The 288,358-nt window shown below is 47.9% G+C and overlaps 1 protein-coding gene across 1 annotated transcript; it reads left to right on the plus strand.

Moving 5' to 3' along the window:
* The first annotated feature begins 103,822 nt into the window (after positions 1-103,822).
* On the plus strand, positions 103,823-223,626 carry CUNH3orf70 (chromosome unknown C3orf70 homolog). The gene is made up of 3 exons (XM_088461103.1): positions 103,823-104,166; positions 143,482-143,737; positions 216,783-223,626. Exons 2-3 carry the CDS (start codon positions 143,554-143,556, stop codon positions 217,352-217,354), a joined length of 756 nt encoding a protein of 251 aa, XP_088317229.1. The 5' UTR covers positions 103,823-104,166; positions 143,482-143,553; the 3' UTR covers positions 217,355-223,626.
* Positions 223,627-288,358: the final 64,732 nt, after the last annotated feature.

Consider the following 288,358-nt stretch of genomic DNA (forward strand, 5'->3'; position numbering starts at 1 on the left):
ATTTGTAGGGGCAATCTCTGTCATGCAGAAAGAAGTTAGTGGTGGACGGTGCTTATTTGTAGGGGCAATCGCTGTCATGCAGAAAGAAGTTAGTGGTGGACGGGGCTTATTTGTAGGGGCAATCGCTGTCATGCAGAAAGAAGTTAGTGGTGGACAGGGCTTATTTGTAGGGACAATCGCTGTCATGCAGAAAGAAGTTAGTGGTGAACAGGGCTTATTTGTAGGGGCAATTGCTGTCATGCAGAAAGAAGTTAGTGGTGGACAGGGCTTATTTATAGGGACAATCGCTGTCATGCAGAAAGAAGTTAGTGGTGGACAGGGCTTATTTGTAGGGACAATCGCTGTCATGCAGAAAGAAGTTAGTGGTGGACAGGGCTTATTTGTAGGGGCAATCGCTGTCATGCAGAAAGAAGTTAGTGGTGGACTGGGCTTATTTGTAGGGGCAATCACTGTCATGCAGAAAGAAGTTAGTGGTGGACGGGGCTTATTTGTAGGGACAATCGCTGTCATGCAGAAAGAAGTTAGTGGTGGACAGGGCTTATTTATAGGGACAATCGCTGTCATGCAGAAAGAAGTTAGTGGTGGACAGGGCTTATTTGTAGGGACAATCGCTGTCATGCAGAAAGAAGTTAGTGGTGGACAGGGCTTATTTGTAGGGGCAATCGCTGTCATGCAGAAAGAAGTTAGTGGTGGACTGGGCTTATTTGTAGGGGCAATCACTGTCATGCAGAAAGAAGTTAGTGGTGGACGGGGCTTATTTGTAGGGACAATTGCTGTCATGCAGAAAGAAGTTAGTGGTGAAAAGCGCTTATTTGTAGGGGCAATCGCTGTCATGCAGAAAGAAGTTAGTGGTGAAAAGGGCTTATTTGTAGGGGCAATCGCTGTCATGCAGAAAGAAGTTAGTGGTGGACAGGGCTTATTTGTAGGGACAATCGCTGTCATGCAGAAAGAAGAAAGTGGTGGACAGGGCTTATTTGTAGGGACAATCGCTGTCATGCAGAAAGAAGTTAGTGGTGGACAGGGCTTATTTGTAGGGGCAATCGCTGTCATGCAGAAAGAAGTTAGTGGTGGACAGGGCTTATTTGTAGGGACAATCGCTGTCATGCAGAAAGAAGTTAGTGGTGGACAGGGCTTATTTGTAGGGGCAATCGCTGTCATGCAGAAAGAAGTTAGTGGTGGACAGGGCTTATTTGTAGGGGCAATCTCTGTCATGCAGAAAGAAGTTAGTGGTGGACGGGGCTTATTTGTAGGGACAATCGCTGTCATGCAGAAAGAAGTTAGTGGTGGACGGGGCTTATTTGTAGGGACAATCGCTGTCATGCAGAAAGAAGTTAGTGGTGAACAGGGTTTATTTGTAGGGGCAATCGCTGTCATGCAGAAAGAAGTTAGTGGTGGACAGGGCTTATTTGTAGGGACAATCGCTGTCATGCAGAAAGAAGTTAGTGGTGGACAGGGCTTATTTGTAGGGACAATCGCTGTCATGCAGAAAGAAGTTAGTGGTGGACAGGGCTTATTTGTAGGGACAATCTCTGTCATGCAGAAAGAAGTTAGTGGTGGACAGGGCTTATTTGTAGGGACAATCGCTGTCATGCAGAAAGAAGTTAGTGGTGGACAGGGCTTATTTGTAGGGGGCAATCGCTGTCATGCAGAAAGAAGTTAGTGGTGGGCAGGGCTTATTTGTAGGGGTAATAGTTGTCACGCAGAAAGAAGTTAGTGGTGGACAGGGCTTATTTGTAGGGGCAATCGTTGTCATGCAGAAAGAAGTTTGTGATGGACAGGGCTTATTTGTAGGGGCAATCGCTGTCATGCAGAAAGAAGTTAGTGGTGGACGGGGCTTCTTTGTTGGGGCAATCACTGTCATGCAGAAAGAAGTTAGTGGTGGACGGGCTTATCAGTTTGGGCAATCACTGTCATGCAGAAAGAAGTTAGTGGTGGACGGGGCTTATTTGTAGGGGCAATCGTTGTCATGGAGAATGAAGTTAGTGGTGGACAGGGCTTATTTGTTTGGGCAATCGCTGTCATGCAGAAAGAAGTTAGTGGTGGACAGGGCTTATTTGTAGAGGCAATCGCTGTCATGCAGAAAGAAGTTAGTGGTGGACGGGTCTTATTTGTAGGGGCTATCGCTGTGATGCAGAAAGAAGTTTGTGATGGACAGGGCTTATTTGTAGGGGCAATCGCTGTCATGCAGAATGAAGTTAGTGGTGGACGGGTCTTATTTGTAGGGGCAATTGCTGTCATGCAGAAAGAAGTTAGTGGTGGACAGGGCTTATTTGTAGGGGCAATCGCTGTCATGCAGAAAGAAGTTAGTGGTGGACGGGGCTTATTTGTAGGGGCAATCGTCATGCAGAAAGAAGTTAGTGGTGGACAGGGCTTATTTGTAGGGGCAATCTCTGTCATGCAGAAAGAAGTTAGTGGTGGACGGGGCTTATTTGTAGGGGCAATCGCTGTCATGCAGAAAGAAGTTAGTGGTGGACGGGGCTTATTTGTAGGGGCAATCGCTGTCATGCAGAAAGAAGTTAGTGGTGGACAGGGCTTATTTATAGGGACAATCGCTGTCATGCAGAAAGAAGTTAGTGGTGAACAGGGCTTATTTGTAGGGGCAATTGCTGTCATGCAGAAAGAAGTTAGTGGTGGACAGGGCTTATTTATAGGGACAATCGCTGTCATGCAGAAAGAAGTTAGTGGTGGACAGGGCTTATTTGTAGGGACAATCGCTGTCATGCAGAAAGAAGTTAGTGGTGGACAGGGCTTATTTGTAGGGGCAATCGCTGTCATGCAGAAAGAAGTTAGTGGTGGACTGGGCTTATTTGTAGGGGCAATCACTGTCATGCAGAAAGAAGTTAGTGGTGGACGGGGCTTATTTGTAGGGACAATCGCTGTCATGCAGAAAGAAGTTAGTGGTGGACAGGGCTTTTTTATAGGGACAATCGCTGTCATGCAGAAAGAAGTTAGTGGTGGACAGGGCTTATTTGTAGGGACAATCGCTGTCATGCAGAAAGAAGTTAGTGGTGGACAGGGCTTATTTGTAGGGGCAATCGCTGTCATGCAGAAAGAAGTTAGTGGTGGACTGGGCTTATTTGTAGGGGCAATCACTGTCATGCAGAAAGAAGTTAGTGGTGGACGGGGCTTATTTGTAGGGACAATTGCTGTCATGCAGAAAGAAGTTAGTGGTGAAAAGCGCTTATTTGTAGGGGCAATCGCTGTCATGCAGAAAGAAGTTAGTGGTGAAAAGGGCTTATTTGTAGGGGCAATCGCTGTCATGCAGAAAGAAGTTAGTGGTGGACAGGGCTTATTTGTAGGGACAATCGCTGTCATGCAGAAAGAAGAAAGTGGTGGACAGGGCTTATTTGTAGGGACAATCGCTGTCATGCAGAAAGAAGTTAGTGGTGGACAGGGCTTATTTGTAGGGGCAATCGCTGTCATGCAGAAAGAAGTTAGTGGTGGACAGGGCTTATTTGTAGGGACAATCGCTGTCATGCAGAAAGAAGTTAGTGGTGGACAGGGCTTATTTGTAGGGGCAATCGCTGTCATGCAGAAAGAAGTTAGTGGTGGACAGGGCTTATTTGTAGGGGCAATCTCTGTCATGCAGAAAGAAGTTAGTGGTGGACGGGGCTTATTTGTAGGGACAATCGCTGTCATGCAGAAAGAAGTTAGTGGTGGACGGGGCTTATTTGTAGGGACAATCGCTGTCATGCAGAAAGAAGTTAGTGGTGAACAGGGTTTATTTGTAGGGGCAATCGCTGTCATGCAGAAAGAAGTTAGTGGTGGACAGGGCTTATTTGTAGGGACAATCGCTGTCATGCAGAAAGAAGTTAGTGGTGGACAGGGCTTATTTGTAGGGACAATCGCTGTCATGCAGAAAGAAGTTAGTGGTGGACAGGGCTTATTTGTAGGGACAATCTCTGTCATGCAGAAAGAAGTTAGTGGTGGACAGGGCTTATTTGTAGGGACAATCGCTGTCATGCAGAAAGAAGTTAGTGGTGGACAGGGCTTATTTGTAGGGGCAATTTCTGTCATGCAGAAAGAAGTTAGTGGTGGACAGGGCTTATTTGTAGGGGCAATCGCTGTCATGCAGAAAGAAGTTAGTGGTGGACAGGGCTTATTTGTAGGGACAATCGCTGTCATGCAGAAAGAAGTTAGTGGTGGACAGGTCTTATTTGTCGGGGGAATCGCTGTCATGCAGAAAGAAGTTAGTGGTGGACAGGGCTTATTTGTAGGGGCAATCGCTGTCATGTAAAAAGAAGTTAGTGGTGGGCAGGGCTTATTTGTAGGGGCAATCGCTGTCATGCAGAAAGAAGTTAGTGGTGGACGGGGCTTATTTGTAGGGGTAATAGTTGTCATGCAGAAAGAAGTTAGTGGTGGACAGGGCTTATTTGTAGGGGCAATCATCATGCAGAAAGAAGTTAGTGGTGGACGGGGCTTATTTGTAGGGGCAATCGCTGTCATACAGAAAGAAGTTAGTGGTGGACAGGGCTTATTTGTAGGGGGCAATCGCTGTCATGCAGAAAGAAGTTAGTGGTGGGCAGGGCTTATTTGTAGGGGGCAATCGCTGTCATGCAGAAAGAAGTTAGTGGTGGGCAGGGCTTATTTGTAGGGGTAATAGTTGTCACGCAGAAAGAAGTTAGTGGTGGACAGGGCTTATTTGTAGGGGCAATCGTTGTCATGCAGAAAGAAGTTTGTGATGGACAGGGCTTATTTGTAGGGGCAATCGCTGTCATGCAGAAAGAAGTTAGTGGTGGACGGGGCTTCTTTGTTGGGGCAATCACTGTCATGCAGAAAGAAGTTAGTGGTGGACGGGCTTATCAGTTTGGGCAATCACTGTCATGCAGAAAGAAGTTAGTGGTGGACGGGGCTTATTTGTAGGGGCAATCGTTGTCATGGAGAATGAAGTTAGTGGTGGACAGGGCTTATTTGTTTGGGCAATCGCTGTCATGCAGAAAGAAGTTAGTGGTGGACAGGGCTTATTTGTAGAGGCAATCGCTGTCATGCAGAAAGAAGTTAGTGGTGGACGGGTCTTATTTGTAGGGGCTATCGCTGTGATGCAGAAAGAAGTTTGTGATGGACAGGGCTTATTTGTAGGGGCAATCGCTGTCATGCAGAATGAAGTTAGTGGTGGACGGGTCTTATTTGTAGGGGCAATTGCTGTCATGCAGAAAGAAGTTAGTGGTGGACAGGGCTTATTTGTAGGGGCAATCGCTGTCATGCAGAAAGAAGTTAGTGGTGGACGGGGCTTATTTGTAGGGGCAATCGTCATGCAGAAAGAAGTTAGTGGTGGACAGGGCTTATTTGTAGGGGCAATCTCTGTCATGCAGAAAGAAGTTAGTGGTGGACGGGGCTTATTTGTAGGGGCAATCGCTGTCATGCAGAAAGAAGTTAGTGGTGGACGGGGCTTATTTGTAGGGGCAATCGCTGTCATGCAGAAAGAAGTTAGTGGTGGACAGGGCTTATTTGTAGGGACAATCGCTGTCATGCAGAAAGAAGTTAGTGGTGAACAGGGCTTATTTGTAGGGGCAATTGCTGTCATGCAGAAAGAAGTTAGTGGTGGACAGGGCTTATTTATAGGGACAATCGCTGTCATGCAGAAAGAAGTTAGTGGTGGACAGGGCTTATTTGTAGGGACAATCGCTGTCATGCAGAAAGAAGTTAGTGGTGGACAGGGCTTATTTGTAGGGGCAATCGCTGTCATGCAGAAAGAAGTTAGTGGTGGACTGGGCTTATTTGTAGGGGCAATCACTGTCATGCAGAAAGAAGTTAGTGGTGGACGGGGCTTATTTGTAGGGACAATCGCTGTCATGCAGAAAGAAGTTAGTGGTGGACAGGGCTTTTTTATAGGGACAATCGCTGTCATGCAGAAAGAAGTTAGTGGTGGACAGGGCTTATTTGTAGGGACAATCGCTGTCATGCAGAAAGAAGTTAGTGGTGGACAGGGCTTATTTGTAGGGGCAATCGCTGTCATGCAGAAAGAAGATAGTGGTGGACTGGGCTTATTTGTAGGGGCAATCACTGTCATGCAGAAAGAAGTTAGTGGTGGACGGGGCTTATTTGTAGGGACAATTGCTGTCATGCAGAAAGAAGTTAGTGGTGAAAAGCGCTTATTTGTAGGGGCAATCGCTGTCATGCAGAAAGAAGTTAGTGGTGAAAAGGGCTTATTTGTAGGGGCAATCGCTGTCATGCAGAAAGAAGTTAGTGGTGGACAGGGCTTATTTGTAGGGACAATCGCTGTCATGCAGAAAGAAGAAAGTGGTGGACAGGGCTTATTTGTAGGGACAATCGCTGTCATGCAGAAAGAAGTTAGTGGTGGACAGGGCTTATTTGTAGGGGCAATCGCTGTCATGCAGAAAGAAGTTAGTGGTGGACAGGGCTTATTTGTAGGGACAATCGCTGTCATGCAGAAAGAAGTTAGTGGTGGACAGGGCTTATTTGTAGGGGCAATCGCTGTCATGCAGAAAGAAGTTAGTGGTGGACAGGGCTTATTTGTAGGGGCAATCTCTGTCATGCAGAAAGAAGTTAGTGGTGGACGGGGCTTATTTGTAGGGACAATCGCTGTCATGCAGAAAGAAGTTAGTGGTGGACGGGGCTTATTTGTAGGGACAATCGCTGTCATGCAGAAAGAAGTTAGTGGTGAACAGGGTTTATTTGTAGGGGCAATCGCTGTCATGCAGAAAGAAGTTAGTGGTGGACAGGGCTTATTTGTAGGGACAATCGCTGTCATGCAGAAAGAAGTTAGTGGTGGACAGGGCTTATTTGTAGGGACAATCGCTGTCATGCAGAAAGAAGTTAGTGGTGGACAGGGCTTATTTGTAGGGACAATCTCTGTCATGCAGAAAGAAGTTAGTGGTGGACAGGGCTTATTTGTAGGGACAATCGCTGTCATGCAGAAAGAAGTTAGTGGTGGACAGGGCTTATTTGTAGGGGCAATTTCTGTCATGCAGAAAGAAGTTAGTGGTGGACAGGGCTTATTTGTAGGGGCAATCGCTGTCATGCAGAAAGAAGTTAGTGGTGGACAGGGCTTATTTGTAGGGACAATCGCTGTCATGCAGAAAGAAGTTAGTGGTGGACAGGTCTTATTTGTCGGGGGAATCGCTGTCATGCAGAAAGAAGTTAGTGGTGGACAGGGCTTATTTGTAGGGGCAATCGCTGTCATGTAAAAAGAAGTTAGTGGTGGGCAGGGCTTATTTGTAGGGGCAATCGCTGTCATGCAGAAAGAAGTTAGTGGTGGACGGGGCTTATTTGTAGGGGTAATAGTTGTCATGCAGAAAAAAGTTAGTGGTGGACAGGGCTTATTTGTAGGGGCAATCATCATGCAGAAAGAAGTTAGTGGTGGACGGGGCTTATTTGTAGGGGCAATCGCTGTCATACAGAAAGAAGTTAGTGGTGGACAGGGCTTATTTGTAGGGGGCAATCGCTGTCATGCAGAAAGAAGTTAGTGGTGGGCAGGGCTTATTTGTAGGGGTAATAGTTGTCACGCAGAAAGAAGTTAGTGGTGGACAGGGCTTATTTGTAGGGGCAATCGTTGTCATGCAGAAAGAAGTTTGTGATGGACAGGGCTTATTTGTAGGGGCAATCGCTGTCATGCAGAAAGAAGTTAGTGGTGGACGGGGCTTCTTTGTTGGGGCAATCACTGTCATGCAGAAAGAAGTTAGTGGTGGACGGGCTTATTTGTTTGGGCAATCACTGTCATGCAGAAAGAAGTTAGTGGTGGACGGGGCTTATTTGTAGGGGCAATCGTTGTCATGCAGAATGAAGTTAGTGGTGGACGGGGCTTATTTGTTTGGGCAATCGCTGTCATGCAGAAAGAAGTTAGTGGTGGACGGGGCTTATTTGTAGGGACAATCGCTGTCATGCAGAAAGAAGTTAGTGGTGGACAGGGCTTATTTGTAGAGGCAATCGCTGTCATGCAGAAAGAAGTTAGTGGTGGACGGGTCTTATTTGTAGGGGCTATCGCTGTGATGCAGAAAGAAGTTTGTGATGGACAGCGCTTATTTGTAGGGGCAATCGCTGTCATGCAGAAAGAAGTTAGTGGTGGACGGGTCTTATTTGTAGGGGCAATCGCTGTCATGCAGAAAGAAGTTAGTGGTGGACAGGGCTTATTTGTAGGGGCAATCGCTGTCATGCAGAAAGAAGTTAGTGGTGGACGGGGCTTATTTGTAGGGGCAATCGCTGTCATGCAGAAAGAAGTTAGTGGTGGACAGGGCTTATTTGTAGGGACAATCGCTGTCATGCAGAAAGAAGTTAGTGGTGAACAGGGCTTATTTGTAGGGGCAATTGCTGTCATGCAGAAAGAAGTTAGTGGTGGACAGGGCTTATTTATAGGGACAATCGCTGTCATGCAGAAAGAAGTTAGTGGTGGACAGGGCTTATTTGTAGGGACAATCGCTGTCATGCAGAAAGAAGTTAGTGGTGGACAGGGCTTATTTGTAGGGGCAATCGCTGTCATGCAGAAAGAAGTTAGTGGTGGACTGGGCTTATTTGTAGGGGCAATCACTGTCATGCAGAAAGAAGTTAGTGGTGGACGGGGCTTATTTGTAGGGACAATCGCTGTCATGCAGAAAGAAGTTAGTGGTGGACAGGGCTTTTTTATAGGGACAATCGCTGTCATGCAGAAAGAAGTTAGTGGTGGACAGGGCTTATTTGTAGGGACAATCGCTGTCATGCAGAAAGAAGTTAGTGGTGGACAGGGCTTATTTGTAGGGGCAATCGCTGTCATGCAGAAAGAAGATAGTGGTGGACTGGGCTTATTTGTAGGGGCAATCACTGTCATGCAGAAAGAAGTTAGTGGTGGACGGGGCTTATTTGTAGGGACAATTGCTGTCATGCAGAAAGAAGTTAGTGGTGAAAAGCGCTTATTTGTAGGGGCAATCGCTGTCATGCAGAAAGAAGTTAGTGGTGAAAAGGGCTTATTTGTAGGGGCAATCGCTGTCATGCAGAAAGAAGTTAGTGGTGGACAGGGCTTATTTGTAGGGACAATCGCTGTCATGCAGAAAGAAGAAAGTGGTGGACAGGGCTTATTTGTAGGGACAATCGCTGTCATGCAGAAAGAAGTTAGTGGTGGACAGGGCTTATTTGTAGGGGCAATCGCTGTCATGCAGAAAGAAGTTAGTGGTGGACAGGGCTTATTTGTAGGGACAATCGCTGTCATGCAGAAAGAAGTTAGTGGTGGACAGGGCTTATTTGTAGGGGCAATCGCTGTCATGCAGAAAGAAGTTAGTGGTGGACAGGGCTTATTTGTAGGGGCAATCTCTGTCATGCAGAAAGAAGTTAGTGGTGGACGGGGCTTATTTGTAGGGACAATCGCTGTCATGCAGAAAGAAGTTAGTGGTGGACGGGGCTTATTTGTAGGGACAATCGCTGTCATGCAGAAAGAAGTTAGTGGTGAACAGGGTTTATTTGTAGGGGCAATCGCTGTCATGCAGAAAGAAGTTAGTGGTGGACAGGGCTTATTTGTAGGGACAATCGCTGTCATGCAGAAAGAAGTTAGTGGTGGACAGGGCTTATTTGTAGGGACAATCGCTGTCATGCAGAAAGAAGTTAGTGGTGGACAGGGCTTATTTGTAGGGACAATCTCTGTCATGCAGAAAGAAGTTAGTGGTGGACAGGGCTTATTTGTAGGGACAATCGCTGTCATGCAGAAAGAAGTTAGTGGTGGACAGGGCTTATTTGTAGGGGCAATTTCTGTCATGCAGAAAGAAGTTAGTGGTGGACAGGGCTTATTTGTAGGGGCAATCGCTGTCATGCAGAAAGAAGTTAGTGGTGGACAGGGCTTATTTGTAGGGACAATCGCTGTCATGCAGAAAGAAGTTAGTGGTGGACAGGTCTTATTTGTCGGGGGAATCGCTGTCATGCAGAAAGAAGTTAGTGGTGGACAGGGCTTATTTGTAGGGGCAATCGCTGTCATGTAAAAAGAAGTTAGTGGTGGGCAGGGCTTATTTGTAGGGGCAATCGCTGTCATGCAGAAAGAAGTTAGTGGTGGACGGGGCTTATTTGTAGGGGTAATAGTTGTCATGCAGAAAGAAGTTAGTGGTGGACAGGGCTTATTTGTAGGGGCAATCATCATGCAGAAAGAAGTTAGTGGTGGACGGGGCTTATTTGTAGGGGCAATCGCTGTCATACAGAAAGAAGTTAGTGGTGGACAGGGCTTATTTGTAGGGGGCAATCGCTGTCATGCAGAAAGAAGTTAGTGGTGGGCAGGGCTTATTTGTAGGGGTAATAGTTGTCACGCAGAAAGAAGTTAGTGGTGGACAGGGCTTATTTGTAGGGGCAATCGTTGTCATGCAGAAAGAAGTTTGTGATGGACAGGGCTTATTTGTAGGGGCAATCGCTGTCATGCAGAAAGAAGTTAGTGGTGGACGGGGCTTCTTTGTTGGGGCAATCACTGTCATGCAGAAAGAAGTTAGTGGTGGACGGGCTTATTTGTTTGGGCAATCACTGTCATGCAGAAAGAAGTTAGTGGTGGACGGGGCTTATTTGTAGGGGCAATCGTTGTCATGCAGAATGAAGTTAGTGGTGGACGGGGCTTATTTGTTTGGGCAATCGCTGTCATGCAGAAAGAAGTTAGTGGTGGACGGGGCTTATTTGTAGGGACAATCGCTGTCATGCAGAAAGAAGTTAGTGGTGGACAGGGCTTATTTGTAGAGGCAATCGCTGTCATGCAGAAAGAAGTTAGTGGTGGACGGGTCTTATTTGTAGGGGCTATCGCTGTGATGCAGAAAGAAGTTTGTGATGGACAGCGCTTATTTGTAGGGGCAATCGCTGTCATGCAGAAAGAAGTTAGTGGTGGACGGGTCTTATTTGTAGGGGCAATCGCTGTCATGCAGAAAGAAGTTAGTGGTGGACAGGGCTTATTTGTAGGGGCAATCGCTGTCATGCAGAAAGAAGTTAGTGGTGGACGGGGCTTATTTGTAGGGGCAATCGTCATGCAGAAAGAAGTTAGTGGTGGACAGGGCTTATTTGTAGGGGCAATCTCTGTCATGCAGAAAGAAGTTAGTGTTGGACGGGGCTTATTTGTAGGGGCAATCGCTGTCATGCAGAAAGAAGTTAGTGGTGGACGGGGCTTATTTGTAGGGGCAATCGCTGTCATGCAGAAAGAAGTTAGTGGTGGACAGGGCTTATTTGTAGGGACAATCGCTGTCATGCAGAAAGAAGTTGGTGGTGAACAGGGCTTATTTGTAGGGGCAATTGCTGTCAAGCAGAAAGAAGTTAGTGGTGGACAGGGCTTATTTATAGGGACAATCGCTGTCATGCAGAAAGAAGTTAGTGGTGGACAGGGCTTATTTGTAGGGACAATCGCTGTCATGCAGAAAGAAGTTAGTGGTGGACAGGGCTTATTTGTAGGGGCAATCGCTGTCATGCAGAAAGAAGTTAGTGGTGGACTGGGCTTATTTGTAGGGGCAATCACTGTCATGCAGAAAGAAGTTAGTGGTGGACGGGGCTTATTTGTAGGGACAATCGCTGTCATGCAGAAAGAAGTTAGTGGTGAAAAGGGCTTATTTGTAGGGACAATCGCTGTCATGCAGAAAGAAGTTAGTGGTGAAAAGGGCTTATTTGTAGGGGCAATCGCTGTCATGCAGAAAGAAGTTAGTGGTGGACAGGGCTTATTTGTAGGGACAATCGCTGTCATGCAGAAAGAAGTTAGTGGTGGACAGGGCTTATTTGTAGGGACAATCGCTGTCATGCAGAAAGAAGTTAGTGGTGGACAGGGCTTATTTGTAGGGGCAATCGCTGTCATGCAGAAAGAAGTTAGTGGTGGACAGGGCTTATTTGTAGGGGCAATCTCTGTCATTCAGAAAGAAGTTAGTGGTGGACAGGGCTTATTTGTAGGGGCAATCGCTATCATGCAGAAAGAAGTTAGTGGTGGACCGGGCTTATTTGTAGGGGCAATCGTCATGCAGAAAGAAGTTAGTGGTGGACAGGGCTTATTTGTAGGGGCAATCTCTGTCATGCAGAAAGAAGTTAGTGGTGGACGGGGCTTATTTGTAGGGGCAATCGCTGTCATGCAGAAAGAAGTTAGTGGTGGACGGGGCTTATTTGTAGGGGCAATCGCTGTCATGCAGAAAGAAGTTAGTGGTGGACAGGGCTTATTTGTAGGGACAAACGCTGTCATGCAGAAAGAAGTTAGTGGTGAACAGGGCTTATTTGTAGGGGCAATTGCTGTCATGCAGAAAGAAGTTAGTGGTGGACAGGGCTTATTTATAGGGACAATCGCTGTCATGCAGAAAGAAGTTAGTGGTGGACAGGGCTTATTTGTAGGGACAATCGCTGTCATGCAGAAAGAAGTTAGTGGTGGACAGGGCTTATTTGTAGGGGCAATCGCTGTCATGCAGAAAGAAGTTAGTGGTGGACAGGGCTTATTTGTAGGGACAATCGCTGTCATGCAGAAAGAAGTTAGTGGTGGACAGGGCTTATTTGTAGGGGCAATCATCATGCAGAAAGAAGTTAGTGGTGGACAGGGCTTATTTGTAGGGGCAATCGTTGTCATGCAGAAAGAAGTTAGTGGTGGACAGGGCTTATTTGTAGGGGCAATCGCTGTCATGCAGAAAGAAGTTAGTGGTGGACAGGGCTTATTTGTAGGGACAATCGCTGTCATGCAGAAAGAAGTTAGTGGTGGACAGGGCTTATTTGTAGGGGCAATCATCATGCAGAAAGAAGTTTGTGGTGGACAGGGCTTATTTGTAGAGGCAATCGTTGTCATGCAGAAAGAAGTTAGTGGTGGACAGGGCTTATTTGTAGGGGCAATCGCTGTCATGCAGAAAGAAGTTAGTGGTGGACGGGTCTTATTTGTAGGGGCAATCGCTGTCATGCAGAAAGAAGTTAGTGGTGGACAGGGCTTATTTGTAGGGGCAATCGCTGTCATGCAGAAAGAAGTTAGTGGTGGGCAGGGCTTATTTGTAGGGGCAATCGCTGTCATGCAGAAAGAAGTTAGTGGTGGACGGGGCTTATTTGTAGGGGTAATAGTTGTCACGCAGAAAGAAGTTAGTGGTGGACAGGGCTTATTTGTAGGGGCAATCATCATGCAGAAAGAAGTTAGTGGTGGACGGGGCTTATTTGTAGGGGCAATCGCTGTCATGCAGAAAGAAGTTAGTGGTGGACAGGGCTTATTTGTAGGGGGCAATCGCTGTCATGCAGAAAGAAGTTAGTGGTGGGCAGGGCTAATTTGTAGGGGTAATAGTTGTCACGCAGAAAGAAGTTAGTGGTGGACAGGGCTTATTTGTAGGGACAATCGCTGTCATGCAGAAAGAAGTTAATGGTGGACAGGGCTTATTTGTAGGGGCAATTTCTGTCATGCAGAAAGAAGTTAGTGGTGGACAGGGCTTATTTGTAGGGGCAATCGCTGTCATGCAGAAAGAAGTTAGTGGTGGACAGGGCTTATTTGTAGGGACAATCGCTGTCATGCAGAAAGAAGTTAGTGGTGGACAGGTCTTATTTGTCGGGGGAATCGCTGTCATGCAGAAAGAAGTTAGTGGTGGACAGGGCTTATTTGTAGGGGCAATCGCTGTCATGTAAAAAGAAGTTAGTGGTGGGCAGGGCTTATTTGTAGGGGCAATCGCTGTCATGCAGAAAGAAGTTAGTGGTGGACGGGGCTTATTTGTAGGGGTAATAGTTGTCATGCAGAAAGAAGTTAGTGGTGGACAGGGCTTATTTGTAGGGGCAATCATCATGCAGAAAGAAGTTAGTGGTGGACGGGGCTTATTTGTAGGGGCAATCGCTGTCATACAGAAAGAAGTTAGTGGTGGACAGGGCTTATTTGTAGGGGGCAATCGCTGTCATGCAGAAAGAAGTTAGTGGTGGGCAGGGCTTATTTGTAGGGGTAATAGTTGTCACGCAGAAAGAAGTTAGTGGTGGACAGGGCTTATTTGTAGGGGCAATCGTTGTCATGCAGAAAGAAGTTTGTGATGGACAGGGCTTATTTGTAGGGGCAATCGCTGTCATGCAGAAAGAAGTTAGTGGTGGACGGGGCTTCTTTGTTGGGGCAATCACTGTCATGCAGAAAGAAGTTAGTGGTGGACGGGCTTATTTGTTTGGGCAATCACTGTCATGCAGAAAGAAGTTAGTGGTGGACGGGGCTTATTTGTAGGGGCAATCGTTGTCATGCAGAATGAAGTTAGTGGTGGACGGGGCTTATTTGTTTGGGCAATCGCTGTCATGCAGAAAGAAGTTAGTGGTGGACGGGGCTTATTTGTAGGGACAATCGCTGTCATGCAGAAAGAAGTTAGTGGTGGACAGGGCTTATTTGTAGAGGCAATCGCTGTCATGCAGAAAGAAGTTAGTGGTGGACGGGTCTTATTTGTAGGGGCTATCGCTGTGATGCAGAAAGAAGTTTGTGATGGACAGCGCTTATTTGTAGGGGCAATCGCTGTCATGCAGAAAGAAGTTAGTGGTGGACGGGTCTTATTTGTAGGGGCAATCGCTGTCATGCAGAAAGAAGTTAGTGGTGGACAGGGCTTATTTGTAGGGGCAATCGCTGTCATGCAGAAAGAAGTTAGTGGTGGACGGGGCTTATTTGTAGGGGCAATCGTCATGCAGAAAGAAGTTAGTGGTGGACAGGGCTTATTTGTAGGGGCAATCTCTGTCATGCAGAAAGAAGTTAGTGTTGGACGGGGCTTATTTGTAGGGGCAATCGCTGTCATGCAGAAAGAAGTTAGTGGTGGACGGGGCTTATTTGTAGGGGCAATCGCTGTCATGCAGAAAGAAGTTAGTGGTGGACAGGGCTTATTTGTAGGGACAATCGCTGTCATGCAGAAAGAAGTTGGTGGTGAACAGGGCTTATTTGTAGGGGCAATTGCTGTCAAGCAGAAAGAAGTTAGTGGTGGACAGGGCTTATTTATAGGGACAATCGCTGTCATGCAGAAAGAAGTTAGTGGTGGACAGGGCTTATTTGTAGGGACAATCGCTGTCATGCAGAAAGAAGTTAGTGGTGGACAGGGCTTATTTGTAGGGGCAATCGCTGTCATGCAGAAAGAAGTTAGTGGTGGACTGGGCTTATTTGTAGGGGCAATCACTGTCATGCAGAAAGAAGTTAGTGGTGGACGGGGCTTATTTGTAGGGACAATCGCTGTCATGCAGAAAGAAGTTAGTGGTGAAAAGGGCTTATTTGTAGGGACAATCGCTGTCATGCAGAAAGAAGTTAGTGGTGAAAAGGGCTTATTTGTAGGGGCAATCGCTGTCATGCAGAAAGAAGTTAGTGGTGGACAGGGCTTATTTGTAGGGACAATCGCTGTCATGCAGAAAGAAGTTAGTGGTGGACAGGGCTTATTTGTAGGGACAATCGCTGTCATGCAGAAAGAAGTTAGTGGTGGACAGGGCTTATTTGTAGGGGCAATCGCTGTCATGCAGAAAGAAGTTAGTGGTGGACAGGGCTTATTTGTAGGGGCAATCTCTGTCATTCAGAAAGAAGTTAGTGGTGGACAGGGCTTATTTGTAGGGGCAATCGCTATCATGCAGAAAGAAGTTAGTGGTGGACCGGGCTTATTTGTAGGGGCAATCGTCATGCAGAAAGAAGTTAGTGGTGGACAGGGCTTATTTGTAGGGGCAATCTCTGTCATGCAGAAAGAAGTTAGTGGTGGACGGGGCTTATTTGTAGGGGCAATCGCTGTCATGCAGAAAGAAGTTAGTGGTGGACGGGGCTTATTTGTAGGGGCAATCGCTGTCATGCAGAAAGAAGTTAGTGGTGGACAGGGCTTATTTGTAGGGACAAACGCTGTCATGCAGAAAGAAGTTAGTGGTGAACAGGGCTTATTTGTAGGGGCAATTGCTGTCATGCAGAAAGAAGTTAGTGGTGGACAGGGCTTATTTATAGGGACAATCGCTGTCATGCAGAAAGAAGTTAGTGGTGGACAGGGCTTATTTGTAGGGACAATCGCTGTCATGCAGAAAGAAGTTAGTGGTGGACAGGGCTTATTTGTAGGGGCAATCGCTGTCATGCAGAAAGAAGTTAGTGGTGGACAGGGCTTATTTGTAGGGACAATCGCTGTCATGCAGAAAGAAGTTAGTGGTGGACAGGGCTTATTTGTAGGGGCAATCATCATGCAGAAAGAAGTTAGTGGTGGACAGGGCTTATTTGTAGGGGCAATCGTTGTCATGCAGAAAGAAGTTAGTGGTGGACAGGGCTTATTTGTAGGGGCAATCGCTGTCATGCAGAAAGAAGTTAGTGGTGGACAGGGCTTATTTGTAGGGACAATCGCTGTCATGCAGAAAGAAGTTAGTGGTGGACAGGGCTTATTTGTAGGGGCAATCATCATGCAGAAAGAAGTTTGTGGTGGACAGGGCTTATTTGTAGAGGCAATCGTTGTCATGCAGAAAGAAGTTAGTGGTGGACAGGGCTTATTTGTAGGGGCAATCGCTGTCATGCAGAAAGAAGTTAGTGGTGGACGGGTCTTATTTGTAGGGGCAATCGCTGTCATGCAGAAAGAAGTTAGTGGTGGACAGGGCTTATTTGTAGGGGCAATCGCTGTCATGCAGAAAGAAGTTAGTGGTGGGCAGGGCTTATTTGTAGGGGCAATCGCTGTCATGCAGAAAGAAGTTAGTGGTGGACGGGGCTTATTTGTAGGGGTAATAGTTGTCACGCAGAAAGAAGTTAGTGGTGGACAGGGCTTATTTGTAGGGGCAATCATCATGCAGAAAGAAGTTAGTGGTGGACGGGGCTTATTTGTAGGGGCAATCGCTGTCATGCAGAAAGAAGTTAGTGGTGGACAGGGCTTATTTGTAGGGGGCAATCGCTGTCATGCAGAAAGAAGTTAGTGGTGGGCAGGGCTAATTTGTAGGGGTAATAGTTGTCACGCAGAAAGAAGTTAGTGGTGGACAGGGCTTATTTGTAGGGGCAATCGTTGTCATGCAGAAAGAAGTTTGTGATGGACAGGGCTTATTTGTAGGGGCAATCGCTGTCATGCAGAAAGAAGTTAGTGGTGGACGGGCTTATTTGTTTGGGCAATCGCTGTCATGCAGAAAGAAGTTAGTGGTGGACGGGGCTTATTTGTAGGGGCAATCGTTGTCATGCAGAATGAAGTTAGTGGTGGACGGGGCTTATTTGTTTGGGCAATCGCTGTCATGCAGAAAGAAGTTAGTGGTGGACGGGGCTTATTTGTAGGGACAATCGCTGTCATGCAGAAAGAAGTTAGTGGTGGACAGGGCTTATTTGTAGAGGCAATCGCTGTCATGCAGAAAGAAGTTAGTGGTGGACGGGTCTTATTTGTAGGGGCAATCGCTGTCATGCAGAAAGAAGTTTGTGATGGACAGGGCTTATTTGTAGGGGCAATCGCTGTCATGCAGAAAGAAGTTAGTGGTGGACGGGTCTTATTTGTAGGGGCAATCGCTGTCATGCAGAAAGAAGTTAGTGGTGGACAGGGCTTATTTGTAGGGGCAATCGCTGTCATGCAGAAAGAAGTTAGTGGTGGACGGGGCTTATTTGTAGGGGCAATCGTCATGCAGAAAGAAGTTAGTGGTGGACAGGGCTTATTTGTAGGGGCAATCTCTGTCATGCAGAAAGAAGTTAGTGGTGGACGGGGCTTATTTGTAGGGGCAATCGCTGTCATGCAGAAAGAAGTTAGTGGTGGACGGGGCTTATTTGTAGGGGCAATCGCTGTCATGCAGAAAGAAGTTAGTGGTGGACAGGGCTTATTTGTAGGGACAATCGCTGTCATGCAGAAAGAAGTAAGTGGTGAACAGGGCTTATTTGTAGGGGCAATTGCTGTCATGCAGAAAGAAGTTAGTGGTGGACAGGGCTTATTTATAGGGACAATCGCTGTCATGCAGAAAGAAGTTAGTGGTGGACAGGGCTTATTTGTAGGGACAATCGCTGTCATGCAGAAAGAAGTTAGTGGTGGACAGGGCTTATTTGTAGGGGCAATCGCTGTCATGCAGAAAGAAGTTAGTGGTGGACAGGGCTTATTTGTAGGGGCAATCACTGTCATGCAGAAAGAAGTTAGTGGTGGACGGGGCTTATTTGTAGGGACAATCGCTGTCATGCAGAAAGAAGTTAGTGGTGAAAAGGGCTTATTTGTAGGGACAATCGCTGTCATGCAGAAAGAAGTTAGTGGTGAAAAGGGCTTATTTGTAGGGGCAACCGCTGTCATGCAGAAAGAAGTTAGTGGTGGACAGGGCTTATTTGTAGGGACAATCGCTGTCATGCAGAAAGAAGTTAGTGGTGGACAGGGCTTATTTGTAGGGACAATCGCTGTCATGCAGAAAGAAGTTAGTGGTGGACAGGGCTTATTTGTAGGGGCAATCGCTGTCATGCAGAAAGAAGTTAGTGGTGGACAGGGCTTATTTGTAGGGGCAATCTCTGTCATGCAGAAAGAAGTTAGTGGTGGACGGTGCTTATTTGTAGGGACAATCGCTGTCATGCAGAAAGAAGTTAGTGGTGGACGGGGCTTATTTGTAGGGACAATCGCTGTCATGCAGAAAGAAGTTAGTGGTGAACAGGGCTTATTTGTAGGGGCAATCGCTGTCATGCAGAAAGAAGTTAGTGGTGGACAGGGCTTATTTGTAGGGACAATCGCTGTCATGCAGAAAGAAGTTAGTGGTGGACAGGGCTTATTTGTAGGGACAATCGCTGTCATGCAGAAAGAAGTTAGTGGTGGACAGGGCTTATTTGTAGGGACAATCTCTGTCATGCAGAAAGAAGTTAGTGGTGGACAGGGCTTATTTGTAGGGACAATCGCTGTCATGCAGAAAGAAGTTAGTGGTGGACAGGGCTTATTTGTAGGGGCAATCTCTGTCATGCAGAAAGAAGTTAGTGGTGGACAGGGCTTATTTGTAGGGGCAATCGCTGTCATGCAGAAAGAAGTTAGTGGTGGACGGGGCTTATTTGTAGGGACAATCGCTGTCATGCAGAAAGAAGTTAGTAGTGGACGGGTCTTATTTGCAGGGGCAATCGCTGTCATGCAGAAAGAAGTTAGTGGTGGACAGGGCTTATTTGTAGGGGCAATCGCTGTCATGCAGAAAGAAGTTAGTGGTGGGCAGGGCTTATTTGTAGGGGCAATCGCTGTCATGCAGAAAGAAGTTAGTGGTGGACGGGGCTTATTTGTAGGGGTAATAGTTGTCACGCAGAAAGAAGTTAGTGGTGGACAGGGCTTATTTGTAGGGGCAATCATCATGCAGAAAGAAGTTAGTGGTGGACGGGGCTTATTTGTAGGGGCAATCGCTGTCATACAGATAGAAGTTAGTGGTGGACAGGGCTTATTTGTAGGGGGCAATCGCTGTCATGCAGAAAGAAGTTAGTGGTGGGCAGGGCTTATTTGTAGGGGTAATAGTTGTCACGCAGAAAGAAGTTAGTGGTGGACAGGGCTTATTTGTAGGGGCAATCGTTGTCATGCAGAAAGAAGTTTGTGATGGACAGGGCTTATTTGTAGGGGCAATCGCTGTCATGCAGAAAGAAGTTAGTGGTGGACGGGGCTTCTTTGTTGGGGCAATCACTGTCATGCAGAAAGAAGTTAGTGGTGGACGGGCTTATTTGTTTGGGCAATCACTGTCATGCAGAAAGAAGTTAGTGGTGGACGGGGCTTATTTGTAGGGGCAATCGTTGTCATGCAGAATGAAGTTAGTGGTGGACGGGGCTTAATTGTTTGGGCAATCGCTGTCATGCAGAAAGAAGTTAGTGGTGGACGGGGCTTATTTGTAGGGACAATCGCTGTCATGCAGAAAGAAGTTAGTGGTGGACAGGGCTTATTTGTAGAGGCAATCGCTGTCATGCAGAAAGAAGTTAGTGGTGGACGGGTCTTATTTGTAGGGGCTATCGCTGTGATGCAGAAAGAAGTTTGTGATGGACAGGGCTTATTTGTAGGGGCAATCGCTGTCATGCAGAAAGAAGTTAGTGGTGGACGGGTCTTATTTGTAGGGGCAATCGCTGTCATGCAGAAAGAAGTTAGTGGTGGACAGGGCTTATTTGTAGGGGCAATCGCTGTCATGCAGAAAGAAGTTAGTGGTGGACGGGGCTTATTTGTAGGGGCAATCGTCATGCAGAAAGAAGTTAGTGGTGGACAGGGCTTATTTGTAGGGGCAATCTCTGTCATGCAGAAAGAAGTTAGTGGTGGACGGGGCTTATTTGTAGGGGCAATCGCTGTCATGCAGAAAGAAGTTAGTGGTGGACGGGGCTTATTTGTAGGGGCAATCGCTGTCATGCAGAAAGAAGTTAGTGGTGGACAGGGCTTATTTGTAGGGACAATCGCTGTCATGCAGAAAGAAGTTAGTGGTGAACAGGGCTTATTTGTAGGGGCAATTGCTGTCATGCAGAAAGAAGTTAGTGGTGGACAGGGCTTATTTATAGGGACAATCGCTGTCATGCAGAAAGAAGTTAGTGGTGGACAGGGCTTATTTGTAGGGACGATCGCTGTCATGCAGAAAGAAGTTAGTGGTGGACAGGGCTTATTTGTAGGGGCAATCGCTGTCATGCAGAAAGAAGTTAGTGGTGGACTGGGCTTATTTGTAGGGGCAATCACTGTCATGCAGAAAGAAGTTAGTGGTGGACGGGGCTTATTTGTAGGGACAATCGCTGTCATGCAGAAAGAAGTTAGTGGTGAAAAGGGCTTATTTGTAGGGACAATCGCTGTCATGCAGAAAGAAGTTAGTGGTGAAAAGGGCTTATTTGTAGGGGCAATCGCTGTCATGCAGAAAGAAGTTAGTGGTGGACAGGGCTTATTTGTAGGGACAATCGCTGTCATGCAGAAAGAAGTTAGTGGTGGACAGGGCTTATTTGTAGGGGCAATCGCTGTCATGCAGAAAGAAGTTAGTGGTGGACAGGGCTTATTTGTAGGGGCAATCTCTGTCATTCAGAAAGAAGTTAGTGGTGGACGGGGCTTATTTGTAGGGACAATCGCTGTCATGCAGAAAGAAGTTAGTTGTGGACGGGGCTTATTTGTAGGGACAATCGCTGTCATGCAGAAAGAAGTTAGTGGTGGACAGGGCTTATTTGTAGAGGCAATCGCTGTCATGCAGAAAGAAGTTAGTGGTGGACGGGTCTTATTTGTAGGGGCAATCGCTGTCATGCAGAAAGAAGTTTGTGATGGACAGGGCTTATTTGTAGGGGCAATTGCTGTCATGCAGAAAGAAGTTAGTGGTGGACGGGTCTTATTTGTAGGGGCAATCGCTGTCATGCAGAAAGAAGTTAGTGGTGGACAGGGCTTATTTGTAGGGGCAATCGCTATCATGCAGAAAGAAGTTAATGGTGGATGGGGCTTATTTGTCGGGGCAATCGTCATGCAGAAAGAAGTTAGTGGTGGACAGGGCTTATTTGTAGGGGCAATCTCTGTCATGCAGAAAGAAGTTAGTGGTGGACGGGGCTTATTTGTAGGGGCAATCGCTGTCATGCAGAAAGAAGTTAGTGGTGGACGGGGCTTATTTGTAGGGGCAATCGCTGTCATGCAGAAAGAAGTTAGTGGTGGACAGGGCTTATTTGTAGGGACAATCGCTGTCATGCAGAAAGAAGTTAGTGGTGAACAGGGCTTATTTGTAGGGGCAATTGCTGTCATGCAGAAAGAAGTTAGTGGTGGACAGGGCTTATTTATAGGGACAATCGCTGTCATGCAGAAAGAAGTTAGTGGTGGACAGGGCTTATTTGTAGGGACAATCGCTGTCATGCAGAAAGAAGTTAGTGGTGGACAGGGCTTATTTGTAGGGGCAATCGCTGTCATGCAGAAAGAAGTTAGTGGTGGACAGGGCTTATTTGTAGGGGCAATCGCTGTCATGCAGAAAGAAGTTAGTGGTGGACAGGGCTTATTTGTAGGGGCAATCATCATGCAGAAAGAAGTTAGTGGTGGACAGGGCTTATTTGTAGGGGCAATCGTTGTCATGCAGAAAGAAGTTAGTGGTGGACAGGGCTTATTTGTAGGGGCAATCGCTGTCATGCAGAAAGAAGTTAGTGGTGGACAGGGCTTATTTGTAGGGACAATCGCTGTCATGCAGAAAGAAGTTAGTGGTGGACAGGGCTTATTTGTAGGGGCAATCATCATGCAGAAAGAAGTTAGTGGTGGACAGGGCTTATTTGTAGGGGCAATCGTTGTCATGCAGAAAGAAGTTAGTGGTGGACGGGTCTTATTTGTAGGGGCAATCGCTGTCATGCAGAAAGAAGTTAGTGGTGGACAGGGCTCATTTGTAGGGGCAATCGCTGTCATGCAGAAAGAAGTTAGTGGTGGGCAGGGCTTATTTGTAGGGGCAATCGCTGTCATGCAGAAAGAAGTTAGTGGTGGACGGGGCTTATTTGTAGCGGTAATAGTTGTCACGCAGAAAGAAGTTAGTGGTGGACAGGGCTTATTTGTAGGGGCAATCGCTGTCATGCAGAAAGAAGTTAGTGGTGGACAGGGCTTATTTGTAGGGACAATCGCTGTCATGCAGAAAGAAGTTAGTGGTGGACAGGGCTTATTTGTAGGGGCAATCATCATGCAGAAAGAAGTTAGTGGTGGACAGGGCTTATTTGTAGGGGCAATCGCTGTCATGCAGAAAGAAGTTAGTGGTGGACGGGTCTTATTTGTAGGGGCAATCGCTGTCATGCAGAAAGAAGTTAGTGGTGGACAGGGCTTATTTGTAGGGGCAATCGCTGTCATGCAGAAAGAAGTTAGTGGTGGGCAGGGCTTATTTGTAGGGGCAATCGCTGTCATGCAGAAAGAAGTTAGTGGTGGACGGGGCTTATTTGTAGCGGTAATAGTTGTCACGCAGAAAGAAGTTAGTGGTGGACAGGGCTTATTTGTAGGGGCAATCATCATGCAGAAAGAAGTTAGTGGTGGACGGGGCTTATTTGTAGGGGCAATCGCTGTCATGCAGAAAGAAGTTAGTGGTGGACAGGGCTTATTTGTAGGGGGCAATCGCTGTCATGCAGAAAGAAGTTAGTGGTGGACAGGGCTTATTTGTAGGGGTAATAGTTGTCACGCAGAAAGAAGTTAGTGGTGGACAGGGCTTATTTGTAGGGGCAATCGTTGCCATGCAGAAAGAAGTTTGTGATGGACAGGGCTTATTTGTAGGGGCAATCGCTGTCATGCAGAAAGAAGTTAGTGGTGGACGGGCTTATTTGTTTGGGCAATCGCTGTCATGCAGAAAGAAGTTAGTGGTGGATGGGGCTTATTTGTAGGGGCAATCGTTGTCATGCAGAATGAAGTTAGTGGTGGACGGGGCTTATCTGTTTGGGCAATCGCTGTCATGCAGAAAGAAGTTAGTGGTGGACGGGGCTTATTTGTAGGGGCAATCGCTGTCATGCAGAAAGAAGTTAGTGGTGGACAGGGCTTATTTGTAGGGACAATCGCTGTCATGCAGAAAGAAGTTAGTGGTGGACAGGGCTTATTTGTAGGGACAATCGCTGTCATGCAGAAAGAAGTTAGTGGTGGACAGGGCTTATTTGTAGGGACAATCTCTGTCATGCAGAAAGAAGTTAGTGGTGGACAGGGCTTATTTGTAGGGACAATCGCTGTCATGCAGAAAGAAGTTAGTGGTGGACAGGGCTTATTTGTAGGGGCAATCTCTGTCATGCAGAAAGAAGTTAGTGGTGGACAGGGCTTATTTGTAGGGGCAATCGCTGTCATGCAGAAAGAAGTTAGTGGTGGACGGGGCTTATTTGTAGGGACAATCGCTGTCATGCAGAAAGAAGTTAGTAGTGGACGGGTCTTATTTGTAGGGGCAATCGCTGTCATGCAGAAAGAAGTTAGTGGTGGACAGGGCTTATTTGTAGGGGCAATCGCTGTCATGCAGAAAGAAGTTAGTGGTGGGCAGGGCTTATTTGTAGGGGCAATCGCTGTCATGCAGAAAGAAGTTAGTGGTGGACGGGGCTTATTTGTAGGGGTAATAGTTGTCACGCAGAAAGAAGTTAGTGGTGGACAGGGCTTATTTGTAGGGGCAATCATCATGCAGAAAGAAGTTAGTGGTGGACGGGGCTTATTTGTAGGGGCAATCGCTGTCATACAGAAAGAAGTTAGTGGTGGACAGGGCTTATTTGTAGGGGGCAATCGCTGTCATGCAGAAAGAAGTTAGTGGTGGGCAGGGCTTATTTGTAGGGGTAATAGTTGTCACGCAGAAAGAAGTTAGTGGTGGACAGGGCTTATTTGTAGGGGCAATCGTTGTCATGCAGAAAGAAGTTTGTGATGGACAGGGCTTATTTGTAGGGGCAATCGCTGTCATGCAGAAAGAAGTTAGTGGTGGACGGGGCTTCTTTGTTGGGGCAATCACTGTCATGCAGAAAGAAGTTAGTGGTGGACGGGCTTATTTGTTTGGGCAATCACTGTCATGCAGAAAGAAGTTAGTGGTGGACGGGGCTTATTTGTAGGGGCAATCGTTGTCATGCAGAATGAAGTTAGTGGTGGACGGGGCTTAATTGTTTGGGCAATCGCTGTCATGCAGAAAGAAGTTAGTGGTGGACGGGGCTTATTTGTAGGGACAATCGCTGTCATGCAGAAAGAAGTTAGTGGTGGACAGGGCTTATTTGTAGAGGCAATCGCTGTCATGCAGAAAGAAGTTAGTGGTGGACGGGTCTTATTTGTAGGGGCTATCGCTGTGATGCAGAAAGAAGTTTGTGATGGACAGGGCTTATTTGTAGGGGCAATCGCTGTCATGCAGAAAGAAGTTAGTGGTGGACGGGTCTTATTTGTAGGGGCAATCGCTGTCATGCAAAAAGAAGTTAGTGGTGGACAGGGCTTATTTGTAGGGGCAATCGCTGTCATGCAGAAAGAAGTTAGTGGTGGACGGGGCTTATTTGTAGGGGCAATCGTCATGCAGAAAGAAGTTAGTGGTGGACAGGGCTTATTTGTAGGGGCAATCTCTGTCATGCAGAAAGAAGTTAGTGGTGGACGGGGCTTATTTGTAGGGGCAATCGCTGTCATGCAGAAAGAAGTTAGTGGTGGACGGGGCTTATTTGTAGGGGCAATCGCTGTCATGCAGAAAGAAGTTAGTGGTGGACAGGGCTTATTTGTAGGGACAATCGCTGTCATGCAGAAAGAAGTTAGTGGTGAACAGGGCTTATTTGTATGGGGCAATTGCTGTCATGCAGAAAGAAGTTAGTGGTGGACAGGGCTTATTTATAGGGACAATCGCTGTCATGCAGAAAGAAGTTAGTGGTGGACAGGGCTTATTTGTAGGGACGATCGCTGTCATGCAGAAAGAAGATAGTGGTGGACAGGGCTTATTTGTAGGGGCAATCGCTGTCATGCAGAAAGAAGTTAGTGGTGGACTGGGCTTATTTGTAGGGGCACTCACTGTCATGCAGAAAGAAGTTAGTGGTGGACGGGGCTTATTTGTAGGGACAATCGCTGTCATGCAGAAAGAAGTTAGTGGTGAAAAGGGCTTATTTGTAGGGACAATCGCTGTCATGCAGAAAGAAGTTAGTGGTGAAAAGGGCTTATTTGTAGGGGCAATCGCTGTCATGCAGAAAGAAGTTAGTGGTGGACAGGGCTTATTTGTAGGGACAATCGCTGTCATGCAGAAAGAAGTTAGTGGTGGACAGGGCTTATTTGTAGGGGCAATCGCTGTCATGCAGAAAGAAGTTAGTGGTGGACAGGGCTTATTTGTAGGGGCAATCTCTGTCATTCAGAAAGAAGTTAGTGGTGGACGGGGCTTATTTGTAGGGACAATCGCTGTCATGCAGAAAGAAGTTAGTGGTGGACGGGGCTTATTTGTAGGGACAATCGCTGTCATGCAGAAAGAAGTTAGTGGTGGACAGGGCTTATTTGTAGAGGCAATCGCTGTCATGCAGAAAGAAGTTAGTGGTGGACGGGTCTTATTTGTAGGGGCAATCGCTGTCATGCAGAAAGAAGTTTGTGATGGACAGGGCTTATTTGTAGGGGCAATTGCTGTCATGCAGAAAGAAGTTAGTGGTGGACGGGTCTTATTTGTAGGGGCAATCGCTGTCATGCAGAAAGAAGTTAGTGGTGGACAGGGCTTATTTGTAGGGGCAATCGCTATCATGCAGAAAGAAGTTAATGGTGGATGGGGCTTATTTGTCGGGGCAATCGTCATGCAGAAAGAAGTTAGTGGTGGACAGGGCTTATTTGTAGGGGCAATCTCTGTCATGCAGAAAGAAGTTAGTGGTGGACGGGGCTTATTTGTAGGGGCAATCGCTGTCATGCAGAAAGAAGTTAGTGGTGGACGGGGCTTATTTGTAGGGGCAATCGCTGTCATGCAGAAAGAAGTTAGTGGTGGACAGGGCTTATTTGTAGGGACAATCGCTGTCATGCAGAAAGAAGTTAGTGGTGAACAGGGCTTATTTGTAGGGGCAATTGCTGTCATGCAGAAAGAAGTTAGTGGTGGACAGGGCTTATTTATAGGGACAATCGCTGTCATGCAGAAAGAAGTTAGTGGTGGACAGGGCTTATTTGTAGGGACAATCGCTGTCATGCAGAAAGAAGTTAGTGGTGGACAGGGCTTATTTGTAGGGGCAATCGCTGTCATGCAGAAAGAAGTTAGTGGTGGACAGGGCTTATTTGTAGGGGCAATCGCTGTCATGCAGAAAGAAGTTAGTGGTGGACAGGGCTTATTTGTAGGGGCAATCATCATGCAGAAAGAAGTTAGTGGTGGACAGGGCTTATTTGTAGGGGCAATCGTTGTCATGCAGAAAGAAGTTAGTGGTGGACAGGGCTTATTTGTAGGGGCAATCGCTGTCATGCAGAAAGAAGTTAGTGGTGGACAGGGCTTATTTGTAGGGACAATCGCTGTCATGCAGAAAGAAGTTAGTGGTGGACAGGGCTTATTTGTAGGGGCAATCATCATGCAGAAAGAAGTTAGTGGTGGACAGGGCTTATTTGTAGGGGCAATCGTTGTCATGCAGAAAGAAGTTAGTGGTGGACGGGTCTTATTTGTAGGGGCAATCGCTGTCATGCAGAAAGAAGTTAGTGGTGGACAGGGCTTATTTGTAGGGGCAATCGCTGTCATGCAGAAAGAAGTTAGTGGTGGGCAGGGCTTATTTGTAGGGGCAATCGCTGTCATGCAGAAAGAAGTTAGTGGTGGACGGGGCTTATTTGTAGCGGTAATAGTTGTCACGCAGAAAGAAGTTAGTGGTGGACAGGGCTTATTTGTAGGGGCAATCGCTGTCATGCAGAAAGAAGTTAGTGGTGGACAGGGCTTATTTGTAGGGACAATCGCTGTCATGCAGAAAGAAGTTAGTGGTGGACAGGGCTTATTTGTAGGGGCAATCATCATGCAGAAAGAAGTTAGTGGTGGACAGGGCTTATTTGTAGGGGCAATCGCTGTCATGCAGAAAGAAGTTAGTGGTGGACGGGTCTTATTTGTAGGGGCAATCGCTGTCATGCAGAAAGAAGTTAGTGGTGGACAGGGCTTATTTGTAGGGGCAATCGCTGTCATGCAGAAAGAAGTTAGTGGTGGGCAGGGCTTATTTGTAGGGGCAATCGCTGTCATGCAGAAAGAAGTTAGTGGTGGACGGGGCTTATTTGTAGCGGTAATAGTTGTCACGCAGAAAGAAGTTAGTGGTGGACAGGGCTTATTTGTAGGGGCAATCATCATGCAGAAAGAAGTTAGTGGTGGACGGGGCTTATTTGTAGGGGCAATCGCTGTCATGCAGAAAGAAGTTAGTGGTGGACAGGGCTTATTTGTAGGGGGCAATCGCTGTCATGCAGAAAGAAGTTAGTGGTGGACAGGGCTTATTTGTAGGGGTAATAGTTGTCACGCAGAAAGAAGTTAGTGGTGGACAGGGCTTATTTGTAGGGGCAATCGTTGCCATGCAGAAAGAAGTTTGTGATGGACAGGGCTTATTTGTAGGGGCAATCGCTGTCATGCAGAAAGAAGTTAGTGGTGGACGGGCTTATTTGTTTGGGCAATCGCTGTCATGCAGAAAGAAGTTAGTGGTGGATGGGGCTTATTTGTAGGGGCAATCGTTGTCATGCAGAATGAAGTTAGTGGTGGACGGGGCTTATCTGTTTGGGCAATCGCTGTCATGCAGAAAGAAGTTAGTGGTGGACGGGGCTTATTTGTAGGGACAATCGCTGTCATGCAGAAAGAAGTTAGTGGTGGACAGGGCTTATTTGTAGGGGCAATCGCTGTCATGCAGAAAGAAGTTAGTGGTGGACTGGGCTTATTTGTAGGGGCAATCACTGTCATGCAGAAAGAAGTTAGTGGTGGACGGGGCTTATTTGTAGGGACAATCGCTGTCATGCAGAAAGAAGTTAGTGGTGAAAAGGGCTTATTTGTAGGGACAATCGCTGTCATGCAGAAAGAAGTTAGTGGTGAAAAGGGCTTATTTGTAGGGGCAATCGCTGTCATGCAGAAAGAAGTTAGTGGTGGACAGGGCTTATTTGTAGGGACAATCGCTGTCATGCAGAAAGAAGTTAGTGGTGGACAGGGCTTATTTGTAGGGACAATCGCTGTCATGCAGAAAGAAGTTAGTGGTGGACAGGGCTTATTTGTAGGGGCAATCGCTGTCATGCAGAAAGAAGTTAGTGGTGGACAGGGCTTATTTGTAGGGGCAATCTCTGTCATTCAGAAAGAAGTTAGTGGTGGACGGGGCTTATTTGTAGGGACAATCGCTGTCATGCAGAAAGAAGTTAGTGGTGGACGGGGCTTATTTGTAGGGACAATCGCTGTCATGCAGAAAGAAGTTAGTGGTGGACAGGGCTTATTTGTAGAGGCAATCGCTGTCATGCAGAAAGAAGTTAGTGGTGGACGGGTCTTATTTGTAGGGGCAATCGCTGTCATGCAGAAAGAAGTTTGTGATGGACAGGGCTTATTTGTAGGGGCAATTGCTGTCATGCAGAAAGAAGTTAGTGGTGGACGGGTCTTATTTGTAGGGGCAATCGCTGTCATGCAGAAAGAAGTTAGTTGTGGACAGGGCTTATTTGTAGGGGCAATCGCTATCATGCAGAAAGAAGTTAGTGGTGGATGGGGCTTATTTGTCGGGGCAATCGTCATGCAGAAAGAAGTTAGTGGTGGACAGGGCTTATTTGTAGGGGCAATCTCTGTCATGCAGAAAGAAGTTAGTGGTGGACGGGGCTTATTTGTAGGGGCAATCGCTGTCATGCAGAAAGAAGTTAGTGGTGGACGGGGCTTATTTGTAGGGGCAATCGCTGTCATGCAGAAAGAAGTTAGTGGTGGACAGGGCTTATTTGTAGGGACAATCGCTGTCATGCAGAAAGAAGTTAGTGGTGAACAGGGCTTATTTGTAGGGGCAATTGCTGTCATGCAGAAAGAAGTTAGTGGTGGACAGGGCTTATTTATAGGGACAATCGCTGTCATGCAGAAAGAAGTTAGTGGTGGACAGGGCTTATTTGTAGGGACAATCGCTGTCATGCAGAAAGAAGTTAGTGGTGGACAGGGCTTATTTGTAGGGGCAATCGCTGTCATGCAGAAAGAAGTTAGTGGTGGACAGGGCTTATTTGTAGGGGCAATCGCTGTCATGCAGAAAGAAGTTAGTGGTGGACAGGGCTTATTTGTAGGGGCAATCATCATGCAGAAAGAAGTTAGTGGTGGACAGGGCTTATTTGTAGGGGCAATCGTTGTCATGCAGAAAGAAGTTAGTGGTGGACAGGGCTTATTTGTAGGGGCAATCGCTGTCATGCAGAAAGAAGTTAGTGGTGGACAGGGCTTATTTGTAGGGACAATCGCTGTCATGCAGAAAGAAGTTAGTGGTGGACAGGGCTTATTTGTAGGGGCAATCATCATGCAGAAAGAAGTTAGTGGTGGACAGGGCTTATTTGTAGGGGCAATCGTTGCAATGCAGAAAGAAGTTAGTGGTGGACAGGGCTTATTTGTAGGGGCAATCGCTGTCATGCAGAAAGAAGTTAGTGGTGGACGGGTCTTATTTGTAGGGGCAATCGCTGTCATGCAGAAAGAAGTTAGTGGTGGACAGGGCTTATTTGTAGGGGGCAATCGCTGTCATGCAGAAAGAAGTTAGTGGTGGGCAGGGCTTATTTGTAGGGGCAATCGCTGTCATGCAGAAAGAAGTTAGTGGTGGACGGGGCTTATTTGTAGCGGTAATAGTTGTCACGCAGAAAGAAGTTAGTGGTGGACAGGGCTTATTTGTAGGGGCAATCATCATGCAGAAAGAAGTTAGTGGTGGACGGGGCTTATTTGTAGGGGCAATCGCTGTCATGCAGAAAGAAGTTAGTGGTGGACAGGGCTTATTTGTAGGGGGCAATCGCTGTCATGCAGAAAGAAGTTAGTGGTGGGCAGGGCTTATTTGTAGGGGTAATAGTTGTCACGCAGAAAGAAGTTAGTGGTGGACAGGGCTTATTTGTAGGGGCAATCGTTGCCATGCAGAAAGAAGTTTGTGATGGACAGGGCTTATTTGTAGGGGCAATCGCTGTCATGCAGAAAGAAGTTAGTGGTGGACGGGCTTATTTGTTTGGGCAATCGCTGTCATGCAGAAAGAAGTTAGTGGTGGACGGGGCTTATTTGTAGGGGCAATCGTTGTCATGCAGAATGAAGTTAGTGGTGGACGGGGCTTATCTGTTTGGGCAATCGCTGTCATGCAGAAAGAAGTTAGTGGTGGACGGGGCTTATTTGTAGGGACAATCGCTGTCATGCAGAAAGAAGTTAGTGGTGGACAGGGCTTATTTGTAGAGGCAATCGCTGTCATGCAGAAAGAAGTTAGTGGTGGACAGGGCTTATCTGTAGGGGCAATCGCTGTCATGCAGAAAGAAGTTAGTGGTGGACGGGGCTTATTTGTAGGGGCAATCGTCATGCAGAAAGAAGTTAGTGGTGGACAGGGCTTTTTTGTAGGGGCAATCTCTGTCATGCAGAAAGAAGTTAGTGGTGGACGGGGCTTATTTGTAGGGGCAATCGCTGTCATGCAGAAAGAAGTTAGTGGTGGACGGGGCTTATTTGTAGGGCAATCGCTGTCATGCAGAAAGAAGTTAGTGGTGGACAGGGCTTATTTGTAGGGACAATCGCTGTCATGCAGAAAGAAGTTAGTGGTGAACAGGGCTTATTTGTAGGGGCAATTGCTGTCATGCAGAAAGAAGTTAGTGGTGGACAGGGCTTATTTATAGGGACAATCGCTGTCATGCAGAAAGAAGTTAGTGGTGGACAGGGCTTATTTGTAGGGACAATCGCTGTCATGCAGAAAGAAGTTAGTGGTGGACAGGGCTTATTTGTAGGGGCAATCGCTGTCATGCAGAAAGAAGTTAGTGGTGGACAGGGCTTATTTGTAGGGGCAATCACTGTCATGCAGAAAGAAGTTAGTGGTGGACGGGGCTTATTTGTAGGGACAATCGCTGTCATGCAGAAAGAAGTTAGTGGTGAAAAGGGCTTATTTGTAGGGACAATCGCTGTCATGCAGAAAGAAGTTAGTGGTGAAAAGGGCTTATTTGTAGGGGCAACCGCTGTCATGCAGAAAGAAGTTAGTGGTGGACAGGGCTTATTTGTAGGGACAATCGCTGTCATGCAGAAAGAAGTTTGTGGTGGACAGGGCTTATTTGTAGGGACAATCGCTGTCATGCAGAAAGAAGTTAGTGGTGGACAGGGCTTATTTGTAGGGGCAATCGCTGTCATGCAGAAAGAAGTTAGTGGTGGACAGGGCTTATTTGTAGGGGCAATCTCTGTCATGCAGAAAGAAGTTAGTGGTGGACGGTGCTTATTTGTAGGGACAATCGCTGTCATGCAGAAAGAAGTTAGTGGTGGACAGGGCTTATTTGTAGGGACAATCGCTGTCATGCAGAAAGAAGTTAGTGGTGAACAGGGCTTATTTGTAGGGGCAATCGCTGTCATGCAGAAAGAAGTTAGTGGTGGACAGGGCTTATTTGTAGGGACAATCGCTGTCATGCAGAAAGAAGTTAGTGGTGGACAGGGCTTATTTGTAGGGACAATCGCTGTCATGCAGAAAGAAGTTAGTGGTGGACAGGGCTTATTTGTAGGGACAATCTCTGTCATGCAGAAAGAAGTTAGTGGTGGACAGGGATTATTTGTAGGAACAATCGCTGTCATGCAGAAAGAAGTTAGTGGTGGACAGGGCTTATTTGTAGGGGCAATCTCTGTCATGCAGAAAGAAGTTAGTGGTGGACAGGGCTTATTTGTAGGGGCAATCGCTGTCATGCAGAAAGAAGTTAGTGGTGTTCAGGGCTTATTTGTAGGGACAATCGCTGTCATGCAGAAAGAAGTTAGTGGTGGACGGGTCTTATTTGTAGGGGCAATCGCTGTCATGCAGAAAGAAGTTAGTGGTGGACAGGGCTTATTTGTAGGGGCAATCGCTGTCATGCAGAAAGAAGTTTGTGATGGACAGGGCTTATTTGTAGGGGCAATCGCTGTCATGCAGAAAGAAGTTAGTGGTGGACGGGTCTTATTTGTAGGGGCAATAGCTGTCATGCAGAAAGAAGTTAGTGGTGGACAGGGCTTATTTGTAGGGGCAATCGCTGTCATGCAGAAAGAAGTTAGTGGTGGACGGGGCTTATTTGTAGGGGCAATCGTCATGCAGAAAGAAGTTAGTGGTGGACAGGGCTTATTTGTAGGGGCAATCTCTGTCATGCAGAAAGAAGTTAGTGGTGGACGGGGCTTATTTGTAGGGGCAATCGCTGTCATGCAGAAAGAAGTTAGTGGTGGACGGGGCTTATTTGTAGGGGCAATCGCTGTCATGCAGAAAGAAGTTAGTGGTGGACAGGGCTTATTTGTAGGGACAATCGCTGTCATGCAGAAAGAAGTTAGTGGTGGACGGGTCTTATTTGTAGGGGCAATCGCTGTCATGCAGAAAGAAGTTAGTGGTGGACAGGGCTTATTTGTAGGGGCAATCGCTGTCATGCAGAAAGAAGTTAGTGGTGGGCAGGGCTTATTTGTAGGGGCAATCGCTGTCATGCAGAAAGAAGTTAGTGGTGGACGGGGCTTATTTGTAGGGGTAATAGTTGTCACGCAGAAAGAAGTTAGTGGTGGACAGGGCTTATTTGTAGGGGCAATCATCATGCAGAAAGAAGTTAGTGGTGAACGGGGCTTATTTGTAGGGGCAATCGCTGTCATACAGAAAGTAGTGGTGGACAGGGCTTATTTGTAGGGGGCAATCGCTGTCATGCAGAAAGAAGTTAGTGGTGGGCAGGGCTTATTTGTAGGGGTAATAGTTGTCACGCAGAAAGAAGTTAGTGGTGGACAGGGCTTATTTGTAGGGGCAATCGTTGTCATGCAGAAAGAAGTTTGTGATGGACAGGGCTTATTTGTAGGGGCAATCGCTGTCATGCAGAAAGAAGTTAGTGGTGGACGGGGCTTCTTTGTTGGGGCTATCACTGTCATGCAGAAAGAAGTTAGTGGTGGACGGGCTTATTTGTTTGGGCAATCGCTGTCATGCAGAAAGAAGTTAGTGGTGGACGGGGCTTATTTGTAGGGGCAATCGTTGTCATGCAGAATGAAGTTAGTGGTGGACGGGGCTTATTTGTTTGGGCAATCGCTGTCATGCAGAAAGAAGTTAGTGGTGGACGGGGCTTATTTGTAGGGGCAATCGCTGTCATGCAGAAAGAAGTTAGTGGTGGACAGGGCTTATTTGTAGGGACAATCGCTGTCATGCAGAAAGAAGTTAGTGGTGAACAGGGCTTATTTGTAGGGGCAATTGCTGTCATGCAGAAAGAAGTTAGTGGTGGACAGGGCTTATTTATAGGGACAATCGCTGTCATGCAGAAAGAAGTTAGTGGTGGACAGGGCTTATTTGTAGGGACAATCGCTGTCATGCAGAAAGAAGTTAGTGGTGGACAGGGCTTATTTGTAGGGGCAATCGCTGTCATGCAGAAAGAAGTTAGTGGTGGACAGGGCTTATTTGTAGGGGCAATCACTGTCATGCAGAAAGAAGTTAGTGGTGGACGGGGCTTATTTGTAGGGACAATCGCTGTCATGCAGAAAGAAGTTAGTGGTGAAAAGGGCTTATTTGTAGGGACAATCGCTGTCATGCAGAAAGAAGTTAGTGGTGAAAAGGGCTTATTTGTAGGGGCAACCGCTGTCATGCAGAAAGAAGTTAGTGGTGGACAGGGCTTATTTGTAGGGACAATCGCTGTCATGCAGAAAGAAGTTAGTGGTGGACAGGGCTTATTTGTAGGGACAATCGCTGTCATGCAGAAAGAAGTTAGTGGTGGACAGGGCTTATTTGTAGGGGCAATCGCTGTCATTTAGAAAGAAGTTAGTGGTGGACAGGGCTTATTAGTAGGGGCAATCTCTGTCATGCAGAAAGAAGTTAGTGGTGGACGGTGCTTATTTGTAGGGACAATCGCTGTCATGCAGAAAGAAGTTAGTGGTGGACAGGGCTTATTTGTAGGGACAATCGTTGTCATGCAGAAAGAAGTTAGTGGTGAACAGGGCTTATTTGTAGGGGCAATCGCTGTCATGCAGAAAGAAGTTAGTGGTGGACAGGGCTTATTTGTAGGGACAATCGCTGTCATGCAGAAAGAAGTTAGAGGTGGACAGGGCTTATTTGTAGGGACAATCGCTGTCATGCAGAAAGAAGTTAGTGGTGGACAGGGCTTATTTGTAGGGACAATCTCTGTCATGCAGAAAGAAGTTAGTGGTGGACAGGGCTTATTTGTAGGGACAATCGCTGTCATGCAGAAAGAAGTTAGTGGTGGACAGGGCTTATTTGTAGGAGCAATCTCTGTCATGCAGAAAGAAGTTAGTGGTGGACAGGGCTTATTTGTAGGGGCAATCGCTGTCATGCAGAAAGAAGTTAGTGGTGTTCAGGGCTTATTTGTAGGGACAATCGCTGTCATGCAGAAAGAAGTTAGTGGTGGACGGGTCTTATTTGTAGGGGCAATCGCTGTCATGCAGAAAGAAGTTAGTGGTGGACAGGGCTTATTTGTAGGGGCAATCGCTGTCATGCAGAAAGAAGTTTGTGATGGACAGGGCTTATTTGTAGGGGCAATCGCTGTCATGCAGAAAGAAGTTAGTGGTGGACGGGTCTTATTTGTAGGGGCAATCGCTGTCATGCAGAAAGAAGTTAGTGGTGGACAGGGCTTATTTGTAGGGGCAATCGCTGTCATGCAGAAAGAAGTTAGTGGTGGACGGGGCTTATTTGTAGGGGCAATCGTCAGGCAGAAAGAAGTTAGTGGTGGACAGGGCTTATTTGTAGGGGCAATCTCTGTCATGCAGAAAGAAGTTAGTGGTGGACGGGGCTTATTTGTAGGGGCAATCGCTGTCATGCAGAAAGAAGTTAGTGGTGGACGGGGCTTATTTGTAGGGGCAATCGCTGTCATGCAGAAAGAAGTTAGTGGTGGACAGGGCTTATTTGTAGTGACAATCGCTGTCATGCAGAAAGAAGTTAGTGGTGGACGGGTCTTATTTGTAGGGGCAATCGCTGTCATGCAGAAAGAAGTTAGTGGTGGACAGGGCTTATTTGTAGGGGCAATCGCTGTCATGCAGAAAGAAGTTAGTGGTGGGCAGGGCTTATTTGTAGGGGCAATCGCTGTCATGCAGAAAGAAGTTAGTGGTGGACGGGGCTTATTTGTAGGGGTAATAGTTGTCACGCAGAAAGAAGTTAGTGAGGGCTTATTTGTAGGGGCAATCATCATGCAGAAAGAAGTTAGTGGTGAACGGGGCTTATTTGTAGGGGCAATCGCTGTCATACAGAAAGTAGTGGTGGACAGGGCTTATTTGTAGGGGGCAATCGCTGTCATGCAGAAAGAAGTTAGTGGTGGGCAGGGCTTATTTGTAGGGGTAATAGTTGTCACGCAGAAAGAAGTTAGTGGTGGACAGGGCTTATTTGTAGGGGCAATCGTTGTCATGCAGAAAGAAGTTTGTGATGGACAGGGCTTATTTGTAGGGGCAATCGCTGTCATGCAGAAAGAAGTTAGTGGTGGACGGGGCTTCTTTGTTGGGGCAATCACTGTCATGCAGAAAGAAGTTAGTGGTGGACGGGCTTATTTGTTTGGGCAATCGCTGTCATGCAGAAAGAAGTTAGTGGTGGACGGGGCTTATTTGTAGGGGCAATCTTTGTCATGCAGAATGAAGTTAGTGGTGGACGGGGCTTATTTGTTTGGGCAATCGCTGTCATGCAGAAACAAGTTAGTGGTGGACGGGGCTTATTTGTAGGGACAATCGCTGTCATGCAGAAAGAAGTTAGTGGTGGACAGGGCTTATTTGTAGAGGCAATCGCTGTCATGCAGAAAGAAGTTAGGGGTGGACGGGTCTTATTTGTAGGGGCAATCGCTGTCATGCAGAAAGAAGTTTGTGATGGACAGGGCTTATTTGTAGGGGCAATCGCTGTCATGCAGAAAGAAGTTAGTGGTGGACGGGTCTTATTTGTAGGGGCAATCGCTGTCATGCAGAAAGAAGTTAGTGGTGGACAGGGCTTATTTGTAGGGGCAATCGCTGTCATGCAGAAAGAAGTTAGTGGTGGACGGGGCTTATTTGTAGGGGCAATCGTCATGCAGAAAGAAGTTAGTGGTGGACAGGGCTTATATGTAGGGGCAATCTCTGTCATGCAGAAATAAGTTAGTGGTGGACGGGGCTTATTTGTAGGGGCCATCGCTGTCATGCAGAAAGAAGTTAGTGGTGGACGGGGCTTATTTGTAGGGGCAATCGCTGTCATGCAGAAAGAAGTTAGTGGTGGACAGGGCTTATTTGTAGGGACAATCGCTGTCATGCAGAAAGAAGTTAGTGGTGAACAGGGCTTATTTGTAGGGGCAATTGCTGTCATGCAGAAAGAAGTTAGTGGTGGACAGGGCTTATTTATAGGGACAATCGCTGTCATGCAGAAAGAAGTTAGTAGTGGACAGGGCTTATTTGTAGGGACAATCGCTGTCATGCAGAAAGAAGTTAGTGGTGGACAGGGCTTATTTGTAGGGGCAATCGCTGTCATGCAGAAAGAAGTTAGTGGTGGACTGGGCTTATTTGTAGGGGCAATCACTGTCATGCAGAAAGAAGTTAGTGGTGGACGGAGCTTATTTGTAGGGACAATCGCTGTCATGCAGAAAGAAGTTAGTGGTGAAAAGGGCTTATTTGTAGGGACAATCGCTGTCATGCAGAAAGAAGTTAGTGGTGAAAAGGGCGTATTTGTAGGGGCAATCGCTGTCATGCAGAAAGAAGTTAGTGGTGGACAGGGCTTATTTGTAGGGACAATCGCTGTCATGCAGAAAGAAGTTAGTGGTGGACAGGGCTTATTTGTAGGGACAATCGCTGTCATGCAGAAAGAAGTTAGTGGTGGACAGGGCTTATTTGTAGGGGCAATCGCTGTCATGCAGAAAGAAGTTAGTGGTGGACAGGGCTTATTTGTAGGGGCAATCTCTGTCATTCAGAAAGAAGTTAGTGGTTGCCGGGGCTTATTTGTAGGGACAATCGCTGTCATGCAGAAAGAAGTTAGTGGTGGACGGGGCTTTTTTGTAGGGACAATCGCTGTCATGCAGAAAGAAGTTAGTGGTGGACAGGGCTTATTTGTAGAGGCAATCGCTGTCATGCAGAAAGAAGTTAGTGGTGGACGGGTCTTATTTGTAGGGGCAATCGCTGTCATGCAGAAATAAGTTTGTGATGGACAGGGCTTATTTGTAGGGGCAATCGCTGTCATGCAGAAAGAAGTTAGTGGTGGACGGGTCTTATTTGTAGGGACAATCGCTGTCATGCAGAAAGAAGTTAGTGGTGGACAGGGCTTATTTGTAGAGGCAATCGCTGTCATGCAGAAAGAAGTTAGTGGTGGACAGGGCTTATCTGTAGGGGCAATCGCTGTCATGCAGAAAGAAGTTAGTGGTGGACGGGGCTTATTTGTAGGGGCAATCGTCATGCAGAAAGAAGTTAGTGGTGGACAGGGCTTATTTGTAGGGGCAATCTCTGTCATGCAGAAAGAAGTTAGTGGTGGACGGGGCTTATTTGTAGGGGCAATCGCTGTCATGCAGAAAGAAGTTAGTGGTGGACGGGGCTTATTTGTAGGGCAATCGCTGTCATGCAGAAAGAAGTTAGTGGTGGACAGGGCTTATTTGTAGGGACAATCGCTGTCATGCAGAAAGAAGTTAGTGGTGAACAGGGCTTATTTGTAGGGGCAATTGCTGTCATGCAGAAAGAAGTTAGTGGTGGACAGGGCTTATTTATAGGGACAATCGCTGTCATGCAGAAAGAAGTTAGTGGTGGACAGGGCTTATTTGTAGGGACAATCGCTGTCATGCAGAAAGAAGTTAGTGGTGGACAGGGCTTATTTGTAGGGGCAATCGCTGTCATGCAGAAAGAAGTTAGTGGTGGACAGGGCTTATTTGTAGGGGCAATCACTGTCATGCAGAAAGAAGTTAGTGGTGGACGGGGCTTATTTGTAGGGACAATCGCTGTCATGCAGAAAGAAGTTAGTGGTGAAAAGGGCTTATTTGTAGGGACAATCGCTGTCATGCAGAAAGAAGTTAGTGGTGAAAAGGGCTTATTTGTAGGGGCAACCGCTGTCATGCAGAAAGAAGTTAGTGGTGGACAGGGCTTATTTGTAGGGACAATCGCTGTCATGCAGAAAGAAGTTTGTGGTGGACAGGGCTTATTTGTAGGGACAATCGCTGTCATGCAGAAAGAAGTTAGTGGTGGACAGGGCTTATTTGTAGGGGCAATCGCTGTCATGCAGAAAGAAGTTAGTGGTGGTCAGGGCTTATTTGTAGGGGCAATCTCTGTCATGCAGAAAGAAGTTAGTGGTGGACGGTGCTTATTTGTAGGGACAATCGCTGTCATGCAGAAAGAAGTTAGTGGTGGACAGGGCTTATTTGTAGGGACAATCGCTGTCATGCAGAAAGAAGTTAGTGGTGAACAGGGCTTATTTGTAGGGGCAATCGCTGTCATGCAGAAAGAAGTTAGTGGTGGACAGGGCTTATTTGTAGGGACAATCGCTGTCATGCAGAAAGAAGTTAGTGGTGGACAGGGCTTATTTGTAGGGACAATCGCTGTCATGCAGAAAGAAGTTAGTGGTGGACAGGGCTTATTTGTAGGGACAATCTCTGTCATGCAGAAAGAAGTTAGTGGTGGACAGGGATTATTTGTAGGAACAATCGCTGTCATGCAGAAAGAAGTTAGTGGTGGACAGGGCTTATTTGTAGGGGCAATCTCTGTCATGCAGAAAGAAGTTAGTGGTGGACAGGGCTTATTTGTAGGGGCAATCGCTGTCATGCAGAAAGAAGTTAGTGGTGTTCAGGGCTTATTTGTAGGGACAATCGCTGTCATGCAGAAAGAAGTTAGTGGTGGACGGGTCTTATTTGTAGGGGCAATCGCTGTCATGCAGAAAGAAGTTAGTGGTGGACAGGGCTTATTTGTAGGGGCAATCGCTGTCATGCAGAAAGAAGTTTGTGATGGACAGGGCTTATTTGTAGGGGCAATCGCTGTCATGCAGAAAGAAGTTAGTGGTGGACGGGTCTTATTTGTAGGGGCAATAGCTGTCATGCAGAAAGAAGTTAGTGGTGGACAGGGCTTATTTGTAGGGGCAATCGCTGTCATGCAGAAAGAAGTTAGTGGTGGACGGGGCTTATTTGTAGGGGCAATCGTCATGCAGAAAGAAGTTAGTGGTGGACAGGGCTTATTTGTAGGGGCAATCTCTGTCATGCAGAAAGAAGTTAGTGGTGGACGGGGCTTATTTGTAGGGGCAATCGCTGTCATGCAGAAAGAAGTTAGTGGTGGACGGGGCTTATTTGTAGGGGCAATCGCTGTCATGCAGAAAGAAGTTAGTGGTGGACAGGGCTTATTTGTAGGGACAATCGCTGTCATGCAGAAAGAAGTTAGTGGTGGACGGGTCTTATTTGTAGGGGCAATCGCTGTCATGCAGAAAGAAGTTAGTGGTGGACAGGGCTTATTTGTAGGGGCAATCGCTGTCATGCAGAAAGAAGTTAGTGGTGGGCAGGGCTTATTTGTAGGGGCAATCGCTGTCATGCAGAAAGAAGTTAGTGGTGGACGGGGCTTATTTGTAGGGGTAATAGTTGTCACGCAGAAAGAAGTTAGTGGTGGACAGGGCTTATTTGTAGGGGCAATCATCATGCAGAAAGAAGTTAGTGGTGAACGGGGCTTATTTGTAGGGGCAATCGCTGTCATACAGAAAGTAGTGGTGGACAGGGCTTATTTGTAGGGGGCAATCGCTGTCATGCAGAAAGAAGTTAGTGGTGGGCAGGGCTTATTTGTAGGGGTAATAGTTGTCACGCAGAAAGAAGTTAGTGGTGGACAGGGCTTATTTGTAGGGGCAATCGTTGTCATGCAGAAAGAAGTTTGTGATGGACAGGGCTTATTTGTAGGGGCAATCGCTGTCATGCAGAAAGAAGTTAGTGGTGGACGTGGCTTCTTTGTTGGGGCTATCACTGTCATGCAGAAAGAAGTTAGTGGTGGACGGGCTTATTTGTTTGGGCAATCGCTGTCATGCAGAAAGAAGTTAGTGGTGGACGGGGCTTATTTGTAGGGGCAATCGTTGTCATGCAGAATGAAGTTAGTGGTGGACGGGGCTTATTTGTTTGGGCAATCGCTGTCATGCAGAAAGAAGTTAGTGGTGGACGGGGCTTATTTGTAGGGGCAATCGCTGTCATGCAGAAAGAAGTTGGTGGTGGACAGGGCTTATTTGTAGGGACAATCGCTGTCATGCAGAAAGAAGTTAGTGGTGAACAGGGCTTATTTGTAGGGGCAATTGCTGTCATGCAGAAAGAAGTTAGTGGTGGACAGGGCTTATTTATAGGGACAATCGCTGTCATGCAGAAAGAAGTTAGTGGTGGACAGGGCTTATTTGTAGGGACAATCGCTGTCATGCAGAAAGAAGTTAGTGGTGGACAGGGCTTATTTGTAGGGGCAATCGCTGTCATGCAGAAAGAAGTTAGTGGTGGACAGGGCTTATTTGTAGGGGCAATCACTGTCATGCAGAAAGAAGTTAGTGGTGGACGGGGCTTATTTGTAGGGACAATCGCTGTCATGCAGAAAAAAGTTAGTGGTGAAAAGGGCTTATTTGTAGGGACAATCGCTGTCATGCAGAAAGAAGTTAGTGGTGAAAAGGGCTTATTTGTAGGGGCAACCGCTGTCATGCAGAAAGAAGTTAGCGGTGGACGGGTCTTATTTGTAGGGGCAATCGCTGTCATGCAGAAAGAAGTTAGTGGTGGACAGGGCTTATTTGTAGGGGCAATCGCTGTCATGCAGAAAGAAGTTAGTGGTGGACGGGGCTTATTTGTAGGGGCAATCGTCATGCAGAAAGAAGTTAGTGGTGGACAGGGCTTATTTGTAGGGGCAATCTCTGTCATGCAGAAAGAAGTTAGTGGTGGACGGGGCTTATTTGTAGGGGCAATCGCTGTCATGCAGAAAGAAGTTAGTGGTGGACGGGGCTTATTTGTAGGGGCAATCGCTGTCATGCAGAAAGAAGTTAGTGGTGGACAGGGCTTATTTGTAGGGACAATCGCTGTCATGCAGAAAGAAGTTAGTGGTGGACGGGTCTTATTTGTAGGGGCAATCGCTGTCATGCAGAAAGAAGTTAGTGGTGGACAGGGCTTATTTGTAGGGGCAATCGCTGTCATGCAGAAAGAAGTTAGTGGTGGGCAGGGCTTATTTGTAGGGGCAATCGCTGTCATGCAGAAAGAAGTTAGTGGTGGACGGGGCTTATTTGTAGGGGTAATAGTTGTCACGCAGAAAGAAGTTAGTGAGGGCTTATTTGTAGGGGCAATCATCATGCAGAAAGAAGTTAGTGGTGAACGGGGCTTATTTGTAGGGGCAATCGCTGTCATACAGAAAGTAGTGGTGGACAGGGCTTATTTGTAGGGGGCAATCGCTGTCATGCAGAAAGAAGTTAGTGGTGGGCAGGGCTTATTTGTAGGGGTAATAGTTGTCACGCAGAAAGAAGTTAGTGGTGGACAGGGCTTATTTGTAGGGGCAATCGTTGTCATGCAGAAAGAAGTTTGTGATGGACAGGGCTTATTTGTAGGGGCAATCGCTGTCATGCAGAAAGAAGTTAGTGGTGGACGGGGCTTCTTTGTTGGGGCAATCACTGTCATGCAGAAAGAAGTTAGTGGTGGACGGGCTTATTTGTTTGGGCAATCGCTGTCATGCAGAAAGAAGTTAGTGGTGGACGGGGCTTATTTGTAGGGGCAATCTTTGTCATGCAGAATGAAGTTAGTGGTGGACGGGGCTTATTTGTTTGGGCAATCGCTGTCATGCAGAAAGAAGTTAGTGGTGGACGGGGCTTATTTGTAGGGACAATCGCTGTCATGCAGAAAGAAGTTAGTGGTGGACAGGGCTTATTTGTAGAGGCAATCGCTGTCATGCAGAAAGAAGTTAGGGGTGGACGGGTCTTATTTGTAGGGGCAATCGCTGTCATGCAGAAAGAAGTTTGTGATGGACAGGGCTTATTTGTAGGGGCAATCGCTGTCATGCAGAAAGAAGTTAGTGGTGGACGGGTCTTATTTGTAGGGGCAATCGCTGTCATGCAGAAAGAAGTTAGTGGTGGACAGGGCTTATTTGTAGGGGCAATCGCTGTCATGCAGAAAGAAGTTAGTGGTGGACGGGGCTTATTTGTAGGGGCAATCGTCATGCAGAAAGAAGTTAGTGGTGGACAGGGCTTATATGTAGGGGCAATCTCTGTCATGCAGAAATAAGTTAGTGGTGGACGGGGCTTATTTGTAGGGGCCATCGCTGTCATGCAGAAAGAAGTTAGTGGTGGACGGGGCTTATTTGTAGGGGCAATCGCTGTCATGCAGAAAGAAGTTAGTGGTGGACAGGGCTTATTTGTAGGGACAATCGCTGTCATGCAGAAAGAAGTTAGTGGTGAACAGGGCTTATTTGTAGGGGCAATTGCTGTCATGCAGAAAGAAGTTAGTGGTGGACAGGGCTTATTTATAGGGACAATCGCTGTCATGCAGAAAGAAGTTAGTGGTGGACAGGGCTTATTTGTAGGGACAATCGCTGTCATGCAGAAAGAAGTTAGTGGTGGACAGGGCTTATTTGTAGGGGCAATCGCTGTCATGCAGAAAGAAGTTAGTGGTGGACTGGGCTTATTTGTAGGGGCAATCACTGTCATGCAGAAAGAAGTTAGTGGTGGACGGAGCTTATTTGTAGGGACAATCGCTGTCATGCAGAAAGAAGTTAGTGGTGAAAAGGGCTTATTTGTAGGGACAATCGCTGTCATGCAGAAAGAAGTTAGTGGTGAAAAGGGCGTATTTGTAGGGGCAATCGCTGTCATGCAGAAAGAAGTTAGTGGTGGACAGGGCTTATTTGTAGGGACAATCGCTGTCATGCAGAAAGAAGTTAGTGGTGGACAGGGCTTATTTGTAGGGACAATCGCTGTCATGCAGAAAGAAGTTAGTGGTGGACAGGGCTTATTTGTAGGGGCAATCGCTGTCATGCAGAAAGAAGTTAGTGGTGGACAGGGCTTATTTGTAGGGGCAATCTCTGTCATTCAGAAAGAAGTAGTGGTTGCCGGGGCTTATTTGTAGGGACAATCGCTGTCATGCAGAAAGAAGTTAGTGGTGGACGGGGCTTTTTTGTAGGGACAATCGCTGTCATGCAGAAAGAAGTTAGTGGTGGACAGGGCTTATTTGTAGAGGCAATCGCTGTCATGCAGAAAGAAGTTAGTGGTGGACGGGTCTTATTTGTAGGGGCAATCGCTGTCATGCAGAAATAAGTTTGTGATGGACAGGGCTTATTTGTAGGGGCAATCGCTGTCATGCAGAAAGAAGTTAGTGGTGGACGGGTCTTATTTGTAGGGGCAATCGCTGTCATGCAGAAGAAGTTAGTGGTGGACAGGGCTTATTTGTAGGGGCAATCGCTGTCATGCAGAAAGAAGTTAGTGGTGGACGGGGCTTATTTGTAGGTGCAATCGTCATGCAGAAAGTAGTTAGTGGTGGACAGGGCTTATTTGTAGGGGCAATCTCTGTCATGCAGAAAGAAGTTAGTGGTGGATGGGGCTTATTTGTAGAGGCAATCGCTGTCATGCAGAAAGAAGTTAGTGGTGGACAGGGCTTATTTGTAGGGACAATCGCTGTCATGCAGAAAGAAGTTAGTGGTGAACAGGGCTTATTTGTAGGGGCAATTGCTGTCATGCAGAAAGAAGTTAGTGGTGGACAGGGCTTATTTATAGGGACAATCGCTGTCATGCAGAAAGAAGTTAGTGGTGGACAGGGCTTATTTGTAGGGACAAATGCTGTCATGCAGAAAGAAGTTAGTGGTGGACAGGGCTTATTTGTAGGGGCAATCGCTGTCATGCAGAAAGAAGTTAGTGGTGGACTGGGCTTATTTTTAGGGGCAATCACTGTCATGCAGAAAGAAGTTAGTGGTGGACGGGGCTTATTTGTAGGGACAATCGCTGTCAAGCAGAAAGAAGTTAGTGGTGAAAAGGGCTTATTTGTAGGGACAATCGCTGTCATGCAGAAAGAAGTTAGTGGTGAAAAGGGCTTATTTGTAGGGGCAATCGCTGTCATGCAGAAAGAAGTTAGTGGTGGACAGGGCTTTTTTGTAGGGACAATCGCTGTCATGCAGAAAGAAGTTAGTGGTGGACAGGGCTTATTTGTAGGGACAATCGCTGTCATGCAGAAAGAAGTTAGTGGTGGACAGGGCTTATTTGTAGGGGCAATCGCTGTCATGCAGAAAGAAGTTAGTGGTGGACAGGGCTTATTTGTAGGGGCAATCTCTGTCATTCAGAAAGAAGTTAGTGGTGGACGGGGCTTATCTGTCGGGACAATCGCTGTCATGCAGAAAGAAGTTAGTGGTGGACGGGGCTTATTTGTAGGGACAATCGCTGTCATGCAGAAAGAAGTTAGTGGTGGACAGGGCTTATTTGAAGAGGCAATCGCTGTCATGCAGAAAGAAGTTAGTGGTGGACGGGTCTTATTTGTAGGGGCAATCGCTGTCATGCAGAAAGAAGTTTGTGATGGACAGGGCTTATTTGTAGGGGCAATCGCTGTCATGCAGAAAGAAGATAGTGGTGGACGGGTCTTATATGTAGGGGCAATCGCTGTCATGCAGAAAGAAGTTAGTGGTGGACAGGGCTTATTTGTAGGGGCAATCGCTGTCATGCAGAAAGAAGTTAGTGGTGGACGGGGCTTATTTGTAGGGGCAATCGTCATGCAGAAAGAAGTTAGTGGTGGACAGGGCTTATTTGTAGGGGCAATCTCTGTCATGCAGAAAGAAGTTAGTGGTGGACGGGGCTTATTTGTAGGGGCAATCGCTGTCATGCAGAAAGAAGTTAGTGGTGGATGGGGCTTATTTGTAGGGGCAATCGCTGTCATGCAGAAAGAAGTTAGTGGTGGACAGGGCTTATTTGTAGGGACAATCGCTGTCATGCAGAAAGAAGTTAGTGGTGAACAGGGCTTATTTGTAGGGGCAATTGCAGTCATGCAGAAAGAAGTTAGTGGTGGACAGGGCTTATTTATAGGGACAATCGCTGTCATGCAGAAAGAAGTTAGTGGTGGACAGGGCTTATTTGTAGGGACAATCGCTGTCATGCAGAAAGAAGTTAGTGGTGGACAGGGCTTATTTGTAGGGGCAATCGCTGTCATGCAGAAAGAAGTTAGTGGTGGACAGGGCTTATTTGTAGGGACAATCGCTGTCATGCAGAAAGAAGTTAGTGGTGGACAGGGCTTATTTGTAGGGGCAATCATCATGCAGAAAGAAGTTAGTGGTGGACAGGGCTTATTTGTAGGGGCAATCGTTCTCATGCAGAAAGAAGTTAGTGGTGGACAGGGCTTATTTGTAGGGGCAATCGCTGTCATGCAGAAAGAAGTTAGTGGTGGACAGGGCTTATTTGTAGGGACAATCGCTGTCATGCAGAAAGAAGTTAGTGGTGGACAGGGCTTATTTGTAGGGGCAATCGCTGCCATGCAGAAAGAAGTTAGTGGTGGGGAGCGCTTATTTGTAGGGGCAATCACTGTCATGCAGAAAGAAGTTAGTGGTGGACAGGGCTTATTTGTAGGGGCAATCATCATGCAGAAAGAAATTAGTGGTGGACGGGGCTTATTTGTAGGGGCAATCGCTGTCATGCAGAAAGAAGTTAGTGGTGGACAGGGCTTATTTGTAGGGGGCAATCGCTGTCATGCAGAAAGGAGTTAGTGGTGGGCAGGGCTTATTTGTAGGGGAAATAGTTGTCACGCAGAAAGAAGTTAGTGGTGGACAGGGCTTATTTGTAGGGGCAATCGTTGTCATGCAGAAAGAAGTTTGTGATGGACAGGGCTTATTTGTAGGGGCAATCGCTGTCATGCAGAAAGAAGTTAGTGGTGGACGGGGCTTCTTTGTTTGGGGCAATCACTGTCATGCAGAAAGAAGTTAGTGGTGGACGGGCTTATTTGTTTGGGCAATCGCTGTCATGCAGAAAGAAGTTAGTGGTGGACGGGGCTTATTTGTAGGGGCAATCGTTGTCATGCAGAATGAAGTTAGTGGTGGACGGGGCTTATTTGTTTTGGCAATCGCTGTCATGCAGAAAGAAGTTAGTGGTGGACGGGGCTTATTTGTAGGGACAATCGCTGTCATGCAGAAAGAAGTTAGTGGTGGACAGGGCTTATTTGTAGAGGCAATCGCTGTCATGCAGAAAGAAGTTAGTGGTGGACGGGTCTTATTTGTAGGGGCAATCGCTGTCATGCAGAAAGAAGTTTGTGATGGACAGGGCTTATTTGTAGGGGCAATCGCTGTCATGCAGAAAGAAGTTAGTGGTGGACGGGTCTTATTTGAAGGGGCAATCGCTGTCATGCAGAAAGAAGTTAGTGGTGGACAGGGCTTATTTGTAGGGGCAATCGCTGTCATGCAGAAAGAAGTTAGTGGTGGACGGGGCTTATTTGTAGGGGCAATCGTCATGCAGAAAGAAGTTAGTGGTGGACAGGGCTTATTTGTAGGGGCAATCTCTGTCATGCAGAAAGAAGTTAGTGGTGGACGGGGCTTATTTGTAGGGGCAATCGCTGTCATGCAGAAAGAAGTTAGTGGTGGACAGGGCTTATTTATAGGGACAATCGCTGTCATGCAGAAAGAAGTTAGTGGTGGACAGGGCTTATTTGTAGGGACAATCGCTGTCATGCAGAAAGAAGTTAGTGGTGGACAGGGCTTATTTGTAGGGGCAATCGCTGTCATGCAGAAAGAAGTTAGTGGTGGACAGGGCTTATTTGTAGGGGCAATCACTGTCATGCAGAAAGAAGTTAGTGGTGGACGGGGCTTATTTGTAGGGACAATCGCTGTCATGCAGAAAGAAGTTAGTGGTGAAAAGGGCTTATTTGTAGGGACAATGGCTGTCATGCAGAAAGAAGTTAGTGGTGAAAAGGGCTTATTTGTAGGGGCAACCGCTGTCATGCAGAAAGAAGTTAGTGGTGGACAGGGCTTATTTGTAGGGACAATCGCTGTCATGCAGAAAGAAGTTAGTGGTGGACAGGGCTTATTTGTAGGGACAATCGCTGTCATGCAGAAAGAAGTTAGTGGTGGACAGGGCTTATTTGTAGGGGCAATCGCTGTCATGCAGAAAGAAGTTAGTGGTGGACAGGGCTTATTTGTAGGGGCAATCTCTGTCATGCAGAAAGAAGTTAGTGGTGGACGGTGCTTATTTGTAGGGACAATCGCTGTCATGCAGACTGAAGTTAGTGGTGGACGGGGCTTATTTGTAGGGACAATCGCTGTCATGCAGAAAGAAGTTAGTGGTGAACAGGGCTTATTTGTAGGGGCAATCGCTGTCATGCAGAAAGAAGTTAGTGGTGGACAGGGCTTATTTGTAGGGACAATCGCTGTCATGCAGAAAGAAGTTAGTGGTGGACAGGGCTTATTTGTAGGGACAATCGCTGTCATGCAGAAAGAAGTTAGTGGTGGACAGGGCTTATTTGTAGGGACAATCTCTGTCATGCAAAAAGAAGTTAGTGGTGGACAGGGCTTATTTGTAGGGACAATCGCTGTCATGCAGAAAGAAGTTAGTGGTGGACAGGGCTTATTTGTAGGGGCAATCTCTGTCATGCAGAAAGAAGTTAGTGGTGGACAGGGCTTATTTGTAGGGGCAATCGCTGTCATGCAGAAAGAAGTTAGTGGTGGACAGGGCTTATTTGTAGGGACAATCGCTGTCATGCAGAAAGAAGTTAGTTGTGGACGGGTCTTATTTGTAGGGGCAATAGCTGTCATGCAGAAAGAAGTTAGTGGTGGACAGGGCTTATTTGTAGGGGCAATCGCTGTCATGCAGAAAGAAGTTAGTGGTGGGCAGGGCTTATTTGTAGGGGCAATCGCTGTCATGCAGAAAGAAGTTAGTGGTGGACGGGGCTTATTTGTAGGGGTAATAGTTGTCATGCAGAAAGAAGTTAGTGGTGGACAGGGCTTATTTGTAGGGGCAATCATCATGCAGAAAGAAGTTAGTGGTGAACGGGGCTTATTTGTAGGGGGCAATCGCTTTCATGCAGAAAGAAGTTAGTGGTGGGCAGGGCTTATTTGTAGGGGTAATAGTTGTCACGCAGAAAGAAGTTAGTGGTGGACAGGGCTTATTTTTAGGGCCAATCTTTGTCATGCAGAAAGAAGTTTGTGATGGACAGGGTTTATTTGTAGGGGCAATCGCTGTCATGCAGAAAGAAGTTAGTGGTGGACGGGGCTTCTTTGTTGGGGCAATCACTGTCATGCAGAAAGAAGTTAGTGGTGGACGGGCTTATTTGTTTGGGGAATCGCTGTCATGCAGAAAGAAGTTAGTGGTGGACGGGGCTTATTTGTAGGGGCAATCGTTGTCATGCAGAATGAAGTTAGTGGTGGACGGGGCTTATTTGTTTGGGCAATCGCTGTCATGCAGAAAGAAGTTAGTGGTGGACGGGGCTTATTTGTAGGGACAATCGCTGTCATGCAGAAAGAAGTTAGTGGTGGACAGGGCTTATTTGTAGAGGCAATCGTTGTCATGCAGAAAGAAGTTAGTGGTGGACGGGTCTTATTTGTAGGGGCAATCGCTGTCATGCAGAAAGAAGTTTGTGATGGACAGGGCTTATTTGTAGGGGCAATCGCTGTCATGCAGAAAGAAGTTAGTTGTGGACGGGTCTTATTTGTAGGGGCAATCGCTGTCATGCAGAAAGAAGTTAGTGGTGGACAGGGCTTATTTGTAGGGGCAATCGCTGTCATGCAGAAAGAAGTTAGTGGTGGACGGGGCTTATTTGTAGGGGCAATCGTCATGCAGAAAGAAGTTAGTGGTGGACAGGGCTTATTTGTAGGGGAAATCTCTGTCATGCAGAAAGAAGTTAGTGGTGGACGGGGCTTATTTGTAGGGGCAATCGCTGTCATGCAGAAAGAAGTTAGTGGTGGACGGGGCTTATTTGTAGGGGCAATCGCTGTCATGCAGAAAGAAGTTAGTGGTGGACGGGTCTTATTTGTAGGGGCAATCGCTGTCATGCAGAAAGAAGTTAGTGGTGGACAGGGCTTATTTGTAGGGGCAATCGCTGTCATGCAGAAAGAAGTTAGTGGTGGACGGGGCTTATTTGTAGGGGCAATCGTCATGCATAAAGAAGTTAGTGGTGGACAGGGCTTATTTGTAGGGGCAATCTCTGTCATGCAGAAAGAAGTTAGTGGTGGACGGGGCTTATTTGTAGGGGTAATAGTTGTCACGCAGAAAGAAGTTAGTGAGGGCTTATTTGTAGGGGCAATCATCATGCAGAAAGAAGTTAGTGGTGAACGGGGCTTATTTGTAGGGGCAATCGCTGTCATACAGAAAGTAGTGGTGGACAGGGCTTATTTGTAGGGGGCAATCGCTGTCATGCAGAAAGAAGTTAGTGGTGGGCAGGGCTTATTTGTAGGGGTAATAGTTGTCACGCAGAAAGAAGTTAGTGGTGGACAGGGCTTATTTGTAGGGGCAATCGTTGTCATGCAGAAAGAAGTTTGTGATGGACAGGGCTTATTTGTAGGGGCAATCGCTGTCATGCAGAAAGAAGTTAGTGGTGGACGGGGCTTCTTTGTTGGGGCAATCACTGTCATGCAGAAAGAAGTTAGTGGTGGACGGGCTTATTTGTTTGGGCAATCGCTGTCATGCAGAAAGAAGTTAGTGGTGGACGGGGCTTATTTGTAGGGGCAATCTTTGTCATGCAGAATGAAGTTAGTGGTGGACGGGGCTTATTTGTTTGGGCAATCGCTGTCATGCAGAAAGAAGTTAGTGGTGGACGGGGCTTATTTGTAGGGGCAATCGCTGTCATGCAGAAAGAAGTTTGTGATGGACAGGGCTTATTTGTAGGGGCAATCGCTGTCATGCAGAAAGAAGTTAGTGGTGGACGGGTCTTATTTGTAGGGGCAATCGCTGTCATGCAGAAAGAAGTTAGTGGTGGACAGGGCTTATTTGTAGGGGCAATCGCTGTCATGCAGAAAGAAGTTAGTGGTGGACGGGGCTTATTTGTAGGGGCAATCGTCATGCAGAAAGAAGTTAGTGGTGGACAGGGCTTATATGTAGGGGCAATCTCTGTCATGCAGAAATAAGTTAGTGGTGGACGGGGCTTATTTGTAGGGGCCATCGCTGTCATGCAGAAAGAAGTTAGTGGTGGACGGGGCTTATTTGTAGGGGCAATCGCTGTCATGCAGAAAGAAGTTAGTGGTGGACAGGGCTTATTTGTAGGGACAATCGCTGTCATGCAGAAAGAAGTTAGTGGTGAACAGGGCTTATTTGTAGGGGCAATTGCTGTCATGCAGAAAGAAGTTAGTGGTGGACAGGGCTTATTTATAGGGACAATCGCTGTCATGCAGAAAGAAGTTAGTGGTGGACAGGGCTTATTTGTAGGGACAATCGCTGTCATGCAGAAAGAAGTTAGTGGTGGACAGGGCTTATTTGTAGGGGCAATCGCTGTCATGCAGAAAGAAGTTAGTGGTGGACTGGGCTTATTTGTAGGGGCAATCACTGTCATGCAGAAAGAAGTTAGTGGTGGACGGAGCTTATTTGTAGGGACAATCGCTGTCATGCAGAAAGAAGTTAGTGGTGAAAAGGGCTTATTTGTAGGGACAATCGCTGTCATGCAGAAAGAAGTTAGTGGTGAAAAGGGCGTATTTGTAGGGGCAATCGCTGTCATGCAGAAAGAAGTTAGTGGTGGACAGGGCTTATTTGTAGGGACAATCGCTGTCATGCAGAAAGAAGTTAGTGGTGGACAGGGCTTATTTGTAGGGACAATCGCTGTCATGCAGAAAGAAGTTAGTGGTGGACAGGGCTTATTTGTAGGGGCAATCGCTGTCATGCAGAAAGAAGTTAGTGGTGGACAGGGCTTATTTGTAGGGGCAATCTCTGTCATTCAGAAAGAAGTAGTGGTTGCCGGGGCTTATTTGTAGGGACAATCGCTGTCATGCAGAAAGAAGTTAGTGGTGGACGGGGCTTTTTTGTAGGGACAATCGCTGTCATGCAGAAAGAAGTTAGTGGTGGACAGGGCTTATTTGTAGAGGCAATCGCTGTCATGCAGAAAGAAGTTAGTGGTGGACGGGTCTTATTTGTAGGGGCAATCGCTGTCATGCAGAAATAAGTTTGTGATGGACAGGGCTTATTTGTAGGGGCAATCGCTGTCATGCAGAAAGAAGTTAGTGGTGGACGGGTCTTATTTGTAGGGGCAATCGCTGTCATGCAGAAGAAGTTAGTGGTGGACAGGGCTTATTTGTAGGGGCAATCGCTGTCATGCAGAAAGAAGTTAGTGGTGGACGGGGCTTATTTGTAGGTGCAATCGTCATGCAGAAAGTAGTTAGTGGTGGACAGGGCTTATTTGTAGGGGCAATCTCTGTCATGCAGAAAGAAGTTAGTGGTGGATGGGGCTTATTTGTAGGGGCAATCGCTGTCATGCAGAAAGAAGTTAGTGGTGGACGGGGCTTATTTGTAGAGGCAATCGCTGTCATGCAGAAAGAAGTTAGTGGTGGACAGGGCTTATTTGTAGGGACAATCGCTGTCATGCAGAAAGAAGTTAGTGGTGAACAGGGCTTATATGTAGGGGCAATTGCTGTCATGCAGAAAGAAGTTAGTGGTGGACAGGGCTTATTTATAGGGACAATCGCTGTCATGCAGAAAGAAGTTAGTGGTGGACAGGGCTTATTTGTAGGGACAAATGCTGTCATGCAGAAAGAAGTTAGTGGTGGACAGGGCTTATTTGTAGGGGCAATCGCTGTCATGCAGAAAGAAGTTAGTGGTGGACTGGGCTTATTTTTAGGGGCAATCACTGTCATGCAGAAAGAAGTTAGTGGTGGACGGGGCTTATTTGTAGGGACAATCGCTGTCAAGCAGAAAGAAGTTAGTGGTGAAAAGGGCTTATTTGTAGGGACAATCGCTGTCATGCAGAAAGAAGTTAGTGGTGAAAAGGGCTTATTTGTAGGGGCAATCGCTGTCATGCAGAAAGAAGTTAGTGGTGGACAGGGCTTTTTTGTAGGGACAATCGCTGTCATGCAGAAAGAAGTTAGTGGTGGACAGGGCTTATTTGTAGGGACAATCGCTGTCATGCAGAAAGAAGTTAGTGGTGGACAGGGCTTATTTGTAGGGGCAATCGCTGTCATGCAGAAAGAAGTTAGTGGTGGACAGGGCTTATTTGTAGGGGCAATCTCTGTCATTCAGAAAGAAGTTAGTGGTGGACGGGGCTTATCTGTCGGGACAATCGCTGTCATGCAGAAAGAAGTTAGTGGTGGACGGGGCTTATTTGTAGGGACAATCGCTGTCATGCAGAAAGAAGTTAGTGGTGGACAGGGCTTATTTGAAGAGGCAATCGCTGTCATGCAGAAAGAAGTTAGTGGTGGACGGGTCTTATTTGTAGGGGCAATCGCTGTCATGCAGAAAGAAGTTTGTGATGGACAGGGCTTATTTGTAGGGGCAATCGCTGTCATGCAGAAAGAAGATAGTGGTGGACGGGTCTTATATGTAGGGGCAATCGCTGTCATGCAGAAAGAAGTTAGTGGTGGACAGGGCTTATTTGTAGGGGCAATCGCTGTCATGCAGAAAGAAGTTAGTGGTGGACGGGGCTTATTTGTAGGGGCAATCGTCATGCAGAAAGAAGTTAGTGGTGGACAGGGCTTATTTGTAGGGGCAATCTCTGTCATGCAGAAAGAAGTTAGTGGTGGACGGGGCTTATTTGTAGGGGCAATCGCTGTCATGCAGAAAGAAGTTAGTGGTGGATGGGGCTTATTTGTAGGGGCAATCGCTGTCATGCAGAAAGAAGTTAGTGGTGGACAGGGCTTATTTGTAGGGACAATCGCTGTCATGCAGAAAGAAGTTAGTGGTGAACAGGGCTTATTTGTAGGGGCAATTGCAGTCATGCAGAAAGAAGTTAGTGGTGGACAGGGCTTATTTATAGGGACAATCGCTGTCATGCAGAAAGAAGTTAGTGGTGGACAGGGCTTATTTGTAGGGACAATCGCTGTCATGCAGAAAGAAGTTAGTGGTGGACAGGGCTTATTTGTAGGGGCAATCGCTGTCATGCAGAAAGAAGTTAGTGGTGGACAGGGCTTATTTGTAGGGACAATCGCTGTCATGCAGAAAGAAGTTAGTGGTGGACAGGGCTTATTTGTAGGGGCAATCATCATGCAGAAAGAAGTTAGTGGTGGACAGGGCTTATTTGTAGGGGCAATCGTTCTCATGCAGAAAGAAGTTAGTGGTGGACAGGGCTTATTTGTAGGGGCAATCGCTGTCATGCAGAAAGAAGTTAGTGGTGGACAGGGCTTATTTGTAGGGACAATCGCTGTCATGCAGAAAGAAGTTAGTGGTGGACAGGGCTTATTTGTAGGGGCAATCGCTGCCATGCAGAAAGAAGTTAGTGGTGGGGAGCGCTTATTTGTAGGGGCAATCACTGTCATGCAGAAAGAAGTTAGTGGTGGACAGGGCTTATTTGTAGGGGCAATCATCATGCAGAAAGAAATTAGTGGTGGACGGGGCTTATTTGTAGGGGCAATCGCTGTCATGCAGAAAGAAGTTAGTGGTGGACAGGGCTTATTTGTAGGGGGCAATCGCTGTCATGCAGAAAGGAGTTAGTGGTGGGCAGGGCTTATTTGTAGGGGAAATAGTTGTCACGCAGAAAGAAGTTAGTGGTGGACAGGGCTTATTTGTAGGGGCAATCGTTGTCATGCAGAAAGAAGTTTGTGATGGACAGGGCTTATTTGTAGGGGCAATCGCTGTCATGCAGAAAGAAGTTAGTGGTGGACGGGGCTTCTTTGTTTGGGGCAATCACTGTCATGCAGAAAGAAGTTAGTGGTGGACGGGCTTATTTGTTTGGGCAATCGCTGTCATGCAGAAAGAAGTTAGTGGTGGACGGGGCTTATTTGTAGGGGCAATCGTTGTCATGCAGAATGAAGTTAGTGGTGGACGGGGCTTATTTGTTTTGGCAATCGCTGTCATGCAGAAAGAAGTTAGTGGTGGACGGGGCTTATTTGTAGGGACAATCGCTGTCATGCAGAAAGAAGTTAGTGGTGGACAGGGCTTATTTGTAGAGGCAATCGCTGTCATGCAGAAAGAAGTTAGTGGTGGACGGGTCTTATTTGTAGGGGCAATCGCTGTCATGCAGAAAGAAGTTTGTGATGGACAGGGCTTATTTGTAGGGGCAATCGCTGTCATGCAGAAAGAAGTTAGTGGTGGACGGGTCTTATTTGTAGGGGCAATCGCTGTCATGCAGAAAGAAGTTAGTGGTGGACAGGGCTTATTTGTAGGGGCAATCGCTGTCATGCAGAAAGAAGTTAGTGGTGGACGGGGCTTATTTGTAGGGGCAATCGTCATGCAGAAAGAAGTTAGTGGTGGACAGGGCTTATTTGTAGGGGCAATCTCTGTCATGCAGAAAGAAGTTAGTGGTGGACGGGGCTTATTTGTAGGGGCAATCGCTGTCATGCAGAAAGAAGTTAGTGGTGGACAGGGCTTATTTATAGGGACAATCGCTGTCATGCAGAAAGAAGTTAGTGGTGGACAGGGCTTATTTGTAGGGACAATCGCTGTCATGCAGAAAGAAGTTAGTGGTGGACAGGGCTTATTTGTAGGGGCAATCGCTGTCATGCAGAAAGAAGTTAGTGGTGGACAGGGCTTATTTGTAGGGGCAATCACTGTCATGCAGAAAGAAGTTAGTGGTGGACGGGGCTTATTTGTAGGGACAATCGCTGTCATGCAGAAAGAAGTTAGTGGTGAAAAGGGCTTATTTGTAGGGACAATGGCTGTCATGCAGAAAGAAGTTAGTGGTGAAAAGGGCTTATTTGTAGGGGCAACCGCTGTCATGCAGAAAGAAGTTAGTGGTGGACAGGGCTTATTTGTAGGGACAATCGCTGTCATGCAGAAAGAAGTTAGTGGTGGACAGGGCTTATTTGTAGGGACAATCGCTGTCATGCAGAAAGAAGTTAGTGGTGGACAGGGCTTATTTGTAGGGGCAATCGCTGTCATGCAGAAAGAAGTTAGTGGTGGACAGGGCTTATTTGTAGGGGCAATCTCTGTCATGCAGAAAGAAGTTAGTGGTGGACGGTGCTTATTTGTAGGGACAATCGCTGTCATGCAGACTGAAGTTAGTGGTGGACGGGGCTTATTTGTAGGGACAATCGCTGTCATGCAGAAAGAAGTTAGTGGTGAACAGGGCTTATTTGTAGGGGCAATCGCTGTCATGCAGAAAGAAGTTAGTGGTGGACAGGGCTTATTTGTAGGGACAATCGCTGTCATGCAGAAAGAAGTTAGTGGTGGACAGGGCTTATTTGTAGGGACAATCGCTGTCATGCAGAAAGAAGTTAGTGGTGGACAGGGCTTATTTGTAGGGACAATCTCTGTCATGCAGAAAGAAGTTAGTGGTGGACAGGGCTTATTTGTAGGGACAATCGCTGTCATGCAGAAAGAAGTTAGTGGTGGACAGGGCTTATTTGTAGGGGCAATCTCTGTCATGCAGAAAGAAGTTAGTGGTGGACAGGGCTTATTTGTAGGGGCAATCGCTGTCATGCAGAAAGAAGTTAGTGGTGGACAGGGCTTATTTGTAGGGACAATCGCTGTCATGCAGAAAGAAGTTAGTTGTGGACGGGTCTTATTTGTAGGGGCAATAGCTGTCATGCAGAAAGAAGTTAGTGGTGGACAGGGCTTATTTGTAGGGGCAATCGCTGTCATGCAGAAAGAAGTTAGTGGTGGGCAGGGCTTATTTGTAGGGGCAATCGCTGTCATGCAGAAAGAAGTTAGTGGTGGACGGGGCTTATTTGTAGGGGTAATAGTTGTCATGCAGAAAGAAGTTAGTGGTGGACAGGGCTTATTTGTAGGGGCAATCATCATGCAGAAAGAAGTTAGTGGTGAACGGGGCTTATTTGTAGGGGGCAATCGCTTTCATGCAGAAAGAAGTTAGTGGTGGGCAGGGCTTATTTGTAGGGGTAATAGTTGTCACGCAGAAAGAAGTTAGTGGTGGACAGGGCTTATTTTTAGGGCCAATCTTTGTCATGCAGAAAGAAGTTTGTGATGGACAGGGTTTATTTGTAGGGGCAATCGCTGTCATGCAGAAAGAAGTTAGTGGTGGACGGGGCTTCTTTGTTGGGGCAATCACTGTCATGCAGAAAGAAGTTAGTGGTGGACGGGCTTATTTGTTTGGGGAATCGCTGTCATGCAGAAAGAAGTTAGTGGTGGACGGGGCTTATTTGTAGGGGCAATCGTTGTCATGCAGAATGAAGTTAGTGGTGGACGGGGCTTATTTGTTTGGGCAATCGCTGTCATGCAGAAAGAAGTTAGTGGTGGACGGGGCTTATTTGTAGGGACAATCGCTGTCATGCAGAAAGAAGTTAGTGGTGGACAGGGCTTATTTGTAGAGGCAATCGTTGTCATGCAGAAAGAAGTTAGTGGTGGACGGGTCTTATTTGTAGGGGCAATCGCTGTCATGCAGAAAGAAGTTTGTGATGGACAGGGCTTATTTGTAGGGGCAATCGCTGTCATGCAGAAAGAAGTTAGTTGTGGACGGGTCTTATTTGTAGGGGCAATCGCTGTCATGCAGAAAGAAGTTAGTGGTGGACAGGGCTTATTTGTAGGGGCAATCGCTGTCATGCAGAAAGAAGTTAGTGGTGGACGGGGCTTATTTGTAGGGGCAATCGTCATGCAGAAAGAAGTTAGTGGTGGACAGGGCTTATTTGTAGGGGCAATCTCTGTCATGCAGAAAGAAGTTAGTGGTGGACGGGGCTTATTTGTAGGGGCAATCGCTGTCATGCAGAAAGAAGTTAGTGGTGGACGGGGCTTATTTGTAGGGGCAATCGCTGTCATGCAGAAAGAAGTTAGTGGTGGACGGGTCTTATTTGTAGGGGCAATCGCTGTCATGCAGAAAGAAGTTAGTGGTGGACAGGGCTTATTTGTAGGGGCAATCGCTGTCATGCAGAAAGAAGTTAGTGGTGGACGGGGCTTATTTGTAGGGGCAATCGTCATGCATAAAGAAGTTAGTGGTGGACAGGGCTTATTTGTAGGGGCAATCTCTGTCATGCAGAAAGAAGTTAGTGGTGGACGGGGCTTATTTGTAGGGGCAATCGCTGTCATGCAGAAAGAAGTTAGTGGTGGATGGGGCTTATTTGTAGGGGCAATCGCTGTCATGCAGAAAGAAGTTAGTGGTGGACAGGGCTTATTTGTAGGGACAATCGCTGTCATGCAGAAAGAAGTTAGTGGTGAACAGGGCTTATTTGTAGGGGCAATTGCTGTCATGCAGAATGAAGTTAGTGGTGGACAGGGCTTATTTATAGGGACAATCGCTGTCATGCAGAAAGAAGTTAGTGGTGGACAGGGCTTATTTGTAGGGACAATCGCTGTCATGCAGAAAGAAGTTAGTGGTGGACAGGGCTTATTTGTAGGGGCAATCGCTGTCATGCAGAAAGAAGTTAGTGGTGGACTGGGCTTATTTGTAGGGGCAATCACTGTCATGCAGAAAGAAGTTAGTGGTGGACGGGGCTTATTTGTAGGGACAATCGCTGTCATGCAGAAAGAAGTTAGTGGTGAAAAGGGCTTATTTGTAGGGACAATCGCTGTCATGCAGAAAGAAGTTAGTGGTGAAAAGGGCTTATTTGTAGGGGCAATCGCTGTCATGCAGAAAGAAGTTAGTGGTGGACAGGGCTTATTTGTAGGGACAATCGCTGTCATGCTGAAAGAAGTTAGTGGTGGACAGGGCTTATTTGTAGGGACAATCGCTGTCATACAGAAAGAAGTTAGTGGTGGACAGGGCTTATTTGTAGGGGCAATCGCTGTCATGCAGAAAGAAGTTAGTGGTGGACAGGGCTTATTTGTAGGGGCAATCTCTGTCATTCAGAAAGAAGTTAGTGGTGGACGGGGCTTATTTGTAGGGACAATCGCTGTCATGCAGAAAGAAGTTAGTGGTGGACGGGGCTTATTTGTAGGGACAATCGCTGTCATGCAGAAAGAAGTTAGTGGTGGACAGGGCTTATTTGTAGAGGCAATCGCTGTCATGCAGAAAGAAGTTAGTGGTGGACGGGTCTTATTTGTAGGGGCAATCGCTGTCATGCAGAAAGAAGTTTGTGATGGACAGGGCTTATTTGTAGGGGCAATCGCTGTCATGCAGAAAGAAGTTAGTGGTGGACGGGTCTTATTTGTAGGGGCAATCGCTGTCATGCAGAAAGAAGTTAGTGGTGGACAGGGCTTATTTGTAGGGGCAATCGCTGTCATGCAGAAAGAAGTTAGTGGTGGACGGGGCTTATTTGTAGGGGCAATCGTCATGCAGAAAGAAGTTAGTGGTGGACAGGGCTTATTTGTAGGGGCAATCTCTGTCATGCAGAAAGAAGTTAGTGGTGGACGGGGCTTATTTGTAGGGGCAATCGCTGTCATGCAGAAAGAAGTTAGTGGTGGACTGGGCTTATTTGTAGGGGTAATCGCTGTCATGCAGAAAGAAGTTAGTGGTGGACAGGGCTTATTTGTAGGGACAATCGCTGTCATGCAGAAAGAAGTTAGTGGTGAACAGGGCTTATTTGTAGGGGCAATTGCTGTCATGCAGAAAGAAGTTATTGGTGGACAGGGCTTATTTATAGGGACAATCGCTGTCATGCAGAAAGAAGTTAGTGGTGGACAGGGCTTATTTGTAGGGACAATCGTTTTCATGCAGAAAGAAGTTAGTGGTGAACAGGGCTTATTTGTAGGGGCAATCGCTGTCATGCAGAAAGAAGTTAGTGGTGGACAGGGCTTATTTGTAGGGACAATCGCTGTCATGCAGAAAGAAGTTAGTGGTGGACAGGGCTTATTTGTAGGGGCAATCGCTGTCATGCAGAAAGAAGTTAGTGGTGGACAGGGCTTATTTGTAGGGGCAATCTCTGTCATGCAGAAAGAAGTTAGTGGTGGACGGTGCTTATTTGTAGGGACAATCGCTGTCATGCAGAAAGAAGTTAGTGGTGGACGGGGCTTATTTGTAGGGACAATCGCTGTCATGCAGAAAGAAGTTAGTGGTGAACAGGACTTATTTGTAGGGGCAATCGCTGTTATGCAGAAAGAAGTTAGTGGTGGACAGGGCTTATTTGTAGGGACAATCGCTGTCATGCAGAAAGAAGTTAGTGGTGGACAGGGCTTATTTGTAGGGACAATCGCTGTCATGCAGAAAGAAGTTAGTGGTGGACAGGGCTTATTTGTAGGGACAATCTCTGTCATGCAGAAAGAAGTTAGTGGTGGACAGGGCTTATTTGTAGGGACAATCGCTGTCACGCAGAAAGAAGTTAGTGGTGGACAGGGCTTATTTGTAGGGGCAATCTCTGTCATGCAGAAAGAAGTTAGTGGTGGACAGGGCTTATTTGTAGGGGCAATCGCTGTCATGCAGAAAGAAGTTAGTGGTGGACAGGGCTTATTTGTAGGGACAATCGCTGTCATGCAGAAAGAAGTTAGTGGTGGACGGGTCTTATTTGTAGGGGCAATCGCTGTCATGCAGAAAGAAGTTAGTGGTGGACAGGGCTTATTTGTAGGGGCAATCGCTGTCATGCAGAAAGAAGTTAGTGGTGGGCAGGTCTTATTTGTAGGGGCAATCGCTGTCATGCAGAAAGAAGTTAGTGGTGGACGGGGCTTATTTGTAGGGGTAATAGTTGTCACGCAGAAAGAAGTTAGTGGTGGACAGGGCTTATTTGTAGGGGCAATCATCATGCAGAAAGAAGTTAGTGGTGAACGGGGCTTATTTGTAGGGGCAATCGCTGTCATACAGAAAGAAGTTAGTGGTGGACAGGGCTTATTTGTAGGGGGCAATCGCTGTCATGCAGAAAGAAGTTAGTGGTGGCAGGGCTTATTTGTAGGGGTAATAGTTGTCACGCAGAAAGAAGTTAGTGGTGGACAGGGCTTATTTTTAGGGGTAATTGTTGTCATGCAGAAAGAAGTTTGTGATGGACAGGGTTTATTTGTAGGGGCAATTGCTGTCATGCAGAAAGAAGTTAGTGGTGGACGGGGCTTCTTTGTTGGGGCAATCACTGTCATGCAGAAAGAAGTTAGTGGTGGACGGGCTTATTTGTTTGGGCAATCGCTGTCATGCAGAAAGAAGTTAGTGGTGGACGGGGCTTATTTGTAGGGGCAATCGTTGTCATGCAGAATGAAGTTAGTGGTGGACGGGGCTTATTTGTTTGGGCAATCGCTGTCATGCAGAAAGAAGTTAGTGGTGGACGGGGCTTATTTGTAGGGACAATCGCTGTCATGCAGAAAGAAGTTAGTGGTGGACAGGGCTTATTTGTAGAGGCAATCGTTGTCATGCAGAAAGAAGTTAGTGGTGGACGGGTCTTATTTGTAGGGGCAATCGCTGTCATGCAGAAAGAAGTTTGTGATGGACAGGGCTTATTTGTAGGGGCAATCGCTGTCATGCAGAAAGAAGTTAGTGGTGGACGGGTCTTATTTGTAGGGGCAATCGCTGTCATGCAGAAAGAAGTTAGTGGTGGACAGGGCTTATTTGTAGGGGCAATCGCTGTCATGCAGAAAGAAGTTAGTGGTGGACGGGGCTTATTTGTAGGGGCAATCGTCATGCAGAAAGAAGTTAGTGGTGGACAGGGCTTATTTGTAGGGGCAATCTCTGTCATGCAGAAAGAAGTTAGTCGTGGACGGGGCTTATTTGTAGGGGCAATCGCTGTCATGCAGAAAGAAGTTAGTGGTGGACGGGGCTTATTTGTAGGGGCAATCGCTGTCATGCAGAAAGAAGTTAGTGGTGGACAGGGCTTATTTGTAGGGACAATCGCTGTCATGCAGAAAGAAGTTAGTGGTGAACAGGGCTTATTTGTAGGGGCAATTGCTGTCATGCAGAAAGAAGTTAGTGGTGGACAGGGCTTATTTATAGGGACAATCGCTGTCATGCAGAAAGAAGTTAGTGGTGGACAGGGCTTATTTGTAGGGACAATCGCTGTCATGCAGAAAGAAGTTAGTGGTGGACAGGGCTTATTTGTAGGGGCAATCGCTGTCATGCAGAAAGAAGTTAGTGGTGGACTGGGCTTATTTGTAGGGGCAATCACTGTCATGCAGAAAGAAGTTAGTGGTGGACGGGGCTTATTTGTAGGGACAATCGCTGTCATGCAGAAAGAAGTTAGTGGTGGACGGGGCTTATTTGTAGGGACAATCGCTGTCATGCAGAAAGAAGTTAGTGGTGAAAAGGGCATATTTGTAGGGACAATCGCTGTCATGCAGAAAGAAGTTAGTGGTGAAAAGGTCTTATTTGTAGGGGCAATCGCTGTCATGCAGAAAGAAGTTAGTGGTGGACAGGGCTTATTTGTAGGGACAATCGCTGTCATGCAGAAAGAAGTTAGTGGTGGACAGGGCTTATTTGTAGGGACAATCGCTGTCATGCAGAAAGAAGTTAGTGGTGGACAGGGCTTATTTGTAGGGACAATCGCTGTCATGCAGAAAGAAGTTAGTGGTGGACAGGGCTTATTTGTAGGGGCAATCGCTGTCATGCAGAAAGAAGTTAGTGGTGTATAGGGCTTATTTGTAGGGGCAATCACTGTCATGCAGAAAGAAGTTAGTGGTGGATGGGGCTTATTTGTAGGGACAATCGCTGTCATGCAGAAAGAAGTTAGTGGTGAAAAGGGCTTATTTGTAGGGACAATGGCTGTCATGCAGAAAGAAGTTAGTGGTGAAAAGGGCTTATTTGTAGGGGCAACCGCTGTCATGCAGAAAGAAGTTAGTGGTGGACAGGGCTTATTTGTAGGGACAATCGCTGTCATGCAGAAAGAAGTTAGTGGTGGACAGGGCTTATTTGTAGGGACAATCGCTGTCATGCAGATAGAAGTTAGTGGTGGACAGGGCTTATTTGTAGGGGCAATCGCTGTCATGCAGAAAGAAGTTAGTGGTGGACAGGGCTTATTTGTAGGGGCAATCTCTGTCATGCAGAAAGAAGTTAGTGGTGGACGGTGCTTATTTGTAGGGACAATCGCTGTCATGCAGAAAGAAGTTAGTGGTGGACGGGGCTTATTTGTAGGGACAATCGCTGTCATGCAGAAAGAAGTTAGTGGTGAACAGTGCTTATTTGTAGGGGCAATCGCTGTCATGCAGAAAGAAGTTAGTGGTGTACAGGGCTTATTTGTAGGGACAATCGCTGTCATGCAGAAAGAAGTTAGTGGTGGACAGGGCTTATTTGTAGGGACAATCGCTGTCATGCAGACAGAAGTTAGTGGTGGACAGGGCTTATTTGTAGGGACAATCTCTGTCATGCAGAAAGAAGTTAGTGGTGGACAGGGCTTATTTGTAGGGACAATCGCTGTCATGCAGAAAGAAGTTAGTGGTGGACAGGGCTTATTTGTAGGGGCAATCTCTGTCATGCAGAAAGAAGTTAGTGGTGGACAGGGCTTATTTGTAGGGGCAATCGCTGTCATGCAGAAAGAAGTTAGTGGTGGACAGGGCTTATTTGTAGGGACAATCGCTGTCATGCAGAAAGAAGTTAGTGGTGGACGAGTCTTATTTGTAGGGGCAATCGCTGTCATGCAGAAAGAAGTTAGTGGTGGACAGGGCTTATTTGTAGGGGCAATCGCTGTCATGCAGAAAGAAGTTAGTGGTGGGCAGGGCTTATTTGTAGGGGCAATCGCTGTCATGCAGAAAGAAGTTAGTGGTGGACGGGGCTTATTTGTAGGGGTAATAGTTGTCACGCAGAAAGAAGTTAGTGGTGGACAGGGCTTATTTGTAGGGGCAATCATCATGCAGAAAGAAGTTAGTGGTGAACGGGGCTTATTTGTAGGGGCAATCGCTGTCATACAGAAAGAAGTTAGTGGTGGACAGGGCTTATTTGTAGGGGGCAATCGCTGTCATGCAGAAAGAAGTTAGTGGTGGGCAGGGCTTATTTGTAGGGGTAATAGTTGTCACGCAGAAAGAAGTTAGTGGTGGACAGGGCTTATTTTTAGGGGTAATTGTTGTCATGCAGAAAGAAGTTTGTGATGGACAGGGTTTATTTGTAGGGGCAATCGCTGTCATGCAGAAAGAAGTTAGTGGTGGACGGGGCTTCTTTGTTGGGGCAATCACTGTCATGCAGAAAGAAGTTAGTGGTGGACGGGCTTATTTGTTTGGGCAATCGCTGTCATGCAGAAAGAAGTTAGTGGTGGACGGGGCTTATTTGTAGGGGCAATCGTTGTCATGCAGAATGAAGTTAGTGGTGGACGGGGCTTATTTGTTTGGGCAATCGCTGTCATGCAGAAAGAAGTTAGTGGTGGACGGGGCTTATTTGTAGGGACAATCGCTGTCATGCAGAAAGAAGTTAGTGGTGGACAGGGCTTATTTGTAGAGGCAATCGTTGTCATGCAGAAAGAAGTTAGTGGTGGACGGGTCTTATTTGTAGGGGCAATCGCTGTCATGCAGAAAGAAGTTTGTGATGGACAGGGCTTATTTGTAGGGGCAATCGCTGTCATGCAGAAAGAAGTTAGTGGTGGACGGGTCTTATTTGTAGGGGCAATCGCTGTCATGCAGAAAGAAGTTAGTGGTGGACAGGGCTTATTTGTAGGGGCAATCGCTGTCATGCAGAAAGAAGTTAGTGGTGGACGGGGCTTATTTGTAGGGGCAATCGCTGTCATGCAGAAAGAAGTTAGTGGTGGACAGGGCTTATTTGTAGGGACAATCGCTGTCATGCAGAAAGAAGTTAGTGGTGAACAGGGCTTATTTGTAGGGGCAATTGCTGTCATGCAGAAAGAAGTTAGTGGTGGACAGGGCTTATTTATAGGGACAATCGCTGTCATGCAGAAAGAAGTTAGTGGTGGACAGGGCTTATTTGTAGGGACAATCGCTGTCATGCAGAAAGAAGTTAGTGGTGGACAGGGCTTATTTGTAGGGGCAATCGCTGTCATGCAGAAAGAAGTTAGTGGTGGACTGGGCTTATTTGTAGGGGCAATCACTGTCATGCAGAAAGAAGTTAGTGGTGGACGGGGCCTATTTGCAGGGACAATCGCTGTCATGCAGAAAGAAGTTAGTGGTGAAAAGGGCTTATTTGTAGGGACAATCGCTGTCATGCAGAAAGAAGTTAGTGGTGAAAAGGGCTTATTTGTAGGGGCAATCGCTGTCATGCAGAAAGAAGTTAGTGGTGGACAGGGCTTATTTGTAGGGACAATCGCTGTCATGCAGAAAGAAGTTAGTGGTGGACAGGGCTTATTTGTAGGGACAATCGCTGTCATGCAGAAAGAAGTTAGTGGTGGACAGGGCTTATTTGTAGGGGCAATCGCTGTCATGCAGAAAGAAGTTTGTGGTGGACAGGGCTTATTTGTAGGGGCAATCTCTGTCATTCAGAAAGAAGTTAGTGGTGGACGGGGCTTATTTGTAGGGACAATCGCTGTCATGCAGAAAGAAGTTAGTGGTGGACGGGGCTTATTTGTAGGGACAATCGCTGTCATGCAGAAAGAAGTTAGTGGTGGACAGGGCTTATTTGTAGAGGCAATCGCTGTCATGCAGAAAGAAGTTAGTGGTGGACGGGTCTTATTTGTAGGGGCAATCGCTGTCATGCAGAAAGAAGTTTGTGATGGACAGGGCTTATTTGTAGGGGCAATCGCTGTCATGCAGAAAGAAGTTAGTGGTGGACGGGTCTTATTTGTAGGGGCAATCGCTGTCATGCAGAAAGAAGTTAGTGGTGGACAGGGCTTATTTGTAGGGGCAATCGCTGTCATGCAGAAAGAAGTTAGTGGTGGACGGGGCTTATTTGTAGGGGCAATCGTCATGCAGAAAGAAGTTAGTTGTGGACAGGGCTTATTTGTAGGGGCAATCTCTGTCATGCAGAAAGAAGTTAGTGGTGGACGGGGCTTATTTGTAGGGGCAATCGCTGTCATGCAGAAAGAAGTTAGTGGTGGACTGGGCTTATTTGTAGGGGCAATCGCTGTCATGCAGAAAGAAGTTAGTGGTGGACAGGGCTTATTTGTAGGGACAATCGCTGTCATGCAGAAAGAAGTTAGTGGTGAACAGGGCTTATTTGTAGGGGCAATTGCTGTCATGCAGAAAGAAGTTAGTGGTGGACAGGGCTTATTTATAGGGACAATCGCTGTCATGCAGAAAGAAGTTAGTGGTGGACAGGGCTTATTTGTAGGGACAATCGCTGTCATGCAGAAAGAAGTTAGTGGTGGACAGGGCTTATTTGTAGGGGCAATCACTGTCATGCAGAAAGAAGTTAGTGGTGGACGGGGCTTATTTGTAGGGACAATCGCTGTCATGCAGAAAGAAGTTAGTGGTGAAAAGGGCTTATTTGTAGGGACAATCGCTGTCATGCAGAAAGAAGTTAGTGGTGAAAAGGTCTTATTTGTAGGGGCAATCGCTGTCATGCAGAAAGAAGTTAGTGGTGGACAGGGCTTATTTGTAGGGACAATCGCTGTCATGCAGAAAGAAGTTAGTGGTGGACAGGGCTTATTTGTAGGGACAATCGCTGTCATGCAGAAAGAAGTTAGTGGTGGACAAGGCTTTGTAGGGACAATCTCTGTCATGCAGAAAGAAGTTAGTGGTGGACAGGGCTTATTTGTAGGGACAATCGCTGTCATGCAGAAAGAAGTTAGTGGTGGACAGGCTTATTTGTAGGGGCAATCTCTGTCATGCAGAAAGAAGTTAGTGGTGGACAGGGCTTATTTGTAGGGGCAATCGCTGTCATGCAGAAAGAAGTTAGTGGTGGACGGGGCTTATTTGTAGGGACAATCGCTGTCATGCAGAAAGAAGTTAGTGGTGGACGGGGCTTATTTGTAGGGACAATCGCTGTCATGCAGAAAGAAGTTAGTGGTGAACAGGGCTTATTTGTAGGGGCAATCGCTGTCATGCAGAAAGAAGTTAGTGGTGGACAGGGCTTATTTGTAGGGGCAATCGCTGTCATGCAGAAAGAAGTTAGTGGTGGACAGGGCTTATTTGTAGGGACAATCGCTGTCATGCAGAAAGAAGTTCGTGGTGGACAGGGCTTATTTGTAGGGACAATCGCTGTCATGCAGAAAGAAGTTAGTGGTGGACAGGGCTTATTTGTAGGGGCAATTGCTGTCATGCAGAAAGAAGTTAGTGGTGGACGGGGCTTATTTGTAGGGGCAATCGCTGTCATGCAGAAAGAAGTTAGTGGTGGACAGGGCTTATTTGTAGGGACAATCGCTGTCATGCAGAAAGAAGTTAGTGGTGGACAGGGCTTATTTGTAGGGACAATCGCTGTCATGCAGAAAGAAGTTAGTGGTGGACAGGGCTTATTTGTAGGGGCAATCGCTGTCATGCAGAAAGAAGTTAGTGGTGAAAAGGGCTTATTTGTAGGGGCAATCGCTGTCATGATGAAGGGTGCACAGACTTTTTCTGCCTGTACAGGTGCTTCAGTTCTTTGCCAGCTATGAGGTCCCTGGGTCTAATCCCTATACTTGTATCTGTTGACATACTTCCATCAGTATAATAAAGACATTCAATCACATAGTGACACACATTAAATGCAATCCTGGCTGATGTCCCCCTACTCTAATGATTATTACAGTATAAGTGTATTTAGGAGAAGACTGAGAAGGTGAAATGAATAAAGGGGTGATCCTCATTGCTAGAATATTGTAGATTGATGAGATGTTTTTATTTTTTCCACCCTGCGCATTTCCAGAGAGCCCACCACTAATCCACAAAGCTAAATCCAGATTACATTTACAGAGCTGGATCCAAAGACCGTAAAATGGGTAATCCCTATGAAATGCGCTTGACAGACATTAAATACACTTGCACTCATTGCGGGTCCGCAGGTTTTGCTGTCCATAAATGTCCCCTCTTGCCCACTTATGCGGTGATACTATATTTTTGTTTTTGTTTTTAAGATTTTTATTATTCTTTGTAGTGACGAAAAAAAATAACTGCAGCTGACATACCCGGCAACTTAATGCGACTGCTCGGTGGCTAAAAGTTGTATGATGGCCGCATAAGTTGCGGCACTAAGTTGGCCGCATATGCGTCCGCAAAGTTGTTTAAAAAAAAAAAAACTTATTTAAAGATATAGAATTTACTCCCATTTGCTGAGGCGCGCACACATCGCACAGAGGTCTGAACACTACTATTAGCATATGCTCCAGATTATATCAAGCGTACATACGCACTGTTACACGTAGACACAGGGCTGCTGAGAGCTGCCACGGGCCTGGGTACTGAAGGGGGCATGGTCAAATCCAGGGCTGGTGCAACGTGTCTGGGTGCCCTAGGCAACATTTCATCCACCGCCCCTTCGCCCTCCAATACTATGCCATACTATGCAACACATTAGTGACACCAATTTATAATATGCCACACACCAAATTCATAATATACTATATAGAAATGCCCCAGCTAATATGCCACACAGCAAAGCCCCACAGTCATGCTATGTCTCATAACACTGCCCCCAATTCATAATAGGCCATACTACTGTATCCACAATTGCATTATATAACACACAGCTGTATCCCCAATTCATAATTATGCTATACATCAATGCCTCCAATACATATGCCACACAGCTGTGCACCAAATGTATTGTATGCCACATAGCCGTGATTGCCACATATTCGTGATTGCCACATAGCCGTGAACTATGCTCTACAATGCCCCTGTTACATATGCCACACATGTGCCCCAGATTCTTTATATGCCATACAGCTGTGCCCCCAATACATTATGCCACACATCCATGCCCCAATACACACACACACCTGCATTAGCCTTGGTCATCAGTAGACCAAGCTGGGACTGAAAGAAACATCCTTCTTTTTTTTTGTGGACTCAGCGGAGCCCATAGGCAGCCGCCTAAAGATGCCTAACAGTAGCATCGGCCCTGGTCAAATCCCAGGGAGGCGTGGCCATGCACCTTCAACTGAAAAAACACCGTTTACGCACGCAGTCCCACTGCGAAAATATGCTAATGAAAGCAATCGCAATGCTGTCGCAGCCTAACATAAGGACGCCAACTTTATCTTTACTTTACTTTATTACACATCAGAGACATTTTGCAAGTCTGTGAAACCATCGGTAACATCGAGTACCATCAGAGCCTCACGCACACCTGCATAAGGTCTGACCGTACTCAGTAATTGCTAACCTCATCGCACACAGTGAAAGCTCAAGTTGCGTATGACATCGCAGTGGGTAATTTATGCACGCCCCTGTAACGGCATTCAATTGCACTGGTGCTTCCTGTCAATCACTCTGCAATGGGTCTGCGTTGTCACAGCGATCACAGTGGAGCCTTTGCACACTGCGATTGATACGCATGCGCAATTGCATAACGGTGGGTTTCGTTCTGATCGAAATGATATAGTACACACGTGACCATTTTAGTGAGTACAAATGAACATACTTTGTTTACAAGTAAACAAACAATTAACAAACAAAGTATACAGTATACTCAACTTTTGTCTATATATTCAGGTGACACCGCTAGATAATCATCCTCAACATAAGATGTACTTCATCTTCATCTGGGGAGCCCTCGTTTCATTAACAACCAGGCAGTTCAATATACATTACAGGCACCCTACTGCAGTCTTAGGTCCATACACGAGCCAAAGAGCCTTTGTCTAGCTCTTGATTTATATACCCTAATAGGGGTGTTGGCATTCCAGAAATTAAGCCCATATTAGTTACAAACTGGGTACCAAGCACTGATTGGTAGAACATAGCATGGACCATTCTTACCTCCTGCACATGCTCTGTAAGCACTAAGATATACTCAAAGAAATACAGTAATGATGTGTCCTAATGTCTGGAGATAAACTCTCAAAACCCCTTTGTCTAGAATTACCCATAATGCTTAGCGTCTCTACACATCTTACAATGGTCATGCTATTGGAATGTGGCTCACTGTCTACTGATAACACCATATAAGCTATGGATGGCTCATTATACATCTACTAATAATGACAGGTACAAGTTAGGCCCCCTCAATTTATGTCTTGTTTGACCCCAAGGTGAATCTGACCATTCTATGCATAGACTGCAACTACAATCTCTTTTCAAACTTCAATGGGGCCTAGCACAGGTTGTGTGTTACAACTTATATGCCTATGTAGAAATTAATTATTTAACCCACTGGTTACATTCCACCCTGATTTCTACATCAAATATAAGAAACACCATCCCCATTGCATAATCTAAACCTCTATTGTACTTTCAATACTTGTCCTTACACACAATGTAACAACATAATATAATAAGGTTAGTATCATGATTACATATAACAAATAATATAAAATCCCATTAAAGCAACATTTCCATTCAGGACCACTCTGGCTGTATTGCAGAATCTGTCAATAAGCCTCATTGAACTCTTGTTTCATTTCTAACTCTCTACATTATATTCCTTTATATCATATGAATACTCTAATAAAACTGTAAACTCTAATAAAATAAAATTGTTTCTTCTAAAATGGGCGTCTTTGTCTGCTTGAATCTTCTCGGACATCCCATAATATCAACAAGTCAGTCTGTATCACATGTTCAGGAAAGTCTCTTATCTTGTATCACTCTGCTTGATACAACTTCACTCCTGAATACCAGTGTTCTATAGCTGTTCAGTACAGCACTTGTTCTCCATCTTCTTAGTGGCAAACGATGAATTCAAATTGCCAGACTTGTGCAGTTATTTCACAGTATATGAGGCCATGAGTAGCAAGCAAGGTAGGCCACATTTCCAGCTGTTGGCAAACACAACAGGTTTTTGCAATGTCTCTGACCATGGTTTGGATATAAGGAATCCCTTTGATTTGAGCTTGCTGGAATGCAGCGTCAGCTCCGTCATGGCATAACAGTTCTCCTAGCACCATCAGTGCTATCTTTGCGGTGAATTGCACACCATGTTCTGTGCTCAGTTCACTTGTGTACACACCATTGAAGCTGTAGGTGTGTGTATCAGCATGTCCCACATCGTTCTTCCAGCTTTGGACAGCAGCAGTCCAAATAGACTTTGTGTCAAATGTCCATTTCTCAGTGTGAAGACTTACAGGGTCTTTAGTCTTGCCAGTGACTTGGAAAACAGTCATAGATTCCACAAGTTCACTAGCCCCTTCCTCTGGTGGTCGACTGTCAACTTGTACAGAAAGCTGCTTTGCTCCAGCAAAGGTACACTACAGTCCTGTATGGGTGCAAGCAGAACCATACTCCATGAACCAGTAATGCTGTCTGTCTTGGAAATCTTCCCACGGTCGTGGAGCTGTGATAATAAAGAAATCCAGTATGGACAGTTCAAACATTGGTTTAAATTTCACACGGCCAGCAAGTAGTGCTTTAATCTCCTCAATCAGCATGAGAGTTTCTGCCGTTGTCGTTAGCAACTGTGTGTCTTTCAGCTGCTTCAAAACCTTTGGCTGGTAAGGCTTTGTATGGAAATACACTGGGATGCGAATTTCATTACCAAACACAAAATCTGCAACTTTGTCGCAAAATATTCACACAATCAGTGTGTCTGTGATGCATGTATGCCCCTTGTGGTCAGTCAGTGTGTCTGTGATGCATGTATGCCCCTTGTGGTCAGTCAGTGTGTCTGTGATGCATGTATGCCCCTTGTGGTCAGTCAGTGTGTCTGTGATGCATGTATGCCCCTTGTGGTCAGTCAGTGTGTCTGTGATGCATGTATGCCCCTTGTGGTCAGTCAGTGTGTCTGTGATGCATGTATGCCCCTTGTGGTCAGTCAGTGTGTCTGTGATGCATGTATGCCCCTTGTGGTCAGTCAGTGTGTCTGTGATGCATGTATGCCCCTTGTGGTCAGTCAGTGTGTCTGTGATGCATGTATGCCCCTTGTGGTCAATCAGTGTGTCTGTGATGCATGTATGCCCCTTGTGGTCAGTCAGTGTGTCTGTGATGCATGTATGCCCCTTGTGGTCAGTCAGTGTGTCTGTACTGCATGTATGCCCCTTGTGATCATTCAGTGTGTCTGTGATGCATGTATGCCCCTTGTGGTCAGTCAGTGTGTCTGTACTGCATGTATGCCCCTTGTGGTTAGTCAGTGTGTCTGTACTGCATGTATGCCCCTTGTGGTCAGTCAGTGTGTACCCACAAACCCCTCCTTCACAATTAGCAAGTAAACCAAGATTTTTTAACACATTTCTAAAATTTCATCAATTGATTCTGTAATCTACCTTTTTGCAATTTTCACATGTTTTAACAATTTGCAAAGCATTTTTTCTCAATGCTCTTTTTTTTTAAAGAAAAAGACAATACAACATACAATGTGATTTAAGCTAAATCACAAACCTTTCTCATAGGAATGAGACAGAGGAAACACAATACAGTGTATAGGGCAGCAAGACAAAAAGCAAAACATCATATTGCCTTTTTTACAGAATCAGTCAGTTGGTCACAAACTATTTAACCCTTTCGATCCCACTTCTCAACACCAAGTGCATAACGGTGGGTTTCGTTCTGTTCGAAATGAAATAGTACCTATGTGACCAATATGAGTGAGTACAAATGAACATACTTTATTTACAAGTAAAAAAACAAACAAACAATTAACATACAAAGTATACAGTATACTCAACTTTTCTCTATATATTCAGGTGACACCGGTAGTTCATCATCGTCAACATAAGATTTACTTCATCTTCATCTGCAGAGCTCTCGTTTCATTAACGCCCAGGCAGTTCAATATACATTGCAGGTACCCTACTGCAGTCTCAGGTCCATACACGAGCCAAAGAGCCTTTGTCTAGCTCTTGATTTATATACCCTAATAGGGTTGGCGTTCCGGATATTAAGGGTGTCTTTCAGACCCGCTCGTGAGCGGCAGTACGCTTGCAAGCGGGTCGATGTTCCCCCACTGCGCATGCGCACGACGGAGGGAGCTCCGTCGTGCGCATGCGCGAGACCCGGCGAGCGACGGGCTCTCCATCGCTCCGGGTCTCGCACCAAAGGGGGCGTGCTGTCGATGTTGATTGACAGCACGCCCCCTTTGGTGGGCGTGCTGGGGGCGTGCCTGCCAGACGGAGGCGTTCCCATGGGAATGCCTACCGTCTCAAGCCGGCCCCACTGACATCACCAGTGATGTCAGTGGGAGTGATTTTGGCTCTGATAGAGCCAAAATCACTCCATGGCTTGCGGCAGCGAGACCCTACCGCAGGGTCTCCGTCGCAAGCCCGATGGTCGTGATGGTCAAGACATGTATGCCCATGATAACGCTCCAAAAACAGGTAGGAGGGTCCATGATAACGCTCCAAAAACAGGTAGGAGGGCCCTGATTCAGAGCGAGCGCTCTGGTCAGAGCGTTCAGCTCTGAGTCAGACCCTAAGCCCATATTAGTTACAAACAGGGTACCAAGCACTGATTGGTACAACATAGCATGGGCCATTCTTACCTCTTGCACATGCTCTCTAAGCACTAAGCTATACTCAAACATATACAGTAATGACGTGTCCTAATGTCTGGAGAGAAACTCTCAAAACCCCTTTGTCTAGAATTACCCATAATGCTTAGTGTCTCTACACATCTTACAATGGTCATTCTATTGGAATGTGGCTCACTGTCTACTGATAACACCATATAAGTTATGGATGGTTCATAATACATCTACTAATAATGACAGGTACAAGTTAGGGCCCCTCAATTTATGTCTTGTTTGACCCCAAAGTGAATCTGACCATCCTATGCATAGACTGCAACTACAATCTCTTTTCAAACTTCAATGGGGCCTAGCACAGGTTGTGTGTTACAACTTATATGCCTATGTAGAAATTAATTATTTAACCCACTGGTTACAGCAATTTACAACATATTGGCCGATTGCGAGCGTAATTGCAGTTGTGATCTGTAATGAATCAGGTCCAATGTCCCCCTTAGCTGCTGACCTGCCGGGTCCTCCAACAAGCCCCAGTCTGGAGAATTGGTACCGGCACCCTCACAACCAAGTCGTAAGCCGAAGAAATGTAATTAGTTTGATTTACATAAAACCCTCTGTAAAATACAGCAGATATACTATTCCTTCACTGCAGTGGCGTAAGTTCATCCCAGACGCCCGGAGGCAAGTTATCATTTAGTGCCCCCCTTATCTCCCATACATACAGCCCTAACTGGGATGAATATATTGTGGGTGATGGAGGTAGGTGCCTCTTCAGTGCTGGCACCCGGCGGCAGGCGCCTCCATTGTCTCCCATACTTCTGCCCCTGTTTCACTCCAACAGTATGAATAAGTATAGCAAAAAAAGTAAATTATAATATGTGCTCACAAAATCATAGTGCATATGGCATAATCAATGGTGACTGCGTTTCAGGGTAGGTCAGACTCTGGACCTGATTCAGACCTGCTCGCAAGAAGCGGTCGCTCGCAGGTGAAAAGGGGCCGGACATTAAAAATCCTCGCTCGCACTGTATGGAGTAAGGACGCCCTCTATGTCTTAGCGAGCTACGGCACTGAGCGCTTGCTAGTGTATAAAGACGCCCACTTTCCCCTCACAACACACGTCATCTCCTGGAATTGTTTGACTAATTGGTAACATCGAGAGCCATCGGAGCAGCTCGCAGCCCTTGAGGTAGCCTTTCCCCGCCGCAAGCACTGCGATCAGTGATGGCTGAAATACATGCAGGTGATGTGTACAATGACGCTACTTTGCTTATTGTGCACGCCCATTAAACGGCTTTTTGTCGGCCTGACACGCCTGCGTCCGCAACACCACTCCCCCGTTTACAAGCACCTTCCCTTGTTACCACCCACAAACGGCGCTGTCTGTCACTCAAACTAGCGGCCAGTCTATGTGCTACGAGCGCACGATTCCACATTGCTGGGACATGCTTGCGCACTGAGAATTATGCGCATGCGCACTAAGCAACAATCGCCCGGCAGCGAGCGATCGCGCCTTAGCGACCGGGGCTGAATCAGGTCCTCTGTTCACAATGATGCGGACATGCATTAGTGTGCTCAGGATATTTAGATCGCCTCTCAACCATCCCTCCTCCGCAGCCGCAACCAAGCGCAAATGTTAGATGTGGGCATATCTGCATACTAGCATGTGTATGAGACTTTTTTTTTTCTTGCGAGGTGGGGGGCATGTGCAATACAAATTGAAATTTATACTACGCACATATGAGCATATCAAGCCCATTGTGTCTTAATACTATATTTAGATTTTATGTTGTTCTTCCCTTTACTGGCTAGAATCAGGGGTCTTCAACCTTGGCCCCCCAGCTGCTGTGGAACTACACATCCCAGCATGCACTGACACCTTTTTGATAGAACAGCATGTTAAAACTATGGCAGTGCATGCTGGGATGTGTAGTTCCACAGCAGCCGGAGGGCCAAGGTTGAAGACCCCTGGGCTAGATGGAAGCCAATGTGTGATACAAGCGTTATTGAAGTGCCCGAGGACCAGGGCTTGAGCACAGCTTGAACTGAGCATTGAAATATTTAAACTTATTACTTCAAATATTGTTTTCGTTCCTCACTTCATCCCCTCCCCCGCCCACACTGCATGGCGGAGGTCAGTGAGTCGGCTATGTATCTGCAAGGATGCTGGCTATGCCTTTAGTAGCCCTGATTGAGCAGCTCTAGTGTCAGGTCATCAGGTATTATATTTAGGGGCGGATTCAATGAAGCGTTACGATGGCTTTGCGCCTTACCTTGCAGAAGACTGAATCCAGCAGCTTGTGTCTAAGTGAATCTGCCCCTGCAACCGATTCTGCTCGCCACGCCATAGGCTTTCTACAGAATCAGACTTCTGTATGGTAACGTGCAAAGCCGTCAGAAGCCATTGCGTTGGCTTCCAAGCTAAATCGAATCTGCCCCTTAGAAAATGAGGCCAGACTATAACAATAAAAACAATCTAGCAGGTTAACTACCATTAATATAGGTCACTACTGTATTCCCTTTTCATAACTATCATGGGTGTAAGTGTATCTATAATGGGTGCAGGATGTGCGCACAGTGCAGTGCAAATGGGTCAGTGGGTCCAAGGGGGCCCACAAACTGCAAACCCTGCACCCATACACTATACTTACCGCTCCGGAGTCCGACACTGGGAAAATGGCACGGACGCCATTTTCCCGAAGGGGTAGGGAGAGGGGGTAGGTTAGGATACCTACCGTCAGGTGTCGGTATCCTTACCTTATCGGTATGTCGGCATCGGGATTCTGACCGCCAGGATCACGAGTGCCGGCATCCCATACCCAACCCTCAGGAAGGCACCTGGTCATCTAAACCGCTCTTCAGAGCTGGAGTTTGTGCATCTATATCAATATTCATATATTAGCAGACGCAGGGGAGGGATATGTGGTGGTAGGGGTCGAGGTTAGTGAGGTCGAAGGTGGTGGAGGGGGGCCCTAGATACATCAGTGTACTGGGCCCCAAGATTTCTGTTGGCGGCTCTGACTAAGAGTATGCAAATTTATGGGCAAGGTGAGGTCAAGTTAATTTAAAAATCACCTTGGTATGACCCCTCCCATTCATGCACCTGAAAAGTATTGCCAGATTGATTGAGCAGCTGCCATTTTTGTTTGTGGTCATGAGATGCATGAATGAGCCATCATTAGCAGGGCATGCTGGTTCTAGTAGTGCTAGTTGGAGTTCCCAGGGGTGACTCCCAGGTAAGCTGGCTCTCAATTTGCATGCATTTATGTATATGCCTTTATCAGGAGGCCTTACATTTGTCAAAACATATATGTGCCTTTATTATGAGGCCTTATAATTGGTATATATTACATTTGGGGTGAGTGTTTGGGCGTAGGGCCCCCGATGCTACTCTGGCTGGGCCTCCTCAGGGCATCACCACTTAATACACATAGTTACTTTTCACATCACCTTTTATGTTTGTGTTTGTGTTTGTTTTTCATTCATGTAATTTTTTCACATATATTTTTAACCTCTTTATCAGCACTTATTAACTATTCGCACACATCTATACTTTACACTGCACTGTCACTCTTTTTTCATTTTCGTGTGATGCCCTGGGGGGTTCTGGGCTGGACGTTTTTTGGGGTGCTCTGTGCCCCGGACGTGAACCCCTTAGTGTTAGGGACTGCTAGTGACAGAGAAGCCGTGACGTGGCCTAGCAGCTTCCCATGTATTTGCAAATGCATGCAACCAATATCTTTGAAGTTCTATTACCATATAGTATTCATATATTGTATAATTCAGTGTGCTGAGGAACAATAGGGGGTTAAACCCCCCTCCCTATTCTACTTGGTATGACCCCTCCCTTTCATGCACCTGAAAAGTACTACCAGATTGATTGAGCAGCTGCTATTTTTCTATTTATTTTATTGTTTGTACTTTATGCACGCCCATGCAACATACTGACGTGTTTTTCTGGCCACTTCCCTGTCACCACCCCCAAACTGTATTTTCTGTCAATTACTCTACTCTGGCCACTCCCATGTCACCACCCCCAAACTGTACTTTCTGTCAATTACTCTACTCTGGCCACTCCCCTGTCACCACCCCCAAACTGTACTTTCTGTCAATTACTCTACTCTGGCCACTCCCCTGTCACCACCCCCAAACTGTACTTTCTGTCAATTACTCTACTCTGGCCACTCCCATGTCACCACCCCCAAACTGTACTTTCTGTCAATTACTCTACTCTGGCCACTCCCCTGTCACCACCCCCAAACTGTACTTTCTGTCAATTACTCTACTCTGGCCACTCCCCTGTCACCACCCCCAAACTGTACTTTCTGTCAATTACTCTACTCTGGCCACTCCCCTGTCACCACCCCCAAACTGTACTTTCTGTCAATTACTCTACTCTGGCCACTCCCCTGTCACCATCCCCAAACTGTACTTTCTGTCAATTACTCTACTCTGGCCACTCCCCTGTCACCACCCCCAAACTGTACTTTCTGTCAATTACTCTACTCTGGCCACTCCCCTGTCACCACCCCCAAACTGTACTTTCTGTCAATTACTCTACTCTGGCCACTCCCCTGTCACCACCCCCAAACTGTACTTTCTGTCAATTACTCTACTCTGGCCACTCCCCTGTCACCACCCCCAAACTGTACTTTCTGTCAATTACTCAACTCTGGCCACTCCCCTGTCACCACCCCCAAACTGTACTTTCTGTCAATTACTCTACTCTGGCCACTCCCATGTCACCACCCCCAAACTGTACTTTCTGTCAATTACTCTACTCTGGCCACTCCCCTGTCACCATCCCCAAACTGTACTTTCTGTCAATTACTCTACTCTGGCCACTCCCCTGTCTCCACCCCCAAACTGTACTTTCTGTCAATTACTCTACTCTGGCCACTCCCCTGTCACCATCCCCAAACTGTACTTTCTGTCAATTACTCTACTCTGGCCACTCCCCTGTCACCACCCCCAAACTGTACTTTCTGTCAATTACTCTATTCTGGCCACTCGCCTGTCACCACCCCCAAACTGTACTTTCTGTCAATTACTCTATTCTGGCCACTCCCCTGTCACCATCCCCAAACTGTACTTTCTGTCAATTACTCTGTGATGGGTCTGCATAGTCACTGCGATCGCAGTCCCGATCGCAGTGGCTGGTTCGCGCAAGTGCAATGTGATACAATTGCGCGGAAGGCAACAATCGACCAGGTGCGTGCATTTTTGCTCTTGTGATCCTTGCCGAATCAAGCCCAAGCTGCGTAAGGCATCGCAGTGAATAATTTATGCACGCCTATGCATCGGCGTTTGAACGCACTAGCGCGCCTGCGTTTCACCGACCACCCCCCCGTCACCTTCCTCAAACGGCACTTCCTTTCAATCAATCTACAATGGGTCTGCTTAGACACTGCGATCGCAGTGGCCGGTTTGCGCGCGCACACTGCGGTGCATATGCGTGCACAGAATGCAACAATTAGTCGCTTGCATGCGTAATCGTAGTTGCGATCGGTAGTGAGTGCTGGCTCTCTGGCCATACACAATGGGAAGTTTTGTAAAGGCTGGAAAATATCTAACTAGCTGTCCTTCATATGACTCCAAACACGCCAGGCACTTGCCCAGGCATTGGCACCATGGCTGTCCTTCTAGTTCAGTGGTCGGGGAACACATGGGGTAAAAATGAAATTCCTGGGGGTAATGGACGGACACTCTATAATATAGAAGGATTCATATGCATGCCCGGATGTGCCGCAGGGAGGCTCTAAGCCGGACGCCCGCTGAGATGTTATTACCAGCGGGCGCCCGGCTCCGTCCCTGCAGTACCTCGTTAGCCGGAGGCTGGAGTTCTCTTCTGAACGCCATCTTCCGCCTCTCTCCATGTGCACTATGGGAGAGATGTCATGACGTATCTCCCATAGTTCCGAGGAGCAGCTGGGCGGACAGGACGGCGACGGATGCAGGAGCAGGGATTAAGGTGTTTTTTTGTACAAGAAGCACTACATTGACATTATATGTGGGCACTACTACAGGGGCATTATATGGGGGCACTACTACAGGGGCACTATATGGGGGCACTACTAGAGGGGCATTATATGGGGGCACTACTACAGGGGCATAATTATGGGGGTACTACTACAGGGGCATTATATGGGGGCACTACAAGAGGGCCATTATATGGCGGCACTACTATATGATTTCCTTCCTTTCAAATCAAAGGGGTAACGTCAGCGTATCTAAATATATTTTGGGGTAAAAGGTAAAAAAGTTCCCTTGCCCCTGTTCTAGTTTGATGATTGTATACTAGGGGTGTGCACCGGCCACTTTTCGTGTTTTGTGTTTTGGTTTTGGATCTGGATCTTTCTTCGTGTTTTGGATCTGCATTGGTTTTGCCAAAACCACCCTTCCGTGTTTTGGGTTTTGGGTTTTGTGTTTTGGATTTGTATTTATTTTTTTTAAAAGCATAGAAACAGCTTAAATCACAGGATTTGTGGGTTTTTCTGCTCCTATGCTATTATTAACCTCAATAACCTTAATTTCCACTCATTTCCAGTCTATTCTGAACACCTCAAAAGGTTGCACCGAGGTAGCTGGATGACTATGCTAAGCGACACGAGTGGGCGGCACAAACACGTGGCCCATCTAGGAGTGACACTGCAGTGGCAGACAGGATGGCAGTTTGAAAAACTAGGCCCCAAACAGTATAAAATGCAAAGAAAAAAAAGAGGAATTGTCCTTGGGCCCTCCCACCCACCCTTATGTTGTATAAACAGGACATGCACACTTTAGCAAACCAATCATTTCAGCGCCAGGGTCTGCCACACGACTGTGGCTGAAATGATTGGTTTATTTGGGCCCCCACAAAACAAGCTGGCAATTAATCTGTCCCTGCACAAACTGGCTCTACGGAGGCAAGATGTCGTCCTCATCCTCCTCATCCACCGATTCCTCACCCTCTTCAGTGTTGTGTATATCCTCATCCTCACAGAGTATTAATTCGTCCCCGCTGGAATCCACCACCACAGGTCCCTCTGTACGTTCTGGAGGCTGGTCTCCCTGGAAGAGTTGATAATTCATTTTTATGAACATCATCTTCTCCACATTTTGTGGAAGCAACCTCCTACGCCTTTCGCTGACAAGGTTCCCGGCTGCACTAAACACTCTTTCGGAGAACACACTGGAAGGGGGGCAACTCAGGTAAAGAGCCAGCTTGTACAGGGGCCTCCAAATTGCCTCTTTTTCCTGCCAGTACAGGTACGGACTGTCTGACATGCCTACTTGGATGCTGTCACCGATGTAATTCTCCACCATTCTGTCAATGGTGACAGTATCATATGCAGTGACAGTAGACATGTCAGAAATTGTTGCCAGGTCCTTCAGTCCAGACCAGATGTCCAAACTTGGTCCTGCCTGCCCTGCATCACCGCCAGCGGGTTGCTTAGGATACCTAAGTTTTTTCCTGGCAGCCCCAGTTGCGGGAGAAAATGAAGAAGGAGCTGTTGACGTGTCACGTTCCGCTTCAGCTGACAGTGTTTTCACCAGCAGGTCTTTGCACCTCTGCAGGCTTGTGTTGGCTGGAAAGAGAGACGCCACATAGGCTTTAAACCTAGGATCGAGCACGGTGGCCAAAATGTAGTGGTCTGATTTCAACAGATTGACCACCCTGGAATCCTGGCAAAGCGAATGAAGGGCTTCATCCACAAGTCTTAGCTCCCCCTTCACTTTCTCCAGCTGCTTCTGCAAAAGCCTGATGAGGGGAATGACCTGACTCAAGCTGGCAGTGTCTGAACTGACTTCACATGTGGCAAGTTCGAAGGGCTGGAGAACCTTGCACAACACGGAAATCATTCTCCACTGCGCTTGAGTCAGGTGCATACCCCCTCCTTTGCCTATGTCATAGGTGGATGTATAGGTTTGAATGGCCTTTTGCTGCTCCTCCATCCTCTGAAGCATATAGAGGGTTGAGTTCCACTGCGTCACAACCTCCTGCTTCAGGTGATTTGCGGGGTAGGTTCAAGAGTGTTTGCTGGCGCTCCAGTCTTCGGCACGCAGTCGCTGAATGGCGAAAGTGGCCAGAAATTTTTCGGCCCACCCAAAGCGTCTCCTGCACGCCCCTGTCGCTTTTCAGAAAATTCTGCACCACCAAGTTTATTGTGTGAGCAAAACATGGGACGTGCTGGAATTTGCCCAGAAGTAATGCCCGCACAATATTGGTGGCGTTGTCAGATATTATGAATCCCCAGGAGAGTCTAAGTGGGGTAAGCCACTGGGCGATGATTTCCCTCAGTTTCTCTAAGAGGTTGTTGGCAGTGTGCCTCTTACTGAAACTGATAATACACAGCGTAGCCTGCCTTGGAACGAGCTGGCGTTTCTGAGATGTTGCTACTGGTGACGCTGCTGTTGTTGCTGCGTAAGGTGATACATCTACCCAGTGGGCTGTCACAGTCATATAGTCCTTAGTTTGCCCTGTTCCACTTGCCCACATGTCCGTGGTTAAATGGACATTGGGTATAACCGCATTTTTCAGGACACTGAGGACACTTTTTCTGACGTTTCTGTACAGTCTCGGTATCGCCTGCCTAGTGAAGTGGAATCTAGACGGGATTTGGAACCGGGGACACACTACCTCCATCAATTGTCTAAATCCCACTGCACTAATGGCGGATACCGGACGCACGTCTAACACCAACATAGCAGTCAAGGCCTCAGTTATACGTTTTGCTTCAGGATGACTGCTGTCGTACTTCATCCTCATCGCTAGGGACTGTTGGAGGGTCAATTGTTTGGTAAAAGTAGTGGTGTTCCTACTTCCTCTCTGGGATGATGAACAACTCCCAGCAGCAGCAACAGCACTAGGAGGAAGTGGTTCTTGATCTTTCCCTATTTTATTTTTATCAGAGAAAGTTTGGTCCTCCATTTATGTTATATTGATATATACGTGCGGCTAAAGCGCACACAAACACAGAAAATATTTTTTTATTTTTGCTGGAGAGTAGTGCACTTTGTGGGTTACACCACCCTTTAAGAAATGAGCCAGCCGGCTCTTTACTTATGGGACACAGGCGCACGCTTGGCGCTGCTCCTTTGTTGATGCACGTGCAGCCACAGTGCACACAATTCACAAACACAGAAAATATTTTTTTATTTGGTTTGGAGTGTACTTTGGGGGTTACAGCACCCTTTAATGGTCAAGCCAGCCGGCCCTTTACTTATGACACAGGCGCACGCTTGGCACTACTTTGTTGATGCACATGCGGCTACTGCGCACACAATTCACAAACACAGAAAATATTTTTTTATTTGGTTTGGAGTGTACTTTGGGGGTTACAGTACCCTTTAACGGTCAAGCCAGCCGGCCCTTTACTTATGACACAGGCGCACGCTTGGCACTACTTTGTTGATGCACGTGCGGCTACTGCGCACACAATTCACAAACACAGAAAATATTTTTTTATTTGGTTTGGACTGGAGTGTACTTTGGGGTTACAGCACCCTTTAACGGTCAAGCCAGCCGGCCCTTTACTTATGACACAGGCGCACGCTTGGCACTACTTTGTTGATGCACGTGCGGCTACTGCGCACACAATTCACAAACACAGAAAATATTTTTTTATTTGGTTTGGACTGGAGTGTACTTTGGGGTTACAGTCCACAGTTTTGGGGTTGTAATCCTTTAACAGACAGACGCACGCTTGTCGCTGCTGCTTTAAGGATGCAGGTGCGGCTACAGCCCACACATTTCACAAAGACAGAAAAAAAAAGAAGAATATTTTTATTGTTTGTGGAGCGCACTTTGAGGGTTACACCACTCTTTAACAGACAGACGCATGCTTGTCGCTGCTGCTTTGAGGATGCAGGTGGAATCTAGACGGGATTTGGAACCGGGGACACACTACCTCCATCAATTGTCTAAATCCCACTGCACTAATGGCGGATACCGGACCCACGTCTAACACCAACATAGCAGTCAAGGCCTCAGTTATACGTTTTGCTTCAGGATGACTGCTGTCGTACTTCATCCTCCTTGCTAAGGACTGTTGGAGGGTCAATTGTTTAGTAAAAGTAGTGGTGTTCCTACTTCCTCTCTGGGATGATGAACGACTCCCAGCAGCAGCAACTGCAGCAGCAGCAGTAGGCGTAGCAATGCAGGATCCTCCGGAGGAATCCAGGATAGGAGAGTCAGTCATGCCAGTGACATGATCTGCAGGACTACTTCCGATCCTGACTAAGGAGGAAATTGACGAGGAGGGAGTTGACGGTGTGGTTTGCAGGCGCTTGGATACAACAGGACAATGGGATTTAGGTGTCCCTGGACTGCTTACGGTCTTAGCCAAAGTTTCTGAACTTGACAGTAACTTTTTATGAACGCGCTGCAGTATAAGGGAGGATGTTCCTAGGTGGTTAACGTCCCTACCCCTACTTATTTCACTGTTACATATGGTACATATGGCAAGACAGTTGTTGTCCGGATTTGGATAGAAATATTGCCAGACCAAAGAGGTGGAATGTTTTGTCTTCTGCCCAGGCATGACCGTGATGGGCTTTTTCATCCCACGGACAACAACTGTCTCCCCCGGAGCCTGATTTAAACAAACCACATCACCATCAGAATCCTCCTCGCCAACTTCTTCCTCAGCGCCAGCTACACCAGTATCCTCATCCTGTTGTACTTCAACAGTGACATCTTCAATTTGCAAGTGGACTGTGGGTGCTCCTTTCAGCACTTGCAGGGAGCGTGCAAATGGTGGAAGAGCCACATCTTCCCGTCCAGTGCTGGGAAGGTCAGGCATCGCAACCGCCACCACACTTGGACTCTCCTTGGGGATTTGTGATATCTTCTTAGAACGCACAGTTCTTCGTTGTGCTTTTGCCAGCTTAACTCTTTTGCTTTTTTAGCGGGAGGAGGGCTTCCATCGTCATGTGAAGCTGAACCACTAGTCATGAACATAGGGAAAGACCTTAGCCGTTCATTGCCACTCCGTGTCGTAAATGGCATATTGTCAAGTTTACGTTTCTCCTCAGATGATTTAAATGTTTTTTTTAAGGTCATTTTCCTGAACTTTGTAATTTTGGATTGTATGTGCCCTCTACTATGACATTGGGCATCGGCCTTGGCAGACGACGTTGATGGCATGTTATCGTCTATGTCATAACTAGTGGCAGCAGCTTCAGCACTAGGAGGAAGTGGTTCTTGATCTTTCCCTATTTTATTTTTATCTGAGAAAGTCTGGTCCTCCATTTATGTTATATTGATATATACGTGCGGCTAAGGCGCACACAAACACAGGAGAATTTTTTATTTTTTGTGGAGCGCACTTTGAGGGTTATACCACCCTTTAACAGACAGACGCACGCTTGTCGCTGCTGCTTTGAGGATGCAGGTGCGGCTACTGCGCATACATTTCACACACAAACACAGAAAATATATTTTTTTTTTGTTGGAGACTAGTGCACTTTGTGGGTTACACCACCCTTTAAGAAATGAGCCAGCCGGCTCTTTACTTATGGGACACAGGCACACGCTTGGCGATGCTCCTTTGTTGATGCACGTGCAGCTACAGGGCACACAATTCACAAAGACAGAAAAAAAAAGAAGAATTTTTTATTCTTTGTGGAGCGCACTTTGAGGGTTACACCACCCTTTAACAGACAGACGCACGCTTGGCGCTGCAGCTTTGAGGATGGAGGTACAGCTACAGCCCACACAATTCACAAAGACAGAAAAAAAGGAGAATTTTTTATTTTTTGTGGAGCGCACTTTGAGGGTTACACCACCCTTTAACGGACAAGCCAGCCGGCCCTTTACTTATGGGACACAGGCGCACGCTTGGCGCTGCTCCTTTGTTGATGCACGTGCAGCCACAGTGCACACAATTCACAAAGACAGAAAATATTTTTTTATCTGGTTTGGAGTGCACTTTGGGGGTTACAGCACCCTTTAACGGTCAAGCCAGCCGGCCCTTTACTTATGACACAGGTGCACGCTTGGCTACTACGCACACAATTCACAAACACAGAAAAAATATTTATTTTTTTTGCACTTAGGGGGGAGCACCCCTGATGGACAGAGCACCCCCTGGACAACTCTACAGCACCCCTTTAGGACTGGGAAACTGCACAGGACTTTGGAGTGGACACAGCCCCTACGGACAACTGACTGCACAACACAGTACAGCCAGCCCCTATGGACTTTGGAGGAGTGGACACAGCCCCTATGGACAATAGCAGCACAGCACAACACAGCACAACACTACACTACACTACACTACACAGCCCAGCCAGCCCTAACTCCCACCCTCCCTTTTCCAAAACCCGCGAGACCCGGAAGGCGGGATGATGACGTTTTGCCTCGATTTCAGATCCGAGTCAGGCGGGAAGAGTCAAGCCTGACTCAGATCGGCCTCGGATCAGGGGGGGCTCGGGGGGGTTTGGATTTCAGAAATCCGAACCCGCTCACCCCTACTGTATACTAATTAAAATTAAAAAAAAAAAGAAATTCAGGAATTACACCTCATATTAATATGCAGAGATCTTATATAAATAAATAGCCCTTCCCAGCCCTAGTCTGTCATCCAGCTGCTGGTGCCCGTATACCAATAAAACCATAATTTTATTCATCTAATGTTCCCCATTAAAAGGTGCTATTTGTGTGACTCAAGGTTTAATGCACCTCTGAAAAAATTCCTGTATAAATAGGACAAGGAAATATTTTCAAGGTTATTATTCAATGAATCTTCTGTCTTGTCTTTAAAGTCTTATTTATATTCAGAGCCAATATTCAAAGCAATCTAAAGTGAGGAAGTGTATTCTGTTTATTGGAAGCTATGAGCCTTACTAAAATGCACCAGCGAAACCTCTGCCTCTTTCTAAAGGGCATATTTATGAAACATTTGTACCCTGATAAATATCAGCTCTTATTACCACTATCCATGGAGATTAGAGATGCTATAATATTGGGGTAATTTACAAAGAGAGTGTTGCTGGGATGACGCATCCAATAAATTGCTGTGTTGGCAAAGGTTTTTTGGTATATTGTGTGCCCCCAGGTCCCCAGAGAGTAAGCTTGGAGCCCCGGTGTGTTCTCTCCTGGGTGACCTTCCCTAGGATGTTGTACTTTATAGTGGAACCCAAAATGTAAACCCCCCCTTACACACACAGGGAAAAAAAAGATGTTCTCACATAGCACATATATCCTATACCTATATAACATCTGCAAACCAAAATACTAAAAATATACACAGATCAGCCATAACATTAAAACCGCTGACAGGTAAATTGAATAACATTGATAAATATCTAGATATAATGGCACCTGTCCAGGGGTGGGATATATTAGGCAGCAAGTGAATAGTCAGTTCTTGAATGTGATGTGTTGGAAGCAGGAAAATGGGCAATCGTATTATCCTGATGATCAGAGCGACTTCGACAAGGGACAAATTGTGTTGGCTGGATGACTGGGCCAGGGCGTCTCCAAAACGGCAGGTTTTGTGGGGTGTTAAGTTAACAGTGTACAGTTCTTAAAACCTACCAAAAGTGGTCCAAGGAAGGACACCCGGTGACCTGGCAACAGGGTCATGGGCAGGGACGGACTGGGGCTGCCTCGCTCAAAAGGGGCGTGATTACGGCTCATGGGGGTGCGCCACGAGTCACGGGGGCCTGGCCTTGTGGCACGCCCGCTAGTCACGGTGGACTGGCCTCGCGCCGGGAGGCGGAGCTGCTCGGGCAGGATTTGAAACCAGACCCGCCCAGCCCTTCTGGCATTATCCAGTAGTGCCAGGTGGGCGGTACGGCCCTGGTCATGGGCACCCAAGGCTCGTTGATGTGTGTGGGGAGCGGAGACTAGATCATCTGGTCCGTTCCCACAGAACAGCTACTGTAACACAAATTGGTGAAAAAGTTAATGCTGGCTAGGACAGAAAGGTGCCAGAACACACAGTGTATCACTGTTTGCCACGTATGGGGCTGCGTAGCCGCACATTGGTCGCAGTGCCCATGCTGACCGCTGCCCACTGCCGAAAGAGCCTACAATGGGCTTGTGAGCATCAGAACTGGGCCATGGAATAATGGAAGAAGGTGTCCTGGTCTGACGAGTCACTTTATCTTTTACATCATGTGGATGGCCGGTCAATATATTCTTATGGTAGACTCACAAAAACTGACATACAATGTAAGAGAGCTCCATGGCCACAAGACCCAAAAAATCGGATTTCAATTCTCAATTAAATTTAATTTTAAGATGATTAACCTAACTATCGGGAGCAGATTCCCTTATGTTGTACTTGGCCCATAGCCAACTGTCCCGGCCGCTGTCCAAGATATCAGGTGACACCGCATACGGGACATCTATAGAGGGCCAAGAATGGGAGATGGCTTTGGTACGTTTTCTCTGTAGATAAGAATAGACGTTTCATGAAGTAAATTTGGAATTATTGTGAACAGAGTAAGAAATCACCCTGCCCCCATCTAGACACAAAGAATGTAAAACATTATCTGTTGAACTGTCACGATAGGTTGCCCAACAAACATATATCAATTCTTTAAAAAAATGTGTTAGAATAAAAAAAAATAAGGTATATTTTTAAACCTCTTTCTGCCATTGATACCACTCGGAAGTAATTTCCTGTTCTACCTGTGCTAAAAATGACCACGGGAACAAATGAGTACCTTCTATAGCCCTTGACTGTATTAGAGAGGTTATTGGTGTAATGGGGTGGCAAGAAGTTGTGTGAATGCTAGGGGGCCCATCTTCGTTCTCGTACAGTGCCTACACACTTGGCGATGTGCTCACGATCCGACATCGTGTCCGATTTCCCCTTGAACTCTCCCCAGCAGCTCCCCGGCAGTCGTGGGCACGATTTGGTGTTAAAAACTGCCCAATGTGACAAACGATCTATCGTGCCTCCTAACTATTCCAGTGCATCGTGACTGAGATGGTCAGATCTGCCCTACAGCAGGGCAGATCTGAAGATGCGACGTTCGACCTGCGGGGACGCGCATCGGCATCGTGAGTGGACACTCATGATTTGGGCATATTTTACATGATTTGACGTCACGCAAATCGTGTAAAATATCGGTAAGTGTGTAGGCGCCTTTACCTTACTGTATCTTACCTACTGCTTAGTGCGCTCAGCCTGCTGTCACCTGAAGCAACGTAGCCCTCCCTGGTCACTATGTAGTATATGGTATTACTCTCTTTTGCTGTTGCTGTTGGTTTTTGTTAGTTGTGGATACAAAATAGTGTAGGTCCATCCGCACATTAGGTTATTATTAAGCTCTAGACCGAGATTGCTACAGTAACACTGGATGCGGCAGCAACAAGGCCCCGTAATCTGCAGCTCTAATCACACATATGAGAAAATACCCGGCAGAATGTGATAATTGACACATTTACATTTATAAATATACATTAATATGTTGGTGGTCTTAACGGTTTCACTGCCTAATGCCGGGTATAACTAGAAGCTACAAACATGTAGAAAAGGAGGTATGACATGTTTAAGGGTTAATTATATGAGAGTGCAAAATCACGATTCTACTTAGTAATATATATATAAGGGGGGAGGGTTAGGTTTAGGCTGCGGGGAGGTTAGGGTTGGGCACCGGGGAAGGAGGATTAGGTTTAGGCTGCGGGGAGGGGGAGGTTAGTTTTAGGAACTAGGGGGGGAGGTTAGGGTTAGGCACTAGGGACGAGGTTAGGGTTAGGCACCAGGGAGGGAGGGTTAGATTTAGGCTGCAGGGAGGGGGAGGTTAGGTTTAGGCACTAGGAGGGGCGGTTAGGGTTAGGCACCGGGGAGGGAGGATTAGGTTTAGGCTGCGGGGAGGGGGAGGTTAGGTTTAGGCACTAGGGGGGGAGGTTAGGGTTAGGCACCGGGGAGGGAGGGTTAGGTTTAGACTGCGGGGAGGGGGTGGTTAGTTTTAGGCACTGGGGGGGATTAGGTTTAGGCACTAGCGGGGGGGGAGGGTTAGGCACCGGGGAGGGAGGGTTAGGGTTAGGAAAGGGGCATGGGTTAGTGGTACTATACTTATGTACCGCTGTCGGGATGCCACTGTCAGTATTCTGACCAGCGGCATCCTGACCACCAGCAAATCACACCCAACTATGGCCAATATTCAATTATAAGCGAAAAGTCTGAGAATTTTTCGCCTGTCCGACTTTCCGCCTCCTTCGCCTGTTTCAGAGGCGAAAACTTTACTTGCGGGTCCCCATTTTTCGCCCTATTAAATTCCTAACTATGCGAAAACGGAAAGCGGCGTATGCGGAACAGGCGTAAAGTACTGTCAGAAGTGGGGAAATCAGTCTGTACCCCAAAAAAAGATGCACTAACATAGGGAATCAATGTACATATGTACTAATAGCCCTAATAAAAGTGTTTGGGGTACTTAAGTAGTATAAATTGTTTCTTATTAGCGTCTTTGCAAAAGTGGTGAAGAATGACATAAAGCTGTATTTTGGGTGAAAATAAGTAGTCCAGTCAAATTTGGGGTGCTTGAAAATGGGTGCTAGCATATTTTTATTTCTCTAAAGTGAACTTTTAAAAAACTTCAAAAACGCACCTGCTGCATGCACCTGTAATCCCAAAAACACCTGACCCATCCTTGCAGACCCCCAAAAAGTCTATTTCGCTACTTTTCATGCTTGTCCCCACACTTTTTTGGGGTGTTCTTAGGTTTTGTTTTGTTTTATTTTCAAGATTTGGCCTTTGGGGGACTGTGCCAAGCGTTCTGGGTAATTTCCCCACGTTTGCACCCCAAAATAAAGATTTTGTACTTCTTCTCACCTGCTATTCTTAGGAGAAACTTTTTCGCCTATTACATTGCATCGAGTTTCCGCTTAGGCAAATTCCGGCTGCAATTGAATTTGGAGATAAGTTCCGACCAGGCGAAACGTGGCAATATGCGAAAAACTATTTCACCGATTACAGCTTTTCACCTCTAATTGAATACAGGCCTATATACTGTATATATATATAATTCCCAGTGCTCCAGCACTCTATGTGTGGCTGTAGGCATTCAGCCATAACTTGCTCCAGTGGACTCCTTTTGGGGGTTTGTATTTGGATTCTGTGTATATATATATATATATATATATATTTTTTTTTTTTCATTATTTATTTATTACCAGTTATTTATATAGCGCACACATATTCCGCAGCACTTTATAGAGAATATCTGGCCATTCACATCAGAGCTTACTATCTATATTCCCTACCACATGCTCACACAGTGGGTATTGAACCCACAACCTCAGTGCTGTGAGGCAGTAATGCTAACCATTACACCGTCTGTGCTGCAGACATTTTATGGGACTGTTAGAAGATTCTGCATGTTGTGCACAGGGGGCTTCGATGTGGCGCAGAGGGGGCTGAATTAATGCATTGTCTATGGGGATGCCCAAAAATACAGGGGTTTTGGACACTGATGGGGAATTATCTTAACAGGCATTTAGTTATTTCTTTACCTCTAACACCGAAATGGGCAATATTCGGTATTACACCTATAGGTAATAGAATGGCTATTAATATGGCAGTTAATATATATATCATACTTACCGACTTTTAGCTCCCTCCTTCCGGGAGGGAGCTGTTGGTCTTTCGCAGCAGGGGGCGTGTCACGGTAAAAGGGATCAGGGCACCGTGATTGCGTCATGGTGGCCCCGCCTCCTTTTCACAATGCCACGATTAACGGCAATGTGAGGCAGGGGGAAGGGGCCACGATTCAGCACGAATCACGTCATGGGTCCCCCCTGCTGCCGGGGTTTATCGTAGAGCCGCGGGGAGGGGGGGGGGGAGGGGTCAGGGGGATCGCCGGGGGCCCGGAGGCTTGTCTGCCTTTCCGGGGGCCTAGGAGCGGCACCCGATTTTCGGGAGGCTCCCGGCCGAATCGGGAGGGTAGGCAAGTAAGACATACAGAATATATATATATTTATATTATATGTGTGTGTAAATATAGATAGCGAAAGGAGGGTAGATTACAACCTAGTATTTAAAGGTATCAAAACAACATAATTTTCTCTCGCCATGCCTCATTTCCTCTGCACGCACCTTCATGCCTCGGTCTTAATTTGATTAAACGCCCCATTTAGCACAGACTTCAGGGCAGATCCTCACACGGTTGCTCATCTGTAGCAGGTATCGGTATCTTCCATCACATGCTAGTCACGCTTGTGTCAGATGTCTGATATGTTTCCGCAGAAAGACAGACATTACTGGCGGCGGTCCAGACATGGAGGACCTAATTATAATGTGCGTTACCCTAAGCTCTCGTCTGTTTATACACAGACTGGGGGTCAAGGAAAAGCCAGCATTCCCGGGAATTCACCTTAAATGCCATCAGGATCTCCTAGTAAATGAGACCCTCCCAGCAACAGTACGTCCTGGAGATAAGAACTGTGAGCCTGATTCAGAGACGCTCGCTAAGATGCACACGCTCGCTGCTGCCGCTGGTATGCATTGTGCGCATGCGCATACCTTAGCGAAAGTTCACCATGCGTTTGCTCGCTGCGCATAGACAGCCCAGCAGAGTGAGTGACAGGAGAAGCCGTTTGTAGGTGTTAACAGGGGCTGGCCATTAAAAACGGGGGAGTGGAGGTGCAGACGCAGGCGTGCCTGACCATCTCAACAGCGTATTAGAGGTGTATATAATTATAAGACAGCGTCATAGTACACGTCACCTGGCTGGTTTTTACACCGAAGTGCTCGCAGTGCTTGCGGCAGGGTATGGTCAACCTCAAGCGCTGCGATTGCATCCGATGTACCGATGGTTGCATACATTTTCTGGACATGACGTGCACAAGTGGGCGTCTTAAGACAGGCTGGTGGGTGTCTGCATACACTATGTGATCTCTCTCTAAGAAATACTGGGCGTGCTAATGCATTGCTGTGTGATAGCACTGCCTACGCAATTTGCATACACATCGTGCGAGCGATCGCATCTAGCGAGCGGCTCTGAATCAGGCCCTGTGACCTATAATCTATGATGGTTAGAAAAAGTCTGTAACTTTTATACTGTACTTTTATACTGTCAATAGTGTAATTAGAAGAATCAGGCCTCCTGAGGAAGCCGCCGATTCTGTGTAGGCGGAGAAACATGTAGAGGAGATTGGTGCAGGACTACACTAACTACCATAAGAAGACCAGCTACGTTGTCAGGCGACTAAAGTCCTGTCCGGTGACACGGATACACAGGAGCCAAGTGTAAACATCACACACAGTTTGTGTGGCTCACGGAACACACGGGGACGCCCAGCCTATAGGGACAGCTAGCCAGCAGCAATAAGGACAGTCGGGCTGTAGTGTGAGTTTCACTCGTGCACATTATTGCGTTTTCTAAAAAAACAAACCTGCACACTCTAATAGGGCTCGTACACCTACACGATCAGCTTCCGATCCGTTTTACATCCGATTACCCTGCAGTTCCGTCAGCACGTTTTGTTTTTTTTTCTTTGCACAGGAACAGTCGTATGATCGATCCTGTGCCTCATGCGCTCATTGGGGAATAGGGACAAACAGTCATTGAAATGACTGTACTGCCACACGATGGGTCGCATGAAAAAAAAATGCCACGTTCTGAACACGATACGATGGAACATATGTGCTGCACATATGATCATAATATACGATTGAAGGACCCACGGGAGCGCGCATCGGATAAAAACATGCACGATTTCAACAAGACTGAACGTACGTCGAGTCGAAAATCGTGTGATCGTCTAGAAATCGCGTAGGTGTATGGGGGCCTTAACCCTGTTAACTATATGGTCTGCAGTCCGCACCAATACTATTGACTTTCTTCATTCCAATGAGACATGATTATGGGAATGACTATACTGAATATAAGCCTATAATTATGTGATTAAATTGCATATGGAAACAGCACTGATTTCTATTCTAATGAGACATGAATATGTGGATTAAACACTCTGAATATAGGCTCATGTGTGTGATTTAAATACACACAGTAACAGGTGCTCTTGTGACTAGATTTTTTCAACAAACTTCAAGTTACATCTTCTCCCAAATGCAATTCTAGGTATTGCTAATATTTGATTACTGGAGGATACATTGTTTGTAACCATTAAATTCCAAATGGTCAGTATGTGTCACAAAGGCCTGATTCAGAACCGCTCGTTAGCGCACAGCGCTCGCAAGCGGGTCGATGGTCCCTCACTGCACATGCGCGAGACCAGGCCAGCGACAGGCGCTCCGTCACTACGGGTCTCGCACCAAAAGGGGGCGGGTGTCGATTTTGATTGACAGCTCGCTCCGTTTTGGATGCGGGCAGGGGGGGTGGCTACACAAACGGAGGAGTTCCCGAAGGAACGCCTGCCGTTTGTGGGAGGCACCACTGACATCACCAGTGATGTCAGTGGAGAGCTTCCTGCTCAGTTAGAGCAGGAAGCTCTCTGGGGCTTGCGACGGACGAGACCCTACCACAAGGGTCTCGTCGCAAGCCCCGATGGTCGCGACCATCACCTGGCCGCTCGCAAAAGCTGTGGGTAGTCACACACAGCTTAGCGAGCGGCCCGGAGGCTGCAACAAAACAAAATAAAAAAACGCCCTGATTCAGAGCGAGCGCTCTTCAAGAACGTGCGGCTCTGAATCAGGCCCTGTGACTGAACATTCTTTTTTTGAATAATAGAGATTATCACTACCAAGCAACAGAAAAATTGTTTTTTTATTATATTTTATGTATTATGTGTTTTTGTTTTTACTGTGTTGATTAAAATATGTGTTTTTTATAACAGTATTGGATATAGATTTGTATGTTTCATTAAAATCACATAAAATGGGCCTGTTTTTGTTCCTACAGTATAATTAACCTCAATAACATGTCTGAGCGAGCGAACGAAACATGCGCTCGCTATTTTGTAAAGACGCCCCCTGGCCGCTCGCATCCTACATCATCTCCGCTATTTATTTGATTAATCGAGTACATCGAAAGGCGTTTGAACTGCTCGCAGTGCTTGTGGTTGGATTTTCCTACCGCAATCATGCGAACAGATCAGGCTAAGAAACAACCAAGTGATGTGGTCGATGACGCTGCTTTGTTAATTATGCACACCCTTAAGACGCCTGTTTTGACCGTTTGGCACGCCTGTGTTCGGATCACCACTCCCCGTTTTCAAGCACCTTCCCCTGTTACCACCCACAAACGCCTCATCCTGTCACTCAAATTAGCAGGCACTCGCTATTTTGCGAGCGCTCAATTTCTGACCGCAATGACTGGTTGGCGCATGCGCATTACGATGCATACGAATGCGCAGTTGTGCGAACATCGCTCGGAGCGAACGAGTGGCCGCTTACGAGCGGCTCTGAATCAGGCCCACAGTGTGTTATACAGTGTGGGTTGCATACACCAATAGTGCACTTACTGTGACAGCAGTGTCGTCAGAGCGGGGTTGCTGACGGTGTCCTCAGTACATGGAATGGCAGTGCTGCAGTGCTGGCAGTGTTCTCAGTGAAGGGTCGGCAGTGCGGGGGTGCCAGCGGTGTCCTTAGTGCAGGTTTGCTGGCTGTGTCGGCAGTATGGGGGTTGCTGGCGGTGTCCTCAGTACATGGAATGGCAGCGCTGCGGTGCTGGCAGTGTTCTCAGTGAAGGGTACCGCCGGTGTCAGCAGAGCGGGGGTGCCAGCAGTGTCCTCAGTGCAGGTTTGCTGACTGTGTCGGCAGTGCAGGGGTGTTCTCAATGCAGGGAGCCGGCGGTGTCGGCAGAGTGGGGGTGCCAGCGGTGTCCTCAGTACAGGTTTGCTGACTGTGTCGACAGCTCTCTCAGCCAATCAACGTTAAGCCCGCTCAATATAAAACCTCACGACCCGACAGCGGGGTCGCGAGGTTTTGCCTCGGGTGAGGGATCTGGGGCAGGCAGGGAGATCCGAGCTGAGCTCGTATCGTCCCGGATCCCCAAAATTCGTGTGGGTTCGGATCTCTGAGATCCGAACCCGCTCATCTCTAGTTATGGTTGGTTTGTGTGGGATCAAGGACCTACAAAATGTGATGGATCTTCTGCCCTGGCCACTTTCATTTCATATATAAAGCATGTCAAATCTTTTCCCAATTGTATATGTACATCCCAAGCATTTCATTTTACACCCGAGAACCCATGCAGCACAAATATAGATGCACTGTATATGTCAAAATGTTAACAACTAAATGTCAGTAAAAACTTTTAAACAGTTTCATAATAAAATAATACCCCCCCCACCCAAAAAAAAATAACTTTAATGGCGTAGGTTCCTTGCCGTGGGCCTGCTAGTTACAGCTTCTGCCTCGTTTAAGACTATATGATTAAATTAAACATTATGCGCCTGAAGTTGGAGGTACGCTGTTCCTGAACTGCGTCCAAGTAAAAAATGTTCCTATTGGCCCGTGCGTAGAGTTGTACGTATCTTATGATGCCCCCACCCCGTGTGTACTCCTGGATTGCCTCTAATCCCTGTGCTTACACCTTTCCTACACTATGTGCAAAAGATGGGTTTCCAAACAGGCGTATTGGCGCTTATCCCGCAGTTACATCGGCACGCTCACACAGAACATGGCTACTTGGGAACAAAAGTTATGTTTCTTCCATCATAAGTGTCGATGCAAATGAACTGTGTGTGACTCTGCAGCGCCCCCGTGATTGCAAATGCTCGGGACAAAGGGACTAAACAGACAGCTGGGAATCAACAAGCCTCTATTATGTGTGTATCTGGCATAATGTCTTTGTAGCACATCGTGCCTGTCTCTGGGCCTCATTCAGAGTCCTGCGCTTTGCCACCGCAATCCCGTACACTGCTGCTGCTGCATAAAAAATGTGCAACTGTCGCAGCTGACCGTGATATCAAATCCAAGCGTCGGCGTACAGAGACTTAGCCTCGCTTATAGATCATTCCATGTTAGCTGTCCTTAGTAAGTTTAGGGTCGTGCAGAATGGGCGCAGGAACTGAGACGCCGGAGCCATATTTCTTGCGTACTGGATCGCAGAGGCAGGATGTGACACGCCCCCGCCAAATGGTCGCGACACGCCTGCGTCTTTAGCCAACACTCCCTGTTACCTCCCCCAACTGCTCCCTGACTGTCACTCACACTGCGAATGAATACTCGCTGCGATGGACCGCGGTAATGATCCTTGACTCATGAGCAGTACGACTCAGGCGCATGCCTAGGCGACCAATAATCGCTCATCTGCAAATACATCAGCATAGCGTCAAACTCTGAATCAGGACCTCTGTGAGACCAGCTGTCACTATCAGTGTGTGTGTATGAGACCCGCTGTCACTATCAGTGTGTGTGAGACCAGCTGTCACTATCAGTGTGTGTGTGTGAGAGTGGCTGTCAGTATCAGTGTGTGTAAAACCCTGTCACTATTAGTGTTTGTGTGTGAGACCGGTTGTCAGCATCAGTGTGTGTGAGACCGTCTGTCACCATCAGTATGTGTATGTGTGTGTATGAGACCGTCTGTCACTATCAGTGTGTGTGTGTGTGAGATCGGCTGTCACTATCAGTGTGTGTGTGTGAGACCGGTTGTCAGCATCAGTGTGTGTGAGACCGTCTGTCACCATCAGTATGTGTGTGTGTGTATGAGACCGTCTGTCACTATCAGTGTGTGTGTGTGTGAGATCGGCTGTCGCTATCAGTGTGTGTGTGAGACCAGCTGTCACTATCAGTGTGTGTGTGAGACCGGCTGTCACTATCAGTGTATGTGTGTGAGACCGTCTGTCACTATCAGTGTCTGTGTGTGTGAGACCGGCTGTCATTATCAGTGTGTGCCTGTGATACCGGCTGTCACTATCAGTGTGTGTGAGACCGGCTGGCACTATCAGTGTGTGTGTGTGTGTGTGTGTGTGTGTGAGAGAGACCGGCTGTCACTATCAGTGTATTTGTGTGAGACCGTCTGTCACTATCAGTGTCTGTGTGTGTGAGATCGGCTGTCACTATCAGTGTGTGTGTGTGTGTGTGTGAGACCAGCTGTCACTATCAGTGTGTGTGTGTGTGTGAGAGATCGGCTGTCACTATCAGTGTGTATGTGTGAGATCAGCTGTCACTATCAGTGTGTCTGTGAGACCGGCTGGCACTATCACTGTGTGTGTGTGTGTGTGAGAGAGACCGGCTGTCACTATCAGTGTATGTGTGTGAGACCGGCTGTCATTATCAGTGTGTGCCTGTGATACCGGCTGTCACTATCAGTGTGTGTGTGAGACCGGCTGGCACTATCAGTGTGTGTGAACCCCTTTTACTATCAATGTGAGACTACCTGTCACTATCAGTGTATGAGACCCCCTGTCACTATCGTTGTGTGTGTGACCCCGTCACTATTAATGTGAGACCCCCTGGCACTATCAGTTTATGAGACCCCCTGTCACTATCAGTATATGAGACCCTCTATCACTATCAGTGTGTGTGAAACTCTGTCACTATCACTACCCTGTGTGTGAGAACCTCTCACTATCAGTATGTTTGACCCCCTGTAACTAGCAGTGTGAGTCCCCCTGTCATTATCACTAGCTTGTGTATGAGAACCTCTCACTATCAATGTGAGACTCCCTGTCACTATCAGTGTATGAGACCCCCTGTCACTATCCGTGTAAGACTCTCCCTGGTACTATCAGCGTGTGTGAACCCCTGTCACTATCAGTATATGAGACCCTCTATCACTATCAGTGTGTGTGTGAAACTCTGTCACTATCACTACCCTGTGTGTGAGAACCTCTCACTATCAGAATGTTTGACCCCCTGTAACTAGCAGTGTGAGTCCCCCTGTCAATATCACTACCTTGTGTATGAGAAACTCTCACTATCAATGTGTTTGTCCCCCTGTAACTATCAATGTGAGACTCCCTGTCACTATCCGTGTATGAGACCCCCTGTCACTATCCGTGTAAGACTCTCCCTGGTACTATCAGTGTGTGTGAAGCCCTGTAACTATCAGCGTGTGAGACCCCCTCACTATCAGTGTGTGAGACCCCCTGTCACTATCAGTATATGAGACCCTCTATCACTATCAGTGTGTGTGTGAATCTCTGTCACTATCACTACCCTGTGTGTGAGAACCTCTCACTATCAGTATGTTTGACCCCCTGTAACTAGCAGTGTGAGTCCCCCTGTCACTATCACTACCTTGTGTATGAGAACCTCTCACTACCAATGTGTTTGACCCCCTGTAACTATCAATGTGAGCTCCCTGTCACTATCAGGAGACCCCCTGTCACTATTCGTGTGAGACTCTCCCTGGTACTATCAGTGTGTGTGAACTCCTGTCACTATCAGTGTATGAGACCCCCTATCACTATCAGTGTGTGGGCCCCCTGTAACTATCAGTGTGAGGGGATGTAGTTTATATACCGGCGGACTAAATGCAGCCAGTCTATATCCCGTCAGCAGAAACCCGACAAGGGACTTAAGATAGGTGTAGAAATACTGACGCCTATCTTAATCCTGTCGCCGGAATGATGAAGAACACCAGACCGATGAAGGCAAGTCCGGCAGTCCTTAGCACTCAGCCGTTAGGAGAGGGCGGAGGGGTAGGTACCCCTGGGGGACTTATGGTTAGGCACCCCCAGGAAGGGTTAGGCTAGGGGAACGAGGGGTTAAGGATAGGCGTCACTAGGTGGAGGTTACAGTTAGGCACTTATCCCCCCCCAAGAGGGTTTGGTTTAGGATGCGGGGGGGAGGGTTAGGTTTGGGCACCCCCGGGGGAGACTAGGTGTTACGCAACACCCCGGGAGTTTTAGGGCTAGGCATCCCTAAGGGAGGTTTAGGGGGGGAGAAAGGAATGGTTAGGGTACTTACATGCTCCGTTGGGATTCTCCTACCCAACCCAGTGTGAGACCCCTTGTCACCATCAGTGTATGCGACCCCCTGTAACTATCAGTGTATGAGACCACCTGTAACTATCCGTGAGACTCCTGTCACTATCAGCATGTGTGAGACCCTCTGTCACTATCAGTGTGTGTGAGACCCCCTGTCCTTATCAGTGTGAGACCCTCTGTCACTATCAGTGTGTGTGAGACCCCCTGTTACTATCAGTGTCTGTGAGAACCCATGTTACTATCAGTGTGTATGAGACTCCCTATAAGACCCCCTGTCACTGCTGTGTGTGTGAGACTCAGAGTGAGCCCCTCTGTCAGTGTGAGACCCCCTGTCACTGCTGTGTGTGTGACTCCCTGTTGCTATCAGTGTGTGTGAGACCCCCTGTCACTATCAGTGTGAGACCCCCTGTCACTATCAGTGTGAGACCCCCTGTAACTATCAGTGTGAGACCCCCTGTCACTATCAGTGTGTATGAGACTCCCTGTCACTATCAGTGTGAAACCCTGTGTCACTATCAGTGTGTGTGAGACCCCCTGACACTATCAGTGTGTATGAGACTCCCTGTAAGACACCCTGTCACTGCTGTGTGTGTGAGACTCTGAGTGAGCCCCTCTGTCAGTGTGAGACCCTGTCACTGCTGTGTGTGTGACCCTGTTGCTATCAGTGTGTGTGAGACCCCCTGTCACTCTCAGTGTGAGACCCCCTGTCACTATCAGTGTGAGACCCCCTGTCACTATCAGTGTGTATGAGACTCCCTGTCACTATCAGTGTGAAACCCCCTGTCACTATTAGTGTGAGACCCCCTGTTACTATCAGTGTGTATGAGACTCCCTATAAGACCCCCTGTCACTGCTGTGTGTGTGAGACTCCGAGTGAGCCCCTCTGTCAGTGTGAGACCCCCTGTCACTGCTGTGTGTGTGACTCCCTGTTGCTATCAGTGTGTGTGAGACCCCCTGTCACTATCAGTGTGAGACCCCCTGTCACTATCAGTATGAGACCCCCTGTCACTATCAGTGTGAGACCCCCTGTAACTATCAGTGTGAGACCCCCTGTCACTATCAGTGTGCATGAGACTCCCTGTCACTATCAGTGTGAAACCCTGTGTCACTATCAGTGTGTGAGACCCCCTGTTACTATCAGTGTGTATGAGACTCCCTGTAAGACCCCCTGTCACTGCTGTGTGTGTGAGACTCCGAGTGAGCCCCTCTGTCAGTGTGAGACCCCCTGTCACTGCTGTGTGTGTGATTCCCTGTTGCTATCAGTGTGTGTGAGACCCCCTGTCACTATCAGTGTGAGACCCCCTGTCACTATCAGTATGTGTGAGACCTCCTGTCACTATCAGTGTGTGTGAGACCTCCTGTCACTGTTGTGTGTGTGACTCCCTGTTGCTATCAGTGTGTGTGAGACCCCCTGTCACTATCAGTGTGAGACCCCCTGTCACTATCAGTATGTGTGAGACCTCCTGTCACTATCAGTGTGTGTGAGACCTCCTGTCACTATCAGTATGTGTGAGACCTCCTGTCACTGCTGTGTGTGTGAGTCTCCGAGTGAGTCCCTGTCAGTGTGAAACCCCCTGTCACTATCAGTATGTGTGAGACCTCCTGTCACTATCAGTTTGAGACCCCTTGTCACCATCAGTGTGAGACCCCCTGTCACTATCAGTGTGTGTGAGACCTCCTGTCACTATCAGTGTGAAACCCCCTGTCACTATCAGTGTGTAAGACCCCCTGTTATTATCAGTGTGTATGAGACTCCCTGTAAGACCCCCTGTCACTGCTGTGTGTGTGAGACTCCGAGTGAGTCCCTCTGTCAATGTGAGACCCCCTGTCACTGCTGTGTGTGTGACTCCCTGTTGCTATCAGTGTGTGTGAGACCCCCTGTCACTATCAGTGTGAGACCCCCTGTCACTATCAGTATGTGTGAGACCCCCTGTTACTATCAGTGTGTGTGAGACTCCCTGTAAGACCCCCTGTCACTGCTGTGTGTGTGAGACTCCGAGTGAGTCCCTCTGTCACTGCTGTGTGTGTGAGACTATCTGTTGCTATGTGTGTGTGAGATCCCCTGTCAGTATCAGTGTGTGACCCCATGTAACTATCAGTATGAGACCCCCTGTCACTATCAGTGTTTGCGAGACCCCCTGTCACTATCAGTGTTTGTGAGACCCCCTGTCACTATCAGTGTTTGTGAGACCCCCTGTTGCTATCAGTGTGTGTGAGACCCCCTGTCACTATCAGTGTGAGACCCCCTGTCACTATCAGTATGTGTGAGACCTCCTGTCACTATCAGTGTGTGTGAGACCTCCTGTCACTATCAGTATGTGTGAGACCTCCTGTCACTGCTGTGTGTGTGAGTCTCCGAGTGAGTCCCTGTCAGTGTGAGACCCCCTGTCACTATCAGTATGTGTGAGACCTCCTGTCACTATCAGTTTGAGACCCCTTGTCACCATCAGTGTGAGACCCCCTGTCACTATCAGTGTGTGTGAGACCCCCTGTCACTATCAGTATGTGTGAGACCTCCTGTCACTATCAGTGTGAAACCCCCTGTCACTATCAGTGTGTAAGACCCCCTGTTATTATCAGTGTGTATGAGACTCCCTGTAAGACCCCCTGTCACTGCTGTGTGTGTGAGACTCCGAGTGAGTCCCTCTGTCAATGTGAGACCCCGTCACTGCTGTGTGTGTGACTCCCTGTTGCTATCAGTGTGTGTGAGACCCCCTGTCACTATCAGTGAGACCCCCTGTCACTATCAGTATGTGTGAGATCCCCTGTTACTATCAGTGTGTATGAGACTCCCTGTAAGACCCCGTCACTGCTGTGTGTGTGAGACTCCGAGTGAGCCCCTCTGTCAGTGTGAGACCCCCTGTCACTGCTGTGTGTGTGACTCCCTGTTGCTATCAGTGTGTGTGAGACCCCCTGTCAGTGTGTGTGAGATCCCGTCAGTATCAGTGTGAGACCCCCTGTCACTATCAGTGTGTGACCCCCTGTAACTATCAGTATGAGACCCCCTGTCACTATCAGTGTTTGTGAGACCCCCTGTCACTATACGTGTGTGTGAGACCCCCTGTCACTATCAGTGTGTATGAGACTCCCTGCCACTATCAGTGTGAGACCCTCTGTCACTATTAGTGTGTGTGTGAGACCCCGTTACTATCAGTGTGTGTGAGACCCTCTGTCACTATCAGTGTGAGACCCCCTGTCACTGCTGTGTGTGAGACTCCCTGTCACTATCAGTGTGAGACCCCCTCTCACTGCTGTGTGTATGAAACATTCTGTCACTATCAGTGTGAGACTTCCTGTCACTATCATTGTGAGACCCCCTGTCACTATCAGTGTGAGACTTCCTGTCACTATCATTGGGAGACTCCCTGTCACTATCAGTGTGAGACCTCCTGTCACTATTAGTGTGAGACCTCCTGTCACTATTAGTGTGAGACTCCCTGTCACTATCAGTGTGAGACCCCCTGTCACTGCTGTGTGTGTGAGACTCCCTGTAACTATGAATGTGAGACCCCCTGTGACTATCAGTGTGAGACCCCCTGTCAGTGCTGTGTGTGTGAGACCCCGTCAGTCACTGCTGTGTGTGTGAGACCCTGTGTCACTATCAGTGTGTGTGAGACCCCCTGTCAGTGCTGTGTGTGTGAGACCCCCTGTCAGTCACTGCTGTGTGTGTGAGACCCTCTGTCACTGCTGTGTGTGTGAGACCCCCTGTCAGTGCTGTGTGTGTGAGACCCCCTGTCAGTCACTGCTGTGTGTGTGAGACCCTCTGTCACTATCAGTGTGAGACCCCCTGTCAGTGCTGTGTGTGTGAGACCCCCTGTCAGTCACTGCTGTGTGTGTGAGACCCTCTGTCACTATCAGTGTGAGACCCCCTGTCAGTGCTGTGTGTGTGAGACCCCCTGTCAGTCACTGCTGTGTGTGTGAGACCCTCTGTCACTATCAGTGTGAGACCCCCTGTCAGTGCTGTGTGTGTGAGTCCCCCTGTCAGTGCTGTGTGTGTGAGACCCTCTGTCACTATCAGTGTGAGACCCCCTGTCACTGCTGTGTGTGTGAGACCTCCTGTCACTATCAGTTTGAGACCCCTTGTCACCATCAGTGTGAGACCCCCTGTCACTATCAGTGTGTGTGAGACCCCCTGTCACTATCAGTATGTGTGAGACCTCCTGTCACTATCAGTGTGAAACCCCCTGTCACTATCAGTGTGTAAGACCCCCTGTTATTATCAGTGTGTATGAGACTCCCTGTAAGACCCCCTGTCACTGCTGTGTGTGTGAGACTCCGAGTGAGTCCCTCTGTCAATGTGAGACCCCGTCACTGCTGTGTGTGTGACTCCCTGTTGCTATCAGTGTGTGTGAGACCCCCTGTCACTATCAGTGAGACCCCCTGTCACTATCAGTATGTGTGAGATCCCCTGTTACTATCAGTGTGTATGAGACTCCCTGTAAGACCCCGTCACTGCTGTGTGTGTGAGACTCCGAGTGAGCCCCTCTGTCAGTGTGAGACCCCCTGTCACTGCTGTGTGTGTGACTCCCTGTTGCTATCAGTGTGTGTGAGACCCCCTGTCAGTGTGTGTGAGATCCCGTCAGTATCAGTGTGAGACCCCCTGTCACTATCAGTGTGTGACCCCCTGTAACTATCAGTATGAGACCCCCTGTCACTATCAGTGTTTGTGAGACCCCCTGTCACTATACGTGTGTGTGAGACCCCCTGTCACTATCAGTGTGTATGAGACTCCCTGCCACTATCAGTGTGAGACCCTCTGTCACTATTAGTGTGTGTGTGAGACCCCGTTACTATCAGTGTGTGTGAGACCCTCTGTCACTATCAGTGTGAGACCCCCTGTCACTGCTGTGTGTGAGACTCCCTGTCACTATCAGTGTGAGACCCCCTCTCACTGCTGTGTGTATGAAACATTCTGTCACTATCAGTGTGAGACTTCCTGTCACTATCATTGTGAGACCCCCTGTCACTATCAGTGTGAGACTTCCTGTCACTATCATTGGGAGACTCCCTGTCACTATCAGTGTGAGACCTCCTGTCACTATTAGTGTGAGACCTCCTGTCACTATTAGTGTGAGACTCCCTGTCACTATCAGTGTGAGACCCCCTGTCACTGCTGTGTGTGTGAGACTCCCTGTAACTATGAATGTGAGACCCCCTGTGACTATCAGTGTGAGACCCCCTGTCAGTGCTGTGTGTGTGAGACCCCGTCAGTCACTGCTGTGTGTGTGAGACCCTGTGTCACTATCAGTGTGTGTGAGACCCCCTGTCAGTGCTGTGTGTGTGAGACCCCCTGTCAGTCACTGCTGTGTGTGTGAGACCCTCTGTCACTGCTGTGTGTGTGAGACCCCCTGTCAGTGCTGTGTGTGTGAGACCCCCTGTCAGTCACTGCTGTGTGTGTGAGACCCTCTGTCACTATCAGTGTGAGACCCCCTGTCAGTGCTGTGTGTGTGAGACCCCCTGTCAGTCACTGCTGTGTGTGTGAGACCCTCTGTCACTATCAGTGTGAGACCCCCTGTCAGTGCTGTGTGTGTGAGACCCCCTGTCAGTCACTGCTGTGTGTGTGAGACCCTCTGTCACTATCAGTGTGAGACCCCCTGTCAGTGCTGTGTGTGTGAGTCCCCCTGTCAGTGCTGTGTGTGTGAGACCCTCTGTCACTATCAGTGTGAGACCCCCTGTCACTGCTGTGTGTGTGAGACCCCCTGTCACTGCTGTGTGTGTGAGCCTGCCACTCTGGGTGTGCACAGACAGATAGAGGGGAGTGTGGAGCTGGAGCATGCGCGGTGCCGCCTCCCCGCACACACAGCCCAGGCAGCAGCCGGGCACAGGAGCGACAGGAGCGGCCGGTACACATCGCTGAGTGCCTGGGTGTGAGTGGCCGCATCTCCGGCACAGCTGCCATGTATCACACGGAGCTCAGGTCGGGCAGCTGAGGAGACACCGAGCGGAGACCTCTGCGCCTGGCTGATGCCTCACCCCGCTGCCGCTGCTGGGCTGTGAAGTTTGTCGGAGCCTGGGCACGAAGAGCCCCCGCTTGGGCATGGATCCCCTGCCACACCCGGCGCCTCCAAACCCGTCCGGGTAACATAGGTGAGAGGCCCGGGGATACCTTATGTGGTGTCAGTGTATACATGTGTGTGTGTATATATTATATATGTGTGTGTACATGTGTGTACGTCTGTATACATGTGTACATGTGTGTACGTCTGTAACTATGCATGTGTACATGTGTGTGTGTGTGTACGTCTGTAACTATGCATGTGTACATGTGTGTGTGTATGTCTGTAACTATGCATGTGTACATGTGTGTGTGCGTGTATGTGTACATGTCTGTATGCATGTGTACATGTGTGTGTACATGTCTGTATGCATGTGTACATGTGTGTGCGCATGTCTGTAACTATGCATGTGTGTGTGTGTGTGTATGTGTACATATCTGTATGCATGTCTGTAACTATACATGTGTGTTTGTGTATATGTCTGTATGCATGTGTGCATGCCTGTAACTATGCTTGTGTACATATGTGTGTGTTTTACAGAGTGTTGCCAAGAAGTGGGCACCCAGTATCGTTATTTGGCCAGTCAGGTATGCAGTACCCATTATTGGAAGCAGACTGCCCTGGCATCTCTGCACAATGGCATAATGCCACTTGGGCTACCAGCACAATGATACACTGATGTGTGCAGTCCCAGCCAGTAATCACTGCACTAGTCATCCTGTCTGTGCAGCCAGCTGATATTTATATAGTGTCACTTATAGCGGATGTACAGGATATTTATATAGTGTTACTTATAGCGGATGTACAGGATATTTATATAGTGTCACTTATAGCGGATGTACAGGATATTTATATAGTGTCACTTATAGCGGATGTACAGGATATTTATATAGTGTCACTTATAGCGGATGTACAGGATATTTATATAGTGTCACTTATAGCGGATGTACAGGATATTTATATAGTGTCACTTATAGCGGATGTACAGGATATTTATATAGTGTCACTTATAGCGGATGTACAGGATATGTATATAGTGTCACTTATAGCGGATGTCCAGGATATGCAGGATATTTATATAGTGTCACTTATAGCGGATGTACAGGATATTTATATAGTGTCACTTATAGCGGATGTACAGGATATTTATATAGTGTCACTTATAGCGGATGTACAGGATATTTATATAGTGTCACTTATAGCGGATGTACAGGATATGTATATAGTGTCACTTATAGCGGATGTACAGGATATTTATATAGTGTCACTTATAGCGGATGTACAGGATATGTATATAGTGTCACTTATAGCGGATGTACAGGATATGTATATAGTGTCACTTATAGCGGATGTACAGGATATGTATATAGTGTCACTTATAGCGGATGTACAGGATATGTATATAGTGTCACTTATAGCGGATGTACAGGATATGTATATAGTGTCACTTATAGCGGATGTATAGGATATTTATATAGTGTCACTTATAGCGGATGTACAGGATATTTATATAGTGTCACTTATAGCGGATGTACAGGATATTTATATAGTGTCACTTATAGCGGATGTACAGGATATGTATATAGTGTCACTTATAGCGGATGTACAGGATATTTATATAGTGTCACTTATAGCGGATGTACAGGATATTTATATAGTGTCACTTATAGCGGATGTACAGGATATGTATATAGTGTCACTTATAGCGGATGTCCAGGATATGCAGGATATTTATATAGTGTCACTTATAGCGGATGTACAGGATATTTATATAGTGTCACTTATAGCGGATGTACAGGATATTTATATAGTGTCACTTATAGCGGATGTACAGGATATTTCTATAGTGTCACTTATAGCGGATGTACAGGATATGTATATAGTGTCACTTATAGTGGACGTACAGGATATTTATATAGTGTTACTTATAGCGGATGTACAGGATATTTATATAGTGTCACTTATAGCGGATGTCCAGGATATTTATATAGTCTTACTTATAGCGGATGTACAGGATATTTATATAGTGTCACTTATAGCGGATGTACAGGATATTTATATAGTGTCACTTATAGCGGATGTACAGGATATTTATATAGTGTCGCTTATAGCGGACGTACAGGATATTTATATAGTGTCACTTATAGCGGACGTACAGGATATTTATATAGTGTCACTTATAGCGGATGTACAGGATATTTATATAGTGTCACTTATAGCGGATGTACAGGATATTTATATAGTGTCACTTATAGCGGATGTACAGGATATTTATATAGTGTCACTTATAGCGGATGTACAGGATATTTATATAGTGTCACTTATAGCGGATGTACAGGATATTTATATAGTGTCACTTATAGCGGATGTACAGGATATGTATATAGTGTCACTTATAGCGGATGTCCAGGATATGCAGGATATTTATATAGTGTCACTTATAGCGGATGTACAGGATATTTATATAGTGTCACTTATAGCGGATGTACAGGATATTTATATAGTGTCACTTATAGCGGATGTACAGGATATGTATATAGTGTCACTTATAGCGGATGTACAGGATATTTATATAGTGTCACTTATAGCGGATGTACAGGATATGTATATAGTGTCACTTATAGCGGATGTACAGGATATGTATATAGTGTCACTTATAGCGGATGTACAGGATATGTATATAGTGTCACTTATAGCGGATGTACAGGATATGTATATAGTGTCACTTATAGCGGATGTACAGGATATGTATATAGTGTCACTTATAGCGGATGTATAGGATATTTATATAGTGTCACTTATAGCGGATGTACAGGATATTTATATAGTGTCACTTATAGCGGATGTACAGGATATTTATATAGTGTCACTTATAGCGGATGTACAGGATATGTATATAGTGTCACTTATAGCGGATGTACAGGATATTTATATAGTGTCACTTATAGCGGATGTACAGGATATTTATATAGTGTCACTTATAGCGGATGTACAGGATATGTATATAGTGTCACTTATAGCGGATGTCCAGGATATGCAGGATATTTATATAGTGTCACTTATAGCGGATGTACAGGATATTTATATAGTGTCACTTATAGCGGATGTACAGGATATTTATATAGTGTCACTTATAGCGGATGTACAGGATATTTCTATAGTGTCACTTATAGCGGATGTACAGGATATGTATATAGTGTCACTTATAGTGGACGTACAGGATATTTATATAGTGTTACTTATAGCGGATGTACAGGATATTTATATAGTGTCACTTATAGCGGATGTCCAGGATATTTATATAGTCTTACTTATAGCGGATGTACAGGATATTTATATAGTGTCACTTATAGCGGATGTACAGGATATTTATATAGTGTCACTTATAGCGGATGTACAGGATATTTATATAGTGTCGCTTATAGCGGACGTACAGGATATTTATATAGTGTCACTTATAGCGGACGTACAGGATATTTATATAGTGTCACTTATAGCGGATGTACAGGATATTTATATAGTGTTACTTATAGCGGATGTACAGGATATTTATATAGTGTCACTTATAGCGGATGTACAGGATATTTATATAGTGTTACTTATAGGGGATGTACAGGATATTTATATAGTCTTACTTATAGCGGATGTACAGGATATTTATATAGTGTCACTTATATCGGATGTACAGGATATGTATATAGTGTCACTTATAGCGGATGTACAGGATATGTATATAGTGTCACTTATAGCGGATGTACAGGATATTTATATAGTGTCACTTATAGCGGATGTACAGGATATACAGGATATTTATATAGTGTCACTTATAGCGGATGTACAGGATATTTATATAGTGTCACTTATAGCGGATGTACAGGATATTTATATAGTGTCACTTATAGTGGACGTACAGGATATTTATATAGTGTCACTTATAGCGGATGTACAGGATATTTATATAGTCTTACTTATAGCGGATGTACAGGATATTTATATAGTGTCACTTATAGCGGATGTACAGGATATTTATATAGTGTCACTTATAGCGGATGTACAGGATATTTATATAGTGTTACTTATAGCGGATGTACAGGATATTTATATAGTGTTACCTACAGCGGATGTACAGGATATTTATATAGTGTTACTTATAGCGGATGTACAGGATATTTATATAGTGTCACTTATAGCAGATGTACAGGATATTTATATAGTGTTACTTATAGTTGATGTATAGGATATTTATATAGTGTCACTTATAGCGGATGTATAGGATATTTATATAGTGTCACTTATAGCGGATGTATAGGATATTTATATAGTGCCACTTATAGCGGATGTACAGGATATTTATATAGTGTCACTTATAGCGGATGTACAGGATATTTATATAGTGTTACTTATAGCGGATGTACAGGATATTTATATAGTGTTACCTACAGCGGATGTACAGGATATTTATATAGTGTTACTTATAGGGGATGTACAGGATATTTATATAGTGTTACTTATAGCGGATGTACAGGATATTTATATAGTGTCACTTATAGCGGATGTACAGGATATTTATATAGTGTCACTTATAGCGGATGTATAGGATATTTATATAGTGCCACTTATAGTGGATGTACAGGATATTTATATAGTGTCACTTATAGCGGATGTACAGGATATTTATATAGTGTTACTTATAGGGGATGTACAGGATATTTATATAGTGTTACTTATAGTGGATGTACAGGATATTTATATAGTGTTACTTATAGTGGATGTACAGGCTATTTATATAGTGTTACTTATAGTGGATGTACAGGCTATTTATATAGTGTTACTATCGTGCATTTATTGGTGGCTCCAACCCATCAACGACCTGCGATGCGCAGGCACGTATGGACGAAAAAGATATCGTCCATCCACCGTACATGCAGGCCAACCTGGTCGACACTGACCAGGTTACTATAGGGACCCGCTATTGTTGATAACGGATCGCTGGCCATCGGTGGTGGGTTGGTGGTGTGCTGGATGATCAATATCGATCATCCAGCACACCCGTGAGTTTGTTCAGCGATATCGTTATCGCTGACGGTCGTCCCGTGTGTACGCACCATTACTTATAATGGACGTATAGGATGTTGGTATTGGGATGTGTGTGTGGAAGAGATGTATAGTTACTGTACAGTGTGTGCAGCCGGTGGATATATATATATAATAGTGGTATGGGGAAGTGTGTCTGGAAGAGATGTATAGTTACTGTACAGTCTGTGCAGCCGGTGGATATATATATATAATAGTGGTATGGGGAAGTGTGTGTGGAAGAGATGTATAGTTACTGTACAGTGTGTGCAGCCGGTGGATATATATATATATAATAGTGGTATGGGGAAGTGTGTGTGGAAGAGATGTATAGTTACTGTACAGTCTGTGCAGCCGGTGGATATATATATATAATAGTGGTATGGGGAAGTGTGTCTGGAAGAGATGTATAGTTACTGTACAGTCTGTGCAGCCGGTGGATATATATATATAATAGTGGTATGGGGAAGTGTGTGTGGAAGAGATGTATAGTTACTGTACAGTCTGTGCAGCCGGTGGATATATATATATAATAGTGGTATGGGGAAGTGTGTGTGGAAGAGATGTATAGTTACTGTACAGTCTGTGCAGCCGGTGGATATATATATATAATAGTGGTATGGGGAAGTGTGTGTGGAAGAGATGTATAGTTACTGTACAGTGTGTGCAGCTGGTGGATATATATATATATAATAGTGGTATGGGGAAGTGTGTGTGGAAGAGATGTATAGTTACTGTACAGTCTGTGCAGCCGGTGGATATATATATATAATAGTGGTATGGGGAAGTGTGTGTGGAAGAGATGTATAGTTACTGTACAGTGTGTGCAGCCGGTGGATATATATATATAATAGTGGTATGGGGAAGTGTGTGTGGAAGAGATGTATAGTTACTGTACAGTCTGTGCAGCCGGTGGATATATATATATAATAGTGGTATGGGGAAGTGTGTGTGGAAGAGATGTATAGTTACTGTACAGTGTGTGCAGCCGGTGGATATATATATATAATAGTGGTATGGGGAAGTGTGTCTGGAAGAGATGTATAGTTACTGTACAGTGTGTGCAGCCGGTGGATATATATATATAATAGTGGTATGGGGAAGTGTGTCTGGAAGAGATGTATAGTTACTGTACAGTCTGTGCAGCCGGTGGATATATATATATAATAGGGATGAGCGGGTTCGGTTCCCTGAGAACCGAACCCACCCGAACTTCGGGGATCCGGGGCGATCCGAGCCCAAGCTCGGATCTCCCTGTCTGCCCCGGATCCCTCTCCCGAGGCAAAACCTCGAGATCTGCTGTCGGATCTCGAGGTTTTGCCTCGAGCGGCCATTTAAAAAAAAATGCCTTTGCCTTTAATGGGCAAAGTGCTGATTGGCTGACAGAGCCGTCTGTCACGGCTCTCAGCCAATCAGCATTATGGTGCTCATTTGCATGTAGCACGGACTCGTGAGATCCGTGCTACATGCATCTGTGTGATTGACAGTGACACAGAGCACAGATGGGTCAGTGAGACCCGTCTGTGCTGCTGTGTATTTCAATGACACAGATGCACGCACGGACCAGGAGATCCGTGCTACTTGCATCTGTGTCATTGACACAGAGCACTAACGGGTCCGTGAGACCCGTCTGTGCTGCTGTGGTAAATAAAAAAAAAAAAACCTGTGTAAAAAGAGAAAAAAATGGCGTGCCCCCCCCCCAAAAAAAGAGCAACCAGCCCCGGGCATTAGTGACCCAGTGCTGGGTGTGCTTAAATACAGGGGACAAACGACATAGGGGTCCCCTGTACTTAAACACAACCAGCACCGGGCTAGTCAGAACCAGAGCTGGTTGCCAAAATACGGGGGACAAACGACGTAGGGGTCCCCCGTATTCTGCGCAACCAGCTCTGGGCTCTGATCCGGTCCTGGTTCTGGAAATACAGGGGAAAAAAATGAGTAGGGTTCCCCTGTATGTTCCAGAACCAGCACTGGACTTTTTCTAGCGGGGGGCTGATGCCACAGCCAGGGGAGCCCTTTCACCGGGCCCCCCAGCCGCAGCATCAACCCTGACCGCTAGTCAGCCCAGGCCGGGGATCCCTGGAGAGCTGGGGACCCCCCCAATAAAGGGGTCACCCTCTCCAGGGCACCCCAGGCCCAGGCTGATAGCCCGGGGCTATCCCCGCCACCCCTGGTGGCGGTGGGTGGCGGGTTGATTGTGTGGTGTGGTGTAAATAAAGAATATCAAACATTGTCTTTACAAGTAGAACTGCAAGTCCCAGCAAGCCTGCCCCGCATGCTGGTACTTGGAGAACCACAAGTACCAGCATGCAGGGCATTAAGGGCCCACTAGTACCTGTAGTTCACCTGTAAAAAAATGTTTAAAAAAAACACAGGACACACACACCGTGACAGTATAAGTTTATTAAACATACATACACACACACACACACACACACACACACATGTACACATACTCACCTATGTAACCCTGTAGCATCGGTCCACTTGTCCGGTAAAGTATCCATAGGGGACCTGTGAAAAAAAACATACTCACCATCTCCTATGCGAGGTTCTGTCCTCTTCGTTCCAAAGTAGGCATCCCCGGACTTGGCAAAAAAAAAAAACGAAAACGCGATCCACGAACTTAGTACCGTTCTATAGAACGGTACTTCCCGAATGAGAGCTTAGCGGCGGGGTATCACCATGGAAACCCCGCTGCTAAGCGTTCATTGGCTGAGAGAGGCCATCTCCCGTCTCTCAGCCAATGAACGGCTCCCTCCATTGTAGTCAATGCTGGGAGCCGCAAGGTTATTAAAGTTTACCCTGCGGTTCCCACCATTGACTACAATGGAGGGAGCCGTTCATTGGCTGAGAGACGGGAGATGACCTCTCTCAGCCAATGAACGCTTAGCAGCGGGGTTTCCATGGTGATACCCCGCCGCTAAGCTCTCATTCGGGAAGTACCGTTCTATAGAACGGTACTAAGTTCGTGGATCGCGTTTTCGTTTTTTTTTTTTGCCAAGTCCGGGGATGCCTACTTTGGAACGAAGAGGACATAACCTCGCATAGGAGATGGTGAGTATGTTTTTTTTCACAGGTCCCCTAGGGATACTTTACCGGACAAGTGGACCGATGCTACAGGTTACATAGGTGAGTATGTGTACATGTGTGTGTGTGTATGTATGTTTAATAAACTTATACTGTCACGGTGTGTGTGTCCTGTGTTTTTTTAAACATTTTTTTTACAGGTGAACTACAGGTACTAGTGGGCCCTTAATGCCCTGCATGCTGGTACTTGTGGTTCTCCAAGTACCAGCATGCGGGGCAGGCTAGCTGGGACTTGCAGTTCTACTTGTAAAGACAATGTTTGATATTCTTTATTTACACCACACCACACAATCAACCCGCCACCCACCGCCACCAGGGGTGGCGGGGATAGCCCCGGGCTATCAGCCTGGGCCTGGGGTGCCCTGGAGAGGGTGACCCCTTTATTGGGGGGGTCCCCAGCTCTCCAGGGATCCCCGGCCTGGGCTGACTAGCGGTCAGGGTTGATGCTGCGGCTGGGGGGCCCGGTGAAAGGGCTCCCCTGGCTGTGGCATCAGCCCCCCGCTAGAAAAAGTCCAGTGCTGGTTCTGGAACATACAGGGGAACCCTACTCATTTTTTGTCCCCTATATTTCCAGAACCAGGACCGGATCAGAGCCCAGAGCTGGTTGCGCAGAATACAGGGGACCCCTACGTCGTTTGTCCCCCGTATTTTGGCAACCAGCGCTGGTTCTGACTAGCCCGGTGCTGGTTGTGCTTAAGTACAGGGGACCCCTACGTCGTTTGTCCCCTGTATTTAAGCACACCCAGCACTGGGTTACTAATGCCCGGGGCTGGTTGCTCTTTTTTGGGGGGGTGCACGCCATTTTTTTCTTTTTTTACACAGGTTTTTTTTTTTTTTTTTACCACAGCAGCACAGACGGGTCTCACGGACCTGTCATTGCTCTGTGCCAATCACACAGATGCATGTAGCACGGATCTCCCGGGTTCGTGCTACATGCAAATGGGCACCATAACGCTGATTGGCTTCCTGTCTGCCACTGCAGTGCCACTCCTAGATGGGCCACGTGTTTGTGCCGCCCCCTTGTGTCGCTTAGCATAGTCATCCAGCTTCCTCGGTACAACCTTTTGGCCTAAAAACAATATTGTGAGGTGTGAGGTGTTCAGAATAGAGTGGAAATGAGTGGAAATTAATGTTATTGGGGTTATTAATAGCGTAGGAACAAAAAAAGGCCCATTTATGTGATTTTAGCGGGTTTTTTTTATTTTTTAAGAAAAAATCCAGATCCAAAACACAAAACCCAGAACCCAAAACACGGAAGGGTGGTTTTGGCAAAACCAATCCAGATCCAAAACACGAAGAAAGATCCAGATCCAAAACCAAAACACAAAACACGAAAAGTGTCCGGTGCACACCCCTAATATATAATAGTGGTATGGGGAAGTGTGTCTGGAAGAGATGTATAGTTACTGTACAGTGTGTGCAGCCGGTGGATATATATATATAATAGTGGTATGGGGAAGTGTGTGTGGAAGAGATGTATAGTTACTGTACAGTGTGTGCAGCCGGTGGATATATATATATAATAGTGGTATGGGGAAGTGTGTGTGGAAGAGATGTATAGTTACTGTACAGTGTGTGCAGCCGGTGGATATATATATATAATAGTGGTATGGGGAAGTGTGTGTGGAAGAGATGTATAGTTACTGTACAGTCTGTGCAGCCGGTGGATATATATATATAATAGTGGTATGGGGAAGTGTGTGTGGAAGAGATGTATAGTTACTGTACAGTGTGTGCAGCCGGTGGATATATATATATAATAGTGGTATGGGGAAGTGTGTGTGGAAGAGATGTATAGTTACTGTACAGTGTGTGCAGCCGGTGGATATATATATATATAATAGTGGTATGGGGAAGTGTGTGTGGAAGAGATGTATAGTTACTGTACAGTGTGTGCAGCCGGTGGATATATATATATAATAGTGGTATGGGGAAGTGTGTGTGGAAGAGATGTATAGTTACTGTACAGTCTGTGCAGCCGGTGGATATATATATATAATAGTGGTATGGAGAAGTGTGTGTGGAAGAGATGTATAGTTACTGTACAGTGTGTGCAGCCGGTGGATATATATATATAATAGTGGTATGGGGAAGTGTGTCTGGAAGAGATGTATAGTTACTGTACAGTCTGTGCAGCCGGTGGATATATATATATAATAGTGGTATGGAGAAGTGTGTGTGGAAGAGATGTATAGTTACTGTACAGTCTGTGCAGCCGGTGGATATATATATATAATAGTGGTATGGGGAAGTGTGTGTGGAAGAGATGTATAGTTACTGTACAGTGTGTGCAGCCGGTGGATATATATATATAATAGTGGTATGGGGAAGTGTGTGTGGAAGAGATGTATAGTTACTGTACAGTCTGTGCAGCCGGTGGATATATATATATAATAGTGGTATGGGGAAGTGTGTCTGGAAGAGATGTATAGTTACTGTACAGTGTGTGCAGCCGGTGGATATATATATATAATAGTGGTATGGGGAAGTGTGTGTGGAAGAGATGTATAGTTACTGTACAGTCTGTGCAGCCGGTGGATATATATATATAATAGTGGTATGGAGAAGTGTGTGTGGAAGAGATGTATAGTTACTGTACAGTGTGTGCAGCCGGTGGATATATATATATAATAGTGGTATGGGGAAGTGTGTGTGGAAGAGATGTATAGTTACTGTACAGTGTGTGCAGCCGGTGGATATATATATATATATAATAGTGGTATGGAGAAGTGTGTGTGGAAGAGATGTATAGTTACTGTACAGTGTGTGCAGCCGGTGGATATATATATATATATATAATAGTGGTATGGAGAAGTGTGTGTGGAAGAGATGTATAGTTACTGTACAGTGTGTGCAGCCGGTGGATATATATATATAATAGTGGTATGGGGAAGTGTGTGTGGAAGAGATGTATAGTTACTGTACAGTCTGTGCAGCCGGTGGATATATATATATAATAGTGGTATGGGGAAGTGTGTCTGGAAGAGATGTATAGTTACTGTACAGTGTGTGCAGCCGGTGGATATATATATATATAATAGTGGTATGGAGAAGTGTGTGTGGAAGAGATGTATAGTTACTGTACAGTCTGTGCAGCCGGTGGATATATATATATAATAGTGGTATGGAGAAGTGTGTGTGGAAGAGATGTATAGTTACTGTACAGTGTGTGCAGCCGGTGGATATATATATATAATAGTGGTATGGGGAAGTGTGTGTGGAAGAGATGTATAGTTACTGTACAGTCTGTGCAGCCGGTGGATATATATATATAATAGTGGTATGGGGAAGTGTGTGTGGAAGAGATGTATAGTTACTGTACAGTGTGTGCAGCCGGTGGATATATATATATAATAGTAGTATGGGGAAGTGTGTGTGGAAGAGATGTATAGTTACTGTACAGTCTGTGCAGCCGGTGGATATATATATATATAATAGTGGTATGGGGAAGTGTGTGTGGAAGAGATGTATAGTTACTGTACAGTGTGTGCAGCCGGTGGATATATATATATAATAGTGGTATGGGGAAGTGTGTGTGGAAGAGATGTATAGTTACTGTACAGTCTGTGCAGCCGGTGGATATATATATATATAATAGTGGTATGGGGAAGTGTGTGTGGAAGAGATGTATAGTTACTGTACAGTCTGTGCAGCCGGTGGATATATATATATAATAGTGGTATGGGGAAGTGTGTCTGGAAGAGATGTATAGTTACTGTACAGTGTGTGCAGCCGGTGGATATATATATATAATAGTGGTATGGGGAAGTGTGTGTGGAAGAGATGTATAGTTACTGTACAGTGTGTGCAGCCGGTGGATATATATATATAATAGTGGTATGGGGAAGTGTGTCTGGAAGAGATGTATAGTTACTGTACAGTGTGTGCAGCCGGTGGATATATATATATAATAGTGGTATGGAGAAGTGTGTGTGGAAGAGATGTATAGTTACTGTACAGTGTGTGCAGCCGGTGGATATATATATATATAATAGTGGTATGGGGAAGTGTGTCTGGAAGAGATGTATAGTTACTGTACAGTGTGTGCAGCCGGTGGATATATATATATATATATATATATATATATATATATATAATAGTGGTATGGGGAAGTGTGTGTGGAAGAGATGTATAGTTACTGTACAGTGTGTGCAGCCGGTGGATATATATATATAATAGTGGTATGGGGAAGTGTGTGTGGAAGAGATGTATAGTTACTGTACAGTCTGTGCAGCCGGTGGATATATATATATAATAGTGGTGTGGGGAAGTGTGTGTGGAAGAGATGTATAGTTACTGTACAGTGTGTGCAGCCGGTGGATATATATATATAATAGTGGTATGGGGAAGTGTGTCTGGAAGAGATGTATAGTTACTGTACAGTGTGTGCAGCCGGTGGATATATATATATATATATATAATAGTGGTATGGGGAAGTGTGTGTGGAAGAGATGTATAGTTACTGTACAGTCTGTGCAGCCGGTGGATATATATATATATATAGTGGTATGGAGAAGTGTGTGTGGAAGAGATGTATAGTTACTGTACAGTGTGTGCAGCCGGTGGATATATATATATAATAGTGGTATGGGGAAGTGTGTCTGGAAGAGATGTATAGTTACTGTACAGTGTGTGCAGCCGGTGGATATATATATATAATAGTGGTATGGGGAAGTGTGTCTGGAAGAGATGTATAGTTACTGTACAGTCTGTGCAGCCGGTGGATATATATATATAATAGTGGTATGGGGAAGTGTGTCTGGAAGAGATGTATAGTTACTGTACAGTGTGTGCAGCCGGTGGATATATATATATAATAGTGGTATGGGGAAGTGTGTGTGGAAGAGATGTATAGTTACTGTACAGTGTGTGCAGCCGGTGGATATATATATATAATAGTGGTATGGGGAAGTGTGTGTGGAAGAGATGTATAGTTACTGTACAGTCTGTGCAGCCGGTGGATATATATATATAATAGTGGTATGGGGAAGTGTGTCTGGAAGAGATGTATAGTTACTGTACAGTCTGTGCAGCCGGTGGATATATATATATAATAGTGGTATGGGGAAGTGTGTGTGGAAGAGATGTATAGTTACTGTACAGTCTGTGCAGCCGGTGGATATATATATATAATAGTGGTATGGGGAAGTGTGTCTGGAAGAGATGTATAGTTACTGTACAGTGTGTGCAGCCGGTGGATATATATATATAATAGTGGTATGGGGAAGTGTGTGTGGAAGAGATGTATAGTTACTGTACAGTGTGTGCAGCCGGTGGATATATATATATAATAGTGGTATGGGGAAGTGTGTGTGGAAGAGATGTATAGTTACTGTACAGTGTGTGCAGCCGGTGGATATATATATATAATAGTGGTATGGGGAAGTGTGTGTGGAAGAGATGTATAGTTACTGTACAGTGTGTGCAGCCGGTGGATATATATATATAATAGTGGTATGGAGAAGTGTGTGTGGAAGAGATGTATAGTTACTGTACAGTGTGTGCAGCCGGTGGATATATATATATAATAGTGGTATGGGGAAGTGTGTGTGGAAGAGATGTATAGTTACTGTACAGTGTGTGCAGCCGGTGGATATATATTTATAATAGTGGTATGGGGAAGTGTGTGTGGAAGAGATGTATAGTTACTGTACAGTGTGTGCAGCCGGTGGATATATATATAATAGTGGTATGGAGAAGTGTGTCTGGAAGAGATGTATAGTTACTGTACAGTGTGTGCAGCCGGTGGATATATATATATAATAGTGGTATGGGGAAGTGTGTGTGGAAGAGATGTATAGTTACTGTACAGTGTGTGCAGCCGGTGGATATATATATATAATAGTGGTAAGGAGAAGTGTGTGTGGAAGAGATGTATAGTTACTGTACAGTCTGTGCAGCCGGTGGATATATATATATAATAGTGGTATGGGGAAGTGTGTGTGGAAGAGATGTATAGTTACTGTACAGTGTGTGCAGCCTGTGGATATATATATATAATAGTGGTATGGGGAAGTGTGTGTGGAAGAGATGTATAGTTACTGTACAGTGTGTAAGCCGGTGGATATATATATATATAATAGTGGTATGGAGAAGTGTGTGTGGAAGAGATGTATAGTTACTGTACAGTGTGTGCAGCCGGTGGATATATATATATATAATAGTGGTATGGGGAAGTGTGTGGAAGAGATGTATAGTTACTGTACAGTGTGTGCAGCCGGTGGATATATATATATAATAGTGGTATGGGGAAGTGTGTGTGGAAGAGATGTATAGTTACTGTACAGTCTGTGCAGCCGGTGGATATATATATATAATAGTGGTATGGAGAAGTGTGTGTGGAAGAGATGTATAGTTACTGTACAGTGTGTGCAGCCGGTGGATATATATATATAATAGTGGTATGGGGAAGTGTGTGTGGAAGAGATGTATAGTTACTGTACAGTGTGTGCAGCCGGTGGATATATATATAATAGTGGTATGGAGAAGTGTGTGTGGAAGAGATGTATAGTTACTGTACAGTGTGTGCAGCCGGTGGATATATATATATAATAGTGGTATGGGGAAGTGTGTCTGGAAGAGATGTATAGTTACTGTACAGTCTGTGCAGCCGGTGGATATATATATATAATAGTGGTATGGAGAAGTGTGTCTGGAAGAGATGTATAGTTACTGTACAGTGTGTGCAGCCGGTGGATATATATATATATAATAGTGGTATGGGGAAGTGTGTGTGAAAGAGATGTATAGTTACTGTACAGTCTGTGCAGCCGGTGGATATATATATATAATAGTGGTATGGGGAAGTGTGTGTGGAAGAGATGTTTAGTTACTGTACAGTCTGTGCAGCCGGTGGATATATATATATAATAGTGGTATGGGGAAGTGTGTGTGGAAGAGATGTATAGTTACTGTACAGTGTGTGCAGCCGGTGGATATATATATATAATAGTGGTATGGAGAAGTGTGTGTGGAAGAGATGTATAGTTACTGTACAGTGTGTGCAGCCGGTGGATATATATATATAATAGTGGTATGGGGAAGTGTGTGTGGAAGAGATGTATAGTTACTGTACAGTGTGTGCAGCCGGTGGATATATATATATAATAGTGGTATGGAGAAGTGTGTGTGGAAGAGATGTATAGTTACTGTACAGTGTGTGCAGCCGGTGGATATATATATATAATAGTGGTATGGGGAAGTGTGTGTGGAAGAGATGTATAGTTACTGTACAGTGTGTGCAGCCGGTGGATATATATATATAATAGTGGTATGGAGAAGTGTGTGTGGAAGAGATGTATAGTTACTGTACAGTCTGTGCAGCCGGTGGATATATATATATAATAGTGGTATGGAGAAGTGTGTGTGGAAGAGATGTATAGTTACTGTACAGTGTGTGCAGCCGGTGGATATATATATATAATAGTGGTATGGAGAAGTGTGTCTGGAAGAGATGTATAGTTACTGTACAGTCTGTGCAGCCGGTGGATATATATATATATAATAGTGGTATGGGGAAGTGTGTCTGGAAGAGATGTATAGTTACTGTACAGTCTGTGCAGCCGGTGGATATATATATATAATAGTGGTATGGAGAAGTGTGTGTGGAAGAGATGTATAGTTACTGTACAGTGTGTGCAGCCGGTGGATATATATATATAATAGTGGTATGGGGATGTGTGTGTGGAAGAGATGTATAGTTACTGTACAGTGTGTGCAGCCGGTGGATATATATATATAATAGTGGTATGGGGAAGTGTGTGTGGAAGAGATGTATAGTTACTGTACAGTCTGTGCAGCCGGTGGATATATATATATATAATAGTGGTATGGAGAAGTGTGTGTGGAAGAGATGTATAGTTACTGTACAGTGTGTGCAGCCGGTGGATATATATATATAATAGTGGTATGGAGAAGTGTGTCTGAAAGAGATGTATAGTTACTGTACAGTGTGTGCAGCCGGTGGATATATATATATAATAGTGGTATGGAGAAGTGTGTGTGGAAGAGATGTATAGTTACTGTACAGTGTGTGCAGCCGGTGGATATATATATATAATAGTGGTATGGAGAAGTGTGTCTGGAAGAGATGTATAGTTACTGTACAGTGTGTGCAGCCGGTGGATATATATATATAATAGTGGTATGGAGAAGTGTGTGTGGAAGAGATGTATAGTTACTGTACAGTCTGTGCAGCCGGTGGATATATATATATAATAGTGGTATGGGGAAGTGTGTGTGGAAGAGATGTATAGTTACTGTACAGTCTGTGCAGCCGGTGGATATATATATATAATAGTGGTATGGGGAAGTGTGTGTGGAAGAGATGTATAGTTACTGTACAGTGTGTGCAGCCGGTGGATATATATATATAATAGTGGTATGGGGAAGTGTGTGTGGAAGAGATGTATAGTTACTGTACAGTCTGTGCAGCCGGTGGATATATATATATAATAGTGGTATGGGGAAGTGTGTGTGGAAGAGATGTATAGTTACTGTACAGTGTGTGCAGCCGGTGGATATATATATATATAATAGTGGTATGGAGAAGTGTGTCTGGAAGAGATGTATAGTTACTGTACAGTCTGTGCAGCCGGTGGATATATATATATAATAGTGGTATGGGGAAGTCTGTGTGGAAGAGATGTATAGTTACTGTACAGTCTGTGCAGCCGGTGGATATATATATATAATAGTGGTATGGGGAAGTGTGTGTGGAAGAGATGTATAGTTACTGTACAGTCTGTGCAGCCGGTGGATATATATATATATAATAGTGGTATGGGGAAGTGTGTCTGGAAGAGATGTATAGTTACTGTACAGTGTGTGCAGCCAGCATATTTTTATATAGTGTTACTTAAATAGAATGTACAGGATATTTGGAAGAGATGCACAGTTATTGTGCAATTGGTGGATATAATAATATTACAGGGTATGAGGAAGTGTGTGTGGAAGAGATGTACAGTTATTGTACAGTCGGTGAATGTAATAGTGTTACAGGGTATGGGGCAGTGTATGTGGAAGAGATGTACAGTACAGTTACAGTCCGTGTTTGGGAGTACACACTTGTGATACTGCTGCTGCTGCCTCTGTACTGAGAGCTGTTCTGATTGCCCTGGGTGGGGAAAGAGAACAGCCCCGGCTTTGTCCTGTGCTGTATACTGTGACTTGGCTGCTACATTTGTGCTGTGTGGGTTATATATATATGTGTTTCAGAATTGTGTTACACTCACATCTTTGTACAGTCACACTTGTGCCATTGACTTGCAGTGCATCGGATTTGCTGCAAACTACATTAGAGGTTGTTTTATAAATTATAACATCTGTCTCTCATCTACATGTCCAGCTTCAGGAAGCGGGCACTATGGTGTGCAAGATGCCGTAGATGTCTCTGCGACGGTTACAGAAAGATGGGCATGTGCTGTGTCTTTACAGAGAGAGTTTGTCTGATTTCCTAGATGTGAGTGTTGTCTGGGCTGTGTAATGTGAGGGGGAGAGTGTATACTCAGATGGCTGTGAGTTTGGCTGTGTGTGTGCCGGATTGAGGGAGATGGTTGTGGCTGTACCTTAAGTGAGGGAGATGATTGTTTTTGTCTGTGTCTGAAATGAAGGAGATGGGTGTGTGTTTTGTGTCTGCCGTACTTCAGGCTGCGATGATTGTTGGTTTGCCTGTGCCTAAATGGAGGGAGATCAATGTAAGTCACATCCGTGCTGAGTTGTGGGAGCGGAGTGTGGGCTGCTTCTGTGCCGGGACTAATGCCAATGAATGTGGGTTTTGATTGTGCCTCTACTGTGGGATTTCAATAGCTTATTTTGGTGTCTTCTCTATGGCAGAGGAGTGTGCGCTGTGTCTTCTCTATGGCAGAGGAGTGTGCGCTGTGTCTACTCTATGGCAGAAGAGTGTGCGCTGTGTCTTCTCTATGGCAGAGGAGTGTGCGCTGTGTCTTCTATGGCAGAGGAGTGTGCGCTGTGTCTTCTCTATAGCAGAGGAGTGTGTGCTGTGCCTGTTCTATGGCAGAGGAGTGTGCGCTGTGTCTACTCTATGGCAGAGGAATGTGCGCTGTGTCTACTCTATGGCAGAGGAATGTGCGCTGTGTCTTCTCTATGGCAGAGGAGTGTGCGCTGTGTCTTCTCTATGGCAGAGGAGTGTGCGCTGTTCCTGTTCTATGGCAGAGGAGTGTGCGCTGTGTCTACTCTATGGCAGAGGAATGTGCGCTGTGTCTACTCTATGGCAGAGGAGTGTGCGCTCTGTCTTCTCTATGGCGGAGGAGTGTGCACTCTGTCTTCTCTATGGCAGAGGAGTGTGCGCTCTGTCTTCTCTATGGCAGAGGAGTGTGCGCTGTGTCTTCTCTATGGCAGAGGAGTGTGCGCTGTGGCTGTTCTATGGTAGAGGAGTGTGCGCTGTGTCTTCTCTATGGCAGAGGAGTGTGCGCTGTGGCTGTTCTATGGCAGAGGAGTGTGCGCTGTGTCTTCTCTATGGTAGAGGAGTGTGCGCTGTGTCTTCTCTATGGCAGAGGAGTGTGCGCTGTGTCTTCTCTATGGCAGAGTAGTGTGTGCTGTGTCTTCTATGGCAGAGGAGTGTGCGCTGTGTCTTCTCTATGGCAGAGGAGTGTGTGCTGTGCCTGTTCTATGGCAGAGGAGTGTGCGCTGTGTCTACTCTATGGCAGAGGAATGTGCGCTGTGTCTATTCTATGGCAGAGAAATGTGCGCTGTGTCTTCTCTATGGCAGAGGAGTGTGCGCTGTGTCTTCTCTATGGCAGAGGAGTGTGCGCTGTTCCTGTTCTATGGCAGAGGAGTGTGCACTGTGTCTACTCTATGGCAGAGGAATGTGCGCTGTGTCTACTCTATGGCAGAGGAGTGTGCGCTCTGTCTTCTCTATGGCAGAGGAGTGTGCACTCTGTCTTCTCTATGGCAGAGGAGTGTGCGCTCTGTCTTCTCTATGGCAGAGGAGTGTGCGCTGTGTCTTCTCTATGGCAGAGGAGTGTGCGCTGTGGCTGTTCTATGGCAGAGGAGTGTGCGCTGTGTCTTCTCTATGGCAGAGGAGTGTGCGCTGTGGCTGTTCTTTGGCAGAGGAGTGTGCGCTGTGTCTTCTCTATGGCAGAAGAGTGTGCGCTGTGTCTTCTCTATGGCAGGGGAGTGTGCGCTGTGTCTTCTCTATGGCAGAGGAGTGTGCGCTGTGTCTTCTCTATGGCAGAGGAGTGTGCGCTGTGTCTTCTCTATGGCAGAGGAGTGTGCGCTGTGTCTTCTCTATGGCAGAGGAGTGTGCGCTGTGTCTTCTCTATGGCAGAGGAGTGTGCGCTGTGTCTTCTCTATGGCAGAGGAGTGTGTGCGCTGTGTCTTCTCTATGGCAGAGGAGTGTGCGCTGTGTCTTCTCTATGGCAGAGGAGTGTGCGCTGTGTCTTCTCTATGGCAGAGGAGTGTGCGCTGTGTCTTCTCTATGGTAGAGGAGTGTGCGCTGTGTCTTCTCTGGCAGAGGAGTGTGCGCTGTGTCTTCTCTATGGCAGAGGAGTGTGCGCTGTGTCTTCTATGGCAGAGGAGTGTGCGCTGTGTCTTCTCTATAGCAGAGGAGTGTGTGCTGTGCCTGTTCTATGGCAGAGGAGTGTGCGCTGTGTCTACTCTATGGCAGAGGAATGTGCGCTGTGTCTACTCTATGGCAGAGGAATGTGCGCTGTGTCTTCTCTATGGCAGAGGAGTGTGCGCTGTGTCTTCTCTATGGCAGAGGAGTGTGCGCTGTTCCTGTTCTATGGCAGAGGAGTGTGCGCTGTGTCTTCTCTATAGCAGAGGAGTGTGCGCTGTGCCTGTTCTATGGCAGAGGAGTGTGCGCTGTGTCTTCTCTATGGCAGAGGAGTGTGCGCTGTGTCTTCTGTATGGCAGAGTAGTGTGCGCTGTGCCTGTTCTATGGCAGAGGAGTATGCGCTGTGTCTTCTCTATGGCAGAGGAGTGTGCGTTGTGTCTTCTCTATGGCAGAGGAGTGTGCGCTGTGTCTTCTCTATGGCGGAGGAGTGTGCGCTGTGTCTTCTCTATGGCGGAGGAGTGTGCGCTGTGTCTTCTCTATGGCGGAGGAGTGTGCGCTGTGTCTTCTCTATGGCGGAGGAGTGTGCGCTGTGTCTTCTCTATGGCGGAGGAGTGTGCACTGTGTCTACTCTATGGCAGAGGAATGTGCGCTGTGTCTACTCTATGGCAGAGGAATGTGCGCTGTGTCTTCTCTATGGCAGAGGAGTGTGCGCTGTGTCTTCTCTATGGCAGAGGAGTGTGCTCTGTGTCTTGTCTATGGCGGAGGAGTGTGCGCTGTGTCTTCTCTATGGCAGAGGAGTGTGCGCTGTGTCTTCTCTATGGCAGAGGAGTGTGCGCTGTGTCTTCTATGGCAGAGGAGTGTGCGCTGTGTCTTCTATGTCGGAGGAGTGTGCGCTGTGTCTTCTCTATGGCGGAGGAGTGTGCGCTGTGCCTGTTCTATGGCAGAGGAGTATGCGCTGTGTCTTCTCTATGGCAGAGGAGTGTGCGCTGTGTCTTCTCTATGGCGGAGAGGTGTGCGCTGTGTCTCCTCTATGGCGGAGGAGTGTGCGCTGTGTCTTCTCTATGGCGGAGGAGTGTGCGCTGTGTCTTGTCTATGGCGGAGGAGTGTGCGCTGTGTCTTGTCTATGGCGGAGGAGTGTGCGCTGTGTCTTGTCTATGGCGGAAGAGTGTGCGCTGTGTCTTGTCTATGGCGGAGGAGTGTGCTCTGTGTCTTGTCTATGGCGGAGGAGTGTGCGCTGTGTCTTGTCTATGGCGGAGGAGTGTGCGCTGTGTCTTGTCTATGGCGGAGGAGTGTGCGCTGTGTCTTGTCTATGGCGGAGGAGTGTGCGCTGTGTCTTGTCTATGGCGGAGGAGTGTGCGCTGTGTCTTCTCTATGGCGGAGGAGTGTGCGCTGTGTCTTCTCTATGGCGGAGGAGTGTGCGCTGTGTCTTCTCTATGGCGGAGGAGTGTGCGCTGTGTCTTCTCTATGGCGGAGGAGTGTGCGCTGTGTCTTCTCTATGGCAGACGAGTGTGCGCTGTGTCTTCTATGGCAGAGGAGTGTGCGCTGTGTCTTCTATGGCAGAGGATTGTGCGCTGTGTCTTCTATGGCAGAGGAGTGTGCGCTGTGTCTTCTATGGCAGAGGAATGTGCGCTGTGTCTACTCTATGGCAGAGAAATGTGCGCTGTGTCTTCTCTATGGCAGAGGAGTGTGCGCTGTGTCTTCTCTATGGCAGAGGAGTGTGCGCTGTTCCTGTTCTATGGCAGAGGAGTGTGCGCTGTGTCTACTCTATGGCAGAGGAATGTGCGCTGTGTCTACTCTATGGCAGAGGAGTGTGCGCTCTGTCTTCTCTATGGCAGAGGAGTGTGCACTCTGTCTTCTCTATGGCAGAGGAGTGTGCGCTCTGTCTTCTCTATGGCAGAGGAGTGTGCGCTGTGTCTTCTCTATGGCAGAGGAGTGTGCGCTGTGGCTGTTCTATGGCAGAGGAGTGTGCGCTGTGTCTTCTCTATGGCAGAGGAGTGTGCGCTGTGGCTGTTCTTTGGCAGAGGAGTGTGCGCTGTGTCTTCTCTATGGCAGAAGAGTGTGCGCTGTGTCTTCTCTATGGCAGAGGAGTGTGCGCTGTGTCTTCTCTATGGCAGAGGAGTGTGCGCTGTGTCTTCTCTATGGCAGAGGAGTGTGCGCTGTGTCTTCTCTATGGCAGAGGAGTGTGCGCTGTGTCTTCTCTATGGCAGAGGAGTGTGCGCTGTGTCTTCTCTATGGCAGAGAAGTGTGCGCTGTGTCTTCTCTATGGCAGAGGAGTGTGCGCTGTGTCTTCTCTATGGCAGAGGAGTGTGCGCTGTGTCTTCTCTATGGCAGAGGAGTGTGCGCTGTGTCTTCTATGGCAGAGGAGTGTGCGCTGTGTCTTGTCTATGGCAGAGGAGTGTGCGCTGTGTCTTCTCTATAGCAGAGGAGTGCGTGCTGTGCCTGTTCTATGGCAGAGGAGTGTGCGCTGTGTCTACTCTATGGCAGAGGAATGTGCGCTGTGTCTACTCTATGGCAGAGGAGTGTGCGCTGTGTCTTCTCTATGGCAGAGGAGTGTGCGCTGTTCCTGTTCTATGGCAGAGGAGTGTGCGCTGTGTCTACTCTATGGCAGAGGAATGTGCGCTGTGTCTACTCTATGGCAGAGGAATGTGCGCTGTGTCTTCTCTATGGCAGAGGAGTGTGCACTGTGTCTTCTCTATAGCAGAGGAGTGTGCGCTGTGCCTGTTCTATGGCAGAGGAGTGTGCGCTGTGTCTTCTCTATGGAGGAGGAGTGTGCGCTGTGTCTTCTGTATGGCAGAGTAGTGTGTGCTGTGCCTGTTCTATGGCAGAGGAGTATGCGCTGTGTCTTCTCTATGGCAGAGGAGTGTGCGCTGTGTCTCCTCTATGGCGGAGGAGTGTGCGCTGTGTCTCCTCTATGGCAGAGGAGTGTGCGCTGTGTCTTCTCTATGGCGGAGGAGTGTGCGCTGTGTCTTGTCTATGGCGGAGGAGTGTGCGCTGTGTCTTGTCTATGGCGGAGGAGTGTGCGCTGTGTCTTGTCTATGGCGGAGGAGTGTGCTCTGTGTCTTGTCTATGGCGGAGGAGTGTGCGCTGTGTCTTGTCTATGGCGGAGGAGTGTGCGCTGTGTCTTGTCTATGGCGGTGGAGTGTGCGCTGTGTCTTCTCTATGGCGGAGGAGTGTGCGCTGTGTCTTCTCTATGGCAGAGTAGTGTGCGCTGTGTCTTCTCTATGGCAGAGGAGTGTGCGCTGTGTCTTCTATGGCAGAGGAGTGTGCGCTGTGTCTTCTATGGCAGAGGAGTGTGCGCTGTGTCTTCTATGGCAGAGGAGTGTGCGCTGTGTCTTCTATGGCAGAGGAGTGTGCGCTGTGTCTTCTATGGCAGAGGAGTGTGCGCTGTGTCTTCTATGGCAGAGGAGTGTGCGCTGTGTCTTCTATGGCAGAGGAGTGTGCGCTGTGTCTTCTATGGCAGAGGAGTGTGCGCTGTGTCTTCTATGGCAGAGGAGTGTGCGCTGTGTCTTCTATGGCAGAGGAGTGTGCGCTGTGTCTTCTATGGCAGAGGAATGTGCGCTGTGTCTACTCTATGGCAGATGAATGTGCGCTGTGTCTTCTCTATGGCAGAGGAGTGTGCGCTGTGTCTTCTCTATGGCAGAGGAGTGTGCGCTGTTCCTGTTCTATGGCAGAGGAATGTGCGCTGTGTCTACTCTATGGCAGAGGAGTGTGCGCTCTGTCTTCTCTATGGCAGAGGAGTGTGCACTCTGTCTTCTCTATGGCAGAGGAGTGTGCGCTGTGTCTTCTCTATGGCAGAGGAGTGTGCGCTGTGTCTTCTCTATGGCAGAGGAGTGTGCGCTGTGGCTGTTCTATGGCAGAGGAGTGTGCGCTGTGTCTTCTCTATGGCAGAGGAGTGTGCGCTGTGGCTGTTCTTTGGCAGAGGAGTGTGCGCTGTGTCTTCTCTATGGCAGAAGTGTGTGCGCTGTGTCTTCTCTATGGCAGAGGAGTGTGCGCTGTGTCTTCTCTATGGCAGAGGAGTGTGCGCTGTGTCTTCTCTATGGCAGAGGAGTGTGCGCTGTGTCTTCTCTATGGCAGAGTAGTGTGCGCTGTGTCTTCTCTATGGCAGAGGAGTGTGCGCTGTTTCTTCTCTATGGCAGAGAAGTGTGCGCTGTGTCTTCTCTATGGTAGAGGAGTGTGCGCTGTGTCTTCTCTATGGCAGAGGAGTGTGCGCTGTGTCTTCTCTATGGCAGAGGAGTGTGCGCTGTGTGTTCTATGGCAGAGGAGTGTGCGCTGTGTCTTCTCTATAGCAGAGGAGTGTGTGCTGTGCCTGTTCTATGGCAGAGGAGTGTGCGCTGTGTCTACTCTATGGCAGAGTAGTGTGCGCCGTGTCTTCTATGGCAGAGGAGTGTGCGCTGTGTCTTCTATGGCAGAGGAGTGTGCGCTGTGTCTTCTATGGCAGAGGAATGTGCGCTGTTTCTACTCTATGGCAGATGAATGTGCGCTGTGTCTTCTCTATGGCAGAGGAGTGTGCGCTGTGTCTTCTCTATGGCAGAGGAGTGTGCGCTGTTCCTGTTCTATGGCAGAGGAGTGTGCGCTGTGTCTACTCTATGGCAGAGGAATGTGCGCTGTGTCTACTCTATGGCAGAGGAGTGTGCGCTCTGTCTTCTCTATGGCAGAGGAGTGTGCACTCTGTCTTCTCTATGGCAGAGGAGTGTGCACTCTGTCTTCTCTATGGCAGAGGAGTGTGCGCTGTGTCTTCTCTATGGCAGAGGAGTGTGCGCTGTGGCTGTTCTATGGCAGAGGAGTGTGCGCTGTGTCTTCTCTATAGCAGAGGAGTGTGCGCTGTGGCTGTTCTTTGGCAGAGGAGTGTGCGCTGTGTCTTCTCTATGGCAGAGGAGTGTGCGCTGTGTCTTCTCTATGGCAGAGGAGTGTGCGCTGTGTCTTCTCTATGGCAGAGGAGTGTGCGCTGTGTCTTCTCTATGGCAGAGGAGTGTGCGCTGTGTCTTCTCTATGGCAGAGGAGTGTGCGCTGTGTCTTCTCTATGGCAGAGAAGTGTGCGCTGTGTCTTCTCTATGGTAGAGGAGTGTGCGCTGTGTCTTCTCTATGGCAGAGGAGTGTGCGCTGTGTCTTCTCTATGGCAGAGGAGTGTGCGCTGTGTGTTCTATGGCAGAGGAGTGTGCGCTGTGTCTTCTCTATAGCAGAGGAGTGTGTGCTGTGCCTGTTCTATGGCAGAGGAGTGTGCGCTGTGTCTACTCTATGGCAGAGGAATGTGCGCTGTGTCTACTCTATGGCAGAGGAATGTGCGCTGTGTCTTCTCTATGGCAGAGGAGTGTGCGCTGTGTCTTCTCTATGGCAGAGGAGTGTGCGCTGTTCCTGTTCTATGGCAGAGGAGTGTGCGCTGTGTCTACTCTATGGCAGAGGAATGTGCGCTGTGTCTACTCTATGGCAGAGGAATGTGCGCTGTGTCTTCTCTATGGCAGAGGAGTGTGCACTGTGTCTTCTCTATAGCAGAGGAGTGTGCGCTGTGCCTGTTCTATGGCAGAGGAGTGTGCGCTGTGTCTTCTCTATGGCAGAGGAGTGTGCGCTGTGTCTTCTGTATGGCAGAGTAGTGTGCGCTGTGCCTGTTCTATGGCAGAGGAGTATGCGCTGTGTCTTCTCTATGGCAGAGGAGTGTGCGCTGTGTCTTCTCTATGGCAGAGGAGTGTGCGCTGTGTCTTCTCTATGGCAGAGGAATGTGCGCTGTGTCTTCTCTATGGCAGAGGAATGTGCGCTGTGTCTTCTCTATAGCAGAGGAGTGTGCGCTGTGCCTGTTCTATGGCAGAGGAGTGTGCGCTGTGCCTTCTATGGGAGAGGAGTGTGCGCTGTGTCTTCTATGGCAGAGGAGTGTGCGCTGTGTCTTCTATGGTAGAGGAATGTGCGCTGTGTCTACTCTATGGCAGATGAATGTGCGCTGTGTCTTCTCTATGGCAGAGGAGTGTGCGCTGTGTCTTCTCTATGGCAGAGTAGTGTGCGCTGTTCCTGTTCTATGGCAGAGGAATGTGCGCTGTGTCTACTCTATGGCAGAGGAGTGTGCGCTGTGTCTTCTCTATGGCAGAGGAGTGTGCGCTGTGTCTTCTTTATGGCAGAGAAGTGTGCGCTGTGTCTTCTCTATGGTAGAGGAGTGTGCGCTGTGTCTTCTCTATGGCAGAGGAGTGTGCGCTGTGTCTTCTCTATGGCAGAGGAGTGTGCGCTGTGTGTTCTATGGCAGAGGAGTGTGCGCTGTGTCTTCTCTATAGCAGAGGAGTGTGTGCTGTGCCTGTTCTATGGCAGAGGAGTGTGCGCTGTGTCTACTCTATGGCAGAGGAATGTGCGCTGTGTCTACTCTATGGCAGAGGAATGTGCGCTGTGTCTTCTCTATGGCAGAGGAGTGTGCGCTGTGTCTTCTCTATGGCAGAGGAGTGTGCGCTGTTCCTGTTCTATGGCAGAGGAGTGTGCGCTGTGTCTACTCTATGGCAGAGGAATGTGCGCTGTGTCTACTCTATGGCAGAGGAATGTGCGCTGTGTCTTCTCTATGGCAGAGGAGTGTGCACTGTGTCTTCTCTATAGCAGAGGAGTGTGCGCTGTGCCTGTTCTATGGCAGAGGAGTGTGCGCTGTGTCTTCTCTATGGCAGAGGAGTGTGCGCTGTGTCTTCTGTATGGCAGAGTAGTGTGCGCTGTGCCTGTTCTATGGCAGAGGAGTATGCGCTGTGTCTTCTCTATGGCAGAGGAGTGTGCGCTGTGTCTTCTCTATGGCAGAGGAGTGTGCGCTGTGTCTTCTCTATGGCAGAGGAATGTGCGCTGTGTCTTCTCTATGGCAGAGGAATGTGCGCTGTGTCTTCTCTATAGCAGAGGAGTGTGCGCTGTGCCTGTTCTATGGCAGAGGAGTGTGCGCTGTGCCTTCTATGGGAGAGGAGTGTGCGCTGTGTCTTCTATGGCAGAGGAGTGTGCGCTGTGTCTTCTATGGTAGAGGAATGTGCGCTGTGTCTACTCTATGGCAGATGAATGTGCGCTGTGTCTTCTCTATGGCAGAGGAGTGTGCGCTGTGTCTTCTCTATGGCAGAGGAGTGTGCGCTGTTCCTGTTCTATGGCAGAGGAATGTGCGCTGTGTCTACTCTATGGCAGAGGAGTGTGCGCTCTGTCTTCTCTATGGCAGAGGAGTGTGCACTCTGTCTTCTCTATGGCAGAGGAGTGTGCGCTCTGTCTTCTCTATGGCAGAGGAGTGTGCGCTCTGTCTTCTCTATGGCAGAGGAGTGTGCGCTGTGTCTTCTCTATGGCAGAGTAGTGTGCGCTGTGGCTGTTCTATGGCAGAGGAGTGTGCGCTGTGTCTTCTCTATGGCAGAGGAGTGTGCGCTGTGTCTTCTCTATGGCGGAGAGGTGTGCGCTGTGTCTCCTCTATGGCGGAGGAGTGTGCGCTGTGTCTTCTCTATGGCGGAGGAGTGTGCGCTGTGTCTTGTCTATGGCGGAGGAGTGTGCGCTGTGTCTTGTCTATTGGGGAGGAGTGTGCGCTGTGTCTTGTCTATGGCGGAAGAGTGTGCGCTGTGTCTTGTCTATGGCGGAGGAGTGTGCTCTGTGTCTTGTCTATGGCGGAGGAGTGTGCGCTGTGTCTTGTCTATGGCGGAGGAGTGTGCGCTGTGTCTTGTCTATGGCGGAGGAGTGTGCGCTGTGTCTTGTCTATGGCGGAGGAGTGTGCGCTGTGTCTTCTCTATGGCGGAGGAGTGTGCGCTGTGTCTTCTCTATGGCGGAGGAGTGTGCGCTGTGTCTTCTCTATGGCGGAGGAGTGTGCGCTGTGTCTTCTCTATGGCGGAGGAGTGTGCGCTGTGTCTTCTCTATGGCGGAGGAGTGTGCGCTGTGTCTTCTCTATGGCAGACGAGTGTGCGCTGTGTCTTCTATGGCAGAGGAGTGTGCGCTGTGTCTTCTATGGCAGAGGATTGTGCGCTGTGTCTTCTATGGCAGAGGAGTGTGCGCTGTGTCTTCTATGGCAGAGGAATGTGCGCTGTCTACTCTATGGCAGAGGAATGTGCGCTGTGTCTTCTCTATGGCAGAGGAGTGTGCGCTGTGTCTTCTCTATGGCAGAGGAGTGTGCGCTGTTCCTGTTCTATGGCAGAGGAGTGTGCGCTGTGTCTACTCTATGGCAGAGGAATGTGCGCTGTGTCTACTCTATGGCAGAGGAGTGTGCGCTCTGTCTTCTCTATGGCAGAGGAGTGTGCACTCTGTCTTCTCTATGGCAGAGGAGTGTGCGCTCTGTCTTCTCTATGGCAGAGGAGTGTGCGCTGTGTCTTCTCTATGGCAGAGGAGTGTGCGCTGTTCCTGTTCTATGGCAGAGGAGTCTGCGCTGTGTCTACTCTATGGCAGAGGAATGTGCGCTGTGTCTACTCTATGGCAGAGGAATGTGCGCTGTGTCTTCTCTATGGCAGAGGAGTGTGCACTGTGTCTTCTCTATAGCAGAGGAGTGTGCGCTGTGCCTGTTCTATGGCAGAGGAGTGTGCGCTGTGTCTTCTCTATGGCAGAGGAGTGTGCGCTGTGTCTTCTGTATGGCAGAGTAGTGTGCGCTGTGCCTGTTCTATGGCAGAGGAGTTTGCGCTGTGTCTTCTCTATGGCAGAGGAGTGTGCGCTGTGTCTTCTCTATGGCAGAGGAGTGTGCGCTGTGTCTTCTCTATGGCAGAGGAATGTGCGCTGTGTCTTCTCTATGGCAGAGGAATGTGCGCTGTGTCTTCTCTATAGCAGAGGAGTGTGCGCTGTGCCTGTTCTATGGCAGAGGAGTGTGCGCTGTGCCTTCTATGGGAGAGGAGTGTGCGCTGTGTCTTCTATGGCAGAGGAGTGTGCGCTGTGTCTTCTATGGTAGAGGAATGTGCGCTGTGTCTACTCTATGGCAGATGAATGTGCGCTGTGTCTTCTCTATGGCAGAGGAGTGTGCGCTGTGTCTTCTCTATGGCAGAGGAGTGTGCGCTGTTCCTGTTCTATGGCAGAGGAATGTGCGCTGTGTCTACTCTATGGCAGAGGAGTGTGCGCTCTGTCTTCTCTATGGCAGAGGAGTGTGCACTCTGTCTTCTCTATGGCAGAGGAGTGTGCGCTCTGTCTTCTCTATGGCAGAGGAGTGTGCGCTCTGTCTTCTCTATGGCAGAGGAGTGTGCGCTGTGTCTTCTCTATGGCAGAGTAGTGTGCGCTGTGGCTGTTCTATGGCAGAGGAGTGTGCGCTGTGTCTTCTCTATGGCAGAGGAGTGTGCGCTGTGGCTGTTCTTTGGCAGAGGAGTGTGCGCTGTGTCTTCTCTATGGCAGAAGAGTGTGCGCTGTGTCTTCTCTATGGCAGAGGAGTGTGCGCTGTGTCTTCTCTATGGCAGAGGAGTGTGCGCTGTGTCTTCTCTTTGGCAGAGGAGTGTGCGCTGTGTCTTCTCTATGGCAGAGTAGTGTGCGCTGTGTCTTCTCTATGGCAGAGGTGTGTGCGCTGTGTCTTCTCTATGGCAGAGAAGTGTGCGCTGTGTCTTCTCTATGGTAGAGGAGTGTGCGCTGTGTCTTCTCTATGGCAGAGGAGTGTGCGCTCTGTCTTCTCTATGGCAGAGGAGTGTGCGCTGTGTGTTCTATGGCAGAGGAGTGTGCGCTGTGTCTTCTCTATAGCAGAGGAGTGTGTGCTGTGCCTGTTCTATGGCAGAGGAGTGTGCACTGTGTCTACTCTATGGCAGAGGAATGTGCGCTGTGTCTACTCTATGGCAGAGTAGTGTGCGCTGTGTCTTCTATGGCAGAGGAGTGTGCGCTGTGTCTTCTATGGCAGAGGAGTGTGCGCTGTGTCTTCTATGGCAGAGGAGTGTGCGCTGTGTCTTCTATGGCAGAGGAGTGTGCGCTGTGTCTTCTATGGCAGAGGAATGTGCGCTGTGTCTACTCTATGGCAGATGAATGTGCGCTGTGTCTTCTCTATGGCAGAGGAGTGTACGCTGTGTCTTCTCTATGGCAGAGGAGTGTGCGCTGTTCCTGTTCTATGGCAGAGGAGTGTGCGCTGTGTCTACTCTATGGCAGAGGAATGTGCGCTGTCTACTCTATGGCAGAGGAGTGTGCGCTCTGTCTTCTCTATGGCAGAGGAGTGTGCACTCTGTCTTCTCTATGGCAGAGGAGTGTGCGCTCTGTCTTCTCTATGGCAGAGGAGTGTGCGCTGTGTCTTCTCTATGGCAGAGGAGTGTGCGCTGTGGCTGTTCTATGGCAGAGGAGTGTGCGCTGTGTCTTCTCTATAGCAGAGGAGTGTGCGCTGTGGCTGTTCTTTGGCAGAGGAGTGTGCGCTGTGTCTTCTCTATGGCAGAGGAGTGTGCGCTGTGTCTTCTCTATGGCAGAGGAGTGTGCGCTGTGTCTTCTCTATGGCAGAGGAGTGTGCGCTGTGTCTTCTCTATGGCAGAGGAGTGTGCGCTGTGTCTTCTCTATGGCAGAGGAGTGTGCGCTGTGTCTTGTCTATGGCAGAGAAGTGTGCGCTGTGTCTTCTCTATGGTAGAGGAGTGTGCGCTGTGTCTTCTCTATGGCAGAGGAGTGTGCGCTGTGTCTTCTCTATGGCAGAGGAGTGTGCGCTGTGTGTTCTATGGCAGAGGAGTGTGCGCTGTGTCTTCTCTATAGCAGAGGAGTGTGTGCTGTGCCTGTTCTATGGCAGAGGAGTGTGCGCTGTGTCTACTCTATGGCAGAGGAATGTGCGCTGTGTCTACTCTATGGCAGAGGAATGTGCGCTGTGTCTTCTCTATGGCAGAGGAGTGTGCGCTGTGTCTTCTCTATGGCAGAGGAGTGTGCGCTGTTCCTGTTCTATGGCAGAGGAGTGTGCGCTGTGTCTACTCTATGGCAGAGGAATGTGCGCTGTGTCTACTCTATGGCAGAGGAATGTGCGCTGTGTCTTCTCTATGGCAGAGGAGTGTGCACTGTGTCTTCTCTATAGCAGAGGAGTGTGCGCTGTGCCTGTTCTATGGCAGAGGAGTGTGCGCTGTGTCTTCTCTATGGCAGAGGAGTGTGCGCTGTGTCTTCTGTATGGCAGAGTAGTGTGCGCTGTGCCTGTTCTATGGCAGAGGAGTATGCTCTGTGTCTTCTCTATGGCAGAGGAGTGTGCGCTGTGTCTTCTCAATGGCAGAGGAGTGTGCGCTGTGTCTTCTCTATGGCAGAGGAGTGTGCGCTGTGTCTTCTCTATGGCAGAGGAGTGTGCGCTGTGCCTTCTCTATGGCAGAGGAGTGTGCGCTGTGCCTTCTCTATGGCAGAGGAGTGTGCGCTGTGCCTTCTCTATGGCAGAGGAGTGTGCTCTGTGTCTTCTCTATGGCAGAGGAGTGTGCGCTGTGTCTTCTCTATGGCAGAGGAGTGTGCGCTGTGTCTTCTCTATGGCAGAGGAGTGTGCGCTGTGTCTTCTCTATGGCAGAGGAGTGTGCGCTGTGTCTTCTCTATGGCAGAGGAGTGTGCGCTGTGTCTTCTCTATGGCAGAGGAGTGTGCGCTGTGTCTTCTCTATGGCAGAGGAGTGTGCGCTGTGTCTTCTCTATGGCAGAGGAGTGTGCGCTGTGTCTTCTCTATGGCAGAGGAGTGTGCGCTGTGTCTTCTCTATGGCAGAGGAGTGTGCGCTGTGTCTACTCTATGGCAGAGGAATGTGCGCTGTGTCTACTCTATGGCAGAGGAGTGTGCGCTGTGTCTTCTCTATGGCAGAGGTGTGTGCGCTGTGTCTTCTCTATGGCAGAGTAGTGTGCGCTGTGCCTGTTCTATGGCAGAGGAATGTGCGCTGTGTCTACTCTATGGCAGAGGAGTGTGCGCTGTGTCTTCTCTGTGGCAGAGGTGTGTGCGCTGTGCCTTCTCTATGGCAGAGTAGTGTGCGCTGTGCCTGTTCTATGGCAGAGGAGTGTGCGCTGTGTCTTCTCTATGGCAGAGGAGTGTGCGCTGTGTCTTCTCTATGGCAGAGGAGTGTGCGCTGTGTCTTCTCTGGCAGAGGCGTGTGTGCTGTGTCTTCTCTATGGCAGAGGTGTGTGCGCTGTGTCTTCTCTATGGCAGAGGAGTGTGCGCTGTGTCTTCTCTTTGGCAGAGGAGTGTGCGCTGTGCCTTCTCTATGGCAGAGGAGGGTGCGCTGTGTCTTCTCAATGGCAGAGGAGTGTGCGCTGTGTCTTCTCTATGGCAGAGGAGTGTGCGCTGTGTCTTCTCTATGGCAGAGGAGTGTGTGCTGTGCCTTCTCTATGGCAGAGGAGTGTGCGCTGTGTCTTATCTATGGCAGAGGAGTGTGCGCTGTGTGTTCTATGGCAGAGGAGTGTGCGCTGTGTCTTCTCTATAGCAGAGGAGTGTGTGCTGTGCCTGTTCTATGGCAGAGGAGTGTGCACTGTGTCTACTCTATGGCAGAGGAATGTGCGCTGTGTCTACTCTATGGCAGAGTAGTGTGCGCTGTGTCTTCTATGGCAGAGGAGTGTGCGCTGTGTCTTCTATGGCAGAGGAGTGTGCGCTGTGTCTTCTATGGCAGAGGAGTGTGCGCTGTGTCTTCTATGGCAGAGGAGTGTGCGCTGTGTCTTCTATGGCAGAGGAATGTGCGCTGTGTCTACTCTATGGCAGATGAATGTGCGCTGTGTCTTCTCTATGGCAGAGGAGTGTACGCTGTGTCTTCTCTATGGCAGAGGAGTGTGCGCTGTTCCTGTTCTATGGCAGAGGAGTGTGCGCTGTGTCTACTCTATGGCAGAGGAATGTGCGCTGTGTCTACTCTATGGCAGAGGAGTGTGCGCTCTGTCTTCTCTATGGCAGAGGAGTGTGCACTCTGTCTTCTCTATGGCAGAGGAGTGTGCGCTCTGTCTTCTCTATGGCAGAGGAGTGTGCGCTGTGTCTTCTCTATGGCAGAGGAGTGTGCGCTGTGGCTGTTCTATGGCAGAGGAGTGTGCGCTGTGTCTTCTCTATAGCAGAGGAGTGTGCGCTGTGGCTGTTCTTTGGCAGAGGAGTGTGCGCTGTGTCTTCTCTATGGCAGAGGAGTGTGCGCTGTGTCTTCTCTATGGCAGAGGAGTGTGCGCTGTGTCTTCTCTATGGCAGAGGAGTGTGCGCTGTGTCTTCTCTATGGCAGAGGAGTGTGCGCTGTGTCTTCTCTATGGCAGAGGAGTGTGCGCTGTGTCTTGTCTATGGCAGAGAAGTGTGCGCTGTGTCTTCTCTATGGTAGAGGAGTGTGCGCTGTGTCTTCTCTATGGCAGAGGAGTGTGCGCTGTGTCTTCTCTATGGCAGAGGAGTGTGCGCTGTGTGTTCTATGGCAGAGGAGTGTGCGCTGTGTCTTCTCTATAGCAGAGGAGTGTGTGCTGTGCCTGTTCTATGGCAGAGGAGTGTGCGCTGTGTCTACTCTATGGCAGAGGAATGTGCGCTGTGTCTACTCTATGGCAGAGGAGTGTGCGCTGTGTCTTCTCTATGGCAGAGGAGTGTGCGCTTTGTCTTCTCTATGGCAGAGGAGTGTGCGCTGTTCCTGTTCTATGGCAGAGGAGTGTGCGCTGTGTCTACTCTATGGCAGAGGAATGTGCGCTGTGTCTACTCTATGGCAGAGGAATGTGCGCTGTGTCTTCTCTATGGCAGAGGAGTGTGCACTGTGTCTTCTCTATAGCAGAGGAGTGTGCGCTGTGCCTGTTCTATGGCAGAGGAGTGTGCGCTGTGTCTTCTCTATGGCAGAGGAGTGTGCGCTGTGTCTTCTGTATGGCAGAGTAGTGTGCGCTGTGCCTGTTCTATGGCAGAGGAGTATGCGCTGTGTCTTCTCTATGGCAGAGGAGTGTGCGCTGTGTCTTCTCAATGGCAGAGGAGTGTGCGCTGTGTCTTCTCTATGGCAGAGGAGTGTGCGCTGTGTCTTCTCTATGGCAGAGGAGTGTGCGCTGTGCCTTCTCTATGGCAGAGGAGTGTGCGCTGTGCCTTCTCTATGGCAGAGGAGTGTGCGCTGTGCCTTCTCTATGGCAGAGGAGTGTGCTCTGTGTCTTCTCTATGGCAGAGGAGTGTGCGCTGTGTCTTCTCTATGGCAGAGGAGTGTGCGCTGTGTCTTCTCTATGGCAGAGGAGTGTGCGCTGTGTCTTCTCTATGGCAGAGGAGTGTGCGCTGTGTCTTCTCTATGGCAGAGGAGTGTGCGCTGTGTCTTCTCTATGGCAGAGGAGTGTGCGCTGTGTCTTCTCTATGGCAGAGGAGTGTGCGCTGTGTCTTCTCTATGGCAGAGGAGTGTGCGCTGTGTCTTCTCTATGGCAGAGGATTGTGCGCTGTGTCTTCTCTATGGCAGAGGAGTGTGCGCTGTGTCTACTCTATGGCAGAGGAATGTGCGCTGTGTCTACTCTATGGCAGAGGAGTGTGCGCTGTGTCTTCTTTATGGCAGAGGTGTGTGCGCTGTGTCTTCTCTATGGCAGAGTAGTGTGCGCTGTGCCTGTTCTATGGCAGAGGAATGTGCGCTGTGTCTACTCTATGGCAGAGGAGTGTGCGCTGTGTCTTCTCTGTGGCAGAGGTGTGTGCGCTGTGCCTTCTCTATGGCAGAGTAGTGTGCGCTGTGCCTGTTCTATGGCAGAGGAGTGTGCGCTGTGTCTTCTCTATGGCAGAGGAGTGTGCGCTGTGTCTTCTCTATGGCAGAGGAGTGTGCGCTGTGTCTTCTCTGGCAGAGGCGTGTGTGCTGTGTCTTCTCTATGGCAGAGGTGTGTGCGCTGTGTCTTCTCTATGGCAGAGGAGTGTGCGCTGTGTCTTCTCTTTGGCAGAGGAGTGTGCGCTGTGCCTTCTCTATGGCAGAGGAGGGTGCGCTGTGTCTTCTCAATGGCAGAGGAGTGTGCGCTGTGTCTTCTCTATGGCAGAGGAGTGTGCGCTGTGTCTTCTCTATGGCAGAGGAGTGTGTGCTGTGCCTTCTCTATGGCAGAGGAGTGTGCGCTGTGTCTTATCTATGGCAGAGGAGTGTGCGCTGTGTCTTCTCTATGGCAGAGGAGTGTGCGCTGTGTCTTCTCTATGGCAGAGGAGTGTGCGCTGTGCCTTCTCTATGGCAGAGGAGTGTGCGCTGTGCCTTCTCTATGGCAGAGGAGTGTGCTCTGTGTCTTCTCTATGGCAGAGGAGTGTGCGCTGTGTCTTCTCTATGGCAGAGGAGTGTGCGCTGTGTCTTCTCTATGGCAGAGGAGTGTGCGCTGTGTCTTCTCTATGGCAGAGGAGTGTGCGCTGTGTCTTCTCTATGGCAGAGGAGTGTGCGCTGTGTCTTCTCTATGGCAGAGGAGTGTGCGCTGTGTCTTCTCTATGGCAGAGGAGTGTGCGCTGTGTCTTCTCTATGGCAGAGGAGTGTGCGCTGTGTCTTCTCTATGGCAGAGGAGTGTGCGCTGTGTCTTCTCTATGGCAGAGGAGTGTGCGCTGTCTACTCTATGGCAGAGGAATGTGCGCTGTGTCTACTCTATGGCAGAGGAGTGTGCGCTGTGTCTTCTCTATGGCAGAGGTGTGTGCGCTGTGTCTTCTCTATGGCAGAGTAGTGTGCGCTGTGCCTGTTCTATGGCAGAGGAATGTGCGCTGTGTCTACTCTATGGCAGAGGAGTGTGCGCTGTGTCTTCTCTGTGGCAGAGGTGTGTGCGCTGTGCCTTCTCTATGGCAGAGTAGTGTGCGCTGTGCCTGTTCTATGGCAGAGGAGTGTGCGCTGTGTCTTCTCTATGGCAGAGGAGTGTGCGCTGTGTCTTCTCTATGGCAGAGGAGTGTGCGCTGTGTCTTCTCTGGCAGAGGCGTGTGTGCTGTGTCTTCTCTATGGCAGAGGTGTGTGCGCTGTGTCTTCTCTATGGCAGAGGAGTGTGCGCTGTGCCTTCTCTATGGCAGAGGAGGGTGCGCTGTGTCTTCTCAATGGCAGAGGAGTGTGCGCTGTGTCTTCTCTATGGCAGAGGAGTGTGCGCTGTGTCTTCTCTATGGCAGAGGAGTGTGTGCTGTGCCTTCTCTATGGCAGAGGAGTGTGCGCTGTGTCTTATCTATGGCAGAGGAGTGTGCGCTGTGTCTTCTCTATGGCAGAGGAGTGTGCGCTGTGTCTTCTCTATGGTAGAGGAGTGTGCGCTGTGTCTTCTCTATGGCAGAGGAGTGTGCGCTGTGTCTTCTCTATGGCAGAGGAGTGTGCGCTGTCTTCTGTATGGCAGAGGAGTGTGCGCTGTGTCTTCTCTATGGCAGAGGAGTGTGCGCTGTGTCTTCTCTATGGCAGAGGAGTGTGCGCTGTGTCTTCTCTATGGCAGAGGAGTGTGCGCTGTGTCTTCTGTAGGGCAGAGGAGTGTGCGCTGTGTCTTCTGTAGGGCAGAGGAGTGTGCGCTGTGCTTTCTCTTTGGCATATGAGTGTGCGCTGTGCTTTCTCTTTGGCATATGAGTGTGCGCTACGCCTTTTGTGTCTGTTCTATGGGAGAGTGTTTTGTGTGCTGGATGTCAGGCAGATGATTGCAGATTGTGTTATCTTTGATAAATGAAGCGTCTTGCTATAACTGAAGCTGGGTACACGCTATCCAATTGGATAGTGTCTATGCAGGAGTGTTAGCCAATATGGCTACAAGTGCTCCTGCAACGGTCGTATCGGACGGCCGAGACAGCGTGCGCTGCACATTCTATTTCATTCACAACCTCCTGATCCCCTTGAATCAATCAAAAGTAAGTACACACTCAGCAATACTTGCTCAGTCTGTAGGGGTGCACACCGATCCGATAATCGCGCTGTGGGATCAGAGTGTTTTTCGGACCGGCTCACACTATCTGATGTGTACCCAGCTTGTGGGTGAGATGTGTAAGTTTCCTGTGTTCACCTAAATTGGAAGCTGTAACTGTTGGTTGTGTCTACTGATCAGAGCTGTTGCGTATGTTGTTTGTGTATTTCACATTTCCAGCGACCCCGTACGCAATAGCGAACACTCAGTGGAACGCACGTGACTTTGGGACATCTGATATTTTTGCACATGCGCAGTAGCAAATAATTTCTCGACTCTGAAAACGTTGGCATTGCCATTGCGTTACCTCTGTACTAGCCCGATTGTTTCATTTCCACCATTCTTATGATGTTCCCTGATTAACAGAACTGGTGTGAATATGTTCCTGTAATGTAGACATCATTTTATCAATGAACCACTGCTAATTCTATTAAAAACCCAGCAGATTTAAATGTAGGTTGGCTCTGCTATGTCCAAAAAGACTTTATATGATGCGAACGGAATGCAAGAGCTGCCCAATCATTCATTAAGTCGGCTTTCAAACCGGAGTATTAATTGTCTAATTTGAAGCTGCTCAGCGCCTGATTCAGAGACGGACGGAATTGCACACAAGCCGCACGCAAGCGCCTGTGCATTTCTGTCCATTTAAAATGCAAATGCAGAAGGAGGTGTCACACACCACCTTGCTGCATTTGCGTGATCCCTGCGCTGCGACCCAGGTCGCAATCTGGGGTCACCATCGAAACAATCGCGGCCATCAGCACTTTTAGCTCGGCCCCCCTCCCTTCCTAGGGATGGCGAGCTGAAATGCGCGAAAAGTGCCCAAGTGGCACTTTTCGCGATCGCGCCCAGCACTTTGGTCGGTTGAGGCTAAAACAGACCTCTTCAGGCATGATCGATGCAAAGGTCGGAATCAATTGAATAGCGCCTCGCGGTCTCCCGTCATTTTAGATCAGGCGTGCTAAAACAATTGAATTATGTCCAATGACACTTCACTGGACTAGACACCTTCATTAGGAGGTCATCTGCTTCTCCACAAACAGGCAGCTTACCTTTTGCTGTTGTATTTTCCAGCGGGAGCGATGGTGGATGATCTCTGGTCCTCATTCAGAGTCGGTCGCAAGCGCTGAGCGCTCGCAACCGACTCGATGTTTTGGTCCTGCGCACTGCGCGTGCGCAAGCCCCGGAGCGAGAGAGAAACACTCTCGTTCCGGAGCTCACTACAAAAGGGGCGGCTGTGGATATTGATCGACAGCTCGCCCCGTTTTGTAGGCGCATACACAAACGGAGGCGTTCCTAACGGAACGCTTGTAATTTTGTGGGCGGCCGCACTGACATCTGCAGTGATGTCAGTGGGGAGTTTCCTGCTCGATCAGAGCAGGAAGCTCCCTGGGGCTTGCGGTTGCCGAGACCCAACCTTAGGGTCTCGTCGCAAGCTCCGATGAACGCAATGGTGTCTTCACCATTGCGACCATCAACCTGGTCGGTCGCTAAGGTATGGGTGGTAACCACAGCTTAGCTAGCGACCAGGAGGCCGCACTAAAAAAAAGGAAGCGGCCGTCCTCATTCAGAGAGAGCGATCGCTTCTTGCGACCGCCTCTGAATGAGGCCCTCTATCCCATATAACAGGGGTAGATAATATACAGGCCCTCCAGCTGCTATGGGAATACATATCCCAGCATGCCCTGACATAGTATTGCTATTATAGGGCATGCTAAATCCAAGGCAGCGCATGCTAGGATGTGTGGTTTCACAGCAGCTGGAAGCCATGCGTTGAATACGGCTGCCATATAAAATTCATCAAACGGTAATTTTTTTACCACATCTGGCCAGGTTACTAACCGTCACGCCTGCGGGTTGTTACACGCTATGATTTTGATTCTTTTGAAGTCGGTATAAGAGGTGAGGATGGTACAAATTGCAGCAATGATTGAAAAATTTGAGATACATATTTATTTGGTTTGCTCGCTCTCTCTCTCACATAACTTGCCCCCGTCAGTTATTTTCAGCTAAGATAACACCCGTTTTCGGGGGATACCCCCAAATATTCAGTATCCTCCGAATGTACTATGGAGGGATAGCAGCAGTTACTGTATCTCCATATCTGATGCAAAGCATTGCAGATCTTGGCCCCGGCATCGAACGGTGCTGTCACTTGGGCAGGTGCCACTGTAAGTCTCCTTGACCTATGGGCTACATTGTGCTAAATATATCGGGAGAGGGTTCCTCCTTGACTCTCGCCCAGCAATTGGCTGCCGCACATGTGTGGTCAGCAGGCCGCCCACGCGCAGTAGAGCACAGGAGTCCCGATAGACTCTCCCCATTGCCCAGAGCAATCCTTTATCTCTTGACTCAAAAAGACTATTGCGTTTGGGCAAACACAGGCAGTGTAATGTCACATAATACTTTTCTTATTCACCCTTTACTGCTCTCTCCTGTGTTTTGCACTGCTCCATAGTTTACAGTCTATTGTCCTCCGTTCTCCAGAAAATGTAAATGGGGGTTTGACAGCAGTGAAGTAAAATGTGCAGCGTGATTTTTGCAGCAGGGGATGGGCAGAAGTGCCATTCCGTGCCAGCGTGTATAAGGTTCAGCTACAGCACCTGTTTTTTTTTCGTATTCGGGATTTCAAAGCTTGTGCTGCGATGATGAAGTGATTGTGGAAATGTATAATTTACTAATAAATGTAAGCCATTATTCTGCGCATAGATTCTGCAAGGGAATCATTTAGTATCTCGTCGTCTTCCATCCTGCCCGGGAAATTGTCACTGTGAGAGTGTCAAAAACTGATAGATAAAAGAGGCAACTAGTCGCTATAATAGGAAGTCACCATGCTGGTTTTCACCTCTGTTCTCATTAATAAGACTGTAGAGCTGGGAAGCGTCTTCAAAAGATATTCAATAAGTGTCTTATCGTGTAGGGAGTGAGGGATCTCTTGCTTTCACGTTAAGGTTTTTTTTGATACGGTTGGAATAAAATTGTGTTTGTGATTATTATCTGTTGGGTGTGGGTTTTACATCTATTGTCGGTATGCCTGTACGTGTTAGTCTGTGATTCTGTAACGGCATAGTGTGACTTCTCGCATTGCTTTGCCAGCTTGCATTAAAACTGCTTTTTTTCATTCAGTTCCAGGCATCCGCTGCTCACCCAGCCACCGGCACGTCTCTCCCTGCCTGCTGATCAGGCTTCCGGGCAGAGATGACGGCCACAGCTGCCCCAAAGTGCCTGAAGAACGATAAGGTGGATGAAGCACAAGCTCTGGCCAGGAGCTGTGCCGGAAGACCCGATTTCAAGCCTTGCGACGGTCTCTCCATCTGTGCCACCCACAGCCATGGCAAGTGCTTCAGGCTCCACTGGTGCTGTCACTTGGGCTGGTGCCACTGTAAGTCTGCGTGACCGGGTGTTTTTGTTACATATTACTCTGCAGGATGTGATGTGAACCTTTGCACGAAGGGGGGCAGGATTTGGGTGCCCAGATTTACAGGGGAAGTCGGTGAAAACTGGCGTCTGCTAAAATGTGTCAATAGAATTATTCAGAATGAATTTTAAATCTTACAGATGTTACCGCCACATATTGGCAAACTAGTCTCCATTTATTTTTTACATTTGTCTTTTCTTTTAAAAACATGTATACATATCCAGTTCTTTATATGTGTATTGTCACTCTCAGGATCTGTTTGTATTAGATTTGCAAGAGGCACTACACAGTACCACTTCTGTTTGGTCTGCTCCATAGGCTGTTGACTTAAAGGTTTATTACATGTGATCAGTTTCACACTAACATGTACAATGCTAAAACTTGTGACGTTATTCAGTGGTTTTGACATATATGTAGTGCATTGCGTGATACATGTGGTTATTTATTGATTTAACGGTCAAGTACTGTATGACATTGACTTAAAATTATGAGATCTGTGTAAGTGATGTAGGTTCACCTTTAACACCGAATTGGAACTGAATATATTGGTGTCTACAGGATTTGCTGAAATTGCTAAACTAAGTAATGAAACGCCACTTGTAATGAGTTTGTAAAGCCAGCAGGACATAAAGGCATAATTACATGCAGTGTAGGGCTTTCCGGCTCAGCCTTGTGCTATAAAGGACATTCATTAGAAGACAGGTTCTCAAACTCTGTCTTCAGGACCCCAAACAGTGCATGTTTTCCAGGTCTCCTCACAGAATCACAAGTGAAATACTTTGCTCCACCTGTGGATCTTTTAAAACGTGTCGGTGAGTAATGAGTACACCTGTGCACCTGCTGGGCGACCTGGAAACCGTGACCTGTGTGGGGTCCTGAGGACCGAGGTTGAGAACCTCTGCTCTAGAATGTAAGCTCTTGCGAGCAGTGGGCCAGATTCAGACCCGCGAGCGAGCGAAGGACGCTCGCAAGCAGGTCGATGTTGGCCGAATGCGCATGCGCACAACGGAGGGAGCTCCGTCGTGCGCATGCGCGAGACCCGGCGAGCGACGAGGAATACGTCGCTCGGGGTCTAGCACCAAAGGGGGCGTGCTGTCGATGGTGACTGGCAGCACGCCCCCTTTGGTGGGCGTGCCGGGGGCGTGGCTGCCAGACGGAGGCGTTCCCATGGGAACGCCTACCGTCTGAGTCCGGCCCACTGACATCAGTAGTGATGTCAGTGGGAGTGATTTTGGCTCTGATAGAGCCAAAATCACTCCTGGGCTTGCGGCAGCGAGACCCTATCGCAGGGTCTCGTCGCAAGCCCGATGGTCGCGATGGTCTTGACCATCGCGACCATCACCATGGACGCTCGCATAAGCTGTGGGTGGTAACCCACAGCTATGCGAGCGTCCAAGAGGCCGTTCCATTTTTAGGGAGGAGGGCCCTGATTCAGAGCGAGCGCTCTGGTCAGAGCGTTCGGCTCTGAATCAGGCCCAGTGACCACTCCATGTAGTTATGTCACTTGTGAGTTGTAACCCTGTACATTTGTAAATCTGTAACAGTTGTGTTATGTTCTATCCCTTATGTACTGAACCCTTGTAGCGTCATATAATTAAAGATTATAATAATCATCTTTCTAGGCAGTGAAAAAACATCCAATTTACATTTCCCCTTTATTCTTTACATAATAACAGAACTGATAATTAGGAGATTTTGGATAAACCAACCACTGTTTAGCAGGTGTGATTGACAGTATGGGGGCATTTGGAGTTGGACGCAGCATCAGGTTATTCGATCGCGATGGTCCCAGCCATCGAGCCATCTGAGTAAGCGTCTCTAGGGCCAGGAAATCGACCCTGGCCTGGGTATGCCTGCAAAATAGGGACGACATGTGCCCGTATTGTAAAACAGACCCTGTTACTGACCCATTCCCCCCCCCCCCCATTCAAATGGCCACAGCCTGTCAATTAGGCTTTGGCTTGGGGGGCACTACATGTGACGATGCAGGACCTATTCTGCTCATGCTCAGTTCTCCCACCATTGTAGTTGTACGCAACCAATTGGGCTTACATACAACCATGAATCAGCGCCGGTGTACTTTATTCTGAAATGTTGTTGTCATTACCTGTCACTGCTCTACTGTAGGCCACAGGCCCGGAAATCAGCGCCTGGGTGCAAGGATTACACGGCTATAAAGTTTTCCTTGTCTGCTGGCGTCTCGCAGCATCACCAACACCAGGAACAAAATAAATAAACTTCCTGCCAGATTATAAGCAAAGATTTCTTATTACATTTAGTATTGTTAGTTTGATGGAATGAAGGTCCTCTCCCTCCAGATTCAATACAAATGGTTAAATCCCAATCGTTTACTTTAGTTAAAGTCAACATCTTTCTAAAGGAAACATATAATTGTCGCTGCGCAGGTTGATTGTGGCTCTCCGGGAAAGATAATACGTCCGTAAAAGGGAAATCCTAGAAAGTGCGCACACTGTCTGGAGCTGGAGGGAGACAGACCTATGTACATAGCAGCATATGCCAAGATCAGCTTCTGTTTCATGGAAGGATTTCCATCTGTATACAGTACCATGGCCATGGTATACAGATGTGTGTACAGGACTGTGAGTTATCCCACTGTATCTGTGCTGTGTGCAGTGTGTGTCTGTGTCACAGCCCTACATGGCCATGGTATACAGATGTGTGTGCAGGACTGTGAGTTATACCACTGTATCTGTGCTGTGTGCAGTGTGTGTCACAGCCCTACATGGCCATGGTATACAGATGTGTGTGCAGGACTGTGAGTTATCCCACTGTATCTGTGCTGTGTGCAGTGTGTGTATAACAGCCCTACATGGCCATGGTATACAGATGTGTGTGCAGGACTGTGAGTTATCCCACTGTATCTGTGCTGTGTGCAGTGTGTGTCTGTGTCACAGCCCTACATGGCCATGGTATACAGATGTGTGTGCAGGACTGTGAGTTATACCACTGTATCTGTGCTGTGTGCAGTGTGTGTGTCACAGCCCTACATGGCCATGGTATACAGATGTGTGTGCAGGACTGTGAGTTATCCCACTGTATCTGTGCTGTGTGCAGTGTGTGTCACAGCCCTACATGGCCATGGTATACAGATGTGTGTGCAGGACTGTGAGTTATCCCACTGTATCTGTGCTGTGTGCAGTGTGTGTGTCACAGCCCTACATGGCCATGGTATACAGATGTGTGTGCAGGACTGTGAGTTATCCCACTGTATCTGTGCTGTGTGCAGTGTGTGTGTGTCACAGCCCTACATGGCCATGGTATACAGATGTGTGTGCAGGACTGTGAGTTATACCACTGTATCTGTGCTGTGTGCAGTGTGTGTCACAGCCCTACATGGCCATGGTATACAGATGTGTGTGCAGGACTGTGAGTTATCCCAGTGTATCTGTGCTGTGTGCAGTATGTGTGTGTGTCACGGCCCTACATGGCCATGGTATACAGATGTGTGTGCAGAACTGTGAGTTATCCCACTGTATCTGTGCTGTGTGCAGTGTGTGTGTCACAGCCCTACATGGCCATGGTATAGAGATGTGTGTGCAGGACTGTGAGTTATTCAACTGTATCTGTGCTGTGTGCAGTGTGTGTGTCACAGCCCTACATGGCCATGGTATACAGATGTGTGTGCAGGACTGTGCGTTATCCCACTGTATCTGTGCTGTGTGCAGTGTGTGTGTGTGTCACACCCCTACATGGCTATGGTATACAGATGTATGTGCAGGACTGTGAATTATACCACTGTATCTGTGCTGTGTGCAGTGTGTGTCTGTGTCACAGCCCTACATGGCCATGGTATACAGATGTGTGTGCAGGGCTGTGAGTTATCCCACTGTTTCTGTGCTGTGTGCAGTGTGTGTGTGTCACAGCCCTACATGGCCATGGTATACAGATGTGTGTGCAGGACTGTGAGTTATCCCACTGTATCTGTGCTGTGTGCAGTGTGTGTGTCACAGCCCTACATGGCTATGGTATACAGATGTGTGTGCAGGACTGTGATTTATCCCACTGTATCTGTGCTGTGTGCAGTGTGTGTGTCACAGCCCTACATGGCCATGGTATACAGATGTGTGTGCAGGACTGTGAGTTATCCCACTGTATCTGTGCTGTGTGCAGTGTGTGTGTCACAGCACTACATGGCCATGGTATACAGATGTGTGTGCAGGACTGTGAGTTATCCCACTGTATCTGTGCTGTGTGCAGTGTGTGTGTCACAGCCCTACAAGGCCATGGTATACAGATGTGTGTGCAGGACTGTGAGTTATCCCAGTGTATCTGTGCTGTGTGCAGTATGTGTGTGTGTCACGGCCCTACATGGCCATGGTATACAGATGTGTGTGCAGGACTGTGAGTTATCCCACTGTATCTGTGCTGTGTGCAGTGTGTGTGTCACAGCCCTACATGGCCATGGTATACAGATGTGTGTGCAGGACTGTGAGTTATTCAACTGTATCTGTGCTGTGTACAGTGTGTGTATCACAGCCCTACATGGCCATGGTATACAGATGTGTGTGCAGGTCTGTGAGTTATCCCAGTGTATCTGTGCTGTGTGCAGTGTGTGTCACAGCCCTACATGGCCATGGTATACAGATGTGTGTGCAGGACTGTGAGTTATCCCACTGTATCTGTGCTGTGTGCAGTGTGTGTCACAGCCCTACATGGCCATGGTATACAGATGTGTGTGCAGGACTGTGCGTTATCCCACTGTATCTGTGCTGTGTGCAGTGTGTGTGTGTGTCACACCCCTACATGGCTATGGTATACAGATGTGTGTGCAGGACTGTGAATTATACCACTGTATCTGTGCTGTGTGCAGTGTGTGTCTGTGTCACAGCCCTACATGGCCATGGTATACAGATGTGTGTGCAGGGCTGTGAGTTATCCCACTGTATCTGTGCTGTGTGCAGTGTGTGTGTGTCACAGCCCTACATGGCCATGGTATACAGATGTGTGTGCAGGACTGTGAGTTATCCCACTGTATCTGTGCTGTGTGCAGTGTGTGTGTCACAGCACTACATGGCCATGGTATACAGATGTGTGTGCAGGACTGTGAGTTATGCCACTGTATCTGTGCTGTGTGCAGTGTGTGTGTCACAGCACTACATGGCCATGGTATACAGATGTGTGTGCAGGACTGTGAGTTATCCCACTGTATCTGTGCTGTGTGTTTAGTGTGTGTGTCACAGCACTACATGGCCATGGTATACAGATGTGTGTGCAGGACTGTGAGTTATCCCACTGTATCTGTGCTGTGAGCAGTGTGTGTGTCACAGCCCTACATGGCCATGGTATACAGATGTGTGTGCAGGACTGTGCGTTATCCCACTGTATCTGTGCTGTGTGCAGTGTGTGTGTGTGTCACACCCCTACATGGCTATGGTATACAGATGTGTGTGCAGGACAGTGATTTATCCCACTGTATCTGTGCTGTGAGCAGTGTGTGTGTCACAGCCCTACATGGCCATGGTATACAGATGTGTTTGCAGGACTGTGATTTATCCCACTGTATCTGTGCTGTGTGCAGTGTGTGTGTCACAGCACTACATGGCCATGGTATACAGATGTGTGTGCAGGCCTGTGAGTTATCCTACTGTATCTGTGCTGTGTGCAGTGTGTGTGTCACAGCCCTACATGGCCATGGTATACAGATGTGTGTGCAGGACTGTGAGTTATCCCACTGTATCTGTGCTGTGTGCAGTGTGTGTGTCACAGCCCTACATGGCCATGGTATACAGATGTGTGTGCAGGACTGTGAGTTATACCACTGTATCTGTGCTGTGTGCAGTGTGTGTGTGTATCACAGCCGTACATGGCCATGGTATACAGATGTGTGTGCAGGTCTGTGATTTATCCCACTGTATCTGTGCTGTGTGCAGTGTGTGTGTCACAGCCCTACAAGGCCATGGTATAGCTATATGCTCTAGCGCTTCCCAAGTGACAGGTAGAATGTGTGTGTGTGTATATAAATGTGTGTATATATAGAGGCATCAAAATATATGAGTTCCACAGTACCAAAGAAGATCACAGTGTGGGCGCTGAGATATTTTGTAGTGATCAGGCCGCCCACGCTACATATGGCTGAGCGTTGCTGAGTGACAAGCACGCCATATGTGCCCAGTTATCAGAACAGCCAGGGAACGCTGGGCACATTACCAGAATCAGTGCTACGGATTTCAGCAGAAGTGGCATATAGCTGTCTCTAGAATCAAGGGGTTAACTGGGAAACACGGGCACTGCCAAATTGTGCACCTGGCACAGAGCTTTGAGCTAAGTATTGAGCTTTTCCATCCTGACGGATCAGTAGATATTTTTAATATGGAACAATTTTCATTTTTTGGTTTTATTTTATTAAATCATTTTCTTTCTTTTCTTTCTGCATTTACGCTTTTTTTCTGGCACGAATCCTGCGGTTTTCCTGCAGCACGTCACGCTGGCTACTCTCTAACAGCCAGTGTGGTTCCAGACTAACCCTGGGCCGCGGGTGAGGTCTGCCTCTGCAGCCGAGGATTATGCTTAATGCTGGGACACTTGGCCTCAATTGCGTGCTTAAACTCATGAATGGGAGGATGCCGGGAAATTCCTCAGCTGACACAAAATCTTTAGCTGACACAGATGGTTTCTATTAGACTATCCCAGTGTGGACCAATCAGCAGCTTGTTATAAAATCTTCCTGATGAACACTGTGAAACTAGAGGGTACATTTAACCCTTCGCCAGCTCAATGTCCTGGAACGCAGCGCTTCAGCAGAAGCTGCTCTTTGCGTTTGCAGTGGATAATTCGGATTGCATAGCTCCAGTTGTAAAACAGATGTGACATTTAAAGGGGAATTAATGCCACTATTTTACCCATATGAAGTTCAACATCTGTGCATTACTGAGATGAGGGAATCGGTATGCAATGCCGGCAGCTGTTTAGCCGCCGGATCAAATACCCACAGCAGCAGCCCGACGGGTCGGAATCCCGACAGCATCAGCTAAGTAGTCTAACCCTCCTCTCCCCCTCCCCCCTAACCCTCCCTTAGGGGTGCCTAACCCTAACCTCCCCCCCTTAGTGCCTAACCCTAACCTCCCCCCCTTAGTGCCTAACCCTAACCTCCCCCCCTTAGTGCCTAACCCTAACCTCTCCCCTGTTAGTGCCTAACCCTAACCTCCCCCCCTTAGTGCCTAACCCTAACCTCCCCCCCTTAGTGCCTAACCCTAACCTCTCCCCTGTTAGTGCCTAACCCTAACCTCTCCCCCTTAGTGCCTAACCCTAACCTCCCCCCCTTAGTGCCTAACCCTAACCTCTCCCCTGTTAGTGCCTAACCCTAACCTCCCCCCCTTACTGCCTAACCCTAACCTCTCCCCTGTTAGTGCCTAACCCTAACCTCTCCCCTGTTAGTGCCTAACCCTAACCTCCCCCCCTTAGTGCCTAACCCTAACCTCTCCCCCTTAGTGCCTAACCCTAACCTCCCCCCCTTAGTGCCTAACCCTAACCTCTCCCCTGTTAGTGCCTAACCCTAACCTCCCCCCCTTACTGCCTAACCCTAACCTCTCCCCCTTAGTGCCTAACCCTAACCTCCACCCCTTAGTGCCTAACCCTAACCTCTCCCCTGTTAGTGCCTAAGCTTAACCCCTCCTCCCCGTACCCTAAACCTAACCCTCCTGTGTAGGGGGGGGGCTAGCCCTAACCACCTTTCCCTACCCTAACCCTCCCAGGGGGGTGCCTAATCCAAAGTCCCCCCAGGGGTCCCTAACGCTAACTACCCCCCGGCTTATCTTTGTTCCGTATGCCGGGTGTCGGGATTTAGTAGTGGGGCTAATGATTGGCGTCGCCCAGTCGGTATCCTAACCCTCCCGTACCCTAAACATAACCCCCCCAGTGCCTAACCCTAATTCCCCCCTTCCCTAATGCCTAACCCTAATCCTCCCCGTGACCCCAGTACTTACCGTCGGGATGCCGGCTCCGGAATTCTGACAGGTGTCGTGACAGCCGGTTTTTCAGCTACTTCCCAGCTGCTTTTTGTATTACACTGCAGCAAGTTGCCTTGGTAGGGGGAAGGTGCTTCTCTATCTTTTATAAACAGACAGTGATTGATAGCTAGGCAATAGCTAGAAATGCAGAGTGCGGATTGGTTAAGCCATGCAAAGGGGCAGTGCCAATAATGTCTCCGCCTTCTGGCCTGTTTCAGATAACCTGCCGTATATTGTGCCAAAGATGAAGGGGATATTTCTTCATGACGGAGCTACAGTAGGATGGTGGCGACTTTCTTTCTTGGGTTTGGCGGTACTTTAGCGCAGATGCTCTTTTGTCATTTGTCACGTCAACATTTGGGCAAGCGAATGTGTTTGTGTTCCAAGATGGAAACCCCTGTGGGATGCAGATGATTGCACCGGCCACCGCAAGCATTTGGGTGGATTGTCAGTGTTCCTTGAAGGGTGGATTAGACGCACAAGCGAACATAGGGCTTAAATCCTCTGCTTCTGAAGCGCCAAGTCTATGCGTGTAATGGGATACATTTCACTCCTTCCAACTGGAATTCTGCAGGAAAGTATTTCTAGACGCACTCCCAACAAACGTAATAAAACATTTGTTGATGTCCCCTTACTCTGATGGATAATGGGCCTGATTCAGACCCACTCACGAGCGCACAGCGCCCGCAAGCGGGTAAATGGTCCCCCACTGCGCATGCGCACGCTGGAGCCGGCTCCGCGAGACCCGGCCAGCGACTGGCGCTCCGTCGCTACGGGTCTCGCACCAAAGCGGGGCAGCTGTCGATGGTGATTGACAGCTTGCCCCGTTTTGGAGGCGGGCAGGGGGGGTGGCTAGGCAAACGGAGGCGTTCCTGCAGGAACGCCTGCCGTTTGTGGGCGGCCCTACTGACATCACTCGTGATGTCAGTAGGTGGACTTCCTGCTCTATTAGAGCAGGAAGTCCACTGGCGCTTGCGGCCATGAGACCCTACCACAAGGGTCTCAACGCAAGCCCGATGGTCGCGATGGTCTTGACCATCGCGACCATCACCTGGCCGCTCGCATAAGCTGTGGGCGGTCACCCACAGCTATGCGAGTGGCCAGGAGGCCGTCTTTAAAAAGAAAAAAGGGACGCCCTGATTCAGAGCGAGCGTTCTCAAAGAGCGTCCGGCTCTGAATCGGGCCCAATGTACGCCATATATTACAGCCATTAAGGTGGAAAACAAGCATTGAAGTTGATTTCATTTTAGTACAGGAAAAGATGATTACCAATTGTGTACTAGAATAATAATAATAATAATGACTCCATCAAAGAAATAAACTGCTCCTTTTCATGATATCACAATACTAGTTAAAGAAATGGGAAGAGGCCGCAATGGCGACAAAAGCTCACCTTGATATTCCGCTAGTTTATTTCTATTATATAAGGTATTTAGCCAGATATAGACCTCTTTAACCGCAGTTGCCAATTACAATATATTGTGTTTTGCGCAGGATAATAGTGCGCGTTTCACAATGCCGTGATTTCTCTTCTATACTCTGTAACACACACACAGGACTCCAGTCATCCAGTTCCGCAAAACACAACAAGAATGTAAAAGCCGCTGACATTCTACGAGATTCCGCACAATCTACATTTCTTTTCAATTGTTCTGAAAAGCTCACGAATCATATACCAGCTCTATAAAATGTTTCTACCCGGGTGTTTCATAGCAAGTGATTTTACATTTGTGTTTCTTTGTAGTCGATAGAAAGGAACATCCTTGAGGAAGGATTCACATGCTAGAGGGAAGGATGCCTGGGACATGCTACATCTGTAACTGTCTCACTGCCAGCACAGATCGGGAAATCACCGTGGCAGCTGGTAAACAGTGCAATCAGAAAACTGGTTGCCAGTATGCCAAGATGGCCTATTTTTAGAGATCTGATCCAATGTTGTTTAATCAAGTATATGTTTCACAATGGCTAGCAGTCAGTGCACTAATTGGCTAACTAGCACTGGCTGCGATGCTCTTTAAATAAGGATTTTGGGGAGCACTTTAATGGCTGACAGTTACTGTGTTTAGATGCTTGATCATGCAAAGCCTGTGTTCATGACGAGCGTTAGTCTCATCTCCTTGCTACTGTCATTTTCAGTGCACCTAGGGCCTGATTCAGAGCCGCTCGTAAACGGCCGCTCGTTCGCTCCGAGCGATGTTTGCCCAACTGCGCATGCGTACGGATCGTTATACGCATGCGCGAACCAGTCAGTGCGGTCGAAATTCATGTGCTCGCAAAATAGCGAATGCCTGATAATTTGAGTGACAGAAACAGGCGTTTGTGGGTGGTAACGGGGGAAGGTGCTTGAAAACGGAGAGTGGAGATCAGAACGCAGGCGTGCTTAAAGGTCAAAACGGGCGTTTTATGGGTGTGCATAATTAAAACAGCAGCGTCATTGACCACGTCACTGGGTTATTTTATAGCCAGAACTGCTCGCAAAATTGTGGTAGCAAAAACCAGCCACAAGAATAGCAAGCAGTTCATACGCTGGTCGATGTACTCGATTAATCTAATAAATAGCGGACATGACGTAGGATGCGAGCGGCCAGGGGGCGTAGTTTTCCAAAAAACGACCGCAAGTTTTGTTCGCTCGTTCAGACCTAGAGGCGTGAACAGACCGCAAAGAGCGAACGGTTCATTTGAATAGCCACCCCTATTTTCTGGACGAGCGAGAGCTAATTGCGACCGGCTCTGAATGAGGCCCCTAGCTTGCATGTGGTGATGTACGTGGAGGACGCTGGTGCCGGGATGCTGTGACGCTCCAAGCGTTTGAACCTTTGGCAGGCGGACGCTAGAGGGGAGTGCCAGCATTTTTATATTTACTGCCTAGTTAGGCGGTGATCACCTTAAATTAGAAAACATTTGTGATGCTTGTTTGGGATTATGCCCCTCATCAGTATGTGGGTGGCCTGCGCAAAGCTTTTACCACCATGAGAATCCGTTCCCTTTACCGCGAAACATGCGCCGTCCCATAAAAAGACTATTCGAATATTTAACAAGTACAGCATGCCAGTAAAGTGTTTGAAATAAATGTGATATTATCTCTTTAAATTCTGCCGCACCCCCACAACAATGCCGTGTGTCATACAGATGCGTCCTCGGACACTACTGCTGCAGTCGACACCGAACAGCCCTTCTCGGTGTGCCAGGTCTCGTCTGACTCTGCTTGCGCTGCGCATCTTTTTCACCCAAATATGCGTCTTGGTCGCAAATGGATGCAACGGACCACTGGCATTCTGAGCACCGCCATCCCGACCGCCGGGCGCAATCTCGACACCATTCAGAATCCCGACTGTCGGCATCCCAACGGTGAGTATTGGGGGGAGGGTTAGGGTTTAGGGTTAGACATTAGGGGGAGGGTTAGGGTTAGGCTGCGGTGGGAGGAGGGTTAGGATTAGGCTGCGGGGGGGAGGAGTTAGGGTTAAGCTGCAAGGGGGAGGGTTAGACTGCTAAGACACATTTGCGGGCGCAGTAGACGCTTGGCGCGAGCCGAGATGCGAGAATCCTAGCGGTTCATTTGTGCCAGGCGTCTTACGATGCATGGCGTATTGAGGCTAGGTGTACAAGGACACATCTGTAGATCATTTCTGGTCAAGGCTAAACTCTTAAGTCGCAAGCAAGCAAACTGCGCATACACATCTTCGAGAACTTACAATCGATTCAAGGTCGAACGTATCTCAAGACCTTTCACTGCGATGGGTGAATGGGCATTTCTGGAGAGCACATAAGAGAACTGTTCCGGGGGGGGGGAGGTGTTATGGGCACGTTTCCAGGGTTACTACCTATTCTGAGTCATGCTTCTGCATTCCAAACGCCTGGATCTCCTGCCCCTAGCAACGGGGTAGTTGTAAGTGCTGATGATAGAGGCGTGAGGCGGTGCAACTGCATAATTGCGTACGCCTTGGGCGTATAGACACATAAGCATGCTGTTTTCTGCTGGCGTACGGAATTGCGTCGGCTTGGCACTTCCATCATACATCTCCCAGGCATTTTATAGTGTGTTCGGTCCTACAGAGAGAGAATGACCTTTCACCTCTTTTTGCCCCTTTGCTATATTGGCTAGCTCACCTGGAGTAGTATGTCCTTTCCTCCTTACCCTGATACTTATCCTGCCTGCAGGGGACTCTGAGGAGAGCGGCTCTACCAGGCAGCTGTACCACAAGGCTCTAGTGTGCCCGGGAACATGTTAGCTACAAATGAAATGCAGCCAGGGGAGGAGAATAATGTTGTTTTGACAACAGCACCGGGCAATTATTTCTCATCGGCTGTTTGAACCGTACGTGTTCATTTAACTAATTTGCATGTTCCCACTCTTGCAGTAATCTTGCCGGTCGGATTCTTTGCGTTGCCATTATAGCCCATTATTTGGCGATTCTGCATATGTGCGTAATTATTATAAATCTCACAATAAAGGAACATTTACACGCTATCGCCTATTAAATGCACTGCAGTTTGGGCTGCATCTAAAATGACATATTAAAGGCCTTATGCAAATGCAGATGAGCCAAATAAATTAACAGCTGCCCCAGTTTTAGCTGCTAATGCCGGTGCCGGTCCTGTTAACAAAGTATAGCGCAGGAACGGAATCGCAGTCCATCTCGCCAGGGTGCTTGGAATCCTGAGGACCTGGGCAGGGTATTTCCATAACAGCGATACACAGAGGAGGGGGGGAGCGCCAGTGGCATATGTGAAAAAAAAAAAAACACAAAAAAACTCAACACACTTGTTTTATATGATCTAGGAGTTAAAAAAACAAAACACAAAACTTACATCTGCAAAATGATTTATTTCAAAGCATAATCCAATATAGGGCCTAAATTCGATATTTACATAAATCGCGAGATTTGCAAATCTGCGCTTTCGTAGGAGTCGCACAGCGCATGTGCTTATCCGTTTCTGCGATCTCATTCGCAGCGCGCTAAAGCTGCAGCTTGATTGACATGCTGCTAGCGTTTGTTGGCGGCAACCTGGAGCGCTCCAAGAAATGGGCGTTGGCCACGTCTTCCAGGCGTTCCGAAGGCATCAGTGGCCCAGGCAACGTGATTTGGTCAGACTTCCTGAGTAACCTGGGTACACACTTAACAGATATATCTGCAGGTGATGGTTGCGCCCTCCCCACAACCTCTGCGGTCAGCTGACCACCCGTACACACAGCACGATGCCCCAATATATCTGCAGATCGCTGGTACACACTGCCAGTGTGTACGCAGCATAAGGGTTACTCAGATGTCCGTTTATTACGCATTAGTACGGGGAGTCAGAGGAAATCCGTTTTGCACATGAGTAGAACAAATTTCTTCTTCAAAAACACAGCGGGGAGGCGCGGTCGCGCCTCGTCACGTGAATCACCGCTGGCTGCATTCGCATCTCCCACGACCACGTCAGTTAAGTGGTTAAAACTCCCAAGCATTTTCATTCATACAGGATATACTTCACGCTAGTTAATTAATTATGGTTTAATTCTATTATCATTGTACGGAAAAGCCGCAAGAGCACAATTCATTTTACAGGATATAATCATAATCAGTTACGATGGTGACAATGTTGAACTGTCAACAGGCAAAACGTCCATAGCCACAGAATGTCAACTTATAAAATGTTGCAATGTGAAGTCCTGACATTCTCAGAATGTTGGCATTAGGGTTAGGCTCTAGGAGGAGGTTAGGATTAGGCGGCGGGGGAAGGTTAGGCACTAGTGGTTAGTTAGTGGTAGGGATTAGGGATAGGGGGAGAGTACTCACTGGAACGCAGTTGCGTCAGATATCCGGTACTGCGCTTCACTTGACTGCCGGAACCCGTAAGTCACCACTAGACCACCAGGGAAGGTTTACCGACATTCTATGTCAGCATTTCCGCAGTGTCCACATGCCGACTTTTCGTCCGGTTATACTCCCCACCTGGTTATACTCCCCTTCAGGCATTCTTGGAGAGGCAAGGTCTCCCGTGATAGTCTCCCTTTACCAGGCGGTAAAAATCTGGTGGGAGGTTCAGAAGGTGTTACAGTTTATATAGTCATCGCTGTACATTTTAGGTTTCTGCAGCTTAGACACGCCCTAACTACTCAGTTTAAAGATGCGTCCCCCTCTACCACCCATTCACCATTGAAAAGTTTAATTCTTACGCTAGTCTCTAGGAGGTCATTATAGTTCCTCTATGCCCTACTTCCAATCCATCCAAAGTGGTGCCCTCAGTGAGGAGTGGAAGGCTGCACTTGAGAGAGCCCATGTAAAGCTACTGTGTCCGATTTCAAGAAATACAATTATTTATACTGCACAGAACTTAATGAACCCCTATTAGATTGGTGCAGTTTGGAGGCAGTCATTCTGATGTATGCCCTAAATGTCGGTTGGATCAGGGGACCTTCCAGCACTTGTTATGGGATTGTTCTGTAGTTAAAGCTTTTTGGGTGCAGGTGAAAAATGCCCTAAATGCTAATTGCATCCCCTTTTCGATTCTTGCTGTTGCCTTAGTGCTAAGGAGGATGATGGTGTTGATAAATACAGTACACAGGGCCAACAGTTAGTGCACATCTTCGATTGTTAGAAGGTGGAGCATGTGCTGGATGTGTACTGTGTATGTGCAGCCTTCCATCTGCGAGTTCACTCGCATTGCCTCCCAGCTGGGGCGTTCCTGGCCTGTGTTCTCAGAAGCAGGGGCGTCTACGGACGCTGCGCTTGGATCACAGATGCAGCAAGGAGGGTGCCTGTTTCCTAGAGGCCCCTCCTGCTGCATGCATTTGCATATTAGATGGATGGACCTGCACAGCCGCTTGTGTGTGCCCCTATAATTCCGTCCATTTCTGAATCAGACGCACCGTACACTGTTAATCTGTGCACACTAGCAAAGGTATGTTTGGCCAAGTCGTGGATAGCTCCCACGGATTTTCATGCCTGGATTTCTCTAGTCAATGCTACAGTTGAACATGAGCGTCATCTACATCTTGCTCGAAAGGCAGAATCCATAGGACGTGAATATGTTGTCCCCTGTCCTTGAGCTCACATAACCTTCCATGTGTATCTCCTTAATATAGTAATAAGACCTTAATAAGCAATGTGTATGTCCTTGGGAGCTTGGTGAACTCTTTCCCCCGACTAATATTTGGATTATTTGGTAAATGACAGTGTGTAACTCTGTTTACTGGATATACTGTAACTGTATTTTACATTACTAACTGATTACCCAGATATTTGGTTTGCGATATACTTTACTGAACGATGTTCTATAGTCTTGTAGATGGCGTCTCTTTTGATTCAGTAATTTTCCATCTGTACATGAGTTTCTCTGTATAAAACGCACGGATGACGCATTTTGAGACTACGGTATGTATACGGCTACCTGTGTTAATGTGGTTTTTTTTTTAATTACTTGTTTTTTCTTTTGTTATTGAAAATTGAATACAAATACTCGAATGAACAAAAGGGTATCAGAATTTTGTTACTATGTAGCAACATTGTGCAGGTGTCTTCTGTAGATGTTTCATATGCAATTATTGCATAATGAATATTTTTATTGTCTACTTGTCTGTATATTCATGTCTAACACCTACGTGCATTCAGGGTTTATTGTTTTTAAGTGCACTTCCAGCTCGCTTGGTGTTGTATGTGTGATGTGTGTGATGTGTGTGTGTGTGGGGGGGGGGGTTACACAAGCCACATCAGGGAGGGGGCAGATATACTGTACAGCACTTTTAAGAAGCAGCTGCGTCTTGTGTGGTTTCAGCTGCTGGTATTAAAGGGCCAGAATTTATACATCAAAGCGAAAACCAGGTGTGTTTTGTATTTTAATATTATTGCCCCTTTAAAACCATATTGTGCAATAGGTGGGGCAGATGTATAGGGCCTGATGTCGGACGGCAGCGGGCGATGTTTTAAGTGCGCATGTGCGCGAGTTTCACCGTGTATACCTCCCGATGGTTACCACCGAAAGCCGCAGAATTAATTTGAATGCATAGAGGGGCAATTTGGCGTTCCTGAGCCTTAAAACAGAGGGTGAATAGACAGACGCGGGCGTGTCGCAGTCAGTGAGGGTGGCGTTTGCTGCACTGATGAAGACGCCGTTTGCTACCTTTTCCTCGGTTTTGCAGTTTCATTTCCATATAGAGTACTAGGTACTTAGGGTTAGGGGGTTTTTGTAGCAAAGAAGTTAGTATAAAGCGTTGCGATAAGCAGGGCCGGTGCTAGGTGTCTCTGCACCCAGCGCCATCCCGTGCTTCCCCTCCGCCCGCTCCTTCCCTGCGCCCTCCCCCCGCCCATAAATTATACCTGCAGCAGGTGGGTGGGGATTTTCTCCAGCCGGTCACGGCGCCCCTGTGCAGCCGCACTAACAGAACGTGCCAGGAGACGCCCTATTGTGTCGCTGGGGGACAGGTGGGAGTGCAAGGTAATTCAATAAAACCTGGGTACCATGGGCAGCTTGTCACAATGTTTCCCTCTTCAAAGGTCTACGGTTCACTTCATCCCTACTTTTACAACACCCCCTCCCCAGGCTCCACCCATTCTCACCTTAGGGCCCCCATACATCAGAGATTGATTGCAGCAATCGTGCAATTTGCAATCGATTGTGTATAAAAATCTTTCCCTTTTTCAATCGATTGCAGAATTGCCACAATCGATTGAAAAAGGGAAAGATTTTTATACACAATCGATTGCAAATTGCTCGATTGCTGCAATCAGTTGCTGATGTATGGGGGCCTTTAGTCCTTTTTCCCACTCTATACATGAAAGCAAGACAACACCCCAGGTCACTGGCTGTCCTTATTGCTCTATAATATTTTGGCACATTTACATTCATATTGTATACAAATCTATATGCATTATAGCACAGATTCTCAAACTCGGTCGTCAGGACCCCAAACGGTGCATGTTTTCCATGTCTCCTCGCAGATTCACAATTGAAATAATTAGCTCCACCTGTGGATCTTTTTAAAATGTGTCAGTGAGTAATGAACACACCTGTGCACCTGCTGGGTGACCTGGAAAGCGTGACCTGTGTGGGGTCACGAGGACCGAGTTGGAGAACCACTGCATTATAGATTGTGACTGTTTTGTCCTTGGAAATAAATAACATTATATAATGAATATGAATAGTAACCTCACACACTGGAAATGAATGAATGCAGCAGGTAACGGGAGTATTTCCCTAGAACATTATGTTTATCTGAAATGCATGTTGTATGGAGATCGGTGCATACTGCCCAGCATTAATCTGTTGCAGCGATTGTGATCGGTCTTGATCCAGGAGAAGGAAATTTCAGAAGTACTTAATACCAAACATACACCGGGAAGGCCGCTAATGATAGCTAATATCTCCTGTGTATTACATAATTGCTGACTTCAAGGGAAAGTGTTTTTTTTTGTAATAACTCTTATACCTTCAATCACGGCCCAGCATAGTGTAATGCTCTTATCTAGATTACATAAAATGCGGTTTATGAGAGCCAGTGAGGAGAGCTGACTGGGTCGCAAGTGGGTCGATGGTGTGCACTGAGCATGCGCACGACGGAGGGAGCTCCGTCGTGCGCATGCGCGAGACGCGACGAGCGAAGGACTTTCTTTCGCTCGTTGTGTGTGATCAAAGGGAGCGTGCTGTCGATGTTGATTGACAGCACGCCCCCTTTGGTGGGCGTGCCTCCCAGACGGGGGCGTTCCCAAGGGAAAGCCTACCGTCAGAAGCCGGCCCACTGACATCACTAGTGATGTCAGTGGGAGTGATTTTGGCTCTGATAGAGCCAAAATCACTCCAGGGCTTGCGGTTGAGAAACTCAACCGCAGGCTCCGGCTCGCAGTGGCGATGGTCAAGACCATCGCGACCATCAACCTGCACGCTCCTATAGGCTGTGGGTGGTGACCCACAGCTATACGAGCGTCCAGGAGGACGCTCCATTTTTATGGAGGATGGCCCTCATTCAGAGCGAGCGCTCTGCTCAGAGCGTCCGGCTCTGAATGAGGGCCAATGTTGTTTGTGATGTGGAATCTCTCAGGGGACAGACAATCAGAGCCGGGAGCCTGGAGGACCGCTTATCTCTGGCCTGGTCACCGTGCCGCACAGCCAGCAATAATACACCTACTGCCTCTGGCTGGGTACCGTTAGGAGCTGGGGGGCAGCTGATATGTAGTTGACTCTAAATAGAAATTGAAAATCACCCTGTTTATGGCACTTACAAATGGGCAGTAAACACGTTCTCCAGACACAGGCTAAAGTGTTACTATTGGCTCCACATGGAGGCAGCCAGTTTGTGGCCTAGATCAATGTTTACCAGATCAGTACATGAGGATGGAGTAACACCATTGAGACACAAGGAACTGTACATATGTTTTTGAAAAGTCGCTTCAGTTCAATGTTTTTTTTTGTCATTTATATACATATTCAAAGTTGTACGTTAATGCCGCCATTGCTGTGCCTGTGTACGCAGCTGCTGTTGGATAATATGCAAATTTCGCGGGCGCTGGGATCGGTATTGAGACGCCCACCTGCGGCTTTGCTAATCCCAGCATCTGGTACACAGACGGAGCAGCGGTCGCCGGTCATTCAATTATCACAGATCTGAGTAACTCTTTGGCTACTTAGAATGGGCACGGGAACTGAGACACCGAAGCCATTTTCACTGCGACGGGATCGCAGAGGCGACAAACTTGCGTTCTTTGCCGCCACTCGCCGTTCCCTGTTAATCACAATGCGAGTACAAAGTCGTTGCGTGCGACAACCGTAATGTACCTTGATGCATGCAGCGTGCGACTTAGACATATGCGCCATTTACTGATAATCGCTCAGATGCGACAATATCGGCATAGGGTATGTCTCTGAATAGGGCCCAAAATACGAACCAGCAGGATCTTTTATAGAGCCAGGGAAGGCGTGCATTCATTCACATCAATTGAGATTTTAGTTTTTGTTATTTAAGTATTTTGCTTTACTAGTTCCAGGAATTTACCCAGCCGTGTTGTATCTCTCCTTTTATTTACTGTCAGCTTTAAGTATAACATTTGTTTTTCAAATATAAATTGGTTAATTGTATGTTTCAGTAATGTAATATAATAATCAGGGGCGTTTCTAGAGAGGAGGGGGCCCGTGTGCAGTCTTCGACACGGGCTCCCTCCTCTCGGCGGCCGGCAGCGCACTGAGCTGTGCGTGGCCAGCGCCTGAGTTATAGACTCTGGGCACTAGAGTGTGCCCAGAGTCTACAGTGTATGCACAGGCCACCGGGAAAATGGCCGCAGCGACATTTTCCCTGTACTGCACATGCGCAAACGACCGGAAAGTGGCTGCAGTGGCCATTTTCCAGTTGTTTTACAGCGCCGGACCCCCGTGCCGTCGTGGGACTCCGGAGAGGTAAGTAATATTATGGGTGCAGGGTGTGCAGCGCGGGGGCCCCCTGGACCCAGGGGCCCGTGTTCCCCGAATGCCCTGCACCCATTATAGATACCCCTCTGATAATAATTATAGTTGGGAGTAAAATAAAAAAAAATGGTCCTATCCTTGAAATAGGGTGAAATAGTAAGATACAGTTTTAATAAAATTAAAAACTTCTGTAAAAGTCTTTATGAGCCAGCCCGCAGTCCGTTTGCAGTCCAGTGCCAGTTTGGACCGTAGTGCATTAAGCCAGTAACAATCTGCAGAATCTAGCTGAATTCCATGCTTACTGAAATCAATTAATATCAGCTTATCTAAAATGACATACCGCTACTGCTGACGGCTCTTAATGGAGATATTCCATGTGAATTTTATCCAAGGAAATCACCAAAAGACGACCGCACGGCCGCCTTGATGTTTGTTGAATGCGCATGAGGGAGCCGGCTCCTTCGTGCGCATGCGTGAGACCCGCTACGACCGACAGCGCCGGTCGTAGAGGGTCTCTTTCCAAAGGGGGCGAGCTGTCGATGTTGATTGACAGCTCGCCCCGTTTGGAAGGCGGGCCGGGGGGTGGCAGCCCAAACTGAGGCGTTCCCATGGGAACGCCTGCCGTTTGGGGGAGGCCCCACTGACATCACTAGTGATGTCAGTGGAGAGCTTCCGGCTCTGATAGAGCCAGAAGCTCTCCGAGGGCTTACGACAAGTGAGACCCTACCCTAGGGTCTCGTCGTAAGCCCCGATGGTCGCGATGGTCTAAGAGCATCGCGACCATCACCCTAGCGGTCGTTAGAGCTGTGGGTGTAAACCCACAGCCTAACGACCGAAATAGAGGCGGCCGGTCAGGATGCAAGCGGCCGAACAGTTTCTGAGCGACCGCTTGCATCCTCCGACCGCCTCGGAATGAGGGCCTCACTCCTTAGCTCATACACCCAGAACTTTAGGATTTCCAGGACTCTCCCACCACCACTGTTGGTTGAGCAGAGAAGTTACCTCCCTCAAGCACTGGCTATGCCCATATTTGCCGACTAAGTAAAATAGTGGTGATCTTCCTGACTCCCTGAAGAGTCCAGCAATCACCCTGAGGCCGGGCTGGGTGTGGACGACACAGTGATGATGTCACCCATCACTGCCCACTATGGAGGAAACACTGGGGAGAAGAGTAAGGACGATGTGTGTTACAGTAAAATGGCCGCCGCTCTCCTGTATACTGATGGCTACATGAGTGGCTGTGTGCCCAAGGATGTGTGAATAACTACAGGCGATTTGCTATCCAGTCAGGGATCGTAACCTCTAACCCAAATGAGTCTGCCCCGATCCAGTAGAAACATTGGGATGTAGAAGGCCAGAATCCCAACGTTCACTATAGTGGCAGCGGGATTCTGATGGGTCAAAATGCCGACAATTTCAAACGGTATTAGGGGGAAGGTTGGGGTTAGTCTGCGAGAGGGGATGGTTGGGGTTAGGCAGTGGGAGGGGAGCGTTAGGGTGTCGAAGGGGACGTTTAGGGGGGGCGGCAGGGCAGGGCAGGTAGGGTTAGGCATTTTCACAGTCCTGATTCCGATGCCGGCACTCCGACATTTGGGATGCCGTACGCAAACCGCAACGCGCTTATGGCGTAACTCACCAATGGGAGATGACCACCATCCTGCTAGTTTTGTTGAGACTTGGGAGTTTACTGTATTTGTCGAACTGCATTTATTTTATTTTTTTTTTAAATTGCAGATCGTTGGCGTTTTTTTCCCCCTGCAACAATATCGTTAAACGTAATGCACTCGGTTCTGCTTTTCATAATATTGAAGGTTTAAATCTACAGTAATAACGTCTTTTGATATACAGTATAAACGGTCTACTGTGATAAAATACTCTGGATGAATTTGTTCCTTTAACATGAAAGTGTCACAATACAATTTGGAAATGTGTATATGCCTTGTAGATGCTAAATTGTATTTCCTGCTAAGCGGATGGTATGTAGCCAGGAAGCCGGCGGTCGAAATGCCGACTGCCAGCTTCCCCAGAGTGAAATCTCGGCATGGGACTAATGATAAACGTCTAAATACCGACGCCTATCATTAGCCCCACGCCGAAATCCCGACGCCCGGCATACTGATCGTAGGTAAGCCGGGCGTCAAGGGGCGGATAGCCACGGAGAGGGGAGGGTTAGGTTTGGGGTCTCCCGGGGGGACAAGGTTAGGCACATCCCCGGGAAGGCTAGGGTAAGGGGTGGTTAGGTTCCGGCACCCCCGTGGGGAGGTTAGGGATAGGCACCCCCCTGGGAGGGTTAGGTTTATGGTGCGGGGACGGGGGTTAGGGTTAGGCACTAGGGCGGGAGGTTAGGGTTAGGCACCCCTAAGGGAGGGGGGAGGCAATCGGGAAGCCGACTGCCTAAATACCGGCAGCCGGCTTCCCGACTGCCATTTCCCGGAAAGGGTGAAATGCCGGGCGTCTAGATGTAGACGCCCGCATTTCCCCAACGCCGGGAGACCGGTGCCCGGCATCCCGATCGTAGGGATGCCGGGCGCCGCGAGCGGACAGCCGCGGGGGGGAGGGTTAGGTTTAGGGCTCCCGGGGGGCACTTAGGGTTAGGCATCCCCCTGGGAGGGTTAGGGTTAGGCTAGGGGGAGGGTTAGGGTTAGGCACCCCCGGGGGGGACTTAGGGTTAGGCACCCCCCCGGGGGACTTAGGTTTAGGCAGCGGGGAAGGGGGTGGTTAGGGTTAGGCACTTGGGGGGGAAGTTAGGGTTAGGCACCCCTAAGGAGGGTAAGGGGGGTTAGGTTAGGTTAGTAAATACTTACCTGTCCACGATCGCGATTTCCAGCGCTGTCGGGCTTCCGCTGCGTCGCACTCTGCTCCTGTCGGGCTGGTGGTATTTCATACCAATTCCAAGGAGGGTTAGGGGGGTGAGAGAGGTAGGGATAGCCTACTTACCTCCCCTGTCGGGATCTTCATCCACCGTTCTGCCGTCCGACTGTATAACATACCGATTCCAAGCAGCTATCTTAAGAAAAAAAAAAACAGAGAGTGGCAAAATTTGTATCTAGGTTTGTAGTTACATTTGCTAATACTGTATGTGCCAAGATGATGGAGACAGCAAGTTATTGCTCCCTATGTGAGGCCAACGCGGAATAGTCACACTATGACGGATCAGGAAACGATTGCGGCCGAAAGAGTCCTCGAAAGATTTCCGTACTAGAGAGAGATTTGTTAATTATCTTTGCTGGCGGCTAATTCTGAGAACTAGAGATGTGTCAGGATAAAATATCATCATAAAGGAAGTCAAAAAATTGGTTTCCCTCAAAGGGAGAACACAATATTGTCTCTCATTTCTCACCCACTGGGAGTACTGTAGATGGTCCCTCTGCCCCGCAGCTCAGTGCTACATAATATCAGCGTGACGTGGAAAACCCAGGGGTGGCTCTAACTACAGCTAACCTAGAACAGGGCTGTAGTTTATGTTCTGGATTAATCTCCCCTCTCCGCTGCCTTTTCAGTTTAATAAGATCCCTGGACTTCCGCTAAGAGTCTGGTGTCGGCGGGCTGGATTTCTACAATATGGCTTGTGGGGAATTGTTCTGCGATTTCTGCCGAATGCCGTAACTGGCCACTCAGAGAACCCTGAATGTGTTGTTAAAATTCAAAAATCAATCTGGAAAGTTATTTTCAATAATTGCCAAATGCATATGTCTGTACATTATTCCAAACCTTTCCTTTATATCTGCGCTGTTTTATGTTTCGTGGTAGGAAGCAATTTTGCTTTTTTGGAGTCCTAAATAGTGTTTGTGCAGAACGCCCTCTCTAAGGACCTCATTCAGAGCCGGACGCTATTTGCGCTCGCTCGTTCAGAAAAAAGGGGTGGCTATTCAAATGAACCGTTCGCTCTTTGCGGTCTGTTCACGCCTCTTTGTCTGAACGAGCGAACAAAACTTGCGGTCGTTTTTTGGAAAACTACGCCCCCTGGCCACTCGCATCCTACGTCATGTCCGCTATTTATTAGATTAATCGAGTACATCGACCAGCGTATGAACTGCTCGCTATTCTTGTGGTTGGTTTTTCCTAACGCAATCTTGCGAGCAGTTCTGACTATAAAATAACCCAGTGACGTGGTCAATAACGCTGCTGTATTAATTATGCACACCCATAAAACGCCCGTTTTGACCTTTAAGCACGCCCGCGTTCGGAACACCACTCCCCGTTTTCAAGCACCTTCCCCTGTTACCACCCACATACGCCTCCTCCTGTCACTCAAAATAGCAGGCATTCGCTATTTAGCGAACAAACGATTTTCGGCTGCACTGACTGGTTCGCGCATGCGTATTACGATCCGTACGCATGCGCAGTTGTGCAAACATCGCTCGGAACGAACGAGCGGCCGCTTACGAGCGGCTCTGAATCAGGCCCTAAGTTATTCACATCTGATTGTTAGACAATTTCTATTATAAATGAAGCAGATCTGGGTTTTTTCTATTATAAAGTTCACCCTGTGACCATTCCTAATATATACGCCTGGTTTGCACCATTAGTGCGCACTTGCACCTGACCTATAATAGGTGCATAAGAGAATCCAAACAGGCATATGTGCGCTTACGCCTGTCTCTGCATACACCACAGTTGTGTCACGCCATCACTGAACTTGGCTACGTGATAACACTCATTGCCACCAAGTTACAACCATTGTGTCGTAAGCGTTGAAGCAATGGAAATGCGCACGGCTCTCTGACGTTTGTACATGTGTGCGCCGAGTTCTGGAGCATGCGGAGGGCAAAAGACACGCAAGATTCGCTCAGCAAACAGGCGCATTACAATCAACTCGTCATCCGTCCCTTAGGACATATTTACTAAAGGTCGAGTTTGATCAATTTAAAATTGATCAAGATCGATCAACATCGATGTTGTGTTTCTGGGGCTAAATCACACATTCACTAATGGTGCGTACACACGGTCAGATATTACAGGACGATGAGAATGATAATGATATCGATCATATCGTTATCGTTCATATCGTCCTGTTTTTGGGCCCTACCAACCCCCAAACGATGGTCGATGCGCGGGCACGGATGGTCGATATCGACCAGGTTAGCCTGGTTACTATAGGGACCCGCAATCGTCAATCGTTACAGTTGTTTGGGGGTTGGTGCATGTTCGATATCGAACATCCAGCACATGCAGGATGATCAGACGATATCTTTACCGTTGTCTGATCGCTCCGTGTGTACGGAGCTTAACAGACAGGTTTTTTTTTGTTTTTTTTAAGTATTAGTAAATGTGTGATTTAGCCCCAGAAACACAACATTCATCGACTTTCATTGATTTAAAATCAACCTTTAGAAAATATACCCCTTATTGTGTAAACTTTTGGGGAAAATGAGCCATAAACTAAACTGCCCCTAAGTTTAACTGGGTTCAGTCTGAATTGTCGACTACTTTATGTTGATAGGTACACTATGCCCACAGAGTATATGTAGACATGTTCATTATGTCGACATGTACAATGTCGACTTGCAAACATTTGTATTATCGACCTTATGACTGTGTCCTATGTCAACATTAAGGGTGTCGTCGACATGTAGAATGTCAATATTGTCACCATGGTAAAATTGGACATTCTGGTGTTGAATTCACGACTGTCTATATAGTCTTTGTCCTGACTGCATAGCGGTTATCTAGTCTTCATTCTAGCACCCTGCACCGGTCACAACCCGTGCTGTTCCACTTTCCTGCCTGGGGTTTCGCGCTCTGCTCTGGTTCTTCTAGCACACTCAGCTAATGCAACAAACTTCTGATCTACAGACCAGTGTGTGCTGTAAGCACCAGAGCAGAGAGCGACACCCCAGGCAGAAAAGAGGAACTGCACGGGTTGTGAATGGTGAAGGGTGCTAGAATGAACACTAGGGGCCTGATTCAGCAAGGATCGCTAATGTGATCCCGGCAGCAAGCGCTTACAAAGTTTTGCTGCAAAATTCTGCAAATGACTGCGCTCGCAATGTCGCCGCAGCACAGCATAAAGATGCCCGCTTCCCTTTACTCACATCCGTAATACTTTGCAAGTCTGCAAAAACATCGGTACCATCGAGTACCATCGGAGCCTCACAGACAATTAAGGCAGGTCAGACCTCACTCACAAACTGCTAAACTTCCTGCCGGTATCTAGAGCTCAGCGTGTGCCGTCACAGGGGCTTAATTATGCTCGGCCCTGTAACGGCGTTCAAACGCACTGACACACCTGCGTTTCTCCGACACCCCCATCACCACCCCCAAACGGTACTTCCTGTCAATCACTCTGCGATGGGTCTGCGTAGTCACTGCGATTGGAGTCTCGTTCGCAATGGCTAGTTCGATACGCATGCAGAAGGCAACAATCGACTGTGCGTGCGTTTTTGCACTTGCGAACCTTGCTGACTCTAGGCCTGATTCAGACCCACTCGCGAGCGCTGAGCGCTCGCAAGCGGGTCGATGTGGGCCCAGTGCGCATGCGCACGACAGAGGCGGCCCCGTTGTGCGTATGCGCGAGACCCCGATAGCGACGGACAAACCGTCGCTCCGGGTCTCGCTACAAAGGGGTCGTGCTGTCGATGTTGAGTGACAGCACGCCCCCTTTGGTGGGCAGGCCGGGGGCGTGGCTGCCCAGACGGAGGCGTTCCCATGGGAACGCCTACCGTCTAGGGCCGGCCCCGCTGACTTATTGCTCTGTAAGAGCAAGAAGTCCACTGGGACTTGCGGCAACAAGACCCTACCATAAGGGTCTCGTCGCAAGTCCGATGGACCATCATCCTGGCCACTCGCACTAGCTGTGGGTGGTTACCCACAGCTATGCGAGCGGCCAGGAGGCCGCTCTAAAAATACAATAGGCGGGCACTGATTCAGAGCGAGCGATCTGAAAGAGCGTCCGGCTCTGAATCAGGCCCTCAGGCCCTAGGTTAACTATAAAGGCCACCCATTGTACAGCGTGGGGTATCATAGTGTAATTCTTTGATCTGGTGTGGTGGATCCTGCTCACCACTAGTGAAGTGGGTGGTATGGTGGCACGATTTGCTGTGAATTGCGTCGCTGTGGTCTCCCTTGAGGCATAATGCAGTGTTACCTGGGGAGGGCAAGGCTGCGATGAAGCATATCACAGTGCCACACTCATACTTCCCACTTAAACTGCCCCCCCCCCTCCTGGCATGCACCATTAAAGATAAAGTACATATCTCCATCGTGTGAGATGACTGGTACTGGCTGTAATTGTAAACTAAAGTTTAGGAAGTAACAGGTAGGAGATTACGTTTCATTATATGAAATCAAGAACCCACCACCTTGTTTGTACTGGGTGTGGTATAATACATCGACCGTCAATAGGTTGGCCGTCAATAGGTCGATACAAGATGGTCAACAGGGACAAAAGGATGACTAACAAATGATCGACAGTGCAAAAGGTCTACAGGGCTAAAAGGTTGACAGGTCAAAATGGTCGACACAAAAATGGTAGGCACTTTATTTTTTATAATTTAACCGCAACCCTTCCCCTGGGGTGTAGTCCTAACCCTCCCTCTAACCCTAGCCCCTAGCCTAACCCTAACTTAAAAAATGTTTGAAAAAAACCATGGAAAAACATGTCGACCAATTTTGTGCCGACCAATTTTGTGTCGACCGTTTGAACATGACATACTTTTAACCCTGTCGACCAGCACCGTGGACCATTGGTCAGTCCACCTTTTGTCCTTGTCGACCTATGGCATGTCAACCATCTGGTGTCGATTTATTGGCTATCGATCTATTGACTGTCTATTTCCACCCGGATACCGTTTGAACTAATATTCATATCCCTGTATGTTAATATTAGTAATCTGGAAGACTGGAGAAAGCATGGCAAAGTAATTGCTTGTGTTTTTTTTATCATCGTGTCGCTGTTTGAGCCCCCCTAATTTTGGTTTCAAATCTGTGGAGATTTTCAGTTGTGTAGCCCCCGGCTGTAGTATCGCTGGACACAGTCATTCTCACATAACAGAGCCCACTCAGCAGAACTGGGGCGTAATTATGTCTGCTCAATAGCCTTCTATATTAAAGGACTCAAAGTGCTACTTACAGATGACTTGCGTATGGTCGGGATTTTTCTGCTTATATAATGGGAGACATTTATGAAATCTGGGCCTGATTCAGAGCCGCTCGTAAGCGGCCGCTCGTTCGCTCAGAGCGATGTTCGCACATCTGCGCATGCGTATGGGTCGTAATGCACATGCGCCAACCAGTCATTGCGTCGGAAATCGTGTGTTTGCAAAATTGCGAGTGCCTGCTAATCTGAGTGACAGGATGAGGCGTTTGTGGGTGGTAACAGGGGAAGGTGCTTGAAAACGGGGAGTGGAAATTCGAACACAGGCGTGCCAAACAGTCAAAACGGGCGTATTAAGGGTGTGCATAATTACTAAAGCAGCGTCATCGATCACGTCACTTGTTTGTTTCTTAGCCTGAACTGTTCGCATGATTGCGGTAGGAAAATCCAACCACAAGCACTGCGAGCAGTCAGACGCCTTTCGATGTACTCGATTAATCTAATAAATAGTGGAGATGACGTAGGATGCGAACGGCCAGGGGGCGTTTTTACAAAATAGAGAGCGCATATTTCGTTCTTTCGCTCAGACATAGAGGCGTCAACAGACCGCAAAGAGCGAGCGCTCTATTTAAATATCCGGCCCCTTTTTCTGAACGAGCGAGCGCAAATAGCGTCCGGCTCTGAATCAGGCCCACTGTTCTACAGATTCCCCATTATTGTTTAAATGATCTATGATTTATTAACTGGCACTTGTATACGAGAAAATTCCAATATAAATTAGAGATGAGGGGTTCGGTTACGTCTCGGATCTCCCCGACAAATTCGGGTCTCAGAACGAGGCAAATTGTCATCTTTCACGGACGTCGGACATCTGTGCCGAGATGTTGTTTTGCCTTGTTCTAAGGTCCGAACTTGGCAAGAAGATCAGAGCCTAAACCGAACCGCTCATTGCTAGTATAAATATATAAATATTTAGCAACGTAGTAATAAAAAGATAAAGGTTTCCCATTATGGTTCTTGTATTTCATCAGTCAGGCCATTCTATTTAGCTCAGCTGTTTTATAATGATCCCAGCCAGACTCTGCTATCATTTACTTTTCCAGCAGCTCCTGTCTCCGTCTGGGTGGTGGAGCTGTGTATAGAGGCTGAGATACAGCAGTGTTTGGTAATGTTCCTTTGGGGAAAATTGTCTTTGTTCTGAGATGACAGATGGTTTTAGCTGAGCTGTCACTTTGTCTCTTCTGTGGATGTGGCAGCTTTTACATTATTACTAATCAGTCATTTACATACAAAGTTGCAAGGATTCCAGCCAGAAAGAAAGTCAACAAAAGTTCTTAAAACTTTGGTTCGGAAAGTGTTATGGGGAAAGGCAGGAGATGTGTGACTCTGCGATGGCACCAGCTCTCCAGCTGTGACTGCAGTGCCCTCGTGATCAATGGCACTTACATTTACCCCTAGTATGGGTAGGCGTAACAGTCTGTGGCTTTGAGACATCGGTGAGTCCCGTGCGAAGCTGCCCGATGTTTTAAAGTTGCAGTCTTTTTAATAGGCAAATCAACCTGGTTTTGCCTACTAAAAGACTGCTCCTTTAAAACATCGGGCAGTTTCTCACAGGACTCTCCGATGTCTCAAAGCCACAGACTATTACATTTATCCCTAAATGTATAAGACACGACTGAGAATGTTGTGCACTGTGCATACACACCACTCACAATAGTGTATGCCAGGGGTTCTGAAACGCTGGAGCTCATTCAGACCTGCTCGCTAAGATGCTTACTCTCGCTGCTGCCGATGGTATGCAGTGTGTATGCATTGTGCGCATGTGTATACCTTAGCGAAAGTTCACAATGCATTCGCTCGCTGCACATAGACAGCCCAGCAGAGTGAGTGATAGGAGAAGCTGTTCGTAGGTGGTAACAGGGGCTAGCCATTAAAAACGGGGGAGTGGAGGTGCAGACGCAGGCGTGCCTGAGCATCTCATACGGCGCTTTAGAGGTATGCAAAATTGTTGGACAGCATCATAGTACACGTCACCTGGCTGGTTTTTATACCGAAGTGCTTGCGGCAGGGTATGGTCAACCTCAAGTGCTGCGATAGCATCTGATATTACCCGATGCACCGATGGTTGTATACACTTCCTGGACATGACGTGCACAAGTGGGCGTCTTAAGACAGGCTGGTGGGTGTCTGCATACACTATGTGATCGCTCTCTAAGAAATATTGGACGTGCTAATGCATTGCTGTGTGATAGCACTGCCTACGCAATTTGCATACACATCGTGCGAGCGGCTCTGCATCAGCTCCTCTATCCTCAAGGTACTTTAACAGTCCAGGTTTTAAGGATATCCATACTTGTGCATAGTTGGTATAAGCATACTAACAGAGGTACTAATTAAATATGGATATCCTGAAAACCTGGACTGATAGGGTGCCTTCAGGAACCACTGGCTACACAATAAGTGATGCATGCTCCGTTTGCTAGTTGCTGCCACATTTGGACTAATTTTCATTAAAGAAAAAAAATTTTTTTATTGAAACACGTCTAAAAAAGTTGTAACACCATTACTGCAGGTTATAAGACAGATTACACAATGTAGGAATTGTTATGAAAACATAAAAATAAAGTAACCAAAATGAACAATACAGTTGCAATATGATAGAGTCAAAGAGATGTGAAAGAGTCACTAAACAGAATAATAAACAAACTGTCACAGCATGAGAGACTAAAGGTGCGTGCACACAGGACAATGTGCGCCCTGAACGAACTTTGGGCCTAATTCAGACCCGCTCGCGAGCGCTGAGCGCTCGCAAGCGGGTCGATGTTGCCCAAGTGCGCATGACGGAGGCGGCTCCGTCGTGCGCATGCGCGAGACCCGAATAACAACGGCCAAGCCGTCATTATGGGTCTCGCACCAAAGGGGGCGTGCAGTCGATGTTGATTGACAGAACGCCCCCTTTGGTGGGTGTGCCGGGGGCGTGGCTGCCCAGACGGAGGCGTTCCCATGGGAACGCCTACCGTCTGGGGCCGGCCCCACGGACATCACTAGTGATGTCAGTGGGAGTGCTTTTGGCTCTGATAGAGCCAAAAGCACTCCAGGGCTTGCAGCAGCACCCTACCGCAGGGTCTTGTCGCAAGCCCAATGGACTTGACCATCGCGACCATCATCATGGCCGCTCGCTATAGCTGTGGGTGGTCACCCACAGCTATGCGAGCGGCCAAGAGCCCGCTCCAAAAAGGAGGAGGGACGGGAGCATGCATTTATAATTTTCGTTCATCGTTTTGGGGCAAATACTGAATGATTTTTTGAATGATTTGTCGTTAACGACGTAGTCCCGTGTGTACGCACCTTTAGGCAGCAGGTAAGTATCAACTAAATATAGAACACGACCAAGCGTACCATCCCACCGAAAATCAGATATTGATGGAAAGTCTAAAAGCATACAAGTTAGTAGTTGTGAAGGCATTATGAAGCTGGTAGCGAGGTGGGAAAGGTAACGTATCAATATAGCTCTCCCAGACTTGGAAAAATAATTTGATTCTTTCATCCTTTTGGAAAAAAGCTTCAATCCATTCCATACGAAACATAAAACTATTGTTCCTTAAATAAACCAACGAACGGAGGTGAAGGTTTTATCCAGTGCTGAAGGATGGTCTTCCTGGCCGCTGCACAACAAAGTCATTCTCTGACTCCTAGGGAAAATCCCGGGCACTGCCCTCTCGGGTGTGAATGGGATGTAATACAACAAAGTCTCTGCATGACTCTTCATCAATTTTAACCAAAAATAGGCTGCACAGCCAGTAGGTCAAGAAGACTTCTCTACCCCATTAACCTCAAACACCAGTTTAAATGTATTAACTAGGGCTGTTTTGTTGAGCTGGTCTCATGCAAAGCTAAGCTGGGAAACTGTCCTAATCCTGGGCTACAGTGTTCATCTTTTGTGGAATCATCTGTGGTGCCTCCAAGCAAAGCAATGGTGCTGTCCACTCCCTGCCACCAACACCTTTCATGTCTCAATTTCTTGGCGGGTTCTTCATGTCTTTGTCGGCCCATCTCTCGATAGAGCAGCTCCTGTAGGGAGTATTCCTCTACTGATACTTGCTCCAGCAGCAACTAATCAAAGAATGAAAAGTTCCATTCTTCAGTGGGGTTTGGCAACTTTTGGACTGTGCTGGCGACTATGGTAATTACCTTGGGTAGTTGATTGGTCACAGCCTGGAGACTGTGGTAAGTACAGTCCAGAAAACAACTAAAGCAACGCTGCTTTCGTATCTATCATTACAGGGACCTTGAACATTAAGCCTCTTGTCCCATATACACCTCAATTTTGTGCGTGGCGTGTCCTTAGCCGGGATACCCAGTGTTTCTGTCATCCGCTGCGTAGCTCAAAATCGTGGCACGTTCATTAAACATTTTGTGGGTCCCTTTGCTTCACCCATCTCTGAAGAGCCCTGTCAAGGCCTTGGATGAATTTATTTGTGGGCAGGGGATGGATACATTGCTCTGGCAAATTAAGGTCAAGCCTGCTATCTATATGACAAGATGACAGTAATATTCTATCAGAATTTTAAGTCTCCCTTGGCCGATGTCTAGCACTAGTCCAACATTCTCATAGACTCATAGAGAATAATACAATTCTCTATGCGACCGGCCAGTTTCCCCCTTCCAGGATAGTATGTTGCTAGACATACCTGGTAAGCAATTCACTTTGCCACTCTCTCTCTCGTGGGTTTATTCTGCGTTGGGAGCAAAGGAAAAAATAGCAAATAACTTGGCACCTGGATAAACCATGCAGGTGGGGGGATATATAAAATGTGCCAAGAGAGTTAGATTTGGGGGGGGGGGGGTCCAGAATTAAATCTAAATTGCAGTGTAAAAATAAAGTTTTCCAGCATTTATGGGCTACATGCAAAAGCAGCCAGTATTTACCCCAAATTCAGAAATAAGTATGTATTTGCCCCCCTTTCATTGCAACATGGCTCGTCCAGGTACAAAGAAAGTTACTTCCAGGCTGTATTAAGCAGTCATGCTCGTGTTTTGTATTTTGGATACCGTTGAGTATCCCGCATCCCCTGTTTCTGAAGGGAGACATACCTTTGCCTCTGATTTATAATAGATCAGCCTCTCTCTGTACATCAGTCAGCCTGCACTCCCATCAAAGAGCCGCTTTTGGACAGATTTGATCTTGCGTTGTCCTTTAGATGTGCAGTCCCCGTGAGCCAGCCTGTCCTTTCCGATTACGTCTGGCAATGACAGTTTGCTGTACTCGGGCTTTCTCTGCACTGATCATCACCGCCGGCTTTGAGCTGCTACCATATACTTAGTGCCAGCGCCTTACAGATGAACCACTGCACTAATGAAAACCAGTGGGTGTTCAAACTCTGCAGCGATAACCGGTAACCCAACTTCTGATGTGCGTTGTCACCCTAGTAACAAGCGGAAGCAATTTTAAACATGGTAGCTGCCCCCCCCCCAAAAAAAAAATTAATTGTTTGCTAGTATCGTTACTTTGTATTATTTAGCATTGTTTTATTTGTACTTTTTAATTAAAATTTGTTATACTTTATTTATCGAGTGTTTGGCAATTGAGTAGATTTTTTTTATTTTTTTATTTCCCTGTAGTTTGAAAACAGACTCCTAGGGGTAAATTTACTGAAGTGAGAGTTTTTAGAAGTGAGTTTTAAAAGTGATGTTGCCTATAGCAGCCAATCAGACTCTAGCTATTATCTTCTAGAAGGTGCTAGTTAAATAAGTAGAATCTGATTGGTTGCTATGGGCAACATCACTTTTAAAACTCACTTCTAAAAACTCTCACTTTAGTAAATTTACCCCCTAGACTTTATCCATACCCAGCAATGCCCCAGATTTGCCTTGAGTCTAAGCATAAGATGGTGCCAGCGTTAATCTGTGCATTTTTCTGCAAAAATGGGTTTTATTGCGCAAAAGTTGGCAAGTGATGTCACAAAAGAGAATTTACCCTGCGGTTTTTACAATTTCTTGTAAATTACTTTCATTTAAAATGAAAAAAAAAAAAAAAAAACATAGAAACTTTTATTTTAAAATTCCTTATAAATGTCCTGGTGACACACAAGGTTTTTCTACTAATTCTTCTAATTAAAAATGTTGTACCATGTGACATGTTTACCACTTTTGCGGGTGCAATTTAACATTAATCCAGGTTGTTCCATCTATGCTACTTGCCCATAACACGACCACGGGACATATTATTATTGCGTTCCCTTCAGGCCACCTCCCAGTCACCGCCCATTAAATTTTCCAATACCGTCTCTCCCAATCGCAAAAGAATCATTGAGCGTACACTCTGTGCCGTAGGGGTTTCCACGACTCTTCGCACTTGCGCAGCGGAAAATAATCGGTCATCGCCATTGCGTTTGAATTGCGAGCACCTCCGAATCACACCCGATAAGGTCCAAGGGCACTGGAAGGAGATCCGTCAATTGGGAACATTGAAGGAATGACCACGTCTCCGCTCATCGGCAGGATAGGCCCCTGTGCGGTCAGCATCAGGCCATACGAGGATTTCTTTATACTCTAGGAAGCTCTTTTAAGATGAAGTTTACAATCCTCAGTTTAAAACTTATATATCTCTATAAATTACTTGTCTTGTTGTAATGAATATATGACACTGCTCTTTGTAACACAACATCTTTCCTTTTTAATCACTGGTATGGCAACGACTGTGGACTATGTAGAACAAGATAAATATAAAAAGATATTGCAGTAAGCAGCATCTCACAAAGGAGACTCTGCTACATGACTGCAGCAATAAATGGCATAAAATATGTATAATTATCTCCTGAGGGATGAGCTACATAACAGACAGTTGTGGCATTAGTCATTTTTAATATAAAGGAAAATAGTTTTGCATCTAAGCAGCTGGAAACATCCAGGAACAAGATAAATCATAGACTTGCCGCCTGGCGTTTCTTATGGCCGAAACGCGAAATTTTACAGACGACACATTTTTTTTTTTCCACGTGTTCACAGATACAGGAGCAAAGTAAATACCACAAAGAACTAAAACAATTGTGAGTAGGAGCCGGTTCTGAGGCTTTGTAGTTGCTACAGAGCAATGGATTCACCACAGTGGGTTTAATAGTTAGCTAAGGACCTGTTTCAGACGTGGTGGGTAATGCAGACGCGGACGCAGCAGTGGTTGCAGGAATATGCATTTGTGGATCTCAGTCTTCCTTTTGTGCGAGAGAAGTGCGATGGAGTGTACGAGCAGTGAGACGCCCATTTTCCGCGTGCATGTTCTGTGCATTTGTGATGGAGATTGTGAACACTCCCATCATCGACGCAACACCGGTCCCATCGTCGACATTTGCGGTAGTATGGGGTCTACTGTGACTACTCTCCACTAATCCTACTAACCATGGCCTCTGAAGCTGTAAGATATGCGATTGGGAGCGCTGCAGCGTTGCCAGACACGCCCCCATGACACGCCCATAACAAGCCCTTGAAAAGGCCCCTTTCTACTTCAGGGTCCATAGGGTATCCACAGGATACCTTGGGTATAGGTGTGACGTCAGTCGCAGGGCACCAAAGAGTTAAGCTTTCAGCCTCCCAGGATGCACTAGGTCCCCCTCCTATACCCCGCCCCCGAGCCAAGGCACCTCAGTTTAGTTTGGTGCCCGGCCGGAGTCGGGTGCACCTGTTGGAGTGGGGGCTAGAAGAGCCCCTGAAGCTTATTCTTCATGCAGCTGTGGCTGCACAACTGGATGAACAGCATGGACAGTCAGTCCTGACGTCCATGCTGTCTTCCCTACACCCCGCCGGTACCAGAACGCCGGTACTGATCCGGGGATGCTGGTGGGCGTCTGGGGTCACAGCTAGCGGTGACCCCAGATGCTCCGGACCATGGCCGGATTCAAGGGGGACAGAGGTAAGCAGCGGGGTCCCGCGGTGGGTCCCCGCTGATCACATGGTCCTAAGTCCCCAGGCAGGGGGCTCCCTGGGGACTGGCTGCAGCGTGGAGCCAGGCGACCAACCTGCGCTTCCACTACCCCCTGGGACAGCGGACCGCAGCAGAGCGGTAGCGCTGCGGCGTCCCAGGGGTTAAATGCATGCCAGGGGAGCGCGCCTTCCCTGTCTCACAGCCGGCGCCTCCCCCGCTGCACACAGCCCTCTCTGCATGCTGCCGACTGGTCCTGTGGCAGCGCTCCTCCCCCAGGCCAGCCTCCTCTCTGCTCCTCGGCGGCCATCTTCTCCAGAACGCATGGTGAACGCTGCTGGAAGCGCTGGACGGAAGCATCGTGGTCTGGGTCCCCCCGCATACCTCTCCTCCGCTGTGGTCAGGTCTGTGTATGCAGCGCTGTGTCCTACCAGGCCCTGTGTCTGTGTAGTTGAGTGATCAGCGCTGTTAGTGCAGGAATTGTTATTTCTCTGCATTGTATGTGACTGTGCTAGCGCTGCTGCCTGTAATCTTTTCTTCATCTAAACTGTCAGCTTTATTACTGTCCCTGTTCTTTCTGCTAAAGCCCTTGCGGTGCGGTGCTGCAGGGTGGTCTCTCGCCTATTTAATACTTAATTGGTGAGAGAGGTCACATACGTGGTGCCATCATGTCTGAAAGTGATTTTCCCCTCCGGCTACAGTGTACCACGTGCAAAGTACCGTTAGCGGAGGGGGAGGGTAGCGCGGAAGGGCCTTTGCCGGCAGTGTTTGTCCATGGCGCGGCCTATTACGGTTACAGCACCGGTACAGGAGCCGCCCTGGGCTTGTTTCGCTCAGGCGTTAACAGCTTTAGTGGGCCAGTTAGCTCCGCAGCCCGCGTTTACTCCGATGGGTTTGTCCCAGCAGTCTGTGGTGTCGTCACCCATGCAGGGGTTCCCACGACAATTGGTGGTACCCCACAGTCTCCCTATTTCCCCGCTCCCGGGTTCTCAGGAGCCAGCGTGGGTTAACTCCCTGACGAGTTCTGTACAGCACTTGTCGGATGTGTTGCAAGGGGAGTCTGTGATGCGGTCTCATAAAAGGCCGGTGGCGTCTCTGTCCGCTCCTTATGAGGATGACGAAGGGACGTCTGATGATGGGGAGATTCTAGATCCTTACGATCAGGAACCTCTCCATACTAAGGACGCTGATGCTAAGTCCAAAGTATATATTCCTGGACTTATTCGGGCGGTCCGCACAGCCTTGGTGATTGAGGACGAAGTTCCCCCAGCGGCTAAATCTAAGTATGCCTTTTTCAAAGATGTGAAGGGCGATGCCACAGTCTTTCCTCTTTCGGGTCAGTTGGTGGACCATTTAGAGGAGGCGTGGAAACAACCTGGCAAAAGATACCAGCCGCAGAGACGCCTGGCGGTGGCTTATCCGTTCGCGGATAATTATTTTGCGAAGTGGGAATCCCCTCCACAGGTGGATTCTCACGTGACCCGTCTTGTCCGTAGTGCCACATTGCCGATGCCATCCATGTCCTCCCTTAAGGATGCTACGGACCGCAAGGTAGAAATCTGCCTGAAGTCCGCTTATTCCCTTGCAGGGGGGGCAGCACGGCCGGCTATGGCCATTTGCTGGGTTGCCAGAGCGATGGAGCGCTGGGCGGATTCATTAGAGGCTTCTTTTGATTCCGACTGTCCGGCCGATCTGGCGGAGTTGATTGGCAATCTCCGTGATTCGGCCACCTACATCAACGAGGCGGCTCTAGACATTAGTACTCTGGTGTCTAGAATTTCTTCAGCAGCGGTAGCTGCTCGTCGCACCTTGTGGCTGCGATCCTGGAAGGCGGACGCAGATTCCAAGAAAGGTCTGGAAGCGTTGCCGTTTACCGGAGAAGTTCTCTTCGGTCCGGATCTGGATAAGATTGTGGCCACGCTGGCGGCAGCCAAATCTGCCTGTCTCCCGTCGGCCGCTGCTCCTTCTGGTTCGGGACCATCGTCCTTTCGGTCATCTAGGGCCCAGGGCAGGCCCAAACCACAGTCGTTTCCTCGACAGGCTGGCCCTAAGAAATCGGTCAAGCCCCGGAAGCAGGCATGGAGTACCAGACGTCCGGCCCCCAAGCCAGATGACAAGCCTGCGGCCTGACGGTCCGGGCCTCCCTTTGGGGGATCCCAGGGTGGGAGGCCGCCTGCTACAGTTCGCCCAGTGTTGGTCGACCACTACGACAGACACTTGGGTTCTGGAGGTGGTTTCCCACGGATACGCCCTCTCCTTCCGGCACAGACCCCCGGCTCGCTTCTTCACCACGGGTCTCCCATCAGACCGGAACAAGGCTACGGAGCTGCGGAAGGTATTGCACACTATGCTCCAGGCTGGAGTTATAGTGGCGGTTCCATTCTCCCAGAGGGGCCAGGGTTTCTATTCAAATCTATTTTTGGTACAGAAACCCAATGGGTCATATCGTCCGATTCTCAACCTCAAAGCACTCAACAAGTCTTTGCGGGTCCCGAAGTTTCGGATGGAGACCCTACGGTCCATCATTCTGGCGCTGGAACCTGGGGACTACTTGGTGTCATTGGACATACAGGACGCTTACCTGCATGTCCCTATTCTTTGGCGCCATCAACAGTTCCTCAGGTTTGCAATCAGCAGCGACCACTTCCAGTTTCGGGCGTTACCTTTTGGCCTGGCAACAGCACCACGTGTTTTCACCAAGGTGATGGCGGTCATGGCGGCTTCTCTGCGGCTGCAGGGAGTCCGCATGTTGCCGTATTTGGACGACCTGTTATTGGTGGCAGGATCTCCAGAGCTCCTGTTACGCCACTTGGACCTGACCATTGCACTGCTGCAACGGCACGGCTGGCTAATCAACTGGCAGAAGTCCACTCTAATCCCGTCCCGGAGGATTCTGCATCTTGGAGCCTTATTGGACTCGGGACAGCAAAGGATCTTCGTGACGGAGGACAAGATCTCTGCTTTACAGTCAAGGGTGCGCAGTTGTCTGCACAGCCGCCGGGTGTCCTTACACTCGGCGATGAGGTTACTGGGCTCCATGGTGTCGGTGTTCGACATGGTGGAATACGCCCAGTTTCACTCCAGACCTCTGCAGCACCTGATCCTGTCCAAGTGGAACGGGCTGACTCAGTCTCTGAAGTCCCAGACGATTGTGCTCACCCAGGAGGTTCGCCTGTCCCTTACGTGGTGGTTACAGACGACCCACCTCAACAAGGGACGTCCGTTCTGGGTTCCAAATTGGGTCCTGTTGACAATGGACGCCAGTCTTCGGGGCTGGGGAGCAGTTTCGGGTCCACACTTGTTCCAGGGCAGGTGGACGCCGGCAGAAGCGGAGCTTCCAATAAATATCTTGGAACTCCGTGCGGTCTTCAATGCTCTCCAGCAGGCACAGCGGTTTCTCCAGGGTCGCCCGGTGCAGGTCCAGTCGGACAACGCTACCACCGTGGCCTACATAAACAGGCAAGGAGGAACTCGCAGTCGGGCGGCTCTCGTAGAGGTCTCTCGGATCCTGGTTTGGGCGGAGCGCAATCTTCCGGCCATATCAGCGGTCTTCATCCCGGGAGTGCTCAATTGGGAGGCGGACTTTCTAAGTCGCCAGGACGTTCATCCGGGGGAATGGTCCCTGCACCCGGACGTTTTTCAACTACTGGTGGACAGGTGGGGTCTTCCAGAAATCGACCTCATGGCGTCCCGGCACAACAACAAGTTGCCGGTGTACGGGTCTCGCACAAGAGACGAAGGGGCGTCTCTGGTGGATGCTCTGTCCGTCCGGTGGACGTTCCGGTTCGCATACCTGTTCCCTCCGGTCTCCCTTCTTCCACGGGTAATCCGGAAATTCAAACAGGAAGGAGGGACGCTCCTGTTGATAGCTCCCGCGTGGCCCAGACGGCACTGGTTCTCAGACCTTCAGGGTCTGTCCGTGGACATTCCTCTGCGGTTGCCGCTACGACCGGACCTTCTGTCTCAGGGTCCTTGCCTTCACCCGGACCTGACTCGGCTGTCTTTGACGGCGTGGCTGTTGAGACGGCCATGCTGAGGTCCCGGGGGTTTTCCAGCTCTGTGGTGCGTACCATGTTACGAGCTCGGAAACCGTCTTCCGCGAGGATATACCATCGCGTGTGGCATACGTTCTTCCAGTGGTGTCGACCGAGAGGTTATGCACCGCGGGAGTTTCGTCTGTCTCGGATTCTCGCCTTCCTGCAAGCGGGACTAGATCATGGGCTTCACCTTGCTTCTTTGAAGGTACAGGTTTCGGCCCTATCTGTCTGGTTTCACCGTAGGATTGCTACAATCCCGGATGTGCGCACCTTTATGCAGGGTGTTCTCCGCATTCAGCCGCCCTTTGTTCCACCTGTGGCGCCTTGGGATTTGGCTGTGGTCCTGAGGGCTCTCCAAGGACCGCCGTTTGAACCACTGGGCTCAGTGGATCTTAAATGGCTAACAGCTAAGACTGTTTTTCCTTCTGGCCATTGCTTCGGCCAGACGTGTTTCTGAGTTAGGGGCTCTTTCTTGTAGACCCCCTTTCTTGGTTTTTTATGGGAACAGGGCAGTGCTCCGCACTCGGCCCGAGTTTCTTCCCAAAGTTGTTTCCCAGTTTCATATTAACGAGGAAATAGTTGTTCCGGCCTTTAACTCACCGGGTCTTTCCGTGGGTGAGGCCTCTTTGGATGTTGTGCGGGCCTTAAGGACTTATGTTGACCGCACTTCTTCGTTTAGGAAGTCGGACGCTTTGTTTGTCCTCTTTGGCTTCCGTAAAAAGGGTTGGCCTGCTTCAAAGCAAACTTTGGCAGCCTGGATCCGTATGGCTATTTCTGAAGCTTATCTTCATGAAGGCCTACCGGTCCCTCCTTCTCTGAAGGCTCATTCCACTAGGTCTGTGGGTCCTTCGTGGGCAGCTCGACGTGGTGCCTCGGCAGTTCAGATCTGCAAGGCTGCTACGTGGTCTTCTGTCCATACCTTCGTGAGGTATTACAGGTTTGACACCTTCGCCTCTCAGGATGCTTCCTTCGGGCGGCGGATTCTCCTTTCTGCACAGGAGCGTCCCCACCCTTAAAGGATACTGCTTTGGGACATCCCCAAGGTATCCTGTGGATACCCTATGGACCCTGAAGTAGAAAATATGAGATATGGTAAGAACTTACCCTTGTTATCTCTATTTCTACGAAGTCCATAGGGTTCCACAGGACTCCCGCCCTGTCGCACCTGTGCTGCAGATGGGCTTTGCTCTGGTCACCGGTTTTCCGTCTCCCTCTGGTGAGAATGTGATTCTTGTATGTGTCCAGATCTTTGTTCTCTCTCTTCCTTCTCCTCCTCCGGCCTATGGCTTGGTAACTAACTGAGGTGCCTTGGCTCGGGGGCGGGGTATAGGGGGGACCTAGTGCATCCTGGGAGGCTGAAAGCTTAACTCTTTGGTGCCCTGCGACTGACGTCACACCTATACCCAAGGTATCCTGTGGAACCCTATGGACTTCGTAGAAATAGAGATAACAAGGGTAAGTTCTTACCATATCTCATATTTTTTGCGATCACTTTAGGTCACCTCCCAGTCTCCACCCTGATACGCCCAGCAATCGCAAACCTCTTCTCAAGTGTTAGCGATGACTTACGCAATTACAAACGGCATAGGACACTTGGGGTCAAATACTGAGGTTTGATTTTGCAGTTCACCCCTTTTTAAGAATTTTATAAAAGTGTTATTCCCCTCATGAATACCTGAGCAATGTATTCACGAATAGTTTGTTAATTAAAAATGCACTGTATCTCATTTCTATCTATCTATCTATCTATCTATCTATCTATCTATCTATCTATCTATCTATCTATCTATCTATCTCATATATATCTATCTATCTCATATCTATCTATCTATCTATCTATCTATCTACTGTATCTCATATCTATCTCATATCTATCTATCTATCTATCTATCTATCTATCTATCTATCTATCTATCTATCTATCTATCTATCTATCTCATATCTATCTCATATCTATTTATCTATCTATCTATCTCATATCTATCTATCTCATATGTATTTATCTATCTCATATCTATCTATTTAACTCATATCTATCTATCTTATATCTATCTATCTCATATCTATCATTATCTATCTACTGTATCTCATATCTATCTCTATCTATCTCATATCTATCTCTCTCTCTCATATTTATCTATCTCATATTTATCTATCTATCTCATATCTATCTATCTCATCTATCTATCTATCTCATAGCTATCTATCTCATAGCTATCTATCTATCTCATATCTATCTATCTCATATCTATCTATCTCATATCTATCTATCTCATATATATCTATCTCATATCTTTCTATCTATATCATTCTATCTATCTATCTATCTATCTATCTATCTATCTATCTATCTATCTATCTATCTATCTATCATAATGAATGATTTGTATGTGTTTCTTTCTACATAATGTTTGTATATGCAGATAATTAGTGGCACTATATAAATATAGAATGATACAGGGGCCAGTCTCTAGACCTGCACTACAGTAGTCTGAGAGATTATATTGTACCGCTGCTTCCATCGCAAACGCTGGAGAAACCATATTTCTTTCACTGGTACAGGAGCAAAATCATAGAACATAACATAAAACACGGCTTTTACACGTTATTCCTGCTCGCCGTGGCCTGTGTCTTCTTTGTAGCTGTCATCGCATTATTTAAATTAGTTATTGTGCGTTACTGGAGCCTAATAAAGTCAATAAATCTAATGTTAGTTGTTTAGAGCTGTGAAAACACCTTCTGACAGGGTGTTCTGCTTTGTGGCAATTGTAAACTCGCCAGCAGCATTCATAAGCGCTAACGCTGGGTGACATATAACAAAGGTTCCGTGGGAATAATTAGTACACTATGCCGCAGGAATGTTTTGTAATGTACTAACACAAAACGCTGTGACTGCTCTGCTTATACAAGATCTTGGACCTGATTCAGACCCGCTCGCTCAGAAGCGATCGCGCTTAGCTGGCGATGGTTCGCAATGTGCGCATGCATCGCAGTGCGCGAACTAGCCCAAGCGATTGGGAAGTCTACGCTCGCCGAGCATAGACAGCCCACCTGTATGAGTGACAGGAGAAGCCGTTTTTGGGTGGTAACAGAGGAAGGCCACTAGAAACGGGGGAGTGGAGGTGCGAACGCAGGCGTGCCTGAGCGTCTTAACGCCATTTCAGAGGCGTGCATCATTAACAGGCAGCGGCATAGTACACGTCACCTGGTTGTATTTCACAGTGAAGTGCTTGCAGTCGGGTATAGTCAACCTCAAACGCTGCGAATGCATCCGATGGTACTCGATGGTTCCGATGGTTGCATACACTTCCTGGAGATGACGTGCGCAAGTGGGCGTCTTAAGACAGGCTGGTGGGCGTCTGCATACACAAAGCGATCGCACACCAAGACATAGCGGGCGTGCTTATGCCTTGCCGTGCGATCGCCTGCCTTGCCGTCACTTAGCCGCATTTGCATACGCTGGGAGCGAGCGCACACATCTAGCGAGCGGGTCTGAATCCAGCCCTTTGTCTACACTTTCATTAGCTTTCTTATTTTAGGTTTACAAGCCCTAAATCTCTTTTAACTGCAATATGTCCTAGATTAGTGCATATCTTTAGGCTTGCGGCCACTTGCACTGGGGAAGGAGGAACGGAGGCAGGCAGTGTAAGTTGAGTAAATTTTATAAGGATGTGCACCCTCTATGAGGCAGTACATTGTAAAGGGCCTCATAATGTAATGAAAGTTACTGTCTGAGGCACCTGTATGTAGAGACTGGCTGGTTGTAGCAGGCGGATCATGGGGCGGGATGTACGGTATGCAGTCGGGAAGCCAGCGGACCTAATCCCGACAGCCGGCTTCCCGACTGCTCAATTCCGGCGAGGGTTAAATTAAATGACAGGCGTCCAAATCTAGACGCCTGTCATTTTACCGATGCCGGGAGACCGGCACCCGGCATCCCGATAGAAGGGACGCTGAGCGCGGATAGCCCCGGGGGGGGGGGGGAATTTAGGGTTAGGCTAGGGGGAGGGAGGGTTAGGCTTCCCCCAGGGGGACTTAGGTTTAGGCGGCGGGGAAGGGGGGGGTTAGGCTTAGGCACTTAGAGGGGGTTTAGGGTTAGGCACTGGGGGGAAGGTTAGGGTTAGGCACCCCTAAGGGAGGGTTAGGGGAGGGAATTAGGTTAGTCAATACTTACCTTAGGGACGATCGGGATTTTCACCCATGTCGGATGTGCTGTACTGCTGCAAGATCAGTGAAATATTGCTCTTTACAATGGGCACAGTCTGTAAAAACTATATTTCATTGTGCAAGTCAGGAAATGTAATTGACCCTGCTGTGGTGGACATTTGTGTGTATATATAATACTGTCCCTGATTGGAAACGATGCAAAATAGCTGTAAATGTGCACCTTAGGGTTAGGCTGCATGGTGAAAACTTAACTCTCCCAGTGACGCCTAACCCTAACCGCCTGCATCCTCAGCCTGTCGACATTTCACATGGCGACCGTTCCGCTGTCAACTTCTGTGAATGTGTCGACATTCTGATTATGACACGTTGCCTGCCGTCAGTTTGAACCATGTCCACAGACATGGATGACGACATAGGCCCGTATTCAATTAGTTTCGCGTACACGATAAAGCTTCGCATGCCGGACATTTCTCCTAAATCGCGTATTTTTTCCCGCGGAAACGTATCGTGCGCGTACCCACGATTCGCCGTATTCAATGCCAAAAGACGCGAAAACGCAACCCGGCGAATGCAAACCAGGTGAAAAGTGCTGTCAGAATTGGGGAAATCAGCCTGACACCCCCTAAAAGATGCACTAACTTTGGGGATCAGTGTACATGCCCCCGAATAAACCTAATAAAGCTATTTGGGGTACTTAAGTTGTGTCAATTTCTTCTAATTAGCGTCTTTGCACAAGTGGTGAAGAATAGCATCGAGCTGTATTTTTTGGTGAAAATTAGTAGTCCTGTTAAATTTGGGGTACTTCAAAAGGAATCAGTATGATTTACCGCCAGCCGCATGGCAGTTCAAATCTCGACAGCGGCAGTCCGGCAAGGGTGAAAATCACAATTGTAAATTCAGATAAGTATCGCTAACCTTTCCAACCCCTCTAACCCTCCCTTAGGGGTGCCTAACCCTAACCTACCCCCCAAGTACCTAACTCTAACCCCTTCTAAGTGCCTAAACCTAAACCCCCCTTCCCCGCAACCTAACCTTAAGTCTCCCAGGGGGGGGGGTCCCTAACCCTAACCTCCCCCCGGGGGTGCCTATCCCTAACCCCCCCTTCCCCTAGCCTAACCCTAAGACCCCCCCTGGGAGCCCCTAACCTAACACACACCCCTCCCCCCCCCCAGGCGGCTGTCCGACCCCGGCTTACCTTCGATCGGGATGCCGGGCTCCCGGCGTAGGCAAAATGACAGGCGTCGGGATTTTGATGCCTGCCATTAGACCCTTGCTGGGATTAGACAGTCGGGAAGCCGACGGTCGGCATTTAAAGGGATGGCATCCCGACTGCATACCCTGCAAAATGGGTGCATTGTTTAAAGTCGCTAACGTAAAGTGTAAAAAACGCACTTGAAGCAATTGCCTGCAATAAATAAAAACGTCACCCACACTTCCAGACGGCCAAAAAGTCTATTTTGCTATTTTTAAGTTTGTACCCCCACTTTGCACTTTTTCGCACCCTTTTTTACAGTGCTTTTTTGGGGTGTTCCTCACTTTTTTTTTTACACAGTTATTCTTTGGGGGACTGTCCCAAGGGTGCTGAGTGGCACCCCAAAATAGCGATTTTGCACTTTTTTTCTCCACCTCTTCAGAGGCGAATCTGCATTGTGTTTTCGCATACGCGAAAAGTGTTTGCAATTGAATATGGAGATAAGTTTCCACCTGGCGAAAAGTGGCAAATCGGCGATACTTTTTCGCGGATCTCGGCTTTTGGCTTCAAATAAAATATTTGCCATAGTCACTGTTATCCTTCTGAGCGCATACCATTGACGTACATTGCAGCATACAGATGCAGGCCAGGGTTAACATTGCTCGTAGCTGCCTGTGCTCACAGAGTGCCCTTCTTGCTGCCAGTTCTGCCCTTATACAATATTTATATTCTCTGGGAGAGAATATATTTGTGTAACATATTCCCACACTCCCTGCCAGCAGCTGCACTTCTGAAAGCATTACTGTCAGCTTGCGGGGATATTTTCCATCAGATCCTGGCATACGCTGATTAAACTTGTATCAGGCAGCACCGGGATAACTGATAAGTATGCACAGGAGCTACATGTACCCTATTTTTGTTGTCGTTCGTGATAGAGGGGTCAGCATTCGTAACATTAACCCCCTAGCAGTAGCAAGAATTCTCATTAGGGAAAAACCTGGTCTGCCCAGCGTAAGGTTGCTCCGCAGGACCCTGCATGATAAGGTGTAGGTTACAGTGGGGGAAATTTTATAAAAACTTTTTTGCTTCTATTTTCTTACACTACTGGAAAATGGCAGAATCTGATTGGCTGCCACGAGCAACGCCTCCCTTTCTATGTTGTTACATGTAAAACAGTTTTTCAGAAATGACACCCAGTAAACTGTGGTTGATTTAACACCACGCAGCTCACACATCCTAATGAACGTTGGATTTTCCTGTAAATTGGATGAGACCACAAATGGCTGTATGTCGGCAATAGGTCGAAGCCGGCTACTCCCGAAATGTGCTGTAGATTCCCAGATTAGTATAAAACGCTTGTGAGTCCCTGGAGAGGGCTTCTTATTGTCCCTCCTTCTAGTGTCAACACCTCTGCTTTAGTTACAGTAACTCGCTGTCAGTTGCAACCAATACTCCCATCAATTCCTTATCCCATTATCAAATGATTCGACTTCTTCAAGCTCCTCCTAAGTGGAACTCCCCTCACCCATCTCTCCCTGCTTTAAACAGTCCACATCCAACAGTCTGCAAACCTCTGGCACCCCTTATCGTCCAGTGTAAAATTTAAATTGATACACCTTACCTACAATCCCCTCAACAATGCCACCCCTTCGTATGTTTCATATCTCAGAATACTCTCCCTCACAACTCTCTGGGTTGTGTCTCATCTCATCTCTGATAACCACCCTTCACTCCAGCCTACAAGACTTCTCCCGTCCCACTACTCCATTTCCAAATCCTCTGCCACGTCTGATGGACTCTCCCGATCATCTCTGTATGCTGAGCCGCCTGTATCTTAAAATTTGTGCTCACTCGGAATCCTGTGTTAAATGCTTCTGCTACATGGAGATGCACCTAGAGCGTACGATACACTTTGGTATGGTGTACCAGGAATGTCCTTATTTTATTGACGAAGGGTATAAAGATAGATAGATAGATAAATATATAGATATTGTGACAAAAACAGTGGGGTAGTTGTCAAGGGCAGATAGATATGCCCCAGGTTCCTAGCTTCAGCCAGGTAGACAGCTGATTACCAACCTTGATTTCCAGAGCACCTGTGAAAGGCTGATAAAAGGTGGGTCAGTTTCTGTAGTCTGTCTCTCACTGCCTGGGGAGCAGGTTGAGGCCCTCTGAGAGAGAGAGAGAGAGAGAGAGAGAGAGAACATTGCTTGTGTTTGCAAGTGCTGTGCTAAATGCTGTTTTGTGAGTTTGACACTATTTCCTTTCAACTTGAGAGAGGGAATTGTATGTTGGTTAAGCTGGGTACACACTGGCCGCGGGGAGGGGGGCGGATACGCTCCCCGGCCAGCGGGACCCGCGGCTTCCTGGAAGATGATGGCCGTTCAGTGTGTATGAACGACCATCATCTACAGTTATATTTGCAGATCACTCGATCTGCAGATATCTGTTCAGTATGTACCCAGCATTAGATAGATACTTACTGAGCAGTGCGGTGTTCTGTTTGTTTGTTCCCTGATAGTTCCCAATGCCAAGTCTTCTCAGTTATATACACTGTATATGACCGTCCTAGAGGGTTGCATAAAATACAATTAGCATATTAGTCAGGTTAATTACAATACTACACAGCCTGAATGGCATGTTAACTGCCTGAGCTACCGACCACCTCCCATAGCCTGAATTTGCAAATATGTTGCTTGGCTACAGACTATACAAAATCTGCACTTAACAAAAGCGTAGGGTTGTACTATTCATAAAGACTATTCTCCAAGAGTGGCTGAAGCTGAAAGTGGTGGTAAATGAATGGTGAAATGTCCATAAACCTATTCCATATTCTGCTAAAAACAATACCACAATGTGTACTCTCCGTGTCTTGTTCGTCTTAGAATGGAAGAGTACTGTGTCTATTACTTTACCACCATGTTTAGAGAAGTTATTTTCCCTGTTTACAGTGACTGTACAATCCATACCAAGCCCCCACAGATTCCTAGCAACCATTAACAAGGCTCTACATGTCATTTCAGTACAGTGCACGTTTAGACATACTGTACATCCCTAATGATGTGTCATACCTCGTACAGTACATCTGACAGCGTTCGTACAGTCTTTGTAATCTACTGTAGTCCTCTGCTGCAAAGCTTCATCTATAATGCAAATTGATATAAAAAGCTTTAAGAGGATTGCGCGCACTTTAAATTCATTCACTCCCTACTCTCGGTGACTTATCCCATGCTGAATTAATCATCGTTCACAGTGTCTTATACAACTAATTCACATTTTGTTTCAGTGGTCCGTGAGGGAAGAGAGGATTAAAAATAACATACTAAGAAGAGGAGAACTGTTAAGCGGGGTGGGCAAAACAATGTAACATTTAGTAAGAGAAGTTGCACTCCCACCGAGATCTATAGCAATTGCTCCAAAACACAGGTGCGAGCCGGGGACAAACGTGCAAAAATAACAATCAGTTCCGTGTGTCTAATTTACATGATGAATTCCAGCAGCAATAATGCCACTCAGTGGGGGCGATTCAGTTGTTTTTTTTAGGGGCTGATATTCAATGAGCGCCTGACGGAGCAATTCAGTTGTTTATTTATTGCGCTTGTCGCACGCAAAAGCACCAGGTTTAGTAGCCACGTAAAGCGGCTAAACCCGGCTAAAGTTCTGCTTAGGGCGCCCCAATCACAGACTTTTTGCACATTTCTGCTCGCCACCTGAGGAGGCGGCAAGCAGAAATGTCTGTGCCGGTATCTCTTGTGCTTGAACAGAGCAACAATTGAATTGGTCCGTCAGGCGCCCATTAGTTAAGGCTCTCTCCAAGAAAAACAATTGAATTCCCTCCAGTGATCCGTGCAGTTCCTCTGTCCTGCCTGGGGTGTCGCTTTCTGCTCTGGTGCTTCTAGCACACTCAGCTGATGCAACCAACTGCTGAGATGCAGATCAGAGTGTGCTAGAAGCACCAGAGCAGAGAACGACACCCTAGGCAGGATTAAGGAACTGCACTGGTTGTGACAGGTGCAGGGTGCTAGAATGAACACTATGGGCCGTATTCAATTAGAAGCGAAAAGTCAGTTGCCGGACTTTTTGCCATTATCGCTGGTTTCAGGGGTGAAAAAGTATCGCGCTCGTGCTCGCGGAACCCCCGTATTCAATTTGAAATCTGCGAAAATGGGACCTGGCGAATTGGAAATCAGCGAAAAGTCATGTCATTTTTGAGGAAATCAGCCTTACACCTCCCAAAAGATGCTCTGACATGGGGGGTTTACTTTGGGTACCCCCGAATAGCCCTGCTAAAGGTATGTGGGGTCTTTAAACGGTCTCAATAGGTGCTGTTTTGCGTTTTTAAGAAGGTGGTGAAGCATAGCATTTACGAGGTTTTTTTTGGCAAAATAAGTAGTCCCATCAAATTAGGGGTACATGAAAATGGGTGCTAGCATATTGTAAAGTTGCTAATATGAAGTTTTAAAAACCGTGAAAATCCGCCTGCTACAACCACCTGCAAAACACCTGGGGCATACTTGGGGACACCCCCCCCCCCCCCCGAGTCTATTTTGCTAGTTTTAAAGTTTGTCCCCCAACTTTGTTTTTTCCGCCCCCAAAACAAAAGTACTTTTTTGGGATGTCCTAAGGTACTTTTTAAAAAATTTTTTTACATAGATTACCTTTAGGGGACTGTCCAAGGGGTGCAGGGTGGTTTTTGGAAGTCTTCACCCCAAAACCCCAATTCTGCACTTTTTCTCGCCACCTATTCAATGGGGATACTTTTTCGCCGGGTCTGATGCATTGACTTTTTGCACCGGCGAAAAGTCGACCAAATTGAATACGGGGAAAAGTGGAATCGGCGAAAATGACATTATCGGCGAAAAAGTATTGCCGAAACGGACTTTTCGCTTCTGATTGAGTACGGCCCTGTGTCGTCAATCGATTCTTAGGCATTGTGTATACCTGGCTTCTAGAATTTGTTTATTCCTGGTCAAAAACATTTTGTTTTTTGGAGCAAAATAATTGATTTTACTATAAATTTATAAATAGATTTCATTGCAGAGCTGTGTTCTGAAGCTCGTCTCTTGTATGCTGCTAACTAAAGAGCGTCCAGTCTCAGGTTAAGGAGTCTATTTGGTTAGCAGCCAGATTCCGGCAGAGTCTGACAGCTTACAGATGTGTCCTCATACACTATTGAGGTGGTTGTGCCAAAGCGCCCTTATCGGTGCATGTCGTGCGACTTCGCTTAAGCCGATCACCTTTTTCCCCCGCAATATGCGTATAAGTCACAATTGGATGCGACAGACCGCTTCGCGAGAGTGCACTGATTCATTTCATCTGCGACATTTGTATATCTGCGTGCGACTGAGTCTGAATCTTTATACGAAGTGTCACGATGAAAGCGGCCGTGACTTCCACACCAGGTCCCATTGTGCTTCGTATACAGATCCAGACACATGGGGCGGAATTCAATTCTTTTCATCACCTATCGCGCCCGACGGAGCTATTCTATTCTTGCTCCTGTCGGGCGCGATCAGCTGCCAAGCGCTACATTTCAGCCCAAACATCACTTTTCGCGATCGCGCCCAGCACTTTGGTCGGGTTTAGCTGCTTTACGCGGCTAAACATGACCTCTATGGGCGCGATCAGCGTGAAAAGCTGGCACAATTGCATAGCGGCCTTTAGACGGGAGATGCGGGCCGCAAAATCAATTGAATTCCGCCCATGGAGTTATAAAACTCATTGCTTATGATAATGGTGCTCCAGCCAATCAGCTCCTGTCATTTTTCAAGCAGATGACAGTTGGGAGCTGATTGGCTGGAACACCATTTATCACACACAGGGCGTTTTCTCACTGTGAGGGCCTCAGTCACACACAGATATACAACTGTCGCATATCACATGAATCAGCGCAGTCCCGAGAAGTGGATTGTCACATCTGATTGTGACTAAGACATCTTTTCGGGTGAAATAGACACAAAAAATACGCTACACCGTCTTGCGCAGCTCACTCCGCGTTGGCATATTCAGGCTAGGTGTATGAATCCACACTCTGTGCGACGCGGACACATTCGCAGTACTTAAAAACATAGGCCAACTGCGTGCGGTTAGCGTCCATCCATGAATCAGATGCTGTATGTGGCGGGCATGGAGTTATAGGAGTATATCATCATTCCCATGCCTTATACACTGATTTTATCGTCCTCTTTCTCTCTCTATTTTGTATATATGGGACTGATCGCATTTATGTACAGATGTAACCAACACGGGGCCCCAAGCTTACCCTCTCTCCTGTGCACCATCTTTCCCAGTACCAGTCCTGCCATTCCGGGCTTTCTAATCCTCTCTTGGAGGCTGCATAGTTAATTAAAAAAAATGAATATGCGGCAGGTACAAATAGGTTAGGAAATGCAGGAACCCTCCTGGGATGCCAGGGGAACAGGGAACTTACATGGAGACATTTGTCCCCAAATTGCGGAGAAATAAATGTAAGTATTCAGCTGGGGGAAGTAGCTCTGGTTTATTTATCATCAAAAACCGTTTCAGCAACTTGATCAGACGTAACAGAGAGTATGACGGGTGTGTAATAAATGTATGCCAAACTGAGACCCCCGCCAGTCCGGGAATGGTTATTTTACAAGCCATTCACTACAAGCTAACAAACAGTACTGTATCACGTTTATTATATATTGCTTACACATTCCGCAGCGCGTTACAGAGAATACTTAGGGGTCTATTTACTAAGCCTTGGTTGGAGATAAAGTACCAACCAGTCAGCTCCTAACTGTCATTTTTCATACACAGCCTGTGACATGGCCGTTAGGAGCTGATTGTCTGGTACTTTATCTCCGTGCTAGGTCACACACACAAGTGCACGCAGCAGCGTCTATTGGCGTTCGCCCGTCTGCGAGTTATGCAAATGACGCTACAAACTCCTTCCATGGTGTACGTCCGCGTGGCTCAATGTACAAAGACTGAGGCGCCCACTTTTAACGTCCCTGCAATTCTCGGCCTGATGAAAGTGTGGTATAGTCTTTGTGTCACCAGCAAAATAAAAAAAAACTACTGTTCATTCCGCGCCAAAACTTAATGGAAAATCTATTCCCATTCTCCCCGCTATTAGTGCAGCTGGTGTGTGACTATTTAGCTGTGATCCCTTCTGGACTAGGCTGATAGCGAGAGATGGCCCTAAATCCTGCTTCATCAGGTCCTGGGCACAGCCCTCCCTATTCAGCGGGGGAAACTGCTGACTGTGTCATATGATTGTTACACACAGAGGAAGTAAAACAGATTATTGATATGTTGGAGAGGATATGGGGGGGGGGGGGGGGGTCAGAGATGTACAAACAGCACAAAGCTAAGGCTTCTGACTGCAGGCACAAATGCTTGTGGGTATGGGGGTCACTGAGATCAATGGCTTGTTACATGCATATGTTATGATGCCAGGAGTCCTAAAATAAATGACCGGTTGCTCACTTCTTACTGCCATGTTTCTGCACGAATCCAACTCACAGCTGAAACCACCGTCTTTGATTGAAAAGACCCTGCAGTTACCACAGAATGGAGGGGTGAAAAAATCCTTAGGAAGTGGGCCGTGCACATTAAAATGTTTCCTCCTACACCACATCACATCCTACACAATACCGACACCCACACAATGCTACAACCTATCCTACACTGTCATTCAGTATATACACACAGTACAGCACACACATCATGCTGACACATGGGGATCAGTATGATTTACCTCAGGATTAGACAGTCGGCATCCCGACTGCATACAGACACATGTACTGTATATTACACTGACAGACTAATACAGTCTTACCCCCTACACCTTGAAACATTTAATTTACATTACACCCAACACTTTCACACAGAATAATTACACCCACACCACATAACGCAGACAATCGGACCGTGCTACAGCCCCCATTGCCTGTCACTGACATACACGGTGCATCCATCTACACTATGTAACCAGCAATGCTATACTTCTGCTGTATACAATACAGACACCCACAGTGTACTCTAACATTCATTTTCTACTTCAGGGTCCATAGGGTATCCACAGGATACCTTGGGGTATAGGTGTGACGTCAGTCGCAGGGCACCAAAGAGTTAAGCTTTCAGCCTCCCAGGATGCACTAGGTCCCCCTCCTATACCCCGCCCCCGGGCCAAGGCACCTCAGTTTAGTTTGGTGCCCGGCCGGAGTCGGGTGCACCTGTTGGAGTGGGGGCTAGAAGAGCCCCTGAAGCTTATTCTTCATGCAGCTGTGGCTGCACAACTGGATGAACAGCATGGACAGTCAGTCATGATGTCCATGCTGTCTTCCCTACACCCCGCCGGTACCAGAACGCCGGTACTGATCCGGGGATGCTGGTGGGCGTCTGGGGTCACAGCTAGCGGTGACCCCAGATGCTCCGGACCATGGCCGGATTCAAGGGGGACAGAGGTAAGCAGCGGGGTCCCGCGGTGGGTCCCCGCTGATCACATGGTCCTAAGTCCCCAGGCAGGGGGCTCCCTGGGGACTGGCTGCAGCGTGGAGCCAGGCGACCAACCTGCGCTTCCACTACCCCCTGGGACAGCGGACCGCAGCAGAGCGGTAGCGCTGCGGCGTCCCAGGGGTTAAATGCATGCCAGGGGAGCGCGCCTTCCCTGTCTCACAGCCGGCGCCTCCCCCGCTGCACACAGCCCTCTCTGCATGCTGCCGACTGGTCCTGTGGCAGCGCTCCTCCCCCAGGCCAGCCTCCTCTCTGCTCCTCGGCGGCCATCTTCTCCAGAACGCATGGTGAACGCTGCTGGAAGCGCTGGACGGAAGCATCGTGGTCTGGGTCCCCCCGCATACCTCTCCTCCGCTGTGGTCAGGTCTGTGTATGCAGCGCTGTGTCCTACCAGGCCCTGTGTCTGTGTAGTTGAGTGATCAGCGCTGTTAGTGCAGGAATTGTTATTTCTCTGCATTGTATGTGACTGTGCTAGCGCTGCTGCCTGTAATCTTTTCTTCTCTAAACTGTCAGCTTTATTACTGTCCCTGTTCTTTCTGCTAAAGCCCTTGCGGTGCGGTGCTGCAGGGTGGTCTCTCGCCTATTTAATACTTAATTGGTGAGAGAGGTCACATACGTGGTGCCATCATGTCTGAAAGTGATTTTCCCCTCCGGCTACAGTGTACCACGTGCAAAGTACCGTTAGCGGAGGGGGAGGGTAGCGTGGAGGGCCTTTGCCGGCAGTGTTTGTCCATGGCGCGGCCTATTACGGTTACAGCACCGGTACAGGAGCCGCCCTGGGCTTGTTTCGCTCAGGCGTTAACAGCTTTAGTGGGCCAGTTAGCTCCGCAGCCCGCGTTTACTCCGATGGGTTTGTCCCAGCAGTCTGTGGTGTCGTCACCCATGCAGGGGTTCCCACGACAATTGGTGGTACCCCACAGTCTCCCTATTTCCCCGCTCCCGGGTTCTCAGGAGCCAGCGTGGGTTAACTCCCTGACGAGTTCTGTACAGCACTTGTCGGATGTGTTGCAAGGGGAGTCTGTGATGCGGTCTCATAAAAGGCCGGTGGCGTCTCTGTCCGCTCCTTATGAGGATGACGAAGGGACGTCTGATGATGGGGAGATTCTAGATCCTTACGATCAGGAACCTCTCCATACTAAGGACGCTGATGCTAAGTCCAAAGTATATATTCCTGGACTTATTCGGGCGGTCCGCACAGCCTTGGTGATTGAGGACGAAGTTCCCCCAGCGGCTAAATCTAAGTATGCCTTTTTCAAAGATGTGAAGGGCGATGCCACAGTCTTTCCTCTTTCGGGTCAGTTGGTGGACCATTTAGAGGAGGCGTGGAAACAACCTGGCAAAAGATACCAGCCGCAGAGACGCCTGGCGGTGGCTTATCCGTTCGCGGATAATTATTTTGCGAAGTGGGAATCCCCTCCACAGGTGGATTCTCACGTGACCCGTCTTGTCCGTAGTGCCACATTGCCGATGCCATCCATGTCCTCCCTTAAGGATGCTACGGACCGCAAGGTAGAAATCTGCCTGAAGTCCGCTTATTCCCTTGCAGGGGGGGCAGCACGGCCGGCTATGGCCATTTGCTGGGTTGCCAGAGCGATGGAGCGCTGGGCGGATTCATTAGAGGCTTCTTTTGAATCCGACTGTCCGGCCGATCAGGCGGAGTTGATTGGCAATCTCCGTGATTCGGCCACCTACATCAACGAGGCGGCTCTAGACATTAGTACTCTGGTGTCTAGAATTTCTTCAGCAGCGGTAGCTGCTCGTCGCACCTTGTGGCTGCGATCCTGGAAGGCGGACGCAGATTCCAAGAAAGGTCTGGAAGCGTTGCCGTTTACCGGAGAAGTTCTCTTCGGTCCGGATCTGGATAAGATTGTGGCCACGCTGGCGGCAGCCAAATCTGCCTGTCTCCCGTCGGCCGCTGCTCCTTCTGGTTCGGGACCATCGTCCTTTCGGTCATCTAGGGCCCAGGGCAGGCCCAAACCACAGTCGTTTCCTCGACAGGCTGGCCCTAAGAAATCGGTCAAGCCCCGGAAGCAGGCATGGAGTACCAGACGTCCGGCCCCCAAGCCAGATGACAAGCCTGCGGCCTGACGGTCCGGGCCTCCCTTTGGGGGATCCCAGGGTGGGAGGCCGCCTGCTACAGTTCGCCCAGTGTTGGTCGACCACTACGACAGACACTTGGGTTCTGGAGGTGGTTTCCCACGGATACGCCCTCTCCTTCCGGCACAGACCCCCGGCTCGCTTCTTCACCACGGGTCTCCCATCAGACCGGAACAAGGCTACGGAGCTGCGGAAGGTATTGCACACTATGCTCCAGGCTGGAGTTATAGTGGCGGTTCCATTCTCCCAGAGGGGCCAGGGTTTCTATTCAAATCTATTTTTGGTACAGAAACCCAATGGGTCATATCGTCCGATTCTCAACCTCAAAGCACTCAACAAGTCTTTGCGGGTCCCGAAGTTTCGGATGGAGACCCTACGGTCCATCATTCTGGCACTGGAACCTGGGGACTACTTGGTGTCATTGGACATACAGGACGCTTACCTGCATGTCCCTATTCTTTGGCGCCATCAACAGTTCCCCAGGTTTGCAATCAGCAGCGACCACTTCCAGTTTCGGGCGTTACCTTTTGGCCTGGCAACAGCACCACGTGTTTTCACCAAGGTGATGGCGGTCATGGCGGCTTCTCTGCGGCTGCAGGGAGTCCGCATGTTGCCGTATTTGGACGACCTGTTATTGGTGGCAGGATCTCCAGAGCTCCTGTTACGCCACTTGGACCTGACCATTGCACTGCTGCAACGGCACGGCTGGCTAATCAACTGGCAGAAGTCCACTCTAATCCCGTCTCGGAGGATTCTGCATCTTGGAGCCTTATTGGACTCGGGACAGCAAAGGATCTTCGTGACGGAGGACAAGATCTCTGCTTTACAGTCAAGGGTGCGCAGTTGTCTGCACAGCCGCCGGGTGTCCTTACACTCGGCGATGAGGTTACTGGGCTCCATGGTGTCGGTGTTCGACATGGTGGAATACGCCCAGTTTCACTCCAGACCTCTGCAGCACCTGATCCTGTCCAAGTGGAACGGGCTGACTCAGTCTCTGAAGTCCCAGACGATTGTGCTCACCCAGGAGGTTCGCCTGTCCCTTACGTGGTGGTTACAGACGACCCACCTCAACAAGGGACGTCCGTTCTGGGTTCCAAATTGGGTCCTGTTGACAACGGACGCCAGTCTTCGGGGCTGGGGAGCAGTTTCGGGTCCACACTTGTTCCAGGGCAGGTGGACGCCGACAGAAGCGGAGCTTCCAATAAATATCTTGGAACTCCGTGCGGTCTTCAATGCTCTCCAGCAGGCACAGCGGTTTCTCCAGGGTCGCCCGGTGCAGGTCCAGTCGGACAACGCTACCACCGTGGCCTACATAAACAGGCAAGGAGGAACTCGCAGTCGGGCGGCTCTCGTAGAGGTCTCTCGGATCCTGGTTTGGGCGGAGCGCAATCTTCCGGCCATATCAGCGGTCTTCATCCCGGGAGTGCTCAATTGGGAGGCGGACTTTCTAAGTCGCCAGGACGTTCATCCGGGGGAATGGTCCCTGCACCCGGACGTTTTTCAACTACTGGTGGACAGGTGGGGTCTTCCAGAAATCGACCTCATGGCGTCCCGGCACAACAACAAGTTGCCGGTGTACGGGTCTCGCACAAGAGACGAAGGGGCGTCTCTGGTGGATGCTCTGTCCGTCCGGTGGACGTTCCGGTTCGCATACCTGTTCCCTCCGGTCTCCCTTCTTCCACGGGTAATCCGGAAATTCAAACAGGAAGGAGGGACGCTCCTGTTGATAGCTCCCGCGTGGCCCAGACGGCACTGGTTCTCAGACCTTCAGGGTCTGTCCGTGGACATTCCTCTGCGGTTGCCGCTACGACCGGACCTTCTGTCTCAGGGTCCTTGCCTTCACCCGGACCTGACTCGGCTGTCTTTGACGGCGTGGCTGTTGAGACGGCCATGCTGAGGTCCCGGGGGTTTTCCAGCTCTGTGGTGCGTACCATGTTACGAGCTCGGAAACCGTCTTCCGCGAGGATATACCATCGCGTGTGGCATACGTTCTTCCAGTGGTGTCGACCGAGAGGTTATGCACCGCGGGAGTTTCGTCTGTCTCGGATTCTCGCCTTCCTGCAAGCGGGACTAGATCATGGGCTTCGCCTTGCTTCTTTGAAGGTACAAGTTTCGGCCCTATCTGTCTGGTTTCACCGTAGGATTGCTACAATCCCGGATGTGCGCACCTTTATGCAGGGTGTTCTCCGCATTCAGCCGCCCTTTGTTCCACCTGTGGCGCCTTGGGATTTGGCTGTGGTCCTGAGGGCTCTCCAAGGACCGCCGTTTGAACCACTGGGCTCAGTGGATCTTAAATGGCTAACAGCTAAGACTGTTTTCCTTCTGGCCATTGCTTCGGCCAGACGTGTTTCTGAGTTAGGGGCTCTTTCTTGTAGACCCCCTTTCTTGGTTTTTTATGGGAACAGGGCAGTGCTCCGCACTCGGCCCGAGTTTCTTCCCAAAGTTGTTTCCCAGTTTCATATTAACGAGGAAATAGTTGTTCCGGCCTTTAACTCACCGGGTCTTTCCGTGGGTGAGGCCTCTTTGGATGTTGTGCGGGCCTTAAGGACTTATGTTGACCGCACTTCTTCGTTTAGGAAGTCGGACGCTTTGTTTGTCCTCTTTGGCTTCCGTAAAAAGGGTTGGCCTGCTTCAAAGCAAACTTTGGCAGCCTGGATCCGTATGGCTATTTCTGAAGCTTATCTTCATGAAGGCCTACCGGTCCCTCCTTCTCTGAAGGCTCATTCCACTAGGTCTGTGGGTCCTTCGTGGGCAGCTCAACGTGGTGCCTCGGCAGTTCAGATCTGCAAGGCTGCTACGTGGTCTTCTGTCCATACCTTCGTGAGGTATTACAGGTTTGACACCTTCGCCTCTCAGGATGCTTCCTTCGGGCGGCGGATTCTCCTTTCTGCACAGGAGCGTCCCCACCCTTAAAGGATACTGCTTTGGGACATCCCCAAGGTATCCTGTGGATACCCTATGGACCCTGAAGTAGAAAATATGAGATATGGTAAGAACTTACCCTTGTTATCTCTATTTCTACGAAGTCCATAGGGTTCCACAGGACTCCCGCCCTGTCGCACCTGTGTTGCAGATGGGCTTTGCTCTGGTCACCGGTTTTCCGTCTCCCTCTGGTGAGAATGTGATTCTTGTATGTGTCCAGATCTTTGTTCTCTCTCTTCCTTCTCCTCCTCCGGCCTATGGCTTGGTAACTAACTGAGGTGCCTTGGCCCGGGGGCGGGGTATAGGAGGGGGACCTAGTGCATCCTGGGAGGCTGAAAGCTTAACTCTTTGGTGCCCTGCGACTGACGTCACACCTATACCCCAAGGTATCCTGTGGAACCCTATGGACTTCGTAGAAATAGAGATAACAAGGGTAAGTTCTTACCATATCTCATATTATCATTCTACACCGTGACCTGCATTATGCTACAAACGTCCTTATTACAATCTTTAATTTATATAGTACCAATATGCGCAGCTCTTTACACAGAGTATTTAATCATTCCCATCAGTCCCTTCTCAGTGGAACCTTCAGTCTAAATTCTGTACCACACAAAGGTTATCTGGGAACTGGCAGAAGCCCACGCAAACACAGGAAGAACATATAGACTCTACACAGATTGTGCCATGGTTAGAATATAACCAATGGCCCCAGTGCGGTACAGCTGCATTCACACAGAAAAAGGGGCGCTGTCATGTCACGGGGATGGGGGTGCCACATTCTCCAAAGGGCTCTCAACGCCTTCCCATATACATCATCGGAAGGTGTGCGTGATGCTGCCCCTGTCTCCTGGAACACTCAGTGCCGCCGCCCCCCAAACGCCAGCAGCATGTCAACCATCATGCGGCGTTTGGGGCACTGTGACCGACATCGCAGCCGTAGATCTGTACATGTGCAGTGCGGCCTCTGGCCGTGATTCAGAGCCGGACGCTCTGATAGAGCGCTCGCTCTGAATCAGGGCCGGGCTATTTCTTTTTTAGAACGGCCTCCTGGCCGCTCGCATAGCTGTGGGTGACCACCCACAGCAATAGCGAGCGGCCAGGAAGATGGTCGCGATGGTCAATACCATCGCGACCATCGGGCTTGCGACAAGACCCTTGTGGTAGGGTCTCGTTGCCGCAAGCCCCAGAGAGATTTCGGCTCAAACAGCCGAAATCTCTCCCACTGATATCACTCGTGATGTCATTGGGGCCGCCTCCATTTGGGCAGCCATTCCCCCGGTCCGCCCACCAAAGGGGGCGAGCTGTCACTCAACATCGACAGCTCGCCCCCTTTGTTGCGAGTCCCAAATCGACGGAGTGCCCGTTGCTATCCGGGTCTCGCTCATGCGCACGACGGAGCCGACTCCGTCGTGCGCATGCGCACTGGCCCACCATCGACCCGGTTGCGAGCGCACAGCGCTTGTGACCGGGTCTGAATCGGGCCCTCTGCCTACATCTAAACACATCGGAGATGTGCGGAAATATCGGGTTTACGTGAGACTCTGAATTAGGCCCCATGACACAGAGACTGTGATCCGCTTTGACACCTGCGGTTAACTCAATATTGAAAGAAATATGAAGGTGACGCACTCACCCGGTATGAAGGGATAAGCGGGACGGCATTGGAGCTTTACAAAATCAGACCTCGGTGGTTATATGTCCACGTCAGATCATGGCTAGTAATAATAACCTAGCGCACCGCCCCTGTGCGCGCACACATGCGCCGTGCGACTTTTTAGCGACTGCACAGTTGGAAGACACCGACCGTTTGCGCGAACATCAGCATCGCTCCTGTCTCAGAATCGGCCCCTGTGCGTTTAAAACGTTTCTTGCTCATCTCGTTGTCACTTGCAAGATTTACGTCATGAAATAGACGATGGAAGGAACTAGAATGAATACAGATATGAAATATAACCCCTACAGTATTTACTGCAAATGTCACCCGTGTCTCCAGATAAAGTGGGGAATAATCCCGTACTGTGTAAAGAGATGATGTGGTTTCAATGTGAACATGTCACAGAGTAACAAGGGCAGGTATAAGGTTATCAGTCACAGGCAGAGATAGGGAGATGTGACCGAGGAATGAGCTGCTCGTAATAATAAGAGATCAGGCTGGCTCTCCTGATTACACCCAGTCCTGCATTACATTTCTAGGTTTCTGCCCTGTGAATGTACATTTAAATCTTGTGCTCAGCAGCGACCCAAAAACATTATTGGATTGGCCTGACAATCCGCGTCACGCCAGCCCCCCGTCCCCACTGCCAGCTAGTGCTCGGTGTAGGGAGGGACGCTGTTATGCAGATCGTCTCTCCCTGGATTTAAGGGGAACTCGCCCAACCTCACATTCAATTATTTTTTTTAGTTTACAACGAACGTGAAAATTTTGCCTCTCGCCTGTTCTGTTAAATGCAGATAGAAGTATTTGTAATGATACTTATAAAATTATATTTAATATTCTAATCTTAGGGCACTAGGGCTGTAACCATCTTTAGTGTTCATTCTAGCACCCTACACCTGTTAAAACCTGTGCAGTACCTCTTTCCTGCCTGGGGTGTCACTCTCTGCCCTGGTGCCTCCAGCAGACAAACTGCATAATCTCAGCAGCTTGTTGCATCAGCTGAGTGTGCTAGAAGCACCAGCTCAAAGAGCGACACCCCAGGCAGGATAGAGGAACTGCAGAGGTTGTGACAGGTGCAGGGTACTAAAAGGAGGACTAGTCTTTATTTAACACTTGCCAAATGACTGTTGAATCGGTTTCCCATTTCCTGAGTACACAGCGTCACTGGCATGGGGTCGGGTGCATCATTAGAGACGTGTAGGTCACTGTGCATTGATGCCGCTTTGCACTAGGCTAGTGTATGGGTTACATTGTCAACGTGAGGCTCTTGCACAGGAGCCAAAGCTTTTTGGTCCGTTATGTGAGCCATGGTGGGATTGGGATATTATATGGAGACTATGGGCTAGCCGCCATTATTCACATGTTTCCGCCTAACAAATACAGCAACAAGATAGTTTAATGGCCGGTGGAGCGGAGATGGCTTCTGGAATGGAACGTAAACCTGCTTGGACACTTTTTTTTGGTGGTGCATGTTCCTATCCTGCAAAATGACATTCTTGTAATGGGACCTTACGGCCATAATGCCCCTGTTGTACAGTAAGATGATGTTTACACCATCTGGGTGCAGGTCATACGTGGGAGGTCAGCACTGTGTGCACACAGGTTCTTGTTTGTGTCTCCTTATATCTGCTTGTTCTCAGGTGACCCCTGTAAGTAATTACATACAGAGAAAGGAGAATGCACGTCGGGAGGAAGCTACAAAGAAGACTCCCAGCTACAATCACTGCTACATTTCTATGTACATTTATTTCATTCTGAACATTGTTAGTGTCTTTGTTTACTTTCCTTAAACAGCAATTAGGTAGTCATGAAAACTTGGAGTGATACTATTGTGAGAGATAAAGTACCAGCCAATTAGCTCCTAACTGTCATTTTTCAAACACAGGGCCTGATTCAGCAATGCCGGATGCAGATGACCAATTACCGGGAATCTGCGTGTGCGCAGCCCCCAGTTCTGCGAATGTGCAGAACGGGTCCTGCGTGATCGCAGACTCTTCTATGCCTCTGCCTGATTGACAGGCAGAGGCATTTAATTGGCAGGGTAGGCTGGCGTTCCCAGAAACGGGGAGCGCGTCGGCCCCGTTTTCCGGGGGTGGCAAGGCCAGGAACTACGTCTACATGCAGTTTCCAGCCTCTCAAGCCGGCCAGCCTGAGTAAGCCTCACCTTACCCATCTGGCCGGCGATGGTCGCAATGGTGATCCCGGACTGCAGCCTCTGTCACAGTGCTGGCATCGCAAATGCAGCAGGGGGTGTCCTACAGGGGGCGTCATACACCTCCTGCTGCATTTGCATATTAGCAAGGACGGAATTGCAAAGCTGCCTGTGTGCACTACACACTACAGTATATGCCTCAGTGCAGCTTTGCAATTCCATCCGAAGCTGAATTACCCCCACAGTCTGTACAGTGACAGTTAGGAGCAGATATTTGGTACTTTATCTCTTACAATTTTAACACACTCCACGCCTTCATGAATCCCCCCCTTTGTGCTATGGCAGGTTTAATGATTTAATTTGTAGGTCTTAAGCCTCTTTAAAGTTGCTGTGATCCTGTTTACTTTTTTTATAATGGTTTTTTTCTGATTACCTTCTCATAGTAACACTACCCCCCACAGTACCGAGGCCAGACAGATGCTAGGTATAGTATCACTACCCCCCGCATTACCGAGGCCAGACAGATGCTAGGTATAGTATCACTACCCCCCGCATTACCGAGGCCAGACAGATGTTGGGAATAGTATCACTACCCCCCGCATTACCGAGGCCAGACAGATGCTAGTTATAGTATCACTACCCCCCACAGTACCGAGGCCAGACAGATGCTAGGTATAGTATCACTACCCCCCACAGTACCGAGGCCAGACAAATGCTAGGTATAGAATCACTACCCCCCACAGTACCGAGGCCAGACAAATGCTAGGTATAGTATCACTACCCCCCACAGTACCGAGGCCAGACAGATGCTAGGTATAGTATCACTACCCCCCACAGTACCGAGGCCAGACAGATGCTAGGTATAGAATCACTACCCCCCACAGTACCGAGGCCAGACAGATGCTAGATATAGTATCACTACCCCCCACAGTACCGAGGCCAGACAGATGTTGGGTATAGTATCAATACCCCCCACATTACCGAGGCCAGAAAGATGTTGGGAATAGTATCACTACCCCCCACATTACCGAGGCCAGACAGATGTTAGGTATAGTATTACTACCCCCCACATTACCGAGGCCAGACAGATGCTAGCTATAGTATCACTACCCCCCACAATACCGAGGCCAGACAGATGTTAGGTATAGTATCACTACCCCCCACAGTACCGAGGCCAGACAGATGCTAGCTATAGTATCACTACCCCCCACAATACCGAGGCCAGACAGATGTTAGGAATAGTATCACTACCTCCCACATTACCGAGGCCAGACAGATGTTGGGAATAGTATCACTAGCCCCACTTTATACCGAGGCCAGACAGATGTTGGGAATAGTATCACTACCTCCCACATTATACCGAGGCCAGACAGATGTTAGGAATAGTATCATTACCCCCTACATTATACCGAGGCCAGACAGATGTCAGGTATAGTATCACTACCCCCCACATTGCCGAGGCCAGACAGATGCTAGGAATAGTATCACTACCCCCACATTACCGAGGCCAGACAGATGTTGGGAATAGTATCACTAGCCCCACATTACCGAGGCCAGACAGATGTTGGGAATAGTATCACTAGCCCCACATTACCGAGGCCAGACAGATGTTGGGAATAGTATCACTAGCCCCCACACTACCGAGGCCAGACAGTTGTTAGGAATAGTATCACTACCCCCCACATTACCGAGGCCAGACAAATGTTGGGAATAGTATCACTAGCCCCACTTTACCGAGGCCAGACAAATGTTGGGAATAGTATCACTACACCCACATTACCGAGGCCAGACAGATGTTAGGAGTAGTATCACTAGCCCCCACATTACCGAGGCCAGACAGATGTTGGGAATAGTATCACTAGCCCCACATTACCAAGGCCAGACAGATTTTAGGAATAGTATCACTACCCCCAACATTATAACGAGGCCAGACAGATGTTAGGAATAGTATCACTACCCCCCACATTACCGAGGCCAGACAGATGTTGGGAATAGTATCACTACCCCCCACATTACCGAGGCCAGACAGATGTTAGGAATAGTATCACTACCCCCCACTTTACCGAGGCCAGACAGATGTTGGGAATAGTATCACTAGCCCCACATTACCAAAGCCAGACAGATTTTAGGAATAGTATCACTACCCCCCACATTACCGAGGCCAGACAGATGTTAGGTATAGTATTACTACCCCCCACATTACCGAGGCCAGACAGATGTTAGGTATAGTATCACTACCCCCACATTACCGAGGCCAGACAGATGCTAGGTATAGTATCACTACCCCCCACATTACCGAGGACAGACAGATGTTAGGTATAGTATCACTACCCCCACATTACCGAGGCCAGACAGATGTTGGGAATAGTATCACTAGCCCCACATTACCGAGGCCAGACAGATGCTAGGTATAGTATTACTACCCCCCACATTACCGAGGCCAGACAGATGTTAGGAATAGTATCACTACCTCCCACATTACCGAGGCCAGACAGATGTTAGGAATGGTATCACTACCTCCCACATTATACCGAGGCCAGACAGATGTTAGGAATAGTATCATTACCCCTTACATTATACAGAGGCCAGACAGATGTCAGGTATAGTATCACTACCCCCCACATTGCCGAGGCCAGACAGATGCTAGGAATAGTATCACTACCCCCACATTACCGAGGCCAGACAGATGTTGGGAATAGTATCACTAGCCCCACATTACCGAGGACAGACAGATGTTGGGAATAGTACCACTGGCCCCACATTACCGAGGCCAGACAGATGTTGGGAATAGTATCACTAGCCCCACATTACCGAGGCCAGACAGATGTTGGGAATAGTATCACTAGCCCCCACATTACTGAGGCCAGACAGTTGTTAGGAATAGTATCATTACCCCCCACATTACCGAGGCCAGACAGATGTTGGGAATAGTATCACTAGTCCCACTTTATACCGAGGCCAGACAGATGTTGGGAATAGCATCACTACCCCCCACATTATACCGAGGCCAGACAGATGTTAGGAATGGTATCACTACCTCCCACATTATACCGAGGCCAGACAGATGTTAGGAATAGTATCATTACCCCCTACATTATACCGAGGCCAGACAGATGTCAGGTATAGTATCACTACCCCCCACATTGCCGAGGCCAGACAGATGCTAGGAATAGTATCAGTACCCCCACATTATACCGAGGCCAGACAGATGTTGGGAATAGTATCACTAGCCCCACATTACCGAGGCCAGACAGATGTTGGGAATAGTATCACTGGCCCCACATTACCGAGGCCAGACAGATGTTGGGATTAGTATCACTAGCCCCACATTACCGAGGCCAGACAGATGTTGGGAATAGTATCACTAGCCCCCACATTACCGAGGCCAGACAGTTGTTAGGAATAGTATCATTACCCCCCACATTACCAAGGCCAGACAGATGTTGGGAATAGTATCACTAGCCCCACTTTATACCGAGGCCAGACAGATGTTGGGAATAGTATCACTACCCCCCACATTATACCGAGGTCAGACAGATGTTAGGAATAGTATCACTACCCCCCCACATTATACCGAGGCCAGACAGATGTTAGGAAGTGTATCACTACCCCCCACATTACCAAGGCCAGACAGATGTTAATAATAGTATCACTACCCCCAACATTATACCGAGGTCAGACAGATGTTAGGAATAGTATCATTACCTCCCACATTATACCGAGGCCAGACAGATGTTAGGAATAGTATCACTACCCCCCACATTATACCGAGGCCAGACAGATGTCAGGTATAGTATCACTACCCCCCACATTACCGAGGCCAGACAGATGTTGGGAATAGTATCACTAGCCCCACATTACCAAGGCCAGACAGATTTTAGGAATAGTATCACTACCCCCCACATTACCGAGGCCAGACAGATGCTAGGAATAGTATCACTACCCCCCACAGTACCGAGGCCAGACAGATGCTAGGAATAGTATCACTACCCCCCACAGTACCGAGGCCAGACAGATGTTGGGAATAGTATCACTACCCCCCACATTACTGAGGCCAGACAGATGTTAGGAACCTGAAGGATTAAATGGGGACTAAATATGCTAAGACAAACATGTTTTCAATATTACTTTTTAATTAGTTGTAAATAGAAATATAGGGCCTGATTCAGAGCTGCACGCTAACCGCGCGTAACGCCTATATGCACGCCGTTGGGCGATGTTGGAAGCACTGTGTATGCGTCCCAATGGTTACCGCAGGAAGATGCAGAATGAATTTACATTAGCATTAGCCTAAAGATGCACCTTTCAATCATGAAATGCAGACAGATCTCGCGGATTTCAGCACGCTGCGCATGCGCCAAAGTAAGACATCAGTGACTACGCATCAGGCATATTCTAGAATGCTAGTGCGTTAATCGAACGGACCACACTTTCCGTGAAATGGGCAGTAACTGGGCATGACTGTACCAACCGTTCAATCTTATGGGAATGTGGGGGTGGGCGTGCATACCGGCTTCCGCGCTCGATCGTAGCGTGCGTATGGAGATGAGACGCTGTTTCAGATTGATCTATTGCAAACCCAGATACAGAAGGTGTCGGTTACGGTTGCGGACATGAAACCAATGGGCGGGATTGGCTTCCACATGCAGACGCACGGATCTTCGGCATACATACGGACAGATCCTTGCATCAGCATAAGGGAGTAAGCAGCCTGCCGCGGAGGCTTCCCACTCAGAATGGGGCCCGTGGATGTTATTTGTAGAGCTGACGCTCTCTTTTTTTTTTTGTATTATATAGTAGACAGAGCTATGTGAATCCGGCTATAAAGTGCATTAGATGTCACGTTGCTAATCCGCTCTGTATCCTGCCATCGGGCAGAAAACCATAAAATTGAGGCAGTTCTGATTGGCCGTTGGCCAGCACGCAGTATAAAGGTGCCCACACATATACCGATGTGCTCACGATACGATTTTATGGCCAATTTACTCATGAACTTTCACGGGAGCTCCCTTGCCGTCGTGATCACGATTTGGAGTTAAAAATGTTCAATCTGACTAAAGATCTATCTTGCAGCCAATGCATTATATCCCAGATTGGCTAATCTGCCCTGTAGCACGGCAGATCAGAAGATGCGATGTACGACGAGCGGGGACGCGCATCGGCATCATGCTCGTGAGTATAACTCACGATTTGTACTTTTTTTACCCGATTCGTCGTCACGATTCGTCGAAATTGGCCAAATCGTGTAAAATGTCGCTATGTGTGTGGGCACCTTAAGGCCGCTCCGTAATACCAGGCTATCTGTACCACTGCTGTGAGATACCGCGATCTGTGTCCTTTCCAGCAGTCCGTGTTCTACGGTACAATGGTCTCCGCCCCAGGCCCTGTGTGACATACGCTTCCACTGTAATGTTCATATCAGCACTGACAGCTCCTGTACAATCTGACATTAGGCTGACACGTGTATAGCCCAGCATACATGGGGAGGACACGCTATGTAATCTGGGATTTGGGTGCACACATGTGACTCATTACAATCAGTTTTGCAATCTCCATTTATTTTTTTAATCTCCCCTTTTCATCATGCTCGTTCTGTTCATTAATTGACTATGCGATGTCTTCATTACCATAATAACCCATCATTACAGCAGCATTAATCTGCCGGCACACAATGCGGATTCATTTGGGTCCAGTTACCATGCCACCTGTGCCCTGCAGTACAAGGTTTTATGTAGTATAGTGCTGGGGGATGTAGCCACAATGTCGGCAGCTAATGATGTCGACAATTATGTTGTCAACAATGATGAAATGTCGTCATTGAACATGTTGGCGTGTGCAGAATGTCGACATGTTTACAATGCTGACATGTGCAATGCTGACATTCTTCACAGACTGGCAGCAGAGGGTTAGGGTTAGTTGTTAGGGGGTAGGGTAAGCACTACTCACCGCCCAAAGCTGAGCAGGATCCGATGGAAGGCATCCTGTCAGCGCCGAACCGGGAAGACACACTGAAACCACCGGATCCTCCGTACCAGATAAGTCACCACAGTCCACTATTTGTCGACATGATGAATGTCAACAAAAAATACCACAGCCTAGTGCTCGTAGTCCTATATGGGATACGTTCAATATCCCGACAGCGGGGATTATGGCGGTCAGAATGCTGACGGCGGAATCCCCACACTTATCGGAATACCGGCGCTGGCATATTGACCGCTGTAATACCGAAGGTAAATAGCGGGGTTGGAGGGAGAGTTATGGTTAAGCACTAGGGGGAGGGTTAGGTTTAGGCACCGGGGAGAGAGGTTTAGGGGTTAGATTAGGTATACTTACCTAGACCCGTCAGGATGGTAACCTAGTCGGGATCCTGACCGTCGTTATCCCGAACGCCGGCATCCTGTACCCAACCCACCTTATACATAGACTGTAGAATCATATGTCTACAGTGGGCACCAAGTACCTGGGATTTGGGCTGAAGACGTTACTATAACCTACAGAACTGGATGCACAGCGTCCTAGATGGGGAAACGGGAAGGACATTATATGAGGTACTGTGAGGTGTAAAAGCAAAGCTCCTCATTGTACCATAGATGCTATTAAAAATAGTTCACTTTGGAATTCTTTGCATCCTTTTTAATTATAGGGACAATTTTTATACTAAACCCAATTAACCTTTTGCTGAGCAAGCTGGGGGCGGATTAATTAAAGTCTGAAGTATTAGAAGGGTTTCATTGTTTGCCGGTTTAGTTGTGCCGCCGCTGCGAGGCGCAGACACACCGAACCTGTGACCGCTCATCTTCAGGAGGAATGAGTTATAGGGAGAGTATAATTACTGTCATTATGCTCAGTGTCGTGCGTTATATCATTGCCCGCGTTTATTAATACAGACAGCCGGGAAAAGCAGAACGTACGTGTGAGGCTCCGGTGCAATCACGTGTATAGTACATTCTTTGTGTGATCCAGAAATATGTTATCAGGTCTTTATAGAAATATATTATACTATCAAGGATGTGTATACATTTTTGCCAATAAATTGCGATACATCGCCCCCTGTTCACCTGCATACTGGTGTTTTAGATCGCTGGATAGCTCTGATGATATAAAGTGATGTATAGACTAACGGGTTTATGACCTCGGGATCCGAATGCGGATGCCATCGGCCGCCTAAGAGTTACGGTAAGAGGCCCATGGGCATCTCCAGCCAACTCCCATCTATTGAAGGCGTTGACTAGCGGACACCAGTTCTGGGAAGTTATGCCCTCCTGAGCTTGCTGGATGCGGGCATATCGCAGCTCCATACAATCGATTCTGCGGGAAGTGTTGTGCCGTGATTTGCTGCATTCGTACATTTGATACATACCGCCCTGTAGGCTTTACTATTTGCCAAAACATGTAACTTTCTTTTCATGCACAGACGCTGGTACCAGTGGCGGATCTACACTTTTGGGCCTCTGAAGCTTGAACTGTTATGGGGGCCCCTTTGCAACATTCAACAAGGTCCAAATGGCGGAGATGTAGAAACCTCCAGAGAGTGAGAGACGATAGATAGATAGATAGATAGATAGATAGATAGATAGATAGATAGATAGATAGATAGATAGATAGATAGATAGATACAGAAGATAGATATTAGATAGTTAGATAGAAGTAGAGAGTGAGAGACTGTACGGCTGTGGCCAAAAGTTTTGAGAATGACAAGTATTGGTTTTTACAAAGTTTGCTGCTTCAGTGTTTTTAGACTTTTTTGTCAGATGTTACTATGGTATACTGAAGTCACATTACAAGCATTTCATAAGTGTCAGAGGCTTTTATGGACAATTACATTATGTTTATGCAAAGAGCCAATGGCCCTCATTCAGAGCCACTCGCTAGCGGCAGTACGCTCGTTCCGAGCGATGTTCGCACATCTGCGCATGCGTACGGTTTTTAGTACGCATGCGCGAACCAGTCAGTGCGGCCGAAAATCGTTGGTACGCAATATAGCGAGGGCCTGCTATTTTGAGTGACAGAATGAGGCGTATGTGGGTGGTAACAGGGGAAGGTGCTTGAAAACGGGGAGTGGAGATCCGAACGCAGGCGTGCTTAAAGGTCAAAACGGGCGTTTTAAGGGAGTGCATAATTAATACAGCAGCGTCATTGACCACGTCACTTGGTTTTTTTTAACTCAGAACTGCTCGCAAAATAGCGGTTGAAAACACCAACCACAAGAATAGCGAGCAGTTCATACGCTGTACGATGTACTCGATTAATCTAATAAATAGCGGACATGACGTATGGTGCGTGCGGCCAGGGGGCGTTTTTATCAAATAAACGAGCGTATGTTTTGCTCGCTCGTTCAGACTTAGAGGTGGGAACAGACTGCAATTTGCGAACGGATCATTTGAATAGCCACCCCTTGTTTTTGAACGAACGACCACAAATAGCGAACGGCTCTGAATCAGGCCCAATATTTGCAGTGTTGACCCTTCTTTTTCAAGACCTCTGCAAATCGCCCTGGCATGCTGTCAGTCAACTTCTGGGCCACATACTGACCAATGGCCGCCCATTCTTGCCTAATCAATGCTTGGAGTTTGTCTGAATTTGTGGGTTTTTGTTTGTCCATCCGCCTTCTTGAGGGTTGACCACAAGTTCTCAATGGGATTAAAGTCTGGGGAGTTTCCTGGCCATGGACCTAAAATTTAGATGTTTTGTTCCCCGAGCCACTTAGTTATCACTTTTGCCTTATGGCAAGGTGCTCCATCATGCTGGAAAAGGCGTTGTTTGTCACCAAACTGGATGGTTGGGAGAAGTTGCTCTTGGAGGATGTTTTGATACCATTCTTTATTCATGGCTGTGTTCTTAGGCAAAATTGTGAGTGAGCCCACTCCCTTGGCCGAGAAGCAACCCCACACATGAATAGTCTCAGGATGCTTTACTGTTGGCATGACACAGGACTGATGGTAGTGCTCACCTTTCCTTCTCCAGACAAGCGTTTTTCCAGATGCCCCAAACAATCTGAAAGCGGATTCATCAGAGAAATTAACTTTACCCCAGTCCTTAGCAGTCCAATCCTTGTACCTTTTAGAGAATATCAGTCTGTCCCTGATGTTTTTCCTGGAGAGAAGAGGCTTTTTTGCTGCCCTTCTGGACACCAGGCCATCCTCCAAAAGTCTTCATCCTGTGTCATGCCAACAGTAAAGCATCCTGAGGCCATTCATGTGTGGGGTAGCTTCTCAGCCTATGGGCTTCTACCGCATCGCGCTGGTATGAGGGAACCGATCAAATCCCTCCCAGCTTGCCCCGCTGCCGCCGCGTCACTCTGCGCATGCGCAGATGGACTCCTGGGTCATAAACCCAGAAGTCCACGGGACGGCGCGGATCGCAAAGGACAGCTCTTATCGGAAAAGAGCTGTCCTTTGCTGTACTGATAGCATATGTTAGTGCATACGCGATCTGTACAATTGCGATGTCTGGCGGTAGATGGCTCTCTATGTTGGTTCATTCCACCCAGGGAATGGATAGGGCTTAGGGATATATAGAGGCTTTGCTGATGTTAGGTACTTTGGCAGCTCTCGTAGACCCAGAAACACACAGAGCTCATAAATATGTCAAAATAAGTTCACTGGGACAGCAGTTGAACTGTAATGTCTTGTTAAGCAGTATCTTTATTTCATATCACGAGTCAGCAAGAGATTAATCAGCATTATATTGTTTTCTATGCAGTCCTGTAATATGTGGTAGCAGTGTGAGATGTCAGAGTCTGTGTTATTACCCCTGAGGGGGTTCTATACACTGACGCCTACAGAGTGGGTTTGTGAAGATCTGTTTTGTCTAAAAAATCAGCGATGGGCAACAGGCAACTCTAAAGCTGCATAAGCCCCCCGCCGCCCCACCCCCCAGACATTACCTGCGGCCCTCCGCCCCAGCCCCAGACGTTACCTGCGGCCCTCCCTGTTTTATTGTCAGATGTGTTTGTTATAGCTTGTATCACTGGTTTTTATACTGCCTGGTGATATGCTGTTATAGGCCGTTCTCTCGCTCTTTGCTTGTTTTCACTTATTATTGGAGGTCACGGTGATGTGTGGCCAGTTTGAAGGCTGCCCAAAGTGGCCCCTGAAGTGTATCAGGCTGCCCATCACTGCCCTACAGTAGGATGTCTGAAGAAAATGTGCATAATTATTGTTTGCTCCAACGTCTAGAACCGGTTGTAAATAAAGATTACAGCAGACAAAGAAAAAAAAAAAAAGCAGAGTGGGCGGAAATCGCTGCGTGTTGCAGTCGGAAAAATGAACGTGGTGCCCGGTGATAATTCATTCATAATAGAAAGAAGCTAGTTTGTATGTAAGGGTAACCTCTATCGCTCTTTGGGTGCAGTCATCTTCTGACTACACCGGTAGGACCTCAGGCAGCCCAGGAGCACACGGCACGGTCACCTCTAGTTTAGCCTGACCAGAATTAGGCATCCCTGGGCCGGATTCAGAGATGGACGCAAAGCCGATGTTTACGCTCTATCGGTGATCTGAGCAGGCTTCGAAGTCGCATTGCGCATGCGTGGAGTTTCATTTTCGTTATCGCTCACAATGAGTATTAATTCGCAAAGTGACTGACCGGCCGGTGCCGTTGTGGACTGTACAAACTGGCTCCAGCGTCAGCCTCTCTGCGCGACCGTAGGCTTACCCAGATGCAGAATTATTGACTGATCTGCGGCTTATGCTGCATCTATATACGCAGTTACTTTGCGAAGCTGCTGGTGAGCATCTCAATGCAAATCCCTGCGTCTGCGACATTTGCATATATTCCACACAACCGCTGCGTACCAAATTTGCGGCAGCCTTAGCGTCCATGTCCATCTCTGAATCGGGACCAGTGACATTTCCTCACTGATGTTTGCACTCATCTGACCTACATGGATCCACACCCAGATCCGGTGGGAAGACGTCCCACTCAGAATAACATGACCTAGCTTTGCCCCTGGTTCCGTTCACTTACTGACGTCCTCCTTTTTTTCTGTCTCTTTCCATTGCAGGCAAATATGTTTACCAGCCAATGACCCCGGTGGAGCAGCTCCCAAGCACAGAGATCCCAGTGGAACCACAAGAGCCGACGAACACAATCCAGATTTCTGTCTCGCTGGCCGAGCAGTTCCTCAAGGTAGCCTCCTCTTTCCAGCCTCCGCTCATGCCGGAGTCTCCGCGCTACTGTACCATCTCTGACCTCTTCCTGGATAATTATCAGGTGAAGTGTATCAATGGGAAGATGTGCTACGTCCAGCGGCAGCAGCCACCGCCACCTGCGGCGCAGCCAAGCATCAGGTCAAGGTCCGAAAGAGAGTTCCCGCAGGAGGCCTACCCGCACAAAAACACAGAGGGACCAAAAATAGATCATTGCTCCTCTCCTTCCAACTCTGAGGACTCTGGGATCAATGCAGTGGGAATCCCCTACTTGGAATCGTGCGACGAAGACACGGAGGAAGGGGCGGAACTCAGTTCAGAAGAAGACTGCAGTCCGGACGGCTGCTGGGGGCAGGAGCCTTCTCCCCTGGTGTCTCCTTCCAAGACTGACGTGGAGATCATAGAGACTATAGAGACCACTGTCTGAGTTGTGTGTCAGGATATTACAGGCCATGAGTTAGCACATATGGGGTGGCAGCCAGCTGCCAAGGGAAAGAGCAATACAATCAGATTGCACACGTACCTACAAATATCTTCAAAGTCATCGAGGATGTGTGATCAGTTCATGGCCCGACTGTCAGTGACTCCGTACCCTGGACCCATGAAATCACATGGATGGGTGGAGGCGCCCACCAGCCTTCAGATTAATGACTGTGCTTAGGAGAAAGTTTTATATTTACTAAGGCATATTCCATTGATAGAACTCAGTTCTGAAGGGGAGGATATGTGTTTAATGCGGCGGAATCTAGAGATTTAATTGCACATGAGGAAAATCTCTTTATCAGGAGATGTCGGGGAGTTTTGCTAATAATGACTAGTTTCTCATCCCAGGTTAAAGAGACAGCCGCATGGCGTAACCTGCAGGTCCATGATAATATGCTATGTGCCGGTCACAGAATGGGGCCTTTCTCCTTGGGTATGCTGCAATGAATAGAAGACCACTATGTACACCTGTGTTATATTACTCTGATGTCTTGTAAAGATAGGATCACGGTTTGTTTATGCTGTCTCGCGCTCCTCAAGCATCTGCCAGCCCGTAACCATACTTTAGGGTCCAAAATGCAGTATTCTTACTCTAATCTGCCTCATTTGTACATGCTTGACACTAGGTTGTTCGCTGGGGGCCAACATTGAACACGTGCGGCACCGAAAATTGATGAGAGGAGAGTATTGTCCCTATTTATTTGGCAGTAGGGATCATGTTGTCGTAGCACCAAGACATACGACAGCTCGGGTGCTATTGGTACGTGGCTAAATCGGGGTGGGGCCACGCCCGCTCATTAACAGTTGTATTAGAAATACTATGGGCATTCCCCCCCTCTCCATGGCTGGGCGGCCCACACAGACAAGGTCCGACCTGGGTAGTCAGTACCCTCCCTCTCTCGGTGCCCCTGGTAGTTGTCATTGCATTTGTCTGTATGGTCCTGTGGCACTGTGCCTATGATAATGTGTTTCTTGGTGAAATGAATAACACGTTACTAGTAGCGATAGACATTAATAATCTAGACTAATATTTAAACAGAACGTCACGTTACTTATTCCACTTAATATTACCACTATTTGGGACGCTGGGAACGTGATCGCTAGTAACCTTTAGGTAACGTGGGATTATTATACCCTGCTTTAATCATATATGAGAATTAGAGTGGAGTCAAGGACACAGTGAGACTGTGATGAACGATTCACTCACTCGGTCATGTCTTTGCTTTGCTATATTTGAACACTTCATTTATTAACTCATTCATTCACCATCCGACCGCCAGTGTCCGGGCTCATAAGTAACGAGCGCCGAAAATCAATATATTGGCTGCTTTAAATAAACTTCTAGTCGGTGATACAAATATATAAGTGAACGTATTGGTCATGGATAAGACCCCTCGCAGCCGAATAGTCTCACATCTCAGCCCCGCAGAGATAATTAATTCTGACACCTGCTCACAGCGCTGAGAGCGGCACTTTCTCCCCCCGTCCCTCCGCTCTGTGATTGCTGAATGCATGACAGCAGCCAGTCAATTACGGTGCAATTAGGTTATAGTGACCTTTTAAGAGCAGAACATCTTCAAAAGGAAATAGCAAACCATAGGTGGCCAAATCTAATTGCGTAAGGAACGGACGGACTAAAAGGTTTTAGAGTAAGTCGTAGGAGCTCTGCATGGCTCTATCCTTTATTGCAATCTAAAGTGCAGAATCTCTGCAGGGGAAGCATTAATATTTAAGGGCATTAGTAAATCTAGAAAACATGTTTGTTTTTGAGCACAGGTGAAAGCTGTTGGCGCTACTGTCCGGGGGTAATGTGGGTTTTGCCTTGTTGTGAAGGTTGATTTAGGCCGTGAGAGGTTTTATTAGGTGAGCTGGCACAGTAGTAGCTGTACAGTGTCCACAGTATGTTTTACATAGGACCTGATTCAGACCCGCTTGCTAGATGCGATCGCTCGCCCCCAGCGAATGCAAATTCGCAAGTGATGGCACGGCAGGCGCTCGCTTGGAAAGGCATAAGCACGCCCACTTTGCTTTGGCGAGCGATCACCTTGTCTCTATAGACGCCCTTTAGCTTATGAGGAGACGCCCACTAGCGCACGTCATCTCCAGGAAGTGTTTTAAAATATTGGTACACCGAGGGCCATCGGAAGCGATCGCAGCTCTTGTGGTTGCCTTACCTTACCGCAAACACGGCAAGGACTTCAGAGTAAAAAACAGGCATGTGACGTGTACTATGACGCTGGCTGTTAATTATGCACGCCTCTGAAACGGCGTTGAAACACACAGGCACGCCTGCGTTCGTACATCCACTCCCCCGTTATTAGAGTCCTGCCCCTGTTACCACCCACACATGGCCTCTCCTGTCACTCATTACACTGGGCTGTCTTTGCTGGGCGAGCGAGCAGATTCTGATCGCTCCGAGTAGTTTGCGCACGCTCAGAAAGCAGTGTACGCATGCGCGGTCGCTTACCATCGGCCGTAAACGAGCGAGCGGTTCTGAATGAGCTCCAAAGTCCCAAAGGTCCAGGTGTCTATATTACGGTTACAGTGCCCAATGTACAGAAGAGACCTGTCTTTATAAATACCGCCCATTACGTGAAACGCACAGAAGCAGATTCCAGTCCCTTCTTTATAAATACCGCCCATACACGTGAAACGCACAAAAGCAGATTCCAGTCCCGTCTTTATAAATACCGCCCATCACGTGAAACGCACAGAAGCAGGTTCCAGTCCCGTCTTTATAAATATCGCCCATACACGTGAAACGCACAGAAGCAGATTCCAGTCCCGTCTTTATAAATACCGCCCACATGAAACGCACAGAAGCAGATTCCAGTCCCGTCTTTATAAATACCGCCCATCACGTGAAACGCACAGAAGCAGATTCCAGTCCCGTCTTTATAAATACCGCCCATCACGTGAAACGCACAGAAGCAGATTCCAGTCCCGTCTTTATAAATACCACCCATTACGTGAAACGCACAGAAGCAGATTCCAGTCCCGTCTTTATAAATACCACCCATCACGTGAAACGCACAAAAGCAGATTCCAGTCCCGTCTTTATAAATACCGCCCATCACATGAAACGCACAGAAGCAGATTCCAGTCCCGTCTTTATAAATACCACCCATCACGTGAAACGCACAGAAGCAGATTCCAGTCCCGTCTTTATAAATACCGCCCATCACGTGAAACGCACAGAAGCAGATTCCAGTCCCGTCTTTATAAATACCACCCATCACGTGAAACGCACAGAAGCAGATTCCAGTCCTGTCTTGCAGAACTCCCAATAACCTGTTTCAGGCTGTTACTATCTGAAGCTCTTGAATAATAATCCAGCTGGGATTGGGTTACTACTGGGCATGTTGGAAAACGCTGAGGGCATTTGGTCTGTGCATTCAATCCTCTTCCATCGGCACCAACAGGTACTGGGAAAAGCAGAATCAATCCGACCACTCGGGCCCTGAACCCTGAGGGCTGTATGTTGCCCTGTTTGCCTGGACACAAGAGCCCGGATCAGTGCGTATCTTCCCACCTCTATAGTTACCTTATATTACTCTGTGGGGATATATTGCTTCTGGCTGGCCTCTCTAGGTACCTAACCCCAGCGGCATTCATTGGAGTGAAAAGTTCTGAAGGTCTATTATTTAAGTGTGTAACAAAGGCATTCTAGGTGCCCTTAGTCTGTGTCAGTGACACCCTGAAAAGCCAGGAAGGCCATGTCATAGTGGAGCACAATGGAAGCTTTGCATTGTTTTTCCGCTTTCCGGCACTATTGTGCGGTTATGGGTGGACGTACGCCTGGGAGAGAGCATGTCACAAACGCAGCTGCAGCATACCTGGGGCAGGTGAGACGGGGGGGGCCACGTCTTCTGATACATGCGTAGCGCTCAAGGTGCTATTTAAGACGTAAGTAAAATCATTCCATAACCTGCTGAAAGGTTCTCTATAAACGTGCGTTATGAACCTGTCCTTCTGTTCTCCCCTACGAAGACTGTATTCTTCATATACCAATTTCCATAGCTATATATCTCGATATTCCGCCCTGTGCCCACCCTGAACATGTGATGTCACAATGAGGGGGCGGGGCCACAGGGATCAGGACGGTAGTGTTCATTCTAGCACCCTGCACCTGTCACAACTCTTACCTGCTCGGGGTGTCGCTTTCTGCTCTGGTGCTTCTAGCACACACTGGTCTGTATTTCAGCAGTTTGTTGCATCAGCTGAGTGTGCTAGAAGCACCAGAGCAGAGAGCGACGCCCCAGGCAGGAAAGAGGAACTGAACGGGTTGTGACTGGTGCAGGGTGCTAGAATGAACACTAGGAAGGAGCTATCCAGGCTGCAGGGCGCTGTTCCAGGCAGCCTGCAAGCCAAAATTAGGTGCCACTGGGGAGAGACAGTGCCACCCCCTAGGCTTGGGATCCAGGGCAGCAGCACTCCTAGCTACAACCCTGCTAAACAGAGGGAAGACGTCTATACATGATTATATATCATTTTCTTTGTATCAGTAAGACGAGGCAACGCAATCTACTTCCCCAACATATGTTACATGTAAACCCGGCTACTTTGTCATTTTTCCTTCCCTTTGTATCTTCTCTAATCGCTGGTTGCAGCTGGTAACACTTTCTGCAGCAAGTTTTCCCCGTGGACTGCTGTAAGCCGGTTAGAGAAATACTTTCCTGTACACTTTCAAAGTCAGTGCGGCAGGTTTATCTCAGCGGGCTGCGAGATATAATTACGCCAGCGTGCACCTATTTTTCATAGCGTCTCCTTTTACTGACTGAAGGTTAAACTGTGCTGTGTTTTCCGCCTGTGAAAAGCTCAGTGTGTGAGCCGCAGATGTGAGGAATGGTTCCTGCGCTCAGCAGACTTTGCCTCCACAATTGTTCCTAGCCTGTGTGCCGTGCTATTTATGGCTGATGGAAAGTGCCGATGCCGGAGAGTGCTCCTGCCCGGTGTGACTACTTTTAGAATTATAGTAGCGAGATGCTGTATATGATCGGTGCTGTTACCATTAGCAGGGACAGGATTCCGAATAAGTACGCTGAATGCCTCCCCCATTGCTAAGCCTTGCGTGCCAATCCCCCCCCCCCTGATGTCTGCGAGAAAAGAGAAATAAAGATACAATCAGACAACAAGTAGGGACAGCAAGCACCATGCTCAACACAGGGACAATGCAATGTACGTACAAAGTCACTCACCCCTTGTTAATATCTTCCCCCCCTTCCTGCTGCTGGCCCTTGGACCACCTGGGGACCATCCCTCATATCCTATTATTTTGCCATTGAGGGCTCGCTTCCATTGGCTGCTTGTGATATTTTGGAGATGTTCGACATTATTGTTCTCATTGGTCTTCCCTTCCACTCCACCCCATCCAAAACATCACTCAGTCACAGTCCATCTTTTTAGCGCTGGTTTCTTTGTGTTTGTCACAGTTGTCAGCCATTTGAAATTATACCTCTTTTCCACCAAAAACCCAGGTCCGACCTGGGTTTTTGGACATGGTTCCAACCCTGGTCAGACCCATTTACACTGCAGCTTCGATCTGGGTTACTCCCAGGTCAGCCCTGTTCACACTGAACTCAGGACTGCCCTGCTAAACCTGTGAGGTCATAAAAAGTGGGAGGTGAATGCCCCACAACCACCAATCAGCTCATTTTAGGCATGACCCAGGTCAGATAACCCGGGTTGCGCCGTTTACACTGCACCATTACCCAGGTCCATCCTGGGTCCAACACTGGTAGCTACCTGGGTTGGATTGCTGGGTCACTTGACCTGGGTTATTTTTCAGGAACCCTTTTACACTGAGCTGCGACCCGGGTAGACCCAGCAAAAACCCAGGTTTTTGCTCTGGTGTAAAAGGGGTATTAGTGAGCAACAGTGTTTCCCATTTTAGGTGGAAGTGCAGCTATATATTGGTTATCTTGCAGCTCTACCCGAGAGGAAAGAAAGGTACCTAGGTGTAAGAATAGGTTACGGGCCCCTCTCAAGGAAATTAATGCATTCATTGTTGGGTAATTATATCTTAACAAGGAACCCGACCCACTACTTAGTACAGGTACAGTTCACTGAATTAAGATAAAATACTATGGCTACTTACAGTATGTGTAGTGCATAATCGCTAAAAAAGAATCATCCTGCTATATACTGTAGATAAATAAATCAATTTGTACTCTATCAGGCCAAACATTTAAGCTGGCCACACATCTAAAGATTATCTGTCCAACCATCCAACTAGTTGATTGGTTGGAATGAAAATCTGGTAAGGTATGACAGCCAATGACAATCAGGAATTTGCTCCCAAACGCCGGAAAATGGACAAAAACTCTTGTTTGAACAAATTGTTTAGATCAAACATTTAACAAACTTGTCTGACGTCATTTTCACCTGTTTTCTGGCATTTAGGAGCAAATTGCTGATCATCAGTTACTCCCATACATTACCAGATTTTCATTCCAACCAATCAACTAGTTGGATGGTTGGACAGATAATCTTTATGTGTGTATGCAGCTTTATTTATAGGGTTCTTATAAAATCAATCTCCTTTATAAAACAGTATTTATCTAATTCAATTCTATTTATTACAAATATAAGATCATGGTATTATAAATATAAGAGCTAATATAAGCCTAATACTGGTATACTAGACTTACAGACAAATAGACAACATACATCATATAGTGGAGCGAATCGATCACACGATGCAAGGATCAGTGTGTTTTAAGTCTGCCGGCAGACGCGTGAGTACATCACAGCTTCACTGACCCGGGAACGGAGCCGCGACGCCGGCGAGGAAATCAACAGCGGCTGAAAGGCCAGCGGGAAGACAGCCAATAAGAGGCACATGGATCGTCCCGATCTGTCACATTAGAGTCCGTACAAAGAGGGTGAGTAAGCAGCATGCCAGGAGGCGCATCTCCCCGATACACGCTGGCTTTTATTCCTCATAATTCGCACTCACTTCTTGCTAAAGGATACAGAGAAAGTGACCTATTGGGAATATTGGCATTCTAACAGAGACTTTTGAATAACAAAACTGCAGTGCAGACTGATGATAGGTGTTGTCTGTAAGTCTAGTATACCGGTATTAAGCTTATATTAGCGCTTATATTTACAAGATGGGGGTCTATTTACTAAGCAGCGTTAGGAGACAGAGTGAAAAGTGATAAGGTGCCAGCCAATCAGCTCCTATCTGTCATCTCACAGGCTGTGTTTGAAAAATGACAGTTGGGATCTGATTGGCTGGCACCTTATCACTTTTCACTCTGCCTCCTAACACTGCTTAGTAAATAGACCCCCATGATCTTTGTATTAAATAGAATTGAAATTGGATAAATACTGTGTTATAAAGGAGATAGAACCCTATAAATAAATACATATTTAGCCTGATAGATTGTACCAATTGATTTATTTATTTATCTAAAAATATGACCTGATGATTCTTTGTCTCAATTAAGCTCTGGGAGCCACAAATCTTTTTTAGGGATTATTTACCTCTAATTCAGGGAAAGGGGTATCCCTGTGGTGTTCCCAATTCAGTTACAGTGGGAGAAACTGTGATAAGCGCAGCCTATACATTTTGCATAAGTATGTGTGAGGTGAGGTGTTGTCAGTGCCCCTCCCCCAATTTTCAGTCGACTCCACCCAATACAAAATCTTCCATGTGGGCGGGTCTCCAGTTTAGCTCACCTACAGCAGGCCTGGCCAACCTGTGGCTCTCCAGCTGTTGTGAAACTACAAGTCCCAGCATGCCCTGCATCACTCTTGCCATTACGGAATGCTAAAACTGTGGCAGGGCATGCTGGGAGGTGTAGTTTCACAACAGCTGGAGAGCCACAGGTTGGCCCGGCCTAACCTAGAGTATGAGCAGTATGTAACTGGGATGCTCATCAGGCCTTGAACATTTTGCAGAAGGGATCGCTCGCTGATGATCATTAGCGTCATACTAAAAAAGTGGCTTCCTACCGCCAACGCGGAGAAGGCTGATCCTCAGACGGACATCGAAACGCATGGAATACTTAGGAGGGAATTCAGTTAACCGGCATCAACACGAAGTGCCATTCCGGAGCGTCGTGTTGCCCCCACCAGCATGGCTAAAATGCGCGATGTTGGCAGCCCCATAAGTGGCCAACGTCCGCAACCGCAGCATATCGCGTGCATTTGAATTCCCCCCCCCCATAGCAGATGTCAAATGAGTATTGAACAAATGTTGTTTAAAGTATGTATTTAAATACAGTATTGTGACTTACCAGGTATTTTATTTTTATATAGCGTCCTGCAATGGCGCCCACCTCCTTCCATTAGGCACATTTGAAATATGGTCATTTTTAAGAACTGTGAGAATATGTAAATGTATAATGGATGGGGGGGAGAAAAATGAGCACAACAGAAGATCTGCACAATTATATACACGTTTCCCCCCCAGCTGGCTCTCCCATTAATCGTCGGTGAATAAAAGAGTTAGAGTGCTGTGTTTAAACTGCGGAAAACGCCCCTTTCCGCCACATTTCCGCTGTTTAAAAGCATGGCAGATCGGCTATAAAGCTCTTTAAACAACAACTGCATCATTACATGAAACAATACCACTGAATAAATGCGCTTTTAGCGACCAGTGAAACCCTCAGTTACCAAAGATGATTGCAGACCCCCCCTCTGGTCACACATTGTGTTTTTTATATTATAAGAAGTATTACTAAATAAATTTGAAGCACAATATAAGCAAAATTAATGCACATACCCTGTATTTATTTAGCCAAGAAAATTGTGTGTAAATTTTATCAAATGTAATAAAATGTGTTTTGTTCTTTTTCCCTGTGTTTTGCTGCATTTGTGCTTTATCCCTGTATTACGCTGAGCACACGTCGGGTCTGGCTGGCATTGGGGTAAGTGACAGAATATTCTGAGTATCAGGAATGTTCCTTCCATCCGATAACCATCAAAATACATTGGGTTAAGATTATGGGGCTTATTCTGAGTGGCGCGCTGCTGCTAATCGCATTTGTGGCTTTATGCTAACGCTACTATAAGCTATTCCCCTGGTGCACAAGTGGGTCTGAGTGTGCAAGGACTGGGAAGCCCACTTTGTGCGTCTTTAGGCGCAGTAATCCCGCTTTGTGCACATTTAGCGCCACCATTATACTCGTCCTTAAGGCCAATCGTCTCCGTGTTCCTGAATAACCACCAGTCTCTGCACAGGAACGCCCAATACATTAGGAGACTGTGCATCGTAACTGCGCCTCTATGCGCGCACACCGTGGGACGCATGCGCTGTGCGACTTTTTAGCTGCTTAGATGCATATGTAGTTGCAATACATTGTCCATTTGCGCGAACATCAGCATCGCGTCCCAGTGGTGTACTAATGAGGTGGGGTGAGGGGAACAGTCCGTACTGGGTACCAGTTAGGAGGGAAGTGCCATCGACAGAAGCAGTATGGCTACTGCCGCACCAGCCCATTTATACTCCCCCTGCTACTAATACAGACCAGCTACGCAATGAGATGCTGGGCGCCCGCCGCGATAAGATGCGACTAGGAATCACTACCAGACTATGCTGATTAATGTGATATGTGACAATTGTATATCTATGTGTGACTGAGTTTCTGCTTCATATGCAGGCTCAGGTGCACACAGATATACAGGTGTCGCACATCACATTACTCGGCGCAGTCTCCCATAGACAGACTCAGGAGCACACAGGTATACAGGTGTCGCACATCACATTACTCGGCGCAGTCTCCCATAGACAGACTCAGGAGCACACAGGTATACAGGTGTCCCACATCACATTACTCGGCGCAGTCTCCCATAGACAGACTCAGGAGCACACAGGTATACAGGTGTCCCACATCACATTACTCGGCGCAGTCTCCCATAGACAGACTCAGGAGCACACAGGTATACAGGTGTCGCACATCACATTACTCGGCGCAGTCTCCCATAGACAGACTCAGGAGCACACAGGTATACAGGTGTCGCACATCACATTACTCGGCGCAGTCTCCCATAGACAGACTCAGGAGCACACAGGTATACAGGTGTCGCACATCACATTACTCGGCGCAGTCTCCCATAGACAGACTCAGGAGCACACAGGTATACAGGTGTCGCACATCACATTACTCGGCGCAGTCTCCCTTAGACAGACTCAGGAGCACACAGGTATACAGGTGTCGCACATCACATTACTCGGCGCAGTCTCCCATAGACAGACTCAGGAGCACACAGGTATACAGGTGTCGCACATCACATTACTCGGCGCAGTCTCCCATAGACAGACTCAGGAGCACACAGGTATACAGGTGTCGCACATCACATTACTCGGCGCAGTCTCCCATAGACAGACTCAGGAGCACACAGGTATACAGGTGTCGCACATCACATTACTCGGCGCAGTCTCCCATAGACAGACTCAGGAGCACACAGGTATACAGGTGTCGCACATCACATTACTCGGCGCAGTCTCCCATAGACAGACTCAGGAGCACACAGGTATACAGGTGTCGCACATCACATTACTCGGCGCAGTCTCCCATAGACAGACTCAGGAGCACACAGGTATACAGGTGTCGCACATCACATTACTCGGCGCAGTCTCCCTTAGACAGACTCAGGAGCACACAGGTATACAGGTGTCGCACATCACATTACTCGGCGCAGTCTCCCATAGACAGACTCAGGAGCACACAGGTATACAGGTGTCGCACATCACATTACTCGGCGCAGTCTCCCATAGACAGACTCAGGAGCACACAGGTATACAGGTGTCGCACATCACATTACTCGGCGCAGTCTCCCATAGACAGACTCAGGAGCACACAGGTATACAGGTGTCGCACATCACATTACTCGGCGCAGTCTCCCATAGACAGACTCAGGAGCACACAGGTATACAGGTGTCGCACATCACATTACTCGGCGCAGTCTCCCATAGACAGACTCAGGAGCACACAGGTATACAGGTGTCGCACATCACATTACTCGGCGCAGTCTCCCATAGACAGACTCAGGAGCACACAGGTATACAGGTGTCGCACATCACATTACTCGGCGCAGTCTCCCATAGACAGACTCAGGAGCACACAGGTATACAGGTGTCGCACATCACATTACTCGGCGCAGTCTCCCATAGACAGACTCAGGAGCACACAGGTACACAGGTGTCGCACATCACATTACTCGGCGCAGTCTCCCATAGACAGACTCAGGAGCACACAGGTACACAGGTGTCGCACATCACATTACTCGGCGCAGTCTCCCATAGACAGACTCAGGAGCACACAGGTACACAGGTGTCGCACATCACATTACTCGGCGCAGTCTCCCATAGACAGACTCAGGAGCACACAGGTACACAGGTGTCACACATCACATTACTCGGCGCAGTCTCCCATAGACAGACTCAGGAGCACACAGGTACACAGGTGTCACACATCACATTACTCGGCGCAGTCTCCCATAGACAGACTCAGGAGCACACAGGTACACAGGTGTCACACATCACATTACTCGGCGCAGTCTCCCACAGACAGACTCAGGAGCACACAGGTACACAGGTGTCACACATCACATTACTCGGCGCAGTCTCCCACAGACAGACTCAGGAGCACACAGGTACACAGGTGTCACACATCACATTACTCGGCGCAGTCTCCCACAGACAGACTCAGGAGCACACAGGTACACAGGTGTCACACATCACATTACTCGGCGCAGTCTCCCACAGACAGACTCAGGAGCACACAGGTACACAGGTGTCACACATCACATTACTCGGCGCAGTCTCCCACAGACAGACTCAGGAGCACACAGATACACAGGTGTCACACATCACATTACTCGGCGCAGTCTCCCACAGACAGACTCAGGAGCACACAGATACACAGGTGTCACACATCACATTACTCGGCGCAGTCTCCCACAGACAGACTCAGGAGCACACAGATACACAGGTGTCACACATCACATTACTCGGCGCAGTCTCCCACAGACAGACTCAGGAGCACACAGATACACAGGTGTCACACATCACATTACTCGGCGCAGTCTCCCACAGACAGACTCAGGAGCACACAGATACACAGGTGTCACACATCACATTACTCGGCGCAGTCTCCCACAGACAGACTCAGGAGCACACAGATACACAGGTGTCACACATCACATTACTCGGCGCAGTCTCCCACAGACAGACTCAGGAGCACACAGATACACAGGTGTCACACATCACATTACTCGGCGCAGTCTCCCACAGACAGACTCAGGAGCACACAGATACACAGGTGTCACACATCACATTACTCGGCGCAGTCTCCCACAGACAGACTCAGGAGCACACAGATACACAGGTGTCACACATCACATTACTCGGCGCAGTCTCCCACAGACAGACTCAGGAGCACACAGATACACAGGTGTCACACATCACATTACTCGGCGCAGTCTCCCACAGACAGACTCAGGAGCACACAGATACACAGGTGTCACACATCACATTACTCGGCGCAGTCTCCCACAGACAGACTCAGGAGCACACAGATACACAGGTGTCACACATCACATTACTCGGCGCAGTCTCCCACAGACAGACTCAGGAGCACACAGATACACAGGTGTCACACATCACATTACTCGGCGCAGACTCCCACAGACAGACTCAGGAGCACACAGATACACAGGTGTCACACATCACATTACTCGGCGCAGTCTCCCACAGACAGACTCAGGAGCACACAGATACACAGGTGTCACACATCACATTACTCGGCGCAGTCTCCCACAGACAGACTCAGGAGCACACAGATACACAGGTGTCACACATCACATTACTCGGCGCAGTCTCCCACAGACAGACTCAGGAGCACACAGATACACAGGTGTCACACATCACATTACTCGGCGCAGTCTCCCACAGACAGACTCAGGAGCACACAGATACACAGGTGTCACACATCACATTACTCGGCGCAGTCTCCCACAGACAGACTCAGGAGCACACAGATACACAGGTGTCACACATCACATTACTCGGCGCAGTCTCCCACAGACAGACTCAGGAGCACACAGACACACAGGTGTCACACATCACATTACTCGGCGCAGTCTCCCACAGACAGACTCTGGAGCACACAGACACACAGGTGTCACACATCACATTACTCGGCGCAGTCTCCCACAGACAGACTCTGGAGCACACAGACACACAGGTGTCACACATCACATTACTCGGCGCAGTCTCCCACAGACAGACTCAGGAGCACACAGACACACAGGTGTCACACATCACATTACTCGGCGCAGTCTCCCACAGACAGACTCAGGAGCACACAGACACACAGGTGTCACACATCACATTACTCGGCGCAGTCTCCCACAGACAGACTCAGGAGCACACAGACACACAGGTGTCACACATCACATTACTCGGCGCAGTCTCCCACAGACAGACTCTGGAGCACACAGACACACAGGTGTCACACATCACATTACTCGGCGCAGTCTCCCACAGACAGACTCTGGAGCACACAGACACACAGGTGTCACACATCACATTACTCGGCGCAGTCTCCCACAGACAGACTCTGGAGCACACAGACACACAGGTGTCACACATCACATTACTCGGCGCAGTCTCCCACAGACAGACTCTGGAGCACACAGACACACAGGTGTCACACATCACATTACTCGGCGCAGTCTCCCACAGACAGACTCTGGAGCACACAGACACACAGGTGTCACACATCACATTACTCGGCGCAGTCTCCCACAGACAGACTCTGGAGCACACAGACACACAGGTGTCACACATCACATTACTCGGCGCAGTCTCCCACAGACAGACTCTGGAGCACACAGACACACAGGTGTCACACATCACATTACTCGGCGCAGTCTCCCACAGACAGACTCTGGAGCACACAGACACACAGGTGTCACACATCACATTACTCGGCGCAGTCTCCCACAGACAGACTCAGGAGCACACAGACACACAGGTGTCACACATCACATTACTCGGCGCAGTCTCCCACAGACAGACTCTGGAGCACACAGACACACAGGTGTCACACATCACATTTCTCGGCGCAGTCTCCCACAGACAGACTCAGGAGCACACAGACACACAGGTGTCACACATCACATTACTCGGCGCAGTCTCCCACAGACAGACTCAGGAGCACACAGACACACAGGTGTCACACATCACATTACTCGGCGCAGTCTCCCACAGACAGACTCAGGAGAACACAGACACACAGGTGTCACACATCACATTACTCGGCGAAGTCTCCCACAGACAGACTCAGGAGCACACAGACACACAGGTGTCACACATCACATTACTCGGCGCAGTCTCCCACAGACAGACTCAGGAGCACACAGACACACAGGTGTCACACATCACATTACTCGGCGCAGTCTCCCACAGACAGACTCAGGAGCACACAGATATACAGGTGTCACACATCACATTACTCGGCGCAGTCTCCCACAGACAGACTCAGGAGCACACAGATATACAGGTGTCACACATCACATTACTCGGCGCAGTCTCCCATAGACAGACTCAGGAGCACACAGATACACAGGTGTCACACATCACATTACTCGGCGCAGTCTCCCACAGACAGACTCAGGAGCACACAGATATACAGGTGTCACATATCACATTACTCGGCGCAGTCTCCCACAGACAGACTCTGGAGCACACAGACACACAGGTGTCACACATCACATTACTCGGCGCAGTCTCCCACAGACAGACTCAGGAGCACACAGACACACAGGTGTCACACATCACATTACTCGGCGCAGTCTCCCACAGACAGACTCAGGAGCACACAGACACACAGGTGTCACACATCACATTACTCGGCGCAGTCTCCCACAGACAGACTCAGGAGAACACAGACACACAGGTGTCACACATCACATTACTCGGCGAAGTCTCCCACAGACAGACTCAGGAGCACACAGACACACAGGTGTCACACATCACATTACTCGGCGCAGTCTCCCACAGACAGACTCAGGAGCACACAGACACACAGGTGTCACACATCAAATTACTCGGCGCAGTCTCCCACAGACAGACTCAGGAGCACACAGATATACAGGTGTCACACATCACATTACTCGGCGCAGTCTCCCATAGACAGACTCAGGAGCACACAGATATACAGGTGTCACACATCACATTACTCGGCGCAGTCTCCCATAGACAGACTCAGGAGCACACAGATACACAGGTGTCACACATCACATTACTCGGCGCAGTCTCCCACAGACAGACTCAGGAGCACACAGATATACAGGTGTCACATATCACATTACTCGGCGCAGTCTCCCACAGACAGACTCAGGAGCACACAGATATACAGGTGTCACACATCACATTACTCGGCGCCGTCTCCCATACACAGACTCAGGAGCACACAGATATACAGGTGTCACACATCACATTACTCGGCGCCGTCTCCCATACACAGACTCAGATGCACACAGATATACTGGTGTCACATATCACATTACTGAGCGCCGTCTCCCATAGACAGACTCAGGAGCACACAGATATACTGGTGTCACACATCACATTACTCAGCGCAGTCTCCCATAGACAGACTCAGGAGCACACAGATATACAGGTGTCACACATCACATCACTCAGACTCAGGGGCACACAGATATACAGGTGACACACATCACATTACTCAGACTCAGGGGCACACAGATATACAGGTGTCACACATCACATTACTCAGCGCAGTCTCCCATAGACAGACTCAGGAGCACACAGATATACAGGTGTCACACATCACATTACTCAGCGCAGTCTCCCATAGACAGACTCAGGAGCACACAGATATACAGGTGTCACACATCACATTACTCAGCGCAGTCTCCCATAGACAGACTCAGGAGCACACAGATATACAGGTGTCACACATCACATTACTCAGCGCAGTCTCCCATAGACAGACTCAGGAGCACACAGATATACAGGTGTCACACATCACATTACTCAGCGCAGTCTCCCATAGACAGACTAAGGAGCACACAGATATACAGTTGCCACACATCAAATTACTCAGCGAAGTCTCCCATATACAGACTCAGGAGCACACAGATATACAGGGCACAGTTTGCCATATACAGACTCAGGAACACACAGATATACAGGTGTCACATATCACATTACTCAGCGCAGTCTCCCATATACAGACTCAGGTGCACACAGATATACAGGTATCACATTACTCAGAGCAGTCTCCCATATACAGACTCAGGAGCACACAGATATACAGGTGTCACATATCACATTTCTCAGCGCAGTCTCCCATATACAGACTCAGGAGCACACAGATATACAGGTGTCACATATCACATTACTCAGCGCAGTCTCCCATACACAGACTCAGGAGCACACAGATATACAGGTGTCACATATCACATTACTCTGCGCCGTCTCCCATACACAGACTCAGATGCACACAGATATACAGGTGTCACATATCACATTACTCAGCGCCGTCTCCCATATACAGACTCAGGAGCACACAGATATACCGGCGCCGTCTCCCATATACAGACTCAGGAGCACACAGATATACAGGTGTCACATATCACATTACTCGGCGCAGTCTCCCATAGACAGACTCAGGAGCACACAGATATACAGGTGTCACACATCACATTACTCGGCGCAGTCTCCCATAGACAGACTCAGGAGCACACAGATATACAGGTGTCACACATCACATTACTCGGCGCAGTCTCCCATAGACAGACTCAGGAGCACACAGATATACAGGTGTCACACATCACATTACTCAGCGCAGTCTCCCATAGACAGACTCAGGAGCACACAGATATACAGGTGTCACACATCACATTACTCGGCGCAGTCTCCCATAGACAGACTCAGGAGCACACAGATATACAGGTGTCACACATCACATTACTCGGCGCAGTCTCCCATAGACAGACTCAGGAGCACACAGATATACAGGTGTCACACATCACATTACTCGGCGCAGTCTCCCATAGACAGACTCAGGAGCACACAGATATACAGGTGTCACACATCACATTACTCGGCGCAGTCTCCCATAGACAGACTCAGGAGCACACAGATATACAGGTGTCACACATCACATTACTCGGCGCAGTCTCCCATAGACAGACTCAGGAGCACACAGATATACAGGTGTCACACATCACATTACTCGGCGCAGTCTCCCATAGACAGACTCAGGAGCACACAGATATACAGGTGTCACACATCACATTACTCGGCGCAGTCTCCCATAGACAGACTCAGGAGCACACAGATATACAGGTGTCACACATCACATTACTCGGCGCCGTCTCCCATACACAGACTCAGGAGCACACAGATATACAGGTGTCACACATCACATTACTCGGCGCCGTCTCCCATACACAGACTCAGATGAACACAGATATACTGGTGTCACATATCACATTACTGAGCGCCGTCTCCCATAGACAGACTCAGGAGCACACAGATATACTGGTGTCACACATCACATTACTCAGCGCAGTCTCCCATAGACAGACTCAGGAGCACACAGATATACAGGTGTCACACATCACATTACTCAGCGCAGTCTCCCATAGACAGACTCAGGAGCACACAGATATACAGGTGTCACACATCACATTACTCAGACTCAGGGGCACACAGATATACAGGTGACACACATCACATTACTCAGACTCAGGGGCACATAGATATACAGTTGTCACACATCACATTACTCAGCGCAGTCTCCCATAGACAGACTCAGGAGCACACAGATATACAGGTGTCACACATCACTTTACTCAGCGCAGTCTCCCATAGACAGACTCAGGAGCACACAGATATACAGGTGTCACACATCACATTACTCAGCGCAGTCTCCCATAGACAGACTCAGGAGCACACAGATATACAGGTGTCACACATCACATTACTCAGCGCAGTCTCCCATAGACAGACTCAGGAGCACACAGATATACAGGTGTCACACATCACATTACTCTGCGCAGTCTCCCATAGACAGACTCAGGAGCACACAGATATACAGGTATCACACATCACATTACTCAGCGCAGTCTCCCATAGACAGACTCAGGAGCACACAGATATACAGGTGTCACACATCACATTACTCAGCGCAGTCTCCCATAGACAGACTCAGGAGCACACAGATATACAGGTGTCACACATCACATTACTCAGCGCAGTCTCCCATAGATAGACTCAGGAGCACACAGATATACAGGTGTCACACATCACATTACTCAGCGCAGTCTCCCATAGACAGACTCAGGAGCACACAGATATACAGGTGCCACACATCACATTAGTCAGCGCAGTCTCCCATAGACAGACTCAGGAGCACACAGATATACAGGTGCCACACATCACATTAGTCAGCGCAGTCTCCCATAGACAGACTCAGGAGCACACAGATATACAGGTGCCACACATCACATTACTCAGCGCAGTCTTCCATAGACAGACTCAGGAGCACACAGATATACAGGTGCCACACATCACATTACTCAGCGCAGTCTCCCATAGACAGACTCAGGAGCACACAGATATACAGGTGCCACACATCACATTACTCAGCGCAGTCTCCCATAGACAGACTCAGGAGCACACAGATATACAGGTGCCACACATCACATTACTCAGCGCAGTCTCCCATAGACAGACTCAGGAGCACACAGATATACAGGTGCCACACATCACATTACTCAGCGCAGTCTCCCATATACAGACTCAGGAGCACACAGATATACAGGGCACAGTCTGCCATATACAGACTCAGGAACACACAGATATACAGGTGTCACATATCACATTACTCAGCGCAGTCTCCCATATACAGACTCAGGTGCACACAGATATACAGGTATCACATTACTCAGAGCAGTCTCCCATATACAGACTCAGGAGCACACAGATATACAGGTGTCACATATCACATTTCTCAGCGCAGTCTCCCATATACAGACTAAGGAGCACACAGATATACAGGTGTCACATATCACATTACTCAGCGCAGTCTCCCATACACAGACTCAGGAGCACACAGATATACAGGTGTCACATATCACATTACTCAGCGCCGTCTCCCATACACAGACTCAGATGCACACAGATATACAGGTGTCACATATCACATTACTCAGCGCCGTCTCCCATATACAGACTCAGGAGCACACAGATATACCGGCGCCGTCTCCCATATACAGACTCTGGAGCACACAGATACACAGGTGTCACACATCACATTACTCGGCGCAGTCTCCCATAGACAGACTCAGGAGCACACAGATACACAGGTGTCACACATCACATTACTCGGCGCAGTCTCCCATAGACAGACTCAGGAGCACACAGATACACAGGTGTCACACATCACATTACTCGGCGCAGTCTCCCATAGACAGACTCAGGAGCACACAGATACACAGGTGTCACACATCACATTACTCGGCGCAGTCTCCCATAGACAGACTCTGGAGCACACAGATACACAGGTGAAACACATCACATTACTCGGCACAGTCTCCCATAGACAGACTCTGGAGCACACAGATACACAGGTGTCACACATCACATTACTCGGCGCAGTCTCCCATAGACAGACTCAGGAGCACACAGATATAAAAGTGTCACACATCACATTACTCGGCGCAGTCTCCCATAGACAGACTGTGGAGCACACAGATATACAGGTGTCACACATCAGATTACTTGGCGCAGTCTCCCATAGACAGACTCAGGAGCACACAGATATACAAGTGTCACACATCACATTACTCGGCGCAGTCTCCCATAGACAGACTCAGGAGCACACAGATATACAGGTGTCACATATCACATTACTCGGCGCAGTCTCCCATAGACAGACTCAGGAGCACACAGATATACAGGTGTCACACATCACATTACTCGGCGCCGTCTCCCATACACAGACTCAGGAGCACACAGATATACAGGTGTCACACATCACATTACTCGGCGCCGTCTCCCATACACAGACTCAGATGCACACAGATATACTGGTGTCACATATCACATTACTGAGCGCCGTCTCCCATAGACAGACTCAGGAGCACACAGATATACTGGTGTCACACATCACATTACTCAGCGCAGTCTCCCATAGACAGACTCAGGAGCACACAGATATACAGGTGTCACACATCACATCACTCAGACTCAGGGGCACACAGATATACAGGTGACACACATCACATTACTCAGACTCAGGGGCACACAGATATACAGGTGTCACACATCACATTACTCAGCGCAGTCTCCCATAGACAGACTCAGGAGCACACAGATATACAGGTGTCACACATCACATTACTCAGCGCAGTCTCCCATAGACAGACTCAGGAGCACACAGATATACAGGTGTCACACATCACATTACTCGGCGCAGTCTCCCATAGACAGACTCAGGAGCACACAGATATACAGGTGTCACACATCACATTACTCGGCGCAGTCTCCCATAGACAGACTCAGGAGCACACAGATATACAGGTGTCACAAATCACATTACTCGGCGCCGTCTCCCATACACAGACTCAGATGAACACAGATATACTGGTGTCACATATCACATTACTGAGCGCCGTCTCCCATAGACAGACTCAGGAGCACACAGATATACTGGTGTCACACATCACATTACTCAGCGCAGTCTCCCATAGACAGACTCAGGAGCACACAGATATACAGGTGTCACACATCACATTACTCAGACTCAGGGGCACACAGATATACAGGTGACACACATCACATTACTCAGACTCAGGGGCACACAGATATACAGGTGTCACACATCACATTACTCAGCGCAGTCTCCCATAGACAGACTCAGGAGCACACAGATATACAGGTGTCACACATCACATTACTCAGCGCAGTCTCCCATAGACAGACTCAGGAGCACACAGATATACAGGTGTCACACATCACATTACTCAGCGCAGTCTCCCATAGACAGACTCAGGAGCACACAGATATACAGGTGTCACACATCACATTACTCAGCGCAGTCTCCCATAGACAGACTCAGGAGCACACAGATATACAGGTGTCACACATCACATTACTCTGCGCAGTCTCCCATAGACAGACTCAGGAGCACACAGATATACAGGTGTCACACATCACATTACTCAGCGCAGTCTCCCATAGACAGACTCAGGAGCACACAGATATACAGGTGTCACACATCACATTACTCAGCGCAGTCTCCCATAGACAGACTCAGGAGCACACAGATATACAGGTGTCACACATCACATTACTCAGCGCAGTCTCCCATAGATAGACTCAGGAGCACACAGATATACAGGTGTCACACATCACATTACTCAGCGCAGTCTCCCATAGACAGACTCAGGAGCACACAGATATACAGGTGCCACACATCACATTAGTCAGCGCAGTCTCCCATAGACAGACTCAGGAGCACACAGATATACAGGTGCCACACATCACATTAGTCAGCGCAGTCTCCCATAGACAGACTCAGGAGCACACAGATATACAGGTGCCACACATCACATTACTCAGCGCAGTCTTCCATAGACAGACTCAGGAGCACACAGATATACAGGTGCCACACATCACATTACTCAGCGCAGTCTCCCATAGACAGACTCAGGAGCACACAGATATACAGGTGCCACACATCACATTACTCAGCGCAGTCTCCCATAGACAGACTCAGGAGCACACAGATATACAGGTGCCACACATCACATTACTCAGCGCAGTCTCCCATAGACAGACTCAGGAGCACACAGATATACAGGTGCCACACATCACATTACTCAGCGCAGTCTCCCATATACAGACTCAGGAGCACACAGATATACAGGGCACAGTCTGCCATATACAGACTCAGGAACACACAGATATACAGGTGTCACATATCACATTACTCAGCGCAGTCTCCCATATACAGACTCAGGTGCACACAGATATACAGGTATCACATTACTCAGAGCAGTCTCCCATATACAGACTCAGGAGCACACAGATATACAGGTGTCACATATCACATTTCTCAGCGCAGTCTCCCATATACAGACTAAGGAGCACACAGATATACAGGTGTCACATATCACATTACTCAGCGCAGTCTCCCATACACAGACTCAGGAGCACACAGATATACAGGTGTCACATATCACATTACTCAGCGCCGTCTCCCATACACAGACTCAGATGCACACAGATATACAGGTGTCACATATCACATTACTCAGCGCCGTCTCCCATATACAGACTCAGGAGCACACAGATATACCGGCACCGTCTCCCATATACAGACTCTGGAGCACACAGATACACAGGTGTCACACATCACATTACTCGGTGCAGTCTCCCATAGACAGACTCAGGAGCACACAGATACACAGGTGTCACACATCACATTACTCGGCGCAGTCTCCCATAGACAGACTCAGGAGCACACAGATACACAGGTGTCACACATCACATTACTCGGCGCAGTCTCCCATAGACAGACTCAGGAGCACACAGATACACAGGTGTCACACATCACATTACTCGGCGCAGTCTCCCATAGACAGACTCTGGAGCACACAGATACACAGGTGAAACACATCACATTACTCGGCACAGTCTCCCATAGACAGACTCTGGAGCACACAGATACACAGGTGTCACACATCACATTACTCGGCGCAGTCTCCCATAGACAGACTCAGGAGCACACAGATATACAAGTGTCACACATCACATTACTCGGCGCAGTCTCCCATAGACAGACTGTGGAGCACACAGATATACAGGTGTCACACATCACATTACTTGGCGCAGTCTCCCATAGACAGACTCAGGAGCACACAGATATACAAGTGTCACACATCACATTACTCGGCGCAGTCTCCCATAGACAGACTCAGGAGCACACAGATATACAGGTGTCACATATCACATTACTCGGCGCAGTCTCCCATAGACAGACTCAGGAGCACACAGATATACAGGTGTCACACATCACATTACTCGGCGCAGTCTCCCATACACAGACTCAGGAGCACACAGATATACAGGTGTCACACATCACATTACTCGGCGCCGTCTCCCATACACAGACTCAGATGCACACAGATATACTGGTGTCACATATCACATTACTGAGCGCCGTCTCCCATAGACAGACTCAGGAGCACACAGATATACTGGTGTCACACATCACATTACTCAGCGCAGTCTCCCATAGACAGACTCAGGAGCACACAGATATACAGCTGTCACACATCACATCACTCAGACTCAGGGGCACACAGATATACAGGTGTCACACATCACATTACTCAGCGCAGTCTCCCATAGACAGACTCAGGAGCACACAGATATACAGGTGTCACACATCACATTACTCAGCGCAGTCTCCCATAGACAGACTCAGGAGCACACAGATATACAGGTGTCACACATCACATTACTCAGCGCAGTCTCCCATAGACAGACTCAGGAGCACACAGATATACAGGTGTCACACATCACATTACTCTGCGCAGTCTCACATAGACAGACTCAGGAGCACACAGATATACAGGTGTCACACATCACATTACTCAGCGCAGTCTCCCATAGACAGACTCAGGAGCACACAGATATACAGGTGTCACACATCACATTACTCAGCGCAGTCTCCCATAGACAGACTCAGGAGCACACAGATATACAGGTGTCACACATCACATTACTCAGCGCAGTCTCCCATAGACAGACTCAGGAGCACACAGATATACAGGTGTCACACATCACATTACTCAGCGCAGTCTCCCATAGACAGACTCAGGAGCACACAGATATACAGGTGCCACACATCACATTAGTCAGCGCAGTCTCCCATAGACAGACTCAGGAGCACACAGATATACAGGTGCCACACATCACATTAGTCAGCGCAGTCTCCCATAGACAGACTCAGGAGCACACAGATATACAGGTGCCACACATCACATTACTCAGCGCAGTCTCCCATAGACAGACTCAGGAGCACACAGATATACAGGTGCCACACATCACATTACTCAGCGCAGTCTCCCATAGACAGACTCAGGAGCACACAGATATACAGGTGCCACACATCACATTACTCAGCGCAGTCTCCCATAGACAGACTCAGGAGCACACAGATATACAGGTGCCACACATCACATTACTCAGCGCAGTCTCCCATAGACAGACTCAGGAGCACACAGATATACAGGTGCCACACATCACATTACTCAGCGCAGTCTCCCATAGACAGACTCAGGAGCACACAGATATACAGGGCACAGTCTGCCATATACAGACTCAGGAACACACAGATATACAGGTGTCACATATCACATTACTCAGCGCAGTCTCCCATATACAGACTCAGGTGCACACAGATATACAGGTATCACATTACTCAGAGCAGTCTCCCATATACAGACTCAGGAGCACACAGATATACAGGTGTCACATATCAAATTTCTCAGCGCAGTCTCCCATATACAGACTAAGGAGCACACAGATATACAGGTGTCACATATCACATTACTCAGCGCAGTCTCCCATACACAGACTCAGGAGCACACAGATATACAGGTGTCACATATCACATTACTCAGCGCCGTCTCCCATACACAGACTCAGATGCACACAGATATACAGGTGTCACATATCACATTACTCAGCGCCGTCTCCCATATACAGACTCAGGAGCACACAGATATACCGGCGCCGTCTCCCATATACAGACTCTGGAGCACACAGATATACAGGTGTCACATATCACATTACTCAGCGCAGTCTCCCATAGACAGACTCAGGAGCACACAGATACACAGGTGTCACACATCACATTACTCGGCGCAGTCTCCCATAGACAGACTCAGGAGCACACAGATACACAGGTGTCACACATCACATTACTCGGCGCAGTCTCCCATAGACAGACTCTGGAGCACACAGATACACAGGTGAAACACATCACATTACTCGGCACAGTCTCCCATAGACAGACTCTGGAGCACACAGATACACAGGTGTCACACATCACATTACTCGGCGCAGTCTCCCATAGACAGACTCTGGAGCACACAGATACACAGGTGTCACACATCACATTACTCGGCGCAGTCTCCCATAGACAGACTCAGGAGCACACAGATACACAGGTGTCACACATCACTTTACTCGGCGCAGTCTCCCATAGACAGACTCAGGAGCACACAGATATACAGGGCACAGTCTGCCATATACAGACTCAGGAACACACAGATATACAGGTGTCACATATCACATTACTCAGCGCAGTCTCCCATATACAGACTCGGGTGCACACAGATATACAGGTATCACATTACTCAGAGCAGTCTCCCATATACAGACTCAGGAGCACACAGATATACAGGTGTCACATATCACATTACTCAGCGCAGTCTCCCATAGACAGACTCAGGAGCACACAGATATACAGGTGTCACACATCACATTACTCAGCGCAGTCTCCCATATACAGACTCAGGAGCACACAGATATACAGGTGTCACACATCACATTTCTCAGCGCAGTCTCCCATAGACAGACTCAGGAGCACACAGATATACAGGTGTCACACATCACATTACTCAGCGCAGTCTCCCATAGACAGACTCAGGAGCACACAGATATACAGGTGTCACACATCACATTACTCAGCGCAGTCTCCCATAGACAGACTCAGGAGCACACAGATATACAGGTGTCACACATCACATTACTCAGCGCAGTCTCCCATAGACAGACTCAGGAGCACACAGATATACAGGTGTCACACATCACATTACTCAGCGCAGTCTCCCATAGACAGACTCAGGAGCACACAGATATACAGGTGTCACACATCACATTACTCAGCGCAGTCTCCCATAGACAGACTCAGGAGCACACAGATATACAGGTGTCACACATCACATTACTCAGCGCAGTCTCCCATAGACAGACTCAGGAGCACACAGATATACAGGTGTCACACATCACATTACTCAGCGCAGTCTGCCATAGACAGACTAAGGAGCACACAGATATACAGTTGCCACACATCACATTACTCAGCGCAGTCTCCCATATACAGACTCAGGAGCACACAGATATACAGGGCACAGTTTGCCATATACAGACTCAGGAACACACAGATATACAGGTGTCACATATCACATTACTCAGCGCAGTCTCCCATATACAGACTCAGGTGCACACAGATATACAGGTATCACATTACTCAGAGCAGTCTCCCATATACAGACTCAGGAGCACACAGATATACAGGTGTCACATATCACATTTCTCAGTGCAGTCTCCCATATACAGACTCAGGAGCACACAGATATACAGGTGTCACATATCACATTACTCAGCGCAGTCTCCCATACACAGACTCAGTAGCACACAGATATACAGGTGTCACATATCACATTACTCTGCACCGTCTCCCATACACAGACTCAGATGCACACAGATATACAGGTGTCACATATCACATTACTCAGCGCCGTCTCCCATATACAGACTCAGGAGCACACAGATATACCGGCGCCGTCTCCCATATACAGACTCAGGAGCACACAGATATACAGGTGTCACATATCACATTACTCGGCGCAGTCTCCCATAGACAGACTCAGGAGCACACAGATATACAGGTGTCACACATCACATTACTCGGCGCAGTCTCCCATAGACAGACTCAGGAGCACACAGATATACAGGTGTCACACATCACATTACTCGGCGCAGTCTCCCATAGACAGACTCAGGAGCACACAGATATACAGGTGTCACACATCACATTACTCAGCGCAGTCTCCCATAGACAGACTCAGGAGCACACAGATATACAGGTGTCACACATCACATTACTCGGCGCAGTCTCCCATAGACAGACTCAGGAGCACACAGATATACAGGTGTCACACATCACATTACTCAGCGCAGTCTCCCATAGACAGACTCAGGAGCACACAGATATACAGGTGTCACACATCACATTACTCGGCGCAGTCTCCCATAGACAGACTCAGGAGCACACAGATATACAGCTGTCACACATCACATTACTCGGCGCAGTCTCCCATAGACAGACTCAGGAGCACACAGATATACAGGTGTCACACATCACATTACTCGGCGCAGTCTCCCATAGACAGACTCAGGAGCACACAGATATACAGGTGTCACACATCACATTACTCGGCGCCGTCTCCCATACACAGACTCAGGAGCACACAGATATACAGGTGTCACACATCACATTACTCGGCGCCGTCTCCCATACACAGACTCAGATGAACACATATATACTGGTGTCACATATCACATTACTGAGCGCCGTCTCCCATATACAGACTCAGGAGCACACAGATATACCGGCGCCATCTCCCATATACAGACTCAGGAGCACACAGATATACAGGTGTCACATATCACATTACTCGGCGCAGTCTCCCATAGACAGACTCAGGAGCACACAGATATACAGGTGTCACACATCACATTACTCGGCGCAGTCTCCCATAGACAGACTCAGGAGCACACAGATATACAGGTGTCACACATCACATTACTCGGCGCAGTCTCCCATAGACAGACTCAGGAGCACACAGATATACAGGTGTCACACATCACATTACTCGGCGCAGTCTCCCATAGACAGACTCAGGAGCACACAGATATACAGGTGTCACACATCACATTACTCAGCGCAGTCTCCCATAGACAGACTCAGGAGCACACAGATATACAGGTGTCACACATCACATTACTCGGCGCAGTCTCCCATAGACAGACTCAGGAGCACACAGATATACAGGTGTCACACATCACATTACTCAGCGCAGTCTCCCATAGACAGACTCAGGAGCACACAGATATACAGGTGTCACACATCACATTACTCGGCGCAGTCTCCCATAGACAGACTCAGGAGCACACAGATATACAGCTGTCACACATCACATTACTCGGCGCAGTCTCCCATAGACAGACTCAGGAGCACACAGATATACAGGTGTCACACATCACATTACTCGGCGCAGTCTCCCATAGACAGACTCAGGAGCACACAGATATACAGGTGTCACACATCACATTACTCGGCGCCGTCTCCCATACACAGACTCAGGAGCACACAGATATACAGGTGTCACACATCACATTACTCGGCGCCGTCTCCCATACACAGACTCAGATGAACACATATATACTGGTGTCACATATCACATTACTGAGCGCCGTCTCCCATAGACAGACTCAGGAGCACACAGATATACTGGTGTCACACATCACATTACTCAGCGCAGTCTCCCATAGACAGACTCAGGAGCACACAGATATACAGGTGTCACACATCACATTACTCAGCACAGTCTCCCATAGACAGACTCAGGAGCACACAGATATACAGGTGTCACACATCACATTACTCAGACTCAGGGGCACACAGATATACAGGTGACACACATCACATTACTCAGACTCAGGGTCACACAGATATACAGGTGTCACACATCACATTACTCAGCGCAGTCTCCCATAGACAGACTCAGGAGCACACAGATATACAGGTGCCACACATCACATTAGTCAGCGCAGTCTCCCATAGACAGACTCAGGAGCACACAGATATACAGGTGCCACACATCACATTAGTCAGCGCAGTCTCCCATAGACAGACTCAGGAGCACACAGATATACAGGTGCCACACATCACATTACTCAGCGCAGTCTTCCATAGACAGACTCAGGAGCACACAGATATACAGGTGCCACACATCACATTACTCAGCGCAGTCTCCCATAGACAGACTCAGGAGCACACAGATATACAGGTGCCACACATCACATTACTCAGCGCAGTCTCCCATAGACAGACTCAGGAGCACACAGATATACAGGTGCCACACATCACATTACTCAGCGCAGTCTCCCATAGACAGACTCAGGAGCACACAGATATACAGGGCACAGTCTGCCATATACAGACTCAGGAACACACAGATATACAGGTGTCACATATCACATTACTCAGCGCAGTCTCCCATATACAGACTCAGGTGCACACAGATATACAGGTATCACATTACTCAGAGCAGTCTCCCATATACAGACTCAGGAGCACACAGATATACAGGTGTCACATATCACATTTCTCAGCGCAGTCTCCCATATACAGACTAAGGAGCACACAGATATACAGGTGTCACATATCACATTACTCAGCGCAGTCTCCCATACACAGACTCAGGAGCACACAGATATACAGGTGTCACATATCACATTACTCAGCGCCGTCTCCCATACACAGACTCAGATGCACACAGATATACAGGTGTCACACATCACATTACTCGGCGCCGTCTCCCATACACAGACTCAGGAGCACACAGATATACAGGTGTCACACATCACATTACTCGGCACCGTCTCCCATACACAGACTCAGATGAACACAGATATACTGGTGTCACATATCACATTACTGAGCGCCGTCTCCCATAGACAGACTCAGGAGCACACAGATATACTGGTGTCACACATCACATTACTCAGCGCAGTCTCCCATAGACAGACTCAGGAGCACACAGATATACAGGTGTCACACATCACATTACTCAGCGCAGTCTCCCATAGACAGACTCAGGAGCACACAGATATACAGGTGTCACACATCACATTACTCAGACTCAGGGGCACACAGATATACAGGTGACACACATCACATTACTCAGACTCAGGGGCACACAGATATACAGGTGTCACACATCACATTACTCAGCGCAGTCTCCCATAGACAGACTCAGGAGCACACAGATATACAGGTGTCACACATCACATTACTCAGCGCAGTCTCCCATAGACAGACTCAGGAGCACACAGATATACAGGTGTCACACATCACATTACTCAGCGCAGTCTCCCATAGACAGACTCAGGAGCACACAGATATACAGGTGTCACACATCACATTACTCAGCGCAGTCTCCCATAGACAGACTCAGGAGCACACAGATATACAGGTGTCACACATCACATTACTCTGCGCAGTCTCCCATAGACAGACTCAGGAGCACACAGATATACAGGTGTCACACATCACATTACTCAGCGCAGTCTCCCATAGACAGACTCAGGAGCACACAGATATACAGGTGTCACACATCACATTACTCAGCGCAGTCTCCCATAGACAGACTCAGGAGCACACAGATATACAGGTGTCACACATCACATTACTCAGCGCAGTCTCCCATAGATAGACTCAGGAGCACACAGATATACAGGTGTCACACATCACATTACTCAGCGCAGTCTCCCATAGACAGACTCAGGAGCACACAGATATACAGGTGCCACACATCACATTAGTCAGCGCAGTCTCCCATAGACAGACTCAGGAGCACACAGATATACAGGTGCCACACATCACATTAGTCAGCGCAGTCTCCCATAGACAGACTCAGGAGCACACAGATATACAGGTTCCACACATCACATTACTCAGCGCAGTCTTCCATAGACAGACTCAGGAGCACACAGATATACAGGTGCCACACATCACATTACTCAGCGCAGTCTCCCATAGACAGACTCAGGAGCACACAGATATACAGGTGCCACACATCACATTACTCAGCGCAGTCTCCCATAGACAGACTCAGGAGCACACAGATATACAGGTGCCACACATCACATTACTCAGCGCAGTCTCCCATAGACAGACTCAGGAGCACACAGATATACAGGTGCCACACATCACATTACTCAGCGCAGTCTCCCATATACAGACTCAGGAGCACACAGATATACAGGGCACAGTCTGCCATATACAGACTCAGGAACACACAGATATACAGGTGTCACATATCACATTACTCAGCGCAGTCTCCCATATACAGACTCAGGTGCACACAGATATACAGGTATCACATTACTCAGAGCAGTCTCCCATATACAGACTCAGGAGCACACAGATATACAGGTGTCACATATCACATTTCTCAGCGCAGTCTCCCATATACAGACTAAGGAGCACACAGATATACAGGTGTCACATATCACATTACTCAGCGCAGTCTCCCATACACAGACTCAGGAGCACACAGATATACAGGTGTCACATATCACATTACTCAGCGCCGTCTCCCATACACAGACTCAGATGCACACAGATATACAGGTGTCACATATCACATTACTCAGCGCCGTCTCCCATATACAGACTCAGGAGCACACAGATATACCGGCGCCGTCTCCCATATACAGACTCTGGAGCACACAGATACACAGGTGTCACACATCACATTACTCGGCGCAGTCTCCCATAGACAGACTCAGGAGCACACAGATACACAGGTGTCACACATCACATTACTCGGCGCAGTCTCCCATAGACAGACTCAGGAGCACACAGATACACAGGTGTCACACATCACATTACTCGGCGCAGTCTCCCATAGACAGACTCAGGAGCACACAGATACACAGGTGTCACACATCACATTACTCGGCGCAGTCTCCCATAGACAGACTCTGGAGCACACAGATACACAGGTGAAACACATCACATTACTTGGCACAGTCTCCCATAGACAGACTCTGGAGCACACAGATACACAGGTGTCACACATCACATTACTCGGCGCAGTCTCCCATAGACAGACTCTGGAGCACACAGATACACAGGTGTCACACATCACATTACTCGGCGCAGTCTCCCATAGACAGACTCAGGAGCACACAGATACACAGGTGTCACACATCACTTTACTCGGCGCAGTCTCCCATAGACAGACTCAGGAGCACACAGATATACAGGGCACAGTCACCATATACAGACTCAGGAACACACAGATATACAGGTGTCACATATCACATTACTCAGCGCAGTCTCCCATATACAGACTTGGGTGCACACAGATATACAGGTATCACATTACTCAGAGCAGTCTCCCATATACAGACTCAGGAGCACACAGATATACAGGTGTCACATATCACATTACTCAGCGCAGTCTCCCATAGACAGACTCAGGAGCACACAGATATACAGGTGTCACACATCACATTACTCAGCGCAGTCTCCCATAGACAGACTCAGGAGCACACAGATATACAGGTGTCACACATCACATTACTCAGCGCAGTCTCCCATAGACAGACTCAGGAGCACACAGATATACAGGTGTCACACATCACATTTCTCAGCGCAGTCTCCCATAGACAGACTCAGGAGCACACAGATATACAGGTGTCACACATCACATTACTCAGCGCAGTCTCCCATAGACAGACTCAGGAGCACACAGATATACAGGTGTCACACATCACATTACTCAGCGCAGTCTCCCATAGACAGACTCAGGAGCACACAGATATACAGGTGTCACACATCACATTACTCAGCGCAGTCTCCCATAGACAGACTCAGGAGCACACAGATATACAGGTGTCACACATCACATTACTCAGCGCAGTCTCCCATAGACAGACTCAGGAGCACACAGATATACAGGTGTCACACATCACATTACTCAGCGCAGTCTCCCATAGACAGACTAAGGAGCACACAGATATACAGTTGCCACACATCACATTACTCAGCGCAGTCTCCCATATACAGACTCAGGAGCACACAGATATACAGGGCACAGTTTGCCATATACAGACTCAGGAACACACAGATATACAGGTGTCACATATCACATTACTCAGCGCAGTCTCCCATATACAGACTCAGGTGCACACAGATATACAGGTATCACATTACTCAGAGCAGTCTCCCATATACAGACTCAGGAGCACACAGATATACAGGTGTCACATATCACATTTCTCAGCGCAGTCTCCCATATACAGACTCAGGAGCACACAGATATACAGGTGTCACATATCACATTACTCAGCGCAGTCTCCCATACACAGACTCAGGAGCACACAGATATACAGGTGTCACATATCACATTACTCTGCGCCGTCTCCCATACACAGACTCAGATGCACACAGATATACAGGTGTCACATATCACATTACTCAGCGTCGTCTCCCATATACAGACTCAGGAGCACACAGATATACCGGCGCCGTCTCCCATATACAGACTCAGGAGCACACAGATATACAGGTGTCACATATCACATTACTCGGCGCAGTCTCCCATAGACAGACTCAGGAGCACACAGATATACAGGTGTCACACATCACATTACTCGGCGCAGTCTCCCATAGACAGACTCAGGAGCACACAGATATACAGGTGTCACACATCACATTACTCGGCGCAGTCTCCCATAGACAGACTCAGGAGCACACAGATATACAGGTGTCACACCACATTACTCGGCGCAGTCTCCCATAGACAGACTCAGGAGCACACAGATATACAGGTGTCACACATCACATTACTCGGCGCAGTCTCCCATAGACAGACTCAGGAGCACACAGATATACAGGTGTCACACATCACATTACTCAGCGCAGTCTCCCATAGACAGACTCAGGAGCACACAGATATACAGGTGTCACACATCACATTACTCAGCGCAGTCTCCCATAGACAGACTCAGGAGCACACAGATATACAGGTGTCACACATCACATTACTCGGCGCAGTCTCCCATAGACAGACTCAGGAGCACACAGATATACAGGTGTCACACATCACATTACTCGGCGCAGTCTCCCATAGACAGACTCAGGAGCACACAGATATACAGGTGTCACACATCACATTACTCGGCGCAGTCTCCCATAGACAGACTCAGGAGCACACAGATATACAGGTGTCACACATCACATTACTCGGCGCAGTCTCCCATAGACAGACTCAGGAGCACACAGATATACAGGTGTCACACATCACATTACTCGGCGCAGTCTCCCATAGACAGACTCAGGAGCACACAGATATACAGGTGTCACACATCACATTACTCGGCGCAGTCTCCCATAGACAGACTCAGGAGCACACAGATATACAGGTGTCACACATCACATTACTCGGCGCAGTCTCCCATAGACAGACTCAGGAGCACACAGATATACAGGTGTCACATATCACATTACTCGGCGCAGTCTCCCATAGACAGACTCAAGAGCACACAGATATACAGGTGTCACACATCACATTACTCGGCGCCGTCTCCCATACACAGACTCAGGAGCACACAGATATACAGGTGTCACACATCGCATTACTCGGCGCCGTCTCCCATACACAGACTCAGATGAACACAGATATACTGGTGTCACATATCACATTACTGAGCGCCGTCTCCCATAGACAGACTCAGGAGCACACAGATATACTGGTGTCACACATCACATTTCTCAGCGCAGTCTCCCATAGACAGACTCAGGAGCACACAGATATACAGGTGTCACACATCACATTACTCAGCGCAGTCTCCCATAGACAGACTCAGGAGCACACAGATATACTGGTGTCACACATCACATTTCTCAGCGCAGTCTCCCATAGACAGACTCAGGAGCACACAGATATACAGGTGTCACACATCACATTACTCAGCGCAGTCTCCCATAGACAGACTCAGGAGCACACAGATATACAGGTGTCACACATCACATTACTCAGACTCAGGGGCACACAGATATACAGGTGACACACATCACATTACTCAGACTCAGGGGCACACAGATATACAGGTGTCACACATCACATTACTCAGCGCAGTCTCCCATAGACAGACTCAGGAGCACACAGATATACAGGTGTCACACATCACATTACTCAGCGCAGTCTCCCATAGACAGACTCAGGAGCACACAGATATACAGGTGTCACACATCACATTACTCAGCGCAGTCTCCCATAGACAGACTCAGGAGCACACAGATATACAGGTGTCACACATCACATTACTCAGCGCAGTCTCCCATAGATAGACTCAGGAGCACACAGATATACAGGTGTCACACATCACATTACTCAGCGCAGTCTCCCATAGACAGACTCAGGAGCACACAGATATACAGGTGCCACACATCACATTAGTCAGCGCAGTCTCCCATAGACAGACTCAGGAGCACACAGATATACAGGTGCCACACATCACATTAGTCAGCGCAGTCTCCCATAGACAGACTCAGGAGCACACAGATATACAGGTGCCACACATCACATTACTCAGCGCAGTCTCCCATAGACAGACTCAGGAGCACACAGATATACAGGTGCCACACATCACATTACTCAGCGCAGTCTCCCATAGACAGACTCAGGAGCACACAGATATACAGGTGCCACACATCACATTACTCAGCGCAGTCTCCCATAGACAGACTCAGGAGCACACAGATATACAGGTGCCACACATCACATTACTCAGCGCAGTCTCCCATATACAGACTCAGGAGCACACAGATATACAGGGCACAGTCTGCCATATACAGACTCAGGAACACACAGATATACAGGTGTCACATATCACATTACTCAGCGCAGTCTCCCATATACAGACTCAGGTGCACACAGATATACAGGTATCACATTACTCAGAGCAGTCTCCCATATACAGACTCAGGAACACACAGATATACAGGTGTCACATATCACATTTCTCAGCGCAGTCTCCCATATACAGACTAAGGAGCACACAGATATACAGGTGTCACATATCACATTACTCAGCGCAGTCTCCCATACACAGACTCAGGAGCACACAGATATACAGGTGTCACATATCACATTACTTAGCGCCGTCTCCCATACACAGACTCAGATGCACACAGATATACAGGTGTCACATATCACATTACTCAGCGCCGTCTCCCATATACAGACTCAGGAGCACACAGATATACAGGGCACAGTCTGCCATATACAGACTCAAGAGCACACAGATATACCGGCGCCGTCTCCCATAGACAGACTCAGGAGCACACAGATATACAGGTGTCACATATCACATTACTCGGCGCAGTCTCCCGTAGACAGACTCAGGAGCACACAGATATACAGGTGTCACACATCACATTACTCGGCGCAGTCTCCCAAAGACAGACTCAGGAGCACACAGATATACAGGTGTCACACATCACATTACTCGGCGCAGTCTCCCATAGACAGACTCAGGAGCACACAGATATACAGGTGTCACACATCACATTACTCGGCGCAGACTCCCATAGACAGACTCAGGAGCACACAGATATACAGGTGTCACACATCACATTACTCAGCGCAGTCTCCCATAGACAGACTCAGGAGCACACAGATATACAGGTGTCACACATCACATTACTCAGCGCAGCCTCCCATAGACAGACTCAGGAGCACACAGATATACAGGTGTCACACATCACATTACTCAGCGCAGTCTCCCATAGACAGACTCAGGAGCACACAGATATACAGGTGTCACACATCACATTACTCAGCGCAGTCTCCCATAGACAGACTCAGGAGCACACAGATATACAGGTGTCACACATCACATTACTCAGCGCAGTCTCCCATAGACAGACTCAGGAGCACACAGATATACTGGTGTCACACATCACATTACTCAGCGCAGTCTCCCATAGACAGACTCAGGAGCACACAGATATACAGGTGTCACACATCATATTACTCAGCGCAGTCTCCCATAGACAGACTCAGGAGCACACAGATATACAGGTGTCACACATCACATTACTCAGCGCAGTCTCCGATAGACAGACTCAGGAGCACACAGATATACAGGTGTCACACATCACATTACTCAGCGCAGTCTCCCATAGACAGACTCAGGGGCACACAGATATACAGGTGACAGACATCACATTACTCAGACTCAGGGGCACACAGATATACAGGTGTCACACATCACATTACTCAGCGCAGTCTCCCATAGACAGACTCAGGAGCACACAGATATACAGGTGTCACACATCACATTACTCTGCGCAGTCTCCCATAGACAGACTCAGGAGCACACAGATATACAGGTGTCACACATCACATTACTCGGCGCAGTCTCCCATAGACAGACTCAGGAGCACACAGATATACTGGTGTCACACATCACATTACTCGGCGCAGTCTCCCATAGACAGACTCAGGAGCACACAGATATACAGGTGTCACACATCACATTACTCGGCGCAGTCTCCCATAGACAGACTCAGGAGCACACAGATATACAGGTGTCACACATCACATTACTCGGCGCAGTCTCCCATAGACAGACTCAGGAGCACACAGATATACAGGTGTCACACATCACATTACACAGCGCAGTCTCCCATATACAGACTCAGGAGCACACAGATATACAGGTGTCACACATCACATTACTCAGCGCAGTCTCCCATAGACAGACTCAGGAGCACACAGATATACAGGTGTCACACATCACATTACTCAGCGCAGTCCCCCATATACAGACTCAGGAGCACACAGATATACAGGTGTCACACATCACATTACTCAGCGCAGTCCCCCATATACAGACTCAGGAGCACACAGATATACAGGTGTCACACATCACATTACTCAGCGCAGTCTCCCATATACAGACTCAGGAGCACACAGATATACAGTTGTCACACATCACATTACACAGCGCAGACTCCCATATACAGACTCAGGAGCACACAGATATACAGGTGTCACACATCACATCACTCAGCGCAGTCTCCCATATACAGACTCAGGAGCACACAGATATACAGGGCACAGTCTGCCATATACAGACTCAGGAACACACAGATATACAAGTTTCACATATCACATTACTCAGCGCAGTCTCCCATATACAGACTCAGGAGCACACAGATATACAGGGCACAGTCTGCCATATACAGACTCAGGAACACACAGATATACATGTTTCACATATCACATTACTCAGCGCAGTCTCCCATATACAGACTCAGCTGCACACAGATATACAGGTATCACATTACTCAGAGCAGTCTCCCATATACAGACTCAGGAGCACACAGATATACAGGTGTCACATATCACATTACTCAGCGCCGTCTCCCATACACAGACTCAGATGCACACAGATATACTGGTGTCACATATCACATTACTCAGCGCCTTCTCCCATATACAGACTCAAGAGCACACAGATATACCGGCGCCGTCTCCCATAGACATACTCAGGAGCACACAGATATACAGGTGTCACATATCACATTACTCGGCGCAGTCTCCCGTAGACAGACTCAGGAGCACACAGATATACAGGTGTCACACATCACATTACTCGGCGCAGTCTCCCAAAGACAGACTCAGGAGCACACAGATATACAGGTGTCACACATCACATTACTCGGTGCAGTCTCCCATAGACAGACTCAGGAGCACACAGATATACAGGTGTCACACATCACATTACTCGGCGCAGACTCCCATAGACAGACTCAGGAGCACACAGATATACAGGTGTCACACATCACATTACTCAGCGCAGTCTCCCATAGACAGACTCAGGAGCACACAGATATACAGGTGTCACACATCACATTACTCAGCGCAGCCTCCCATAGACAGACTCAGGAGCACACAGATATACAGGTGTCACACATCACATTACTCAGCGCAGTCTCCCATAGACAGACTCAGGAGCACACAGATATACAGGTGTCACACATCACATTACTCAGCGCAGTCTCCCATAGACAGACTCAGGAGCACACAGATATACAGGTGTCACACATCATATTACTCAGCGCAGTCTCCCATAGACAGACTCAGGAGCACACAGATATACAGGTGTCACACATCACATTACTCAGCGCAGTCTCCCATAGACAGACTCAGGAGCACACAGATATACAGGTGTCACACATCACATTACTCAGCGCAGTCTCCCATAGACAGACTCAGGAGCACACAGATATACAGGTGTCACACATCACATTACTCAGCGCAGTCTCCGATAGACAGACTCAGGAGCACACAGATATACAGGTGTCACACATCACATTACTCAGCGCAGTCTCCCATAGACAGACTCAGGGGCACACAGATATACAGGTGACAGACATCACATTACTCAGACTCAGGGGCACACAGATATACAGGTGTCACACATCACATTACTCAGCGCAGTCTCCCATAGACAGACTCAGGAGCACACAGATATACAGGTGTCACACATCACATTACTCAGCGCAGTCTCCCATAGACAGACTCAGGAGCACACAGATATACAGGTGTCACACATCACATTACTCAGCGCAGTCTCCCATAGACAGACTCAGGAGCACACAGATATACAGATGTCACACATCACATTACTCAGTGCAGTCTCCCATAGACAGACTCAGGAGCACACAGATATACAGGTGTCACACATCACATTACTCAGCGCAGTCTCCCATAGACAGACTCAGGAGCACACAGATATACAGGTGTCACACATCACATTACTCAGCGCAGTCTCCCATAGACAGACTCAGGAGCACACAGATATACAGGTGTCACACATCACATTACTCAGCGCAGTCTCCCATAGACAGACTCAGGAGCACACAGATATACAGGTGTCACACATCACATTACTCAGCGCAGTCTCCCATAGACAGACTCAGGAGCACACAGATATACAGGGGTCACACATCACATTAGTCAGCGCAGTCTCCCATAGACAGACTCAGGAGCACACAGATATACAGGGGCCACACATCACATTACTCAGCGCAGTCTCCCATAGACAGACTCAGGAGCACACAGATATACAGGTGCCACACATCACATTACTCAGCGCAGTCTCCCATAGACAGACTCAGGAGCACACAGATATACAGGTGCCACACATCACATTACTCAGCGCAGTCTCCCATAGACAGACTCAGGAGCACACAGATATACAGGTGCCACACATCACATTACTCAGCGCAGTCTCCCATAGACAGACTCAGGAGCACACAGATATACAGTTGCCACACATCACATTACTCAGCGCAGTCTCCCATATACAGACTCAGGAGCACACAGATATACAGGGCACAGTCTGCCATATACAGACTCAGGAACACACAGATATACAGGTGTCACATATCACATTACTCAGCACAGTCTCCCATATACAGACTCAGGTGCACACAGATATACAGGTATCACATTACTCAGAGCAGTCTCCCATAGACAGACTCAGGAGCACACAGATATACAGGTGTCACACATCACATTACTCAGCGCAGTCTCCCATAGACAGACTCAGGAGCACACAGCTATACAGGTGTCACACATCACATTACTCAGCGCAGTCTCCCATAGACAGACTCAGGAGCACACAGATATACAGGTGTCACACATCACATTACTCAGCGCAGTCTCCCATAGACAGACTCAGGAGCACACAGATATACAGGTGTCACACATCACATTACTCAGCGCAGTCTCCCATATACAGACTCAGGAGCACACAGATATACAGGTGCCACACATCACATTACTCAGCGCAGTCTCCCATATACAGACTCAGGAGCACACAGATATACAGGGCACAGTGTGCCATATACAGACTCAGGAACACACAGATATACAGGTGTCACATATCACATTACTCAGCGCAGTCTCCCATATACAGACTCAGGTGCACACAGATATACAGGTATCACATTACTCAGAGCAGTCTCCCATATACAGACTCAGGAGCACACAGATATACAGGTGTCACATATCACATTTCTCAGCACAGTCTCCCATACACAGACTCAGGAGCACACAGATATACAGGTGTCACATATCACATTACTCAGCGCCGTCTCCCATACACAGACTCAGATGCACACAGATATACAGGTGTCACATATCACATTACTCAGCGCCGTCTCCCATATACAGACTCAGGAGCACACAGATATACCAGCGCCGTCGCCCATATACAGACTCAGGAGCACACAGATATACAGGTGTCACACATCACATTACTCAGCCAGTCTCCCATAGACAGACTCAGGAGCACACAGATATACAGGTGTCACACATCACATTACTCAGCGCAGTCTCCCATAGACAGACTCAGGAGCACACAGATATACAGGTGTCACGCATCACATTACTCAGCGCAGTCTCCCATAGACAGACTCAGGAGCACACAGATATACAGGTGTCACGCATCACATTACTCAGCGCAGTCTCCCATAGACAGACTCAGGAGCACACAGATATACAGGTGTCACACATCACATTACTCAGCGCAGTCTCCCATAGACAGACTCAGGAGCACACAGATATACAGGTGTCACACATCACATTACTCAGCGCAGTCTCCCATAGACAGACTCAGGAGCACACAGATATACAGGTGTCACACATCACATTACTCAGCGCAGTCTCTCATAGACAGACTCAGGAGCACACAGATATACAGGTGCCACACATCACATTACTCAGCGCAGTCTCCCATAGACAGACTCAGGAGCACACAGATATACAGGTGTCACACATCACATTAGTCAGCGCAGTCTCCCATAGACAGACTCAGGAGCACACAGATATACAGGTGTCACACATCACATTACTCAGCGCAGTCTCCCATAGACAGACTCAGGAGCACACAGATATACAGGTGTCACACATCACATTACTCAGCGCAGTCTCCCATAGACAGACTCAGGAGCACACAGATATACAGGTGTCACACATCACATTAGTCAGCGCAGTCTCCCATAGACAGACTCAGGAGCACACAGATATACAGGTGCCACACATCACATTACTCAGCGCAGTCTCCCATAGACAGACTCAGGAGCACACAGATATACAGGTGCCACACATCACATTACTCAGCGTAGTCTCCCATAGACAGACTCAGGAGCACACAGATATACAGGTGCCACACATCACATTACTCAGCGCAGTCTCCCATAGACAGACTCAGGAGCACACAGATATATAGGTGCCACACATCACATTACTCAGCGCAGTCTCCCATATACAGACTCAGGAGCACACAGATATACAGGGCACAGTCTGCCATATACAGACTCAGGAACACACAGATATACAGGTGTCACATATCACATTACTCAGCGCAGTCTCCCATATACAGACTCAGGTGCACACAGATATACAGGTATCACATTACTCAGAGCAGTCTCCCATATACAGACTCAGGAGCACACAGATATACAGGTGTCACATATCACATTACTCAGCGCAGTCTCCCATACACAGACTCAGGAGCACACAGATATACAGGTGTCACATATCACATTACTCAGCGCCGTCTCCCATACACAGACTCAGATGCACACAGATATACAGGTGTCACACATCACATTACTCAGCGCAGTCTCCCATAGACAGACTCAGGAGCACACAGATATACAGGTGTCACACATCACATTAGTCAGCGCAGTCTCCCACAGACAGACTCAGGAGCACACAGATATACAGGTGTCACACATCACATTACTCAGCGCAGTCTCCCACAGACAGACTCAGGAGCACACAGATATACAGGTGTCACACATCACATTACTCAGCGCAGTTTCCCATAGACAGACTCAGGAGCACACAGATATACAGGTGTCACACATCACATAACTCAGCGCAGTCTCCCATAGACAGACTCAGGAGCACACAGATATACAGGTGTCACACATCACATTACTCAGCGCAATCTCCCATAGACAGACTCAGGAGCACACAGATATACAGGTGTCACACATCACATTACTCAGCGCAGTCTCCCATAGACAGACTCAGGAGCACACAGATATACAGGTGTCACACATCACATTACTCAGCGCAGTCTCCCATAGACAGACTCAGGAGCACACAGATATACAGGTGTCACACATCACATTACTCAGCGCAGTCTCCCATAGACAGACTCAGGAGCACACAGATATACAGGTGTCACACATCACATTACTCAGCGCAGTCTCCCATAGACAGACTCAGGAGCACACAGATATACAGGTGACACACATCACATTACTCAGCGCAGTCTCCCATACACAGACTCAGGAGCACACAGATATACAGGGCACAGTCTGCCATATACAGACTCAGGAACACACAGATATACAGGTGTCACATATCACATTACTCAGCGCAGTCTCCCATATACAGACTCAGGTGCACACAGATATACAGGTATCACATTACTCAGAGCAGTCTGCCATATACAGACTCAGGAGCACACAGATATACAGGTGTCACATATCACATTACTCAGCGCAGTCTCCCATATACAGACTCAGGAGCACACAGATATACAGGTGTCACATATCACATTACTCAGCGCAGTCTCCCATATACAGACTCAGGAGCACACAGAGATACAGGTGTCACATATCACATTACTCAGCGCAGTCTCCCATATACAGACTCAGGAGCACACAGAGATACAGGTGTCACATATCACATTACTCAGCGCAGTCTCCCATATACAGACTCAGGAGCACACAGAGATACAGGTGTCACATATCACATTACTCAGCGCAGTCTCCCATATACAGACTCATGAGCACACAGAGATACAGGTGTCACATATCACATTACTCATCGCAGTCTCCCATATACAGACTCAGGAGCACACAGAGATACAGGTGTCACATATCACATTACTCAGCGCAGTCTCCCATATACAGACTCAGGAGCACACAGAGATACAGGTGTCACATATCACATTACTCAGCGCAGTCTCCCATAGACAGACTCAGGAGCACACAGAGATACAAGTGTCACATATCAAATTACTCAGCGCAGTCTCCCATAGACAGACTCAGGAGCACACAGAGATACAGGTGTCACATATCACATTTCTCAGCGCAGTCTCCCATAGACAGACTCAGGAGCACACAGAGATACAGGTGTCACATATCACATTACTCAGCGCAGTCTCCCATAGACAGACTCAGGAGCACACAGATATACAGTTGTCACATATCACATTACTCAGCGCAGTCTCCCATAGACAGACTCAGGAGCACACAGATATACAGGTGTCACACATCACATTACTCAGCGCAGTCTCCCATAGACAGACTCAGGGGCACACAGATATACAGGTGACACACATCACATTACTCAGCGCAGTCTCCCATATACAGACTCAGGAGCACACAGATATACAGGGCACAGTCTGCCATATACAGACTCAGGAACACACAGATATACAGGTGTCACATATCACATTACTCAGCGCAGTCTCCCATATACAGACTCAGGTGCACACAGATATACAGGTATCACATTACTCAGAGCAGTCTCCCATATACAGACTCAGGAGCACACATAGATACAGGTGTCACATATCACATTACTCAGCGCAGTCTCCCATATACAGACTCAGGAGCACACAGAGATACAGGGCACAGTCTCCCATATACAGACTCAGGAACACACAGATATACAGGTGTCACATATCACATTACTCAGCGCAGTCTCCCATAGACAGACTCAGGTATACACAGATATACAGGTGTCACATATCACATTACTCAGCACAGTCTCCCATATACAGACTCAGATGCACACAGATATACAGGTGTCACATATCACATTACTCAGCGCAGTCTCCCATAGACAGACTCAGGGGCACACAGATATACAGGTGACACACATCACATTACTCAGCGCAGTCTCCCATATACAGACTCAGGAGCACACAGATATACAGGGCACAGTCTGCCATATACAGACTCAGGAACACACAGATATACATTTCACATATCACATTACTCAGCGCACTCTCCCATAGACAGACTCAGGAGCACACAGATATACAGGTGTCACATATCACTTTACTCAGCGCAGTCTCCCATATACAGACTCAGGAGCACAGATATACAGGTGTCACATATCACATTACTCAGCGCAGTCTCCCATAGACAGACTCAGGAGCACACAGATATACAGGTGTCACACATCAGATTACTCAGCGCAGTCTCCCATAGACAGACTCAGGAGCACACAGATATACAGGTGTCACACATCACATTACTCAGCGCAGTCTCCCATAGACAGACTCAGGAGCACACAGATATACAGGTGTCACACATCATATTACTCAGCGCAGTCTCCCATAGACAGACTCAGGAGCACACAGATATACAGGTGTCACACATCACATTACTCAGCGCAGTCTCCCATAGACAGACTCAGGAGCACACAGATATACAGGTGTCACACATCACATTACTCAGCGCAGTCTCCGATAGACAGACTCAGGAGCACACAGATATACAGGTGTCACACATCACATTACTCAGCGCAGTCTCCCATAGACAGACTCAGGGGCACACAGATATACAGGTGACAGACATCACATTACTCAGACTCAGGGGCACACAGATATACAGGTGTCACACATCACATTACTCAGCGCAGTCTCCCATAGACAGACTCAGGAGCACACAGATATACAGGTGTCACACATCACATTACTCAGCGCAGTCTCCCATAGACAGACTCAGGAGCACACAGATATACAGGTGTCACACATCACATTACTCAGCGCAGTCTCCCATAGACAGACTCAGGAGCACACAGATATACAGATGTCACACATCACATTACTCAGTGCAGTCTCCCATAGACAGACTCAGGAGCACACAGATATACAGGTGTCACACATCACATTACTCAGCGCAGTCTCCCATAGACAGACTCAGGAGCACACAGATATACAGGTGTCACACATCACATTACTCAGCGCAGTCTCCCATAGACAGACTCAGGAGCACACAGATATACAGGTGTCACACATCACATTACTCAGCGCAGTCTCCCATAGACAGACTCAGGAGCACACAGATATACAGGTGTCACACATCACATTACTCAGCGCAGTCTCCCATAGACAGACTCAGGAGCACACAGATATACAGGGGTCACACATCACATTAGTCAGCGCAGTCTCCCATAGACAGACTCAGGAGCACACAGATATACAGGGGCCACACATCACATTACTCAGCGCAGTCTCCCATAGACAGACTCAGGAGCACACAGATATACAGGTGCCACACATCACATTACTCAGCGCAGTCTCCCATAGACAGACTCAGGAGCACACAGATATACAGGTGCCACACATCACATTACTCAGCGCAGTCTCCCATAGACAGACTCAGGAGCACACAGATATACAGGTGCCACACATCACATTACTCAGCGCAGTCTCCCATAGACAGACTCAGGAGCACACAGATATACAGTTGCCACACATCACATTACTCAGCGCAGTCTCCCATATACAGACTCAGGAGCACACAGATATACAGGGCACAGTCTGCCATATACAGACTCAGGAACACACAGATATACAGGTGTCACATATCACATTACTCAGCACAGTCTCCCATATACAGACTCAGGTGCACACAGATATACAGGTATCACATTACTCAGAGCAGTCTCCCATAGACAGACTCAGGAGCACACAGATATACAGGTGTCACACATCACATTACTCAGCGCAGTCTCCCATAGACAGACTCAGGAGCACACAGCTATACAGGTGTCACACATCACATTACTCAGCGCAGTCTCCCATAGACAGACTCAGGAGCACACAGATATACAGGTGTCACACATCACATTACTCAGCGCAGTCTCCCATAGACAGACTCAGGAGCACACAGATATACAGGTGTCACACATCACATTACTCAGCGCAGTCTCCCATATACAGACTCAGGAGCACACAGATATACAGGTGCCACACATCACATTACTCAGCGCAGTCTCCCATATACAGACTCAGGAGCACACAGATATACAGGGCACAGTGTGCCATATACAGACTCAGGAACACACAGATATACAGGTGTCACATATCACATTACTCAGCGCAGTCTCCCATATACAGACTCAGGTGCACACAGATATACAGGTATCACATTACTCAGAGCAGTCTCCCATATACAGACTCAGGAGCACACAGATATACAGGTGTCACATATCACATTTCTCAGCACAGTCTCCCATACACAGACTCAGGAGCACACAGATATACAGGTGTCACATATCACATTACTCAGCGCCGTCTCCCATACACAGACTCAGATGCACACAGATATACAGGTGTCACATATCACATTACTCAGCGCCGTCTCCCATATACAGACTCAGGAGCACACAGATATACCAGCGCCGTCGCCCATATACAGACTCAGGAGCACACAGATATACAGGTGTCACACATCACATTACTCAGCCAGTCTCCCATAGACAGACTCAGGAGCACACAGATATACAGGTGTCACACATCACATTACTCAGCGCAGTCTCCCATAGACAGACTCAGGAGCACACAGATATACAGGTGTCACGCATCACATTACTCAGCGCAGTCTCCCATAGACAGACTCAGGAGCACACAGATATACAGGTGTCACGCATCACATTACTCAGCGCAGTCTCCCATAGACAGACTCAGGAGCACACAGATATACAGGTGTCACACATCACATTACTCAGCGCAGTCTCCCATAGACAGACTCAGGAGCACACAGATATACAGGTGTCACACATCACATTACTCAGCGCAGTCTCCCATAGACAGACTCAGGAGCACACAGATATACAGGTGTCACACATCACATTACTCAGCGCAGTCTCTCATAGACAGACTCAGGAGCACACAGATATACAGGTGCCACACATCACATTACTCAGCGCAGTCTCCCATAGACAGACTCAGGAGCACACAGATATACAGGTGTCACACATCACATTAGTCAGCGCAGTCTCCCATAGACAGACTCAGGAGCACACAGATATACAGGTGTCACACATCACATTACTCAGCGCAGTCTCCCATAGACAGACTCAGGAGCACACAGATATACAGGTGTCACACATCACATTACTCAGCGCAGTCTCCCATAGACAGACTCAGGGGCACACAGATATACAGGTGACAGACATCACATTACTCAGACTTAGGGGCACACAGATATACAGGTGTCACACATCACATTACTCAGCGCAGTCTCCCATAGACAGACTCAGGAGCACACAGATATACAGGTGTCACACATCACATTACTCAGCGCAGTCTCCCATAGACAGACTCAGGAGCACACAGATATACAGGTGTCACACATCACATTACTCAGCGCAGTCTCCCATAGACAGACTCAGGAGCACACAGATATACAGATGTCACACATCACATTACTCAGTGCAGTCTCCCATAGACAGACTCAGGAGCACACAGATATACAGGTGTCACACATCACATTACTCAGCGCAGTCTCCCATAGACAGACTCAGGAGCACACAGATATACAGGTGTCACACATCACATTACTCAGCGCAGTCTCCCATAGACAGACTCAGGAGCACACAGATATACAGGTGTCACACATCACATTACTCAGCGCAGTCTCCCATAGACAGACTCAGGAGCACACAGATATACAGGTGTCACACATCACATTACTCAGCGCAGTCTCCCATAGACAGACTCAGGAGCACACAGATATACAGGGGTCACACATCACATTAGTCAGCGCAGTCTCCCATAGACAGACTCAGGAGCACACAGATATACAGGGGCCACACATCACATTACTCAGCGCAGTCTCCCATAGACAGACTCAGGAGCACACAGATATACAGGTGCCACACATCACATTACTCAGCGCAGTCTCCCATAGACAGACTCAGGAGCACACAGATATACAGGTGCCACACATCACATTACTCAGCGCAGTCTCCCATAGACAGACTCAGGAGCACACAGATATACAGGTGCCACACATCACATTACTCAGCGCAGTCTCCCATAGACAGACTCAGGAGCACACAGATATACAGTTGCCACACATCACATTACTCAGCGCAGTCTCCCATATACAGACTCAGGAGCACACAGATATACAGGGCACAGTCTGCCATATACAGACTCAGGAACACACAGATATACAGGTGTCACATATCACATTACTCAGCACAGTCTCCCATATACAGACTCAGGTGCACACAGATATACAGGTATCACATTACTCAGAGCAGTCTCCCATAGACAGACTCAGGAGCACACAGATATACAGGTGTCACACATCACATTACTCAGCGCAGTCTCCCATAGACAGACTCAGGAGCACACAGCTATACAGGTGTCACACATCACATTACTCAGCGCAGTCTCCCATAGACAGACTCAGGAGCACACAGATATACAGGTGTCACACATCACATTACTCAGCGCAGTCTCCCATAGACAGACTCAGGAGCACACAGATATACAGGTGTCACACATCACATTACTCAGCGCAGTCTCCCATATACAGACTCAGGAGCACACAGATATACAGGTGCCACACATCACATTACTCAGCGCAGTCTCCCATATACAGACTCAGGAGCACACAGATATACAGGGCACAGTGTGCCATATACAGACTCAGGAACACACAGATATACAGGTGTCACATATCACATTACTCAGCGCAGTCTCCCATATACAGACTCAGGTGCACACAGATATACAGGTATCACATTACTCAGAGCAGTCTCCCATATACAGACTCAGGAGCACACAGATATACAGGTGTCACATATCACATTTCTCAGCACAGTCTCCCATACACAGACTCAGGAGCACACAGATATACAGGTGTCACATATCACATTACTCAGCGCCGTCTCCCATACACAGACTCAGATGCACACAGATATACAGGTGTCACATATCACATTACTCAGCGCCGTCTCCCATATACAGACTCAGGAGCACACAGATATACCAGCGCCGTCGCCCATATACAGACTCAGGAGCACACAGATATACAGGTGTCACACATCACATTACTCAGCCAGTCTCCCATAGACAGACTCAGGAGCACACAGATATACAGGTGTCACGCATCACATTACTCAGCGCAGTCTCCCATAGACAGACTCAGGAGCACACAGATATACAGGTGTCACACATCACATTACTCAGCGCAGTCTCCCATAGACAGACTCAGGAGCACACAGATATACAGGTGTCACACATCACATTACTCAGCGCAGTCTCCCATAGACAGACTCAGGAGCACACAGATATACAGGTGTCACACATCACATTACTCAGCGCAGTCTCTCATAGACAGACTCAGGAGCACACAGATATACAGGTGCCACACATCACATTACTCAGCGCAGTCTCCCATAGACAGACTCAGGAGCACACAGATATACAGGTGTCACACATCACATTAGTCAGCGCAGTCTCCCATAGACAGACTCAGGAGCACACAGATATACAGGTGTCACACATCACATTACTCAGCGCAGTCTCCCATAGACAGACTCAGGAGCACACAGATATACAGGTGTCACACATCACATTACTCAGCGCAGTCTCCCATAGACAGACTCAGGAGCACACAGATATACAGGTGTCACACATCACATTAGTCAGCGCAGTCTCCCATAGACAGACTCAGGAGCACACAGATATACAGGTGCCACACATCACATTACTCAGCGCAGTCTCCCATAGACAGACTCAGGAGCACACAGATATACAGGTGCCACACATCACATTACTCAGCGTAGTCTCCCATAGACAGACTCAGGAGCACACAGATATACAGGTGCCACACATCACATTACTCAGCGCAGTCTCCCATAGACAGACTCAGGAGCACACAGATATATAGGTGCCACACATCACATTACTCAGCGCAGTCTCCCATATACAGACTCAGGAGCACACAGATATACAGGGCACAGTCTGCCATATACAGACTCAGGAACACACAGATATACAGGTGTCACATATCACATTACTCAGCGCAGTCTCCCATATACAGACTCAGGTGCACACAGATATACAGGTATCACATTACTCAGAGCAGTCTCCCATATACAGACTCAGGAGCACACAGATATACAGGTGTCACATATCACATTACTCAGCGCAGTCTCCCATACACAGACTCAGGAGCACACAGATATACAGGTGTCACATATCACATTACTCAGCGCCGTCTCCCATACACAGACTCAGATGCACACAGATATACAGGTGTCACACATCACATTACTCAGCGCAGTCTCCCATAGACAGACTCAGGAGCACACAGATATACAGGTGTCACACATCACATTAGTCAGCGCAGTCTCCCACAGACAGACTCAGGAGCACACAGATATACAGGTGTCACACATCACATTACTCAGCGCAGTCTCCCACAGACAGACTCAGGAGCACACAGATATACAGGTGTCACACATCACATTACTCAGCGCAGTTTCCCATAGACAGACTCAGGAGCACACAGATATACAGGTGTCACACATCACATAACTCAGCGCAGTCTCCCATAGACAGACTCAGGAGCACACAGATATACAGGTGTCACACATCACATTACTCAGCGCAATCTCCCATAGACAGACTCAGGAGCACACAGATATACAGGTGTCACACATCACATTACTCAGCGCAGTCTCCCATAGACAGACTCAGGAGCACACAGATATACAGGTGTCACACATCACATTACTCAGCGCAGTCTCCCATAGACAGACTCAGGAGCACACAGATATACAGGTGTCACACATCACATTACTCAGCGCAGTCTCCCATAGACAGACTCAGGAGCACACAGATATACAGGTGTCACACATCACATTACTCAGCGCAGTCTCCCATAGACAGACTCAGGAGCACACAGATATACAGGTGACACACATCACATTACTCAGCGCAGTCTCCCATACACAGACTCAGGAGCACACAGATATACAGGGCACAGTCTGCCATATACAGACTCAGGAACACACAGATATACAGGTGTCACATATCACATTACTCAGCGCAGTCTCCCATATACAGACTCAGGTGCACACAGATATACAGGTATCACATTACTCAGAGCAGTCTGCCATATACAGACTCAGGAGCACACAGATATACAGGTGTCACATATCACATTACTCAGCGCAGTCTCCCATATACAGACTCAGGAGCACACAGATATACAGGTGTCACATATCACATTACTCAGCGCAGTCTCCCATATACAGACTCAGGAGCACACAGAGATACAGGTGTCACATATCACATTACTCAGCGCAGTCTCCCATATACAGACTCAGGAGCACACAGAGATACAGGTGTCACATATCACATTACTCAGCGCAGTCTCCCATATACAGACTCAGGAGCACACAGAGATACAGGTGTCACATATCACATTACTCAGCGCAGTCTCCCATATACAGACTCATGAGCACACAGAGATACAGGTGTCACATATCACATTACTCATCGCAGTCTCCCATATACAGACTCAGGAGCACACAGAGATACAGGTGTCACATATCACATTACTCAGCGCAGTCTCCCATATACAGACTCAGGAGCACACAGAGATACAGGTGTCACATATCACATTACTCAGCGCAGTCTCCCATAGACAGACTCAGGAGCACACAGATATACAGGTGTCACACATCACATTACTCAGCGCAGTCTCCCATAGACAGACTCAGGGGCACACAGATATACAGGTGACACACATCACATTACTCAGCGCAGTCTCCCATATACAGACTCAGGAGCACACAGATATACAGGGCACAGTCTGCCATATACAGACTCAGGAACACACAGATATACAGGTGTCACATATCACATTACTCAGCGCAGTCTCCCATATACAGACTCAGGTGCACACAGATATACAGGTATCACATTACTCAGAGCTGTCTCCCATATACAGACTCAGGAGCACACATAGATACAGGTGTCACATATCACATTACTCAGCGCAGTCTCCCATATACAGACTCAGGAGCACACAGAGATACAGGGCACAGTCTCCCATATACAGACTCAGGAACACACAGATATACAGGTGTCACATATCACATTACTCAGCGCAGTCTCCCATAGACAGACTCAGGTATACACAGATATACAGGTGTCACATATCACATTACTCAGCACAGTCTCCCATATACAGACTCAGATGCACACAGATATACAGGTGTCACATATCACATTACTCAGCGCAGTCTCCCATAGACAGACTCAGGGGCACACAGATATACAGGTGACACACATCACATTACTCAGCGCAGTCTCCCATATACAGACTCAGGAGCACACAGATATACAGGGCACAGTCTGCCATATACAGACTCAGGAACACACAGATATACATTTCACATATCACATTACTCAGCGCACTCTCCCATAGACAGACTCAGGAGCACACAGATATACAGGTGTCACATATCACTTTACTCAGCGCAGTCTCCCATATACAGACTCAGGAGCACAGATATACAGGTGTCACATATCACATTACTCAGCGCAGTCTCCCATAGACAGACTCAGGAGCACACAGATATACAGGTGTCACACATCACATTACTCAGCGCAGTCTCCCATAGACAGACTCAGGAGCACACAGATATACAGGTGTCACACATCAGATTACTCAGCGCAGTCTCCCATAGACAGACTCAGGAGCACACAGATATACAGGTGTCACACATCACATTACTCAGCGCAGTCTCCCATAGACAGACTCAGGAGCACACAGATATACAGGTGTCACACATCACATTACTCAGCGCAGTCTCCCATAGACAGACTCAGGAGCACACAGATATACAGGTGTCACACATCATATTACTCAGCGCAGTCTCCCATAGACAGACTCAGGAGCACACAGATATACAGGTGTCACACATCACATTACTCAGCGCAGTCTCCCATAGACAGACTCAGGAGCACACAGATATACAGGTGTCACACATCACATTACTCAGCGCAGTCTCCCATAGACAGACTCAGGAGCACACAGATATACAGGTGTCACACATCACATTACTCAGCGCAGTCTCCGATAGACAGACTCAGGAGCACACAGATATACAGGTGTCACACATCACATTAATCAGCGCAGTCTCCCATAGACAGACTCAGGGGCACACAGATATACAGGTGACAGACATCACATTACTCAGACTCAGGGGCACACAGATATACAGGTGTCACACATCACATTACTCAGCGCAGTCTCCCATAGACAGACTCAGGAGCACACAGATATACAGGGGTCACACATCACATTACTCAGCGCAGTCTCCCATAGACAGACTCAGGAGCACACAGATATACAGGGGTCACACATCACATTAGTCAGCGCAGTCTCCCATAGACAGACTCAGGAGCACACAGATATACAGGGGCCACACATCACATTACTCAGCGCAGTCTCCCATAGACAGACTCAGGAGCACACAGATATACAGGTGCCACACATCACATTACTCAGCGCAGTCTCCCATAGACAGACTCAGGAGCACACAGATATACAGGTGCCACACATCACATTACTCAGCGCAGTCTCCCATAGACAGACTCAGGAGCACACAGATATACAGGTGCCACACATCACATTACTCAGCGCAGTCTCCCATAGACAGACTCAGGAGCACACAGATATACAGTTGCCACACATCACATTACTCAGCGCAGTCTCCCATATACAGACTCAGGAGCACACAGATATACAGGGCACAGTCTGCCATATACAGACTCAGGAACACACAGATATACAGGTGTCACATATCACATTACTCAGCACAGTCTCCCATATACAGACTCAGGTGCACACAGATATACAGGTATCACATTACTCAGAGCAGTCTCCCATAGACAGACTCAGGAGCACACAGATATACAGGTGTCACACATCACATTACTCAGCGCAGTCTCCCATAGACAGACTCAGGAGCACACAGCTATACAGGTGTCACACATCACATTACTCAGCGCAGTCTCCCATAGACAGACTCAGGAGCACACAGATATACAGGTGTCACACATCACATTACTCAGCGCAGTCTCCCATAGACAGACTCAGGAGCACACAGATATACAGGTGTCACACATCACATTACTCAGCGCAGTCTCCCATATACAGACTCAGGAGCACACAGATATACAGGTGCCACACATCACATTACTCAGCGCAGTCTCCCATATACAGACTCAGGAGCACACAGATATACAGGGCACAGTGTGCCATATACAGACTCAGGAACACACAGATATACAGGTGTCACATATCACATTACTCAGCGCAGTCTCCCATATACAGACTCAGGTGCACACAGATATACAGGTATCACATTACTCAGAGCAGTCTCCCATATACAGACTCAGGAGCACACAGATATACAGGTGTCACATATCACATTTCTCAGCACAGTCTCCCATACACAGACTCAGGAGCACACAGATATACAGGTGTCACATATCACATTACTCAGCGCCGTCTCCCATACACAGACTCAGATGCACACAGATATACAGGTGTCACATATCACATTACTCAGCGCCGTCTCCCATATACAGACTCAGGAGCACACAGATATACCAGCGCCGTCGCCCATATACAGACTCAGGAGCACACAGATATACAGGTGTCACACATCACATTACTCAGCCAGTCTCCCATAGACAGACTCAGGAGCACACAGATATACAGGTGTCACACATCACATTACTCAGCGCAGTCTCCCATAGACAGACTCAGGAGCACACAGATATACAGGTGTCACGCATCACATTACTCAGCGCAGTCTCCCATAGACAGACTCAGGAGCACACAGATATACAGGTGTCACGCATCACATTACTCAGCGCAGTCTCCCATAGACAGACTCAGGAGCACACAGATATACAGGTGTCACACATCACATTACTCAGCGCAGTCTCCCATAGACAGACTCAGGAGCACACAGATATACAGGTGTCACACATCACATTACTCAGCGCAGTCTCCCATAGACAGACTCAGGAGCACACAGATATACAGGTGTCACACATCACATTACTCAGCGCAGTCTCTCATAGACAGACTCAGGAGCACACAGATATACAGGTGCCACACATCACATTACTCAGCGCAGTCTCCCATAGACAGACTCAGGAGCACACAGATATACAGTTGTCACACATCACATTAGTCAGCGCAGTCTCCCATAGACAGACTCAGGAGCACACAGATATACAGGTGTCACACATCACATTACTCAGCGCAGTCTCCCATAGACAGACTCAGGAGCACACAGATATACAGGTGTCACACATCACATTACTCAGCGCAGTCTCCCATAGACAGACTCAGGAGCACACAGATATACAGGTGTCACACATCACATTAGTCAGCGCAGTCTCCCATAGACAGACTCAGGAGCACACAGATATACAGGTGCCACACATCACATTACTCAGCGCAGTCTCCCATAGACAGACTCAGGAGCACACAGATATACAGGTGCCACACATCACATTACTCAGCGTAGTCTCCCATAGACAGACTCAGGAGCACACAGATATACAGGTGCCACACATCACATTACTCAGCGCAGTCTCCCATAGACAGACTCAGGAGCACACAGATATATAGGTGCCACACATCACATTACTCAGCGCAGTCTCCCATATACAGACTCAGGAGCACACAGATATACAGGGCACAGTCTGCCATATACAGACTCAGGAACACACAGATATACAGGTGTCACATATCACATTACTCAGCGCAGTCTCCCATATACAGACTCAGGTGCACACAGATATACAGGTATCACATTACTCAGAGCAGTCTCCCATATACAGACTCAGGAGCACACAGATATACAGGTGTCACATATCACATTACTCAGCGCAGTCTCCCATACACAGACTCAGGAGCACACAGATATACAGGTGTCACATATCACATTACTCAGCGCCGTCTCCCATACACAGACTCAGATGCACACAGATATACAGGTGTCACACATCACATTACTCAGCGCAGTCTCCCATAGACAGACTCAGGAGCACACAGATATACAGGTGTCACACATCACATTAGTCAGCGCAGTCTCCCACAGACAGACTCAGGAGCACACAGATATACAGGTGTCACACATCACATTACTCAGCGCAGTCTCCCACAGACAGACTCAGGAGCACACAGATATACAGGTGTCACACATCACATTACTCAGCGCAGTTTCCCATAGACAGACTCAGGAGCACACAGATATACAGGTGTCACACATCACATAACTCAGCGCAGTCTCCCATAGACAGACTCAGGAGCACACAGATATACAGGTGTCACACATCACATTACTCAGCGCAATCTCCCATAGACAGACTCAGGAGCACACAGATATACAGGTGTCACACATCACATTACTCAGCGCAGTCTCCCATAGACAGACTCAGGAGCACACAGATATACAGGTGTCACACATCACATTACTCAGCGCAGTCTCCCATAGACAGACTCAGGAGCACACAGATATACAGGTGTCACACATCACATTACTCAGCGCAGTCTCCCATAGACAGACTCAGGAGCACACAGATATACAGGTGTCACACATCACATTACTCAGCGCAGTCTCCCATAGACAGACTCAGGAGCACACAGATATACAGGTGACACACATCACATTACTCAGCGCAGTCTCCCATACACAGACTCAGGAGCACACAGATATACAGGGCACAGTCTGCCATATACAGACTCAGGAACACACAGATATACAGGTGTCACATATCACATTACTCAGCGCAGTCTCCCATATACAGACTCAGGTGCACACAGATATACAGGTATCACATTACTCAGAGCAGTCTGCCATATACAGACTCAGGAGCACACAGATATACAGGTGTCACATATCACATTACTCAGCGCAGTCTCCCATATACAGACTCAGGAGCACACAGATATACAGGTGTCACATATCACATTACTCAGCGCAGTCTCCCATATACAGACTCAGGAGCACACAGAGATACAGGTGTCACATATCACATTACTCAGCGCAGTCTCCCATATACAGACTCAGGAGCACACAGAGATACAGGTGTCACATATCACATTACTCAGCGCAGTCTCCCATATACAGACTCAGGAGCACACAGAGATACAGGTGTCACATATCACATTACTCAGCGCAGTCTCCCATATACAGACTCATGAGCACACAGAGATACAGGTGTCACATATCACATTACTCATCGCAGTCTCCCATATACAGACTCAGGAGCACACAGAGATACAGGTGTCACATATCACATTACTCAGCGCAGTCTCCCATATACAGACTCAGGAGCACACAGAGATACAGGTGTCACATATCACATTACTCAGCGCAGTCTCCCATAGACAGACTCAGGAGCACACAGAGATACAAGTGTCACATATCAAATTACTCAGCGCAGTCTCCCATAGACAGACTCAGGAGCACACAGAGATACAGGTGTCACATATCACATTTCTCAGCGCAGTCTCCCATAGACAGACTCAGGAGCACACAGAGATACAGGTGTCACATATCACATTACTCAGCGCAGTCTCCCATAGACAGACTCAGGAGCACACAGATATACAGTTGTCACATATCACATTACTCAGCGCAGTCTCCCATAGACAGACTCAGGAGCACACAGATATACAGGTGTCACACATCACATTACTCAGCGCAGTCTCCCATAGACAGACTCAGGGGCACACAGATATACAGGTGACACACATCACATTACTCAGCGCAGTCTCCCATATACAGACTCAGGAGCACACAGATATACAGGGCACAGTCTGCCATATACAGACTCAGGAACACACAGATATACAGGTGTCACATATCACATTACTCAGCGCAGTCTCCCATATACAGACTCAGGTGCACACAGATATACAGGTATCACATTACTCAGAGCAGTCTCCCATATACAGACTCAGGAGCACACATAGATACAGGTGTCACATATCACATTACTCAGCGCAGTCTCCCATATACAGACTCAGGAGCACACAGAGATACAGGGCACAGTCTCCCATATACAGACTCAGGAACACACAGATATACAGGTGTCACATATCACATTACTCAGCGCAGTCTCCCATAGACAGACTCAGGTATACACAGATATACAGGTGTCACATATCACATTACTCAGCACAGTCTCCCATATACAGACTCAGATGCACACAGATATACAGGTGTCACATATCACATTACTCAGCGCAGTCTCCCATATACAGACTCAGGAGCACAGATATACAGGTGTCACATATCACATTACTCAGCGCAGTCTCCCATAGACAGACTCAGGAGCACACAGATATACAGGTGTCACACATCACATTACTCAGCGCAGTCTCCCATAGACAGACTCAGGAGCACACAGATATACAGGTGTCACACATCAGATTACTCAGCGCAGTCTCCCATAGACAGACTCAGGAGCACACAGATATACAGGTGTCACACATCACATTACTCAGCGCAGTCTCCCATAGACAGACTCGGGAGCACACAGATATACAGGTGTCACACATCACATTACTCAGCGCAGTCTCCCATAGACAGACTCAGGAGCACACAGATATACAGGTGTCACACATCACATTACTCAGCACAGTCTCCCATATACAGACTCAGATGCACACAGATATACAGGTGTCACATATCACATTACTCAGCGCAGTCTCCCATATACAGACTCAGGAGCACACAGATATACATTTCACATATCACATTACTCAGCGCACTCTCCCATAGACAGACTCAGGAGCACACAGATATACAGGTGTCACATATCACTTTACTCAGCGCAGTCTCCCATATACAGACTCAGGAGCACAGATATACAGGTGTCACATATCACATTACTCAGCGCAGTCTCCCATAGACAGACTCAGGAGCACACAGATATACAGGTGTCACACATCACATTACTCAGCGCAGTCTCCCATAGACAGACTCAGGAGCACACAGATATACAGGTGTCACACATCAGATTACTCAGCGCAGTCTCCCATAGACAGACTCAGGAGCACACAGATATACAGGTGTCACACATCACATTACTCAGCGCAGTCTCCCATAGACAGACTCAGGAGCACACAGATATACAGGTGTCACACATCACATTACTCAGCGCAGTCTCCCATAGACAGACTCGGGAGCACACAGATATACAGGTGTCACACATCACATTACTCAGCGCAGTCTCCCATAGACAGACTCAGGAGCACACAGATATACAAGTGTCACACATCACATTACTCAGCGCAGTCTCCCATAGACAGACTCAGGAGCACACAGATATACAGGTGTCACACATCACATTACTCAGCGCAGTCTCCCATAGACAGACTCAGGAGCACACAGATATACAGGTGTCACACATCACATTACTCAGCGCAGTCTCCCATAGACAGACTCAGGAGCACACAGATATACAGGTGTCACACATCACATTACTCAGCGCAGTCTCCCATAGACAGACTCAGGAGCACACAGATATACAGGTGTCACACATCACATTACTCAGCGCAGTCTCCCATAGACAGACTCAGGAGCACACAGATATACAGGTGTCACACATCACATTACTCAGCGCAGTCTCCCATAGACAGACTCAGGAGCACACAGATATACAGGTGCCACACATCACATTACTCAGCGCAGTCTCCCATAGACAGACTCAGGAGCACACAGATATACAGGTGTCACACATCACATTACTCAGCGCAGTCTCCCAAAGACAGACTCGGGAGCACACAGATATACAGGTATCACACATCACATTACTCAGCGCAGTCTCCCATAGACAGACTCGGGAGCACACAGATATACAGGTGTCACACATCACATTACTCAGCGCAGTCTCCCATAGACAGACTCGGGAGCACACAGATATACAGGTGTCACACATCACATAACTCAGCGCAGTCTCCCATATACAGACACAGGAGCACACAGATATACAGGTGTCACACATCACATTACTCGGCGCAGTCTCCATATACAGACTCAGGAGCACAAAGATATACATATGTCACATATCACAATAATCAGCACAGTCTCCCATATACAGACTCAGGAGCAAACAGATATACAGGTGTCTCATATCACATTACTCAACGCAGTCTCCATATAAAGACTCAGGAGCACACAGATATACAGGTGTCACATATCACATTAATCAGCGCAGTCTCCATATACAGACTCAGGAGCACACAGATATACAGGTGTCACATATCACATTACTCAGCGCAGTCTCCCATATAAAGACTCAGGAGCTCACAGATATACAGGTGTCACATATCACATTACTCAGCACAGTATCCCATATACAGACTCAGGAGCACACAGATATACAGGTGTCACATATCACATTACTCAGCGCAGTCTCCCATATACAGACTCAGGAGCACACAGATATACATGTGTCACATATCACATTACTCAGCGCAGTCTCCCAAATACAGACTCAGGAGCACACAGATATACATGTGTCACATATCACATTACTCAGCGCAGTCTCCCAAATACAGACTCAGGAGCACACAGATATACATGTGTCACATATCACATTACTCAGCGCAGTCTCCCAAATACAGACTCAGGAGCACACAGATATACATGTGTCACATATCACATTACTCAGCGCAGTCTCCCAAATACAGACTCAGGAGCACACAGATATACTGGTGTCACATATCACATTACTCAGCGCAGTCTCCCATATACAGACTCAGGAGCACACAGATATACAGGGCACAGTCTGCCATATACAGACTCAGGAACACACAGATATACAGGTGTCACATATCACATTACTCAGCGCAGTCTCCCATATACAGACTCAGGTGCACACAGATATACAGGTATCACATTACTCAGCACAGTATCCCATATACAGACTCAGGAGCACACAGATATACAGGTGTCACATATCACATTACTCAGCGCAGTCTCCCATATACAGACTCAGGAGCACACAGATATACATGTGTCACATATCACATTACTCAGCGCAGTCTCCCAAATACAGACTCAGGAGCACACAGATATACATGTGTCACATATCACATTACTCAGCGCAGTCTCCCAAATACAGACTCAGGAGCACACAGATATACAGGTGTCACATATCACATTAGTCAGCGCAGTCTCTCATATACAGACTCAGGAGCACACAGATATACAGGTGTCACATATCACTTTAGTCAGCGCCATCTCCCATATACAGACTCAGGAGCACACAGATATACAGGTGTCACATATCACATTACTCAGCGCAGTCTCCCATATACAGACTCAGGAGCACACAGATATACAGGGCACAGTCTGCCATATACAGACTCAGGAACACACAGATATACAGGTGTCACATATCACATTACTCAGCGCAGTCTCCCATATACAGACTCAGGTGCACACAGATATACAGGTGTCACATATCACATTACTCAGCGCAGTCTCCTATATACAGACTCAGGAGCACAGATATACAGGTGTCACATATCACATTACTCAGCGCAGTCACAGATATACAGGTGTCACATATCACATTACTCAGGTGTCACATATCACATTACTCAGCGCAGTCTCCCATATACAGACTCAGGAGCACACAGATAAACAGGTGTCACATATCACATTACTCAGCGCAGTCTCCATATACATACTAAGGAGCACACAGATATACAGGTGTCACACATCACATTACTCAGCGCAGTCTCCCATATACAGACTCAGGAGCACACAGATATACAGGTGTCACATATCACATTACTCAGCGCATTCTCCTATATACAGACTCAGGAGCACAGATATACAGGTGTCACATATCACATTACTCAGCGCAGTCACAGATATACAGGTGTCACATATCACATTACTCAGGTGTCACATATCACATTACTCAGCGCAGTCTCCCATATACAGACTCAGGAGCACACAGATAAACAGGTGTCACATATCACATTACTCAGCGCAGTCTCCATATACATACTAAGGAGCACACAGATATACAGGTGTCACACATCACATTACTCAGCGCAGTCTCCCATATACAGACTCAGGAGCACACAGATATACAAGTGTCACATATCACATTACTCAGCGCAGTCTCCCATATACAGACTCAGGAGCACACAGATATACAGGGGTCACATATCACATTACACAGCGCAGTCACATTACTCAGCACAGTCTCCCATATTCAGACTCAGGAGCACACAGATATACAGGTGTCACATATCACATTACTCGGCGCAGTCTCCATATACAGACTCAGGAGCACACAGATATACATATGTCACATATCACAATAATCAGCACAGTCTCCCATATACAGACTCAGGAGCAAACAGATATACAGGTGTCACATATCACATTACTCAGCGCAGTCTCCATATACAGACTCAGGAGCACACAGATATACAGGTGTCACATATCACATTACTCAGCGCAGTCTCCCATATAAAGACTCAGGAGCTCACAGATATACAGGTGTCACATATCACATTACTCAGCACAGTATCCCATATACAGACTCAGGAGCACACAGATATACAGGTGTCACATATCACATTACTCAGCGCAGTCTCCCATATACAGACTCAGGAGCACACAGATATACATGTGTCACATATCACATTACTCAGCGCAGTCTCCCATATACAGACTCAGGAGCACACAGATATACAAGTGTCACATATCACATTACTCAGCGCAGTCTCCCATATACAGACTCAGGAGCACACAGATATACAGGGGTCACATATCACATTACACAGCGCAGTCACATTACTCAGCACAGTCTCCCATATTCAGACTCAGGAGCACACAGATATACAGGTGTCACACATCACATTACTCAGCGCAGTCTCCCATATACAGACTCAGGAGCACACAGATATACAAGTGTCACATATCACATTACTCAGCGCAGTCTCCCATATACAGACTCAGGAGCACACAGATATACAGGGGTCACATGTCACATTACACAGCGCAGTCACATTACTCAGCACAGTCTCCCATATTCAGACTCAGGAGCACACAGATATACAGGTGTCACACATCACATTACTCAGCGCAGTCTCCTATATACAGACTCAGGAGCACACAGATATACAGGTGTCACACATCACATTACACAGCACAGTCTCCTATATACAGACTCAGGAGCACACAGATATACAGGTGTCACACATCACATTACTCAGCACAGTCTCCCATATACAGACTCAGGAGCACACAGATATACAGGTGTCACACATCACATTACACAGCACAGTCTCCTATATACAGACTCAGGAGCACACAGATATACATGTGTCACATATCACATTACACAGCGCAGTCTCCTATATACAGACTCAGGAGCACACAGATATACAGGTGTCACATATCACATTATTCAGGTGTCACATATCACATTACTCAGCGCAGTCACATTACTCAGCACAGTCTCCCATATACAGACTCAGGAGCACGCAAATATACAAGTGTGACATATCACATTACTCAGCGCAGTCTCCCATATACAGACTCAGGAGCACACAGATATACAGGTGTCACATATCACATTACTCAGCGCAGTCTCCTATATACAGACTCAGGAGCACACAGATATACAGGTGTCACATATCACATTACTCAGCGCAGTCTCCTATATACAGACTCAGGAGCACACAGATATACAGGTGTCACATATCACATTACTCAGCACAGTCTCCCATATACAGACTCAGGAGCACACAGATATACAGGTGTCACACATCACATTACTCAGCGCAGTCTCCCATAGACAGACTCAGGAGCACACAGATATACAGGTGTCACACATCACATTACTCAGCGCAGTCTCCCATAGACAGACTCAGGAGCACACAGATATACAGGTGTCACACATCACATTACTCAGCGCAGTCTCCCATAGACAGACTCAGGAGCACACAGATATACAGGTGTCACACATCACATTACTCAGCGCAGTCTCCCATAGACAGACTCAGGAGCACACAGATATACAGGTGTCACACATCACATTACTCAGCGCAGTCTCCCATAGACAGACTCAGGAGCACACAGATATACAGGTGTCACACATTACATTACTCAGCGCAGTCTCCCATAGACAGACTCGGGAGCACACAGATATACAGGTGTCACACATCACATTACTCAGCGCAGTCTCCCATAGACAGACTCAGGAGCACACAGATATACAGGTGTCACACATCACATAACTCAGCGCAGTCTCCCATAGACAGACTCAGGAGCACACAGATATACAGGTGTCACACATCACATTACTCAGCGCAGTCTCCCATAGACAGACTCAGGAGCACACAGATATACAGGTGTCACACATCACATTACTCAGCGCAGTCTCCCATAGACAGACTCAGGAGCACACAGATATACAGGTGTCACACATCGCATTACTCAGCGCAGTCTCCCATATACAGACACAGGAGCACACAGATATACAGGTGTCACACATCGCATTACTCAGCGCAGTCTCCCATATACAGACTCAGGAGCACAAAGATATACATATGTCACATATCACAATAATCAGCACAGTCTCCCATATACAGACTCAGGAGCAAACAGATATACAGGTGTCTCATATCACATTACTCAGCGCAGTCTCCATAGAAAGACTCAGGAGCACACAGATATACAGGTGTCACATATCACATTACTCAGCGCAGTCTCCATATACAGACTCAGGAGCACACAGATATACAGGTGTCACATATCACATTACTCAGCGCAGTCTCCCATATAAAGACTCAGGAGCTCACAGATATACAGGTGTCACATATCACATTACTCAGCACAGTATCCCATATACAGACTCAGGAGCACACAGATATACAGGTGTCACATATCACATTACTCAGCGCAGTCTCCCATATACAGACTCAGGAGCACACAGATATACATGTGTCACATATCACATTACTCAGCGCAGTCTCCCAAATACAGACTCAGGAGCACACAGATATACATGTGTCACATATCACATTACTCAGCGCAGTCTCCCAAATACAGACTCAGGAGCACACAGATATACATGTGTCACATATCACTTTAGTCAGCGCCGTCTCCCATATACAGACTCAGGAGCACACAGATATACAGGTGTCACATATCACATTACTCAGCGCAGTCTCCCATATACAGACTCAGGAGCACACAGATATACAGGTGTCACACATCACATTACTCAGCGCAGTCTCCCATAGACAGACTCAGGAGCACACAGATATACAGGTGTCACACATCACATTACTCAGCACAGTCTCCCATAGACAGACTCAGGAGCACACAGATATACAGGTGTCACACATCACATTACTCAGCGCAGTCTCCCATAGACAGACTCAGGAGCACACAGATATACAGGTGTCACACATCACATTACTCAGCGCAGTCTCCCATAGACAGACTCAGGAGCACACAGATATACAGGTGTCACACATCACATTACTCAGCGCAGTCTCCCATAGACAGACTCAGGAGCACACAGATATACAGGTGTCACACATCACATTACTCAGCGCAGTCTCCCATAGACAGACTCAGGAGCACACAGATATACAGGTGTCACACATCACATTACTCAGCGCAGTCTCCCATAGACAGACTCAGGAGCACACAGATATACAGGTGTCACACATCACATTACTCAGCGCAGTCTCCCATAGACAGACTCAGGAGCACACAGATATACAGGTGTCACACATCACATTACTCAGCGCAGTCTCCCATAGACAGACTCAGGAGCACAAAGATATACATATGTCACATATCACAATAATCAGCACAGTCTCCCATATACAGACTCAGGAGCAAACAGATATACAGGTGTCTCATATCACATTACTCAGCGCAGTCTCCTTAGAAAGACTCAGGAGCACACAGATATACAGGTGTCACATATCACATTACTCAGCGCAGTCTCCATATACAGACTCAGGAGCACACAGATATACAGGTGTCACATATCACATTACTCAGCGCAGTCTCCCATATAAAGACTCAGGAGCTCACAGATATACAGGTGTCACATATCACATTACTCAGCACAGTATCCCATATACAGACTCAGGAGCACACAGATATACAGGTGTCACATATCACATTACTCAGCGCAGTCTCCCATATACAGACTCAGGAGCACACAGATATACATGTGTCACACATCACATTACTCAGCACAGTCTCCCATATACAGACTCAGGAGCACACAGATATACAGGTGTCACACATCACATTACACAGCGCAGTCTCCCAAATACAGACTCAGGAGCACACAGATATACAGGTGTCACATATCACATTACTCAGCGCAGTCTCCCATATACAGACTCAGGAGCACACAGATATACATGTGTCACATATCACATTACTCAGCGCAGTCTCCCAAATACAGACTCAGGAGCACACAGATATACATGTGTCACATATCACTTTAGTCAGCGCCGTCTCCCATATACAGACTCAGGAGCACACAGATATACAGGTGTCACATATCACATTACTCAGCGCAGTCTCCCATATACAGACTCAGGAGCACACAGATATACAGGGCACAGTCTGCCATATACAGACTCAGGAACACACAGATATACAGGTGTCACATATCACATTACTCAGCGCAGTCTCCCATATACAGACTCAGGTGCACACAGATATACAGGTATCACATTACTCAGCACAGTATCCCATATACAGACTCAGGAGCACACAGATATACAGGTGTCACATATCACATTACTCAGCGCAGTCTCCCATATACAGACTCAGGAGCACACAGATATACATGTGTCACATATCACATTACTCAGCGCAGTCTCCCAAATACAGACTCAGGAGCACACAGATATACAGGTGTCACATATTACATTAGTCAGCGCAGTCTCTCATATACAGACTCAGGAGCACACAGATATACAGGTGTCACATATCACTTTAGTCAGCGCCGTCTCCCATATACAGACTCAGGAGCACACAGATATACAGGTGTCACATATCACATTACTCAGCGCAGTCTCCCATATACAGACTCAGGAGCACACAGATATACAGGGCACAGTCTGCCATATACAGACTCAGGAACACACAGATATACAGGTGTCACATATCACATTACTCAGCACAGTCTCCCATATACAGACTCAGGAGCACACAGATATACAGGTGTCACATATCACATTACTCAGCGCAGTCTCCCATATACAGACTCAGGAGCACACAGATATACAGGTGTCACATATCACATTACTCAGCGCAGTCTCCCATATACAGACTCAGGAGCACACAGATATACAGGTGTCACATATCACATTACTCAGCGCAGTCACAGATATACAGGTGTCACATATCACATTACTCAGGTGTCACATATCACATTACTCAGCGCAGTCTCCCATATACAGACTCAGGAGCACACAGATAAACAGGTGTCACATATCACATTACTCAGCGCAGTCTCCATATACATACTAAGGAGCACACAGATATACAGGTGTCACACATCACATTACTCAGCGCAGTCTCCCATATACAGACTCAGGAGCACACAGATATACAGGTGTCACATATCACATTACTCAGCGCAGTCTCCTATATACAGACTCAGGAGCACAGATATACAGGTGTCACATATCACATTACTCAGCGCAGTCACAGATATACAGGTGTCACATATCACATTACTCAGGTGTCACATATCACATTACTCAGCGCAGTCTCCCATATACAGACTCAGGAGCACACAGATAAACAGGTGTCACATATCACATTACTCAGCGCAGTCTCCATATACATACTAAGGAGCACACAGATATACAGGTGTCACACATCACATTACTCAGCGCAGTCTCCCATATACAGACTCAGGAGCACACAGATATACAAGTGTCACATATCACATTACTCAGCGCAGTCTCCCATATACAGACTCAGGAGCACACAGATATACAGGGGTCACATATCACATTACACAGCGCAGTCACATTACTCAGCACAGTCTCCCATATTCAGACTCAGGAGCACACAGATATACAGGTGTCACATATCACATTACTCGGCGCAGTCTCCATATACAGACTCAGGAGCACACAGATATACATATGTCACATATCACAATAATCAGCACAGTCTCCCATATACAGACTCAGGAGCAAACAGATATACAGGTGTCTCATATCACATTACTCAGCGCAGTCTCCATATAAAGACTCAGGAGCACACAGATATACAGGTGTCACATATCACATTACTCAGCGCAGTCTCCCATATACAGACTCAGGAGCACACAGATATACAGGGGTCACATATCACATTACACAGCGCAGTCACATTACTCAGCACAGTCTCCCATATTCAGACTCAGGAGCACACAGATATACAGGTGTCACATATCACATTACTCGGCGCAGTCTCCATATACAGACTCAGGAGCACACAGATATACATATGTCACATATCACAATAATCAGCACAGTCTCCCATATACAGACTCAGGAGCAAACAGATATACAGGTGTCTCATATCACATTACTCAGCGCAGTCTCCATATACAGACTCAGGAGCACACAGATATACAGGTGTCACATATCACATTACTCAGCGCAGTCTCCATATAAAGACTCAGGAGCACACAGATATACAGGTGTCACATATCACATTACTCAGCGCAGTCTCCATATACAGACTCAGGAGCACACAGATATACAGGTGTCACATATCACATTACTCAGCGCAGTCTCCCATATAAAGACTCAGGAGCTCACAGATATACAGATGTCACATATCACATTACTCAGCACAGTATCCCATATACAGACTCAGGAGCACACAGATATACAGGTGTCACATATCACATTACTCAGCGCAGTCTCCCATATACAGACTCAGGAGCACACAGATATACATGTGTCACATATCACATTACTCAGCGCAGTCTCCCATATACAGACTCAGGAGCACACAGATATACAAGTGTCACATATCACATTACTCAGCGCAGTCTCCCATATACAGACTCAGGAGCACACAGATATACAGGGGTCACATATCACATTACACAGCGCAGTCACATTACTCAGCACAGTCTCCCATATTCAGACTCAGGAGCACACAGATATACAGGTGTCACACATCACATTACTCAGCGCAGTCTCCCATATACAGACTCAGGAGCACACAGATATACAAGTGTCACATATCACATTACTCAGCGCAGTCTCCCATATACAGACTCAGGAGCACACAGATATACAGGGGTCACATATCACATTACACAGCGCAGTCACATTACTCAGCACAGTCTCCCATATTCAGACTCAGGAGCACACAGATATACAGGTGTCACACATCACATTACTCAGCGCAGTCTCCTATATACAGACTCAGGAGCACACAGATATACAGGTGTCACACATCACATTACACAGCACAGTCTCCTATATACAGACTCAGGAGCACACAGATATACAGGTGTCACACATCACATTACTCAGCACAGTCTCCCATATACAGACTCAGGAGCACACAGATATACAGGTGTCACACATCACATTACACAGCACAGTCTCCTATATACAGACTCAGGAGCACACAGACATACAGGTGTCACATATCACATTACTCAGCGCAGTCTCCTATATACAGACTCAGGAGCACACAGATATACAGGTGTCACATATCACATTACTCAGCGCAGTCTCCTATATACAGACTCAGGAGCACACAGATATACAGGGGTCACACATCACATTACTCAGCGCAGTCTCCTATATACAGACTCAGGAGCACACAGATATACAGGTGTCACACATCACATTACACAGCACAGTCTCCTATATACAGACTCAGGAGCACACAGATATACATGTGTCACATATCACATTACACAGCGCAGTCTCCTATATACAGACTCAGGAGCACACAGATATACAGGTGTCACATATCACATTACTCAGGTGTCACATATCACATTACTCAGCGCAGTCACATTACTCAGCACAGTCTCCCATATACAGACTCAGGAGCACGCAAATATACATGT

The sequence above is a fragment of the Taudactylus pleione genome, unplaced genomic scaffold, assembly GCF_031769625.1.
Source record: "Taudactylus pleione unplaced genomic scaffold, aTauple2 ptg001017l, whole genome shotgun sequence".
Classification (NCBI taxonomy): Eukaryota; Metazoa; Chordata; class Amphibia; order Anura; family Myobatrachidae; genus Taudactylus; species Taudactylus pleione.

Bases quoted from the DNA above. Each gene is read 5' to 3' on its own strand.
- CUNH3orf70 (XM_088461103.1), top strand. From the start codon at position 143,554: ATGACGGCCACAGCTGCCCCAAAGTGCCTGAAGAACGATAAGGTGGAT. The intron at 143,738-216,782 runs GTAAGTCTGCGT...TTTCCATTGCAG, and splicing joins TCACTTGGGCTGGTGCCACT to GCAAATATGTTTACCAGCCA.